This window comes from Marmota monax, unplaced genomic scaffold (genome assembly GCF_021218885.2).
Source record: "Marmota monax isolate L192 unplaced genomic scaffold, Marmota_monax_Labrador192_F-V1.1 WCK01_AAM20220418_F8-fsc00022, whole genome shotgun sequence".
Lineage (NCBI taxonomy): Eukaryota > Metazoa > Chordata > Mammalia > Rodentia > Sciuridae > Marmota > Marmota monax.
Window position 1 is genome coordinate 3,751,350 of NW_026695215.1, and position 288,358 is coordinate 4,039,707.

The 288,358-nt window shown below is 42.9% G+C and overlaps 2 protein-coding genes and 1 long non-coding RNA gene across 8 annotated transcripts; 1 reads left to right on the plus strand and 2 right to left on the minus strand.

Moving 5' to 3' along the window:
* Positions 1-90,446: 90,446 nt before the first annotated feature.
* On the plus strand, positions 90,447-213,454 carry Mme (membrane metalloendopeptidase). 4 transcript variants are annotated; one of them, XM_046431378.2, is made up of 23 exons: positions 90,447-90,623; positions 135,253-135,419; positions 136,493-136,528; positions 164,252-164,413; positions 165,200-165,280; positions 165,380-165,475; positions 165,588-165,706; positions 167,107-167,172; positions 174,613-174,747; positions 176,601-176,702; positions 178,159-178,295; positions 178,404-178,497; positions 179,592-179,720; positions 180,605-180,703; positions 183,226-183,306; positions 185,171-185,274; positions 196,055-196,113; positions 201,556-201,675; positions 203,022-203,155; positions 203,270-203,335; positions 205,905-206,000; positions 206,304-206,380; positions 212,041-213,454. In XM_046431378.2, the coding sequence occupies exons 2-23, from the start codon at positions 135,263-135,265 to the stop codon at positions 212,138-212,140; spliced, it is 2,250 nt and encodes a 749-aa protein (XP_046287334.1). In that variant the 5' UTR covers positions 90,447-90,623; positions 135,253-135,262; the 3' UTR covers positions 212,141-213,454. The 4 variants fall into 4 exon arrangements, with proteins under 4 accessions (XP_046287334.1, XP_046287333.1, XP_058430939.1 ...); XM_046431377.2 differs by lacking the exon at positions 90,447-90,623 and adding an exon at positions 130,823-130,977; XM_058574956.1 differs by lacking the exon at positions 90,447-90,623 and adding an exon at positions 131,207-131,228.
* An 11,516-nt stretch (positions 213,455-224,970) lies between these two features.
* Positions 224,971-232,570, minus strand: LOC124084229 (uncharacterized). Of its 3 annotated transcripts, XR_006849061.2 has the most exons (3): positions 232,073-232,570; positions 230,218-230,287; positions 224,971-228,666 (listed from the first exon to the last, which is right to left on the minus strand). It is a non-coding gene; the product is annotated as an uncharacterized LOC124084229 (long non-coding RNA). The 3 variants fall into 3 exon arrangements; XR_006849060.2 differs by lacking the exon at positions 230,218-230,287; XR_009225641.1 differs by lacking the exon at positions 232,073-232,570 and having other exon boundaries at positions 230,218-232,058.
* Positions 232,571-280,385: 47,815 nt separating this feature from the next.
* On the minus strand, positions 280,386-283,404 carry Strit1 (small transmembrane regulator of ion transport 1). The gene is made up of 3 exons (XM_046431908.2): positions 283,105-283,404; positions 280,594-280,692; positions 280,386-280,497 (listed from the first exon to the last, which is right to left on the minus strand). Exons 1-2 carry the CDS (start codon positions 283,115-283,117, stop codon positions 280,598-280,600), a joined length of 108 nt encoding a protein of 35 aa, XP_046287864.1. The 5' UTR covers positions 283,118-283,404; the 3' UTR covers positions 280,386-280,497; positions 280,594-280,597.
* Positions 283,405-288,358: the final 4,954 nt, after the last annotated feature.

Sequence of the window (288,358 nt, forward strand, 5' to 3'; positions counted from 1 at the left end):
GATGCTGAGGGTGTTATCAGGGTAAAGAAGGTTTTTTTTTTTTTTTGAGCTAAAAACTGGGCTAGGAGTTCTTTGATGAGAGCCAACATGGGCTCTGGGAACTGGAAATGTTTACTGGTCTGTGTAGGATTTGGAGCACCATGACAATACTTTTTTTTTTTGCCCATAACCTTCACAGTCTTTGCTTCTGGGCCTAAAATAACAGTCTTTTTCCTCTTTTGCTCCCAAAGTTGAAGTATTGGGGAAACTGTATATTTATGGAAAATATGTCAAGAAAGATTCAGAGTAGGCTGTCGCCAAGTCTGCCACTGCAGGGTAGGGAGAGCACAGGGAGATGGTGTCCTGAACCCAAGCCACAACTCTGTCAGGACTTTCTATTTTGTGTAGACTCCTGAGATTTAAAAGCAGTAACAAAGACCAAGGTTCCCGGAGGAAGGTTCACATAGTTTGGGACAGGCTGTCATGTGGAGAGAGTCAGGGCTAAGGCTTTGACATTTAAGACAGATGAAACCCAAGGAACAAATAGTTGAATAACAGATTGCATTCAGATTGTCCCTTTTTGGCTACCAGCTGTGAAATGCATGTAACCTGTGATTTTGTGGTTCTTCATTTGTGAAATAAAGAGATAATAGTAATTTCCAAATGGTGCTTTCCTGAGGTCAAATGGAATAATACATGTGGACATATCTTGCCCACTGTCGGGCACTGCTCAACCATGGTGGTAATGATGGTGCTGGTGACAATACATCAGAATAGCCGAAGTCACTGCAGAGGCAAAGGTGTCTTCACACACAGGGCAAGAATTCCATCTGCACCCAAATCAGGTTCCTCTAGAGAAGCTCTGGAATCTTCCTGGAGAATCTCTATTGCTGAGTGCGCTCCTTCCAAAGCTAGGGTTCTCTTCTCCCTTCTGCCTTTTCTTTGTGTGTTTCACACACCTTCTAGGAGAGGTCTCCAAGAGCAAGTGCAGGAAGGGAGCTGTGGGTGGGGGAATATGGAGCCACTGGCAGGGTCTCCAGGACTGCGGACCAGGAAATCCGCCTCTTCCCTGAAGGAGGGGAGACAGCACCGGGACCAGCATGGCCCACAGCTTCACAGCTGTCTTCTGACTCCACTCCATGTGGCACCTTGAAGTGCCACCATGGACGTCTCTCAGGCAGGTGGCCACAGCAAGACTTCTGGGTTTAAACCCAAGGTGGGGGACAGCCAGGTAATTTCCACTTATTTTCCAGGTGCAGTAACAGAGTCTAGTATCCCTCTGTCTCCAGGAACCCTTCCATGACCTTGAAAGCTGCCCAGAAGTCATCCATCAGCTGTCCCAGGCTTTCACTGTACATGTAAATAGCCTCCTCCTCACATTTTTTCTCCCTTAGGATCTAAAGCCTCCTCTCTTGTTCCCCTTATAACTCTGCAAGTTCTATGAAAATTTACAAGCACTACACTGATTTTTATGGGGCCCAATAGTCTAAAAAAAAAAAGAGAGAGAGCTGGTAGTGCTAAGTGGTAGGAGCATTTGCTTAGCACCGTAGAGGCCCTGGGTTCTGTTCCCAGCACAGAAAGGAAGAGGTTCACATGAATTATGAAGAACTCTTCTAATTCTTTTATTTATTCTGTTTACAATTACTACAATTCAAAAGTCTAAAAATTTAGTTAACCAGCCTGTTGGTATTTCAACAATCACAAAACAAGCATTCCAGGACACAGAGCATTAGGGGTAAATGAGGGCGCATATTAAAAACAGGAGGCCTCGCAGACATTTTGGAACTCCCTAGAGGAGCTAAAATAAAATTCCCACTGGATAAAAATTTTGAAAGGGCAAATTATAAAACTTTGGGGTTATCTGTGAACTCTTTAAAATATTTTTTCACCCAAATTATAAATTGATAAGCTAAAGGCAGAAAAGTAGCAGTTAAATAGAGCCACAGGGGACAACTGCAGTCTCATCACCAAGTTCACTGCTCAAATAAACTCTTTCTCTCCTTCTGTGTGTATTACTGTTCAGAATTCAGCATCCATTACATATGCAAGTTTGTTATCTTTTTTCCATTTGTTATATAATAAGCATTTCTCATCTATGAGACAATTACTGTAAAATATTTTGATAACTATCCATTAAATAAATAATAAATTATTATATATTAGTAAACAAAATAATAGACCCTCATCACAAGTATATTTGTGGAAATTCTCAAATCATATATAATTAATATATAATTTCATAGAATATTGACAGGACATTACTGTATTTACATCTGGGTGAAATTTACATCTAGAGGTGACTTTTGCTCTTCTAAATAGTTCATTTGATGAATATTTCTGTGCCTAACTCGGCATTTTGGATTAGTTCCTTAGTCTCTATTTCCCAAATGGAAATATTATACCAAATCATTATGTTTTGGTTTTTTGTTTGTTTTTGGCAGAGCAGCAAGTACGTATTATTCAAAGCATAAAGTAGACCTTACTGTCAAGGTCTACATTCCATTTCTATGGAAAAATGGACAACAACATCTCCAAACCACTTCCAACTGAAAGAGGGTGAAGTCATGGGAAATAACCCAAAGTTCTTGTTCTCTATCAGGTGGGACATGGTCAGTTAAGGACATTCAGCTTCAGAGCAGCCCAAAAGTTCACAGTGGCAGATGACAGGTGACTGGACAAGGCATATATAGGACAGGAATCACGCTAAGACAACAATAAACAAGGTAGCGAAGCATTACCTTTTTGTAAAGAATTAGCACAAAAGCAAGTAGTATTTTAGTCAGTCTCTGAAAACTAGGAAGACAGTAACTCAGAATCATATCACTGAAAATAGATGGAAGTTTATCAATATAGGAGATTAGGAAGATCTGTAGATCTATGAGATCAAGCTCAAATTAACTCAGGACAAACTTGTGACTCTAGAGTCCTTTGTGATCATTATTATGAGGCACTCCCACACAAGAACCTTCCTTCATAACCTCTAGCTTTACTTACTTTTGGTAGGGCTGGCACAAATGTACATCTGGACTATGCTTAGGCTATACTCTCCTGCCAGGTGCTTACGACCAAGTTGGTCAAAACTGACCTTGCTCCTATTTAAAGAGTTAGCTGAAATTCTTCAGATATCATTCTTGGGGATGTGTGCAAAACCTCTTTGCTCCTTTAGCTTTCCTCTATCAGTGGTGCCATCTGCCAGGATGGGTCAGAGTCTTGCTGATCTTTATATGGCTTCTCTTGGAAGCATAAGAAAGGTTTCCATCTCCAATGACCCTCATCTTTGCAGAATGTGCACTGGTTGGCTTCCTGTTCTCTAGAGTCCTCTGGATCTCCTTGATGATCAGCAGATAGTGTGACTCACCAGAATTGCAGGGCCCAGAGAGGGATCCTGTTGTTCTCTGGGTCCTGGCTGACCTTAGAAAACAAGGGCCAAAATGTTGGCTAGAAGTTATTATTTTTTTTTGTATCATAATCATCTTGGGATCTTGATACATTGGACAAAATAGCAAAATTGAAATCCTAGTCCAGTTTCCAATCAACTTTTTTGAGAACACCAAAAAATGAGAATGACTTTTGATGGTAGAGACTATTATGGAGACTTTCATTTGTGCTCTTCTAAACCTATTATGCAGGGTCCTCCTCCATCCTCCTCATACCCATGATGTGTAGGTACAATTATGAACCCCACTAAGCAGAAGAGGAGACTGAGGCCCCGAGAGCTAAGAGAGGTGGTCTGCTGTCCAGAGAGAGACAGTGGGGTTTGAATCTCCCCACCTGACTCCCCCACTTTGTTCCTACCCCTGTTCTCCAATGACATAGCAATCCTTCAGATTATAAGACAGGAAAGAGCCAGACTTCTCTCCACAGAATGTTGACTTTTATCATCTGCTTCCTTCCGTTACAGAGAATAATCTCCCTTGGAGGCCAACAGAGTGAAATTAAAGCAATTACCAGAGCCACTGGCCAGAAAGACCGAAGAGGATGCTGCTAGAAGGAGATGATGTTCATGAGAAAGGAATTTCAGGTGGAAACCCGTTTCACAGGGATCCTGTAGCAGAAACTGCACTTGAAATATTTAAACTTAACTCCTAGCTACGTCTCTGGGCTTAACTGGGGGTAACTGAGCACAGAGTTAAGGGCGAGGGAGATTTGCTTTGGAGGATGTGTGAGAGGCAAGGAACTCGAAGGGTTCCACGTTAGGTTACTCACCTCTAAGTGCCCCTAGGAAAGTGGATCTGTCTCCTGTAACTATACCCTCATCCCTGAACTAGGCGCCTAAAGTGGAGAAAGCCTGAAACAAATGATTGTGGAACCAAAATCCTCTATGCTACTTCCAGAGAGCCTCCAAGACCGACTCTCTGGTGGAGGGAGTGAAACCTTCCTATGGGGACAAGAACTGTAAGAGAGCCAAGAAAGGGCTCATAGGAAGATACCTGAAGGAACAGCAAGCAGACGCTTGATGGAGTGCCCCGACGGAAAGGAACAAGGGCCTGCCAAAGCATGTGCTTTCCTGTTTTAGAAACATAAGGAAGAATGTGCTGGAATGTGTTATGTATGTGAAAAGTAAAGGTTAACAGAATCGGCTACCTTGCACTTGAATCCAATATGTTCACAAAGAAACTATTTTGATTCTGTATGTGCATTCAGACATTTTAATTAGAACTATACCAATATTTAAAATTTTTTGGTAATATGTTAAAGTAACTTTTGTTAAAGTATAAAGAAAGAGTGACAAGCAGAAGGTGAGTAGAAAGGCCAAGGCAAGAGAGAGGCAGAACCTAAGGACCCTTGGCCCAGGCAGGCCCCGGATCCTCCAGCATTTACATGTGTTCACTTAACCTGTCAGATTGTGTGTAGGGCCTTCAGCTTTATCACTTGAAAGTCTGTATCTGCTCTAGTTGGTGCCACAGCTGCTGTGCTGTCCTTACCCACAGCTCTTCCTATGGCACCATGCATTTCTAAAGTTTAAAGGATGCTGAAATGACAGTCATGATAATGAAGAACTTTTTCCAAATGCACTTACGTTTCTTCCCATCAGCTCAAGGTTAACTCAGACACATTTCACAGTATGATTTTAGACACCTGCTCTTCTCAAAGTTTAAATAAACATGCAGGAATCTGAGGGACAGTGTTCATTGGTGGTTGAAATGTCATCTTTAAGCTCTGGGCTCCTGCCCCAGCTCAGGCGGTGGCTGGCTGTGTGACCTTGGGCTAAGATCAAGGAGCTTCAAAGTGCTTCTTAGGCAGTGGGGTCTAATGGTCTCTGCGCAACAGGTTGTCACAAGAATCTGACGGCATGGCAGATGGAGTTGAGCACAGTGCCTGGGACTCAGCAGACAACAAACAAGAGTGGCTCTGCTGACCCCAGTTCAACCCTGCGGAGTGGACAACCGTGGCAAGAACTGGATTCCTCCTGAGACTCCATAACTTCCTGAGCATGGGTAGGCCAGAAATTCCCTGGGAATTGTTGAAATGTTTTCTTCCAGATCTGATGAATTCCAGGGCTTACGAAAAATGCAGAACTGAAACTCATTAACCAGCATCTGCAAAAATCATCATATACGAGCGGGTGAAATTTGGGGGTTGGTTCTCATTGTGTCCCAGCCGCGTTGTTTCCACATTTATTTTGTACTTTTGCTTCGGGTTTTGTTTGTGTCTTCTGTTAACATCAGATTCCCCCGTGGCCTCATGGACAAACTTACTCTTCTGTGTCGAACTCAGAGTGTAAGATGATCTCAATTAGAAAACACTTATTTGACCTTACAATTGGAAGAAAGGGTGACTTGGTCGTGAATTTCTCTTTTTCCAATTGGCCTATGGAAGACTGAAGAGAACCCTCTATATTTCTTCTCTTGATCCCACATACTATTCCTTCAGCTTCAAAATAAACAAATGAAAATAAAATTCATGTACATAAAACAGGTTCATGCAAGCCTTCCATGCGGGGTAATTCAATCACACATGGCCACTGAGCCGAGCTCATGAGAAAATTTCTCTACTAGTAACAAAAAGCAAGGCCTAAATTTACACATGTGATCATCTGAAGTCTAAGAATAAGTGGAACACTTTCTTTTTAAAGAGAAGCTCATAGTAAAGCTATAAGTTTAAGAATAAGTAGAACACTTTCTAACGGGAAGCTCATAGTTTTACTATTAAATTGACTTTTTTTTTTTTTGGCCAATTTAAACAGGCAAGAGTTGGCTGTGTTGAAGGACCAGGAAGAAATAGGTAAAAGCCATCACCTCTCTTGTTGGGGCACTAATTAACTTCATAACACAGGCTGTGATTCCTGCTGTGCTGATTTTTCTAAATAAAGTATGCTGGAAAAAAGATGTTCACACATAAAAAGGGGAATGGGAAATTGGAATACAAATACAAAATGAAGACAAAGTTTCAAAAGAAAATTAAATAGACTTCATAAATAGAAAAAAAACATTTTATAAATGAATAAGAAAAGACAACATAGGTTTTGAATGATTAAACTAGAGGCTAAGACATTTAAATAAAATTGATAGCATTGTTATAACATAATCAAGAATTTAAAAGAGTAGGGATTAGGAAAATCTAAATCAATTAGAAGTGTGTGTGTGTGGGTGTGTGTATGCTGTTTGCTGTTAAGATGATGATACAGGGGCTGGGGATGTGGCTCAAGTGGTAGCGCGCTCGCCTGGCATGTGTGCGGCCCGGGTTCAATCCCAGCACCACATACAAACAGACATGTTGTATCCGCCGATAACTAAAAAATAAATATTAAAATTCTCTCTCTCTCTCTCTCTCTCTCTCTCTCTCTCTCCCCCCCCCCCCCGCCTCACTCTCTCTTTAAAAAAAAAAAAAAAGATGATGATACAGATTCAAAAATCTTGTAGTCATGTGAAACCAATCATAGTTTCCAAAACAAAAAGCATGGAGCTTGGGGTCTATTCCTTTCTTCACTCTGTGCATGGCACTGTTTTTTGGGTCCTGGGAAGTGAGGGCTGGGTGACTGGCAGCAAGCTCTGGGCCTCCCACCAGCATTGCCTGTCACTGTCCCAGCCAATGAGGGGCAGCTGTAGCAGGGAAAACACCCTCCTCAGAGACTCTGTGACCAGAATCCACTGTTCCAGCCCACCCATCGGGAAAGCCCATCACACAAGACCCAGTTCAGACAGTAACATGGAATTTCGTTATTCAGATTCCACTTCGGATTTGAACAAGCAACATGTTCTGCATTTTCATGGTCAAAGCTTTATTTTCCCCCAAATGACCTGGTTGCAACGCCTTTGGAAAATGGTAGGCGAACACCTATTGATAAGACTCTAAATGTTGAAAGAAAGTTAGATATTACTTTAAGTACAATTTAAAGTGGAAATTAGCATCAAAATAGCTCAAATTTTTTAATTAATAAAAGGATATGAAGATTGTCACCGATAATAACAGTTTTAAGCTATACTCTCAAATTGTGATAATTTTAGCTTTATCGTAAAGTCAGCTACATTTTCACATTTTTCATCTTGAAAATGTCTCCTTACATTATGACTCTAATCCTAGATTATTGTTTTGATTTAATCTCTTTGTTCTTTTATCATTTTGAATGTTTCTCATTTCTAACAAAATGAGCATAAGGAAATGCATTAATTTTTGAAGCTTTAATTGCATGTCACTATTTTAATGTGTTTCCTTTATCAAAGGCTGCCGCATTCCATTCCCGCCTGAAATCTCTCACCTCAAGCTGCCTGTCTAGATAGCGCTCCATCTTCTAGTCTCAGGAGGGTAATCAGGCACTAGGGAGGAGGCCTCCCTACCCTTTTATTTTCTTCTGGAAATTGCAATCTTACTAAATCTCTCTTTCAAAATACTGACGTTTGATTTGGAAGAAAGTGGTATCATTTTTGCTATTACTGAGGAAGTTTGTCAGCACCTCTGTGATATCCCCCCTGCTTATTCCGTACCTTGGCAGTGACATGCCCTGCAAAACAGTTAGGTCATGGAATTGAACTCTCCCCAACCATTCCTTGCCAGCAGCCTATTTTGCCCTGGAAGCTACTCCCTTGAGTCTGTCCTCAGTTCAAAGCCTACTTTTGCTTTTACAAAGTCAGAGAAGGCACAGAAAATTTTTTTTCCATGCAAATATCCTTAAAGGTGTTCACGGGCATAACAGAGACATTTAAGGGTCTCACTGAGACCCTAACAGGATAATGTGCCATAACAGCATGAATGTGTAGAAGTCACTGGAGCACAGTGCTCAAGACAGCGACAGCCAGTCTTCCAGCCCTGCCCTAAGCTATGTGCTGAGCGCATGCCGAGCAAGGGAAGGGAGATGCCAGCAGCCTGGGAGGCATGGCTGGGAACGTGGCTTCTCTTCATGAAGTTGGATTTCTATAACTTGAATGTTCCTTCCCAAGTTTACAGGAGAAAAAAAACTGTTTATGATATTTAAAGAGTCTCCAGCAATTCCTGAGTTTGGAATATTCTAAAATATTCTAGTTTTATGGAAGCCACACTTTCTTAACAAAACTATGTTCATTTAACTCAATGTTAAAAGACACAAGGAATATGTGCAAGATGTAGGTTACAAGGAAGAGGAAGAGCTCCAAGTCCACTAAGAAAAATTAAATTAAATTTAAAGGACAATAACAAATATTTGCATAAGATTTACTATAATCATCCTTCTTAGCACCTCACATATCTTCATGTGTTTTGTTTAATCCTCCCCAGAAACTCATAAGCTGGGTCTTCCTGTGAGTCTTGCTTTTTATATGTGGGAAGCCAAACATAGGAATCAGCTTAGTTATTAAAAACAAAGCTTCAAACCCAGGGAGCCTGGCCACAGGGGTCTGCTCACGAGCAGTATATCACACAGTCTCCTAATGCCTCCTGCGGTGTTTCTACATGTTCACAAACACACCATTCTGGCCCGAGAGCTGCAAGTATAGCTAGGATGAACCATTTCTTGAATCAACACCGATATACTGGGTATATCGATGAGAAAGTGAGCAGGCCTGGGACGACAGCAAGACAGAAAGCATTTCAGTTCAGAATACAATTCAAAAAATATTATTGAAGACCAAACAAAATGTTAAAATGTGATTCCTAGGGGCATAACATTAGCAAGGGAAATGCAGCTTTAGCTTTCTTATGAAGACCTTGGAAGTCAAGGTCATTATAATGCATGGAAAAAAATTAATGAAGATGCCAACCAGTGTGCTTGTTGGAAGAGAAATGTGACCTCAGTCCACAGCACATCGACTCAGTATCAGGCAGTAATTGAAAAGATTCATCTGTCCTAGCCAAGGACTCATTTTCCAGCAGGTAAAGTACACTTCACCAAATAAGCTTTATCACGTTAAATTAGCAATGATGCCATGGTCACAATTCAGACGTTTACCCAGTGCCTCCCTAAGCTAAAACCAGCACTGTGCATTTCAACACCAGAGCTTGTGGTAATAATGCTTTGTTCACATAACATGAGGTGTTCTAGCAGGCACTGCTTTAATCTAAATGTATAAGGAATATAAAAACCAACACATGAAGAAGCTATTTCATGGTATCTATGCAGATTAACCCTCCTGTGATCAATGCAAAGGGCACTGGTTTGAACTTGCAAATCAAGCTCCTAGAAGAATGCTTGGCACACACTGTAGGTGCTCAGCAGTATTCCTCACATGGATGAACAAACACACCTGGCTGGAAAGCAAAGAGCAGGTAGCATGTGGGGCACTCTACTTACTAGTAAAGGAAATGTACAAGTGGGGAAGGCTTGGTTTCTGGTCTGGCATGTGAGGAGCTTAGAATTCACCACTCTGTCCTAAAAGCAAGCTTAAAAAAAAAAAAAAAAAAAAAAGCTAAATGATGGCTCTTGCCCTCTGAGTCAGTCTGAATCCAGGGAACAGGAGACTTCTCTAAAGAACTTTGCAACTGTGGGCCACATAACCTCCTGATTGGGGAGATTAATGAGACCACTGGAGAACAGAAAGCCAACCAGTGCATTTGCTATGAAAAGAAGGGTCATCAGAGAAGGGAAACTTCCCTGATGCTTCCAAGGGAAGCCACATGGTCAAGCAAGACCTGAACCCATCCTAGAGCAAATGTCTCTAGCAGAACTGAGAAGCTGCTGTAAAGTTACCCCAGGACTCCCATGGAAACTCAGCTGACTGTTAACAATAGATAGAAACTGTTAGAGTCTGTAAACAAGTCAAAATAACACCTGGCATTTTGCCAGGGGAATGTTAGAGTTCGTAAACAAGTCTGGATGGTGCCTGGCAAAATGCCAGAGGGAGTGGTTTGAGAAGTAACAAAAGCGAGCCATTAAGTGTGGAGATTCCTGATTGGTTGACTGATGTATCTAGTTTATGTTAATTAGATAAGCTGTGTGGAATGTATAAATACTGCTCCTGTCCTGCAATAAACGGCTTCCACTCCTGCTGTATCAACGTACACAAGTTGTTCGTCACCCCCCGGTTATTTTGCCCAGCCAGCCGGGCTGCGGCAAGAAACAAAAGTCAGTTTGACTGCTTCATCTTAAACACTTAGCAAAGACAGTTAAAACCAAAACACAGCTATTCCTGGGCATTTTAAATAATAATAATAGTTAAATGTAACTTAAGGTATACACCTTGCATTAGCCCCCAAGAATAAGTAAACTGGAGGCTACAAAAGAGATTATTAGGCAGAAATGCCTGATAACTATCAAAAGGAACTGCCAGAGTAGTTTTTAGTTTAAGACTTACAGATATTCCTAACCTACATGGGTGGGCTTGGTGTTTGCTAATATGATTATGCAGCCCTAAGTAACAGAATTAAAGGTTTCTCTATTAGACACAGAGGTCATACTAGTAAAAGAATTTTGCAAGATCAGATGACATTAAATTATTAAACAGTATCTTATGGGGAAGGACATCTGTAACACTAAAAGTTAAATGTTATGTTTACATTCCTGATAACTGGGGATGTTAAAGCCTGGTGAGGATACATCTATTATAAAGCAATATGTTCCAGCTGCTGCAACATTTGTTCACTACTCATAGAAAGTACTCTATGAGTACTCTCATAGAAGCACCCATCCCCAAATGACTTTACAACCTGTTCTTCCCCAACCAGACTTCAAACTGAATTGACTTCTAAAAGGGAATTTACATCCCCCATGTCACCCCCCACATCGCCCCCTACATCTACCCCATGTCGTCGAGCCCCCTCATGTTCGATGCCCCCTCTTAGCTTTGAAGGAGCCAGAACAAGCTGTTGCCCCTGCTCCTTAAAACAATAAGGAGTTCCTAAAATTAGAGGGGGGAATAAAGCCAGAAATAGATAGACAGTGTAGATAGGTAAATCAAGTCAGGTTGGATCTAGGATGCCAATTTTGAGTGAGTTTGGGAAGTTGAAGACTGTCCCCTGAGGGTTACCATTTACTCTACCAAGATATAGAGCCTGCCCAAATATACCCCCAACTGAGGGAACCATGATTGGTTCCCAAGTTTCCAGACAAAGGGGGGAATGAGAAACCAGTCTCTACCTCAGAGGAAAGCCTGTCCAAGGAAGGGGGCATGACCCTCGTCCTTGGAAAGACCCACAGAGCACTCCTAGGCACATACCCACCCTGCTGAGTTATATATCTACAAATAACAGGAGAGATCTGCTGTTCCAGGTGTCTCTGAGTCAGTCAGGCTAGATGAGGACCCATAGCAATCCCCTGGCATCCACCAATCAGCATGAGACAGGGAAATACCTGGGATGCCAGATGACCCTCCCAGTAGTTTATGGTGGTTGATAACATGTTGGGAAACCATATAGGTTAGCACATACTCCCCTCATGGCCTAAACCAATCAGTTCAAATGAATCCCCCTCTTGTACTAACCAATCACCCCTAACCGACTTGTTCCCACCAGTGAATGTGCTAATCAATATTAAGAGTTGTTGTTTGATTTACCCGCGGTGTGTGATGATTTGCTAAGAGATGCTATGATGTATGTGAAGTCCCTGCCTTCCCCAAAGAGTGTATAAAACTGCTGCCAACCCTGGGCTCTGGGCCTCTCAGTGTCACCAGTTGCTGTGTGTGCGCAGAGGACCAAGCTAGCTCACAATAAACACCTCTTTGCTGCTTAAAAAAAAATAAAAATAAAAAAATTTTTAAAAAAGCTAAAAGAACTAAAAATGCACAATTTCTTAGATCTATCAGAGAGAGGAGGTCATGAGCAAACCATTGCTCTCAAATTAGACAGACAGGGAGACTTAAGAATCACAATCTCTAAATCAGAAATTATAAGCAAAAGCCTCCCCAGGAACCAGCACCAGGCTGAGGACATAGCAGATAAATGGCCGAGGCCTTGGTGTGGACAAGACAGAGAAGTCAATCCACAGGGACGCCCATCACCAGGGTCCCGTGTGCTGCCGGGCTCTTCACCTGCAGCAGTCCCACCAGCCAATACAGCGAATGTTGGAGAAATCTCTTCTTCTTTCTAGCAGGGAGAGAAAAGGTAATCATTTTGAAATACCCCACAATATTCTGCATTCTATTGGTTGAAAGGAGGCCAGCCCTCAGGAGAAGCATCTCAACAGAGCCCAGCTAGCTAGGATGTCACTGCAGCTGGACGCCACTGGGGTAAGAGAATACAGCACTCCTTTCCTGGAGGGGGAACTACTCAGCCCCAGGCCCCTCTATCTGTCCTGCCCCACCTAGGTGGGGAGAGGCCTGAGAGGCACCAGCAAAGCTTCCTTGGGGTATGGCACCCTCAAAGATGGATACCTGGTCACTAGACTATTAAAAAGTTTCCTTTGATCCCACTTCTCTCCATGATATCACCAAAGGATTACTTACCACAGTTCCCTTTAACTTGTCAGGGAAGCCTACCTCACCCAAAATTACAAGGCACACTGAAAGACCAAAAGAAAAAGAATTAATATTTAGAGAAAGCCGAATTATATATGTATATATGTATAATTCATATATGTGATATATATGTATATATGGAGAGAGAGAAAGAGAGAAGAGAGACTGAATAAACACAGAACCAGAGTCATGTATTAGCAGGAATGTTAGAATTATAAGGCCAGGAATTCTTAAAACTAATATACTAAGTTCTTTAATGAAAAAAAGTAGATAGAATATGAAAAGAAAAGAATAATGTAAGTAGAAATATGGAAACTCTAAGAAAGAATGAAAAGTAATGCTAGACCTCAACAACATTGGGAGAAAATGAATGCTGTTCGTGGAGTCATTAGTAGATTAGACAAGGCTGAAGAAAGACTCATGGAGGTTGAAGACATATCAATAGAGAAATCGACACATGGAAAGCAAAGAAGAAAAGACCGAAAAAGAGCAGGATATGCAAGCACTGTGACACAACCTCTAAAGATGTAGCTTATGCATAAATGGAATACCAGAAAAAGAGAAACAGCAGAAAAATTTGAAACTAATGACTATGAACATCATTAAATCAATGTCAAACTGCAAATCATAGGTCAGGGACATTCAGAGAAGATAAATGCTGAACAGCTTCCACAAGAGCAAGGTATATCACATTCAAACTTCACAAAATCAAAGATAAAAAGAAATTCCTGAAACAAACCAGAGACAAAAATCACCTTCCATTGTGTGAAGAACAACATAATTTCATAGAAGCTTCCCTCGGGGACCATGCAAAAAAGGAGAGAAGAGAAATATTTAAAGTGTTGAGAGAGAAAAAAAACTAATACAGAATTCTGCACCTTGTAAAATTGTCTTTTCAAGGAGAAGGAGATATAAGGACTTTCTCAGTCTAACAAAATTGAGGTGATCAGTTGCCAGAACTGCATTTCAATGAATAATGGAAGAAACTCATCAGAGAGAAGGAAAATGGTCTTGATCAGAAACTTGATCAAGACATTAATCTACATTAAGAACCTCAGAGAATGAGGAACTGAAGAGTCACTAAAACTTACATTTTTATTTATTTATTTATTTTTTTGGTACTGAGGACTGAACCCAGAGTGCTTAACCACTGAGCCACATGCTTGGCCTTTTTTTATATTTTATTTAGAGACAGGGTGTCACTGAGTTGCTAAATCCTTGCTAAATTGCTGAGGCTGGCTTTGAACTCACAATCCCCCTGCCTCAGCCTCCCAAACTGCTGGGATTACAGGCATGTGCCACCATGCCCAGCCATTTTTCTAATTCTGAATTGACCTAACAGATAACATTTCATACAAAATAATAATAGCAACAATGTATTTTATTATGCTTATGCATCCATACTCACAAACATGTATATGTAAACTTCTAAGTCACGTAAATGACAGTAATGACAAAAGGCATGAGAGGAAGAAATTAGGATTATTTTATTATAAACTAATCACACTAAATGAAGAAGTGTTGTATTATTTAAAAATGGACTTGGGTTAATTGTAAATAAGTATTACTTATTCTAGAGTAAGAAGTAAAAATGTAAACAAACATAATTGATATGCTAAGGAATGATGAAAAAATGGAAACCTAAAATGCTTTAGAAGGACAAGAGGCAGTAAATGTATGACAGACATAAGTGAAAAAAATAAGAAAGTCAAATACAAAATAAGATCAAATATGGCAATCGATCAACCAACTATGTGGAGAATCATGTCAAAGGTCAATGGTCTAAATGCACCTATTAAAAGACAGAGATTGTCAGAGTGGATCAAACCCAATGCCTGTACCAGGTGTACTATAGTAGCACACACCTGTAATCCCAGGATGCAGGAGGCCAGGACAGGGGAGTCACAAGTTCAAAACCAGCCTAAACTCTACATAGTCTATAAGACACTGACTTTAAATATGAAAACACCTACAGATTAAAAGTAAGTGGAACTCCAAGAGCAGGATGATGATAACTGCTTGACCCTTGGCACTCCCCAAGCCCCACCAAAAAGCACAAAAACAAGGGATAAAGAACTACGTTTTGACTAGTGTATAGAGGAGAGTGCAGGAGTACAGGGAGGTGCAGAAACCCTGAGGAGCAGAGTCTCAGGATGGCCACATGGAGAAGGGAATGAACCCCCTGTCCAGCCATGCCAGCCCTCTAATCAGGACCAGTTTGAACCAGGAGGAAGGCTTCCTACCAGGAAGGGCTAAGGAAGAGGCTTCTGGCAGCCTCCCTCACTGACATGGAGCCTGCAATCTGTGCTACTGGAGAATCTTGGTCTCTTCAGGCCCTGGGACAAGTTTAGGGAGCTGCCTGAAGTTCACATACTGTCACTTTAGAGAGGAAACTTGCATTACACCCCACCCCCACCATGACCCAAGCTGCTACTTTACTGCAACACCTTAAGACCAGAGCCACCTTAGAGTGGATTCTGCTCTGGAGCTCAGTAGCCACTGAGTTCCTCCACTCCTGAGGTTCTGCCATCAGTGCCCCAGGCTTATACGTGCCTATGCACCACTCTCCTGCTGAATTGCTGTAGCTCCTTGACCCTAGGGATAAGCTACCTTGGAAATACTCCATGTTCCCCATCAAGTGGCTGGTGTGCCCCACTTTCAGCTATTTATAGCTTAAGTCCAGCAAGCAGAATAGCTGTGATCTCCAGCATGTGAGTCCATAAAGCACCCTGTTCGCCAAGGAATAGCTGGTCTGGCCCAGTGGGAAGGCTGAACCTTTTCCAACAGAACAACCAAGCACGTACCCCCCAACTATGTCCAAAGAAGCACACAGCACCTCACCTTCAGGGAAGCTGTACCTGAGCTAGCACAGCAGCCAACACTCCTTGGCATACAAACCAGCCCAGCACCCCAACTTCAAGGCACTGGAGATTTGCCTCAGGGGAATAGCCCTGATGCTCGACCCCCATATCAAACCCAATATCAAGAAGGATAGCCTCAGCTAAGACTCCCCACTGTGAAGAAAGATGAGAAGAATTCCTAAATCCTTTGCCATTGAGAATTCTGATGATATCCCTTGTCTCCTCTGCCACCCAAACTCCTGCAGTGTAGCCCAATGAAGCACTGACAGACATTGCTACTGTTCATATCAGCTGGGGAAGATGCAGGGGGCTACTCTACTGTGCCCACCCAGAAACAGAGCCACTGCACTTGGTCCAACCAACACCCAGAACTCATCTGCAGGTGAAACTCTTTCCCTACAAAAGCTACTCTATAAAACTGTGAAGGTGACTGTTCCACCAGATTCCCAGATACCAATATAGGAATGAACAGGAAAAAGTAAGGAGAAATAGTATCACCAAAGAAGCACAGTAAATCCCCAGTGAAAGTTATCAAGCAAATGGAAATTTATAAATTGGTAGAAAAGAAATTCAAAATAATGATCTTAAGGAAATCCAATGAGATCCAAGAGAATACAGATAATTCAATAAAACCAGGAAAAGAGTACATGATTCAAATTACAAACTCAATAAAGAGGTAGATATCATAAAAAGAAAAACAAATAGAAATCTTGGAACTAAAAAATTAAATTAATACAATGAAAAAAAGAACTATTGATAACTTTAAAAGCATGCCAGATCAAGTAGAAGAAAGAATCTTTGAACTTGAAGACAGGTTTTTCAATATAACCCAGCTACATGGGGCATTTAAAAGAGTGAAGAAACTCTAGGGGACCTGTAGGACACTATTAAACAAACAAATGTTTGCATTATGGGTATGCCAGTAGGAGAAGAGACACAGAAAAGCACAGAAAGCTCATTTAGAAAAATAATTGCTGAAAAATTCCTACATCTTGGGAGATATGGACATGAGATCTATGGCATTCTAAAGTCCCCAAGGAGGTCCTCTCCTAGACATGTTTGTAATTAAATTATCAAAAGTTAAAGACAGAAAACTCTAAATGCAGCATGAGAAAATATTAGGGAGACCCCATTAGGATATCAGTAGGTTTCTGAGAAGAAATCTTGTAGGTCAGTAGAGAAAAGAAAGACATTTTCTTTTTTTTTTTAATTTTTATTGTTGGTTGTTCAAAACATTACATAGTTCTTGATATATCATATTTCACACTTTGATTCAAGTGGGTTATGAACTCCCATTTTTACCCCGTATACAGATTGCAGAATCACATCAGTTACACATCCATTGATTTACATATTGCCATACTAGTGTCTGTTGTATTCTGCTGCCAAGAAAGACATTTTCAAAATCCTGAAAGAAAGTTAAAATACCAGTCAAGAATACTATACCCAGCAAAGCTATCCTTCAGAAACAAAGGAGAAATGAAGTCTTTCCCAATCAAAACCAGGAGGAACTTAACCACTACTAGACAAACCTTATAAAAAATGTTTAAAGAAGTTCTTCAACTGAAAGGGAAGGAAAAATTGCCATCCAAACATATGAAAGTGTAAAATTCACTGGTAGCGATAAATTCACAAATAAATTCAGAACAATCTATTATTATAATTTCAAATGTCTGAAAGTCAAACTAGTCAAAAATAGCTATATCTACAATAAGTTGTTAAGGAATATACAACATATAAAGATATAAATTTAGTAACAAAAATATAAATTGTGATGGAGGATCAAAGTGTAGAGTTTTTGTGTGTGATCAAAGTTAAATTACTTTCAGCTTAACATAGTCTATTAAAACTATCAGATTTTTTTATGTAAGCCTCAAGGTAACCACAAATGGAAAATTATGACAGATAAAGAAAATGAGAATGAAAAATGAATCAAAACTTAGCAATACAGAAAACCACCAAACCACAGAGGTAAACAACAAGAAAAGAGAGGAAGAAAGAATTTACAAAATCACCAGAAAACAATTGATGGAAGGGCCATGTTGTCAATAATTTATCTCACAATATTAACCTTGACTGTCAACAGATTCTACTCTTTGATTACAGGACAGGGAGTGGCTGAATGGATTTTAAAACCCCCAAGATCCAAATATTTGCTGCCTAATAGAGACCCCCTTTTTAACTGTAAGGACACATATTAGCTGAAAATAAAAGGATAGAAGAAAATATTCCATGAAGATAGCAATCAAAGGAGAGCAGGGGTGGCTTCAAGTCAAAAACCCAAAGATAGTCTATGTTCTCAACATTAGAGCATCAAAATTTATAAAGCAAATATAATGCACATGAAGGGAGAAATAGATGGCAGTATAATAATAATAGGGTACTTCAGTATCTTACTCTCAATAATGGTTAGATGGGAAATATGAACTTGAACTGCTGTTGAAAACAAACAGATCCGACATACATAATTAGAACTTTCTACACAACACAGCAGCACTTAATTCTTTTCCAGTGCACATATTACACTCTCCAGGAATAGCATATGTTAGGCCACAAAACAAGTCTCAACAAAGTCAGGAAGACTGAAACCGTACCTATCTCTGTTTCTGAACATGTCGGTATGCAACTAGAAATCAATAACAGGAAGAATCTTGAAGGATTAAAAAAAATATATAGAAATTGAGCAACATGCTCATGAAAAGCCAAAAAGTCAAAGAAATTAATAATAGATATCTTCAGACAACAATAATGGAAACCCAACACACCCACACCTATGGGATGCAGGAAAGGCAATTCCAAGAGGGAAATATATAGCAATCAATTCTTCCATTGCAAATGGAGAAAGATTTCAAAAAATAGAGCCCAAGATCATGCCTCAATCAGGTAGAAAAAGAAGACCAAACTAAACCACTGCTAGCAAAAGGAAGGAAATAATAAAGATCAGAGTAGAAACAAACCAGAGAGAACAGAAATGCCACAGGAAAAACTAACAAGATCTAGAGTTAATTCATGGAAAACAGAAACAAAATCAACAACTAGACTAAGAAAAATAAAAATAAAAATGCAAATAATTAAAACCAGAAATGAAAGTGGGATATTATGGCAGATGCCTCAAAAATTAAAAAAAAAAAATCCTAAAATACTATTATGAGCAATTATATGCCAACAAACTGAATAACTCAGAGGAAATGGATACATTCTTAGAAACATGGAGTTAATTAGAATAACTAAGACAAAGATATCTGAAAAATTCCAAATATTTAGAAATTAATACACTACCAAAATAAGAGTAAAAGAGGAGTTTTAAAAATCAGAAAATATATTGAACTGAATAGAAATGTGAAATGCACTTAAAGTAGCGCCTAATGAAAAAATTATAGTAGCAATGACTATATAGAAAAGAAAAAAGGCTTAAATCAAAGTGTGAAATATGATATGTCAAGAACTATGTAATGTTTTGAACAACCAACAATAAAAATTTTAAAAAAAGAAAAGAAAAGAAAAAAGGCCTTAAATTAGTAACCTCAGTGTTTACATTAAGAAATTAGGGGCAAAAGCAACTTAAATTCAAATTTAGCAAAAGTCAGTTATGAACATCTTTATGCCAATAAACTTCACTCACAGGAAAGGGAGAATGATCATTGAGTGTTTTGGTAAACCCTCACTCAAAAAGTAGATAATAGGAATAACTCAGTATCTGTTTTAAAATTAATGCATAACAGAAAAGGCTGCCCACAAATAACTAAGTCCAAATAACTTCTTTGGGGAATTCTGCCAAATATCCAAGGAAGGAAATTGACCAATTCTAAACAAGTCTTGGAGAACACTGAAGAAGAAAGAATACTTTGCAGACCTTCTAAGATGCGACCTGCTCTGATTAACCTAGACCTGACAGATTGCAAGGAGACTGCAGACCACAGACCCCTGCATAGACATTCAGAATTGCCATGTAGCCTCAAGTCCTCGCCTGGCGCTTGCAGAGTTGGAGAGTGGTTGTACCTTATGTTCTCCTTTTCTACACAATCTGTTTAAACACCAATTAGCCTTACTTATGTTTTCAGAACCTGTGCAGAATACCTTTTCCGGGTTTGAGGGCATTTTCTGTTAGCCTTTTAGTGAAGTTTAATATGCCCGTCCCCAAAACACAGCAGGGTGAACTTGCATGCACCAAACACACCCACACAACCAGACCCCAGGCAAGAAAGCACAATAGCATCAGAAGCTCTGGTAGCTCTCAATCCCCACCCACCCCTGTTAATAAAACTGCCATTCTCACTTCTAACACCAAAGAGTAGTTGGTTTTAGACAGTCAATTTTCTTAAAGATCTTATTATGCTTGACAGTCATTTAAAATTCACATCCAGGGCTGGGGATGTGGCTCAAGTGGTAGCGCCCTCACGGGGCGCTGGGTTCGATCCTCAACACCACATAAAAATAAAAAACAAAGATATTGTATCCACCTAAAACTAACTAAATAAATAAATATTAAAAATAAAATAAAATTAGCATCCAAACATTTTTTAATGTAACATATCATTTGTACCCCCTTCCATTTATTTACACAAATAGCAGCTAAAACATCACCAACTATTATTTTCTAGTAAAATGCATACCTATGGCATGGTTCATCATTAATGTCAATCCATTTTCAAATAGATTTCTTGCTAATTAAATAATGAATTTCTTATCTAGTTGAATTTTTTCTTGCAATGTAGTTACACAACATCTTGATGTTTGGGCTTAATATTAACATAATCTCAATTTCAATTTTCTGTAATGAGAATCATTTTGGACCACTGTCCATCTTGTAAGATTGATTTTACTTAAAACCAATTAATATATTCTGCAAGCTTATTAGCTAAACACACCCAAATTGCGATTCATCCCATTTTCCTGAGAGGCAGCTAGTGAGTGACAGGCCTGCTCTCGAGACCACCATGGGTATGTATCAGTCAGGGATCTCCAGGGAAATTGAACCAACAACACAGGGGAGGGCAGAGAGAAAAGGGGACACAGGTATTTTATGGGATGAGCTCACACAAGTGCAGAAGCTGGATAAACCTGAACTTGCAAGGTGGGTCAGCAGGCAGGAGTTGGGTGAGAGCCTATGCTTGAATCCAAGGCAATCTGCTGGGGCAGCATGTCTTGTTCTGAAGGAGGCCATTTGTTTTTCTCTCCAGACCTTCAACTGGTTGGGTGAGACCCACCTGCTTTGTGAAAGGTACTCTGCTTTTACTCCAAGTCTATTGATTTAAATTCATCTAAAACTCACCTTCACAGAAACACTGGGATCAAGTGTCTGGCACCTTGGCCCACTGAATATGAAATTAACTATCACAGGGTCTAGATTCTCCTGGCAGAAAAGCGCCTGCCCCAGACATATAGAGGAAATGAGGTCTCCAGGGCCAATCCAGATTTCAAAAAGTCACAAAGAATAATTTCTTTTATTTTTCTTTAGATTTAAACATGGCATATATTAGTAAATGAACACAATAATGAAAATATTTTAAAATGCAAAGAAAAGTTGTAACACTGTCTTCCAACCACGATAAATTTTCTTTTAATATCCAATGGAACTTTTTCCCAACCAATGCTGCAATTTTTAAAAAGCAGTATTGATATAAGTGAGTACAATGTATTTTAAGCAATTTGGTAAAACAAAACCTGTGATACTGGTGTGTATTCTCATTCCAAATATTGCTTTTCTTTTTTTTTTCCAAATATTTCTTTTCTATTCAATTATTTTATTCATCTTTGTTTGGCTTTTCCCTACAGTTCACTTTGAAATTTCTTGGAACCCAGCTGTTTAATCAAACAATGATCTGGAAGGACATTCAGCTCATGGGAAATTAAAATATAACCGCAGCCTTTTATGACACACGAGGCACCCTGTGCTGAGCATTCTGTGCACTGTATTTCCTGAATTAAGTTGTCTGGAGGAGACCAAGACTCATTTCTATTTGGCCGGTGGACATCTTCAGACTCTGTCTTTCAGGAAGCCCAAGCCTCCTGTTTAAACCCTCCAAGAGGAAGTGCGTCTATGGAGACAAGCCAGTTTTGACTCACCCAGTTTCATTTTTAGTCAAATTTCATTCTCAGAAGTCACTGATGTCATACCCGCCATGGCGATTCAATTTCATCTTCGTGCCTACAGCAGTGGAGAGATGCTGTCCCCTGGACCACTGCTCGGCTGACATTTGATCTAGAGTTTCATTGTAATCATTTCGCTTGGCATCGAAAATCCATGTGAGTCCCAGTGTATATCTCCTGGACTGAGTAATTACTAGTCACGTGTCCCTGGGTCCTGCAGCAAGCTTTCCTCTGGGGGCACTGAGAAGCATTTCTCTCCTGGTCCTGCTGTTTGCCAAGGGCATCTATTCCAAATGCTTGTGGGGCTCGGACTGGGCTCCACACTCTCTAGTCGGCTCTGCTCTCACCGAAGACTGTGGCCAGCCCAGTTGGCTTTTTGACGTAATTCAGAGTTGGTGGTTTCCTCCATAGTGTGTTTTCACGATCTGGAAAGCTTTAGGGGTTACTTTTTTCCTAATCAACTATGAGAGCTTCTAAAACCCAGAAGTGTAGCCAAAATAACTTATTTGTTGAGAAGAACGGCATTTGTTCAAAGCTCTGACTTTGGAGTCATGGGCTAGACATGTGGGTTTGAGACCTGGCCACACCACTTTCTAACCCTTCCTTGTTCCCTTATCATATAAGAGGGGAAACTAAGGGGGCTCCGGTTGTGGCTCAGAGGTAGAGCACTCACCTAGCATGGGTGAGGCACTGGGTTCAATCCTCAGCACCACATAAAAATAATATAAAGATATTGTATCCACCTACAACGAAAAAATGAATATTAAAAAAAAAGGTGGGGGGAACTAATAGTAACCCAACTGAAAGGCTGCTGGTCATACTGACTGTGCACATAGTAGGGAATGCTTGCTATGGAGTCCCAGGTACGCTCTGCCTTTGGAACAGTTGAACAAGTGAAGCTAGTTGCATAACTGAACTCTGTGGTGGGTTAGTTGACTTAGTCAATGGGGTATAGCAAACCCATGCAGATAGATACTCCCTTCAAATTCAATGGATTTAAATTTAAGTGAATTAAGTAAGCACAGTGCTTCTCCTAGGCATAAATATTGATCAAGAAACTAGGTGTTTCTCAATTATGCAGGCAAAAGGGGGGTATGACCGTCCTTGAAAGCCACTAATTCCAAATTAATATATTTCAAGGCACTTTTTCTTCATATGCTCACATCTCTGATATTAGGATACATTTTACAATCTGCAACTGCGATCACGGTGAGTCAAGCCTTCCCAGAGCGATGTCAAGCTGGGTCGTAGTTGGCTATTCTCACCACTTCTATTGAATTAAATGTCTCTTTGAAAGATGACAGCATGACCAAGCATAACTGAGCATAAAACAATAAGCTGCTTTCTGCAGGAAAGTAGAGGACAAAGAGTTGGTACTCCCTGATAACCAGAGGAGCCACAACTTCACGCTGTCTTGCAAAACCACAGCCAAGTGCTCTGTGAGACTCAAGAAAGTACGGTACTAACAGGCCCAGCTTCACCGTGTGGTCTGTTCCTGAGATACAGGTAACTTTCTATTAAGGTCAGTAACTTACAACAAGCTCCCTACAGATCATGTTGCAGATGTCCACATCCTTAACTTTTTCATGATACAGAGGATAATACTGTGTGGAAAACACACATCACAATTATAAGTTGAAAAGTGGAACAGAAATAAATAAGTTTAAGAAGTGCCCTCACCAATTTATTGCATTAGTATTTTTTATTTTATAGTTTCTTTGTGAAATTACTCTAAGTTTTTCACATTTACTCTTACTTATATAACATTTTCTTTATATGAGTGATTTATGATTGAAAAAATCATGTTCAATGTCTAAAAGTGTTTTTCAAAAATATATTTTTTTTAAATTAAGTGGTGTATACTTTAATTGCTACAATTGTTTTCTTCTTTCATAACATAAAATAATAGTCATATTTAATTGCTGGAGCCAGAGTCGATGAAGCATAAGCATATTTGGTTTTGGTTTTAGGTGCTCAAGATTGAACCCAGGGGTACTTTATCGCTGAGACACATCCCCAGCATTTTTAATTTTTATTTTGTGACAGGTTCTCACTAAGTTGCTGAGGCTGGCCTTGAACTTGCAATGCTCCTGCCTCAGCCTCCCGAGCTGTTGGGATTACAGGAGTGGGCCACTGCTCCTGGTGCACAAGCATATTTGAATAAGCATAAGTAACAGTATAAATCTATCTGTGTTAAAGAGCCCTGTTGTTTTAATTTTTAATCTATCACAGAGATTTAGCAAAACACAGGAGATATGAAACTTAAAGAACATAAAGACGTAAGCTAAGTTTTAAAATGTTAGATACAGCAAATGTAAAACTGCTCTGAGAAATCGCTCTAAGTTTCTCACACTCGCTCTCACTTTCTGCACTTGATACCCTAGACCCGCAACGGGTGGTGGACTGGCAGGGCTGTGGCCCATACTTGGTTGGCTACTGTTGAAGTGACCTAATCCTTGAACTGTCCGGTGAAGTTCAGAAAACTCTTAGGTTTTCTTTTCTTATATATCGGCATGCTCTCTCATAATTGTATAGGACTTTACAGTTTGTAGATATATGTCCTCATAGAACTTTCCAGTCCAGTGGGCTGCAGAGCTCAGACTGCCATGCATATTCTCTGCCCCAAACACTTCTAAAGGTTGGCTTTGGTCATGGCTTTAGAGAGCCCAGAAAGGCAAGATCAGCATTTTAACTGGACAGAAAAACAAACAAAGAGCTGAAACAAAGCTAGAGGTCCACTCCAGCAGCCAGACGTGGAGCCCTTGGTGGGCAGGGACCAGATGGTGCTCTGCGCTTGGAACTGACAGGAGTACCAAAGCCAGAGGCTGGGGTGAAGCTCTCGCCCTCACGACAGGAAGTGGAGAAAGACAGCTTCTGACTCATCTCTGAGAGCCATGCATGTGCTGAGGCAAGTGTGCACAGAGGCCTGCGTGGACCCAGCCACTCCTCTGGCAGTTCCTGCCTGGCACACCAGCAACCTCAGCTGTCAGAGTGTGGCTCAGTGGTCCTCTCAACTGCCCTAAAGAGAAACTCCTGTTTTGCAAATGGGAAAGCTCCTATTTTACAAGGATCTAACCTAGGATCATGCAACATTCAATCAAATACCAAAACAAGGACCAAGCTTCCTAGCTGGGCACCATCACCCAGGGAAATGGACTCACCGAAGCCTAATCTCAGCTGTGTCCCGCAGCTGCAGTCGCGCATGTAATCCCAGGGGCTCAGGAGACTGAGGCAGGAGGATCTTGAGTTCAAAGCCAGCCTCAGCAAATTAGTGAGACCTTGTCTCTAAATAAAATACAAAATAGGGCTGGGGATGTGTCTCAGTGGTTAAGTGCCCCTGAGTTCAATCTCTGGTACCAAAACAACAACAGCCAGAAAAACAGAGACCAGCTAGTAGAAAGCATATTCTTTCCTTGCAAGTTTAGATTAATTTTTAATTAAATTATCTAGAATTAAAATTTGTGGCTCCTACAATAATTTCTATTCTTATGCCTAAGAATGTCAATTTTTATGATGAAGATTCAATAATGAGGAAGTGAATAAATTTTTGCTCTTATAATTCAGTATACTAGTTTCCATCTGGTATAATAAAACCCTGATGTACCAACAGTTCTTCCACGAGGAAGAAAGAGAGGGTTTTCATGTTTTATTAGGTAGGGAAAAGCCACTGACAACCTAATATAAAGCTTGCACAGGAATTTCCAAAAGGTGGAGAAAATAATCGAAAAAACATGCACTGGTTTGCATTCTGGAATTTTCAAAACAGTCCCAATTTCATATAACTTTATTTTTGTTTTCTAACTGTATTTTCTTATCAGATTATGAATAAATGCGATTTAATTCCAAGGCTTTTGTAAGATGTGCTATGTAAACCAAGGGACAAAGCAGAAAAACAACGCAATTTTGTCAGATCATTCAATCTAATTTTTTTAAAAGCCAAAAGGTCCAGGCTGAATCTTAAGGAGAGCCCCTGAAACCTAAATACTATTGGCTGGTGTAGATCAAGCTTGGAGAGATAGAGAACCAGGTACAGGAACCACATTGCAATAATGAGCATAGCAATCTTGTAAACTAAAGCCACCCTTACCTTGCCCCAGTTCTTCAAAAAAAAATTCCCTCTGAACTGACCTTGCTTCTGCATCTGTCCACTTGTCTGTTGACAACTGATAAAATGTTGGTCCTCTGCTCCCCACTCTGTACCCCAACAATGGCCTTTTCCATCTAAGGTAGACCATTCAGTGAAGGGTGTATTAGAATACTCCATATTCTTTGAGGTTAAGTGTGGGAATTTGATGAAACTTATAGAAAATATAGCTATGTTTTTTAATTTAAAAAGCAAACCTTTTATGTAAAACTGCTCTTTTTCTTTATTATTTTCCAGTGTTAAATCTTTTTCTTTATTATTTTCCAGTGTTAATTGGTTCTCATTCTTACGGGACCATAAGAGCAATATAGAACCATTACACACTAGGTATGCTTGTATGCACACATTTCTTGCATATATGCACTGCTTTGCATGGCTTACCAATCACAAGACATATAATTCCCATTTTACACTTTGAGGATAAGGAAAGCTATGGAATTATTTCATTAGGAAATAAACTCAGCTTGAAATAAACTCATTCCATCATCTTCAAAAGCAGTCTGGAGCTTGCCCATTAACTCTGAAGCCCACTAGGGAAAGGATTCCACAGGTACTAATTCCCTTGCAAGAGTTCCAGCTTTGGGCCAATCTGTGTCTTTCAAGCTTATAAGGCTAGAAAAACAACGAGGAGACTTTTGAAATGCTGAGTTCACATCTTAGCAATTAAGAGTATTCAAAAACAAATCATGAAATGCTCATGAGTTCCATGTTCAACCAACCACTTTTAAATTGAGTTTTCTATGTTATTTAATTTCTACTTAATATCCAAAATGGGAAATTCCCCATCACATTTCAAAGGTGAAAAATGCTTCCCCTTTCCTCTTACTGTGTAGCTTTGTAGTGTCTTGGTGTGTCCAATTGTATTTGATAATTGCCCTTATAGACAACTGATTCTTTTAAAAAAGATTAAGTCATGTCACAAATTTATAGTTAAAATAATAGCTGAAAAGATGTATTTCTAACTATTGAAGCACTGAGTGGTGCTTAAAATCTCTCTCACAAGAGAAACTTGCCAGCGCGTGCTCAAGTTAGTCCTTTCCTGATTGACAAGGTTGCCTCCATGTTCGCAGAGCTGATCCAGCCCAAATAAGCTGTTAATTGAAGTGTGCAGAAACTTGTTTATGGTTTGCTGTTCCACACAGGTGTCTGGATGCAGGACTCCTACAGCTTTGGAAAACACTAAGCAATGTCTGTCAACAGACATTTATAAATATGTCATTATCTATTACTTCATAGAGAAACTCAAAGCCTTATGTCAGACGTCTTAACCTGATTTATGTTTTTGTTCAAAAGCACTTGGCTCCATTTGAGAGACAGCTCCTGAATCAGGAATAGGAGTTAATGAACTGAGGGCATTTGTTTGATAAGCGCTTACTGAATACCTTGTGTGCAGTACACTGCTTTGGGTGCTTGTGATAAGACTAATAAGGCCACAACTGAAACCCCCAAAGAGGATATGCTGTTGAAAGGAAGAGAAGGCCACACGCACAAACAAGTAGATGCAATGAAGCTTCGTAGATGGACGCTATGGCAGGAAGGAGTGCAGACTGTGACGGGTGCATAAGGAAGGGGTGGTGGGTGTAGCCAAATGGAGTCAGGACGCTGGTCAGTGGAGAAGGGCAGTCTTGAATTTAGCCTGCAGAACATGCTGGGGTTTGTCAGAAAGTACAGCAGTCCTGGGTCCATGACAGAAATGTGCAGAGTCAAGGCCCCTGGGGGGGTAGGCTGTGTGGTGCCCTTGGAGTCCTCTGGGGATTCCCTGTGATATGAGCATACAACGCAGGAGCAGGATTTGGTGAACTAGGAAACTGATGCCCAAGCCAGAGCCAGCAGCTCTGTGTTCCAGCTCAGAAGTTCAAGCCAACTCCTGTCAATAAAGGTGACTTTTGATAAGTTCCAAAAGGGTAGGGATGCTTTCAGATTTGCATCTTAGAGCTGAAAGTCTGAAGGCAGCTTGAGAACAAAGTGGAGGGGTATAGATAAGGGACAGGGACCACATAGCAAGAGTCTAAGTGAAAGATGGTTGGAGTCCAAATCCAGGCAGTGATGTTTGGAGTGGAGAAGACACAAGAGATATGAAGAAGGGTGACTCCAGATAGCCTGATCACCCATTGAATGAATCATTGGATGGTTGGGTGGATGGATGGATGAGTAGTGGATGTATGGATGGATGGATGAGTAGTGGATGGATGGATGGATGGGTGTATGGATGAGTAGTGGATGGATGGATGGGTGTATGAATGAGTAGTGGATGGATGAATGGATGATTAGTGGATAGATGAATGGATGATTGGATGGATGGGTGGATGGATGAGTGGTGGATGGATGGATGGGTGGGTGGATGGATAATTGATGGATAGATGAGTGATGGATAGATGGGTGTAAGGATGAGTGATGGATAGATGGATGAGTGATGAATGGATGGTTGAGTGAATGAATGGATGGGTGGATAGATGAGTGATGGATGGAGTATGGGTGGATGGATGGATGGGTGGATCAGTTTTTCTGACCCATTATCCAAGACTATTATTATCAGTGAAATCAATTTGCAAACTATTTGATTTGAAAATGAATTGCTCTAGAGAAGAGTAACATTTCTAATACTTAAGCACCTATTCAACGGCCCAGGCACTCATTGCTTTTATTATTGAGCCTGGGGCAGGAGTACCTTGTAGATGCCAGATCATTGCACTGTCCAAAGGGTTGAGGGGTAGGGTGGGGAGTTGTGGTGAAGTGAATGGGGATTCAGGGCAGTGGGTGCTTAGAGCGAGCAGGAGGCAGTGAGCACATTAGAGGATGGTGTAGCTGAGTATTAGCTCTGGCTGTGGAGGAGAAAAGAAACAGCCCTAAGACAAATAGACTCCATTTCTAAGCAACCCAATAGCCTGTAAGTTCATAGAGCTCCTCTTCTGTGCCTCACCAAACACCACCTGCTAGCTCAGGTCTAGGTATGGTGAAAGAAAAAGGTTGCAGCTGATTGATCCACTGCATTCTGGCTCTGCCCTTTGATATTATATGACCTCAGGCAAATATTTAACATTTCTGAACTTGGTTATTTTCCTTTGCAAAACAGAACTAATAGCATTTACCCTACCGCTTTGCAGGGATGAAGTGTGACCCAGTAATATAATACACACGGAGGAGCTTTGTAATTTGTGACGCTGTCAAAATTGGTTATTGCTATAATGTTAATGCTGTCACCCAGGTTCCCTGTGCCTCCTCAGGCTGTGAGAGGTTTAATGACAAAGGGATGACACTCATTTAAGTTGCAACCTGCTTGCTGGGCATCTCAGACCACAGTGTTTTCCTGAGGACTCCCCAGCTCTGGAGGCCTCCAGCATTTACCCTCACCTTGCAGGCTCTGCTGGGCCACCCACCCCAGAGGGCAGAGCCGTGGCTTCTGATTCCAGGGGCGCTTTCTGTGGCTCAGGGGTCATCTCCAACTGGACAGGCCGGTGCTTCTACTCTGCTCTCCCAGCCTGTGTGTCGTCCTCCCAGCACAGTCGCCCTCCCCCACTTCCTGCCCAGATCTTCCACGGGAGCCCACATGGGCCTGAACAGTGATTCCCAACCGCAATTGCGCAGTAGCCCCCCCAAGAGGGTTCTGAAGTGTCAGCGCCTAGCCCTTCTTCCACCTAAGACGCTAAATCCCAGTCTCCAGGTGAGAGCCCCGCATCAGGGGTTTTAAAGAGACACAGGTGATTTTGATGTGAGCTGAGAGCAGAGGCCATCCAGAGGAATGGGAGGTGTCCATCTCTCCCCCATCTATTTGGCCTGCTCAAGAGGCTACGGAAACCACACTGCCATGGCTCTGGGCTTAGAAATGCTCCAGAACCTTGAAAAGTACACAATATTAAAGAAATGACTACATGAAACTTTTCTTCATTTTTTTTTCACTTGTGGTGATTTTATATTCTCCTTTATGGGAAAGTACTATTTCATTCTTTTACTCTTTAATGTTATTTTATGTGGCACATGAATTCATGGGTATGCATGTATTGTGAACACTCAAAATGTTTACTTATTAGAGGGTCAGATCACAGTGTTATGGAACATGATTGTTTTCCTTATGGCATTGGTGATATCCTATGATTTCTTACTAGAAAACGTTGACTCGATCTTTTGATTAAAAAAAAAATCCACAACTCATTCACTAAATAGTCTCATATATAGGCTGTTAAAAACAACAAAGTTTGAAATTTCTAATACTAAAAATACTACTAACACACACAAGCTTTAAAGGACTTTTTTTTTTAATCAAACTGGTCTTCTGATTTCAAGGACAAGAATATCTTAAAAACAAACACTTAAATATAAATAAATATCAGTGCACATACAGAAAAATAAAGAAAATTTTGCATGTGCATTAAAGATAATAACTTTAAAATCATGAAAGAGATGTTCTCATATGATTCCAATCTGATAGTGAAATACCAATCTGTATTTTAGCCAAGGAGAAGCCCTCAACCATAATACTCCTTTCCTTTTAGGATAATTTTGTAAACAGCATGCTCCTTAATTAAGTAACATCAAAATACACATCTAAGTGACTCATTGCTCCTGCATTTCTCAGGAATTGAAAAGGGTTGTAATTACCAACAGGAGCTCCCTGCAAACAGTTCTACACACACACACACACACACACACACACCTTTTTTGTTCGCACTGTGACCGGTTTACCCCATTCTGCAAGATATATTATTAAAGCAAAGCAGTTATAAAATGCCTGAATGGTCATATTATAAAAACTTCAAATTTCATTGGAAGGTGGAAAAAACATTTCCTGTGATTCTCCACTCAAAACTCCCCAGGGCCCCATTCCAGGGCCTTTCAAAATCAGGCCTGGGCATCCAGAAAGGAATCTGCCCATAGCTCTGCTCTGTGTAGGAAGTGAAGGCTTCAGTTTAATTCGCTGGATCCCCTGCCAGGAAAGGCTGTGCCCACTGGGGTCCAGTTTGAGTTTCCTTAATAAACCTGGTGTGTTTCAGTTCAAAGATGTGGAGACTTGTTGGCAACTTTCTGGAAACATTTAGCACACTACATTAAGGCTTGCTCCAAGACACTTCATTTATAACCTGTAAAAATTCCAACTGTTTCCCCATTGAGTCTATTTTTTCTAGAGAATACTTTTCTTCCATTATATTCTATATTACAGGGAAAATAATTTTCTACATAAAGCACTAATTAACTTCCTTTTATCTAAATATCTACTCAAAAAAGTAGTTGTCTAAACTCTTCAAGGAGCCACTTCTATTAGAATGTCAAGTTCCTTTCTAGACTTAGCTAATGGGCCAGAAATGCAGCCTTGATTTGGGCTGCCATAAATTATTCATTGTAGTATATTTTTCAATCACATTATTTAATTCTAAGCTGCTTTTTTTTCTTCTCAGTCTATTTTCCCTGGTTATCTCAGAAGCTGGATCAGCTCACTAAATAGATCACCTGACATATTTCCCCAAATTTTAAACATTTATTCAATAACATGAAGCCATGTGAATCTCCTGGAAAACAGGCTGCAGAAATGGGGTCAAACAAATGTTGAAAAGAACTAATAAATATCCCAATATTAAATAAGCTGCAGTGGTTATTAACTATGACAAAAGTGCCCACCACCAGGCCAAGATAGAGAAACAGGAGAGGAAGAAAAGTATCTGGCAGCATTTTCGCCTGAAGTGTGGAGGCAAAAAAAACCAAATGACAAGATTCACATCTTATTATTAGGATCTTATTATTCCAATCAGATAATGAAATACCAATCTGTATTTTAGCCAAGGAGAAGGATTCTTTGTGTGCTCAAAAAAGTACCTGAAGCTGTGATTTCTTATTTTCACCTCCCTTTCTTTCATATCAAGAACAGATGTATTCATGGCACACTAATGTCCTAACGTGGACATTTGTGGAAGCCAGGGACTTCTAAACAGATCATTCACAAAGACGAAAGTCACCAACGCACAGATAAAGCCATTTTTGGAAGATACACTGAATTCCAGTAACTAAGGGAATTAGGTAGCTCACTGACACCCAACACTGTGTTCATCAAACTGTGGCTTAGGTATTTGAAATGGTTATTTCACTTGTGAAAATGAAAGGAGAATTTAACAAGTATAAAATAAAGGAGAAAATAAATCATGTATTGTTTCACTACATGAATGAATGCAGGGAAAAGACACAATTAGTACTGATTAGGGCCTCAAAGGAAAAAAAAAAATCCAAAGCAAGCTAATGGATTTGAAGAATGATGGAAATAAATTACTTTTAATCTGTGTTGTAAATATTCAGTCTGTTCTGTTGGATTTAGCTTTAAGAAAAAAAGAATGCAGAGAGAATCTTTATTGAGCATCTACTATGCTCTGCTCTCTCAATTCCATGCCAATTTCCCAAACCCAGCTTGTTATCCACACTTAACACTCGAGAAACCAGGCTTATCTGGGCTGAGGACCTCTGCAAGCCTACTAGCCGTGAAGGAAATATTTAAAGCTGACTCCAGCTGTGCTTGGTGAAGCTCTGCGTAAGGTCAAAGTTGCAAAGGGCAGGCTCAGAAAAGTACCTGATATAGCTGGGGTTTTGGCTCACTGTACCTCTTTAATCAAAATGGTTGCACCTGTTACTTCTTTTGTCTAGCGATCTGCTGGAGCTTTCAGTAAAAACAAACACACAAATCTCTGCTAATCAGCCTTAGGAAACAGTGTGCTATGGACGCGTCTCCCAGGAGAGCAGCAGAGCTTTCCAGCATCTGAGATGGATACTGCAGGCAACATGGGAGCTTCCAGTTGAGACCCTTTCCCTGGAGAGGGAAGCCAGCGGAGGACAGCTGTGTTCTGAGAATGGAGGACATCCCCTTTTCTTCCTCAAAGTGCAAGGACACACTGATCTTTTCTACAGTCAGATGACAAATTCAGAGCAGCCAAGCCCTCGGTGGCCAGGACTGTCACCACTGGGCCACGCTGCACTTTAGACCTTTCAGCAGAGACCTTCATCCCTTACTCCACATCCCCAGCAACCCACCAGAGACACACCAGCGCTCATTGTATTTACACACCATCCTTTTCCAGAAAAACAGAAACACAGAAATCATAAAGGAAAGAATAACACATCCCAAAGTGCCGCAGTCTGGCTGGGCACAAAAATGTACGTTTCCTCAGAAGTATTTTTTAAAAACGGCTTCAATTTTCAATTTTCTATATGGAAAACACCTCCGTGAACCCCTGGGATCGAGCCAGCTCCTGAACTGCAGACCCTGCCTTGACTTGCTCCTCTGGGCATATCCACAACCCAAGACCTGACCCGATGCCCTTTTCACTGGTCTCCGATGGGCTCTGCTAAATGGAAAGAGTAGAAGAAAGAGCCTTTTCTGAGGCTCCCATCAATTCACAGACACACAAGCCCTCCAGAATCACAAAACCTACAGGCAATCACACTCCAGATTCTAAGTGCAATCAGAGCTGGATTCATTAATTCCAGGAAGTTTTTTTTTTTTTTTTTTTTTTTACATAAGGACATGATTAATGCTAGAAGTGAGTGTGTCAGGGAAAGCAGCCTCTGGCCCTCCCCACGCCTGTCTGCATTTCACTTTCACCTTCTCCAGGATGAGGACAGGTCGAACAGACAGCAAGATGGAACTAACAGCAATTCCTGTTAAAAGCCAACTTAGAAATGTAAAGAAGGAAAAGAAGTGTGCGTTCAACCTGGGCATCAGCAAAGGTGACAACTATTCTCTCCCCTTCTGCTGCAGGAAGATATAAAACAGGCTGGGATGTTGGGAACTTGATAGGTGAAGGGAAAAGACTTCAAAAGCTAAGCAGAAATCTGGAGGATGGTGGGGCAGATGTTTTCCATTCTACATTTTAGGTCTGTTTGGGTGATGGGGAATTTGTCTAAGATGTTCTCTTGCTTTCAAGAGAATTTCTGGGCCTAGGGAGGTAGTTGGGAAGGAGGCAGGATGGTTGTGTGTGTGCCAAAACACACACACACACAGACTGCAAGAAGGGACACTATAGGAAGAGTCAATGGTGGGGACCTTGAGATTTTCCACTTGCTTGTCCAACATGGCGTGCCCTCAGGATAAAAGGTAACGACCAGGAGGATTACTCTGCAGGAAGAGGGAGTTATCAGACAGGAGGAGCCATGCTGTGCTGCACCAAGACATCTGACTGGCTTAAATCAACAACGAGTTGTTCCTCCTTCAGCCTATCTGTCCACTGTGGGGGTCATAATAGTCTTTCAAGAAACAAGCAGCATCTCAAATGTTAATTTGAGAGAATTCTAAAAGTATCCCATCAACTATTAAATGACACAAAAGGTTCTATTTCCGCTCACAATGTGCTGTCCAGAGCCAATAACATTGCCCCACTTGGTCACAGTGAGGACAGGGAGTATGAACTGTGTGCCTGGAATAGGAGATGGGGGACTCTGGGAGCCCAACACAAAGACTTCAGAAAGAGGGCATCCTCACACCAACCAGGAGCCCTAGCAGGTTTGGTGGAGTCTCCTAGACTAAGGAAGAAAATTCATAGCATTGATTCTGCTTGTATGTGTGAGTACAAAACAGAATCAGCATATAACATAATGCCCCACTTCAGGCATAGACTGAGGAAGTTTATAAGGACTAAGCTCCTACAAAGCTTTATATATATATATATATATATATATATATATATATATATATATATGAATATATATTAAGAATTACATATTATATTATTTACATTTTTGTATAAATTTATAATACATATTATTATATATTATATTACATATTTTATATGTTATATTATATATACATATGTATACATATACACATATACATACACATACACACACACAGAATGTAGAAACCCAGAATAAAGGTAAAGAGAAAATCATTCTTTCTTTCTCTACAGATAGACATAGCAAAAATATAATAAAATCTCATTTATATAGACAGACTTGGGGAAAATCCACAGTGATTTAGTCAAAAGTATATATGTATGTATGCATACAGATATATATTATAAAATATTACATATTAATTCAACTTTATTATTTTAGAATATGCATAAGAACTAGCTAGATGAAGTACATATCATTGGGAAAATGATTTCCAAGGAGTTTCCATCAGAAGGAAAAAGAATGAGGGCTAGGTTCTTGTATTCAAAAGAAGAAGGAGTTAGTGTTTGTTCTCTGAAGGGTCACAGAGAAATTGTCAAACTGAATCATAACAGATGGACAAAAGAAAAACTAGTGCTAGGTCGTTATTGTTCTGAGCATTTTAAAATTTTTTCCCTAAAACTTTCTACTTCTATCATTCATCACGTCCTTTATCTTTTTGAGCCCTTGAGAAAATGATATTGCCAATATTCCAAAATATGCAAAGGAGAATATTATATGCAAGCCAGGTAGATGGCACACAGTCACTGTAATCCAGCAACTTGGGAAGCTGAGGCAGGAGGATCACAAGTTGGAGGTCAGGTTAGGCAACTTAAGGAGACCTTGTCTCAAAATGAAAAATAAAAAAGGTTGGGGATGTAACTCAGTGGTAAAGTGCTCTGGGTTTGATCCCAATACCAAAAAGAAAGAGAGAAAAATTATGACATACAGAATACCAAATAACCAGGTTTATTTCATATAAATTGAGTTAGATGATAAAAGGAATGCAATACATTCCAAGCAGCTGCACACGGTAGCCAGCATTTCTAGACCATCAATGCCTCTATGACCAAATTACTGGCTTTGTGATCATCCAACTTTTCTTTAGACCAAAAAGGAATCAGTTAACTTACCATAAAATTTTATAATGAATTCATGTTTGGAATACACTTCAGAGAGAGAGAAACTAATTTTTGTATGAGAAATAATGATGTTTTATCAGTACACCTGAGATCATGAAGGACACATTGGCTATTATTCATTCTTGCTCTACTTGCGTTTTAATTCTTTTCTATTGTGAGAATAATCAGTTAGGTAGGCTGAGATGATAATTAGCATTGTTTGATGGCAAGTAACAAAAAGACTGCAAATAGCATAAGCAGAAGATAAATATATTGAGAGAATCAGGGCAATACAGGTATAAAAACCTACATCAGGCTTTAAAAAAACTGCAGAAACTAGAGCATCAGAAAGCAGACGAGGTGCAGGAGCTAATTGGCAACCATAAAGAGGAAGCCCACCCATTTTCCAGAGTCATTTTCCAGAGCTTTGCGTCATTCTGCTCAAGAATCAGCATCCCGGACTGACACAGTGGTGCAGACCTGTAATCTCAGCAACTTGAGAGGCTGAGGTAGGAGGATCCCAAGTTTAAGATCAGCCTCAGCAACTTGCCAGGCCCTAAGCAATCTATTAAAACCCTGTCTCAAAATATAAAATAAAAAGGGCTGTGGAGGTGGCTCAGTGGTAAAGCATCCCAGGTTTCAATCTCCAGAACCAAAACAAACAAACAAAAACAAATGCAGACCAGCTACTTGATGTTTCATTTCCACCCCTTACCTAAGGAGCTCAAGATGTCATGACTGATTGACAATTAATCTTATACACTGTGAAGAGGAAATTTCCCCAAAATCGCGTGGACCGTTTTCACAAAATCAGGGCAAAATTATATAACTAATGCCCAGTAAAGTAACAGATACCTACTGCACTAGGATCTGTTCCTAAGAATTTTGAAATTCGACAAAATGCTTCCTAGAGGTGCTTGCAACTCCCCAGTGAGGCTTGTGGTGGAGCTGAATAATGAGAGACCCTGTGCTTCAGCAGCTGGATTTGGTGGGGAGGTGGCAGGACACCATGGAAGGGTGCTCACATGTGACATGTTAAGGTCGGTCTGTGTTGGTTCAGCCACTGATGGAAACGCACAGGACAGGGGAGGGGGAGTTGAAGGAGCAGCCAGGGGGAGCCGGAAGCCTAGTGAAGCTCTTGGCAACAACTTAGTCAATGCACAGTTACAGGGACTTGATCTAGAGGAGGGCAGAGGGGCTAGAAAGAAGGGATTGTGTTCATTAGTCTTTTTCTATGAAAGGGACCATCCAGTGCTTAGAGGTTTAAACAACTACCATTTATTCAGACCATCCATCTTCAGCCAGGGGAGGGGAGGGTGGCTTTTGGCAATGTCTCGAGGTATTTTTGGTGATCACAACCGCGGGGGTGAACGTGCTTCAGACGTGTATGGGCTTATCACCATCCTGCAGAGCACGGGACAGCCTTGCAAGAGCCATCAGGTCCACAGTGGCCAGAGCAACAAGTAAAGAAACCCTAACTTAGCTTGTGGTTCTGCAGGTCATCAGTGTGGTTTGGACTCAGCTAAGCTGCTGCTGATCTGGGCGAGGCTCAGCTGATTTCAAATTGCTGCTCCCCACAGTTGTGTCAGGCTAGCTGGCAGGGTGATGGATCTGGGCCAGCTCCTCTCTGACCCCTGTGGTTTCCTGTCCCCTGCCAGGCAGACCCAGGATTACTCGCATGGTAGAGTCAGGACTCTGAAGACCTCCAAGAAACATGCAATGCCTCTTAGGCCCAGCTGTATAACGATCACGCTTCCCGTCAGCCTGACTCTAAGGGTCACAACAGTGCAGTGATAGACTACCTGTTGACACAAGGTCTACAAACAACTGTGGTTGACTTGTAATCTTGAAGTTGCAAGGATGTAAAATCAAAATAGTCGGTGGCTTCTAGTGAAAGGGAAGGGGTTAGAATCACATTGACCAAGGTGACCGATGGAATCAACTATGCCCCTCCATGGATGAGAGGATAAAGAAAATGTGGCCCTGGATGTACAGTGGAATATTATTCTGCCACAAAAAGAACAGAATTCTGTCACTGTGTCATTTCTAGCAACATGGAAGGAACTGTTAAATAAAATAAGTCAGGCACAGATACCTCATCTTAATGTATGGAAGCAAAAAACTTGGTCCCGTTGAAGTAAAGAGTAGAGAGGGGATTACAGGAGGCTGGGGAGGGTGGTGGAGAGAGGATGGTTAACAAGCACAGGGGCAGCTGGAAAGGTGGAATGGTTTCTGATGGGCTGTAGCACTGTAGGGTAACTATGGCTGACAACAGTTAATTGCACCTTTCAAAATAGCTGGTACAGGATTCTCAGTGTTTCCAACAAAAAGAAATGATAAACGTATGAGGTGATGGATGCCAATTACCCTGCCCCGATCCTTAAGTGTATTGAAGTATGACACTGCACCCTATAAATAAGTGCAATTATGTTTCGATTAAAAATACATTTAAAAGATGATATGGAGCAGAGATCCGTGGCTAATTGAATCCCAGTTTTGGCTACCGACTTTTTCAGAGGAAAACGCACAGAAAGAGAACTCGGGAAAGTAAAAATGAACCGTTTTATTCATCTCTGCGGGTTTTGACTCAAAAACTAATAGAAAGGTCTGGCAAGTCATCTATTTTCAAGAGAAGTTCCTTTTACGAAGCAAATACAATCTTGAAAATCTACAAGAAAAGCAAAATAGGAGATTTTCTCAGCCTAGTCCACCCCAAAATGGAAAGCCATTTCCAATGTGCAGAAATGCCACCCCTGTGGGGAGGGCCTGGGAGAGGAGCAGAGAGGAGGGAGAGGATGGCAGGGGGCGGTAGGGAGCAGGGGAGCAGGCAGGAGAGAGGCACAGGCGCGGGTCAACTGGGAGCCTCCAGTGCCCTTGGAGGAAAGGGCGCGTCCTCCAAGACCCCTCCCTGGGGCGTTTCAGCCTTCCCACCCCCAGGAGACAGCCTGGGTACAGTGCTCCTGAGCCTGCTCCGTCTGGCTGTGTCCCCTGGAGGAAGTGCACAGAGGGCTGCTCCTGGAGCTCCCTTCCTCAGGGAGTGGGAGGAAGCGGTTCACCTTCAGCTTCTAGCCCCGCCCTGCACCGTGCGCCCCCACGTGGGTGAGGAGGGACAGGGCGGGGGACTCCAGCTGCCCCCCAGGAGTGCAGGGTTTAATCCGGGGACTTGGGAAACCATCCGCATTGTTAGTAGTTGGTGTCATTTTGTATGAAGAAAATGAACCGAGAGTGTAAAGTGAGAAGAGAAGGAAACCAAGAACAGAATCTTGGAAAACTGAACATTCAAACAACAAGTGGAAAAAAGGGCTCAGAAGAGGAGGCTCAGTAGATGAGCAGAAAGTCAGGAAGCCTGTGAGAGTAAAATATCCAGGAGGGAGAAAATTTCCAAAAACAGGCTCTGGCCAAACAGAGTCCAGGCCACAGGGGATGAACGGAAGATTGAAGACTGAGACGAAGCTGCCTTTAGCAGTGATCGCAGGGGACCCCATAGTCTGGGAACTGGGGAAAGAGAGGTTGGGATCCCAAGTGAGACCACGGAAACAATTCTTATTTTATTGCATAGAGATGAGGAAGAATGGAAATAAAGGAACACGTTGTGGAAGGTGTTTAAAGAGGTTGGGGCATATCCCCATGCTGAGGGAGAGGGTCGTTGGACACAGAAAGGGGAGGAACTTGGTGGAACGACTGCTCAAACACGTAGGAGCATGTTCTGAGCCAGACAGGGAAGGGACCTGAGGTGGTGTGGGTCAGGGCTGTAGGACAGTGAAGAACAGAATACTAGTCTCTGCACATAGAATTTTAACTTTATTGAGAACGTGAAGAACAAAGAGCAAAAATAGTGATGGCTAGAAAATAAATTAAAAGTACAGGCATTTAAATAGAAAGTGATCCAGTAATAGTGGGTGACCTTCCCCTACAGGAGACCAACAAGCCAGGAGGCTACAAAACAGCTCCCTGTGCTCAGGTTCTACATGCATGGACCAAAAGCCAGATGTTCTACAGAAGAGTGAAGGGCCCTTAGTCTTCGCCTTTGAAGGGCTCACACTTGGGCAAGAGAGAAAACCAAACAGATCATCACAGGGGGAGCTAACCACAGTAGAGACAGATGCCCTGGCATCCTGGAAGATAGTGAGACACCCTTAACTAATCAGGAGGGGAGGGAGAAGCTCAACTGAGGAGCGTTGAGCTGGGACCTGAGGGTAGGAAGATTTTCATTAAGAAGCCGAGACATGAGTCAGAAAGGGCTTTCTGAAAAATGGAACAAGTTTACAAAGGTGCAGAGAGAGTACCAGGAAGAATCATCAGCCCGCAGATGGAAGACCATCTCCCTACAGTTACTTAAATAAGAGTCCCAGGCTCTGCCCATTGAGCTAACCAGACACCAGAATAATCCTTATCTCCAGTTAAAGCTCCCAGCCTTCCACACACACACTCTGCATAAGAAAGTTAGGGCAAGAAAATCAAGGCATTTCCTCCCACACTGTCTTTATAAATGCTTGGCAATATTGTCTCTAGTCCTCAAGTTCTTGCTAAGTCATCAGATTCCGTGCACTTCCCCAGAAGAGTCATAGATGAGCCATTGATTTGCCTTTGACTTCTTCCACCGGTATTTGCATTCTTTTCTCATGCTTCTAGACACAAAGCCACTCTAATGGAGAGATTTTAGGCCCTGAGGAGGAAGAAAAGGAAAGGTAAATGGAAAAGACCGTCTCTCAGCACTTCTCCAACCTCCTGTCACATCATTTACTCCACTTACACTTTAATGTTGGTCCCATCACGGAAAAGGTCGCATTATGTCTTGAATTTTAAAAAGTGATGTACTACACAAACCACTCACCGCATGCATTCGGGGGTAGCCTTGAACAAATTGCTTTGAACAATTGCAGCCACTGAGCAGGTTAATGGGAAAATGCTCCATTCTGCACGAGGGGAAACTGGGAAAAAATGGTGCACTTGGAATCTTCAAGGTAATTCACATGAGTATATAAAAGACAGAACAAGAAGCATGTTTTCTAAAATATTGGTTAAAAATGCTATCCGAGTTCAATTTAGTGTGCTATTATTCTAATCTTTCTATTAAAAGATAAAACGTGAGAGGAAATATTACCTGCTTCTCTACCCTGGGCTCATGCATAGGGATACAATGTATTTTTTTAAAGAATATAAATACCACTATAATTCTTGGAAATGCCAAGCTCTGAAATCCTCTTAGTTTAAAAGAAAGTTTTGGGGGAACTGCTGAGAGATGCAAAGAAGCATGCACAAATGTTTTTTTAAGTAATTATAAAATCCTATTTCACAATGCAGTCACCTGTTGGTCAAAACTAGCAGCAGATAACACTAGATTTCTCATGATCTCACTTAGAAAGGTGAAGGTCAACTCAAGCAGGGTTTTAAAATCTGGAATCATGTTTTCCTTAGAATGTGAGAGTTTGAATATTGTAGACAGTTTACTAAATAAGTCCACTCTTTCTTTTTACCCCATAAATTTCGGACACACTGAGGATCTAAAATCAAGAATAGAAAGATCCATGGGGTCACCATAAATGAATGCACTTCCACAATTTACTTCTGGTTTTTAAGCCCATTGAGTATTAATCCCTTTTTTACTTTAAAATGTTATCAAATTATTTCCAGCCACAAAGTAGATAACATTTCTAGAGCATTCCCAGTTCTTATCAGGAAGGAGCAGCTGAGATGACTAAGCTCACAACCATGCCTTATCCCTAAATAAAGCCATTAAAAAGGAATAAAAGAGCCAGGAGCCATGACGCACACCTGTAATCCTGGCAGCTCAGGAGGCTGAAGCAGGACGATGGTGAGTTCAAAGCCATCCTCAGCAACCGTGAGGAGCTAAGCAACTCAGTGAGACCCTGTCTCTAAATAAAACACAAAATAGGGCTGGGGATGTGGTTCAGTGGTTGAATGCCCCTGGGTTCAATCTCTGGTACTCCCCCACCACACACACAAAAAAGTACAGATCACATACATCAATATTTCTTAAGAACAATATAGAAAAGATGGGCATGATAAGGAAAAGCTTTGGAGTGTAAATCTCAATTTCCTTTATGTATGAGCATGACTATATGATAATCTCATTAGTGCAGACTTTACCACATTGGAGTTTGTGATCACTCTGAGAAGTATTGCCAAAGTATACCTCATTGTGTACAATTATTACGAAGTTACAAATTCTTCTACGTATTCTAAGTCTTTTTGGACATTTTCATCTATGGCATAAGTTACCAGGGGTCTTCTGCTCCCCCTCCTGACCCCAGTTCCATTCATTCCCTAGGGTGTCCCTAGGCAAGAGTCTCAGCAGCTCCTTGTGTGAGAGATGCCAGCCTCCTACTCTCAAAACCTGCACAAGCCTCCCAGGTCCCCAGGTGGCTGCACCCCTCCCTTCCCCCTCTGCAGGTGTCACACCTGCCTGTTTCCCCAGGGATTGATGCCTCATCTCCTGTCCTCAGCCCCGCTCCTTGTTGCTCACTGACCACCTGAACACCTCTGGAATGTGCTGTATTTCTTCTGGACTTAGCACCTTCTTATCTCTGATTCTTTCCACCTGGAATGTTCTTCCACCAGGACTGTTTTAAGTTGAAAGAGGAAAAGTGACTTGTCCATGGTGTTTTAAAAGTAATAAAATTGTATCTCTTTAAAACAAAGCTTATTTCATTATTTGCAAAATTACAAGCTAACCTTTCTTCCAAGGCCACAGAAATGGTGGCTCCCATATGCTGTGGGGTCTAGAAAGGTTACTGAGACTCTAAAGCCTGAGGTACTAACAGAGAGTGAGGCTGTGAGCACCGAGGCCAGAGCCAGGAGAGTGTGTAGGCAGATGCGCTGTGGTCCTGCCTTGTGTCCAGGGGACAGAGACTCTCCAGGAATAGAGAGGCTGCCCCTGGGGAGACGAGCTCTCTAGTTACGTTCACATTTTCCAAAACAAAATCATGACATGCAGTTCGAGAAGGAGACCTGGGTAGAATACTTGGAATGCTTGAGTCGAAGCCAACTCAGAAAATCCAGACTAACAGTTGTAACATAAGGGAACAAACCAGTTTGCAGCTTCTTCCATAGTTGGGTGAAATGTCCCACGAAATTCTCATCTTCTCCAGTTCTGATTCCCAATTTCTCATTCAGCTTTAAGGTGTCTTAATACATGTTAGAAGGTCCTCATATCTTGAATGTAAGTGTCATGATATCTAGCATATGTTCTCTTAGAGATGGGTTACAGACCCAATTTGATTAGGGCCATGTCACAGTTCCAGAGGGAAAATAGTCTTGGACAGCCCAGGAGATTCTGTGGTCCCTTTATTCAGTTCCTGGGACCCCAGTGACCCCCATCTGAACCGAGGCAAGCTGGTACATGAAGTGGTAAGACAGAGGAATGGCTGCTAGGACCCAACCAAGGCCAGCAGTCCCAGGACCTGCCTCAGGACCCTGCTGCATCTGACAGGAGAGGTGGGGTGTGAGGGCAGCACCCCAGCCAGCACCTCCAGCCTCCAGCAGTCCACACCTCTTTCTAGAGCGTGGCCACCACCATCAGGTCCTCCAGGTAGCTCTCTCCCTCACAGTCTCAGTGTCCCCCACCACCATGTTCTTGCCTCAACAGTGGGAGGACAGGCAGCAGACTGGCCCTAAGCTTCATATCTTACTTAAATTATGAGGTCAACCTTAAACCCTGGGATCAGTGTATACATGATTTCAAGGACCAAAAATGCTCTGTAATGGGGCATCAAACAAGGCTTTGGCAAAATCAGGAGGTAGCAAGTCTAGGTCAAGTTGATTTTCCTGTCTTGGAAAGCCACAAACCAATTTATATTGAAATCTCTGGTCATCAGTCATCATTCAACATTTGTCAAAAACTGGGAGGGAGTAGAGAAGCCCTGTGCATTTCTTTGGTTATCTTTATTTCTTTTTATTTATTTATTCAGCAATGCCAGGGATTGATCCCAGGACCTCCCTACCTTGATCTTTCAGTCAGTCAACCCCTGCACTGTCCACCAGCTATAATGTGCTTCATGTTGACACACACTTGATGCTCCAGGTGTGGCCCACAAATCAGCATCACTCAAAAGTGACAGCTTGAGCCAGGTGTGGTGACGCACACCTGAAATCCCAGAGGCTCTGGAGGCTGAGGCAGGAGGATTGCAAGGTCATAGCAAGCCTCAGCAACTTAGTGAGACCTTGTGTCAAAATAAAAAATAAAAAGAGTAGAATAATAATAATAATAATAATAATAATAATAATATCACTTGTCAAAATGCAAAGTCTGGACTCTACCGGGAATCCATGGATCTCAGTCAGCATTGTTAAAATCTCCCAAGGTGATTGATATGTGCTTCAAATTTTATAAAAAGCTTGTCAAAAGTGACAATCCTCACAGTGTGCTCTTGAGCAGGAACACCCATCAGTGCCACCTGAATGCTCCTCAGGTGGGACCCATGAGCCTGCTCCAGGCTGACCTAAGATGTGGAGGGGGGGGGGCAGTCAGTCACTGTGTGTCAGCACACCTCCAGGTGATTCTGATTCTCCTCAGGTTGGAGAATTTTTGCCTCTGGCCTTTTAAAATTTATATTTAAGAAGAGCTAAGCTTTGACAAAAGCTATTTTATTTCTAAAATTTTAAGCAACCGAGAAAGCCATATATCTGTCTGGACCATTTTTAAGATCTTCAGTGTTTTCCGAAGGAATATCCTTATGATCTGATTTGAGCACTGGAATCGATGGATGTGCCTGGGGCACACTCTGTGTTACTTTCTCTGTATCTGGTAAAAGTCACATCACACTGGGGATCATCCCACCTCTTTGGAATGAGAAAACATCTCCCTGGAGGCACCATAGTGACCCCTGAAGGAATGAGCACAGTGGAACTGTCATCATGGGTAGTTCCTATGGGCAAAGATGCCCAAGAGAAAAGGCACCGTTTGAAGATGCTGAACTTGGCAATGCCTCTCTGCCAGCTGCTGGCACCCAGGGCCACCCTCAGAGCAGCTTGGATGGGTGCTCCTGCCCTTTGAGTCTTTTGGCTCAAAGATGATGGAAATTTCATACCCTTTCTCCTGAATGCATTTGAAATAATTTCTACTTTGAAAATTGTTTTACTCAAAGGTAAGGCAGTTGTTATGGTCAAGAAGGCATCAAATGAACACAGTAAATGTAGTGGTGTCATCCACAAATGTAGCACTGCCCAGGTGAATTTTGTAAAAGATATTTTATGAAGAATGTTAAAATACTTGTAGTTATTTTCTATATCATTCCACCCAATAATTGTTTCTATAAATGTATATTAAATATATCAAATTTGGATATATAAACTAAAAAATCCATTGTACATAGTTTGTCAGAAACAAAAAATAAAAATGTTCAATTACATGGAAGACCAACCTGAGCAAGTTCTCCTAGGGGAGGCACTCAGAGGTGTGCCAGGCGCTCACTCTTGAGTATCCAGATTAGTCTCCTCAGGCTGCCATAACTAAACGCATCAGACCTCATGGCTCCAACAGTTTCTTGCAGTTCCGGAGGCTAGAAGTTGAAGACCCAGGTGCTGACAGGTGCACTTCGGAGACCTCTTTTCCTGGCTAGGCATCTGCCTTCTCCCTGTGTCCTCACCTGGCCGTTCCTTTGTGGGTGTGAGTCCCTGGTGTCTCTTCTTATGAGAAAACCAGTTTTATTGGACTAGGGCACCACCCCAGTGGCCTCTTTTTAATTTACTCCCCTCTTCAAAGACCTCATCTCTAGATATGGTCACATCGGGAAGCCCAGAAGATTGGACCTTCAACCATATGGGTTTTGAGAACACAAATCAGCCCAGGTCAATCAGCATTTCTTAGGAAGTGATTGGATCTCACAGGGGTATTTACCAGATGGCTCAGAAGTATTTTAATATTTTCAAAATGTGTATAGTTATATCAATGAGTAGAAACTGATTATTAACCCTTGCATGGTTTCCATGCAGATTTTAAAAACACATGGTACAAAACTCTGAAGGTTTGGAGGAACCCTTCAGGAACATTCCAGGTTGAAGATTGAGGCTAAGTAGATGGGCTCTGAGGCCGTTGATGGAGTGAGTGACTTTGCACCTGGTGGACAGATGGCGTCGTGTGGTGCTTACACACACAGGCTTGAGAATCCGTTTGTGATTCTGTTACCCATCTATAAAATGATCTTGATAATAGCACCTACCTGAAAATTGTTGCAAGCAATAGAGTATTGAATAAAATGTTCATGATATTCTTGGTTTGAAGTAGATGTTCAGTAAGTAATACATTATTATACCTCTTGATAAGATAAACTCATGTAAGCGTGCATGCGTGTGTGCGCGCACACACACACACAGTTGCTTGCATTAAGTGATTTCTAAAGTCATTCTCAGTTCTAAAACTCTGTGAGTCTAAGTGACACTTGGCCATAAATAACTCACAGTAAACAGAATAAAACTTTTAAATACATTTATTTTTTTCATTACAGAAACAAATCATACCCTTTTTCTCTATGGCTATCCTATTTTTGTCAGTCACATGGTTTGATTTAGCCTATGTATGTTAAAATCATAATGAATCCTGTGCTCACTGGGTGACACATGTAATCCTGTTGGACTACTATTCTATGGTTAACATACTATTAAACCTGAAACTTAATGTGTTACAAATAAAATGACGTAATATGTGATTATTCAAGTAATACAACATATATCCATGTGCATGAACATGGAATAACCTTAAAGACATTATTCGGTGACAAAAGCTAAGTGCACAGAGATACCCACATTATGCTGCCATATGCTAAAAAATGAAATGTCTTTGTGTTATTTACATTTTTACAATGTGCATGCATTACCTTTTGAGAACATAGTTTTCCTTTTTCACAGTAAAATGTAACAGGGCAGAACAGATGCCCAAGATTTCATTTTCAAACAGAAATCCCAATCAACAGCACTAGTAGCAGCTGCTGTTTATTTGATAAGAGCAAAGCAGCAGATAGAAATGAAAAATAAACTAAATGAAAAGGCATCTAAAAGATCAAATCCTGGGTGACTCTTATCCCAGTTGGTTTGCTTTAAGTTCCACAACAATTTCTCAGAACTAAAAAATGCCATGATTTCAGACAGAAGGAAAGATTTGACATCAGACAAAGCTGGTCTCCAGTCCTGGTCCTCCCACTTTCTAGCTCTGCAAAGAAACAAGTGACTTCATACCCTGAGCCTCATTTTCATCAGAACAGGTTTTAAAATGCCTGTCCTTCCACTAAGAGCATGGTCATTTCACTTGTACCAGCACAGGACAGCCCATATAATAAGTAGGACCCTTCACATCTCCTACAGATAATCTTCTTCAGCAAATCCTGTAGGATGCAAACGCACATTCATGCATTTGGTCATCACATGGATGGACTCAAAACACTGTAGCTAAAACAGAACAGAGCTTTCTCTTCTCTCAGGGCGGTAGAAGGAAGATGAAATTCACCCAACATGGTGAATCCTGGTGAGTGCTATAACAAAGACAGTGCTCAGCACCACAGAACACATGTCAGGGGCTTCTAGTCCCAGAACTTGCCAAGGAAGTCTACTAGGGGGTGTCACACCACAGTCAGGCCTGGAGCAGGGGTAGGAGATCACTCAGTGGGTCCTGAGGCCATGACCTATGCTACTGATTATTAACCCTTGCAATGTTTCCATGCAGATTTTTAAAAACACTGGCTTGGCTGACCCCTGGAAGATGAAATCTGACAGGTGCATGGTGTGTGTCCAGAGTGCACAACACAGTTCCCCCGAACACCAAGGCTCCAGGGGAAACCCATGTTGTCAAACCCAGCTGAAGAATGCAAAAACTACAGCTCAGAGAAAAGTCTGCCATGGTCACACAGCCACTGAGTGGGCAAATCCAGGGCTCTGATTGCCTCTGGCATTTTTTAAAAGATCAGTGGATTTTTTTATAATTTTTATCTTTTATATGTATGTGTTTTTATGTGAGTGTTTGTGTGTGTGCAATTTATCACATGCTACTGAAATTCTAACTCATTACTGGGTATGTCTAGGATCTCAGCCACTTTACTATACCCAGTGCTTGGAACATAGGAAATGTTCAGTAACCATCTCTTGAATGAATTAATAAATCCTAATTTTAAAGGATCAATCTTTTAAAAGTGTCACTTTACTGTCTAAGGAGTTTTTAAAAGGTCCCTCAGAGAAAAGAATTGTACCTCAACTTGGCCCAGCAGGATTCTTGACTTTTACCACTGAAAAGAATTCCAGGGTGTATCTAAAGCACAGCTAGTGTTCATTTAAGGACAGGGAAGGTATGCACACCCCAAAGCAGAGTGACACATGTAATCCTGTTGGACTACTCTTCTATGGTTAACATACTATTAAACCTGGAACTTAATGTGTTACAAATAAAATGACGTGATATGTGATTATTCAAGTAATACAACATATATTTCTCTTTCTCAGAGAAAATAGGTGACATGAACAAGGTTGAGCTCTGAGTCTATATGAGATTAAGTTGGGAAGAAGCCTGTAGGTTCTTCAGGTAATCTTGAAAACTCAGATCCATGCCAGTCATTTGACACAGGGGGTTAGCGTGTTTGTGGACACGCAGTCTAACCGTGAGTCATCTGTGGATGCCTTCTGTCAGTCTTCAAATCTGGCAGCATTCGAATCATTGTGGTTTTGTTCCAGTTGATCTGGGACAAGCACACCCTGGAGGTTTCCTTTATCTAACCAAAGGGACAAGCCCAGCTGGTCATGCTCAGAGAGCCCAGTCTCCATCCACTGAGGTCTCTTCCTCTCCCCCCTGAGAGCTCAGAGGTAACCCATCTTTTCAATGATTTCAATTCATTTATGTCCCACTCCTTGAACTGAAATTTAAGCATCTTAACAGCCTTAAAGAACTTCAGAATCGAGGCCCAGCGGCCTGCTGAGGGGCAGAGCCACCCCCCACCCCCCGCGCCTGCCAGGTGACCACTGACAGAAAAGGCCCAGGGGCCCGCGGTGGGACAGAGCTTCCAATCACTCCTGCAAGGTAGGCGGGCCTGCGACCCACCGGCAGAAGAGGAGCAGCGACCTGCTGAGAGGCAGAGCCGCCCCCTCCTCCTGCACTGGCAAGGTAGAGGGAACTGTGACCACGCACAGAGCAGGCCCAGCGGCCTGCTGAGGGGCAGAGCCACCCCCCACCCCCCGCGCCTGCCAGGTAGGTGGAACTGTGACCACGGACAGAAAAGGCCCAGTGGCCCGCGGTGGGACAGAGCTTCCAATCACTCCTGCAAGGTAGGCGGGCCTGTGACCCACCAGCAGAAGAGGAGCAGCGTCCTGCTGAGAGGCTGAGCCGCCCCCTCCCCCTGCGCCGGCAAAGTAGAGGGAACTGTGACCACGCACAGAGCAGGCCCAGCGGCCTGCTGAGGGGCAGAGCTGCCCCCCACCCCCCGCGCCTGCCAGGTAGGGGGAACTGTGACCACGGGCAGAAAAGGCCCAGGGGCCCGCGGCGGGACAGAGCTTCCAATCACTCCTGCAAGGTAGGCGGGCCTGCGACCCACCGGCAGAAGAGGAGCAGCGACCTGCTGAGAGGCAGAGCCGCCCCCTCCTCCTGCACTGGCAAGGTAGAGGGAACTGTGACCACGCACAGAGCAGGCCCAGCGGCCTGCTGAGGGGCAGAGCCACCCCCCACCCCCCGCGCCTGCCTGGTGACCACCGACAGAAAAGGCCCAGTGGCCCGCGGTGGGACAGAGCTTCCAATCACTCCTGCAAGGTAGGCGGGCCTGCGACCCACCGGCAGAAGAGGAGCAGCAGCCTGCTAAGAGGCTGAGCCGCCCCCTCTCCCTGCACCGGCAAGGTAGAGGGAACTGTGACCACGCACAGAGCAGGCCCAGCGGCCTGCTGAGGGGCAGAGCTGCCCCCCACCCCCCGCGCCTGCCAGGTAGGTGGAACTGTGACCACGGACAGAAAAGGCCCAGGGGCCCGCGGCGGGACAGAGCTTCCAATTACTCCTGCAAGGTAGGCGGGCCTGCGACCCACCGGCAGAAGAGGAGCAGCGACCTGCTGAGAGGCAGAGCCGCCCCCTCTCCCCAGCGCCTGCAAGGTAGACGGAACTGTGACCACCATCAGAACAGGCCAGACCTGCAACCGAGAGACAGAACAGGCCCAGTGGCCTGAGGAAGGGTAGAGCCGCCCCCCCCCCGCGCCTGCAAGGTAGGCGCACCTGCGACCCACTGGCAGTACAGCCCCAGAGGCCTGCAGAGGGGCAGTGCCGCTGCCTGCGCCTGCAAAGTAGACAGAACTGTGACCACCGACAGAACAAGCCTAGCGGCCCACAGAGGGACAGAGCCGCCACCCACGCCTGCGAGGGAGACTTTGCAACTATACAAGACCAATATAAATATATAGGGGGAAAATTCAATAGCACAACAGTTTCACCAAGTAGAAAGGAACGCGAACAGTATGAAGAGACAAGGAAAGAAAGGACCACAAGCATTGCAGGTCAACTCAACGTTAGAAGAGGTAATAGCTGCAGCAGATGGAATGTCAGATAAAGAATTCAGGATATACATGCTTCAGATGATCTGGAGTCTCAAGGAAGACATCAGACAGCAAAATCAGACAATGAAAGATCACTTCAACAATGAATTACATAAACAAATCCAAGAAGCAAAAGATCAACTATACAGGGAAATAGAGGTTATAAAAAACAAACAAACAGAAATCCTAGAAATGCAGGAAGCAATAAGCCAACTTAAAAACTCAATTGAGAATACTACCAGCAGAGTAGAACACTTAGAAGACAGAACATCAGACAATGAAGATAAAGTATTTCAACTTGAAAAGAACATAGACAGCTCAGCAAGACTGTTAAGAAACCATGAACAGAACATCCAAGAAATATGGGATAACATCAAGAGACCAAATTTAAGAGTCATTGGGATACAGGAAGGGACAGAATTTCAAACCAAAGGAATGAGCAATCTATTCAATGAAATAATACGAGAAAACTTCCCAGACTTGAAGAATGAGACAGAACCCCAAATCCTAGAAGCCTACAGGACGCCGAATGTGCAAAATCATAAGAGACCCACACCTAGACACATTATAATGAAGATGCCCAACATACAGAATAAGGAGAGAATTTTAAAAGCTACAAGAGAAAGGAAGCAGATTACATTTAGGGGTAAGCCAATCAGGATAACAGCTGATCTTTCAACACAGACTCTGAAAGCTAGAAGATCCTGGAATAACATATTTCAAACACTGAAAGAAAATGGGTTCCAACCAAGAATTGTGTTTCCAGCGAAATTAAGCTTCAGGATGGAAGATGAAATTAAAACCTTCCACGATAAACAAAAGTTAAAAGAATTTGCAGCTAGAAAACCATCTCTTCAAAACATCCTTGGCAAAACATTACAGGAAGAGGAAATGGAAAATAACAATGAAAACCAACAGTGGGAGGTAGGACAGTAAAGGGGGGAAAATAATCAAAGAGGAAAACAAACCATGTTTAGTAACATAAATAAACAAATATGGCTGGAAGAACAACCCATATCTCAATAATAACCCTAAATGTTAATGGCTTAAACTCACCAATCAAGAGACACAGGCTAGTAGAATGGATCACAAAACAAGACCCAACAATATGCTGCCTACAGGAGACGCATTTGATAGGAAAAGACATACATAGGCTGAAGGTGAAAGGTTGGGAAAAATCATATCACTCATATGGACTTCGGAAACAAGCAGGAGTATCCATACTCATATCAAATAAAATAGATTTCAAGCCAAAGTTAATCAAAAGGGATAAAGAGGGACACTACATACTGCTTAAGGGAACCATACACCAACAAGACATAACAATCATAAATATATATGCCCCAAACAATGGTGCAGCTATGTTCATCAAACAAACTCTTCTCAAGTTCAAGAGTCTAATAGACCACCATACAATAATCATGGGAGACTTCAACACACCTCTCTCACCACTGGACAGATCTTCCAAACAAAAGTTGAATAAGGAAACTATAGAACTCAATAACACAATTAATAACCTAGACTTAATTGACATATATAGAATATACCACCCAACATCAAGCAGTTACACTTTTTTCTCAGCAGCACATGGATCCTTCTCAAAAATAGATCATATATTATGTCACAGGGAAACTCTTAGACAATATAAAGGAGTAGAGATAATACCATGCATCCTATCTGATCATAATGGAATGGAACTGAAAATCAATGATAAAAGAAGGAAGGGAAAAGAATACATCACTTGGAGAATGAACAATAGGTTACTGAACGATCAATGGGTTATAGAAGACATCAAGGAAGAAATTAAAAAATTCTTAGAGATTAATGAAAACACAGACACAACATATCGGAATCTATGGGACACATTGAAAGCAGTTCTAAGAGGAAAATTCATTGCTTGGAGTTCATTCCTTAAAAAAAGAAAAAACCAACAAATAAATGATCTCATACTTCATCTCAAAATCCTAGAAAAAGAAGAGCAAAACAACAGCAAAAGAAGTAGAAGGCAAGAAATAATTAAAATCAGAGCTGAAATTAATGAAATAGAAACAAAAGAAACAATTGAAAAAATTGACAAAACTAAAAGTTGGTTCTTTGAAAAAATAAACAAAATCGACAGACCCTTAGCCATGTTAGCGAAGAGAAGAAGAGAGAGAACTCAAATTACTAACATACGGGATGGAAGAGGCAATATCACAACAGACACTTCAGAAATACAGAAGATAATCAAAAATTATTTTGAATCCTTATACTTCAATAAATTAGAAGATAGTGAAGGCATCGATAAATTTCTTAAGTCATATGATCTGCCCAGATTGAGTCAGGAGGATATAGACAACCTAAACAGACCAATATCAATTGAGGAAATAGAAGAAACCATCAAAAGACTACCAACTAAGAAAAGCCCAGGACCGGATGGGTATACAGCAGAGTTTTACAAAACCTTTAAAGAGGAACTAATACCAATACTTTTCAAGCTACTTCGGGAAATAGAAAAAGAGGGAGAACTTCCAAATTCATTCTACGAGGCCAACATCACCCTGATACCTAAACCAGACAAAGACACTTCAAAGAAAGAAAACTACAGACCAATATCTCTAATGAACCTAGATGCAAAAATCCTCAATAAAATTCTGGCCACTCGGATACAAAAACTTATCAAAAAAATTGTGCACCATGATCAAGTAGGATTCATCCCTGGGATGCAAGGCTGGTTCAATATACGGAAATCAATACATGTTATTCACCACATCAATAGACTTAAAAATAAGAATCATATGATCATCTCGATAGATGCGGAAAAAGCATTTGACAAAGTACAGCATCCCTTTATGTTCAAAACTCTAGAAAAACTAGGGATAACAGGAACATACCTCAATATTGTAAAAGCAATCTATGCTAAGCCTCAGGCTAGCATCATTCTGAATGGAGAAAAATTGAAGGCATTCCCTCTAAAATCTGGAACAAGACAGGGATGCCCTCTCTCACCACTTCTGTTCAACATAGTTCTCGAAACACTGGCCAGAGCAATTAGACAGACGAAAGAAATTAAAGGCATCAAAATAGGAAAAGAAGAACTGAAATTATCACTATTTGCAGATGACATGATTCTATACCTAGCAGACCCAAAAGGGTCTACAAAGAAACTATTAGAGCTAATAAATGAATTCAGCAAAGTGGCAGGATATAAAATCAACACACATAAATCAAAGGCATTCCTGTATATCAGCGACAAAGCCTCTGAAATGGAAATGAGGACAACCACTCCATTCACAATATCTTCAAAAAAAATAAAATACTTGGGAATCAACCTAACAAAAGAGGTGAAAGACTTATACAATGAAAACTACAGAACCCTAAAGAGAGAAATAGAAGAAGATCTTAGAAGATGGAAAAATATACCCTGTTCATGGATAGGCCGAACTAACATCATCAAAATGGCGATATTACCAAAAGTTCTCTATAGGTTTAATGCAATGCCAATCAAAATCCCAACGGCGTTTCTTGTAGAAATAGAGAAAGCAATCATGAAATTCATATGGAAAAACAAAAGACCCAGAATAGCAAAAACAATGCTAAGCAGGAAGTGTGAATCAGGCGGTATAGCGATACCAGACTTCAAACTATACTACAGAGCAATAGTAACAAAAACAGCATGGTACTGGTACCAAAACAGGCGGGTGGACCAATGGTACAGAATAGAGGACACAGAAACCAATCCACAAAACTACAACTACCTTATATTTGATAAAGGGGCTAAAAGCAAGCAATGGAGGAAGGATAGCATCTTCAACAAATGGTGCTGGGAAAACTGGAAATCCATATGCAACAAAATGAAACTGAATCCCTTTCTCTCGCCATGCACAAAAGTGAATTCAAAATGGATCAAGGAGCTTGATATCAAATCAGAGACACGCCGTCTGATAGAAGAAAAAGTTGGCTATGATCTACATACTGTGGGGTCGGGCTCCAAATTCCTCAATAGGACACCCATAGCACAAAAGTTGATAACTAGAATCAACAAATGGGACTTACTCAAACTAAAAAGTTTTTTCTCAGCAAAAGATACAATAAGAGAGGTAAATAGAGAGCCTACATCCTGGGAACAAATCTTTACTCCTCACACTTCAGATAGAGCCCTAATATCCAGAGTATACAAAGAACTCAAAAAATTAGACAATAAGACAACAAACAACCCAATCAACAAATGGGCCAAGGACCTGAACAGACACTTCTCAGAGGAGGACATACAATCAATCAACAAGTACATGAAAAAATGCTCACCATCTCTAGCAGTCAGAGAAATGCAAATCAAAACCACCCTAAGATACCATCTCACTCCAGTTAGATTGGCAGCCATTATGAAGTCAAACAACAACAAGTGCTGGCGAGGATGTGGGGAAAAGGGTACTCTTGTACATTGCTGGTGGGACTGCAAATTGGTGCAGCCAATTTGGAAAGCAGTATGGAGATTTCTTGCAAAGCTGGGAATGGAGCCACCATTTGACCCAGCTATTCCCCTTCTCGGTCTATTCCCTAAAGACCTAAAAAGAGCATGCTACAGGGACACTGCTACATCGATGTTCATAGCAGCACAATTCACAATAGCTAGACTGTGGAACCAACCTAGATGCCCTTCAATGGATGAATGGATAAAAAAAATGTGGCATTTATACACAATGGAGTATTACTCTGCATTAAAAAATGACAAAATCATAGAATTTACAGGGAAATGGATGGCATTAGAGCAGATTATGCTAAGTGAAGCTAGCCAATCCCTAAAAAACAAATGCCAAATGTCTTCTTTGATATAAGGAGAGTAACTAAGAACAGAGTAGGGTCGAAGAGCATGAGAAGAAGATTAACATTAAACAGGGATGAGAGGTGGGAGGGAAAGGGAGAGAGAAGGGAAAATGCATGGAAATGAAAGGAGACCCTCAGAGTTATACAAAAGTACATACAAGAGGAAGTGAGGGGAAGGGGAAAAATAATATAAGGGGGACAAACGAATGTCAGTAGAGGGGGTAGAGAGAGAAGAGGGGAGGGGAGGGGAGGGGAGGGGTGATAGTAGAGGATAGGAAAGGCAGGAGAATACAACAGACACTAGTATGGCAATATGTAAATCAATGGATGTGCAACTGATGTGATTCTGCAATCTGTATATGGGGTAAAAATGGGAGCTCATAACCCACTTGAATCAAATTGTGAAATATGATATATCAAGAACTATGTAATGTTTTGAACAGCCAACAATAAAAAATTAAATAAAAAAAAAAAAAAAAAAAAAAAAAAAAGAACTTCAGAATCCTCCCCAAACCAGAGTTTTGAAACTGGACCAGGTCCCCTTTCTTTCTGAAAAGGGTTAAGGAGGCATGTGGCATCCAGAGGCCACCGGGGCTCTGGAATTGTGAAAAGGACATTGCACAACAGACCAACTGGAAAACTGGGGAATAGACCAAAGGCTCAGAGAAAGCCCCTGTGAGGATTCAGAATTCAGCTCAGGATGTGGCCCCCGAGTGTGAAGTCAATAAAACTCATTTGTTTTGAACAAGCAGAAGAAATTTCAGATGTATTTTTGAAAAAAGCATCTAGTTTTCCTCTTACAACATGGACTTGATCCTGGTACCCACCAAACCAAATGCTCTGCTACACTGAAGAATGTGCCTCAGATTGAAAGGCAGGACCCTCATGCCTTTTCCTTTTCCTTTTACCTGGTATTGAGGTGTAAGGTTCTTGGGAAATTAAAAGTTTTAGTGCATTGAATAAACTCTCCTGCTTGCTGGAAAACTGTGGTCTTGTGGAATTACTTTCTGGCTTTTAAACATGGCATCTACATCCTAATTGCCCTATTTTAATTCCGAGTAATCTAATCTTGGGAGGTAAACTAGGCCCTTGCAGTGGCCTATTAAATTTCTCTTACCCTAAGGGGAAATGTGTTCAATTCTCTTTATGCATCCAAGAAAGCAAACTTTAGAACTGGCTCTAAACTTGCAAGGCCTTAATGATGACCATGGAGTAAGTTTCCACCAGCTTTTAGTGTTACTTTAATTCATTCCAAATGTTCAAATGCAGACTTGTGCCATTAGCGGGCCTCTCTCTCTCTCTCTCTCTCTCTCTCTCTCTCTCTCTCTCTCTCTCTCTCTCCCCCTCCCTCCCTCTCTCTTCCTTCACATGTACACACATGCACATACTCTACTTTTCTGTCCCCTCCCATGTAGATGTTGACTCTGCAGTTTACAGATCTACCTTACTCTCAGTACTCTTTTCCCAACCCCCAATCTAGGTTCAGCTTCTTCCTCCAGTGCTCTGACTACAATTGCCATCTTTCCTACCCCCATGTGTCTGCAGACAATAGGACAGCAGGGACCATGTCTCTTATTGGCCTCTATTCTCTGGTTCCCAGCAAAATGCTTGGAATGTGGAAGACTCTTAATAGTTTTTGTTAAATAAGTAAATGAGCCAGGCAGGATGGTGCATGCCTGAGGCAGGAGGATCGCAAGTTCAGAGCCAGCCTCAGCAACTTAGCAAGGCCCTGTCTCAAAATAAAATATAAAAAAGGGTTGGACATGTGACTCAGTAATCCCCAGTACCAAAAAGTAAATGAATATACCCCAAGACAATAGGATATGATCAGAGATAAAAGGAACGTGTGAATGTCATCAATGCCTTGGCTATCCTCTGTCAAGAAAGAAGTCATTAATTTTACTAGGTTAAAAAAAATTGTCTCTTGAAACATGAAAACTTTGTCCTTCCAGAACCTCTGGAACAAAGTTTTAGATGGTAGAGTATATATATTTTATGTGTGTGTGTGTGTACATATATTTATGTATATATATACATATATATGAAATCATAAAATTTGGTTTTGACTCTCTCTCTCTCTCTCTCTCTCTATATATATATATAGTCAAGCTAACTCTATTTAATAACATGTTTTCCAGAAGTATCAAAAGACAATTTATGAGCTCTGTGATTAGCTTTGTGTGCAAGAGTTAGGTAGTAGACTACATTAGCCTTATTTTCTAGCAGTTATATATTTGCAACATAACACTCATTTCACAGAACAAAAAGGGAAATGGAGAGTTTTGATTCCTAGTTCAGTATCTCTTCAGTGGGATGTGTGCTAACAAAAGGATATTAGAAAGAATCAAAAGAAAACCTAAAGCTTAGAATTGGCCCAAAAAGAATATCTTCATTGTAAGTAAGCAAATAATAGAAACTGGCTTCTCTAGGAAAACACTCAAACCTGTAGGGAAAATGCCACATGAGGACTGAGCCTCTAGCATCAGTTTTGAGAACCACGCCTTCATTCAATACCTCCACGTTTCACAAGATCACACCCCAAGGAACACATGAGGTCATCCCCTATTGGGAACCCAGTCTGCCTGTGGTTTACCTCCCACGGGCTCTCCCCCGTTTTTGTTATCGCTGGCAGCAGAACCAGTGTTGGAAGGCCACTGTGAAGCCAAGAATTCACACACTCCGAAACTGCTTATGTCAGGCCTTTCCTCAGGGTGAAAATAATATTCAACAACTTTCAGCATGTGCTTACCACATCTGCACCCATTTTGGGTCAATCAAAAAAAAAAAATACTGCTGGAAAGAAATAAGCTACCCATTCAAAAGTAAAAAAAACAGGGAAAGCCAGCTGCATATAAACCCTGTAGATTGTGCTGATGAGATCCATGGAGGGGCAGAAAGAGCTGCTGTTTCAGGAAAAGAACATTGAACTTCTGAGCAGAAAAGGCTGAGCACAGAGACGGGACAGAAAATACTCGCTCTCTATCAAAAGCAATTCCTCGCAATGTGGTGAGGGTGTTTTCATTCCATGCCTAAAGACCTCACACAAAACAGTATGTCTTTCCCATGTGTCTGTCTGTCTCTCTGGATGCATGGACTGATTGATTGATTTGACTACTGCTGCCATGTTTTATTTTTTATTGAAGAAAATACAGAGAAGCACGAAGATGAAAAATCGCCCCAGGTCCCATCACTGTGTAATATCTCTGTTGTATTTCCACTGCTGGTTAAAACTTCACCCATAACTCCTCATGACTGTCAATAAATTACAGGGAAGGATTTTCTATTAAGCTTTCTTCCAAAGGATTTATGTCGGTTCTCTCTATAATCAAACCTCCCCTCAGTGCGAGTTTTTAATCAGCAGGACAAGACCCAAGACACCATCCAGGGCATTCCATGGTTGCTTCAGGTGCTTTGTGGCTTCCATTTGTCCCAGGTGAGTGGAGAGAGACACAACCATGCCAGAATGGGGGTAGATCGGAAAGTTTGGAGGAGTCCCAGCACCCCCAGCTTCTCAGAGACATGAGCAGGTAGATGAGTCCAAACATTCACCTCCAGGGTCCAAATGACAAACCTCGTCAAGTCTGCAGTTGACCAGCGGCTTTGTTGCCTGCTCAGGGTGTCCAAGCTCCCGGTTTGATTTTGGCAGGGACTGGTTACTTTTCTCTTTTCCAAAGCCAAGGAGAGCATCATCAACGGATTATTTCTCAAAGATGTCCTTCGTTAATGAGGAGACTGGGTAAGATCATCTAGATGCATTGGTATAAAGTAACCCTGAGAGAAAATTGACCCTGAGGGCTCTTCTACTCCAGGGGCTTCCTGTATTCCAGAAGCAACACCACAGAGTCATTGTAGAATGAGACTCAAGAGGGTTAATAAATAATATATTAATATAAAGCAAGTTGGGGTTCAAAACCTCAAATCCATGCTTTTCCTACATTAATCTGCTTCACTGGGGAGAACAAATCTTAAATGTGCCGTTTTAGTGGCAGATGTGTAAAAGCTTCTCCTATAAATACACATGATTAGATAGAAGTGTAAATACACACACATATGTACATGTGACCTCAAAATTCTTAGAATCTTTGATACAAATAGTCAAAATTCCTGAAGAACTTTTAGTAAAATATACATACTCCTCATATCTGCATGGTTTTATGTAAGTTGTAACTTTGGTAACAATTTTATAAGTGGGAATGTAATTATAAGCTATCGAGCATGGAGAAGATATAGAATATTATTTTCTGCATAGCTCTCAAGCACACAGCTGATAGAAAAACCTCTGCAAGCAATAAATATGGAGAATGACATTCAAACACATTAATATTTCTTCTAAACTATCTAGGGAACATGCCTCTTAAATCCCCACTCATGTTGCTCACCCTGCAACTATGCATTGAATTCCTTGGCGTTGTGACCAAGAGTCTATAGAGACACATATCTCTGCTTTGCTTTTGTGAGATCGCTGTAAGTCATTTGCCTCCAAATGGAGGTGGAAGCAGAGGGTCCCCACAGCTGCCACTCACGGGTCCCATGACCCCACAGGATGTGGCACAGTGCCTTTGCCAATTGATCCTCTGATGGGGGAGGAGTCTGTCTTCCAAGTCCTCCTCACTGACCTCTAATATGTAGAGGGAGAATAGATGTTCTGGGCCTGGTCAATGGGACTGTTCACTTAGCTAGCAGCCAGGTGTCGACACACAAGCTCAAAATGGGCCATGACAACTAAATTCCATCAGTGACACTAGTAAGGTTACTGGGTCAAAATCTCCACTCCAAGAGACTGAGCTTGTGAGGGCTCACTGACAGTTTCTTGAAAGTGGCTTCACATGACATGTACGACCCTGGGAAACTACTAAAGAAATCAAACTTCGGGGTAATCGGCAGTGTGGCTTTGGAAAAATGGTCTGTTATTTTAAAAAATAGGAAAGAAGAGGTGAAGAAGGAGGCATGGAAAGAGAAGATGGGGAAATGGGAAAGGGAAAGGGAGGTGCAGAGAGGGGATCCCACACCAGTGTAATTCAACCACAATGGGTCAATCACCTACCTCACCAAGCCCCTGCGAAGGCACTGGGAGGCCATGGACATGAAGGGAACACCCTGTCCACAACTGTCTGTGAAGGTAGGAGGAAAGAAGTCAGCTTAACATGTATGCTCTCTGGGATCCTCCCAAACACCCTAAGTGAGAAGCAAATCGGGAGTGGACTTCACACTCAAGCTCCCTCTTGAACAACTGTTAGAGGGTCTTGAAGAAGCAAGCTTGGTCTTCTGCTGGGACAGAACTGGTGACGGCTGTTTCTTGTGGTTACTCAGGTTGGCCCACATCTACAGGTACAGAGTGCAGCCTATCACCATGAGGCAGGAGCAGCATAACACGGTCACCTGAGTGAAGCTCTGTGGTCTGAATGGGGGGCATCCTCACCTAGACTCAGGTGGAGGCTGACTTCCCCCACTCGATGGGATTGCAGTGGTGAGAAGGTCAACGAGGTCATTAGGTCCTGGGGGAGCCACTCTCAGAAAAAGTGGCTGCCATGCTCGTGGGAGTGGGTTAGGTCTCATGGGACAAGTTTAGTACCCTGAATGGCGGGGGGTGGGGGGTGTTATAAATAGAGGCCACCCACCAATTGTCATCAGCACACCCCCATCCCCACTCTTACACACATTCCTGCTATGCCAGGCTGACTGTCACGTTGTGACACATCCAGGGGCCTGGACCAGTCACTAGCACTGTGCTGCTTCAACTTTTCAGCTACCAGAATCATAAGCCAGATAAATCTCTTCTCTTTATATATTTCCCAGTGTCAAGCATTTTGTTATAGTAGCAATAGTCTACAGACTAAGACATTGGGATAGCAATTTCCAAGAGGTTTTCTGACTTTAGCATGATGTAGCACAGGGACAAGTGGGCTGTAGTTTGTGACATTTAAGTTCTAAACTCCATTTTGTCAGCAATTACCCTTGAGATAACTAGAAAAGATTGATTCAGTGTTTTAGTTTTCTATCTTAACAAGATTTTGACTTAAAATATATACTTCAAAAATGTACATATTAATTGGAAAATTTGTTCCCAAATAAAGTTGCATTTGAAAGTAATATGAACATTAATTCTTAGATCTTTCTACCTTGAGCATATAAAGTATGAATGTATTTCAATTAAAATCCTTAACTGCTGTAGGAATCGAGAATCAATACAGATGACACTCCATATAAATATTTTTTCAAAATAGCATTTACACAAAACTCTTACACATTTTTTTCTTATCAATACTCCTTAAGTGATGAAGATTAACACCTGTTTACATGACATTTAAATTGCATTTGATGTTGTAAATCATCTAGAGATGATTCAGAGTCTATGGAAGGATGTGTCTTAAGTTCTAGGAAGACCTTGTGACATTTTGTAGAAGCAACTTGAGTACCCTCAAATTTTGTTACCCAAGGGGGTCCCAGAAGAAATGTTGGGATACCAAAGGTTGACTATACTGTGAATGTGGAAGAACACGTGGCTATTAAACTTCGTTAACTTGTTCCTTTATCTTCTGGACCCTAGCCAGAACTTTGCTGGCTATGCCTGGAAACTTGAGTAGATCAGTGTTGTAAATAATCAATCCTCTAACACCAGGTGAGGGAGATGACGACGCTGCTCCCCTGCTCTGGTCTCCAGAGAAAGCACACGGCTGTGTTTTGACTGAGAAGTTCAAGTATTTAAGCCGCTATCCCTGCCAAGATTTATTCAGAAAGTGTTTCCAGGGCCACTGGGAATGAAATTGTATCTGGAGAAATACGATAGTTGGCATTATAAATAAGAACAATTGGGGCAATTTACCAGGAAACACCTCAAATAATTCTCTGTGAATCAAGGGGTAAGTGATTGGGTCCGCGGCGTGCGCACCTTCTAAAAAATGCTTTTTATGTCTTGATGCAAGCTTTAGCTAAATGTTCCTTTTGGTCTAACTCCCATTACGTGGTATCTGCTTATGTACTTTTATGTATCAGAGGGACAGAATGACATGTCAAGGGTTCAAGTAAAGGCCAGCCAGCCTGCCGGAGGATGGCCTCTTTACACACAGTGGGAGAGGGCAGGTGACTCTCAAGGGCGCTACTTCTGTCCATTAAAAAGCATTATTCCTGAAAACAATAAGAAGGACTCAGAAGACAATCAATCCTTGGATTGGTCACTTCCATACAGAGCTACCTGGCAGCTCCTAAATACTCCAGAGCAAGGAGCAGAAGGACTGGCCGGTTGCCTCTCTGGGGTGCTCACACGCTGTTGGCCTCGGCCACAGACAGGCCCGATTCTCATGCTCGTCCCCGCCTCCACCCAACCACCACCGTATCTGTGGGGCAGCTCAAGGACTTCCTGTCATTGGCTTCTCTTCTGGAAATGTGATCATCAATCCTGGTCTCCCAGAGAGTTTTCTCCAAAGGAAAACAGATAAAATATCAAACGCCAGTGTTGTCCCACGTGGGTGCAAGAACCCATTTTTGATCAGTTTTTATCATTTTAAATAACAGAAAAAGGGCCGTGGAGGTAGCTCAGTGGCAAAGCACCATAGATGAGGGTGGAAGCAGCCTTCGCGCTTCTTACCATCACTTTTGAATGGGTCTTCTATGATTTTATTTTAGTTCAGTTCACTCAAAACATGTTTACGAAGCATCTCCTCTGCTCCAAGACCCGGGAAAAGTCATGCACGTAGAAATGAACATTCAACGAAGCAAAGCAGTGAGCCCAGCCATGCTGTCACATGAAGACCATACTACATGGGACCACAGAGAGGAGCCACAGTGCCAGGTGGACAGCAGTTGGAACGGGGAAGGAAACTGTACCCTGAGGCTTCACCCCCGAGGAGGAGAGAGGGCCCCGACCCAGGGGGCAAAAAGGTGCCACAGTGCTCAGAATTAGCTTAGAACAGAGACGCAGCCTGGACTTTGAAAACCCTTGAGTGCCGGTCTCATTTAGACTCCATCCTCCCTGTGGTCAGAGGCTGTGGGTGGTGGAGAGAGACACTCGTGCCCACCGTGTTTCATTTCCTAAGAGGTACATTTTTCATTTTGACAGTTCCGACATCCCAGTGCACCCGTCAGGGCATGGAATTTGACAGTGTGCCTCGAGTAGCAGCAGTCACCTCGGACACCCACAGCTCTTCTGTTTCCTCCTTACGCATGTGCAGGAGAGGTGCATAACCAAATGGGACAAATTAAGTATGAGAATACCTGAGACGGCAGGTATGAAAAAAACTCCTAAGTGATAAGATATACTATTTAGTTGCGTAACTAGTAGCATTTTTTGTTTGGAGAGAGACACAAAATAACTGTGTGGTAGATTGCCTTAACTAGGTGCTACTCACAGCATGAAATGCTTAAACAGGGAAGAGACGTGATCAAACTCTCCTTAAAGAATGTTCCCTGTGACCTGCTGGTGGGAACATTAGGGAGGGAGAAATGAAGCCCGAGACAAAGCTGCAGGCCATTCTAATCACCCAGGCAGAAGCTGAGTGTGTGCCCAGGCTGTGCACCAGCCAAGAGTCGAGATTCATCCTGGCTGCACATTTGACCGGACTCAGTGTTCACCTGGAGGTGGTCCGAGGAAAGGGTTTTTTGACGGAAGCAATGCTAGGGATTCAAGCCATGGCTCTGTGCATATAAGGCACATGCTGTACCACTGAGCTACACCCCAGCCCCAGAGGAGGCCCTAGAGGCCACCGATTTTTGGTTTGTGTGGTATTGATGTGTGTTTGCTTTTAACTATTGTCTGCATTTCTTGTACTGGAAATCAAATTCTCCATCTTATAAATAGCCATGTTGTCAACAAAGGAAATGAAATGTCTTTCTTCCTCTGGCTTTGGGAGCAGGTCTTTAGACCTCTGTTCTATAAGAGGTGCTGTTTTGGTACATCCACATAGTCTTCATGACTTTGAGGCTGACCTTTGTCTATTCTTACGTGCAAAACCACTCTCCTAGACAATCAGCTGAGCCATCAACTCAGATTTCCTAGATAACCCTGTAGCAGCTCTGCAAGGGAGAATTCCAGAGCTTCCATGTTATCTCTAGGGCCACTTGGTATTTATGTGAGGACCTGAAGGTGCGGCTTTAATGAGACCAAAAGCAATAAGTCTGAAAAGGAAAATCTTGTTATCAATGATAACAAGGCCAGTGTCCTCAAAACCAAGATTCCTTGAGAGAGGTCATAGCACTCACAAAGCTCCGACCTCTGACTGATCACCAGCTTCACCTTCTTCTCCATATATTAAAAAATACAGTTCATATGGAAACATTCCTTCACTGATTTAATAGTTGTTGAACAGAGCAAAATTATTTGGAAAATTAAATTCTGACAACTACAGCCCAATAAGTCACTTTTTGATGAAAAGCTACTCAAATTGGAAAGGAAAATATTTGGTTAAATTAATTGAATATTATAATCTAATATTCTTAAAAGGAGTGTGAAAAGCAAGGTGCAGGTAGTATCTCCCTAGGCATGCTCTGGAGAATGTTGGTAGCAGGATTCCAAAAGAGTTCTGTGTCCCAAGCAGATCAAAATCTCCGGCTCTCTTCTCCTCAGACCTTTCTGGAACCTCTGTCTGCAGAGGTCCAGTAGAGGGAATATCCACCATGTTCCCCAACCTAGAGAGCCTGCAACCCTCTTTTCAGGAGAGAACGGCTTCTTCTGTCCCACAGAACACTTTTTGGGAAATAGTGGTCAAGTAGAAAATAAAACTTAGCCTCCATCTAAGAGGCCAAGGTGTGTGCATGTGCTTACTGATGCTTCGACATTTCTTGATGAGTCTGAAGTAGGAGTTTAGGCTGAGTGGAAGGTAGTCTTCCTTTATCAATGGACTATTGTCCCTCGAGATTGCTATGATTGGGTTAAAGCAAACACGTAATGCTGCAGTGATTCTTAGATATAGACCCCACAGTTATTGTAGTCACACACACACACACACACACACACAGAGAGAGAGAGATAGAAGGCTCCAGTTCTGCAGAGGCCTTCCGAGGGCTGAAGAATTTATAGCAACCCACTCCAACCGTCTCCCATACTCAGCTTCCTCTTTCCCCTTAACAGCATATTGCAGACTGACTGTACCCACCTGAATGTTTCTTTTCTGGGTAATCAGGACATAGACCAAGCTTTCTCTTAGCCTCATAAGACTATCAGGATTTGAAAAAGAAATCTTGGCAGAGTTATGGAGATAAAATCTCAAATGAAACTTCAACTAACGGCACATATGCACTTAGTAACTATATCATTTTGAGGGGAAAAAGTTTTTTAAAGGATCCATCTAACAACAGGGAACAATCATTCAAGGCAATTTTTTAAAAGTGGAAATTTAGAAACATTGTCTTCCAGAGGATGATTTCAATACAAAAAACAATTTAAACCTGAATTTCTTTCAATAAGTGGGTAAATTATTTCACTCAGCCTTGGAGTTTCAGAATAATGTTTCCTAAATCAACTGATAAAGGAACTAAACCCGAAAGGATCCCAAGACATGACAAATTTTTAACCAAAATCAATTACAGGTTTATTTTATTTTCCTTTTGCTTTAGTCCCCAAAATGTACCAAAATTTTTTTGCTAAATAGTTAAATTTTCTTTTACTATAATTACTTTAGAGCATACTTTTTTTCTTTCTTTTCTTTCTTTTTTTTTTTTTTTTTTGTACCAGGGATTGAACCCAGGGGCAATTAACCACTGAGCCACATCCGCAGCCCTTTTTTATATTTTATTATATTTTATTAGAGACAGGGTCTCACTGAGTTGCTTAGGGACTTGATAAGTTGCTGAGGCTGGCTTTGAACTCGTGATCCTCCTGCCTCAGCCTTCTGAGTTGCTTGGATTACAGGTGTGCACCACCGCGTCCAGCTTAGAGTGTACTTTCTAAAAAAAAAAGGAAGAAAGGAAAGGAGGAGGAAGGAGGGAAGGAGAGAGAAAGGAACACTCACCACTGAATATCACAATCATCCAAATGACATATCAAAAATACTCACCTTTACGTCATGGACCCGAGAGTAAGTGAGTGAGATGCCAAGTTCCATAGTGCCTTTGTTTCTGGGACAATGATCTTGCAGTGGCTAAGACCACATGCAGACTTTAAATCAGACAGACCTGGACACAAGCCCCAGCTCTGTCACTGAACAGGGCAGCTTTTGGTATTCATCTGCACATCTCTAGGCCTCTTCTATAAAATTAAATGGGAATGGTGACTCACTTATGGACCGCTTGTAAAAACTTAATGAACAGAAATTATATAAAGTCTTTGGCTCAAGTTCTGGCATTTGGAAAACACTCAACCAACCTCACCACCAACCTGGAATTCAGCACATGCCAACACTTTCCACAGAGGGCAGTTTGAGCAGGATGGGAACTCACTGGGACCCTGGGTCTCCCCTCACTCCACCGACGTTCAGCAGATCTGCTCTGAGCCACTGGGCCACGCGGCTCATGAAAGTCGCAATCTGCCAGGCGCCTGCTAGCTCTCCGTATTGCTCTCTTCTCTTCCATTCCCTAGCTTGTCTTTTCTTTTTCTCTTCTCCTTCCTGAAATAGCGGTTCTGAAAATTCCACACCTGTTGTGATGGAAAGAAAATCTATAGAGAAAATAAGCCTGATTACAGTGGATGTCTGATGATGGCCATCATTCCAGAAAGGTCAGCTCATCAATATCTGCAAGCTGCTTCTGCAGTCGGTAGTAATGCCTGGTTCCATAGCCCCTCACATTAATCTGCTGGAGGGGCCCTAACAAAACCGTTAGGATGGAATGGATTACACAGTAAAATGTGTTTTCTCTTAATTCTGGAGGCTAGACGTCCAAGATCAAGGTACCATCAGGTCAGGGTTGGATTCTGTTGGGGGCTCTCTTCCTAATTCATAGACTTCCTTGGCCTCTTCTATAAGTACATGGAGGGCGGGGGGCGGGGGATCTGGTGACATTTCCACTTGGAAAGAGGACATCTGTCCTATCAGATGGAAGTCCCACCCTTCTGACGTCATTTAACTTAAATTGCCTCCTTACAGGCCCCCATCTTCAAATAGAGTCACATTAAGAGGAGGCACTTTGCTGTCTATGGTGGTGCACGCCTGTAATCCTAGTAACTCAGGAGACTGCAGCAGGAGTGTCACAAGTTCAAGGTCCCAGCCTGGGTAACAGAGAGACCCTGTCATAAAATAAAATGAGAATGGCTAGGGAGTAGCTAGTGGCAGAGCACCCCTGGGTTCAGTCCCCAATACCACACACACATACACAACAAGGATGTTTCAACAGATGAATTTGGGGGACAAAATTTAGTCTGTAACAGCCTCGCTTTTTCTTACCATCATGAGAATTATAACTAGCCCCTGTCCTCCAATATTTAAACATATTTTGGTGGGGGAACAGGGAGGAAAAGGCTCAGCCAGGGGAATGAGGGACTGGTCAATGTCTGAAATTCTTTAAATAAGTCAGGATATTTCTGAAAGTTCAAAGCTGCTTTCTTTCCATCTCTCTTAGTCACTTCTGGTTACTCTAACAAATAAACTGAAGATTGAGTCACTTAAACCACAAACATTTATTTTTCACCATTTTACAGGTTGAAATCCCAAGGTAGGGGCCAACAGGGCGGGTTCTGCCCAGGGAGGCCTTGGGGTTGCACACTACCACCTTATTGTCATGTCCTCATGTGTCAGGAAAAGAAAGAGAATTAGCTTTCTGGACTCTTCTTTTAAGGGCACCAATCCCTTTCCTGAGGGCTCCACCCTCAGGGCCTAATTAAAGATACTCTTCCATATTCATGGGTTCCATGGACTGAAAATACAGTATATGAAAAAAATTGCACCTGCACTGAACATGTCATCATTCCATAAGCAATGCAGGATAGTGATTATTCACATGGGATTTGCATTGTATTAGGTATTACAAGTCATCCGTGATGACTTAAAGTACGCAGGAGAATTGCACAGGTTATATGCAAATATATTTATATGAGACTTGAACACCCTCATTGGTATTGATGGAGGGTTCTGTAACCAATGTCCCAAGGATACTGAGGGACAGCAATAGCTCCCAAAGGCTTCACTGCCAAATGATGTCACCTTGGGACTGGGGTCACTTTGAGAGGACACAGACATTGGGTCCATACCACCCTCTAAAGAACTCTGAGTGCCGTCCTTTCCCTTATCACCTGTAACCACCACTTTGCAATATTTTGTTGTTAACATTTCATTTTTCTTTCTAAAAAGTGAGTATCTTGAGAGCCGGATCAGTGCCTGGTTATCTTAATCCTGTTAGTAGCTAACCATGGTGTTTTCCAGAGAGCAATCTTCCATCCATTTTGGTTCGGTGCCTACCACATGCAAGGCCACCACTGTTTAATTAGAGCTTCCTAAGACATGCATGGATGAACCTAAAAATAAATTGTGAAACAATTAAAAGCTGTTGGAAACGGGATGTACTACTACTCTGGTCCTGTCAAGTATTTGTAAAATGCACTTAAAATTTATCATCCCGCCTGCCACGCATCAGCAAATGTGTGGCTTGGAAATATGTTCCTTGTCTCTACATCTCACAGAATTTCTGCAAGTGAAAATCCTCAATACTGTTTTTCATGATGAGGGAAGAATACCCTCAAATCGCTCAGCATTTGGGCTTTTTAATATTCAGCTGCAGGAAAGGGTTGAATCTCAGGAGTGGCAGGCACCACGTTTTCATTGTGCGGCGCTGCGGTGTCCAGGCACTAAGGCAGGTGAGGCCATCTGCCCAGAACCCTCCTATCCTGGCACAGTACAATCACATGACCTGCTGGCCCTTTAGCCTTTATTTCTATAGGCGTCCTCAGCTTCTTAAAAGCTAGAGCACAGAAAAAGAAAAGGGAAAGGCCACAGTGGTTCACACAATTTTCAGCTCCTATTTCAAGAAGCTGTGGAATTTGGAAATCCACAGTGTGACACAGAATAGTCCAAATATCATCATGCAGCTTCTTGACAATGAGCTCCTTAAACAGGACCCTGTTGAGGGTCAGCGAAAAATAGAAATTGTTGTGGTTAAGTGGCCCTTATACATCACACATAAATTAGAAACTAGATATTTTATAATAATCATCTATAAGGAAAATAAAGTTTGAGCTCTGATGGCAGCAGTATTATTGAGGAATTAAAAGATAAAATTTTAAATAAGGAACTTTTATTTAAGGAGCCTTTACATCTTGTTTTCATACAGTGTCAGCCATAACAATGGATTTCAAGGTTAGAGTAAGTAATCAGATAAGGATAAAATTAGAATCTTATATATTTGTTCCTGGGAGACGGTGACCTTCAAAACTCCTCCCTATTTACCAAATCTATTTCTATGCATATGGCGGCTCTCTTTCTGACTCCTGATCACAACACTCTGATACCAGTTAACCTCAGTCATTAGATAGACCCTCCACATGATGCAGTTCACAGTGGGCTTCCGTGCTCAACTGGGGATTCATTCTCTATCCCCCATCAGTGCTCATAGCCCCCTCCCCCCTTACATGCAACAATCCAGGCATTTCTAGGTGAGGAAAGACCTGCTGGGATCTTTCTTTTTATGCCATTTGAAAAGACTTAGATGCACTGAAAAGATATTCTGTGATGGTTAAAATGCAAGTTAAATCTGGGGACTGCAAGAGTGGCAATCCCAAGGACGCAGAGGGCGCATTCGAGAACAGTTCAAGTAGAGCAACCCCTGCAGGCACACAGGAAAAGGAGACGCACTGTCCCTCTTGAAATGTGACCAGCAAGTGGCATTTTCAGAGATGTGATCTTTCACCTCAGACAGCTGTGAGCCATTTGTCAACTGCTCTGAAGTGTGGCAGAGTCAACCTCGGGTCTCAGCCACATGGGTGGGGCAGTTTCCATGAGCTGGAAGCACAGAAGGACGCTTCTGGCTCAAGGACGTCCTCCCAGCTATCAAAACAGCAGAAAAGCAATTCTTCCAAATTAAAAGAGCTGGGCTAATAGGCACCCTGGGTGCACGAAAAAAAAATAATAATAATCTCAGTAAAAACCAACAAACAAAGGGATCTCTGGAGCATGATAGGAGATTCCTGGCCCTTCATCACAGCTCCAAATCCGGCTCCATGACTTACCTCAACAGCTTAGGTGATTAATTTCACCTCTGAGCACCTCCATTTTCTCTACAAAACAAAAGTGACATCCCTACAATTTGGAGAACCCACACCTGTTGAAGCTTCTGGAGCATAATCGCCCTTAATATATATCAGTACCTCTTCACAAAAAAACTAAAGCAATAAATACGTTCTTTAAACTTAGATGAGATTGTTTCGTGTTCACTCTTCAAACCTTGGGTTTCATACAGGAGAAATAGACCCAGACGTTTCTGGGCTCCTGCTTTGCACTGCGTGTCCCTTCAATGTCAACCAGACAAGCCCCTAGGGCTGACAGAGCTAACCTGGACCCTCACCTGGTCTCTGGGGTGCAGTCTTGCTGGGCCTCTCTGGACTGGTCTTTGAGTTCCTACATGAGCTTTTCTCATCTAGAGTACTGGTTTTAGCACCTATTGTCACATGAAGTGGCAAATGAGTCACTGCTCCCCTTTTCCTTGTCCTCCCTTTTCCTGCATCCTTCTTTTCTGAGGATCTGATCACTCTGAGCACCCAGGGAAGGATGATGCCTGAGATGACCTGGCAGCCAACAGTGTGGAGTCGCCCCTGGACCCCATCCACCTGGTGGAAGCTCCCACTAACGTGACTCTGTCACTGCCTCACTGGCCCTGTCCTCAGAATGCCAAGGTTACCTCCATCTGTGCCTGGGGCCAGTTCTGCTGTCCCAGGGCCCATTGGAGACCCCCAACCACCCTGCCATCGAGGACAGCCCACTTTACAGATGACGCTCCGGGATGCACAAGGCTATGTGTGTTTCGGTCTTCTGCAGAGTCCTCAGCTCCAAGTTGACTGAATCTTGTAGAGCGGGGTGAGAACACAGAAGCTGAATGGGCTTTGCACAGGAAGTGTTGGGGAGGCAAAGCTGAGACTGAACCGGGACATGAGGGAAGACCACGGGAAAGCTCAGTTTGAATGAGTGCGTGAGTGTACGCCTCTTTCGCGTTTTATTCTTGCTCCTCAGTTCTGACCTATGCTCAAACCTCCCTTAGGGTCAGATGTGGTGCTCGCTTTTATTTATTCTATATGACCTAATTCCAAAGCAGCGGAGGAGTATGTCATACCCTTAGACACAGAAATGAAAAATAAAGTGCTTTCCTTTTAAAGTCCGGGTTACAAATCTAATAAATTTGCAGCAGTGAGGAAGTAACGAGCGTTCACATCCCATGGGCTCCAGCAACACGGTGTAGAAGCACAGTCCTGGCTAATTCACGTGTGGCCAGTCCTTCCCCTGTCCAGCTAGGAGAAACAGTCTCACCAGAACTGAGCGTCCCCTACCCAACCTGTGTCTCCTGATCTCCCCTGAAAAGGACACCAAAATGCTCTGAGCGCTGCTGCATGAAGTTGGGTGCAAATGGGATCTGTGGACCCACCTAAGCATTAGCAGGCGTTTCCTACATGCACATGTGACAAAACGATTACAAAATCACCCTGAAATACCTTGCACTTTCTCTGATTTCCACCAGCACTGCACCCCGCCCCCCAAAGCTCCCTAATTGGTACTAAAGGTCTCTCACATCATCAGGCTAGTGTCAGGGGCCAGGGAGCTCTAGCAGAATCCAAGACCTCTCTCTTGCAGCCCTCCGCCAGCTGCTGAGAACACCTCCTCCTTCAACCCCAGAATCCCCAGTTCAGGTCACACTCCCTGTGTGGCTCCCAGCTCCCCTCTCCCCTCCCTCGCAGGTGGAGCCTGAATCCACTCCCTTACCTGGCAGGGGTGCTGTCCTTCTCCCCACCCTGCCCCCAAGCCTCCCTGCCACAGCTTCCCATCAGCTTAGGAGCATGTCCCAGCGCCTCCCACTGAAGGAACTCAGGCACTGCCTTGTCACTGTCTTCAAACCCTCTCCCTCCCTGTCCCTCTCTGGGCTGCTGATGAGAGTCAGAAGGTGTAACAGGTCGAGCCCCGCCCACCATCTACTGTCCTTCTGTCCTTCTGCTTCCATGCCCTGCTCCCTGCACCTGGTCAGCTAGTACAGGTGTCCTCACTCAAAACGTATGACGGACCCAACATCCTTACCCCTGACCCAGGTCACTCCAGTGCTAAGGTCTCCCTGTCAGACAGGAGTTCAGGAACACCGCAGTGACAGAGGCAGGGGTGGGGGGCAAGAAGGGAGATGAGTCCTGTCCCCATTTACGGTAAGTCCCCATGCCATGACAACTCCAGCCACTGAGGACTTGTGGCTCATGATAACTCCCACCATAGGTTGGCTCTTCTGAAATGACCAACAGGGGCAGAGTGGAGAGTACTCTAATTAGGTTTTCCAAGGTAACCAATGGGGTTAAGGGCATATCTGTCCCTGGCCCTCCCGTCTTGTCCACCCCTCCTCTTGCCTGTGGTGTAACTTCTCCATGGCAGGCTTGCTCTTCCTCACAGTCCTGACAGTGCCAGGGGAGACTTCTCATACTGCAGTTGAATCTCCCAAGTTGCCCAAATGGAAGCTGCCAGCTTTTGAGGAACAAACTAATCTCCAAGCCTCAGAATGTCACTGAGTTCTGTCTTCTTGGCCAAGAAGGTCCTTGAGGTCAAGGGAAGGAACTAGAGCTCACCTCCGCATGACAAGAGTCCTGACTGCTCCTCCTCCTCTCTGCAGAGTTGCTCTGCCCCCAGGATCTGCAGACCCTCACTCCTACGGCACAAGCCAGAAGGACTCCCGGACCTCGTGTTCCTCATCCCAACATGCTTCGAGTTCCTCCAGGCTGCTTAGCAACTCCTCCTGGCTCACTGCCCATCTCCCTTTCCATCCATGGTCAGGGGATTTTACTCACATCTACACTCAGCACCTAACAGTGTGCCTGCCTCGTGGGAGATACACAGTGGACATTTTCTGAACGAGAGGTGCCAGGCACACTTCCTTAAGGCTTTGTGTTTGGTCCGTCATGAGATCCTTGCAGAAGGCCCACTGAGGCAAAAATTGCCCACATTTTAAATGGGAATTCCAAGGCACATGGAGGCCAATTTGCTGTGTGCTAAGGTCAAAGACAGGATTCCAGCCCAAGCAGTTGGACTCCAGGACGGGAGCTCATCCCCACTCTGCAGTGCTTCTCGGTGTGAGGATCTCTCTGTCTTCATCTCACTCCTCTCTGCAGCCCTGGACGCCACCCCCACATCCTCCCCCAAACAACATCCTACAACCTGCTTTTTGCTTCTCCATCCATTTTCCTTGTTGAGGCCACCAGTCCCCAGGAACATGTGGGTGAATCCTACTTTGTACCTCCCACTGTGCCATTTCCTGGGCACTTCCGGATCACATCCCCAAGTGGATGCTCATCACCTGTGACAGAGCTCTCAACCCTAGCATGTGCAAGGAAATCCAAAGGCACCTGAGCTCTAGCCAGATGCCCAGGGACCGTCCTGAGATTTTCCTGTCTCTCAGCGTCTCCCACCTCATCCAGCCATCCAGCTCTGATCCATGTCCCACACAATCTGTGTACTTCTCTCCATGCTTTGAGCACCATGGAGTCTGGACTGTGTGCTCAGATTACTGCACAGATCTCTTACAAGTCTTACCTCTACTCTTCTGCTTCTGAATTTCCATAACACTGTACAGAGCCAACAAGAAAGTATCTTAGTATCTACATTGCACCTTGCTACTCTCCAGCAGAAAAAGCTTTTCACGAGCAAAAAATTCAAACTCTGCACCATTTGTCTTTGCTGCACCAAGCTCATTGAAAATCGCAATTGTTTTATTTATTCTGAATTTCTTCTTGTTTGTTTTCTTAGTGCCCCACTCAAATACAAATGCATAAGAAAAAGAAAAGTGCTCTATTCTGCACTGAGTACCCTGAGCCCTGGCAGATCTGTTCATTTTAAGGGCTCAGTGATTGTTTCCTAAAGGGGTAATTTGAGTCTGCAGCCTCAGGGATGAGACAGCACTGCCTCGCATTGGCTTTGACAGGTCCAGTTGCACTTGTAGAGTTTCCAGCTGTAGAGTTCATGTGGTCTAGTGAGAATGTGTGCAAGCCAGGACAGCCAGAGGGGCATGGACCTATGATGCTTTGTTCTGCAGACCTGGAAGTGTTACCATTTATGACATAATGACATGTGCATTTCAATTTTTGACTACAGCTCCTGGCTTGTCACTTCCTCTTCAAGAGAGGCCATAGGAGCTAAGATTTCTTCTCCAAATCGGGGCATAGACACTTCAATCTTCCCTGCCTTTCCATCTCAGAGCTGGCCATAGGACATTCTCTCACCTATTGTCTGACGATAGATCATAAGACCATCCTCATTCCAGAGGGTCCTGTCCTATGCTCTGGAGGAAGGAATGCTACACAAAGAGTCCAGAAGAATCAGAAGAGACAGGTCTCACTAGATTTTCCATAAACAATCCAAAAGGACATAGTTCAGAGAGCTTCCCGGTAGCTGAACACAGGGAGATTGCAAGAGGGTGACGTGGCCAGAGAGAGCAGGGTAGGAAGCGTCTCACCCCCTCCCATAGCTCACCCTATAGTTTCTTCATCCATGTCCTGCATAATGTCCCTTATAAGAACCAGTAAGTGTAGTAAGTGCTTCCCTGAGCTCGGTGGGCACTGGAGCAAATTAAATGAATGCCAAGTTGAGGTGGCTCGATTCACAGCCTGTCAGTCAGAGACTGGATCTAAGTAAGGAGGGGTGGTGGTCTTGGGGACTGAGGCTACCTCTGGGTGGTGTATCAGGACGTCAAGGCTGAGGGGACACCTTGCTGCTGTCCCCTGCAGAATGAACTAGCTACTCCGGGTCACAGAAGCCATCTGTGTTATTAATACATAGTAGGAACACACCAAAGGGTATATTTGCCTACGTACCAGAATTTTTAAACAGAAAAATATTGATTATCAGAGTTTTAGGAAATAGCAATTATCAGAATACTGTTTCCCTGCCAAGATTTTATGTATTTCATATTAATGAAAAGTCCAAAAGGATCAGAAAGAACTAAATTAAATACAAATGTCCACCTAGACAGCAAAATACTAAGAAGGTTAATGTGCCGAGGTAAAAAGTGTGCATAGATGTTCACATAAACTTGAGGAAATTGTTTTATTTCAAGTCAATTTAAAGTGTTGAGGAACAGAGTAGACTCCAGATACGATCCGGGGGTTCCAAGCCAGGAAGCATGATTGCAGAATCACTTCCTTTACAAGGTGGGGTTTCACCAGTGCCCTGCAGTGTCCAGTGGGAAAGGTGATCTGCATATGGGTTCCTCATGTACACCCATCCACACAGACAGGTAGGGATAGAGATGTTATTAATCTTGACCAGAAAGACAATGTCGATTGCTTTTTATCTGTAGGTCAGTGCGGCTGGGGCCTCACAAAATGCTGAACTCCCTTGTGAGATTATACTCCAACTTCTTTGAGGGTGACTGAGTTTATGTTGTTTTACATTTTTTGGAAAACTCATTAAGAAGTAAAATGACCTTTCCTTGGCCTCCACAGTGGTGATTTCTATCAAACATTCTGTGTCACTGGGCCAGTCGGGGGTGTGCATAGCCGAGACACCTCTGAGAACAGTAGACATGGTTTCCACACAGGCTGGCAGTGCACTCTAGTTCCCCTAGTTGGTAGAGTTTATTTGCTTACAAGTGACTCTGACAAAGCCTATATTTAGCAGAAATATGTGATTTGACTTGCAAATCCTTCGCCTCCACACTCACATACTTAAGTAATTGTTGCAAACAAAGGCTCACACTCATCCTCTGCAAGGTCTGAAGCCGGTATGCCTGCCTGGAGCTTGCCTCTGCAGCAAGTACAGAGGCACCAAATCAGAAGAGTTATGCAAACTCCTGTAGGTGAAAGCCCTTCCTATCATCTGGCCTATGTGCCAGATCCCTGGGCAGTGCAAATAGACAAAGCCCTTCCGAAAACCACCCACGAGGATCAAGATTGCTCTGATAGGGTTTGCTGCTTCTTTTGTTGTTGTTTCAGGGAAAATGATTCCACATCATGGGCATAAACTAAACGGGAGTTGCCATGAAGGGCTCCCATGCTCATTGCAATTAGAGTGCCACTCAGCTTAGCAGAGCAGAGAAGCTGCTAATGGATATCCTACTGAACATATTACTGGGTTGAGGGTCGGGGGGTATCTGGCCACAGGTCTTGCCGAATGAAGCTCTCTCAGGTTGCTTAACTTCTCTGAGTCTCCTTTGTGAAACTTCAGGATTATGTCTAATGATCTTGTTCCATGCAGCTCTTTTTAAAATTCAGGAATCAGGATATTTTAATTACATTCTCTCTTTACATATTGGTGTGTTTCTGAGCACTAGGTTTCAAGATGTGTATGCTTTTTAGTGAGCAAAATAAGCTTACATAACTAGGCTTCTTCCCTTTAATCTATTCTATTTGTTACTCTCCATGTCCCTAAGGTATCCTGGTTGCTTTGCTGTAATATATTCTAATTGGTTTCACAGGGTTGCCATAACAGAATACCACAAGCTGGGTGGCTTAAACAGCAGAAATTTATTTTCTCAGTCTGGAGGCTGAAGTCCAAGACAAAGTTGCCCAAGGATCTGGCTTCTCCTGGAGGCCTCTCCTTGGCTTGTAGACATCTGCCTTCTTGCTGTGCCCTCAAACAGTCTTTCCTCTTCAATATGCATCCCTGGGTCTCTTCTTCTGAGAAGAACACCAGCCATGTTGGAATGCAGACCACTCACACAACCTCAGTTTACCCAAATCCCCTCTTCTATGGTCTTTCTCCAAATATATCACATTCTGAGGTGATAGGCATTGGGGCGTCAATGTCTGAATGTTGAGGAGACACAATCAGCACATAATGTATATATTCTAAGTTTTCTTTATATGAAATAGTCTTTACCCAATAAAATTTTAGTATTATTTTAAAATACACTTTCAATCTAATCAACATACACTTTCTCTAAGCTGGCCTTTTGAATATGCACATAATTTTAATTACATGTATTGATCCTTATAGAATTTTATGAGCCTTCCTTAGCAGATTCATTCATTTTTTCATAAAATACTCTGCTGAGATATTTTTACAGCTGCTTCTTCTCTCCTTATCATGCGGGACACAGACGTGCATCAGCAGCTGATTCCTGGTGAGCCAGCATCACAGAATTCCTGTGTCACCTCCGCCATGGCTCCTGTGGGTGCCTAATAAACTCATTAGAGTAATTAATCAGGTTCTTTTGACTCAAAGGAAGCTCAAGGCCATTGAAAACAGAGATCGGAGTCCAGGAATCAAACTGCCAACAGTTCTCCAAGGTCGGTGGCCATGGGGGTGAGCACTGTGCTTTCTGGGACAGATGTTCCCCCCAATCCACCCATGGCTGCAGACCTCACCTCTCCTGCTCACACAGACTGTGCTCCCATGAGGGCAGATCAGGGTACTGAACATAGAACGTGAAGACGTTTTTCACGATCTCCAAGGGATCTGTTAGCAGACTTAGTGTCTCTGGGGTTTTCCTGGCCTCGCAGGGACATGGAGAGCTTGGTCAGAATGCTCTGGCCTCCTCCTGCAGGACCCATTCAAGTCTCATCACTAGCAAGGAGCAAAAAACCTGAGAAAGTCCCCTTACTAGTGTCAGAATCAAATTTGGCAGACCCCGTGGGGTCCTCCATAAAAGAAAATGTTTAAGAAAACTGCAGCTGGGCACAGACTACTTAGAAATTAGGAGATTCCAGAAACCACGGCATTCATGATGGTGTCTGTGTTTGGCAAAGAATGACAGTGGGCTTGCCCTGGGCCCTTTACAGAGCACGGGACAGCACGTCTGCCCTCACGCCCTCCTTCAGGACACTGCTACCTGTGAAAGGAGGGAAAGAGCCCTTTCCATGTCCATTTGACAGAGAATGACACCAAGACGCAGAGAAGTTAAGGACTGTGCATGGTGAACCAAAGTCAGAACTTGGAACTTGCAATGAGGTCACTGGCTAGGCTCCCGCTGGAGGCTGACCATAGGCCTTGAAAGGCTTCCCCTAGCAGCATCTCCTTTTCTAGCGTCCAGGTAAGAACTTGGTAGGTTTTGCTACTTAGCCAGCCACCACCCTGAAACCATCTGTCAGCCAGCTGGATGTCTTCTTCCCCCTAGGATGACATTATCTAGACTATTAGGACAAATAACATTGTGTAACATCATCAAGCCATGATGTTCAGATTTCAGGAAGCTGAATTGCCCAAGAGATGTGGGCAGATTTTTCTCTCGAGCAGTTGAGTATATTCAAAGATCTCTATTTAAAAAAGATTAGGAAAATGTAAATGTGCATTCTTCCCTAGAAGTGGGAACAACAGGATGCAAGAGTCCTGGAGCTGCTGAAGGAATAGTGCCATCCACATGCTTCGATATAATCTGGAAAGCTAGCAGATGGTATTGGTGTGGACAGAAACTAATAAACAAATATCATGGTCTTGTTAACCATCTTCTCCCCAGCACCAAGCCCGGTGCCTGGGAAGCAAGAAGTCAAGTACACTGGTGGCAGTAGGAGTCACGGACATCTCTAAAACAATAGCCTCTTAATTGGCCTCCCTGCTTCCACCCCGGCTCCTCTGCAGTTTCTGCACATCCGGCAGCCACATAATTACTGAGCACTATGAACCAGAGCTGGGAGTCGTCAGATCTCCTCAGTGACTTTTTTTTTAATATTTATTTTTTAGTTTTCGGCGGACACAACATCTTTGTTTTTATGTGGTGCTGAGGATCGAACCCGGGCAGCGCACATGCCAGGCGAGCGCGCTACCGCTTAAGCCACATCCCCAGCCCTCCTCCTCAGTGACTTTAATTCCCACTCAGCAAAAGCCCAGGTGCTTGCAAATATTGATAAGGCCCCGCAAGATGGGCCTGTTTGTCTCTTTGAATCTTTCTCCTCTTCTCTGCAGTGTTGAATCCCCTCCATCTGCTCTGTTTTTTGGGGTCCCTCCAGATGCCAGATGCATTGCCACCTGGGTTCATTCATCCCTGAGCTGATCCCCTCCCTGGGAGGTCCTCCCCAAGATATTGCCCTCTGCTCACTTTCTTTAAGGTGCAAAATTTACAGCTGACCCCACCCTGCCCAGTCTGGACTCATCCTCTGTAATCTACCTTTCTGTGTAATACTTGCAACATTCTAATAAATCATTTATTTTGCTTACTGTCTATCTTGTCTCACTTAAGTTGGGGTTCCATGCGAATAAGAATGTTTGGTTGGTTGGTTGTTTTTCCAGTACATGGAACATAATATTTAGTAAGCACTCAAAGCAGCCCAGGGAGAGGTTCTGGATTCAGCAGCTTTGGTAGAAAGTCCCAGGGAAAGGCAAAGGATGGATAACGAAGAGGAGACAGACAAGAAAGCCTATTTTCAGAAGAAGCCATAGACGTTCAGGACTTTAAAGTAGAATTGGGGATATACAAAGAAAGAGGGAAGATGGAGATGGGGGAGTGGGAGAGATGTCAGCTGAACAGGGAGCTTGCTAGGGCACCCTTCTTCAGAGCGCACTTTCCCAGGTGTCTCAGCCACTTGCAATGTCATAGACTGTGTGGCTTAAACAGGCAGCATTTGCTTCTCACAGTTCTGAGACTGGAAAGTCCAAGATCAAGGTGGCTGCACCCGCAGGGTCTACGGCAGGGCTGCATCCTGGTCTGCAGGTGCCCTCTTGTCCTGTGCTCACCTGGTGGAGAGCAGAAACAGGGACAGGCCTCCCTCTGTGTCTCTTCTTCTGAGGGCACCTCGTCAGCCTGTTTGGGCTGCTGTAAAGAGCATAGTCCCCCCTCCATACTCACAGGAGTTACCTCTAGGCCCCCCTTCCTCTGTGTTTACCAAAATGTGCACACACTCAAGTCCCTTATAGGAAACGGCAGGTACTTTCGTAAGACCCTTGCACGTCACCTCCATAATGATCTTGAGATGACTTGCCCTGCCTGATACAACACAAAAGCTACGTACATAGTAGTTGTGTTGCATGGTTTAGGAAATAACGATAAGGAGATGAGGCTATACATGTTCAGTACAGAGAGAATTTTTTTTTTTTCAGTCCACTGTTGACTGAATCCAGGGACACAGAACTCAAAAGATAGGGAAGGCCAACTGTACTATAAACTGGGTAGCATATAAACAACAGGAAAAAAAAATGCCCTACACTTCTACAGGCTGGACAACCCAAGATCAAGGTGCTGGAGAACTGCTGATGGTGAAGGCCATTTCCTAGTTCATGACTGTTGCCCTCTCTCTGCATCCTCCCATGGTGGAAGGGGAAGGCATCCCTGGGGCTCCTTTGTGAAGGTACTATTGCAATAGCAAACTCTTGTGACCCAGTCACCTGCCAAAGGCCCTCTCTAACACTGTCCCTATGGAGGTCAGGACTTCAACCTGTGACTCTCAAACCTTCAGACCACGGCAGACACTAATCTCAAGCAGAAGAGCTCCAATGTCACATCCTAATGACTTCTCAAAGGCCCTATCTCATAGTATCCTCACTATAGGGGCAGCACTTCGGCTTTCAGGGACAAACATCCAGTCCCGAGCACAAGGGCTCTTAGTGGAGTGTTATTGATCAGGGGAGAAGCCAATTGGAGACTTTGGCCTCCAATGTCCAAATCTTCCTTTTGATTTTACATCTTTAATATTTGGGTTTTCTGAGTTAAATTTTGTTTTTAAAAAAGCCTTAGGTTAAAAATGGTTTTTAAAAAAATGAAACTGCTGCCAGAAAGTGCATTATATCAGGCAAGTGTTGAGGGCTATAGGCTGAAAGGCAGGACTCTGAAGCCTGCTAGCTGCCCTCTCAGCAGCCAAAGAGAGGAGCTAAGGCAAAGACAAGAGCCCTGGGCCTCCACCGCCTCCAGGGAGCTGAACTTGGCTTTGAGGTGGTCCCGTCGATGGGCGATGGGCAGGGACAGAGGTGCGACAAAGTAACTCTCCTCCAAAGACACCCCAGTCTTTGACCTGTGGGTGTGAGTGTGCTGAACAGTGAATTTACAACTTCAGAGGACACTAAGACAAGAACACAAAGATGCTTCTGGAAACCACTCAGCAAACCAGGGCTTAGGGCACTGGAATGTACCCGAAATCAAAAGCTCTGAGGGTGTCAGAGCTGGACCAATGGTGTCCGTGGGAGGAGCCTGAATGCCTCTCTCGCCTGCTGGTGGTACCACTGCAGCCCAGGAGTGGGATTCCTGCTCTGCAGGAGCCTGCCTGCCAAGCTGGAGGGACACCGTGAGGGATCTGTGACTTGCTCCTCTGACAGCCAATACAAGAGCCTAGAGTGGATGGATTTGGGAGAATTTATACTACATGGGCTAATGACTGGGCAGTTTCATCTTTTAAAAATGATTACTCACTGCTTAAATTCACCCGAAGGCCGAGGACCTTCTCCACTTATCCACACTGGACAATGCATGTGACCAGCATTTCACTCAGTGTTCTTCTTAATCTATTCCCCACCCCACCTCACACTGGATTTGATATATACAATGATTTATGTTTGCACGAGAATGATAATAAGGCTAGCAAATGAGTTCGGGACAACATACTTGTAAATAAAGGAAGATATTGGTCCTCCTGGAGTCTAACATATTAATATTATTTTACTTGTTTTCTGTCATAGATAACTGATGTTATTAACATGTAGATATTTTGTTGGTACTTTTCACACTGATTTTTTTCCTGACAGGGAGTTTGATTAAGGAATTTAAGAATTGAACATGACATAGAAAAAGGAAACATCTTCTGTCAAGTTTCACATTGATGTGTATGTCTAGTATAAATGTAGAAAATGTTATTTGATAAATAAAAACTGTCTTACATACGGTAAGTTGCTGTCAGAGGAAGTCGGGGTGAATTGCAACAGATATGTTTGGAGCACAGGAAGGACCATTAGGCAACGCAAAACTATGTCACATGAGAAAAATAAATTCACTAAAAAAGTGAATTTTTCAACTTTTAAGAAAACGGACCAGTGAACATACAGCTGTCTCCAAATATTTGAAGGCTGAAGAAAGAACATCAGGATTGTTAGGAGGTCTTCACGGCAGATGAAGAGAGATGCAGCTTCCTTTAAAGCCGAGCAGAACATCAATGACACACCTCTGCCCCCAGCTCTGTGAGGAAAAACGTCACCGGTATGCCACTCACCCGTGGCCACCACATACTTGCCCACAGAGGGAAGAGGTCACACGTTGGCTCAGCTAACTCTGCCTGCATGTTGTCAGAGAGAAACTCTGATGGGTTTGTGACTTGTTTTTCTGAAGCTTGAAACCAGGTGCACCAAATGAATTTGGAGAAGTGGGGAAAATCTGTAAGCAGAAATAGACAACGTGGAAATCAAATTTCTGTAGAGATTAACAGCCACTGGGCATCAGGGTTTTACAAACAGTGACAGCTTTGCAATAGGAGTGACAATCCCAAAGAAAAGGCTCTAAGTAGGTGGGAAGAACAGATCAAGGCCTCCTTGGCCTGTGTAGCCAGGGACATTTTAGCAGCAGCCACAGATCTGGTCTGCTCCATACATGATCTGTTTGTCTCTCCGGGGAAAATACAGCTCTAAGATTTGAATGCCAGGGTTTGCTTACTTGTTTGATTATTTTGGTGGAAGAGGGGGAGGCTGTTTCCTTAAAAGGAGCACTGTTCTAGCTTTGTCACCCAAATGGTTAAAGGAATGAGCTCTGAAGTCAGGGTGCTAGGGTTTAAATCCCATCTCCACCAGTGACTGACTGTGTGACTTGGCCAAATGTTCGTTCCTCTTGTGGAAAACAGAGATGATCACCATGGTATCTACCTCATAAAATGATGGTTAAAAGAATTAATTGATGGAAAGAGCTCTTCCTAGCACCAGCAGTAAGTAGTTGTTTTTAAAGATCATTGTTTGTATAAAAAATTACTTTCAAGGTCAAAGGCTGAGTCTGACCTCTGCTTCCCTGCAAGAAAAAATAAGCCTCTTAAGTAACATCCTGACCTGGCTATCTTGGTATCTGTTATGATTCTTGGTCAATGAAGTTGCAGAAACACATAGTCCCAAAAGCCTGCTGTTGGTGTTATGTACTTCTCTCTTTGTGTAATCTACAAACAAAATGAGAATCCACCACAGATTTGCCACTGCACTCTGTCCATCTGACCTCTCAGATAGTCACCATGACTTTAAGAAGCATTGATTCAAAGCAAACAATCCAAATAGGTCTGTCAGCCTGGGTATATCATAGACTCAACTTCAATACCCCCAAAATTGAAGCTTCAATTTTCTCTTTGCACTTCTAATATTTGTCAGTGTTCCTGGCCCCTCTGGTCACCTTGGTATGGCCATGCCACCCTGCTGAATCTCATCTAGCACATCTCTTCCTTCAACACATTCTGTGAAGCCACCCTGCGTCTTGATTGACTGCCTGGACTCCTGCACTAGCCTGGGGAAGGCTGCAGTCCCTGACCTCTCCACTCCACCACCGTCCTGTCTTCTGCACAGCCATAAAGAACACCTTCTTATGTAGCTCAGACCAATTTATGCTCCCTGTTGCCTGCAGTTGACCTCCAGGGCCCAAGTCAGGCATCTGTGACTCTCCATGGCTGACCTTCCCTGTCCTGCACACCCTCCCAAACCCTCCCAGCCTCCAGGGCTCCTGGCCTCCTGCACACAGTCCCACCCACCCTAGCACACACCAGGTGCCAGGACCCTCCTTGCCATGCTGGCTGCCTTCCCTGGATGCTTCTTGACCTTTCTCTGCCCTGAAACCTCCACTCAACCCTTAAGGCCCAACTCAAGTGTCACTGCTGTCAATTTCTTGGCCTTAAGCTTTCTTCCATGGAGTCCCTGAGTATTGGGTGTATGTAACACTTTAACATTGTGAAACGTTTTAGCACTTGAATAGCATTCAAGGTATAACTGTCTTAAAGGTCACAGATGAAATGCAGTTTACTCTGCTGATTAGATTAGAGGCTTTTGAAATATATAAGCTCATTCGTTTTATGCATCTTAACCTTAGCTATTAGCCCAATCCTTAGCATTCAAAAAGTTTGTGGAGCTAATGAATGAAATAAATCTCTGGTGTGTGTGTGTGTGTGTGTGTATATATATATTCTTTTTTTTTCAACAGCACAAATATTGGGAGATGCACTTCCAGGCCTTTTTAAAAGTTATCTCTTAACTTCTATCAATGAATCCATGCATGGGTAGGTGCCAACCTGAAACCGATTCTGCCTTCCTCTCAGGAAGCCAATGGCTTTGCTAAAGTGAACAAGGTCCCCCAGCTGGTCATTGACACTTATTATGTGTCAGGCCCTGTTCTAGGCTATGGGGATTCAGTGAAACAGTACTCCTAAGGTCCAGGATCTCCAATTCCACAAAGATGAGACAAAGAAAACCAGGAAACAGACAAACTGGGTTCTCGTGCCCAGTGGTAAGGGCTGAGAAGAGCACACAGTGGGCTGATGTGATGTGTTGTGACTGGTGGGTGATGGGGCCACTTAGATTGGTGACACCTCCACAATGAGGTGAGACCTGAGTATGAAAACGGAGCCAGCCACATGGAGATCTGCAGAGAGAGGGCAGCAGGGCAAAATGGAAAGACAGAATGAGGAAAATAAGCCCTCCAAAGGGGACTGGAGGGTACATGACACCATGTCACTTGCCTTTCATTTTTCTACGTTTACATATGACACAGTCTCAGAAGGCTCCCCGCATTTTGGAGATGAGGAAACTGATCAACAGAACAGCCAAATGACTTTTTCAAAGGCTTCTGTGTTGGAGGTGGAAAAAGCCATTATTCTAAATGAGTTCTGACTGTCTCAAGGATTTGAATCAAATGCCAAGCTAAAGAAAAATGATTTGAAATGACATTGCCTCTTCCTTGTGTGTTAATCCACAATTGCAAATGTTATAAGAAGAAAATACAGTGCCTCCCTTAATATATTTCTGGTGTTAGAATAGACAGTACAGCCCATTTTTAAGGCTATCCATAAGATAGAAACTATGTCACAACAAGCTTCATTATCATGCAATGTTACTAGACAAAATCTAAATGACCACGTACAAAAATGCTAGTAAAATTGAGACTCCTAGTTAGATGAAAACATAAACTATTTAAACACTTTTTAAAGTTTAAAGATAAAATAAGAGACACTTCAATGCTAAAGACCGCCTCTGTGTGCAAAGCGCTGTTTCCTATTTGATGCTAAAAGATTCTATCAATTATTCAAGGCTGAAATAGCAGATCAAACAAACAAGAAAATGCGCCACCAAGCAACCGAGGACATGTCAGAAAGGGCATTCAGCTTTCACTGGGTACAATGAACAGATCTACCTTTGTTCTGATAAAAAATTAATCCATCAGGAGTCAGCAACCACCAAAAGACTAATTAAAATGTTAATGAAAATCCCATGTAACTTTCTTCCCTTGGGCCAAAATAAACTTGAGGTGATATGGAATTTAATTACAGCTACACTGGGAGACATCCCTTAACACTAAGGTACCAACAGATCCAGAATTAGAGCATTATCTCAATTAACATGTATTGCAAACTGAGCCAAATGCCTTAAAGAATTGGGCTGCACATTTTTTAAATATACACAAGGAAAAAGACTACCTCCACAGTCCTTCCTACCAAGGCTTCTCTCCTCCTCAACTGACTGTAAGACTCAGTTTTTGAAGAACGGATCTTGGGAGAGGAGTTCAAATGGAAACTCGTCCCTGTCTAGCATCATAGCCAGACTCCCTTATGAGATTTGGGGTAAGTGTGTTCCCTAACTATCAAACACCTTGGGCAAATACCTGAGCCCCAGGCACAGGCAGACTGTGCATTGGGTGTACATGAGATTTATTTTTCCCTCCACATATGCTTTTCCTGCCCGAGTGAGGATTCCCTGGCAATCATAAATATCTTACTCTATGTCCAGAAACCTCGCAGGAAATATGGACTGTGGCTATCAATTTGAGCACAAGCCTCAAAGCAATGTTTCCCAGGCTTGTTGGCCTCCCTGTCTTCGGAAGGACTGCAGAGCTGTTCATGAGAGGCCCCGTCGGTGGACAAGGAGCAAATCATGGGCAGGGCCTCCTGTCCCTGCGGTCTGTAACCCATGGAACCTCAGCGGCTCAGGAGGACTGTGACTCCATGGTTGAGACATAATAAAGCATAGATGAGGGAGAACTGGGAGTTTCATGTTGAGGCCAATCCCCAGGGGTTTTAATAAAATACACAGCAGTCATTACCCAACAGACTCTCGGCCTTCTCTGCCCCTCCTAACAAACCTGGAAGAACTTTAAAGAGCATGTAATTTCTATTTTACCCCAAGGGCCCAAGTCTTTTGGTCAGTTTGGAAACAAAGCCTAAAACAATAAAGAAAGAAAATTTCAGTTTACATTCAGGATAACAAACAGGTTTCATGTTTCCTTCTGAGTCCAGCCACTTTGTGGTACCCCCTGCCCCCCAACCTTGGTGCTGAGCCCATGGCAGAGCTCCCAGGCTCCAAGAGGAAGGAGCCACCATGAACTGCTTGTGCTCACCAGACTCGGGCAGGAACCATGATGTCACTCATGCCTGTGCTTGATGGCTGCGAAAGACGTTCAGGGGAACCACTGGGACTCCACAGTTGCTTTAGGGAGTTAGTGGGGAGGAAGGGGAGAACTTCCGTATCAAAAAGGGGGAAAATACAAAACACGTATGTCTGTGTGCACGTGTGTGCATGTGTGTGTACACACGCGTGTTCCACTTAATGCCTCCAAAGAAAAGTCATCTATTCATTCAACAGATATTCATGATTTATTATATTATACAGACACCTTTTAATTGACAAGTGGAGATTCTCCATGTCTATGGTGTTCGACATGATGTTTGAATTCACGAATACACCATGGAACGCCTGGGTCCAGCCCTTCAGCATGTCCCTTACCTCACATACTTATCATCTTTGTGATGACACCACTTAAAATCTACTCTCTTAGAGATCCTCAAGTATGTAACGTATTATTAACTACAGTCACTGTGAGGCACCACTGGACCTCCCGAACTTACTCCTTCCTAAGTGAAACGCTGTGTTCTTTGACTAACATTTCCCAAGTCCCCCAGGCTCAGCCTCTGGCAATCATTTCACTGTTTATTTTATACGAGTTCAACTTTTTTAGATCCCACACATGCAACCAGGCAGCTTTTATCTCTCTGTGCCTGGCTTTTTTCATTTAATGGAACGTCTTCCAGATTCATCTATGATGTCACAAATGATAGGATTTCCTTCTTTTTAAAAGCTGAATAGTATTCCATTATGTACATGAACCGCATTTTCTTTCTTTATTTGCCTGTGGACACTTAGGTTAATTGCATATTTTACATATGATTATAACAAAATATATTTATATATCATAGCATAAATATATTTTACATGTATAGATATGCATATAAATATATGTAAATTTAAAGTATTATCAATTACATGTTCTGTCAAAATAATGAAGAGGTATATAAAATTTATTAAGTGAACTTCTCTAGGAGCTAAAGATACAATGAAAAGCAAAACCAATTTCTAACCCTCTTCTATTCCATGTGAGGAAACTCCAAAAACAGTTAAGTAAGTAATATGTGCATGTGAGCTGCAAGGGCTGAGGATGCAAATAAAGCAAGAGGAGGGAAGGGGGCTTACTGAGGTGCCCCCTCCATCCATCTGAATGTGCAGGGAAGACCTCCTTGAGAAGGTGGCGATGGAGGAGAATCTGGGAGGAGTGGCAGGGCCATGAGCATCTTAGGAGGCACAGGTGCAAAGTCCCTGCTGGGGGAGTGTCCTAGGGTGTTGGAGGACAGCCAGGGCTCTGGTGCACTGGGGAGCAGGGAGGGGAGAAGCAGGGCAGGTGCTGAGAGTCTTACCTGGTAGGACACTGAAACACCGTCTCCTTCCTCCAGCCTCCAGGAAGTTGCCAGCAAAGGCTTTGCAGCAGATGTGTACCATGTAGAACTGCTGTCCCCAGGAAAACGGACACAGAGGGAAAGGAGCAGAACAGAAGGAAGCCACCACTCAGGAGGCCACAGCACTGATCCAGGCTAGAGAGGGCAGCTTGGACCAGGTTAACCCTGGAGAAAGTGATCCCACCAAAGCTGCACTGTGAAGGTAAAGCCCATGGAATTTGCTAATGGCCTGGAAGTGGGACTTGAAATGTGAGAGAAAGAGAAGCTCCCAGAAGACTCCAAAATGCATGGCCTGAGCAACAGGCGAAATAGATTTGCCATTTGCTAAGATGGGCAGGATTGTGAGGGCAGCAGCTTTTCAGGGAAGAGCAGCAATTCACCTTTGCATAGGCTAGGTCCTCCTTAGTTCTTAAGTCAGCGTCCCTGAGGGACGCTTCACAGGTTTTTTGTTTATTGTAGGAGTTTTTACAGCATCTGTGCTTGTGTAACTACCTTTGCTATCCAGGCACAGAACTTCTGCATCACCCCCAAATTTCTCTCATACCCTGTCCCGGTGGACTTCCCAGCTGCCGCAGAGCTCAGACAACAACTGACCTGCTTCATCCTCACCACTTGGCTTCTTTCTGATGTTCCATATAAACGTCATCATGGGGCATGCAATCTTTCCACTGAAGTCTTTCACTAAGAGTAATATTTCCATGATTTTTGCCAATCAAGTGTAGCCGGGGTTGATTTCTTCTTTTATTGCTGTGTCTTGGCTGCTTGTTTGTTATTGAGTTGTAAGAGCTCATTCTGCATCCTGAATATTACTCCCTGGTCAGATATGTGTGTAGCAAATATTTTCTCTCACTCCTTGGCTTGCCTTTTTTTTTTTTTAAGAACAGTGTATATTGAGGAGCAGAATTTTTAATTTTGTTGGAACTTATCAATTTCTTCTGCAGTTTTTTATTTTAAAAAAGAAAAAAAAAAAAACACAATTTCTACCCCAAAAGTTGCAAAAACCAAATGTCTCCTATATTTTCTTTTAGAAGTTTCATTGCTTTAAGCCTTCAAGTTCAGCTCTATGATTTATTTCTGGCTAGGTTTTTTTTTAATATATGTGAGATGAAATGTATTTTTTCCCAAATGTACATTAGGCTTCTCCAGCACCATTTGTTGAAAATAATTTTCTTCCCCCATTGAATTTATTTGGCACCTTTTTCAAAGCACAACTGACCACAGACACGAGGGTTTAGTTGTGGAGTCTGTTCTGCTGAGCTGGGTTCCCGTCAATCTCCGCGCCACCCTGAACACTGCAGCTTTACAGGAAGTCTCCCTTTGTGCCTGCAGGTGTAGAGGTGGCTTTTTATTATTATTAATATCTGGGTTTCCTCATGTTCTTTCTCAGTTCTTCCAATATTTAAATGCAGTAACTTTCCTTTGCTGTAAATACTCAAAGTGTTTTATGTTTCCCAGGTTAAGTGTGACCAATATAAATTCTCACTAAGTTGACAGGTAGGTACTATGGCAATATTCACTTTGCAGAGGAGGAAACTGAGGGCCAGAGACGTCCAGAGACGTCGAGTCGTCTGCCAATGAGCATAGAGGCAAGCTGGCCCCAGAGTCCGCACCTCCCCACCATCCCTGCTGCTGGCCGGCATCGCACACCTCCATCCTCAAACCCAGAGCGTGGGCGAAGCCACGTGGAATACGAGGCAGAGGGTACCCCAGGAGAACGCCAGGGCTTAGATCCCCCATCACGAGGAAGAGTCAGTGAAGGAGACTGTAAAGGATCAACAAGGGAAGGGGGAGAACCTCGAGGAAGGGGGAGGCTAGAAACCAAGGGTGGGGTGATGGGTTGCAATGGAGCTGCCCGAAGCTGCCCAGCACCCTGAGACCTGGAAGGTGACCCTCGGGAGGTGAGCCCTAGGAGGTGAGCCCCAGATCTGGCAATAGCAACACAGGGCTGAAGATCTTGATGAGCACAGTCTGGTAGAGTGTGGGGCACACTCCGCCCAATTAGAGTGGGATCAAGAGTGAGTAGGAGCTACGCAAGGTGGCGCACACCTGTAATCCCAGCCACTCGGGAGGCTGAGGGCAGCCTCAGCAATCAGTGAGGCCGAGTCTCAAAACAAAAAAAAAATATAAAGGGCTGGGAGTATAGCTCAGTGTTAGAGCACCCCTGGGTTTGATTCCCAGTACCCACTCCCCAAAAAAAATGAAAGAGAGAGAGGAGAGAAGGAGGAGGGGGAGGAGAAAGAGAAGAGAGATGAGGAGGAGACAGTGAGAGTACCCAACCCTGGCTGGGTGCATGTCCAGGTAGTGGGTAGCTGCTGAGGGTGGGGCGAGGGGACAGGAAGTCAGGTTGTACAGGGCAGCAGATGGTTTGCAGAAGAGGAACATATCAATGATACAGAAGTGGGGAAGAGAAAACCACAGGCTCTCTAGTTTTGAATTGTTCCCAAACACTTACCTAATTTGCTGTGTGAGTGACATGTGTTTTTCTGTGATAAGAACATGGAGTACCACCCTCCTGCCCCTCCTGTCCTTCCTGCCCGCAAGACTTACATCACACCGTACCAAGACATATACATGAGCTACTCATCTCAAACACTGCGTTCCAGAACCCAAATCAGCCCAAGGTCCTGTACAGACACCTGGAGGGCGTGGGGTGCACAGGGCTGCCCTCTGAAGCCTCCCTGCTCCTCTCTGAAGACCACCTGCACCTCTCCCTGGCTTCCCCAGGACCTTCCTGTCCTCTGCGATTTCCACAGTGATGACCATCATCCTCTTCTGAGAGCCTCCCTTAGCAAGGTAAGCCTCCACCCTGCATTGGCCCTACATCCTCAAAGGCCACCTCCATTCTGATTGAGCAACCAGACATTAATAAGTGGGTTCTGAAAGAATGCAGCCGCTCTCTGTGCAGACAGTGTACCTCTCCGTAGGGGTCACTCTTGTTCCTCTCCCCTCCTTGAGCATGTGGGAAGCAAAGAAGCTCTTTGTATACCCGTGATTCGTGCAATCATCCCCCCCCGTCACCTCCTTCTCTTAACCATGTGGAACACTGCAGGCCCCAATTCTTGAGGAGGCAAATGGGTAGGGGGTTAGATCCTGGGCCCAGAGGAAGAGGCAAGGGAAGGACACTGGCTCCTCACAGTGGGAGAGCCAGGCAGAGGAGGAATGTGACAGGCCTCTTGACAGACAGGGGGCCGGGACCCTGTGGAAGTCCTCTTCCAGCACCTTCTATCTTCTCAAAGTTCAACCACCAGCTAAGAGTCAGGAGGAGCAAGAGGTCGTGGAGGTTTTGCTAAAATTGAAAAGGTGTGAATGAGGACAGAGCGAGTTATTTAGACCAGAAACAGGGGACTGTGGGTGACAGCAGGGGGGCCTGCTGGGGTTGCAAGTTGTACATCTAAAGCAAGCTTCAGGCAGATGATCCTGAAGGGGCTTCTCTGGTTGTTTAAATGGCCACTTTTGTTGTAATGAAAAGATTTTAAGACAGAGCTTTGAGTTTTCAAAAACTGACCAAAGGAATCTCCATAAAACTTGCCACTTGAGGCATTAGATCAAAGATAATTTTCTGGTTTTGATCATTTTACTGAGGTTACAGAAGAGAAGTGCTTGTTTTTTTGGAAACCACACAAGGAAGTATGTGGAGGGAAAAGAACATCATGATGGGACTTACTCCTAGCTGGTTCTGAAAAGAAATGTGTAAATATAAAATGAAATAGACATATTTTGCTTTCCATCTTTATAAAGGTATAATTGACAAATATAAGTCTTCTATTTTATGGTGTATTACATGATGTTTTATATGTATTTGTGTGTGTGTGTATATATATATATACACACACACATACACACATATATTGTGAAATGATTAAGTCAAAATTATTAACATAATTTTAAAAACATGAATTTAAAAATATAAATTAAAAAAGAGAGATAAAATAAGGTAAAGCAGTACATTTTTTAAAGTACTCTGATTACTTCCTTTATGACAACTTTAAACCCTGATACGCTGAGGGGGAAAGTAGCAGCTATTAAAACAAAGATGAAGAACAAATGAAGAGGTTTTATTCCAAGTCCACCTGGCTGTGTCCGGCTGTGCAGGAGCTTGGCGGGACAGGGAGGTAGGTGGCCTTACTTTGAGATCCTCCTATGACATTTGGGGCCTGATAATCCCCTGCAGTAAGGGGTGTCCTGTATATCATCTCTGACCTTTCCTATTAGATGCTCGTAGCAACTGGCTCAAGCAGTGACAACCAAACACCAGGGACATCTTCAAACATTCCCTGAGCTGTAGCACTCTGGTGAGACCCACTGCCTCAGGGACACCTCCCTGTGGTTTTGCAGATGTGAAGTTCTAAAAATCAGGATTAAATACACACACAGAAAACATTTATCTGTATAATGTATATTATGAATTTGTGGTATGCAAGCCCAAATTTATGTATACAAGGAAACAGAGCAACACAGAGATTGTGAGAAAGGATGAAAGGATACAGCAAATACTAAGTGTTATGATCTGGAAGAATATGGGTCAAAAGAATCCAAAATTTATTAATACTATTCTTGTAAATTTAAAATTATGTTTTGAAAAAAAGAAAAAGAAAAAGACTGGTCAGAGACTTTCGTTCCTATTTTTGAAATGCATTTGAAACATTACTACATTTGTAAAAATTTTTAAGAATCTACTTAATCAGAATTTTTATTTAAGGAAAAAGTCAAGGCAAGGTTGATGCTAGTTGCTTTCAGGGTGCAGCTTAAAGCATTAGGGGACCCCCTAGAGGTGAATCTCTATTGTGAGTCAAAGCATGGTTTCCTTGGTCTTTCTGCAAGTTTCTCTGTCTGCATTTTCCCAGAACTCTGCCGCATAACAAAGAACAGCTTACACGCCACACCCCACACAAAGTCCAGGCTGTATCCTGGCTCCCTCTCCCCTGCTCTCCACATCTAGTCCACCAGAAAACACTGCTGATTTGCCCCATATTCTTCCCTCCCTTCTCAGCCCTGTGGTCCACATCACCACTAGACCTGCATTCACTACTGACCCCACCCCAACCCACCTTCCACACAGCCACCAAGCCTGTCTCTCCAATGTCACTCCTGCTTACATGCTTCAAATGTTCAGAGGCTATAGAATTTTCTGGACTCTGCCTGCAACTTCTTTTTCTCCTTTCTCTGTCATTTATCTGTGTTCCAACCACACTGCATTCCCTAGAGCTCCTGGTGATACCGCCAGTTATGGGTGACGAGTCCTGCTTCCCCACATGTTGAAGTTTGAACATTAGAGAAGCAACCGAGGCAAGCACATAAAGCAGAGTTTATTTAAAAAGGGGTCACATAGACTTCTCCCGCGAGGGAGAAGGGGGCCACAGCTGGCATCCTGGTATCCCAAGAAACGAGGTGTTCTGCCATTTTTTATGTGACCTAGGCTTCCTTTTTCTCCTGCCTTTCCCCCATTACCTTTCTCCTTCTTGACTAGGCCCAGGAATGCTCAGAGGGAGGAAAACAGGTGGGATGAAAGGGGCTGGGCAGGATGGAGCAGCCAAAGACACATCAACAACCTTACAGCTCTTTGTAGGGAGGGGCAACTCCTGGGACAGGTTACCTTAGCAACAGGTGGGTGCAGGGGCAGGTTCTTGATAAGATCCCTCAGGATACAAGTTTCCAACTTCCCAGACTCATTCAAATTGGCCCCTTGACTCAACCTGATGCAATTTACCTATCTACACTGACCGCCTGTCTAATTCTGGCTTCACTGGGACCAGCCTGGTTCTGCATCCGCAAACTTGAAGGAATGCCCTTCTCCCTGACAGTCCAAATTTTATTGATTGAGCAAAGATTTATGGTGCATGTCCCGCATGCCAGGCATTGTCCAGGCTCTGAGGCCACAGCATGGAACCCAGAAGACCAGGGCCTCAGTGACATACCAGCGTGATAGAACCTGAAATTAACATTATTTAAAGGACTTTCTGAAAGGGGAAAAAAAATAGTGAATGCAAATTTATATTTTAAAAGTGAACGCACATTTAGAATAAGAGAAGGAATTTCATCCAGTTTCTGGGCTTTAGACCTTCAGTCTCCTTCCTTCTGAGGGGGCCTGGGAAAAAGCCCGCAGCTAGCAGTGATTTCCGCTCCCCTGCCCCTGCCCACTTAGAGCACTCGCAGGAGCAATGGCTTCGTGGGAAACCCACCTCTGATTCTGTAGATGAGACTGGGGACACACAATTACACCAAACAATGTTTTCAAAAAGGCTTGGTGTGCCAGGCATGGTGACACACACCTATGATCCCAGCAACTTGGCAGACTGAGGCAAGAGGATCGAAAGTTCAAGACCAGCCAGGGCAGTGGCACACACCTGTACTTACAGCGTCTCGGGAGGCTGAGGGCAGGAGGATCCTGAGTTAAAAGCCAGCCTCAGCAAAAGCAAGGTACTAAACAACTCAGTGAGACCCTTTCTCTAAATAAAATACAAAATATGGCTGTGTATGTGGCTCAGTGGTCAAGTGCCCCTGGGCTCAATCCCCAGTACCCAAAACAAAAGGGTGAGAGATATGGCTCAGTGGTAAAACATCCCTAGCTTCAACCCCCAATACCAAAAAAAAAAAATGTGATGATGCTATTGTAAGGCCAGATTCATGGGACCCCAATAGACCTCCAGGAACTGAATCTGATGCAATCACACAAGAGTGTTTATTGCAAGCTTGAGCCTGGACTCACAACCGTTTCTGACACAACAATCCTGAGGAGTGAGCCCCAGTCCTTTGTTCAGTGAGATTTTATAGGTTTTGGGGGGATACTCTATGTGTCACAATATCACATAGCAAATCATTTCACACAGCGGGAAAATCAAACAAGAACTCTTAACATTGATTAACACATTCACTGGCAGGAACAAGTTAGGTAGGGGTGATTGGATAGTACAAGGGGGGATTTGTTTGAACTGATTGGTTTAATCCGTGAGGGGTGTACGTGCTAAACTACATTTTTTCCTAACATGTTATCAACCACCAAGACTATTTGGGGGTCATCTGCCATCCTAGGTATTTTCCCTGTCTCATGCTGATTGATGGTTGCTAAGGGGTTGCTATAGGCCCTCACTAGCATAACTGAGTCAGGGACACCGGGCACTGAAGATCTCTCCTGTTATTTACAGACAAACAACTCAGAAAGGTGGCTAGAAGTGTTCTGTGGGTTTTTCCAAGGACAAGGGTCACACCCCCTCCTTTTGGACAGGCCTTGAGGTAGAAGCTGGGTTTCCAAAAATTTGGAGTTATATCAGTTTCTCACTATAAATACTAAAGAAGACACTGTGATACACAACCATTAAATATGGTAAGGTAGAGGTAGAGATCTTAAATGGATTATACAACAGTCTCAAGCCTTTAAAGTCAGAAGTTTTTTTGTTTTCTTGTTTATTGTCATAGATTGAATGTGAAGTGTCCCTCAAAAGCTCACGTGTGAGACAATGCAAGAAGGTTCAGAGGAGAAATGATCAGTTGTAAGAGTCTTAACCAATCAGTGAATTAATCCCCTGATAGGGATTAACTGAGTGGTAACTGAAGTGGTGGGGTATGGCTGGAGGAGGTGGGCATTGGGGAAGTGGCTTTGGGGTACATATTTGCATCTGACTAGTGGAGACCTGTCTCTGCTTTCTGATCATCATGTGAGCTGCTTCCCTCTGCCACACTTTTCCTCCATGATGTTCTGCCTCACATTGAGCCCCAAGGAATAGTCTGCTGTCTGAGGATTGAGACCTCTGAAACCATGAGCCCCCCCAAAAAACTTTTCCTTTTCTACAATTGTACTGGTTGGGTCCTTTAGTCACAGCAACAAAAAAGCTCACTAAAACAATTATCTATTGCACCAAATTTTTACAGGAAAGGGTAGCAGAAGGCTACGTGGCTGCTGATGATTTCTTGGAAATTTCACCAAAACACAGACAGCAACAACATCAAACACAGACAGACCACACAGACTGGAAACTTGAGCACTGCAAAAGAAACAAAGCACAGAGTAAAGGGACACCTGGAGGAGGGGAGGAAGTCATTGCCCACCTCCTGCTTGATAAAGGCTTAACCTACAAAATACATAAGGAGCCGCCCCCAGCTCAACAGCCACAAGCACTAAAGACCCAATTAAAAACAGCCGAAGGACTCAATACACATTTCCTCAAAGAAGACATTTAAATGACAGATAGGTTTATCAAACAATTCTCAATTCTGTGCATCCCAAGAGTTATGAAAACCACAGGGAGGCATCATCCCACCTGTCAGGACAGCTGCCATCAAAAGCACGGCTATGGACACGGGCATGACCACTCTGAAACCCTTGCACATTATTGGTGTGAATGCACAGCGGTGGGTCACTGTGGAAACTGGTATGGAGGATGCCCAAGGAGGAAAAGTAGAACAATCTATGAACCAGCAATTTCTCATGCAGGTATTTATCTGACAGATGAATGGATGGAGAAAGAAAAAATATATATATATATATATATGTATATATATATATATATATATATATATATATACATATATATACACACATATTTACATATATTCACACACACACACAACACACACACATAAATAGTGCCATTTTATTCAGCTTTTAAAAAAGAAGAAAATTCTTCAGTGCCAGACAACCTACATGAACCTCAAAGACATTACGCTGCTAAAGAATTATTAACCAATCACAGAAAGAAAATCCTGCATGATTACATGTGATAGGTATCTAAAATTGTCAAGTTCATACAACTAAAGAGTGGAAAAGGATCATCATCAGGGGTGCTGGGGAGGGAGAAATGGGCACCAAGTTTCAATCAAACAAGATGAATAAGCTCTGCAGATCTGGTGTACAACACCATGCTTGTAGTCATGATAATGCATTGTTAAAGTTATTTTAAGAGGCATACTTTATGTTAAATATTCTTAACTCAATAAACTAAAATCGTTTTTTGCAAAGGGCTATATTTTGTTTATTATAATACAAAGCTGCTTTAAATCTAAAACACCTATACAAACAATTTTTTAAGGAAATGAAGGATTTTGCCAGAAGATTATTAAAGAATGAGACGTCAGTCAGTACAGACAATTGTCACTGTAATCTTGAGGTGGTGGCATGGAGTGTCTTGCAGTGTATTTAGAGCATACCAACCAACCAAACCCCTTTTGGAAATGGTCTTAAAAATCCAGGGGCTGCTATATCATGCAATATCTCCGAGAAATGAATGAAGAACTGAGAAGGGAGCGCAATTTCAATAGAAGACGAAGAACTGAAGACAAAGAGAAAGGAAAAGAACATGAGAACTTTGGATCCTAAGTGCCAACCCTTAGTCCTTGATATTAGGTTGACTACTGAATGGCGTGGGCATTCAGAGACTAGAAGAAATAAGATTGTCAGTAGTATTATCATGGCTGCAATCTGGATGAAAACTCTAAATGTTTCTAAACTTTCACTGGATGGCTTTTTCACTTTTATTGAGATTAGACTTTGTCACTTTACAACAGCTCTACTTAGCTCTAAAAGATTATTTTAAAAAGAGAGTGCTTTAATACAGGGGTTTAGAGAAATGAGCCCACAGGCTTGCTTGTCTTAAGGACCATGCTGACTGCCATCTTCTCTGAGATAATATATACCAACTTCAGGACCTGGAAGCTTCCACAACTCTACCTCTGAATTCTCCTATCATGGACTTGCAGAACATTGGATGCTAACTAGGTTCTGAGAATGTCTATAATGGAATTCCTTCCATCAGCTCCGTCAATTTGTATGTGTGTCTAGCTAATTACTTTTTATTTTAAGTGATATGGATGTAGGATTTTTTTAATAGTAGAACAGAAACATACATAATGAAAAGAAAATGTCTCTCTGCCTGGTTCATGACCAGACTTTTGCCTCAAAGATAAACAACTGAGTTTCTTATAGGTCCATCAGGCACTCAGGGTAAACACACACACACACACACACACACACACACCATTTTGCACACATTGCATTAAATCTTAAAGAGAGTTTGGATTTTTACTTTTTTTTTATTAAAATGTCTGTTGCCAAATTACTTCTCAAGGACTTGAGGATGTTGTTTTCCCACCCAGAGAGGATTTCTGTGTTTATGTTTTCACACTCTCCCCACCAATGGATTTTTAATTGGATTAATTTGAAAGGAGATTTATGAAATGTCACAGTGAAACTCATTATTTTGTACAATTACTATGCATTAATGACTATAATTTTGAAAAGAAAAGATCATCATTCTTGCTTTTGTTGGCCTTTATTTAATTATAGATGAAAGTAAATACTTTTTCCTGTTTGGGCCATTTGTATTTCTTTCTCTATTAAGGGTCCCCTCACATTTACCTATCTTCTACTACATTTTCTTTTACATGGCTAGGGTATAAATCTTTGTCAACTTAGAAAAAAATCACCAATATTTATAGTTTATACATATTTCAAATGAAATGTTCATTGCTTTCTAACATTGTTTATTGCTTGGAAAGACTCTTCACTATCAGAAAAGTTTGAATGTTAATTTTGTAACTAGCCACCTCGATAACATTTATCATATTGATTTTAAGAGGATTTTTTTTTCAGTTTCTTTAAAATTTTCTAACTAGATAACACTCTCACCTACAAGTGATGATATTGTCCTTTCCCATTTCTTCTTTTCGACTCTGCATCAAAACACTGAGAGAAGAGACATAAAAGGAGGAAAGACTAACTTGCCTCAGAGGTTCAGAGGTTTCAGTTCATGATCAACTGACTCCATTGCTGGGGCCTGTGGCAAGAAAAACCATCATAGAGGGGAGCATGTGGTGGAGCAGAACTGTTCACCAGGAAGGACAGAGAGAGAGAGGAAGGGGCAGGGGTTCCAATGTCCCCTTCAAGGCACACCCCGTGTGACCTCACTTGTGTCTACTTGGCCCAGTCTCCTAAGCCTTCCAGTTGCTAGTATCACAGTCTTGACCCAGTTTGGGGGGCACAAGGCATAGGGCAGGGTGGGGAGACACAGAAGGCCCAAGCTTCACACTCTTCTTTCTTTCTTTTAATTCAAATGGCCTTTATCTCCTGAACAAAACTGATTTATCGCAGTAACTCTGGGAACCCTCGCCTACATCTGAGCTGGGACGCTGACTCTGCTTCCCCATTAGGTGGTTCCGTGAGCTGGAGGTCTGTCAGACACCTTCAATGTCTAAGGGAATGGGACTTTCTCCTTCTTAACCCAATGTTACGAGGAACTGTGTTCATTTACTTCCTTCTGTGTAAAAATTTTGGGATGAAACTCACTGGGCCAGGAAGTATATCTTCCTTAATTGACAACTTCATGCTATTTACAAATTGCAGAAGATATTTATATCAATATCATAAGTGAGCTTGATCTGTAAATAGTATGTGGCAGCTTGACTTCTTTCCCTATTCACCAAAATATCTTAAATCAGGTTGAAGATGTCTATGAAACCATTTACACTAATTTTTCAGAGAGTAGCACTTCTATATTTTCTGCAAGTTTGGTTTGATTTCTTCTTTATCATAAGTCTTTTAAGTAAGAAAATAAATTTTCAAGTAGTGAGGGTTTAGGTTTTTAAGATTAATTATCATTTTAACATCTGTAGACTCTATGGTAATAATTTCCTTTTCATTACTGCTCTTGATGGTTTCTTTTTTCTTTTTTTCTTTTATTTCTTTTATTTTTTTTTGAGCATTTTACTTAGAGTTTGCCAATTTTGCTGGTCTTTTCAGTGATCAGCTTTGGCCTTACCAATTTTCTCTATTGTTTGTTATCTATTTTGTTCATCTCTATTCTCTCTTTTGTTATTTCTTCTCCTCTAATGACTATGGGTACAATTTGCTCTTTTTCTATGCATTTAAGGTGGAATGTTAGGAACTAATTTTAGTATAAACTTTCCTCTCTCCATAGTTCTAGCTCTATCTCATAAAAGTTCATATATTTTGTTTCTTCATGATTATTCTTTCCAGAGTATTTTCTAATTTTCCCTTGTTTGCCTTTATACTTTATACTTGTTCGCATTTATCCTGTTTGGGGATGACAAGCTTCTTAAATCTAATTTTTTTTTTAATATTTCTTTTTTAGTTTTCCGCGGACACAACATCTTTGTTTGTATGTGGTGCTGAGGATCGAACCCGGGCCGCACGCATGCCAGGCGAGCGCGCTACCACTTGAGCCACATCCCCAGCCCTTAAATCTAAAAATGTATGTCTTTGAATAATCTGGAAAATCTCAGTTGTGTATGTATGTGTGTGTGTGTGTACATGTATGTACCACTGTGTACACGTGATATGTGTGTGTATGTGTGTGTGCCTCCACCTCTCGCCCTGACTCTATGACACTCCCATCTGTGTAAGTTAGACCTTCTGCTATTATCTCAAGCGTCCCTGAAAACTGAAGCTTTTTTCCAATCTTTTTTCTCTCTGTTGGTGAGAGAGATTTCTCCTGACTTCTTATCTTCAAGTTCAGTGACTTGTTCCTCTGCCAACTCCATTCAGCTTGTGAGTCCATCTATCCAGCACATTTTTTTTTTTCTTTTCAGTTGAAGATGTGGTGCTTATCATTTCTAAAATCCCATGTGGTCCTTTTTTAAACAGATAACTCACTCCTTGTTGCGGGAGACATTCTCTCATTTCCCTCTTTGGGGGTGGGGGGGGTTTCTCTTCCTCATGGGGCCTGGTTAAACAGCGGCAGAAAGGGTTCTGTGTATTCTGTGTGTCTCCTCAAGAGTCTGTGCTCTTGTCAGGGACAAGAGCTGCTGTCCACAGCATGGGTACTGTTGTGATCCTGGGCCGCGAACAGTCTCATTTGGACAGTCAGATCTATGTCCTGTGGGTAGTAATTTGAACCATTCTGTGTTCCCAGCCTTTGTGATTGTGTGTCAGGTATGGGTCCTGTGCTTAGAGGTTGCGGTTACCATGAAAGTGTGCTGAGGAGTCTGGTTTCTGTGCGCTCCATGGAGCCTAGCTTGGGTCTCTCCTGGCAGGTGTTACCCCGGGGCCTGTTGAAGCAGGACGCCTGCCTCCATCTGGGAGGAAGCTTTGGCTAGGGCTGGTTGGGGTCTGACTTGAGGGTGCCTCCACCGGGAGCTGGGCTGAGACCATGCAGGGCCACAGCTAGCTCTGGCTTTGTCAGGTTGTCTCCGGACAGGCACTCTTCAGCCATGAAGTCCAACTCCTGGTTCCTGTGGGGCCTGCTCTTAAGCAGAGTCACAAAGGAAAAACCAGTTGATAATGCTCAGGAAGCACCCAGGGGTGGGAAACTGCACTCACTCCTGCTCTTTTCTGAAACCTGCTTTTGTTTCATTTCAGGGCTGGAAACATTTTGTTTTTTTGTTCAGTTTTGGTGGGAGCGCTAGGCTGCAGCAGGATTCTTTTCTGAGATTTTTGCATGTTCAAAGACACCCTTTGTGGGGCTGGGGATGTGGCTCAAGTGGTAGCGTGCTTGCCTGGCATGCGTGAGGCACTGGGTTCAATTCTCAGCACCACATAAAAATAAAATAAAGATATTGTGTCCACCTAAAACTAAAAAATAAATATTAAAAAAAAAGACACCCTTTGCTACTGTGCCTAAATAAAAAGGAGACTCGAGTGATGTTTAACTCTTTCCCTCTGACAGCTCTGTAGATGTGGCTTCACTGTCAAATCAAAGGAAGTCTGAGGTGACCTGCTGAGAACCACTTGCACCTAGCTCCTCACAGGGCTTTTGTCCTTGAAGTTGAGTCAACTCTTGGGAATGATTTCTTGATGCTAAACACTCTGCGTCCATTGTTCCTAGAACATGGTGAACCTTCCATTTGTGGTTTCGATTTTTTTCCTTCTTATAAAAATATTCATTTTATCTATGAGTCCTATTTTGATTCCAGTGCTTAGTTTATTCTTGCTCATGGACCTGGAAGACCTTCACAGGAAACTGTTTGCTATTTGTATCTAATACGTGTCTTCAGATTCCTTTAATGTCTTTGTCCCTTTCATATCGAATCACTGTGATTATCCCAAACCTTTCTCCATTTCAGAAGCTCTGGTTTTTTGCCATGTTTATTCTAATCTTTACTAATTCTAATTTATTCATTAGTTCTGTGGTAAGCATCCTCCATCTTGTCTCTTAACTCTGAAATCCCCCCATTTCATCTTGCTGGTGCTGCATCATTTTTTTTTTTTATTTCTCACTGAATTTATGTTGTTCTTAATTATTCTATGGTTATTCTCTTATGGTATATATATATAGTGGGGTGAATAATGATGCTCCAAAATTTAGGCCCACCTGGAGCCTCTGAATCTGACCTTATTTGAAAATAGAGTCTTTGTGAATGTAATTAAGCCAGGAGTTGAGATGAGATTGTGCTGGATTAGGATGGAATCTATATTCCATGACTGCATGCCATTAGCAGCAGAAAAGCACACAGGGACACGGAGAAGCAGCCACACGAGGGTGACTGCAGAGAGTGGAGAGATGCGTCTGCAGGCCCAGGAGATGAGGGGGGCCAGCAGCCTCCAGAAGCTGGGGACGAGGCACGGGAGATTTTCTGCCTCAGAGACTCCCAGAAGCAACAATCCTGGTGACACTTGATTTGGGACTTCTGGCCTTCTGCATAGTGCTAGTATAGATTTCAGGTTTTGAAGCCACCCAGTTTGTGGTGACTTGTCATGACAGACTAGGAAACTGATCCAAAGTGGGCTGCTGCAGCAAGTACCTAAAAATGTAGAAGTGGCATTGGAATTGAGAAAGAGGAAAGGCTGGAAGAATCGGGAGGCACTTCAGAGAGAATGTGTGGATCTCCCTGAAGAGCTGGCTGGCAGAAATGTGGCTCTTCAAGACAGCTCTGGAGAGAGCTCAGCTGGAAGTGAAGAACATGGTCAGAAGCTTCCATCATCTTCGAGCAGGTACATGTCATCGTCAACAGAATGTGGTAGAAACGAGAAACTGAAGGATGGTTCTGGTGAGGTCTCAGGAGAAAATCAGGTCCATATTGGAAACTGCAGAAAGAAGACTCTTGTCATAGAGGGACAGAAATCGAGACTGAATGGTGTCCTGTGATTGGGAGGAAAGCAGAACTTGCAATTAGGGGCTTGGGCGTGTAGCTAAGGAGATGTCTAAGCAGAGTGTGAGGTGCCTCGTGGTCTCCACTTCCTGCTTGTAGTACAGTGTCACAGGAAAGAGATGAATTGAGGGGGACAGAAAGCAGCAGGAACTTGGAATCCAACTCTCAGCCTATCAGACAGTAAACTCTAGAAACAGACTGAACAACCTTTGGCCAAAGAGCTCAGTGTGTAATAATAATCAGACCAACCTTGTGAGCAGAAGCCAGCAATCGAGATGGCATTACTCAGGGAAAAATCAGTGGAGCCTCCATCCGTGCCCAGACATGGGCAGCTGTGAGCTGCACGGAGGGCCCGCAGGGCTTGAGGGGATGTCATATCAGCAGGACCCAGAGGGACAGCAAGACAAAAATGCAGGATGCGGTAAGACTTTGGGACTCCATTAGAGGCACTCAGCTGCAGATGCTTGCCAAACTTCCAGAGAGGAGGAAGGACAGCGAAGGCAGAGCCACACAGAACAGGACAGAGCCAGGGGAGCCTCAGAACCATGTCCAGGCCCCGAGCCTGATGCAGTCAGTCTTGCTGGGGTTTGGGCTTGTGGGGACCAGTGACCCTTTTATTTCCTCCCATTTCCTCCCACACAAACAGGACTGTCTAGCCTGTGCCCACCTCATCATGTCACTGGGCAGCAGATAGCTTGTTTCCAGGTCTCAGGCCCATGAGCGGAGCTGACCACTCTGACAGCAGCAGCCTCAGAGCTGCTCTGTAAGGTGTGAGAGACCTGTAGGGCTGAAGGAAGTGCCCGGGCTCTGGGGACTGCTGTGCAGCCTGGTGTCCTATACATACAGTGGGGAATTCATTTTTACTTCCTGGGTATTGCCTCCTATATGATGGATTTCGTCTGTTAGGGTTCCAAGATCTTCCTTGGTGTCTAAACAATTTGGGTACATTCTTCTTGACTTTCTTTCCTCTTGCCAAGACCTAGTTTTGATTCCTCAGAGCTTTAGTGTGACCTTTTTTAAATTGTACATCAAGGAGAAAAAGTAACTTCAGCTATGGACAATTATGGGTAGATGACTTGACCTGGGTGCATATCCCAAATTCACTACACAAGGACATGGACTGAAGACTTCAGTGAGTATTTTATGAAAGAGGATACCCCACTGACCAACCTGACTGAACTGGCGATGTTCTGAAACAACCAGAAATCTCGTGGACTGTCAGCAGAACTTAGCTCTGCCATCTTGTAAAACTGGTTGGCAGTGTCAACCCACTAAACATGCCATAAACATACTCAGTGACCCAAGAAGTCATCTTCTGGTTAAACCCAACAGAAGCGTATCAAAGTGGACCACCAAAAGACTTGTCAAATAGGCACCTAGCATTTCCAAACTGGGAACTGCTCAAATATCCCAGTTGCAAATGAAAAAAAAAAAAAAATGCAGAACACTCACAGTATGGAATGCCACACAGAAATATGAATAAACAGACTAACACTACACTTCACAGTTTGGATGAATCTCACAAACATAATAAGAAAGAAAGAAATCTACTGCCTTACCCCTCTGATTACATAAAGTTCAAAGCCAAGCAAAACTAACCTATGGAAGTAGAAATCAAGGTAGCAGCTGCTCTGGGCAGAGGTGGACATGTCAGAAAGGATCCCAGAGAGATCCCGAATCTACTAGCAATATCCTGTTTCTTAATGCGACAGCCAGTTACGTAGAGGTCTTAACTCTGAAAATTAATCAGAATAAACCTGTGATTTGTTGATTTTCCTAGATACATGTTATATCCTAATCAAAGGTTGTGGAGGTTTGGTTTTATTTCATTTTGTTTTGTAAGTTCAATGCCTTAGCTCAAGAGGAACAAGGCCCTGGTTTGGATTGTGTGTGTATGTGTGTGTGTGTGTGTGTGTCCTTAGCTCCTCATGGGCTGTCACTCATCAGCACCCTCACCCTCCTCCTCCTGCCACTACTCTCATCCCCACCCACCCAGGCTTCCTTTGCTGTTTTTAACGACAAACCAAACCACGTTCATAGAAAGGGAAGTTGGATTTCACCTGTGGGTCTGTGTCTCGCCCTCAGAGGATGTTCTTTCTCTCCTCACTTCCTCTGTACTAGATCTTTAACCAGTTTTGGAGATCAGCTAGTTGGGCTGGTCACTATGATCCCTGGTGACCTGCATTGGTAGAAAGTAGTTTACAACCTCTACTCTCAAATGGTTTATTGTGATTACCTCAAACTGACCACACACTTCTGCATTCATTTTTCTTCAAACTGTGGTGACCATATGTAGAGGCAATGAAAGAATGGAGGGGTAGAGATCAGTGATATATTTTATCATTAAATTAATCTTCTTCCCCTGCTTTTGATAGATGGAAAAGGGGAGGGAATCTTCAGAAGGCCTATCATATTTTGCTTCTTCTCCTGGCTTGGATACACACACACACACACACACACACATATATGTGTGTGTGTGTGTGTGTTTGTGTATATATATATATATATATATATATATATATATAATTATGCATTTGTTTAATATCTTCGGCCATAAATTATATCTCCTATAAGTCTATAGTTATTGCTGTTTCAAACTTACTACTTTTTAATTTATTTTGGAGAAAGAGGAATCTATAACTTTTCTTTGCTATCTTGTCAGAAAAATAAGGCTCAGTTTCCCAAAGACCTACCATATATTCTTAGATGCATAGGTAGTCAATTTAAAAAAAAAAAAACTTGTATAAACCTTTATAAACAATAATATAATACAGGTACATGGCAAGTTTAAATTTTCAACATATCCCCCACATTTTATTGGTACATTATACTTGTACATAATGATGGGATTTGTTGTTATGTATTCTTAAGTGCAAAACTATCAACATTTTTGATGCAGACCCAAGACTAAATGTCAGGTGCTACATGGTAGAACTCCGTGGGGTCAGACCCCAACGAGGGGGTAAGAACAGCTCCCTGTCCTCAGAGAACACTTGAGCTCTGTTTTCTCCGGAAGACAAGGGGAGGGCCTTATTTACTGCTCACTGTCCCCCTCTACCACTCTGATCTGAGGCAATTCCAATTCTAAATAAGTATCTGTGGATGAATAAATAAATGAATGAATGGGAATTTCATCATAACATATAAAATATAAACATAGAGCACTACGTCAGTAAAAGAGGCAGAAAAAGAAACATCCTTCAGCACTCCTTTGCACCTTCAAAGTGCCAAATGCAAATGAGCATTTAACTTAATGGGTTTAACTTAATGAGTTTAATTTAATGAGTTGAAAACAGAACCCTAAGAAGAGAGATAAGTAAAACATGACACCAGGATTGAATGAAAAGTAAACAAATAAATAATAAATTGGTAAACAAAACTATAATCCAGCTCTGGAAAGGGTTAAGGAAAGGATTGAGAACAAAAGTTCCATTTTCATACATTTAAAAAAATCTCAGTGTTTTGCCAACAGCAAATGTAATTTCCTAGGGAAACTCATTTTCAAAACTTCCTCAAGGAGAAGAATGTGTGAGCCGTCAAAGCACTGTCTCTCACGGAAAGCGCGGGCTCCAGATGATTTTATTACTGGGTTATTTCAAACCCTTGAGGAATAAATAATTTGCCTCTCAGAGGCTTCCAGACAGAGAAGAAGAAGGACCACTTCCAAGTGCACTATGTTCCCATGTTGGTCCCAAGAGCGATCTGGCCTGGCCTGAGAGTAGTTCTGTGCAGAGCCCAGTATGTAGCGGGAATCCTGCAGGTGTTCCAGAACCCTAGTCCATCTGAGTCTCAAGAATGTCCACGAGATGAAGCATCATCACCCTTTAACATGAGGAAGCTTGGACACAGAGAGGCCCAGTGGCCTCCAAGTTCCCAGGAGGAGTGGGCAATGGAGCTGGGAGGGACCAGGCAAAGCTCTACAAGACAAGCAGTTTACCACAGGAAACAGAAAACAATGCAAATGAAACAGGTAAACAGACCATGACCAAAATAGGACATATTCAAGAAAATCTAAGATTAGTAGGATAAAAACTCCTTTCTGGGTGAGGGGGGGGGTCTAATTAGTTATACATGACAGCAGAATGCATTTCAACTCATTGTACACAAATGGAGCACAACTTTTCATTTCTCTGGTTTACCTGATGCAGAGTCACACTATTAGTGCAATCATACATATAGATAGGGTAATAATGTCCATCTCATTCCACCATCTTCCCCCATTTTCCCGCCTCTCCCCTCATGCCCCTCTGCCCAAATTCCTCCATTCTTCCCTTGCACTCCCCATTATAGATCAGTATCCACTTATCAGAGAAAACATTTGGCCTTTGGTTTTTTAGAATTGGCTTACTTCACTTAGCATGATAGTCTCCAGTTCTATCCATTTACCTGTAAATGCCATAATTTCATTCTTCTTTAAGGCTGAGTAATATTCCATATACCACAGTTTCTTTATCCATTCATCTATTGAAGGGTGTCTAGGTTGGTTCCACAACTTAGCTATTGTGAATTAAGCTGCTATAAACATTAATGTGGCTGTGTCCCTGTAGTATGCTAATTTCAAGTCCTTTGGGAATAGAATCAGGAGTGGGATAGCTGGGTCAAATGGTAGCTCTATTCCAAGTTTTCTAAGGAATCTTTGTACTGCTTTTCAGAGTGGTTGCACCAATTTGCAGTCCCACCAGCTATGAATGAGTAAAACTTTTCCCCCACATCCTCACCAATATTTATTGTTGCTTGTATTCTTGATGATTACCATTCTGACTGAAGTAAGATGAAATCTTAGTTTTGATTTGTATTTCTCTAATTGCTGTGAGAAATGTTGAATTTATATATATATATATATATTTGTTGATTGATTATCTATCTTATTCTGTGAAGTATCTGTTCAATTCCTTAGCCCATTTATTGATTGGGTTTTGTGGTGTTACATTTTTTGAGTTCTTTATGTATCCTGGAGATTAGTGCTCTATCTGATGTGTGTGTAGTAAAGATTTTCTCTCAATCTGAAGGCTCTCTCTTCACATTATTGATTGTTTCCTTTGCTGAGAAGAAGTTTTTAGTTTGAATCCATCCCATGTATTGACTCTTGATTTTATTTCTTGCACTTTAGGAGTCTTGCTAAGGAAGTCAGGTCCTAAGTCAATATGATCAGGGTTTGGGCCTACTTTTTCTTCTATTAGGAGCAGGGTCTCTGGTCTAATTCCTAGTTTCCAGATCCACTAAAAACTCCTTCCAGGAAAATTAAAATTCTCATGCAATCTATTTAATCAGAAAAGAGAGCTTATATATATATATGAAATATAGAGAGAACAAAAGTGATCATTGTTTATAAAGAGTCTAAATAACCCACATAAATAAAATAAAACATAACAGTATGAGAATCCAGGGGTGTGGAGGAGGTTCTGATGGATAGGCAATTAGACCCAGAGTCTCAAAGCAGGAGCTATTTATCAGCAGGTAGTGCTCTTGAGCAACAACCATAAGGGTGGAGGTGACCCTGATACTTTATTTGCCATTTAAGATGACTTTGTCCCACCAGGCCATAAGTTACTGGTAGGAGAAATACTTCTTTATACCTGCCCTTTGAGAGGCTGGGGATAAAAATGATATTTTGATATTTTTAGCAAAATCACGAGTTCATAGCTGTAAGGTAGCTTCTTTGACCTGCAGGTACCCTCCCTCTGGGCTTGTTCAAAGTGGAAGCTTTTTCTTTTTTTCTTTCCTTTTTTTTGTGGGGGGGCAGGGGTATAGGAGATTGAACCCAGGGACTCTTTATCACTGAGCTATATCCCTAGCCCTTTTTCTTTTCTTTTTTTTTAATTTTGAGACAAGGTCTTGCTAAGTCGCTGAGGCTGTCCTTGAACTTGTAATCCTCCTGCCTCAGCCTCTCAAGTCACTGGGATTAAAGGTGTGTGCCACTGCACCTGAGTAGGTAGAAGCTTTCTTTCTTCCTTTTAATTTTTTGTTGTTGTTGTTGAGGGGCCTTTTTTATTATTTATTGATATGCAGTGCTGAGAATCCAACCCAGTGCCTCACACATGCTAGGCAAGCGCTCTACCACTGAGCTCCAACCTTAGCCCCCTAGAAGCTTCCTTAATAGATCAAATTAAACACATAAGGTAAAGGGAGCTTTCTCACTTTCAACAAGCTTACCCACCTTAGCACAGGTAATTTGGGATGAGAACATCACCTTCTCTGGTCCTTAGTCTAATCACTCATAGAATGAGAAGAACTGATGGATATGATCTAAGATTTCCCCCATGTGCAGCATTCCGTGATTCTTGTACCCTCAGATCCTTCTCGGACAGTAGGTGCTTGTGGTCGTGAAGAGATGGGGAAGGAGCAGAAGGCATTCATGATGGGGGAGGGACGTGGCTGGAGGAGGGGTCTCTATTCAGATTGCTGTCACAGCATTCCGTGGGCTGGGTGGATTGCGTGGGCTGGGTGGATTCTGCAACAGAGATGTATTCTTCTACAGTTCTGGAATCTGGACTTCTGGGACCCAGGTGAGGCCCATTTTGCTGGATGCTCTCGCAGGGCATTCCCTGCTGTGTGCACGATAGAGCAGAGGGGCGAGGAGCAGGGTCTCTTTTCCTCTTTCCTCAGGACACAGTCTCCCCAGGGGCACACTGTCCTGCCCCCACCTCAACCTAATGCCTCCAAAGTCTCCACCTCTAAAGCCATGGTACTGGGTTAGGGTTCAGCATATGGGATGGAGCACAATCATTCCATGATGTAGGACTACAAATGAACTCCAAAGCTCTCAGCACTTTGTCTAAGGTGTATGCATGATCAAAGGATCATTTTGTGTGTAACACATAAAAAAAGATGTGCTACATTTGAAGTAGCAATGTAGATAAAAAGTGCAGAACATCCTTTACTCATGTTTGTTCTGGGCTATGAAGTCATGAAGGGGGATTCTGTTTTTTTAATATAAATTCACATGTGTCATGGTCCATGGAAATACAAATGATTTGTTTACGCTGACCTTAAAGAGCTCAATCTTACTAGACTCACTTATTAATTTTATCAATTCACATGCAGATTGTTTAGATTTTTCTAGGTACAAATCAGGTCATTTGCAAATTTCTACCTCTGAATTTTCAATCATTTTTATTTCTTTACACTGCCTCCTTGTCCGAGCTGGGACTTCTCAGTCAGAGTTGAGTGGAATAGTGCAGAGGGCGCTGGCCGCCTGTTGAAGTTGGCATTCATCTAGATGGACCTCCGTTCACCTCTGCCTTGTCCATACTCCTTCCTGCCTTTCAGAACTTTCACCCACATCCCTTTCCCTCTACATGAAGAACACCCTTTAGTGTTCCCATTGGTGTAGGTCTGACGGTAACATGCCTTCTCTTTAGTTTGCCTTCATTTTTTTTTAAGAGAGAGAGAGAGAGAGAGAGAATTTTAACATTTATTTTTTAGTTTTCGGCAGACACAACATCTCTGTTTGTATGTGGTGCTGAGGATCGAACCCGGGCTGCACGCATGCCAGGCGAGCATGCTACCGCTTGAGCCACATCCCCAGCCCTGCCTTCATTCTTGAAAACACTTCTTTTCTCCTTCAGTGCTGGGAATCACACATACCACGTGTGTGCACTACCACTGATCTACACCCCAGTCCCTGAAAAACACACTCTTTTCACAACTTTGAAAAGAGTCTTTCCATTGTCTCCAGGCACCCATTCTTCCTGTTGAAAATTCAGCTGTGAGTCTTATTGCTAGCTCTTAGAATCAAGATGATTAGTATTGCCTCACCCCAAGCAAGAGGCAAAAGTAATCCTCTGTATGTTGGAAACTAATTCATTAAACCATGGCATCATATTGGGCCTAGAATTATTTACAATGTTTTATATACAACTTCTAGCACTTCAAAATAACCAGGTACATGAGGAGAAAAGAGAAGGGAAGCAAAGCTTTAGAGGAATGAGACACTGCAGACAAGACCAGAGCCACCTCCTCATACCCTCCCTGCACCCTCTGCTCCTTGGCCAGCTCTCAGGTTTGGTCTTTGAGCTTGACCCTCAACTTTCTTCTTTCTTTTCCTTTTAACTCATCCTTGGCTTTTGAAACTATTGCTTTGATAGCTTTTACCAGTTTTAGAAAATTCCCAGACCTTATTCCAAATACTGCTTCCACCATATGCTCTCCCTCTCCTCTTTCTGGGGCTCTAATTACAAGTATTTAGCCCTTCTCAGTAGATCTGGAAATCTCCCTGCCTCTTATTTTCTCGGTGGTACTTCCTTTTGCTTCTCAGTGTTTCATTCTGTGTTTTATTTATTTTCCCCTTAGCTTTAAGTTCATGTATTCTATATTCAACTTTGACTTAGTTCGTTCTTAAGTTTCCAGTAGTATGTATGTCAAGAATCTCAACCTTCTCTTTTACAGTTTAGATCATAATGTGCATAATTATTCTGAAATCCATTTCTGATAATTCCACTATTTGTTGCTGCCTGGTCTCCCTTGGTTTTCTGTTCTTTGCCTGTGCATCTACCTGTTTTTGATAGAGTATTATAGGTAAAACAGTTACAAGTCTGGTATGCTATCAGATTCCTGCACAGAGGATTGATGGTCACTTCTTGCTAGTGGTGAGGAGCTAAGGGTCTTAGAGTATTTTAACCCAGTTTTAGGGATGCGCATTTAGTGGGGTGGTCAGTTCCTAAAGAGATGGAGTACTGTCAGGACACTCTAATCCTGAGCCTGTAGCCCTCTGGGGCTCCATTCCAGAGCAACAAGGGCTTTCTAGTCCTCATTCCCAGTCCTTCCTTTTTGTGTTGCACCCCTAGCCTCTTCTTTTCCTCCCTGAGCTATGCTCCATTCCAGGCTCCTGATGCTTCCACAAGAACTGACAGAGGACCCCAGAGGGAACAAAGTCCCAAGTAGAGTTCTTTTTTTTTTTTTTTTTTTTTTGAGAGAGAGAGAGAGAGAGAGAGAGAGAGAGAGAGAGAGAGAATTTTAATATTTATTTTTTAGTTTTCGGCGGACACAACATCTTTGTTTGTATGTGGTGCTGAGGATCGAACCAGGGCCACATGCATGCCAGGCAAGCGCGCTACCGCATGAGCCACATCCCCAGCCCCCCAAGTAGAGTTCTTATTCTCTTGATTTCCTTGTGTTCTGGATTTTGACCGCATGGCTTTTTACTATTTTATCATATTTGCTTTTGTTTTTCTATTGGGAGTTCTGTCCTGCTTTGTGGTGTGCTGTTACTGATCCACACTCCTTTAAAAAAAAATCAGCTTCCCAAATTCTCTTGTTATTGTTTAAATGTATCCACCTAAAGGCACTTGGTAGAAACTTACTCCCTGATGCAGCAGAGATGGGAGGGAGGGCCCACTGGCAGGTGTTTGGTCCTGGGGCTTCTCTCTAATGAATGGGTGAAAGTGGATCATAAAAGGACTTGAGGTATAAGTTATCTCTGTCTCTCTCACCATGGCTCAGGCATGCCCTCTTACCCTTCTGCCATGGGATAACACAGCAAGAAGGCTCTCACCACATGCAGCCCCCCATCCTTGGACTTCCTAGACCCAGAACCATGAGCCAAATCAACTCCTGTTGTTCACAAATCACCCAGTCTGTGCTCTTCTATTATAGCAACACAAAAAAGCCTAAAATAGTCTCATATATATTTTTAATGTTCTCAATCATTATATGGCTGGATAAAAATTACTGAAAAAAATGATCACAGATGTACTTTGTAAATTTTAGCTTAAAGTAGGTTGAAGTATTTTTAAATTATATTTCTAGTTCTCCAAGGTATAAATCAGGCAAAGATGTGTATTCTTCAGGCAGGGTAAAGTGATCCTCAGCTCCTTATGTGGCTGATCTTGTTGTGTGAGCATGTGTTAGTAGATTCTGCACCATGTCATTGTCTCACAAGGTTCACAAAAGCTGTTATCAGGCAAAGGCAGTCAAAGCATAAGGTCATCTCTAATGGGAGGTTATTCAGAATCACATTTCATCCCATGATGACCGACTTCCTGTCAGAGAGATAGAATGTGATGGTTAAAAGCAAAGGCTTTAGGTGGCTCAGTGGCCACACCTGGGATTCCAGCCACTCCAGAGGCTGAGCAGGGAGGGTCACAAGTTCAAGGCCAACATCAGAAAATCAGCAAGACTATCTCAAAATAAAACAAAGAAATATAAGGTCTTGTGATGTAGCTCAGTGGCAGGACACTTGCCTAGCATGCACGAGTCCCTGGGTTCTATTCCCAGGAGTGAAACAGGAGGAGGAGGAGGAAGAGGAGGGGGAAAAGCCTTTAGCAACAAACACATCTGTATTTAAGTTCTAGCCCTGTCACCTGCTGGTTCAAATCCACCTCTCCAATCCTCCTATCTTAATCCAATCCATGCAAGCGGATAAAACAAAACACTTTGATTGGGCAACTTAGAAACAACAGAAATGTATTGGTCACAGCTCCGGGGCTGAGAAGCCAGCAGATCTGGTGTCTGGAGAGGGCTGTTCCTAACAGGCGGCACTTCCTGCATGTCCTCACAGGGTAGGGAAGGTCAACGGGCTCTCTGAGCTCCTGGTATCCTGGGTGCTCGTCCTCTTCACGAGAGCAGACCCTCATCACAAAGTCCCTAAGGCCTCACCTCTGCATGTCACCGCAACAGTGATGAGGTTCAACACGTGAATCTCGGGGGACACCAGCGCTCAGATCTCAGCACCTTAGCTTCATGGTGGGTAGAAGGAAATAACAGTATCTGCCTAATCAGGGATATAATGAGGGTGAAGAAAACAATGCTGACAAATGATTTTTCTAGCACAGCATCTAGTACGTAGTAAATGTTTGATAAAGAGCATTCAGTAGGGCCTGGGGATATAGCTCAGGGGTATAGTGCTTGCCTAGCACATGGAGGCACCAAGCTTAATCTTCAGCACCACATAAAAATAAATAAGTAAAATGAAGGTATTGTATCCATCCACAACTAATATATATATATAAAAATTTTTTTAAAGCATTCAATATCAGGCATTACACTAGACGACAGCTCCTAACCTGGGGTCTATTGGCTCTTTGGCCTGGACGCCTCTGTTCTAAGGAGTTTCATGTACATCTTGGCCTCTACTTACCAGGTTCCAGTAGAAACGCCACCCCCCAAATGTGACAGCCCGGGATGTCTCCAGACACTGCTGAAGGTTGGCTGGTGAGCTAAATGCGGGTCGAGAACCTCTGTGCTGGAACACTGTGTCCACAGAGTGATACTCAGATAGAGGAATGCTAACTTTGGAGTTGAGCACCTAAGTTACTATCTTGGATTTTCCATTATTACTTCTAAGCATTTCAGAAAACACTTTGATTTCTCCTCATCTCAGTTTGTCCACTATACATTTATATCCGTTTATACAAATATGTGCACCTAGGTTAAGTACATGTGCGGGAATATACACAGCTACATAAGATACACTGCAGGTTTTTCTTTTTTAACCCTTGAAATGAGCATCCATGAATAAACTATGACAAACAGCTCTATAAACTTTCTCAAAATTGCTTTGGTCTGGTGAAGAAGAAAATAAAAGCTATGAATAGCCCACGCCCATCCTGACTCTGAGGCCACCAGAACCAGGAAGCTGGCCACACTCAGCCCTTAGAGGTGACATGGGATCTTGCTTCTCATGCCAGTGGGCAGACAAAGCCCTGCAGAGCAAGGCTGCTCTCAGAGTCCACAGGAAGGTGCTAAATTGGAAACCTGCAAAAGACCCCTCAATAATCAGAATACATACAGTGTTCCGGCCCATGTTAGACTAGAGAGCACCAGAGGAAGGGTGTGGTTCATGTTGAAGGAACGTTCTTCCATAGTATGTTTGATATCTATAGCAACTCTCAACTGCAAAATACTCAATTATGAAAGGCACAGGAGAAGATGGAGGTAGTGGGGCACGGTGGTGCCCACCTGTGAACCCAGTGACTCAGGAGGCCATGGTAGGAGGAGTGCAAGTTCTAGGTCAGTCTGGGAAACTCTGGGAGACCCTGTCTCAAAAGAAAAAGGGCTAGAGATGCAACTTGGTGGTGGAGGGCTTCTGGCTTCAATCCCCTGTACTGAGAAGAGGAAAGAAGGAAGAATGGAAGGAAGGGAGGGAAGAAGATGGGGGGAGAGAAAGAAAAGAAAAAAGAATGTGCAAGAGAGAAAGACGACGGCTCTGTGGTTCAGGGACAGAGATCAGTGCTGCTGACTGTGGCCAAGGCCAGAGGCTCTGTCCACTGCTCATGCTGGGCTGTGGCACATACTCATCATGTGGGACCATGGGTACACTGTTCACAGAACCGCAGTGTTATGATGGCAGAGTCCTGTGGTCTGTCCCCTTACTTGGGAGACCTCCCTCCCTCCACTCTAGGGCTCCTACGTGTCTGTACCGCCCTTCCAAGGGCCGCTGGAGCAAAGTACAGCAAGCAGCATCTTAAGGCAGACGTGCTGCCTCACATGGGAGGCAAGGTGTGGCAGGGTGATGCTCCCTCTAAACCCACAGGGAGAATCCCCGGACTCTTCAGCCACCGTGTTTGTCACTGATGCCTGGCCCCTGTGTACAGGTGGCCACAGCTCCGTGTCCCCGGATCTACCTGTTTCTTTCTCTCCTTCTTCTCACCTGGGATAAGGGCCAGCCAAGTGCAGCCCACTACACCTGCCACAGCCCTGCCTGCCAATGCAGGCACCTTCTGAGGTTCCAGGAACACGAAGAGTTATGTCTGAAGCTCCCACCAGTGGCCAGCACACAGGTTTACCTAAGTGCCCGTGACGTGTGAAATGAACCAATCAAACTTCACCTCCGTCCTAAGGGCCCCAGGAGACAAGATGCATAAGTACCATAAGTATGCTCCCTCAGACCCCAGCTGAGGAAAAGCAGAGGGGGGTCTTTCCCCACAAAGCTGTCAACAAAGAGTAGACTATCCTTAGCCTCAAATCTCCTTGAAAACTATGTAAGTAAACGAAGTTTTGTTTCCTTATCTGTTACTTCCTTAAAAAGGGGCATGACAGAGTCTCACTGATCTCCAACATCAAGTTTTGAATTGTCTAACTTAAAACCTGAGCATGTTGACTAAGTAGAAAGCCCTGGGGAAAATGAGCTTAGAAGAAGGAGGGAAGAATATCCAGTAAAAAGAAATAAGAGCACATATGAACATGCATGGCTATTGTCCCTACATTTTCTGAAGTTTCCTATTTCTTATAAATAAATAACATGAGCTTCTCTGGCTGACGTCCCAGCCAAGCTGCCTAGGCCGGCTCCTCTTCCTTTCCTCGATTGCCTGTGGCCCATGACCAGCCAACTGGTCCACCTCCTTGGGGACCCTAGTTTGCCATGGAGAGACTTTAGTTTTAGAGTATATTTTGCAGCTAAATATTACATAATTTCCTCCCAAATTCAGTCATATATTAATGATTTTTAATAAATCTGCATGGCAATTGGCTATACTTATGTAAATTTTGTCCGTGAATCAACTCACTTTCTTCAACTTAAAAATATATTTTAATATAAGTCGGGCGTGGTGTTGCACACCTGTAATCCCAGCTACTCAGGAGGCTGAGGCAGGAGGTTCAAGAGTTCTAGGCCAGCCTGGTTGACTTAGTAAAACCTGTCTCAAAATAAAAGAGCTGAGGAGGTAGCTGGTGGGAAAGCCCCGAGGGTACAATCCCAGGTACTACCAGAACATATATTTTATACATATTTTATTTATATGAAATTTTACATCACTACCATCCATTGGTTGAAAACCTAAGTCACTTGCTATAAAAGTAAATACAATGAAAAAAATGTGAGCAAAAGAATCCTTGTTGGATGTGCTCCTCTGCCACCAACCCTGGGTCTGAGGACTTATGTCCCTTGGCTGAGGGATGTGGTTAACGATTGGTACAGAGGTGCCACACCAACCCAACTTGGCTTTTTCCTGACCTAACTAGAAGGATCTAAAGAGGAGTCAAAGCAGAAATCCCAAGATTCACAGTGGGATTCATCGTTATTGAATGCCTCTACATAGCCCGTCCCCTGGCAGAGCTCCGAGCACGGTTTAGAGGTCACTGAGGAGAGACCACAGAGCAACCTGAGAAGTACTGGCATATCAGGCTGGGCTCATCTGATGTATTTTCTGCTTGTAGCAATGCTGAGAATGAGTAGGCTTTTCTTGAGCTTCCAACAAACTCTCCAAAGATCTTTTCTTATAGTCATTAGTCCAATGATAATTGAAGAAAAAATACAATCTATTAAAAAAAATTCAAAGACAAAATAGAGATGCTTTTATATATTTAAAAAATTTAGCACATGTCTGTAATCCCAACAGTTTGGGAGGCTGAGGCAGGAGGATTGTAAGTTCAAAGCTAGCCCCAGCAACTTGGTGAGGCTCTAAGCAGTTCAGCAAGACCCTGTCTAAATAAAATATCAAAAAAAAAAAAAAAGAAGAACTAAGTACCCTGGGTTAAAACCCTGGTACTGGGCTGTGGCTGGGGCTAGCAGTCGTGCACTTGCCTGGCATGTGTGAGGCACTGGGTTTGATTTTCAGCACCACATATAAATATGTAAATAAAATAAAGGTCTATCAACAACTAAAAAAATATATTTAAAAAAATTTTAAAAACACCCTGGTACCAAAAAAAAATAGATTTAACTATAATGTTTTCTTTTTTTTTGAATGACACTTCACCAAGCAAAATCTATGGATAACAGCTTCATGAAAAGATTCTCAACTTCATCAGTCATTAGTGAAATACACATTAAAACCGCATCTGTAAGCACAGCTAAAATTAAAAAGCATGACCGTACCCAGTGTTAACGAGAATGGGGAGCAAGTGGAATGCACACACTGCTGGTGAGAATATAAGGTGGCTCAACAGGTTGGAAGGCAGCCTGGCAGTCTGTCCAAGGTGATGAGATGGCAGCAGCAGGGAACATGACCGCCTTGTTATCTAGCCACTGCACTCCCAGCAAAAGGACCCAGAAGAGACGAGATCAGGTGCTCACACACAGACTTAAACGCGAATCTCTGTGGTAGCTCTGACTGTAATAGCCCCAAATTGGAAACAGGAGTATCTATCAACACAGACAAACACACATGATGGTACACCCAGACTACGGAACATAGTCCAAACACTGACTATTGCTAGTACAGGGATGAATATTAAAATAATTACACTGAGTAAAAAACGTCCAAGGAAAAGCAAATACATATTGTATTACTGCATCTATATAAAATTGAGGAAAAGGCAAACTAGGATGGAGTGGCAGAGAGGTGGGCAAGGTCAAGAAGGTCACAATGGAGAGGCTACCAATAGGCAGGTGGTGCTTTCAGAAGGTGACAGATTAATTTCTTATAATGATGGTGTAATTCTTTCAGGGATACATGCATCTGTCAAAATATATCAAATTGTACATTTGGATATGTGCAGTTTATTGTATAAATAAACTGCATCATAAAGCTATTGAAAGAAACATAACTCCCCCAAAACTGGATATTATAGGCAGCTCCCGTACAGGGTCACTGGTTGTATTAACAAGCTGGGTGTTTTTCAGTTCTCTGTACTTATATAACAGCATCTCCCATTCAAACAGGCCCCCCATATATTTAGCCAGCACAAGTTTTGTTAAAGTTGGTTTCACATGAGTGAACTAAGAAAAGATAGAATTTTGTAGCACTAGGGGGTTATTGAAAGTTTTTGAACAGTTTTGAAAAGAAAAAAAAATCCGAGCTTCTGTTTAAGACAATCAACTGGGAAGTAATGTGAACAATGAATTGAAATGAAAATGAAGCCCTGTCTTTGTAAGGATACTGGTTAAAATGTTAGAATAACAGTTCAGGCAAAATAAGAGAATGAAGTTCACCCTGGCCAGTGTTGGCCTTGAGAGTGGAACATGGGGGGTGGATTGAGGAGACCCTGTGGAGAGGAGAATGTTAGGACCTGGAAACTGACTGTGTGGGGTAATGAAGGAGTACGAGAGCCACTTGGATGTGTGCAGCCCAGACCCCCTGTGCGTGCTGCCTGCCCCAGGAAAGCCTGCTCGGGAACTGAGGTGGCCAATACGTCGGGCTAACCTGTGTGGGTGTGGGCATTGCCTGCTCTGAGACAAAGGCTGACACAACAGCATAGGGAGAAACCACCAAGGAAGAAAAGGCAGGAAGGGGACCAAGGCAGGGACAGCCTCATTCAGCAGGCAGACAGGAAGAGAGGCCTGGCAAGCGCTGTGGAAGCCAGGAGAGCTCAAAACTCCAGAAGCCTGGATTATACCCGAGGAAGGGCCGAGGGCCAGGAGTAGAAAGCCTGTGTTCAGAAAGAGAGCAAGAGGACAGTTGGAGGGGACAGTGGGAAGGGGACAGGTTGACCAAAGCCCAGGAGAGGGCCGGGCCCACAAGCGGCTGCCACATCCCTGTGACAAGTGTCCTGACTCACCTGGCCCTTTTCCTCTGAGGCACCTCAGAAGCATATTAACCACCCCCCTTGCTGTGAAACTGTCCCAAACTTTTACTGGTGGTAACACAAGAAGAGAGAACATTACTTCATAGAGAGGCCCTATTTTCTTTCTTTCTTTCTTTCTTTCTTTCTTTCTTTCTTTCTTTCTTTCTTTCTTTCTTTCTTTCTTTTTTAACTTTTATTGATACCTACTTCAAAGAGTTACTGGAGAAATAAATGCGTCTGAATTCCTTCACAGGATGAGACTCTCTTGAGTTCCAGATGCGTAAAGGCAATGCCATCAGGTTGTCAGGTGAGGACCTGGTAGACTGTGTGAAGCCTACCCCTCGTCTGTGTGATGTCAGTGATTCCCAGCAGAAAGACCCCCTTGAGGACTGCCACCCTGCCCAGCTCCACAGCCGCAGGACATGGGCACAACCAGGAAGTAAGATTGTTTTCCCTTAGTAATGACAACCGTTAGACGTCACAGGCAGATGAGGGGAACAGACAATTCTTCCAGAACGATGCAGCCAGTGTGATAGGGGCAAACCACACCATTTCATGTTTTGGAGTTGTTTTACAGTTATGTATGATCTGGAAGTAATCAAATGGTCCTACTAATTCTTCACATTTTTTTTATGGCCTACCTAGTTTTAAAAGTTAGAGTGTACTCATATGCACTAGATACACTTACGAAATAGCATCACTATAGTTGAAAAGACTTTATACATTAAAAAGCAGCTTGGAAACTGGGCGTGGTGGTGCACATCCTGGTGATTTGGAAGGCTGAGGCAAGAAGGTCACAAGTTTAAGGCCAGCCTGGGTAACTTATGGATGTCCTGTCTCAAAATGAGAATGGCTGGAAATGTAACTCAGTGGTAGAGCAGTTGTGTCATATGCACAAAGCCCTGGGCTCGATACCCAGTATTGCAGAAAAAAAAAAAAAAAAACATCTTGTAATAATGAGAACTGCTTTTCTTTATATTTGGCATTGGGATATTTTAAACATTTTCATGAAAGTACAGTCAGTTTTCCATAACCTCATATTCCATACCCATGGATTCAACCAACAGAGATGGAAAATATTTGGAAAAAAAATATATATATATATACATATATTAAAAAAACACAACACACAATAATACAAATAAGAAATGCAGTATACCCACTGTTTACACAACATTTGCATTCTGTTAGGTATTATAAGGAACCTAGAGATGATTTCAAGTGCACAGAGAAATGTGTTATGTCATATGCAAATATTTTTAATTTTTAAAAACATTTATTTTTTATTTTTAGGTGGACACAATATCTTTATTTTATTTTTATGTGATGTTGAGGATGGAACCCAGCGCCCCGCACATGCCAGGCGAGTGCGCTACCACTTGAGCCACATCCCCAGCCCATCATATGCAAATATTATGCCTCTTTACACAGGGGACTTAAGCAACCCCAAATTTGGCATCTGCAGGGGTTCTGAACCCAGTCTCCAGGGGATTCCAAGAGATGACTGAAAACACTAAAAGGCACAGGGCACACACATTTGCCTGCATAAATAAGGTTTAATTTTAAAGTGTTCTGTTTACTCAGACTTAAAGAATGTAGTGAAGTCTAATAATCTGAGTTAAGAAGGATTCTCCGTGTGAGAGCCGACTGCCTGAGGGAAAGAATTAAAAACGCTGGGTTGAAGACAAGCTCCATCCTTGCAAAAGAACTGGTATGATCCCACGTGCTAATAGAGCGTAAAACACAAGAGTCTAAAATCCAGATATTTCTGTTTCACTTGGCACTTCTGGAAATGTCACAGATCCAAGAGCAGTTGGGAATTGATTACACATAGAATGTGATTATCTCAAGGAAAGACTAAAACTTCCAACTCAAGGGTTTATTAGAAGCTGCATTTCTTTGTATTGCTTCTCTTAGTTTCAACTATTTGGAATTAGCATCTATGCCCATGATCAGAGTCAGAAAGAACCAGAGATTTAAAGGTTAACCGTGCGAAGCTGAACCACCTTGCCCCGAGGAAAATAGGTGTTCAGATTCTTTCCAGGGCTGCTGGGGTGCAGTGTTCATCTCCTCCTCTCACCTCCTGGATCAGGACCATGGAACCCCCAGGGGGATGCAGCAGAGAGCTCCAGCCTGAGTGAATCAGATGCAGAGGTGCTCTGGCCACCCAGGGCTCTGAAGCAGACTCCCTCTGAGCTGGAGTCGGTTCCAGGTCTGGGATGCCAAGTGTCCATATGAGCTGCATATGGCCAGTGCCAGGGTCTACACGTGTGGCTGGGAGGAGACATACACTCCTCTTGGGAGAGTGGGGGGATGATGTGTTTTGAAATGAAACGGAGTGGCACCCTAAGGTGAGGAAGGGGAAGCCTGCCCTGGTAGGAACTTTCCTGCCCCATCACATCAGAGCACCTGGAAGAGCTTAGCCAGAGAACTGGCTCAATGCCACATTTTGAAATTTAATTTCCAGTGACTCAGTTATATTCAGTTGAGAAACTGCTTGGTCAGTGACTATTTTCAAAATAGTCACTTGTGGGATCTTTGTTTTTGTTTTTCTCCAATGAGGCTTGAAGTCATAATATTGTAGTCAGATGCGTCCACCTTCACAGTTAGTGCATGTGGCATTCAAAAATGGTCAGACATTTTACCAAATTGTCAGAAGCAACAGACGTCCCACTGTCAGGGTCCCTCGTGACAGAAGTGCTACCTTGAGGATGTCCAACACCTCACACCAGCTCGCCACCACCAGCTTTCCCTCTCAGTGAGGGGGCAGAGCTTCCCCTTTGCTCAAAACCCAAAGAGTCATTCCTGATTCTTCTCTACCTTCAAGATTTAAAGAACAAAAATAAACAAACAAAACCCCGAGTCCTGTGGATCCTACCGCAAAAATCTCTCCTCTGCTTGCCTTAGATCATTTACTTATTTTTCAAAACGTCTCTCATAAGAATGATGGCACGGGCTCTCCAACAGAGCTTCCTGTTGGATCCAGAAGATCTAGAAGCGCTCCCTGTCTCCACCCTTACCCTATCTGTCTAGCCTTCCCGTTCCCACCACTGGGGCAGGCATTGGCGGGAACCACTCTGACCTTTTTGCACAAAATGTCTTTGGATTGCAGGCAACAAAATGTAAACCCTTTTGCGTGGTGTTCACCTTATTGTTCTGCAGCCGGCCCTCAAGAAACTGCTTTCTCTCTCTCCTCCGTCTCCCTACCTTTGCATCTCAGCCATACCTTCCCTTCTGCATATTCCACTGTGTCCCACACAATATTCAAGACACAGAGAATGTGCCACTGTTCCTGATGCTCTCTCTCCCTCTCAAAAGGGAGACTCCCTCGTCATCTCCTTTATCTAGAAAATTCCTACTCATTCCTCAAATCAAATAAAAAACATTATAGGATAAAGTGTTCTGACACACCCAATGGCAAAAAGTTGCCCTTGCATATATTTCCATCGAACTTTGCCTGTAACTCAATTATGAAAATCAACATATTCTATTGTAAATGCTTGTTTGGATTTCTTCTACCCACTAAATTGCGAATTCCTTGATTACATAATCGGTTCATCTTTTCGTTTTCTTTGCATCTATAATACCATGCACAGGGGTTGCTTGCTATTCTAGTCAACATTATTTTGCCCCGAGTCACCCATATTGATTTGTTTAGTCGCAGCTGGTTATTTTGCATTCTGGACCGTATTCCATTTTATGCATGTATTACAATATTTTGTCCTTTCTCCCATTAATGCACTTCTGTGCTTTCAGTTGTTAAAAAAAAAATAGTATAGACAATGCTGCTGTGAAATCCTCACCTATCTCCAGGTTTTTCCTGAAGTGGACGCCTGAAAGGGAAACTGCGTGGTTCTGAGTCATGTGCTCCTTCAACATTTGCAGATAGCATGTTTCCAAATTTGTTCACTAATGCACAGTTTTGTGTTTGTTTTCGTTCCCGTGCCAGGGGTTGAAGCCAGGGTCTCTCACGTGCTGAGCTTGTGCGGTACCTGGAGCTCCATCGCCAGCCCATCCTCCGTGTACTCCTGGTACTTTGAGCACTTTTTAAATAAACCTACACCTGTCACATTTAAATCCCTATTTCATGTAGAACTAGTTTTTTTTATAATATAGGAATGCAGTATTTTTTTTTTCTGTCTGCAGGTCTCAGCAGACTTTTAAAGAATTTAAATCCTTTTTAAACAGGTATTTAGATATTTTGCCGGATTGTCAAAAGCAACCTCAGAAGCAAATTTTCTCCCTGATCTTTGTCCTCCAGTCTCTTATCCCTTATTCTTTCCTAAGGCAAGTTGTAGAAACTAGAATTCCTCTTCCCCACGGCCAGCCATAGGGAAATTAAGAACCTCATTACACCTCATTTCAGAAAGTTTCTGCCCTGTAGCAAGGCAGTTTGGGTGGGGCAAGTGGAGGAGGGGATGCTACCACTGAGGGGCCAGTAAGAAACTGGACAGACAGGGCTTGCTGGGTTCCCCACTCGGTCTATTAGCATGACATCAGATCTTTGTCCAGTCATATTTCTTCAAAACTAAGCATAATCCTAAAATCCAAATAAAAATACGGAAGAATAAAAGATCTGGAATAGCCAAAGTAATTTAAGCAGTAAAAAGAGCAATGCTGAAGGCATCACAGTGCCAGTTTCAAATTATGCCATAGAACTGTAGTAACAAAAAATGGCACGGCACAGGCGTAGAAACAGACATGCGGATGAATGGAATAGATTAGAAGGCAAAGAGACAAACCCACACAGAGGCAGCCATCTGATCCTTGGCAAAGGGGCCAAACACATGCATTGGAGAAAAGACAGTCTTTCTAACAAATGGTGCTGGGACAGCTAGATACGCATAAGAATATGACTAGATCCCAGCTCTCACCCTGCACCAAAGTCAACTCAAAATGGATCAATGACTTCAGGATTGCACAAGGAAAAACGAAATTAAAAAAATAATAATAAAATAAACTAGGCATAAAAGTTGACAGTTCAGCTGGGTCTTTGGATGTGCATTCTGAAGCACCCCAGGATGGGGAAACATGTGATCAAGTCGTTCACTATATTTTTGTTTGGGTCTGGGGTGTCGGCCATGACCCTTTCATAAATGGCCAGAGAGAGATCACACCCCACCCCTTTCTGCTCCTCCATATTTCCTTATCGCATGGGTCAATTTCTGCATCCCTAATATAGGGATTGATCTATTTTCCCTGAGCCAATTGAATATTACTAATTAGTAAATTAATAAATTACTATTAATATTCAAAGCTATCTAGTAGGTTAAATCACTCCTACCTTGTTTTTTTTTTCCAGGCTATAATTTTCTTAGTTCTTCTACAAAACATTTTATAATATGCTTATTTAGATTATAATCTAAAAAATTTCTATTGGGCATTCAGTTGATAACAATCTATAGATCAGTTTGAGAATTTATAGTTTTAATATGTTGAGTATTTAACTCCAGGTACATAGTTAACTACCTGGTCTTTGACAGTCTATACAATCGCCTGCTCTTCAGGATTTTTCAAAATTTATAACTTTTAAGATTTCTGTTGGCATTTATTTCTGGAAAATGTCTACATTTACATTTATAGTATTATCTATCCATACATATGTTTGATACTATAGATGAGTCTTTTAAGATTATATTTTCTAACATTTTCTGTTACATAAAAATGTAATTAACTTATTAATATTAATCTTAAAAAAATCACATTACTTTCCTATAAAGATGGTAATCTTATATACACTGCCTTCATTTTTCAATATTGAAGATCATCCCATTTTCATGGATGAGTTTTGTTATTCCTATTTACTTCCTTCTATCATTTTCCTTTCTTCTCTCTCTCCTTTTTCTCTCTCTTTTTAAACTGCACTGTCTACACCCTCTAAAATAAATACTTAATGTAAACAAATTTGTATTTTTATGGTTTCTTTTTTAATTTTCATTTTTATACACATCTGCATTCAATTTGCTTTCTTAAGATTCTTTCTGTTCTTTTTCTAACTTCTTAAATTATATACTCATTTTAATATATCTTAGTTTTTTTTCCTCTTAAGTAAAAAGCATTTAAGACTACAAATTTTGATATACATTGGTAGATAGCATTTTCATTGACATTCAGATACAAATTTTTGAAATTTTTATTGTGATTCATCTTGGATTCATGTGTTATTTTAAATTATTTGTTTGCATCTTTTGACTTCCAATGTACATGTGACTTCATTTCTCTTGAGTTATCTTAGGGTTCAAGATGTATTACTTATAATTAGAGTCTTGGAAATTCATTGAAAATTTGCAGTTAGCACATAATCAATGTTTTTAAATATTCCTTAGATACCTGGGGGGGGGGGGAGGAGAAGCAAGTGTTCTCCATTTATTGAACAAAAAGCTCTACATATTTCCACTAGTTGATCTTTTAACACTTTATTCAGATCTTTCTATACAGGTACTGATTTGTGCATCTGATTTATCAAATACATCTGTTTCAAAATCACCCATCACTATGGTGGTTTATCAGTTTCCCCTGTCTGTTCTCATTTTACTTTTTGAAGTATAGACTTAAAATTTGTGTTATTACATGTAATCAAGTTTAGGACTATGCCATTGGCTGAATTGATTACTCTTTCTGGGGGTAAAATTGTAGTCTATTTTATCTTATAATATTGCTACATTGACAATCCTTTGGTTACATTTGCTTATGCTTTTCTATCATTTTTGACTTCAACCATTCTAAATCTTAATTTTTAAGGTGTGTCTCTTTTAAACAGGGATAGCCAAATTTTGTTTTATTTCAGTCTTTGTCTTCTAACTGGAGAATTTGATCCAATTATATTTACCATGATGAACACTTTTTTATTTACTTCTATCATCTTATTCTGTATTCCTATATGCCCTTTTTAATATTTAATTTTTCTCTTTCATTATTTTTTAAAAATTGATTTGTGTTTAATTATAGTTTCTTTCTTGCTGCAAGATTGAACCTTATGTATTCTATTTTTTATCCTTTTAGTGACAAAACTAGTAACATTTAAAGTACAATTAATGTACTCAAGTGTAAGACCTAAACATTAATCAGTATCATTATATTCTTTTCCAACAATATAAGGACTTTGGAGTACTTTGATTAATACTCTCTTAATTTGCACACTATTTATATCTGTTGAGAGCCACAGTTTAGTCGGAATGACGCCTGGCATTTTGCTAGAGGGAATGGTTGAAAGGTGACCCTGCTCCGGGATTAGGGCGGATCCTGCTGCCTTGGGAGCCTGCTACTTTGGAGTTCCCGTTGAGTTCTCCTGGGGGTTCCTGGAGAATTGGCACGTGGAGCCCGGTGGAGGGAGTGTGTTCCCGGGAAGTGTGTGTAGAGTGCAGGTGAGTTCGGGAATAAAGAGTTGCTGTTTGAACCTACAAGGCTTTTGGCGGCTCAGTTATTTGTGCCCAGCCAGACTGCGGCATATATCATTGTCTAGTATTTTAGTTTATTTTAATTTTTCTTATTGGTTTCCCACTGGAGATCGAACCCAGAGGTACTTACCACTGAGCCACATTTCCAGCCCTTTTTATTTTTTTGTTTGAGACACAATCTCGCTAAGTTGCTGAGGCTGGCCTTGAACTTGTGATTCTCCTGCCTCAGCTTCCCTAGTCTCTGGTAATACAGGGTGCACCAATGCACCCAGCTTCATTGATTGCTAAGAGCCATAAACTTTTCTTATCACCATGGTTTTCTGGTAAACGTTTCCTTAGATTTACCTGTGTGAATACTGTACTCTGCTACATTCCTTCTCGGATTTCAGATCTTCCATCAATTGTCATTTTTATTCATAAATTGATTCTCAAGAAGTGCCTGCAGTAGGAGTTAGATAGTGGCAATTCTGTCCATTTTTTTTTTTAAATTTGGCTCAGTCCAACTGGGACCACTTGACTATATTTTTAACTTGGGAATTTTCAGCCCAATATTCAGATATCTAAGGTCTGGGCTGATCATGAATTCTCACAGGAAATTTCTGTTGTAAATTTACTAGCCTGAGTTCAAGCTAAAGAGAGAGAGGAGGGGGGTGTGGTGGAGATGAGAATACAGTTTTGAATAAAAGGTACACTTTGTCAACCTTTTGGAAAAAGGTCTACCTTCTCTAGAAGTACGTGACTGACACCCCAGCAACTCTGCCAGAGGTGGTTGGGGGACCAGCAGTTAGCGCGATGAGGTTGGTGTGTGTTTCTCCATAGTTTATTGTGGATGTTTCTTCTCCCTGTCCCAGTTCTCTGAAGGACTCTCTGCTCTGAGTTTTCACCTTGCTCAGGACTAGACTTTGTAGAAGTCCCAGGACTTCCAAGTCCTGTTAAAGGAAGTCCTAGGTCATTTAGGTTTGGTGAGGCTCTCAGAGATAGATAGATTGCTCCCGGACAGCAATTTACACCTTCTAGGTTTCTGGATCATTCCCATTTCTCAGAACTGAGTCACTGCATGGCTAATAACAGCATGGCCACCTGCATGGGGACTCTCTCCCTTATTCTTGCAATTGACCAGCCTGAGTGACCTTGAATAGCCTCAGGAAACCTCAGTTCTGTGATTTTACTTACTAGAAGAATCTGGAGGTCCTTTAGAAGAGAAATTATCTCCAACTTGCACAACCTCCTTAGGAAAAGATTTCACATTCTTGATAAAACCTTACTTAAGTCTCTAATGAACTTTAATGAGATTCAATCTTGTGGTTAAATGAGTGAGGGATCCACCCCTATTGTTGATGATCAGCTGAAAGTGAAAGCCTGCAGTAACTTAAGGCTTTGCTTTTCTTTTGATGTACATTCCAGCTCAGTTCACTCTTCTTTCTGTAAAATGTCCCCACCAAGATGACATTTGAATTTCTCCCTACATTTTTTTTCTTACAAGGAGAGTGAAATAAAACTGCGATGTATGGTCATAACTAAATAGCCTAAAAATTTTTCATTAATGACTTTTTAATTAAATATAAATCATTTACATATACATTTTCAGTTGTCAGTTCAAAGTTTATAACTGAAACAAACCAAGCCATCTTATTTTCTTCTGCTGTCAAGATATTCCTGAGAGCTGGGGCTGTAAGTCAGTCACAGAGCAAATACTTAGCAAGCTCAAGGCCCAGAGATCAGCAGGGAATTGGTGTTCTTGAACTTGAGGGGTATGCCACTACCTTCAAAGAAACTTTATCAGTTTAAAACTTTTATGCAAATTAGAGAACTTGGAAAGCTCCAATGAGAGGGTTCAGTCCAGGCATATGAGCTTGATTTGCATTTCCAGTCAATATACAAGTTTTTGGATTATTCTGGCTAAGCTACTCCCTCTACCAAAAATGCATTATTATGTTAATCAGAATTACATTAAACTTTTCAGCACATGGCTCCATATGAAACAACTGATAACTGGCTATATTTTTTCAAAAATTATTTTTTCAAATTCATTTTAATTCCTTGTTATTAAGTAAAGCTGAAATAACATTTTGGCAATTTCACTGAGAAGTATTAAAAATTAAGAAATGAAGTGTTACAAGACCTAGATTTCCCTCCAAATGAATCTGAGTCAATCAATTTTCTACGTGTCTCCTCTGTAAAACTGTTTCCCGGTGTACTGCCCATGCGTCCTAGCTGACATTCTGCCCTTCCCTAATCTTATTCTTGATGCCTAAGGCTGGAGAGTCCTCTTCAGGTGGGCAGGCCAAAACCCTCCGAGCTAAGAAGCCTGCCAGAGTGAGCACAGACAGCTTCCAACTTCATTATAATCTAATTTCCATGCTGAGTGACACACCCAGCAGAGCATACTGGAAGGGCCTGTCCATAAAAGTGGTGCCTGAGTTCTGGGAAACCTCCGCCTCACCCACCCTGCTTATTCTGCATTATCAGGTGGTTCAATTAACTTGTTCAGGTGGCTTAGAGTATTTGGCTTCCCAACACCCGCGGGGGTGGGGGTGGGGAGTCTGCTTTGGAAATAACAGATAAGTAAGCATTTGAGTCAAAATGAACTGTGTTCAGATTCCAGCTGAAACCTAATAAGTGTGCTTATTTCAGGAAATCGCACCTGTAATTTGCCATGAGTACTATGCCTGCAACTTGCACAGACAGTGGAGCATAGAGGTGTGGATAGTACTTGTGAAGATCATGCACCAGATTACTCTAGATTAATTTTCTGTATTAATAGAAAATTGATATTCTCCATATTAATTTTCTCAAAATGTCTCTTTTTTTTGTTTTTTTAAATTGAGCTTTTTAATTATACATAATAAACAGAACTTGTTATATATTTGCACACATACAGTATAGCAATGCAATTTGGTCAAAAATGTCTTTTTATCATATTCCACTTAACTCTTTCCTAAGCATGTATTACCTTTTCTCCCTGCTTTTCAGTTTTCTCTACTATGAAAAAAACCCCATAAAATTTGTTAGTGTGAAGGGACTGCTCTATAGCAGTAAATCATTTTGATGTTAAAAGGTAATTCCAAATTCAGGAAAACCCAGTTGTATTTCAGAGTTAATTTCCAAGGGTGGGGTGTGTGTGTGTGTGTGTGTGTGTGTGTGTTTAATCCAAAGAAGGAAAAGGATCATTGTTAAAGCGATTTATACACTTGGCATTAAAAATACTGGAAGCAGCTGAGGGGTGTGTAGCTCTCCTGTACTCCCAGGTACTTAGGAAGCTAAGCCAGGAGGATCATAAGTTTAAGGCAAACCTCAGCAACTTAGAGACACCCTGTTTCAAAATTAAAAATATGAAGTTGTGGATGGCACTCAGTGATAGGACACCCCTGGGTTCAATTCCCAGTAGTGCAATAAAAAAAATATGCATATATATCTGACCTCCTTGGCTTCTGGGCAATTATAACTGTGAAAAGCAGTTTTAATAAAGGTCCTCCTTTGTGCAAAAAGTACTTCTTTGTTTTTCTAATGCTCAAGAAGGAATCTCAGTGTCTTAAGCGAAATGGTGTGTGCTGCTTAGCAGCATGACATTGACAAGGGTCCCGACACACCCCAGCTCATTTTAGTAGGTAGGCGCACTTTAGCATTTTATTTCGGTCTTTCTCACTCCCCACCCTGTAACCCCCAACCCAAACACACACACAGGTAGAAGATGCCTCAGAGTCAGGAGGCGGGAGTGGAGAGTTTCAGTGCAAATCCTGACATCGTGTTGCTCTGAGGAAGAAAAAGAAAGGGAGACGAGAAGAGAGGGAGAAGGAAAAGGATGGAGGAAAAGGAAAGAAATACAAAGGAGGAGGAGAGTGAAAAATCAATAGAGAGAGGGAGGAAGGAAGCTTGGACGCAGGAGGAAAGGGACGAGCAGGAGCGAAGGCGAGAGAGAAGGAGAAGCATTACTGCCCGAGTCCACTAGGGAGGCCAAGGGACCTTCACCCGCACTACAGAATCCCGAAGAGCCGGTGCATTGTTTTCTTGAAAGCCCCAAGCTAAGCAATTCCAAGAATGTTTGGCAAGGCCCTTTTGGGAATGGTGAGGTGGGGGACCCGGAGCCGGGACTTTCTCGCCGCCCCCGCCCCGTGCCGGCCCCCTCGCGTGATGAGGCAGGATTTGGGAGACCTAGCGGAAACCTTCAGGTCACCCAGGGAACTGCTCCTCTCGCTGGTCCTGCGGCTGCAAGGCGGGGTTGAGCGCGCCGAGACACGCGGGGCGCGGAGATGTGCAAGTGGCGAAGCTCGGCCGGGCGCAGGCGGGAGCAGCCGCCCAACTCCCCGCGCGGGATCTGCTGAGAGGCCACGGTGAGTCCCTCGCGCGCGGGTCCGAGGGATGCCGGGCTTCCCCGTCGCCCTGTCGCTCCGGCCGCCCCGGGCCGATCGCTCCCTGGAGTCCAGCCTTGGCGCGGCGCTCCCGGCCGGCCGGAGCGCGCGCCTCGGGGCGCTGGGGGACGCACGGAGCGACGGGCGCTCGGCGAAGCTCCGGGCCGCCCGCCCCGCGCGCTCATTGGTCGGGATGTGTCTGCTCAGCCTCCAACTTCTCCCGAATCGTGCTGGTGAGTCCCGGGAGGGCCGGCTGCACCCGGGGTTGGGGCGCAGGGGTCGCCCGGGGCGCTGGGCGGGCGCCGGCAGCGGCGGGCGCCCCTCGCCCCGCGGCGTGGGCGCAGGAGGCGTGCCCTGGGAAGGAGCCGCCGCCGGGACCAGAGCGGAGCGCAGGGGAGGGGAGGGAAGGGGCCGAGGGTGCCTGGGAGGAGGGCTCTGCGAGTGATGTCAGGTCGACTCTCCAGGTTCATTTCCATAGCTCCCTGCAGCCTCTGCCTGGGAGTTATGTTTGGTTACCGAGATCTGCGCTACCAAATTGCACCGGGGTTGATTTGGGGGCTGGGAATTTGCCATTCCGCTGTACAGACACTGGTTTTTTAAAAAAGCAAGGTTTGTTTTCATTTTGGTTTCTGTCGGATTTTCTCCTCATTTAACTCACTTTTCTATTTTTTTTTCTTTTCTTAACCTGAAGATCTTTTCATGATTCCACCTCTTCGTCTCGCTTTGAACCTTGATTTCCTATTATATAATTTATGCTTAAATCTCACAAGGGTTGGTTGGTGCGGCATGGAGGGTGTTTCTTTTGTAGATGGAAGTTTTTTTGAAAGACCTTTTCCTTACTTAACCAGTTTCAGTCTATTTGTACTGTTTTAAAATAAGGGTAATTGCAACCGATCATCTCTCTTCAGCCTCTCAATCAAGTCTATTTCTCCTCCATATGTGATTCAAATGGCAATTTTATTAAACTGGAAACTAGTATCTGGCTTGCAGCGTCAGCATTTGGAAGCTGCTACTCAGAGCAAATAGGCTCTGAGAGCGTGTAGCTTCACTCCCTTGCATTTTTGCTGGGTTCCAGCTCTTTAAAAAACGATATTGTAGTTTCTCAGACTGGATGCCCTGTGCCTCTGGGAGTGATGTTGTTGGGACTTTGTGTCCAGGACTCCATACTTCAGACCCTGGAAGCACTGGCTTAATTGATGTGTGGGAAACGTGGGGATTTCAACTGAGTGCCCTCCTCCTCAGCTTCTGCAGCCTCAATATGGAACCTGTTTTGCTTTTCTGTGCCTCAGTTTCCATGAATGCAAACTGTCATTGCCTAGCAAACCTCAGGGACTTGTAGAAATAAGTTAATGTTATAATATGCTGTGAAGATGAAATTGCTTAGACTCAGATCTCCCTTGGACAAATGGGTTATCCTCCAGGTTTCATGATTTGACAGTCTGATAAATGGATACTTAACGCTGTACCAGTGTGAGAATGAGAATTGCTACATCATATTGCTTTGGAATTCAGCTTATATTCAAGCAAAATGATAATTAATTCTGAGAATGTCAAGTTGAAGTTTTCAGGGTCCTTTTGGGGTTAGATCTCAATTCTAATCATCTACTCCCCTCTGGGGTGGTATCTGGTTTTTAGTTGAAGCTTTTTAACACATTTCTAGTTAAGGTGAAGTATTTTAAGAATGTAGGAATGTTTTTGCATATCCTGCTTTATATGAGAATCCAAGTATCAACTTTATATAATTTTCATATTTTTTTCATTTCCATGTGCCCTTTAGCCCTCTCTCTTAAATGTGGTTGTATATGATTAAATTGGAAGTTCAGGTAACTAGGAGTTAGTGCTATGTCCCTTCCTGAGGTTCAGTATCCTGACCCCTGTTTCCTTCAAAGAAAATGGCTTATCATCTGGAATTAAATGAAAATGAATGGCAAAGTTAATTAAGAGGTTAAACTTGCAGCTTTCCCTCTTTTGCTCAATACTGTTAAAAAGTGCTACTTAAGGGCAAAAAGAATCTACAAAGCTTTTTAAGAGGAACAGATGGAGAAAAAGTCTGCTGGTGACTCAAGATGACATTCTTTTGATGAAGGTCCAAGGGCTAGTAACCTGGGTCGCTACCTGAATTTCCCCAAAGCTGTTTCTGCGGCTGCCTCCACTCTCCATGCTGAAGGATAAGGGGGAGAATCCCGGGAAGGTAGCCCAGAGGGAGCAAGAAATGCCTGCCCACCAGCTGTGCCACACTGGGAAGCTTGGTGGTGCCAAAGAGCACTGCCCTGGTTCCCCAGTCTCAAGTTTACTTTACAGAGACACTGAGTCATGTTTCTCAGAAAGAAAGAAAAATAAATAAAATAAGAAAGTTTTTTTTTAACCCAGTAAAACATGTCTCTTGATTTGTCTTCTGAAATATTACTAGAGCAGGAGGAGAGAAATTTCAGAGAAATCCTAAAGCAGATGTGATTAATATTTAGGTGTTCTTTAAGGCAGGACTAGAAATTGAAGAGGACTGGGGGAATTACTCGTTTGATTGTTTGCCTCTCTGTAGAGTGTCCAGGTATTAAATTTGTTCCTGCCTTTTCTTTGCCCAACTGTCACCTCTATTAAATTAGAACTACAGTCAATGCAATTCCATATTGTAACCCCAGGGGCTGTGCTACTAAAGTAGCATGAGTTACATAACCATTAAGTAAGACATTTTAACATTCAGGTACATTACATTCCACTTTCATTGAGCAGACGTGGTTTTCATTGTTCAATAAAATATTTTTATTTAATAGTCTGTCCTTGATTATAGCCTCATGTAATCAAAGGGACAGAGTGCTTAAGACTTTGCATCCAGGACTGTAAAGTGCAGTTATGGTTCACTTATTAATGACTCCCTGGAGGAAATGAGCACCTTATTGTCTGCTGGGTCTCCCAGACCACACCTCAAATGGCCAGTCTGTTTCTCCTTTCTCTGGTGGCTCAGTTTCTACAAAACACACCCTCAGGGACTTGTGTGTGTGAATTCAACAAAGATCTTTATCTGAAAGAACATTTCTGAGCAGTTACTTAATCTAGGGACTAAATTCTACAACTACTAAATTCCACAGCTAATTTGTTCCTCTCAGAGGTTCTTTCATATCGTCAAGCACAAAAACTAAAGTTTTTTAAACTAAGTTTTGGGAAGTGGCTTATAAGAACTTATAGGCCTCTAAAAGAAGCACCACGATTTAATATTTAGGTTTGTATCCACAATTTCTGCCTAAGAGGTAAGACAGCTTTTACTGCATGATGGTGCAGTTGGTTATATTTCAAACATGACCACGTGTGTCTCTTAGAAAGAATGTTGACTTGCTGTGTGGGCTTGGACAAGTTACCTGACTTCTCTGTGGCCTATTTTCCTAGAATTGGAATATTAATATCCACCTTGTGGAGGTAAAATGAATCAGGTTGTGGAAAACTCTAAGAACTGATGCTGGCACATGGAAAGAACCCACTAGATGTCAGCTATAGTTGGTAGAAGGAATAACACTAATTTATATAAGTTAAATATTTGGCTTAAGGGCTGATACCCTAATCTGCAAGGTAGGCTTTTTTGATCATGTTTTCTTTCCTTTGGTTGCAAAAGAATCGTTGATATGGCTAATATCTTTCATTCCACTGACTTTTGGTCTCTGAGTTGACGTCTTCAGAATGTTGTCTGACCAGTTAACTGATGCCTCTATCAGCAGGAGTAGTGATTTTGAGCTGTAAAAACAAAAGTTGTTTTTATGACTAAACTACCTCAAGTGTTTGTTCCTTTTGTTTTCTATCTGTAATCATATTTCAAATTATTGCTTAGTCAAAACCTCAAGGTATTAGTCATTGATTTTGAGCTTGTAAAATAAACCACTGGAGCAAGATGTAAAATCCACCTTTGAAATTAGTCCAAAGTTCACAAGAGTGAGTTGTAAGCTTTCTTAATGATGGTACAGCCCCTTATTTGCTTATGAACTTCTGCATTAAAACTATGTGAGTGTCTAACAAACTCGCTTTGTATAACATTGCTGGAATCTTCAGTGACAGCAAACAAAACAGAAAGGTTGTGACTGGGGCCTGTGGAATTCACATAGCTGTATATTCTTTGCTTTCAGCATCTACGTTTTGACTTTTCAACAACAACTTTTATTTCTAATCTAAAATAAATTAACCTTTTACTTTTATCGAGCCACATTAAACATTTATAAAATTATACACAGTTTATTCTTATCTATTTGTTAAGATTTTTGTGTTTATCTGCAGATTTTAGGTGATGGGAAGATCGGAAAGTCAGATGGATATAACTGATATCAACACTCCAAAGCCAAAGAAGCCGAGATGGACCCCCTTGGAGATCAGCCTCTCGGTCCTCGTCCTGCTGCTCACCATCATAGCCGTGACCATGATCGCGCTCTACGCAACCTATGACGGTGAGTGACCCCATGCTGGGTGTCAGCAGGGCAAAGAGAAGGGTCTCCATCTCCTGCTCCTGCCGTCACCCATACCTTAAGAACAGAGACATATGGCAACACAGGATTCACTTGTACAGTGTAACACCTGTGTGTTGAAACAATGAACTTGAGTTGGCTCAAATACACTGCCTTTTATGTTGGAGCAAAGTTGTTAATTGCCAAATATATTTAGGGCCTTCATGTTTACTTTATGAATATATATATATATATATATATATATATATATATATATATAAAATTTTTTTTCCAAAACCTTTATTTTACTTATTTATATGTGGTGCTAAGGATCAAAGCCAGTGCCTCACACGTGCAGGGAAGCACTCTACCACTGAGCCACAACTCCAGCCCCCTAGTATATAATTTTATTTTATTAAAATATACATAGTTTTATGGCCAGCCTTAGCAATTAGTCAATTTTTGCTGTGCCATGGAAATTCTGAAGAGCTTCACAGGAATTTAAGAAGTCTAATTTGAGTCTTGGACATTTTTCACAATAGGGATTAGTAAAGATTCTTTAATGGGAAAAAGTGATTACTGAAAGATAACTGGAACAACTGATTATTTCAATTAGTCAGGCCTAAGGCTTAGTTTTTAGAGATGATAATAACAACACATTTCTCTTCATAATCAAATTAAAATTTAGGATTTTCCTATCTTCTCCCTCTATTATTTTCTAGCCATTGGCAATTATATATAACATAAGGTTTTTTTTTTTTTTTTTTTAATTTTTTATTGTGGGTTGTTCAAAACATTACAAATTTCTTGACATATCATATTCCACACTTTGATTCTAGTGGGTTATGAACTCCCACCTTCACCCCATACACAGATTGCAGATTCACATCAGTTACACATCCATTGATTTACAAATTGCCATACTAGTGTCTGTTGTGCTCCGCTGCCTTTCCCATCATCCACCCTCCCCCTAACATAAGGTTTTTAAGGAGTTGCTATTTAATGGTCAGTTTTTAAAAGCGATGGATAAAATAGAAAACATGCAAATACTTATGCATATACTCTTCTTTGTCTAGATGGCGTTTGCAAATCATCAGACTGCATCAGATCAGGTAAGCAATTGTCTTTGCATTTAATGTATAACATTTGAAAACAAAATGCTAATAGATGTATCTCCACATTTGCTTTGTTTATATTCTTCCTCATTATAGACCACTTATTTTTGTGTCTGTAATCAAGAAATACCAAAATGCATTGAAGTAGTAGATTAAATAACTTGCGTATTCTAAAAAATAATTCACTGTTTTAGCTCCGGGGTATAGGGTGACGTGATAAAGAACTATATGTCTATTTTTATGAAACTCGCTATGTAGTTGGATAAAGAAGATGAAGGCAGGGATGGTGAGCACACTGTTAAGTGCTCAATCATCTCAGGTGTGAGCTCTGAGGAGGAAGTGACCTGTGGTCATCTTGGGCTAGGTGGGGAAGTCAGGGTGTGGGAAATGCCTTGAAGGGGTCTGAGACATGGAAGCAGGCTTGATGGACAGGCATATGTGGTAGAAAGCCTTGAAAGGCCATGTGTAGCCTCAGTGTGGTGGTGAGGGGAAGCAGATCTCCTCCTGAACAGGGTGTGGTCTGGAAGCGCTACACCAGGTGGGGTGGACAGAGCAAACAGTGGGAGCTGCCTGTGACCTTCGGGGAGCCAGGGCTCAGTGGAGGCAGTGGGCAGGGAGCCCCAGATGGCCATGGAGAACTGCCGTGCTAACTGAAACAAGGGACGTGAATGAGCTGGAAATGAGGCCACTGTTTAATATCCAAGGCACTGAGGAGGGTAGTGGCAGCCACTCACAAGTAGAGTGGTTGGGAGATGAACGAGGAGGTGCTGGCTGAGCTGAGAGGAGCATCCAAGGGAGGGAGGGTGAGCAGGACGGTCGGTGGAGGTGGCATAAGAAGCTCAGATTTGGATCTGTCAGCTTGGGGACAGTGGGAGCCTCAGGAATATTTGGGTTCTCAAAAGGACAAGAGCAGAGGCATGGGGTTGAATTGAAGAAGACGTCAGTCATGAGGATAGAAGGAACAGAAGTCAGAGGAGGACGTGAGAGGAGCACGTGTCCCTGCCTCAGGAGGACAGCCACAGAGGCTGAATGCAGCTTCCTCGGGCATGAATGCTATACTCACGCCCTTTAACCATTTTCTGTTGGAAATTATCACCTGGGTTTCTGTTCACTAAGCTGCAAGATTACCAGGGGAGGTGCCTGGGAGGCGAGTCGTAGGGTCTGGTGCCCTTTGCTTTTCTGTGTTGCTTGTTCGTGGACACTCTGCTCTGGGCCTCAGGTGTGATGATCCCACATCCTGAGACCCATTGTAGGGAACTGGAGGGAGACCTCATTTGATTTCAGCCGCTTGCTGCTCCACATGATGGCATGTACTTTCCCATCCAAGGGCTTTCTCAGAAACAAAGACGTTTCTTTGTTCTCTGGGGAAATGCTACATAGCTACTTTGCCTGGGAGATGTCCAGGGTCATTGTACCCAACTGCCAAAGAGACTGCTTACTCCCCCGCAGGTCCTCCCATGCCTCTTTCTCTCTCCACCAGCCATACTGTCATATGCTCATGCCTGTCCAGTCTTGAGAAACCTCCACATAGGCGCTGACCTCGCTAGGGTCAGTTCTTCTGTCCTTAGGACTCTGATCTCTTAGTGTACGAGTCCTTTCCTCTCGCTTACCTTTTTTTCCCCCTCTTCATTTTTATTACAGTTTAATTTGGAAGAAATTGGATTCTTCACCTAGGTAGGCACATTTTTGTAAACCCCTCCAGGTGGCTTTCCCCAGAGCTCTAGGAAGATTCCTGCTGTAGTACCCACGTCACAGAGTAGAGTGATGTTTGGAATCTGGAACCTTGTGAATTCATGATTTGGGGACATGGTTCTTGAATAGAGTCTGGAAATTCTCAACTCACCAAAATGTATTTAACCTGCATCTTTTCATGATAACTTAGAAATCATGTCAAGTGTAAAACACCTCAAGAACTACATTTTGGCAGAGAAATGGCCCCATAGAAATAGCTTCCGTGATACCAAGTTCATGGTCAGGCTGTCTCTCTTCCTTCTTCGTTGGTTCACAGGCTGTGAGGACACCTTGATGTTTGCAGTTACTCTTCCTCCTGCTCTCTTGGGCTCACTGTTCCACGCACATATACTCAGTCCTTGGCTGGTTAGAAATCTTTTCTGCCACCGAAAATGCAGCTACTATTTCTTTTAGAAGTTGTTGCAGATTCAGAAAACTCTAGAGGAAACCCTGGGCAGAAGCACGTCATAAAGAAGAGTGAGAAGCACGGAGTGTATGGAAAGGAAAGAAAGATAGAAATCTCACTCCAGTCATACAGTCACGGTAGAAGCCTGGGGGTGTTCAAACCTGAGCACCGACCCTCATCTTGAGGGTTGGAAAAGTAGGAATTGGCACCCAAGGTGCTTTCTTTAAAGTTGGCTCCAACTTGAATCTTTCTCCCAGTGGAAGGGATGTTCTGGCAAAGCTGCCTCTCCCTGTGATCCTCTGAGCTCAAGGAGCAGAAGTCAGGCTGAGCTGGGCAAGAGCAAGACCCTGCAGAAGGCTCAGGACCATCTTGAAGTCTGGGCACCTATGATTTAAATTTTTTTAATCTATGTAATATATTAGAACATAGTTATAACATATTATAGTAACATATTAAATTAACTTGTTAATATATAAAACACATTAGATTGACCAGACCTATTTAAAATAAAACTTCTCTGTAAGCCTACATCCCCAAACTGGTGTCCATTGCATTGTGACTTCCCAGCTCAGAAGGTTCCATGGATAACTGAAGGTTTCATGGGTAATTCTTTGTTGTGGGTGTGGACATCGTAGGGTCCTTCATGGCTTTCCTGACCTACCCACCAGAGCAGCATCCCTCTCCCAGATGTGAAAACCAAAAAAAAAAAAAAATGTCTCCGGATATTACCAAATGTCCCCTAAGGGCAGTGGAGTGCCCTGTGATCAGGTGCCACTGGTGTAGATGAACCAGATAAGTCCACAGTGCTTTTCCTTTGGAGGTAGACAAGGTAATAGCCTTCCAAAGATGTCCATGTCAGTTCCTGGAACCTGTGGGTACATTATCTTTGATGGCAGCAGATCTGTTAAGGAAGGGATTGAGCTAAGGCTTTTGAAGTGGGAAGATTATCCTGAGCAATTGGGTCCTTCTAAGAGGAGGAGAGCAGAGTGTGAGGATCAGAGAAGACAGCTTGATAGCAGGGGCAGAGGAAGTGAAGGTCCAAGGTGCAGGTGTAGTCTGGGACCCCCGAAGCCAGAGAGTAGGCCCAGGGCTGTCTCCAGGGCCTTCAGAGGTGGCATGGCTCTGCTGGCCCTTCTTGGACTGCTTACCTCCAGAATTAGAGGACAATAAATGTGTCCTGCTTCAAGCCACTACATTTGTGGTAATTTGTCACAGCAGTAAGAGGGAACTATTTCCCTCCAACAATTCCTTTCTTTTAAGGCTGACTTTGAGGAGTTACAACAGGCACATTCATACATACACCAGCGTTTCCTGTTGGACAGCTGTGTGATTACGTGTGATTACTAAACTGGGGTTTGTGATATGCAGGACTGGGGACAGAACATTGACTAGACTAATAGAGGATGCTCTGGTCTGCTCCAAATTTTGTGTGTTTCCGCATCCTTTAAGAGGTATATCCTATAAGGGACGATGAGGCCACAGGATTTGGAACTGGGTTCCCGACTTGCTGGAGGAAGTTGGTTCTGTCCGGTCTTCCTCCTCATGCCACGTGAGCATGTAGCAGGGGCCCCCCACCAGACGCTGGCAACTTGATCTTAAGACTTTCAGCCTCCAGAAGGAGGAGGAAATACATTTCTATTCTTTATAAATTGCCCAACTTCAGGAGCACAAAACAGACCAAGACAAAGAATAAGTACAATGATAGGTTATAGGGAGGTAACATTAAGAGAATATGATAAATTCAAAGTAGAGTAGAATGATAACAGCTAGCACTGACTGAATGTTTACGTGCTGGGCCCTTCGTAAGCAGCTGACGTGTGGTAACAGTTGATCCCCATAATGACCCTATGAGGTAGGTACTATTATTCCTTCTTCTTGTTTTTCTTTTCTTTCCTTTCCTTTTTTAAGAGCTGTGGTCTCGCTATGTGGCCCAGGCTGCTCTTGAACTCCTGACCTCTGGTGATCCTCCCATCTTGGGCCTCAGAGTAGTTGGACCACAGCCATGTGCCCTATAGGTTGATGTCTTCTCTTACAGGTGAATAAGCAGCCAGGTTTCCCACCCAGCAGCCTGGTCCCCACACCTGTACCCACGACCACTTCTCTGTGCTGCGTGGAAGGAACAGGAGTCTCACAGACTTTCATACTCTGTGGCTGTGGGTCCAGTCAGTCTACGAGAGACAGCTGCCTCCCCTCCCATGGGAATGTGGAGCCAAAGCACCCAAAACAACTCTGAGGGTGAAATAACTAAGTCCCCAGAAACCTGTTGCTTTACTAAGAACAGGGAACAACTTCTTTAGTGCATCCAGTACATCAAAATGCAGCAGAGTTTGAGGGACTTTGTTAGTCCACTTTGCGTCACTGTAACAGAATATCCAAGACTGAGTAACTATGTAAAGAATAGAAGTCTGTGTCACTCACAGTTCTGGGCCACATCTGGCAGTGACCTTCTTGCAGAGTCCTGAAGTGACCCGGAGCATCACAGGGCGAGGACAGGGAACACACATGTATGTGCCCTGGTCCCTCCCTTTTCTTATGAAGCCACCAGGACTCACTCATGGGGCGTCCACCCAGAAGACCTTATCCAGTCCCAATCACTTCCCAAAGGCCCTGCTTCGGGGTACCATGGTTGGATGGTTTTAAGACTTTTAATACCTCCCCTGGGGATTAAAGTTCAACCCCTGAACCTTCAGGGAACACATGCCAACCATGTCTACACCATGGCAGATTCTAAAGAAGTGAATGTTAGCAGTGTGGCCCTAAACAGTCCAGGGTCTAGAGAAACCAGGCTAAGCTACAGGAGTGGTATAGTTCCCAAGAGAGAGCGGGGACACCTGTACATCATATGGACGGTGCACTGTACAGTTGTCTCTGGCAGCTCATACACCATTACTTTAGACCTTTTACTTTAATTCTGTACTTACCAAGCAAACTTCAAATGAGTACTTAATTATTAATACAAGGAAAGGGAGCATTCTGTTCACTTGCAAGATTATTCAGCATGGTGAGATAATATATTCACATTTTGATTTGATTACCACTTTGTGTGGCTTGAGCTATGACTATGGAAATAAAGTGAATCTTCCAAAGGTCTTGGTCATTTCTGCAAGGGCCAGACCTTGGTAGTGCCCTAGATGAAGTATCGAGGCACTAACTGGCCTTTTCCTAGCAGTCCCTGGGCATTCCTGCTCACTGTGGGCCACATTCTCTCCCTTTTCGCCTATTTCCACCCCGCAGCCTCCAGGAAGAAAAATGGCGCACGGACCAGATCAGTGTAGGAGGGGCTGCAGGCAGACTTGGTGTCACCAGCCTTGTGGCCACCCTTTAGAGTAGGTGTCAAAGCTCTCTCATTATGTGATTTAAGCCTGAAAAGACGTTGAGGCAGTAAGAGCCCCACAGGCTTCTTGTGAGAAGATGACCAAAGCACACCTCTGGACTTCCACATGGCGGGCGAAGGGTGGCTCTAGGTGACTTCCCGACATGACTGAAGTTAATTTGTAGCATGCTTGCCTCAGTATTTCTCCATTAAAAATTTGCATTTGTCAATCAAATTTTTTCCTAGAAAGAGAGTCAGCTATGTGATAAACACACACACATAGCGCGTTTTCTTACCTGCTGGGGAAATTCCAAGCAGAAGTGCACCGTTGCTTTTTTTTTTTTTAATGCATCGTCAAGGAATGGAAAACATAGATAAATTGAATTAAGCACTGACAGGGGAGAAGGTACCAGTGCCTGGTAGGCTTATTGTAGTTCAAAGGTTTGTTTTACAGCTATAAAATGAACTGATTGTACAGACGGTGTGTATAAATTGTAGCCCAGGCTGGCGCGAGGACTGCGGTTTTATACTTCACATTTTAGAGCAAGATATGGAAAGATCCCTCTGTAGTTGAAGCATCGGAGTAGTGAGATACTTTGTACCAAGACTTTGATTTAATATGAGATTCAAATTGATAAAATTAAGAAATTATTTGAGAGAAGTTGATAAATATAAAATTAAAAGACCATGAGAGGAAAGTCACACAAGCTCTTAGATTCTGAATACGTTCATTTGTTAAGACAATTCAGGTGGGGGGTGGGGCTGGTGGTTTCTTATTTTGATCCTGTTTCTAGACTCAGTGCAAACGAGTACATTCTCTCTATTCAGAACATGCTCACCCAGCTGTTGTGGTGGTGCATACCTGTAATCCCAGTGACTCGGGGGCTGAGGCAGGAGGATTGCAAGTTCTGGGCCTGCCTCAGCAACTTAACAAGACCCCTATCTGAAATGAAAATAAAAAGGCTCAGTGGTTAAGTGCCCCTGGGTTCAATCCTGGTACCAAAACCCAAAACAAACAAACAAACAAAAAATCCTTGCCCTACACCCACTCGAAGGATCACATATTAGGGTTCACCAGAAAAACAGAACCAGTAGCCATATCTATCTCTCTATATATGGGGAGATAGAGATATAACAAAGTTTATTATGGGACTTGGCTCACAAGATTACAGAGGCCAAGGTGTCCCGAGGTGTGCTGACTTCAAGCCCACGTGACTCTCAATCTGGGTCCAAAGTCCTGAGAAGCAAGGGAACTGATGAGGTGAGTCCCAGAGTCTAGAAGCCCAAGAACCTGGAGTTCTGATGTCCAAGTTCAGAAGGTGGGTGTCCCAGCTCCAGGAAGGACAGAGGATGTGCCCTCGTCACTTTTCTGTCCTGTTGGGCCTCAGCAGACTGGATGAGGCCACACCCATTGGTGAAGGTGGATCTTCTGTGTCCACTGATTCAAAGGCCAGTCTCTTCCAGAAATACCCTGTCAGATGCACTTGGAGATAGGCCCTGTTAGCTCTCAGATATCCATTAACCCAGCCAAGTTGGGACCTAAAATTAGCCATCACAGGCTACAATGAAGGAAGAGAGTGCCCAGTGTTAGTGAGACTGGAGAAGCAGAATCGCCATACATTGCTGGCAGGAATGTAAATTTCAATACATCCAAGCTCAAACGGTAAGGACCATCTTGGAAAAGAGATTAGCAAGTTTTACAAAGAGTAAGCGTAGACTTTCTACACTACCTACAATTCTACTCCTAGCTATTACCTGAGAGAAATGAAAACACAAGTCCTCCCAAGGACTTCCAAGTCATTGCTCATTATAGCAGTGTTCATAGGAGCCAAGCCACACAAACAACCCAAATGCCTGTCAACAGGTGAGAAAACAAAATCAGGTAAAGCTGTGAAGCAGAGTGCTACACAGTAATCAGAACTACGTCTACATGCAACCGTGTGAACTTTGAAAACATCACGCTAAGTGAAATAAGCCAGGCACAGAAGAGCACACGTATAATTCCATTTATATGAAGCTAGAAAAGGTAGGACTATAGAAGCAGAATACAGAATAGTGGCTTCCTGGTTCTGGGGGAGGGGGCAGGTATTGGCTGCTAAGGAGCACAAAGGAAAGTTTGGAGTGATGGGAGTGTCCCAAAGTTGGACATGGTGATGGCGGCATGACGATACATTTCAGTGACAATCATTGGGGGAGTTTTATAGTCTTCTAGTTAACAACTCAGAACTGCTAAAAACCAAACAAAATGTCACCTGCATCCTTTTTTTCTCATCTCACGAATGTCCAGTTCTAAATAGTGACCTTCTGATTTGGTCTTACGCTAGCTGTTCATTGTTGGGTTCACTGAGCTCCATTTCCAAAATTCACATGATTATAGGTGGTTCTCAGAGTCTAGTAAACCTTTCCTAAAAAATTAACTCTCTGGGTTTGAGGAGCTCCTGTTGTTTGGTCACATAGTCATGTTCAGTGTAGTGATGTTCTGCCCGTGACGGCCAAGGCTACAGGAATATGGCCCATAAGGTCTTGCCCAGTGACGTTGCAGCATCTTGCTTGTGCAGGCACCCTCTCTGATGGTCCCAGAGATCCCCAGAAGATGAATTTCCTAGCACACGTCCCTGTGGTTACCTGACGCATACCTGCATCCAGATGGTATCGAGGAAGAGCCTATGGAAACTCCACCAGGAAGTTAAAACCATGTCAGGGTTTGCCTTCTCTGAGATTTCACTTAGAGTAGGAGAGATGATGGGGCCATTTGCACCAGCCATCGGAACCAACACCAGGCCGCTGGCTCAGCCACAGAGCAGCCTCCAGGGACAGGCCTACCATCAGAAAATTGGTGTTGGTGTTTCCAACAGGTGCTGCAAAATGTTTTTCTTTCAACCTAACTGATAGAAGAGCAAAATTAATTTGTTTGCTTGTTTGTTTGCAGTTGGGAATTGAACCCAGAGCCTCATACATGCTCAAGCAAGCACTCCACCACCCAGCCACATCCCAGCCCTCTTTATCTTTTATTTTGAGACACAGCCTCACTATGTTGCTGAGGTTGGCCTTGAACTTAGGATCCTCTTGCCTCAGCCTCCCTCATAGCTAGGATTACAGATGTGCACCACCTTGCCCAGCTTTCCAAATTTGTTGGGTGATGATGATGATGATTAGAGTTTATAGTTACAGGAAGTAGTTGAGTTCATCCCAACAAACTTATACACACATGGAAATCCATTTCAGTTCCCTCCCACCCTCCCCCACTCCTCTTCTCCTTCCTCTACTAGACTTCCTTTCACCCGACTATTAATTTGTATGTGACTGGTTCCTTATGTAATCTTATGCTTCCCTCCTCTCTATTTTATTCTAGTTCCTGCATGTGAGAAAACACTCAACCTTTGAGTTTCTGAATTTAGCTAATTTCACTTAGCATGATAGTCTCCATTTCCATCCGAATTACCGGCAAATGCCCCAATTCCATTGTTTCTGATGACCGAGTGGAACTCCATTGTATATATATGCCACAATTTCTTAATCCATTAATCTATTGATGGACACCTGTTTTAATTCCATAATTTGGCTTTTGTGAATTTTGGTGCTATAAACATTGAGGTGGCTGTGTCACTGTAGCATGTGGATTTTAGATCTTCGGAACAAATATCCAGGAGTGGGACAGCTGGGTCAGATCTATTTGTGTAAACTTGATTTGTTACCATTTTTGTCTCCTTGTTCTTCCTTCTCTAATGTATATGAGTTTATTTGATGTACCTCTATAATGCCACTTTGACTTCTTGTTTAGGAACAATATAGGTTGTGATTAGATTAACAGAACAGAGACATTCCAGCAGGATAAATGTGCAGGAGGACTAAGTTGTAACTGTATTTCAAGGAGATACAAGAGTTGTGAAAAAAATTAAGTTAGGATCTTTTGAAAGTTTATTGCTTCTTTTTCTATTAAACATCTTTTAGCATCAGAGCCCCCAGGACATATGTTTGGGCCTCATCCTGTGTTTTTGATACGTGATCTAAATTAAATCATTTTAGCTTTCTGTATTTCATTTTTCTCTTATCTACAAAACTGGAATTAAAAGTGTCTCCATTTACAAAGAAGCATCAAAGAGTCAGCCCATCCATGTTACCTATCCTTGGGGGGGAGATTGCCGTAGGTATAACACACAGATATATTTCATTTAACATCTTAGGTCATGAAAATTACCACTGCCCTATTTAAAGCTTTTATTAAAAATCAAAACACAAACTATATCTTTTTAAAGAAAGTGTTAGGACCTTTTAGATAGTCTTAGATAAAAATGTGTCATTTTTTTATTAACATTTTCTTTGATTCAGTTAAAGTGAGCAAATCAGGAGTGATCGCTTTAATCCAGTTCCTGTTCAGCAGTGCCTCCCTGCAGATGCCCCTTGATTTGAAAGTCCAGCTACTCCATGCCCATCCCCACCCACCCTTGACATTAGCCCTTGCCTCAGCACTGGCTAAATGCCAAAGGTAAAGCAGCAGCAAGAGAGTGACTAGGTCTTTGCCACTCCCACTTTGCTCCAAGGACCAATTGCATGGACATTAAGTGGGAACTTGCAAAATGCAGATTCTCAGGCCCCACCTCAGACCTACTGAATCAGCTGCTGCATTTTGAACAAAGCCTTTAAGAAATTGGTCAGCATAGTGAATTTGGGGAAGCACTGAAGAATCATGATTTTTCAGCTGTGACTTCTTATTAGAGTGATTTGGGAGGCTTTTAAAATACACCCATGTTGCCAGACCTGCTATCCTTCCTGCACACACAAAATTTCTGTCTTTTCAAGGAGTTTTACATTGGGAGGGAAAGCAATTTAAGTAAATAAATAGACAAGTGCACAGGAATCGCCTGGACATCTGCAATTTTTAAAGAAGGTATGCTAGCCAGCTGATGGCTTGAACAGGTGCACTTTCAGATCATGCATCCAGGATGACTCTAAGTAAGAGTGTGAGAGACACCGGACCCATTTTTCTCCTCATCTTGGAGAAGCCAGTTCTGGAGTGAAATTTCCCATGCAGTGTGGGCACAGATGTTTCCATAGACACTGCTGACCAGCTTCTTCCTCCTCCTCTCATTCCTTTATCCATTCATCATCTCATTCATGTACTTAGTTTTCCAAGAAATTAATCAAACGCCTTCTAGATTTTGAATGCTTTTCAATCACTGGGACTATGAACTAAGATACCCTCTGACCTCAAGAAAATGATAGTCTGGTCAGGATAACAGACGAACAAAGTCATCCTCTGGTTTTGATGAGCAGAGCGTGCCCTAAGCACTCAGAGACAGGCATGTTCCCAAGAGCAGGCATCAACCTCCAAGTTCTGGCAGGTGCTCAGGGGCTTCCAGACCAGCGGAGCAAAGACCAGCTTTTGCAAGGCTGGTGCAGGACATAGTGAGAATCTTGGCGAGCTCAAGGCCTGCAGGTGGGTCTTGATGGCTGGTGTGTAGTGTGAGCATCACTGGGCTGGCAAGACTCTGAGCTGAAGAAGTAAATGTGGACAGAGATCCTATAGGTCAGGCTCAGTGGATTGCAATTTCTCCAAAGTCTGTCAAAAAAAAGTGAAGTGTGTGTTTCAGGGAGTGTCTGAGGGGTTCCTCTCTGGGTGTGGCTTTCCCCAGCTTGCCTGCTGCCTGGCTCAGGCCTGGTGAGGTGGAGGCCAAGGCTGACCCAAGGAAGAGAGTGGCACTCCAGGGTTCCTGCTGTGAGGGAGAGCACAGCCAGACTGAGACCAAGAGGACCTCTGCAGGCTGGCCACTTGGGGTGTGCGTGGGGGTGCGAGAGAGGGGTGAGCAGGGAAGAGTCTGTGGGCAGAGCAGTGAGCAGGGGCAGGGTGCTGGAAGCACACGAAAGTGTCAGGACCTCCTGTCAGTGGCAGTGGAAGTCACAGAAGGGAAGGCTCTAAACGAGGCATGATGTGAGCAGAGCTGTTGAAGGGTCACAGCTGTAACTAAGAATTGAGGCTGCTGCGCTTGTCGGGACGAGGGTCATGGTTGCCCAGATCTGAATGGTGACATTCGGGGTGGAGAGAAATGGATCGATTTGGGCAATAGCTCATAGGAGGTAGAACTCGTAAGACATGCTCTCTATGTAACTAGGGGAGACGGTGAGAAAGAACTGGGGAAGAGGGGGGCTCAGATATCTGATGGGAGACCGGTAGCCCTGTGGCTGCTCCCAGGGGTGGGAGGAACACAGAGGAAGTGCTGGGGAGGCAAGAGGTGGGCCGCAGCAAGGGAGAGCACCCTTGGGGATACTTTGAAGTTGGGGACCAGGAAGGCCCCATGTGCCGGAGCTGGGGAAGCTGGGGTTGGAGATGAGGACATAGGAAGCATCAGTGCAGCGGACAGTGCAGCACAGATTTCCAGGAAGGAAATGGAGATAAGAACGTGAACTGGCCTCACAGGAGAGAGAGGAAAAGCCTTCTCCAAAGGAGAGTGAGGAGGAGCAGTCAAGAAGGTGGAGGAAAGTCAGCAAGCGTAGTGGAAGGGGTGGCAGAAGTTGGAGTGGCCTAGGGCTCTGTGCAGCTGGACATAGAGCATTGGAAGGGGGGAGATTCGGGTGGAAGATGGGAGGACGGGTGGACATTGCTGTGGGCAGCTGAGAGAGGATATATCCAGAGGAAAGAAGCCAGGACCATTGCTCTTAGGAAGGGCCTGTGCTTCCTGGTGCCAGAGGGGACAGGCAGCAGAGGTTGGAATACAAACACATTTGGAGTTAGGAAGGGCAGGAAGCCCAGGGGGCCATTAGCCCACTGCTTCAGTTTTCTTTTCTTTTCTTTTTTTTTAATTTGTTCTTTTTAGTTATATATGTCAGTAGAGTATTTTTTATTGGTTGTTCAAAACATTACAATACTCTTGACATATCATATTTCATACATTTGATTCAAGTGGGTTATGAACTCCCATTTTTACCACGTGTACAGATTGCAGAATCACATCAGTTACACATCCATGTTTTTACATACCGCCATACTAGTGTCTGTTGTATTTTGCTGCCTTTCCTATCCCCTTCCTATACCCTGGCCCCTCCCCTCCCCTCCCCTCCCCTCCCATCTTCTCTCTCTACCCCATCTACTGTAATTCATTTCTCTCTTGTTTTTTTCCCTTTCCTCTCACATCCTCTTATATGTAATTTTGTATAATTTTGTAGAGTATATTTTGATGGATCATACATACATGGAGTAAAACCTATTTTTGTGGTCATTCGTGATGTGGAGTTACACTGGTGGTGTATTCGTATAGGAAAGATATGTCGGATTCATTCCATCTCCCTCCCTTCCCTTCATTCCCCTTTGTCTAAACCAGTGAGTTTCTACCCTCCACATCCCGTTGTGTGTTAGCATCCACATATCAGAAGGACATCCGGCCTTTGGTTTGTTGGGATTGGCTTCTTTCACTTAGCAGAATAGTCTTCAGATCCATCCATTTACCAACAAAAGTCATAAAGTCGTTCTTCTTTATGGCTTGTAATATTCCACTGTGTGTATACACCACATTTTCTTCATTCATTCACCTGATGAAGGGCACCTAGTTTGGTTCCATAGCTTAGCTATTGTGAATCAAGCTGCTATAAACACTGATGTGGCTGCGTCACTGTAGTATGCTGAGTTTAAGTCCTTTGGATATATTCTGAGGAGTGGGTAGCTGGGTCAAATGGAGGTTCCACCTTCAGTTTTCTATATGAAGGTAAGAGGCAAAATCTTCCCTAGGAGTGAGCTTGTAGAGAAATGAAATGAGAAGATGAATACCAGAAGGGACCAGCCCAAGGAGTGAGCCACAAACAGAATATTGATGGCCCTAGGGAAGTCATTGGCCATCATTTCAGGCAGCATTAAATTAGACAGGGTGGGCTCACTGAGACTGTCTTTAACGTACTTTTTTATTAGGTGCTGTTTTAGGCACTGAGGATACTGATGTGCACACAATAAAGTCCCCACTCACAGGGAACTTTCGCTAGACAAGGAGACAGACCACAAACGGTCTAACATGAAGCACAACATTAAATGTCTTAGCCTGGTGCTGGGGGAGGAAGGTCGCTGGCTGGATTCAGGTCCATTCATCTGCGGGGCATGGGAATGAAGCACTTCCTTGAAATGATGGTTTCAGTGATGGTGCCGCAGGACAGGCTGGGTCGAAGCTAGGAGAAAGACAAATTTAATAACAGCTGAAGAGGGACAGGGGCTGTGGCTCAGTCATAGAGCACTTGCCTGGCACATCTATGGCACTGGGTTTGATTCTCAGCACCACATAAAAAGATAAATAAATGAAGGTATTGTGTCTATCTACAACTAAAACATATTTAATAAAACAAAACAAACAACTGTAGCTGAAGAGCTGGCATGGGGAAGTCAAGAAATGAAAGAAAGTTCTGAGAATCAGAAGGTCATCCTGGGGCTTGCCTGAGCTGCAGATTTCAGAGATAGAACTGTTCTGGGCCATGACAACTTCAAACTGTCATCATGAAAATGCCTTATCCACGTGGGGTGGAGGTCAAGGTCATGAGCGTTCCCAGGGTCAAGAAATCCCTGTGCTAGGCTATAGCAGTCACCCACCCATCCTTGATGATTCCTGGAAGATGGTCGGAGTTCTTGGTAAGCAGAAGCAAGGGCTCCAGGATAGAGGACGTGGACACAGTGGGTGAGGCTGGGAGTGCTGCCGGGAAGGGACTGTGGTTAAGTCAGCTGGGAGCGTCCATGCACAGCTCAGGGCTTCACACTCCCCTGCCCTCGTGCCGAAGCCAATTCACAAGTGCTCTTCTGCCTGTCCTTCTCACAACCCAGGCTCCTCATTCTTCCCTCTAGAGCTGGTTTGCAGGAGATGCTCTTCTAAGTGGAGGTAGATGTTTTCTGGCAAGAGGAAGGTTCTAGAACCAGAGGATATGCCTCCTGATCTGGAGGTGCGTTCCCACGGGTGAGGGTTTTCTGTTCATGTGTGCCAGCTGTCTGCCGTATTGTTGCAGGACTGGAATTAATAATGTGACAGAACCGGAATTAATAATGAATTTATCTGTATTTGTCTTTCCTAATTAAAAACCCAAAATGAATCAATGAGTTCTTTTCTTAAAATGTTTTGTTTAAACATTTCTCAAAGATGTGATCTTCCCCAAATTTAAACAAACAAAACAGAACTGTCACATTTCAGAAGTCAGATTGTCTTCTGTTTTTAAGTGTCCAGTCCAGAGGGCCCTGCCCACTGGACGCTACCCTGGGAAGCCAGACCGAAGTCAGTCAGTCAGGTGACCAGGAGCTTGCAGCGAGTCTCTATCTCTGTGCCTGATGCTTAAGTAGGAACAAGCAAACCACATATAAAATGGTGAATAAGGCTATATCTTTTTTAAATTCTTTTTTTTGTTGTTGTTAATCAAAGCTTTCCTGAACTTCAAAGAAATTCTTAAAGCATTCTCAACTGCTTAAGACTTATAATAAGACGTACTTACTAGACGATCAAGCAGGTCCTTACAAATACTTTTCAAAGAACAAAACACACAAAAAAAGCTTTTGTTAAATTCTCCGACTTAATTTTCTGGTATAATGAAATTAACTGGATGAAATTGGGGTGTTTCTGATACCTCTGCCAGTTGGAAGCTAACATTAATTCATTACCCTCAAAACACACGAATGTAGCGGTTAATGATTTCACTAACTTAGAGGCCAGAAAGCAAAACAGTAGTAATGGTATTCGTGATAGAAAAATTGTTTTAATCCTGTTTGAGTGAATCACGTGAAGAGGGCAGTAGACACCGAGCAATCGGCTGCATTCCTTGAAATGCCATACCCAACATCGCACACAGAAAGGGTTTGACAACATGCTGAAAAGGAAGGACATCGACGAAACCCTGAAGGTCACCTTGAACTAACTCGTACCTTTGCCAACGTGAATGGTGGAAGGACAGTGGCCTCTGCCTGGTGCATCTCAGCTGTGGTGATAACATGATGTCAGCAAGAAGAAGCAGGGGGGTCAAGTTCCACCTGTGACCCAAGGGCAGGCCCGGCCTACCTCAGGCAGCCCTGGGCCTGGCCATTGGCCTGCACCCGTCTCTGGTGGTCAGATTTCTGCCTGGTCTTTCAGGTTCTCCTGGCCCGTTCCCCATTCTGGAGCAAGCCTGAGTTTCTGCTTTTCTTTCCTGTCTTCTGGGCCTCACTCTAGCTCAGCTGTCCCCTCACAACCTTTGCCAGAGGCCAGGGCTGAAGTGGGCTGGGTCTGCACTCACCTCTGTTGGCAACAGCACCCTCTCTCAGCTGCCCGCTGCTCCCACCTCCAGCTTCTTTCCATCGCTTCCTCCATTGCTGACCTCTCATTGTCTGTCCACAGTAGGACTCCATCTCTCTGCTGTGGTCACTCCGTCCACGTGAGTCCAGCTGTGTGAAGGAGTGACCTTTCACCTCCTCCACTTCTGAGGAGGTCAGCTCATCTAGTTGCACATGCAGGTGCCCAAACCCCGGGTCGGGCTTGTCCTCAATTACCTGCCGCCACATGGATTGGCTTTTAAAAACTTAGAGGAGGGAGGAATCAATTCTTTTTTGACTATTTAACAAAAGAAAATCTAATCTAGTGTGAAAAGTTCAAAGATTTTCAGATGCTGTGTATCTGAATTTAAGTGAACATAAGTCATTTTTTCACTGGAGGATAGTAACAGGGAAAGCAACACTTTCTGAGATTCTGATGCATGTGGGTTTTAGTTTATAAATGGCTGGTGGTGATAATTGCTATGAGAAGGCTTAATTGAGAATGAGTGATGCTTTCGGAGTGTCCATTCTGAGCGAGTTGTTGGGCCTGCTGTTGGGACATGAGTCCGTGCCCGGGGCAGGGGTCTACTTTACAGTTACCATTGCTCTTACATTCTGTGTGTTGCCTGGAAGTACATGTTGAGTTCCTTCTCAGAACTGTGTCCCACTCTGATCTGATAGCCCATTCTGTGGTTGGTGGTCTGAGGCTCCATCCCTTCCCCTAACTACGTGCTAGAACCTGTCAACCGTGATGTGGGAGCCTTACAGGAAGGTTAGCCAGCAGCCTGCCAATTGCGGTCCCCAGAACCCTGTCTGGATTCATGGAAAGAACTTGCCCCAGCTCGGGCTTATGACAGCATAATTTGACCTGACCAGGTGTGTGACACAGATGACCTCCAGGATGAGCCATGGAGACGGGAAGGAAAGCTGCTTCCACCTTATGCCCACTGACAGGATCCCAGGGTTGCTGGCTACTCCCATAGCCTCAGCAAGAGCGTGTCTCCTTCCCAGGGTCAGATTCCTCCTCTTCTCTGGACAGGGCCATGAAGGCCAGCCTCAGCACCCCAGTCCTGGACAGGCATGGCTCTTGGGATTCTGAGCCCTTTGCCTGTGGTCGAGGCCGGCCCACTGCTCCCCTTCCGCAGAGCCACAGAGTCTTGCTTTAGTCCCTTCCTTTCTCAGGGTCATGGCCTGCCTTTTCTGCCTAGAACTCAGCTCGGTTTCTGTATCAGATCTTCACTGGGGACTGAAGGAATGAAGTGTTCATCTGTCCCCACTGCCTCTGACTAGGAATGCCTCCTCCGCCCAGAGCGCCTCACCCTTCACCTGTAGCCCTGACTCCCTGTTGGTAATTGCCCTGTGTCTCGTGTGTGCCTAGAGCTGTGAGGGTCACTGTTTCTGTCTTATTCACTGCTCCATTTCCAGCCATCAGCAGGGCACAGGGCACATAGTAAGTCATTAATAAACCTGACTGAACAGGTTCCTGATCTTGAAGTCACCTTGCCTATGCAAGGTGGTTTGTCAGTAATACACAAATAGAGCAGCAAAAAATATGTTTTCAGTCTGGCTTTACCTTGCTTGTGTAAATCCCATTTATCAGCTCCCCATTTCTCTGTCCAGGCTCCTAGTTTAGCCACTTTCTGTCACATCTGGCTCCTTTGCAAGCAGGAAAGTCTGTGTGGTTCTCTGTTGTCCAATTCACCTTCCTAATCTACCCTCTTAAGCTAGAACTAGGTTACTGAGGCAACCGTTTCTCCGTGTTTCTCTTTTCACACTGTTTTCCTGTTTCAGGGAGAGTTAGCTACTTGTTCATTTCTTCCCTGGGTAAGAATCGTGGGCTCCCTGAGACTTGAGTCTCTGCTGGTCTGGTTATTCTTTTCCAACTCTGGTTCTCATCTCTGCTTCTCCTCGAGGGAGCCCTGTGTTCTCTTGGACACCTTTGTTTAGCCAAGTGTTGCTGTTTTCAGTGACCATCATCCTGTAAGACTCCTCTGTCTCTGGTTGCTCCATTCAAAAAACAGCAATGCAAACCCTGGTCAGCCTGCATCCACAAACGTCCAACTCATTTGTGCAGGTGACCGCTCCCCTTTTGTTTGTGTAGAGAGTGGGGCTTCCTCCTCCTCAGTTGAGCGCTGGGTAAGCTTGGGAATGGAAAATGAGACCGAGCCTGACGAGAGCCCTGAAGAGCAAGGTCCTGTCACATCACAGGCTTCACGTGTGCTGTCAAGGAAATGGTCATGATTAGAACTACAAGCTCTGGGAGCGCAAGGGTATTTCTGTTTATTCAGCTCCAAATAGTGTCGGGTATTAGAGGTACTCAAAAATACTGGTGGAGACAAAATGAAAAGTCCAGTCTTTTCATGCTTGGCAAGGAGAGAGTCTTTTGGAAAAGGCAATGATTTAACATAATCCTCTGGGTCTTCTGTGATGGAAAAAAGCTATTTACTCAGTAAGAAATATAAAAAGGTGGAGCCAAATACCATCTTGTGTCACCATCATGTGGCTTATTAACGGGTTCCAAATTTAACAGTGCTCATCTGGCTTCACTTGAGGAGCATTCTAGAAGCACCGTGAGCCTAGCTTGTGTCCCTGACCACAGCCTAAGCACAAGCAGAATGCTCTGAGTTACCCTCAGACATCGCATATTATTGAAGTCTGCTAATCACTCTTGACCAACAACGTGGTCCAAACCAACCTGTCAAAACAGGAGCTACGAGGGCATATAATCTCATCACTTCCTCTTCAGAGACATCTGCCAGTGTCCAAGGAGCTTGGGATCCACCCCAAGAGGGTCATTAAGTGAACAGGGGAGCCTCCTCATGACCTTTGAAAGAATTCCCCACGCAAAGACACTTCGCCGGGAGAATTCCAATTTTATTGCAAAAAGCTGTGTGCTTATATAGAACTAAGGGGGAGATGGTAGGGCTTAGATAAATGGCAGGCAACCCATTTATTGGCAAGTTCTTTCAGATATCAGCTCCGGAGCCCAGGAATTAGTTCTCATTGGGGCTAAGGTTCCCCGCCAGCGAGATTTGAAATTGGCGCTGGCGGGAGAGTTCACATGGGCGGGAACTTTTCGCGCCACTGCAGAAAAGAAGAAGGTAGGAAGAAGAAGTCCTTAGGCGCCATGTTGGGGTTTTTCTCTGGGGTATGGCTGCCGTTTATACTTTTCCCAACAACCTTCTGTAACTTTAGTTTTTTTTAAAAAAGAACATTATTATTCATGAACATTATAATCAACAGCAAGCCCAATTATTTTATTTTAATTTTTTTGGTACCAGGGGTTGCACTCAGGAGCACTCAACCACTGAGACATATCCTCAGCCAATCATTTATTTTAAGTGATATATTGTATTTACCATATATTCTGTTAATAGTTTTTTGTCAGCAAACCTTTTAGGATTCAAACTGCAGATTGGACTTGAAAAATAAAAATTATTTTCCAACTTAAATCAACTTTGATTTAACTGTAACTCTGTTCCAGGGCTTCATGTATTAGCAGAATATGTTTTGGTTGTGAATTTTGGAGGAGTCCCTGCTGACAAATTATTGCCAGTCTTCTCTTGGCTGTGAGCCATTCATTGAAATGGGCTATGAGATAAGCCTGAAGGATTCCACTGAGTTGGGGAGAGATGACTAAGATTATTATTGTGGGTCCATTAGACTTGAGAGTTCTAAAATCCAGGGCCAAATGAGGTGAAAAAAAAATTCATATAGCTATATGCAGGTTATGGGGCAATTAAAATCTTAATTGGGTGTCAAGAAAAACAGTGGTTGCTGTATGACTTAATTCCGGATCCTCCCTCCCTCTCTCTTAGAAGAGTTTCCAAGTTTCCTTTGTTGTTTGAAGCTACAGCAAAGGGACACTGGAAAAGATGTTGGCTTTGGATTAGAATGAGGTTCAGTTAAATGCATATGGATGACCTGGGGCTAGCACCATCCTGTGCTTAGATTTCCTTTAAGTTGGGGTAATGGCTCCTATCCTATGGAACAGTTTTAAAGAAAAGCAGTGATTAGAACTAAAGCAGCAATTTGGCATGGTAGTTGGAGACTAGCCTCTGGCCTCAAGGCTACTTGATTCAAACCCCAGCTCTGCAGTGACCCACTGTGTGACCTTGCAGACAGATCGATCATTGGCTTCTAGATCGCAAAACTAGTCATCGAAATGCATTTACCATACAGGGTTAGATGGAAATGAATATTGAAGTATTTACAACATGCCCAGCATGGTGTGAACACTTGGTAAAAGCTTGATACACATTGACTTCTATTATTATTATTTATACATTCAGGCATCTTTGTCTAAACCCAAGGGAAATCCTGCTGTTCATATTCTATTTGCAAATCTGATAGCAGATGGATTCCAGGTTCACGGTTCCAGGCTGTGCCTGTGCTTCTGTATTGCATTGTATGTTGACAGTAACTCCTCACGTGTGTACTGATGGTCCCTACTTACAATAGCTCAACTTATGATCTTTTTGACTTTTGGATGCTGAAAAAGCAATAAGCATTCATTAAAAACCATACTTGGAAGTTTGGATCTTGATCTTTTTGCAGGCAACACCCTTGAGATGCTGGGTGTGGCAGCCAGCCAGAGCTCCCAGTGTTCCATGACACACCAGTGCTGTATGGTGTCCTGTGTGACTGGACTGTGGTATTCTGTAGGCTGGGCATATTAGGTCATTTGTGACTGATGATAATTTCAGCTTCCAATGGGTTTACCAGGATGCAACCCTACTGTAAATCCAGAAGCTTCTGGATATTAAGTACAGTTATAAACCAATTGCTCTTCAAGCCAGAACACCAAAAATTGGTCTCCCTATTTGAGGGCACAGCTGTACAGAGTAAACTTTATGTGCTTGGAGACTTCTCCCAGGCCTACGGGCGGTTTCTGAATGGTTGTATATGAAGGCTTCTCTTGGTGCTGACCAGTTCAGCAAGTTTATGATGGCCTCGGTTTACCCTGAACCTGATCTGTGGTTGATGGAGGAGTTTGAATTAAGAGTGGGTTGTGGAAGAATCCATAAAGAATCCTTGTCGTGAAGGCCCTCTGGTCTTCACTAGTCCTAGAGTCCACACACTGCCTAATTTCCCTTCATTTTCTCTCCAGAAATGGTCCCTCAGATTCTCGATCCCCATTGCTGGCTTTCACATGGAGTCCTTGGTGCCTGTTGTGTACATCACAAGTTCTTTGGGTTCTCTCTTGGCCTTAATTTTGGTGGAATGATGGGAGGAGGAGGGCAACAGGAGGAGGTCAGCAGCACTTGCAGAATGTTGTCAAAGGAGACTTGTAAGTTGTCAAGAGTGGCCAAGCTTGGTGTCCATTAATAAAGCACATATTTAAGAGGAAAGGTTGGTTTCTGAGAGTTCTGAGATGCTCATCAGAGAACACTTTTGCAGGATGGCCAGCATTTCTGGAATCTTCTGGAATATTCATAAATCAAGCTGGTTGTAATTATTATAAGGTAATGAAATTAAAATGTCATGTGTTTGGGGTCAGGGAGCCAGGTCTTGGATCAATTTGGATAGAACAAGCTGAAGGCACTTTTGCTCATGCCCAGCTCCCTAAACCTCCTAAACCTTCCTTTAACACAGAAGGAGATGGTCCCCTAAGACACTTCACCATGGTGACAGAGGCGTGTATTTGGTTCATGGGCTGTAAATAGATTCCTAACGTGTGAAAAGTGTGTCTAATACATGATGACAACGAGGTTAAAATACAGCGATTAGGGAAGGTATGGCATGCATCCAACTCCCACTCAATGCTGTTGACCATTTTCTATGTTTGTCTCCAAGAAGAAAGGGACACGTCCTCATCATGTGTGAGTTCCAAGTTGGCTAATTTACTCCCTCACTAAAATCTGTCTGTAACCCAAGAAGCAACAGCCCAGGCTCATCCACGGTCATACGCAGACGTGTGGCGATTGGAGACGTTTTGGAATTCACTGTTCAGAATGGTCCACATGAGGTTGAAGCGCTCCTCAAAAACCCATGAAGTTCCCCACAGAGAAAATCCACGTGTTACCGAAGCCTCATTCAGCACGTCAGGTGCTCTGACGTGAGTTTGATGTTAGTGAATCAACAACATACATAAAATGAGGAACCTTTAAACAGAAGCACATAAAAAAGCTTACGTATTAATCAGCGTGGTGACCAGAGGCTGACGGGCACCTAATTTGCCTTTCCCCAGCATTCCATGGTTCAGTTCTCAATGATTTCATTGTTAATGATTCTACAGAACAAAATTCTCGTGAACAATTGCCCATGTTTGTTTTGTAAGTCCTGTGAACTCATTTCTATGGAAAGCCATCGATGACCTCCGAAGTGAGGATCAAATTTAAAAGACAAACGTCATAAAAAAAAGCACCACAATACAGAGCCCTCTGCCGCCCTGGGATCAAGCATTTGTTTGCTGCTGTGGCAGTCACTGATTTCAGGTTTCCCCTGTGTAAACCACATTTCCCCAGAAGCACCTGACAGATGCAGAACTTTCTTTTAAAATGCACACAACACACAACACACACACGACCAGAAAACTGGTCTCCAGGAAATGTTTGTGTATAAACATTGAAATAGTTGTTGTATGCAGTGCCCAAATCCCATTTTCTGTTGGCAAACTATTGGTACTGTTGAAAAGCAGGTTATTCAAGGAAAGGGGACCTTTTGGCTTGGGGCCATTGGCATTCAAAGGCAGGCCAAGGATTGCCCTTTTCCCTGTGGTGCCAGTAAGGAACCCAGGGCCTCGAGCATGCCAGACAAGGACTCTATCCCTGAACTGCACCCTGGTCCTGTTTCTTCTTGAGGTGAGCATGTGGCAGGCTTCCAGAGTCCCCACACCATATCTAAGCAGGTGTGGCAGCCTGGAGGAATGGAGTGCCACGGATTTCTTCTGAGAGGCCAAGGAACCTCCTGAGATGTCAACAAGAATGTCTCTTTGCCATCAGAGGAGAGAAGTGATTCTGAACACAAAGTGGTGTGGTACTTTAATCTCCCCAAACACAGGGCTGTTGGTCCTTATGGTTCTTGGGAGGGTGTGGCATAGGGGTTCAAGAACCCTGCTCAAGACTCAAGTTCATGAAAGATGGGAGGGAGGCTTTTCCCTGCTGAGACCACTTGCATGTGCAGGTGGAGATATTTCTGATCCTCTTCAGTGTGGGACCATCTTCACTTTTCTAGTATTGGATCCTCAAGTCCGTGTTTCTCTGTTGTCTAATCTAGTGGCTCCCTGGCTGCATATTAGAGCCACTTAGGAGACCTTGACAGAATGCCTGGATCACCTCCAAGACTCCCACTGAACCCATCGGGAGGGATCCTGTGTGTCTGTGTATTTTAAAGACTTTTCCGTTGGCACACGTGTCGAGCCAGGACTGAAAAGCACTGCCCAAAGTGCCTTCCTGAGGTTTTTGCACTCTGCTTTGTCCCATGTGCCATCAGGACAGGTCAGGCAGGGGCGCTGCTGGTGCCACCTCCCGAAGGAGTGTTCTTTGATGTGCCTAGCAGTGACCCCCCTGCTACTTCCCTGTCTGCTCACCCCACTGGCCACCAAGCCCTGATGCTTTCTTCTGCCTCTGTCCCAGCGTGAGTTGCTGGTGTTGAGAGGACATAAAGGAAGGAGGGAAGCCAGGGCTTCTGAGTGACCCAGAGGAGAGGAAGTAAAGAATAGGTCTGGGGAGTCCAGTGATGGGAAAGGAGTGAAGAGACCCCGGCAGGCTCGTCCTTGTATGTCTGGTGCCGAGGGGAGACCTGGGCTTAGTGCCACACACCCAATGCAGGCCCTGGGTTCCATCACTTACTAGCTGCTTGGTCCTGAGAAAATTACGTCACTTGTGTAACTCAGAAGTGGTGGAGCCCTGGGATTCACAAGAGGCCTGTCTGACTTAAGCACATGAACATTTTTACAGTTTACTCAGCATCTCTGAATGCACACACACATTCCCTCCGTTAAGGACTCCAGTAATTAATAACTTCCCAGACAGAGGCCGAGCTTGTTTTAAATTCTTATAGTCAAATAAGTTGGGAGAATGTTACAAGAAGATTAGTTTAAAAAAAATGGCGTGTCATTTGTTATCAGCCTGGAACATTCAGAATTGTCATTTGTAGGAAATAAGCACATTATTAATAGGAGATTAGTTTGCTTGTCTTTATGGGACTGTTTTCTTAAATTAAAAATAAACTTTCTTTTCCTTTGTTGCAAAAGCAATGCGCGTTCATCTAATTCAAATTGGAAAATAAAGATAAGCAATAATACAAATTAAACCCACCCATAATCCTACCACCTAGATATAACCGCTGTAAATACCTTGGTCTGTATCCTTCTAGCCTTTGGTGCTTTCATATAGGGTTTTAAAAGTTATAGCTTACTTTCACTTTACCTGCCCCACAGTGCTCTCCGTCAATGTGTTTGCCTTGAGATGTCATTTTTTTACATTTACTCATTAAGCTGCATGACTCTGTTTGGTTTGAAACCACATTTGTTTACCCAGAAGTTAGAAACCCACAGATAAGGAAACATCTGAAGAGCCCAGGTGTGGCTGTGTGGAGAGGCTGAGGAATTCAAAACAAAGTGCGAAACACAAAAACAATTACGACCAGTTTGACAGTTGTGCCGTCTGTTTCCTACGGCCCTTCTACCCACGAGTGTGTCTACCGCTGACTTCAAAGAAAAGTCAGCACAGAGGAGGTCCGGAGTGTAAGGTGCAAAACGAGAATCCAGCCCGTGATAAGAGATTAAAGGAAGCACGATCAAAGCCCTAGCTTGAAAGTGCTAGCCTGTGACCTGCTTTGGCCCAGGGCCCCAAAATACCCATCAGAATGGGGCTGACTTTGAAGTGACAGGAGCACCCATGTTCAGATGTGCTCTGCTCAGAGGGGATCACTGAACCCTCATCCCTGGTCTCTGCCTGTCCCAAGCACACTGTCTGGAGGAGGCCTCTCGGGCATGTCGCACACACATGTGCAAAGAGTTTAACTGCACTAGGAAACCTGGGAGGGACTCTTGACGCAAGAGAAGAGGCCTGTCCCTTTTCCTTGTGGGAGGGGCAGAAGGTACAGAGTTGAGGGGACAGTGACTTTGAACCTGAGCATGGGGCTGTAGCCCCTGCCCAGCTGGAAAGGCTGATGTGTTTCCAGACACCAGCGGGATCTACTGGTCACTGTCCTCGTTGTCCTGCCTGCTCTCTGCTCTCCTGGGAGTAATCAGCTCCATGATGTTATAACATAAAGCCATCCATTTCCCTAGAGAGGGGAAGGAAACAGAAGTTCTCCCCAAATGGCTGTGGCCTTTGCAGCATTCAATTAATTTTTTTAAAAGAGGGGCAGTATAAAGTTGCTGAGGTGCATTCTTCCAAGACCCTCAGTTAGCTGACCTTTTAGGCTTGGTTTTCTGGTTTCTCCTGTACATGGAGGTCCTCTGGATTCAGGGCCTTAGGTTCCTCTTTCTCCATCTTCCGTATCTTTATTTTCTTCAGTCTCAGGGAATTCTTTTTCTCTCTGCCTTTTTCAGATCCATTTCCTAACTTTTGCCTGAGAGTTTTCCTGGCCAGATCTTGGTTGAGCCCAGTGTCAGGGTGGGTGAGAGAGCCAGGGATGTGTCTACGGAGGAGATGAGGAATTGGCACCCAAACCTGAGACTGGTGCCAGCCGAGAGGGGTGGGTAAGGGAGGTCTTTCGTGGAGCGGAATGATTTGACCTGAAGGTGCCTAAAATTTCAAAAGGTGAAGAAATATAAAAAGAGGTATCAGCAGGGGTGGGCCTCAGGCAACAGGGTCAAAGTTACAGAAGCAAAAAATGATAAGGTGTTTCTTGGCAGAAGTTGAATACATTCATTTAATTGGGACAGACAGCTCACGTGAGGAAGCTCAGAGAAGCTTCCTTAGGCCTACCAGGGTTTGGATATGCATGGAATCTGGATTTCATTGTGAAGGTAAAAGGTCTGCACTGAAAGCCACGGAGTGGAAGAGACAGGCTGCCCCCCCCTGTTCTAAGAACGTCAACCAGCCTGTGGGTGCGGTGTGCTGGGTGGAAGAGGCCAGGGCCACAGCCTGGGTGAAAGGCGCAGGTAGAACCTGGGAGTGAATATGCAGGGTGGGGATGGGAGGGAGTCTGCAGACCATGAGCAAGACCTGACCTGACCTGGGAAGAGGCGAGGGGACGTGGAGAGGGAGAGGAGGGCTCTGGGGGTGGTTGCATATGAACATAATCCTTCCCTATTGCCTGAGTGCTAGGGGACAGGTGTACAAAGAGACTGGTGGCATCCCCAGAATGGCTGGGAGACAGAGCAGGTGTCCACATTGGAAAAGTGACCTCATCTAAGCGTGAAAGGTGGAGGAGTGGGGATGGGGGGTGGGTGTTTCTTGTAGGCAGAGTCATGGAAGCTTCGGGAGGAGTCGGGCCATGAGGTGGACCTGGAATGCTGGGTGGAATTTGGAGAGAACGGGAGAGAGGTTGAAGATGTGGGTGAGGGGATGAAAGCAAAGGCGCAGGGTTGGGGACACACAGGAGAGTTGGTGGCACACTGCGCAGGCTCATCGCTGAGCACAGAGTTTGAGTAGAAGTGCTGAGAGGGAAAAAGGAAAGGTGATCTTCCTGGTAAAGGTTTGGAGGTCAAGTTAGAGAGCTTGCAGTTTAACCTGGGAAATGACAAGCTGTTGACATTTTGAGTGAGGTTGGGGCCAGTGCAGAAGGGTCCTTTGGTAATATACGAAAGACAACCGGGATGTATAAGTGATAGGAGGGGGCCTCCAGGACTGTCAAAATGAAGAGTTAGGTGACTTTTAGTCAAAAAGGAGTGAAGATGTAAACTAGGTTGACCTTGATCACAGAAGGGGAGATACAGGAAAGAGCTAAAAAATTAGGAACAATTCAAGGGCATTTTACCCAGAATTTCATACGGAGAAGCTGTGATAACAATCATGCTGCCCACCGAAGCATCATAGTGGGAGAGGCTGGCTTGGGGACAGCCTGGGCCTGGTGTTCAGTAGCCGGAGCCTGAGGTCAACAAGCGGATGGGTCTAAAGGGAGGTTAGAAGTCGGGGTTTGTGGCTCAGCTGGAAAACAGATTTGCCAACCAAGTTGAAAAATCCACACGGCTCAGCAGTTGTTTGAAGTTTTTAATTAATTAATTGATTCAGAAAGCAAAGTACTTTCAAAAGCTCATTTGAGAGCTTATATTCTCTTGATACCCATGAATTCTCAATTGCTCTTTTGTTTTCATTGCAAAACAGTTCAACTTATTATGGGAAAGAAAGTGAGGGGGGCCGTAGGAGGGTGTCCTCTCCTCGAGGAGGAGGCATCTCAGGCACGGGGCCACATTCTCGTCTTTGGTGACAGTGCTTCGAATTTCTCACATCTGTCCACCCACAGCCACACGTAGCAGTCAGTGTCTTGCACACCATGGAGGCTCCATGTTGGGGGATTTGCATTTTCATCAAAGTTCCCAGAGATAAAAGAGTGGACACGAGAAAAGCTAACAAGCTCACAGCCAATTTCATGTGACAGGCTCTACATAAACATAGGCAAAGCGGATGCACATTTGAATTGCAAAAATTTCGTAAACAAGATCCAAAGAGTAATAACTGGCTTCAGAGCCTCACTAAAATGATAAAAATCCAGGAGCCACCCTAGGTCCTGTAGAGTCTCAGAGACATTTCAGCAGTCACAGCACCTTGCAGAGCAGGTCACTGAACATTATTGCAGCACGGAATGGGATTGTGTCATCTCCAGGCCCAGAGAGTCACAGCAGAGACAACTTGTGTTCTTTATTCTTCACAAATAGCAACTAGCAAGAAATTCAGTTATTTGGGGGAAGGGTGTTGGGAGACTCAGGGTGGGAAGACCCAGTCGGCTCAAGAATAAAACAAGCCAACTATAGTCAAGGGAAAGAGGACTGTGATTAGGGGGCCTTCACCAAGCCACCAGAGGTGACAGTTGTGGAAGAGGAGCAGCAGTCCCATTAATGGGATCATAGAAGGAGCCAGGTGTCACGTTCTTCCTCATCCACACCCCTCCTCTCTCGCCCTTTCCCTGGTCTTGCAGCTGCTCGACTGATCCAGAACATGGATGCCACAGCTGAGCCTTGTACAGACTTTTTCAAATACGCCTGTGGTGGCTGGTTGAAGCGCAACGTCATTCCTGAGACCAGTTCCCGGTACAGCAACTTTGACATTTTAAGAGATGAGCTGGAAGTTATTCTCAAAGGTTAGTGGCCACTGTGCTGGTACATCAAGGAATCGCTCTTCAGGTGTCTGTTTTTTAAGATAAAGCTCTTAGCGTCACAAAACATCCGAGTTGGTAATTCCTCCAGGCTCCTGGGCCACCCCTGAGCCACGGTGCAGGCTGCCCACACTGGAATGGATGTTTTGGCATCTCTTAGTGTTCTGCTTTCATTTGTAGGTAAGCTCATGATAAAACTCCTTCAACCCTAGAAATGGTACCTGGATGCCATTTTACCAAAGGAAAAACAATTAAGGGATTGCGACTGAAAACCTTCCATAGCCTCCCGAACCCTAGCTCTGTGTTAAAGTTGCTATAGGACATTACTAAGCTTTGTCTCCCCTGAGAAGTTGAGGCTACTTCCTACTATCTCTAGCCTCTTTTCTCTCCTTTTCTGGAAGTGACTTTGTAGAAAAAACAATTGCTGTTTTTTAATATCTAAAGAAGTAGAACAATTCATCTGATTGATTTGGAACAGTGAAAGTATAATCACACAAAGATCATTATATTCCAGCCTTCCAAAGGACTATCCACATTACATTCTAAATTCCCCTGTGCTGTTATTTTGGTTTCCTTTTAAAAGACTTGAATCATGGAACTAACCCCCAGTTCTGTGCTAAGGACAATGACCCAGGTGTTTGGTTTTTCCCATAGGGTTTGGGATGGGGAGAGAGGACATCGAGTTTTCTTACTAAACCAGTGTTTAAAACATGGATTACACCTGCAAATGAGCAATTATATTGATGCATTTTATCACATGCCCTGTTTCAGATGTCCTCCAGGAGCCCAAAACTGAAGATATAGTTGCAGTGCAGAAAGCCAAAACATTGTACAGGTCTTGTATCAATGAGAGTAAGTGCCCTTCCTTTTGATTTCATTAAGAGTGTGCAATTATTGGTGCCGAAATATGCATAGACTTCACATTGAATTCATTTTCATTGTTTTCAAAAGCTGCTATTGATAGGAGAGGCGGGCAGCCTCTGCTCAAACTGTTACCAGATATTTATGGGTGGCCCGTAGCAACAGAAAACTGGGAACAAACATACGGTAAGGCCATTTTCCTTCTTTCTTTAAACAAATAATTTCCACATGAAATCTATTATGATGTCATTAATGAACTAAAGCATCTAAAGATATGTTTCTCTTTTCACTGCTTTAGGTGCATCTTGGACAGCTGAGAAATCTATTGCACAATTGAATTCTAAATATGGGAAAAAAGTCCTCATTAATTTTTTTATTGGCACTGATGATAAGAACTCCACACACCATATAATTCATGTAAGTTTGTGTAGCAGACAGCCAGAGTTATCTTTAAATTTCAATAAAACTTCCAGGTGCACTGTTGTTATTAGTATTTAGAAATGCTATGTGTTTTCATTTTGACTGCCTCTACATCGGGGTCAGAAATTTACACTGTCGCTGACAGCTGGAGTTGGAATTTGGAAAGTATTTTTTAATGCCATGTTTCCAACATTCACCTCTCACTTCTGCTACCTGTTTTAAATACCTCTCCCTTCATAAAATAAATGACAGAGGAGGCCCCAGGCTCCTCCCACTGAGAAGAGCCCCTATTTCTTTGTAGGTTTCATGGAAAGAGCATGCTTTGGTTTACATACACAGTGCAGGTCTGGAAACTAAAATGCCTCATTGCTTTCAAAAACAATGTAGATTGTGAACACACTTTTGGTTCTCACTGAAGAATACCTTTACTTTTTTTTTCAAGTAAACGAAATGCTATTCTTTTTAAATGGCTTTATTGGATTGTTAAGAGGGATACCATTCATTTTAGGAGTTGCCTAAAAGGGGAAGGAGCAGGGCCCTTCATGTGGAGGTGCCTTTGGGCTATTTCTGTAACGTTCCTTTGAGGTGGGTTTTTCTTGTACTGATTGATGTGCCTCTGAACCCCTGTGCACCTCCTGAGGTTCTCACTTGAACCCATAAGGGCTCTGATGTGCCTGAGTACCCATTTTACCACGTGGTGCACAGGGCGCTGTCGGCAGGTATGTGCCCAGCTTGCTCTTCCGTGCACTCCTGGAGTGGGCAGATGCACTGGAACCACACTGGGTCTCCTCCTGCCTGCTGGCTGTCCCTCTGCCTGCTGCAGTCCTGAGCAGAACAGCTGTGGGGAGGGCGGAAGGAGTCTTACCCGTCCCTCTGTGTAGAGGAGCTGGTGAAGCTTCTGCAAGATTCACACCAGCTAAAGATTCTAGAGTTGCCCTCGAGATTGTCTCCACCCCCACCCCACCTGCTCGCCAAATAATCCTAAAGGGTATAAGCGGGTCCCAACCAGGGGTGGGAACAGAACAACTGTCTCCCAATGAGGGTGCAGAGTGTCAGAGGCTGGGAAGACCTGCGCGTGTATGATTCAGGAACTCCTTGGCTCTATACCTTCTGCTCTGCATTTAGGAAGCCTTCCCAGCAAAATTTCTGTTCAAGTACTCTTCAGTCTCCCTCACATACCCACAGACAGTCCTCCAGACTGTCTAACTCCCCCTGCATCTAACACTGTGAGCAGTGGGAAAGCTGTCTCCTGACGAGGCCTGTACTCAGTTCTGACCCTCACCCTCATAAGCAGCCAGACGACTGGTATTACACGCACATCAACAGGCAGGCTTGTATTTTGTCCAGCTGTTTCCTATCTGCTGAGTGATATGTTTGCCTTGGTGTGTGTTTTACAGTTTGACCAACCTCGACTTGGCCTCCCTTCCATGGACTACTATGAATGCACTGGAATCTACAAAGAGGTAAATAAAAGGAGGAGGAAACACAATCAGAAACAAACTAGAGAACCATCTGGCATAACCCTACAGATAATGAAAAGGACTAGAACCAAATTTAAACACCTTCTTACGTTCTTTACTCAGGACACTTAAAATCACACATTGTTAGTGAAACTACTTCTAACAGGACCAGGGATTGATTGATGCAATGAAAGGCACCCTTCTAGAACATTCTCATTGGACTCTTCTGAGGACTGTGCAGTCGGGGAAATGCCCTCCTGACTAACTGGTCAGCTGGCTTGTGGACATCATGTCCCACTGTTAGCCTGCAGGACAGGCTGGGCGTCCTGGGGAGCTTCCTACCTGCCTCCCAGCCCTGCCTTCTGGGGCATGCTGACCAGGTCCTGCATCACTGATGGCAGGAGCAGCAGGAGGCAAAGCCAGGAACGGAACATTGTGTGTTCCTAGTTACCAGGGAAGAGGTTGGTCCTGCACACCTTCCTCATAATTCCACAATCCAGAAGGAAGTTAAGTTGGTCCTAGTGGGTCACAGTGTGATGGTTTGATTGAAGTTGCTTCTTATCTAAAATTATTAGCTAAATGTCTATGCCTGCCACTTATTTTGCCTAGTTATTTTTTTCACAGTCACCATAACTATTTTTTATGACATTACAATAACTAAGAGCAGTTTAGTCCATGACAAAAATGTTACAGATTTCAGATCACTTCACAGCCCATCCGCCTATAAACATTTAAAAGTGAATTCAAAGAATGGTCTTTTTTAAGTTTCGTGTTTGATACGACCAACATTCTGAGGTTAATGCAACCAAACGGTGGGGAACGACTGGACCATGCTGCTTCTGTCCCACAGAAAAAGGTACAGTGTAAAAAACACGTGGTTTCGGATTATACTGTATAAAAATTATTAAAATACGTTCCAGTAAGCATGATACATTAAGAAATGGTACTAGTAAGAAATTGTATTTTGCTTAATTAGGTATCTTTTTGAGTGGCGACACAACATTGAAATGAAGCAAAAGGTATTCATTGTATTGTATCAGTGGCCACAATGTGCGAGAGTGCGAGAGTCCAGTAGTGTGGGAGATTTGAGTTGTCTAATTACTGTGTGGGTTGCAGCTATTGGCTCTAAGAGATGTCCAGCTGTTTCCTGTTTCGGATTTGAAAGAGATTAAGGGATTTTTGGCTCATTATAGTGTGTTACCATAATCATCAACTGAGATGCTTTTCATATTTAGGATTGCGCTCTTATGAACATCAGTTGTTTCCAACCCAAAGACACTTTTTTTTTTTTTCATGTTTTTACATTTCTGATATCCAGGTACACCTAGCAGCCAAGGTGGTAAAGTTTCTTTTTTTTTGCTTTTCAAAGAGATGTTATTGAGATGGTGGTGCATTTTATATTTAGTGTCATTCCACAGCCTAGGTCAGAGTGCAGACTGGCAGTTTGGGGCCTGATCTGATGTGGAGGCATTTTGTTTAACCTGCAGGGTTTGCTTTGTTTTACTTCTTACTTTTGGGGCAGTTGTCAGTTGTTCACAAAGTCAGAAGATTTTACTTGCTCGTGCTTGATAATTTAAAGTGGAAGGAGTGGAAACCTCAGCTTGCGCTCTCACATGGCAGGGACAGGGCAGAGTCGTGCTCCCACGGCTCCCTTCAGATAGAGCCTTTGTCCTCCAGTTCTAGATGCTCATTGACACACGTGAACTTGTGGGTCCCTGGAGGCACTTAGCTTTGCTTAATGCTTGGGTCTTAGCTATGCTGTAATAATAAAGACTCAAAAATACAGTAGTTCAAGCAAGATCGAAGATTATTTCTGTCTTCTGCTCCAGTCCAGAAGCAGGCAGTCAGCACAGGTGAGTGGGCAAGCTCTGCATCAGGAGAAGGTCTGGGACCCAGCTTTCTTTGACGCCATGACTTGAACATAGCTCATCTGGTGTTTCACGTCCCTCTGTTTGGTCACAATTGGTTCACCAAGGCTGTGTTTACACTTCAGGCCACAGGAAAAATAAAAAAAAGGAATGGGGTAGAGAGTTTCCTTTAATGTTAGTGATGCAAAAGTTGCATACTTTCCATTCTGTAGCACATTACCCTGTGGCTGCGGCTAAATGTAAAGGAGCCAGAAATGTCATCTTGGACTGAGTGGCCACTCACATGCTCTGTTAAGACCTGGTTGGATTTACTTCCATTTTTTAATGCTATTGTAAAAGGGATTGTTTTCTTAATTTATTTTATAGATATCTCATTTTTTGTGTATAGGAATGCTAACAGATTTTTTGTGTTGATTTTTATAATTATTATTAGTTCTAAAAGTTTTTGGTCAAGTCTTCAGGGTTTTCTGTATGTGAGATTAACAGAGATAGTTTCACTTCTTCCCTTCCTATGCAGATGCCATTTATTTCTTTTTCTTATCTAATTGCTTTGGTTAGGACTTCTAGGATTATGTTGTTTGCAAGTGGCTTTCTCTTTACAGAAGGAACAAAGAGTCTCTTTTCTCTTGTAGTTTTATTCTGGATTCTACAACTTCCCTATAATTCTATGGAGAAAATGGCCAAGTATCATGTATCTATCTGTTCAAAAACCAAAAGCGACTATATTGTATCCAAGGACTTCTAGGACTATGTTGTATCCAAGTGGGGCATCCTTGTCTTGTATCTGATTTTAGGCAGGAAAGCTTTCAATTTTTCACCATTGAGCATGATGTTAACTGTGGGCTTGTTATATAGGGCCTTTGCTGTACTGAAGTAATTCTTTATGTACTTATGATTTTAGAGGGTTTTTTATGGTGAATGTATATTGGGTTTTTGTCAAGTGCTTTTTCTGAATCTATGGAGGGATCGTGTTGGTTTTGCTCTTCATTTTGTTAATATGGTGTGGCATATTTATTGATTTATGTCTATTGAGTCATTCTTGCATCCCTGGGATAATCCAGTTGATCATGGTGACTGGTCTTTTTAAGGTATTGTTGAATTCGCTTTGCTACTATTTTGTGGATACATCAAAACGAAGATATTTTCTTTTCTATTTCCTGAGTGCCCTAAAATTTTAGATAGATTGTCCAATAATAGAAATGTGAACTTTTGGTTTTTGATCAGATAGAGATGATGTGTGGCCATTTTCTCCCTAGAAGTAGAGGGAAGTTGTAGAATCTAGAATAAAAGTATAAGAGAAAAAGAGACTACCCATGGCTCTTTGTTCCCTCTGTAAAGAGAAAGCTAACATAGTTGGACAGGACTAAAAGTACAAGGGCAGCAGATATTTAAAAAGAACAGTAGAAATCTCAATCCACATGTTCATCTTTGTGAATGGTCATCTGCCTTCTCGTCCAGAATCAGTTCAAAATACCAGTTTGTAAAAAGGTCTACATGCAACTTCCCCAACATATATTATAAGCCTTAGAAGTTCTTGTATGAATCTCCTGGTTCTTTCTGATAACTTGATGGAACCCCAGACAGTCCCCATGCTATTCCAAGGTGCATCTTCTCAGGTTCTGTGATTCTCCTTCCCTAGAGTCCTGCTTGGGTTGAGGCTTTTTCTCATTTCTTTTTTTTGTGTGTGTGTGTGTGTGTGTGTTTGTGTGTGTGTGATGCTGAGGATTGAACCTAGGGCCTTGTGCATGAGCTTTTTCTCATTTCCAAACAGAGGGGTGCCAAATGATTGTGCCCTTGCAGTTCCTCTGTGGGGAGCGAGTCTCTCTGCTGGGCAGCTGGGTGCTACTCAACATGCTGCTCAAACCAGGAAGTACCCAAGACTTTTTGATAGGAAACATATCTTTCCTGCTTGATATTCCTGTGTTCCCCTGACACACTTCCTGTGCAACACTTAAGTGTCTCCCAGCCTCAGTGGCTAAGAATAGCATTGTTCCAGGATTTCCCAGTTACTTCCCTGTGTAGGTTTTCTTCCTAGGAAAGGAAAGACAGAAAATTAGTAAGAACTGGGGTACTTTGAACAGAGTCTCTGAAAGTAAAACCCCTGGTCCACAGGCACTTGGCTCACTAAGGTACCCAGATATCAGCCAGTCAGACTGGAGGGCTTCCTCTTCCTCCCTGGGTCTTACTATCATTTATTAGCAATCATACTAAATTTTGAAGCATAGCAATCAAATGACACTGCTCTCTTCTTCTCTGGTAACTCTAACAAACATCAACTTTTTTTTTTTTTCCCAGGAGGCTTCCCCTTTAGAAGTAAAAAGCCAGTTTATAAATCCCCTTGCCTGGTCCTGTAGAATGGAGATAGTTCTGATTAGAGTAGCAATCTATGGTGTTAATATTAGTAAATATCTCATTAAGAGTGGCAGATTTAACCCCCTACAAGATTGCTATTATATGGATTTTACCTAACATTTTAAAACCAATTACCCCTTTGAAACTGTTTTTATAAGTGCTGGGATATGCTGGAGTTTTTGTTTTGTTTTGTTTAAGGAAGGGCTACATAGATATTTTGGTGGATTCTTTTTTAACCAAAGTATCACTGACTCTCTTTTTCAGAAACTGACTTAGGCCCGTCATCATGGCCACTGACTCTGGCCTGTGTCCTGACAACTAAATACTCTCTTAGTCATTTTAAAAAAAGAAAATAAAAGAAAGAAAAATTCAATTTTTAAAATAACCTGGCCAGTGTACTATTAAATGTTTAAATATGGGTTAATACTTTCTCCCCATATCACAGCAATTAAAATTCTTTGGCATTTTCCCTATCCCAGCATCTTAAGAAAGAAAACTAAAACTTTATGGCAGAATCATGTCTTGTAAAAAGGATTTAATTGCAGTGGTATGCTTATTTCTGACAACTATGAGATAATTCCAGAAGCCAGGAAAGATAATCAAAATGCTAAGACATAGGTCAGTCAGTCACAGTGGAGTAGGTAAAGGAGAAGAGAGTATTCCACAGAGCTAGATGAGTGCTCATCCAAGAAGGTAGTGAGACCATATCAACCAGCTTCCTGAGAAACTGTCCCAGTTCGGCAGGCCAGAAGCATGGTCCAGAGTTCTAGAGCTTGCCTTACACCCAAGTCCCAGGGTCTTTAAATACATCTGGGAAGATAAAGATATTGAAGTAGAAGCAACAAAGCACTCAGGAGGATCCTGTTATTGTCTGCTCACCTCATTAACAAAAAAGCATCTCATATAGTAAAGAAAATCTCAGTACATTGATATTGAAAAATTCACATTACCATCTCCTTCATAGCCAGTAGTGATTCCCTGCTGAAGGCAGATGGATTTGTATGCTTTGAAATACAGTTAATTCAAAGCACTTTGTGTTTATACTTTGGAATAAGTTGGTCCCATGAGTTGTGAAGTCAGACATACTTATTTACTCCCAAGCAAAACAAGAGTTCTGATTACCTTTTAATAGGAAAAGAATGGAGTTATCAAGAAGATATATAAAATTATCTTTTCATTCCTGTTACCTTAGTGACTAGGTTTTTAATACAGACTCACAGCTGAAAACTAGTTTATGCTATTGAGTAGCTGGGTGATAGATGAGAGGCTAGGCAGAGTCCTAGATCATTACAGCGCATTCATGGAAGGAAAGGGCTCCTCTCCACAGGGATAAAGATCATTGGCAGGCAGTATCTAAACCTCTTGACTTCCACACTGATAATAATACATTTTGCTTAATTCTCTCTCTCTCTCTCTCTCTCTCTCTCTCTCTCTCTCTCTCTCTCTCTCTCTCTTTCCCCATACTGGGATTGAACTCAGGGACACTTAACCACTGAGCCACACCCCCAGCCCTTTTTATATTTTATTTAGAGACAGGGTCTCGCTGAGTTGTTTAGAGCCTCGCTACATTACAGAGGCTGGCTTTGAACTCATGATCCTCCAGTCTTAGCCTCCTGAGCTGCTAAGACTACAGGTATGCACCACTGTGCCCTGCTCATTTTGCTTAACCCTTGTTTGACAAATATTTTTTATCTCCCTATTGGTTTTAGGTTGATATTGAACCACTGTCAATTCAGATGTGTCTTCACACTGATGAGCAACATGAGGATTCCTCTTTTTTTGTTGTTATTTACTTTTTATTTAACTTTATTATATATATATGTATATATATATATATACATATATATATATTTTATGAATTACACACATGTATTATATGATGTGTATATTATAAAAATATCAAAAAGGAAACTTTATAAGGATGAGATAACTGTGGAATAATAATTTTAAGACAGTTTTTATTTTGTGTATTGATATAAAACATTTTTTCTTCCTAAAATTATTATTAAAATTTTCAGTAAAAAACATGTTTGGGTATTTTTAATATTCTTTTAAGTTTTTAAAATTTTTTGGTAGTCTGGTTTTATGTCCACTGTGTTTCAATTCTGGGTTCTCTTCACACCATTTCTTCCACAGTGGCAGGACATTTTGACCTTCAGACCAAGTGTCCCTCTTACAGCACCAACTTTGTGAACAACCTTCCAGCTTTTGACCTTGATCCTATTTCAAATGCCTGTGTAGTCTCTGTTAACTTCATGGTAAAGAATTCTTCTTTTTTAAAATTTCCTTTAACTTCTTAGCAACTTCATACTAACACCATCCAATGATATTTTCTCCATTGATGAATTCAATAAGATCCCCCACCCAGGTGGTTTTAATTGGGTCAGTGATGCCACCGTCTTTAATTTTCTTGATACAAACATAGCCGACACCATTACCGGTAATGGTGAGTCCAAGTGAATGCTCAGATTTATACATGCTCACTTCTGTTTTTAGTCCTTTCACATGAGCAAATATGAAATCTCCAAGACCTAATTGCCCTCCTAGGAGTTTTTTCCATGTCAATTTTAGGTGTGTTTAAAGTACAGTCTAAGGTGGTTTCAGAGGTTCAGTCCATGGTCAGCTGACTCCAAGCTCTGGTGGAGGCAGAACAACATGGCGGAAGGGCATGGTGGTGGAGAGCAGCTCAGGACATGGCAGTCAGGCAGCAGAGGTTCCTCTTTCACTTCTGATTGAATAGTAGGAATATAAAACCCTCTCAAAACTGAAAAGGTGAAGCACCTCATGGCACACACGTTAGCCTTCCCCCAGGTACCCGGTCTTGGAATATAGGAGACTTGGCCCAGCCCCAAGTTGTATGGCGTGTTTTTCTTGGTCACATTCGCCTGCTTTACCAGAAGAAAAGCTGGTGCCAGGGAGTTCAGTTTTGAGTAATTTTTTAAACAAGATGAGATCATGCTTTATTTTAATTGCTGATAGCTATAAATTACTTAGTACTTTCAAAGTGACACTTTATTACTTTGCTTTAAGCTCTAATTAAAAGACGCATCGACCTTCTAAGAATCTGTGCAGGTCATTTCTTCTGGCACTTAGGATAGGATTTCTATTTTACTGTGCTTTATCTGCTACCAAATATTAACATGAATTGAAAACCAGTTTTTACTGAAGAGTTATGATGAATATTTAGAAGTTTCTCTAGCAATTTGCTGTTTATTTCTTGCAGGCGTGTACAGCATATGTGGATTTTATGATTTCTGTGGCCAAATTGATTCGTCTGGAAGAAGGATTGCCTATTGATGAAAAGCAGATTTCTTCAGAAATGAATAGAGTTATGGAATTGGAAAAAGAAATTGCCAATGTAAAACACAATTTTTTTCTGATATAGTGAATAATGTCAACACCCCCTCCTTTTTTTTTTTTTCTTTCCCCTATCATAGTTTAAGGGTAAAAGTGTAACTTTCTAACCAAGTGATAAAAATGTTTACCATGGTGATGGACCATTGACTTCTAGAAGATCTTTGGAGCTATAGGATCTTATAATAAAGTGGGTTCTCATCATCCAAGAGACATGCTAGATTTGACAAATGTGAACAAGATGCACTTAATCATTATAAGTGGTTACATCAAGATCCTACCATCACAGTCAGACTATTAGATGCCTTGAGACTCAGATACATGCAAAGCTACATTAGTTTTCTCAACAATTTTATTACGTTTTAATTTAAAATAGTCTCCATCCATTTGCTAAGAAGTGCACATGCTCATGGTCAGTGTGGCACCACTGAGTTCAGACTGGCAGGCTGCCTCACCGAAGACCACCAGAGCAGCCAAGGAGCCACAGGATGTGTTTTTCTCTGGCCCCAGACACACTCCGCTCATGGAGTCTGAGTTTGCACTTTCTTCTTGACAGTCCACTGAGGAGCCCTGTGGTCATGGGGCATTCAGGTTACTCATTGACCCCCTGCTCAGATTCAGTCTAAGACCACAGAGCTCAGTGACATTATAAACAACCACCTTCCACCCACAGGTCCCCACCAACCACTGCTGCCATCTGGCCTCATCAGAATCTTGGGTGAAGTTCTGGGAGGGCACTCTTGGCCTTCTGGGGCTACATGAAACCACAGACCCCTAATCAGAGACAGACTGCCTAGAGCAGCAGCTGACATTGAACCACCGTCGTGAGGCATGAGGCATGACAGTGTGATCGGGGACATGTGGTTCTCTGCTGGGAACAGAATTGCTGGAAGAGAATAGTTTCCTGCCCTGGGATTTTACCACTTCCGCTTTCCCGGCCCATGTCCCCTTTTGACCAGCTTTGGCTCAGCAGTGGTAATTCTGTCACCTCAGAATTCTCTGGGACTGCATTTTTGCCCCGTTTTGAATTCTGAGGTTGGCATTGGGTCCTTGTCATCTTGAAGCAGTGCTCAGCACCCGTGCTTCCTGCAGGTGATGTTCAGTGACACTTGTTTTTGGTAAATGAGTAATAAGTTACCTACAGGGGACTTTGGAGCCATTGTCACTGAGGAATAATTCCCAGTTAAGCCTTCACCTTTTGTCCCTTTTCACTTAAATTTGATTTTGCTCATTTTGACAACTAATTGGGAGTTACTATCATAATTTTTTTTCTCCTGTTTTGAAATCAGTGGAAAAAAATAGGAAAAAAGTAGAGCACGAGACAAGTTGGGCAGGACGAGAAGACAGCCCAACAGCTGCATGTGCTGCTGTTCCCCTCGGCTTACGGCCTGGCTCTGGGCCGTGCTAGGACTTTTCTGTCCCACTTGCTGCAACTTGTAGCCACTATGGCACTTTGGTTTTCTTGGCTAAATTTCAACTAGGGTACTGAGTGATAGGTTAGGAGTGGGAGGCAGAGTATCTGAGATCTCTCCCCAAAAGCCATAATATGAAACAATGCAGAGACCACTGAGCTCCCATTAACCAGAGCCCATATACATAGCCTATGTGGCTTGGGCAGTTAGCATAATATTTTTGAAGAATTTTAAGCTTCATTTGCAACCAGATATCAATCATTGTCACTAACTACACACAAAATCTCTTAAGTTTGTCGTAAGACAAAATAAATTACAAAACAAGTACAATATAGAAACCAAATCAAACTGTATGATACTTATATTTCTGTTTCTGTTATTCATAGTGATAGTTTTCTAAAGAAGGTCGTAGTTCTAAAACAATGATCAAAAATTATATCCACAGGCAACGTCTAAACCTGAAGATCGAAATGACCCAATGGCTCTCTATAACAAAATGACATTGGCCCAGGTGCAGAATAACTTTTCACTAGAGATCAATGGGAAGGTAAGTAGCAAATTTTATGTGCCCTCTTCCTGAACTATTTCCTAAAATTGAAACCTGCCATATAAAATACTATCTTTTTAGAATTTTGTTTATTTCTTATTGATTTGAAATAAACCGAACTCCAGAATGAATTTAGAGGACACCAGCCATTTGAGTTCGTGATAGCACCTGAAGAAAGACTCTCTGAAGTCATAATTATATATTATTTGATGGCTTATTGCATATTTATATTTAGTTAGAATGAATTTCAAAGGTAAAATTCCTCTCAAGGCAGGTAGGCAATAATATTAGACACTGTGGTAGAAGAGGGTTTGGAGAAAGTGAAGACCTCTCTGAGGGACTGCTATAGTCACTGGTTGTTGGCTGGCAGACAGTGAAACGGGGAAGTCACAGGACATTCCAGATTCCTATCCAACCACTATAGCAGTGTTCAGAACAACAAAGAGAAGTAGAGGCAGAAATGAGAGGAGAAATGTCTCTTGGATTCACCTCTCCCTGGGCTGGGCAGTGGCTCCTGCATCTTAGATGATGCACACAGATGGGACATGAAGCACATCCATGGAAACGTGGGATGTCCCACAGTTGGTGACAGAATTCCCTCAGGCACTGATTCTCATTAATGAGGACTTTTTAAAGGGTGTAACGTACTGAGTTTGACATTTTGTATGTAGAACTTTTAATACAATGTGTTTGGTGGTATGTTTTGGGAAGTCACAAATACAGTACAGCACCCTAAGTTACTAAGTGTGTGCATAGCGAAGGGTCTGAGATACTGACCATCTTAGGCATGCTCAACTCACCATTTAAAGAATGATAAGTTCCATCTCTTGGCAACTCTCACCTTAGCTTCTGGAACATGCCGACCACGTGTTCAAGGGCCTGGCATGAATAGCTTGAAACCTGCCCTTCTGTTGGGCTCCATAGCATCCCATACCTCTGCACTAAGCATGTTTTCATTTGCAGCAGGATCTCTACACAGGTGCATTACTGTGTTGCAAGGACCTGTTTATTAATACCCACTTTTTACGTTTTTATGAGTGCACTGTAGTTACACGTAATACTGAGATTCATTTTGACATAACCATACCTGTATGGAGTACAAAGACAAAACACCCTATACACCTTTCTGTATTTGCATAAACTGAAGTTTTAGTTTGAAAGCTAAGTTTTCTTTTCCTTCTATTTTCTGATTGTTTTTTCTGTGAGACTTGTGTTTGCTCTTCAGTGGGCGGTTGAATTCCGCTATCTAAATAATCAGGTTACAGAACTAATTTTTATTCAAAAGCTAATTGAAACAACTGAGGAAATATCCCAAACAAATGACAGACTGGCCATTGTGATAATCACGTGGTGACGCGGCTGACACGCCTCCATATCTGTCTGACTATAATGGGATCTCGGAACCCAGAAGAGAAATGCATGATCATTGAATGTTCTGTGTCTGCTTTTCTTCCAGCCTTTCAGCTGGTCAGATTTCACAAATGAAATCATGTCAACTGTGAATATTAGTATTCCAAATGAGGAAGATGTGGTTGTTTATGCTCCAGAATATTTAACCAAACTTAAGCCTATTCTTACCAAATATTCTGCCAGGTAGGTATGTCAGGGTGCCACACCCTCAAAGTTTGCATTTCATATCACTCTGTAGAAGCTCTGCAGCCTCATCTTTTCTGTTGCTGGGTGGTGGGTTTTTTTATACAGAGATCTTCAAAATTTAATGTCCTGGAGGTTCATAATGGATCTTGTAAGCAGCCTCAACCGAACCTACAAGGAGTCCAGAAATGCTTTCCGCAAGGTGAAGAAAAAAATCTCTCTTTTCTTAAGACTTAAAGCATAAAGAGCTCTTGGTTTTGAAGGCTTGGTGTGTCTACTGCTAGGATGTGGTGATCACTGCCAAGTGACAAGCTGCCAGGTCTTGGTGATCGTATTGAGGATGCGATGGCTAGAAAGAGGTTGGTCTTCCTGGACTTTGTCAGTCCTATGACATGGTGGTCACTTGGCCCTGAAAGGCATTAACTGTGATTATGTGAGCAGTTCAGGGAAGACTGTGGCATCGGTGTCAGTTGTGGTTGTGCTAGAAGCTGTTGCAGGGGTGCCTTCTCAAGTCACTTCTTTTCAGGTGCCCCTGGACCATTAGCTCAGATGGACTTCCTTGATGTGGACAGTCCAGTGACACTATACCTAGCCAGAACTAGAACTCAGAAGCTTTCCTGAGGCTGTACGTACATTATGTAAAGGGTCATCATTTTCAGTTCTGTTGCCAGGAGAGCGGGCAGTAGGGATTGAGGAAGGCGAAATTCTAGAAGATATATTGGTTGGTGCAAAAAATAAATAAATAAAACTCTGCAAGTTCTAGTTTTTACCCTTAAAAAGATAATATAGTCACACATGTTTAAAATTCAAGAATACAAAATAGTATTGTGCTCAATTTCCCTTACCTAGGTGAATCCCCTTAATGATACTTCAATTTATATACATGCACAGATTTTCTTAAGTACTAGAAGCTCAGATAAACCATTAAAAAGCAGAAATGCGTTTTCTTGGGTATAAGATCTCCCCTGTTACATCCATTGAACATTTCTTCCCGTTTATGTTTATGCAGTGTAGACATGATGTATATTTTTCCCTAAAGCTCTCTAGAAGGATATTAACTTATAATAGCCAAAAGTTCTGCTGGGACGTGCCTCTGGAAATATACCTTGTTCTCAGATCACTTTAAGTGAACGTTCCAGTGGGACTGCACTCGATGGTGGGCTAGGGACACCAGCCTAGTGGGCAGTGAGCACTGTGGCCAGAAGTCACCTGGGGCATGGAGGGTAGAGGCATGTGCAGCCTGTGCACTGGCCCTCAGCTCCTGGTTAAGGGGCATTTTCTTTTTCTCTCTTCTAGGCCATTTATGGCACAACAGCTGAAACCGCCACCTGGAGACGCTGCGCAAACTATGTCAACGGGAATATGGAAAACGCAGTGGGAAGGCTGTATGTGGAGGCAGCGTTTGCTGGGGAGAGTAAGCACGTGGTAAGGCTTTTGGGACAGTCACCACCGGCTACAGTGCTCCGTCAGCCTGCCCGCATGGTGGGCAGTCACAAAAGCACAGCTAGAATTTTACCAACCTGCCAGAGAAGCTCTGAATCCCACTAGGCCCCTGTTTCCTAATGAATCTCTTCCTCTGTCCCCCAGGAGTCTGGTTATGTGCCTGGCCCTGTACTGTCCAGTTCAACACAACAGTCTATTTTCCAAATTTGAGTGTTTAGCGTAGCTGTCACGTTCTACCCACAGTCATTTATGAACTCTGCCAAGATCAACGAGGACCAAGATCTAGGGCTCTCTTAAACACATAGGAAGTAAGCCAGAGTGTGTTGGAAGTATAACAACTTCACCCCTTTGTTTCTGGAATGAAGACAGTAGAACTTAATGCTGTGTTGGCAGAATTTGTTGAAATGCTACTTCAAATGCTTAACTAAATCACTGATGGCAGTGACAGCTAACGTTTTGTTAGTTCTTGTAATGATAATGGGAACCATTACATTTGGAAGATTTTTTTTAATCAATGTTCATGTTAATATCTATGTAATCAGGAATATTAGTAGCAATATTGCTTTGAAATATAATGATCCCATATATACATCTGTCCGCATCATAGTTTGTCTGTAAATGTGTATGTTTTGATGCATCAGGTCATATCAAGACAGTGTGTAGCTCTGTTTTTTTTTTTTTTTTTTTTTTTTTTTAATTTGTGTTATGGGAGCAGGGGCTGCAGCTCAGTAGTACAACACTTGCTTAGCATGTGCAAGGCCCTAAGTTTGATCCCCAGCATCACAAAACAACAAATGACAAAAAATACGCATGTTACAAAGGATGAATTAATGGCTTAAATTTGGCTTCTGTTCTTTGGATCTGAGGTTGAGGATTTGATTGCACAGATCCGGGAAGTGTTTATTCAGACTTTAGATGACCTCACTTGGATGGATGCTGAAACGAAAAAGAAAGCTGAAGAAAAGGTAAGATCAAGAAGAACCGTCAGAGAGAGAGTTCTGTGCAGGGAAAGGGGAACCCTAGACATAGTCAGGAAAAGACATGATCATAGAATGCATGAGGGAACCACAGTCTCCTCTAAGAGTCAGCGTCTCCAGGAACGGTGCTCACGGCAGAAACATTTGTCCTGTGATTTTCACCTTTTGTCTCTGTAGAACAACCAGTTGGGATTGTTCTAGATCAGCATTTTCAACAGCCATGCCTACCTAGTTTAAAACTTTAAACTAAAGCGCTGACATTTCCCTTTCCTGTAAGGGGGATTTGGGAAAATATATAGAGCAAATAAAGAATTAAAGGATAATATTTCAGTGGCTCATATTTTGATCCTCCTATAAAACATGACCTGAAATGTTCCTACCAATGGCTCAATGACATTCTTCAAGACGTCCCATTACAGTATGATGTGTAAATTTCTAGTTAAACATTTTTGCATGAGCTACACAGGAGGAAATACTAAGTTCCTGTTCAAGATAATGAAATGTGGTGCATTATTCACCTGTTTTACCATCTGCAGTTAAAGGCATATCAAAGAAACCTTTTTATAATTATTCTGGTTTACCCTTCAGATGCAGCTTTTCCTGGAAGTTGTAATATCTTGCATAAGAATAAATCACCAGATTCCTAAGGAGTTCTAGGCTTGAGTTTACTGTGATCATTTGTCTTTATCACTAAAAAATCCAGGGAGGGGGTGGAACCTGTAAAATCCCAACCTGCCTCCAGAGCAACATTCACTTGCTCGAGTATTCCCCTGCAGTTAGAGTAACAGGAAGAGCAGGCCTTTCTTGGAACTGATATTGGAGTCCATAAAAAACCTACTGCAATCCACCTCTGGTCTAGTTCTCTTTCAAAATTAAGTCACATGGAAGTAGTATTCGTTTTCCGCTCTCTCAGGAGTCCTGGGTCGGGTAAGCCCATGGAGTAAGCTGACAGTGCATCTATCTTCCCATCACCAGTCCCTCTGGCTGTGCTGGTTCTTTGATGACTTAGCTGTCTATGATGTGATTCTTTTTGAGATAACCAGTTGGGATTGTTCTAGATCAGCATTTCCAAAATGGTGTCACTAAACACAGGACCTACCCCTTGTTCCACCAGAGACCAGTAGTCCAAAGAGTTTAGGAAATGCTCCTATGGATGGCTTCCCCTGTTAGGTGTGTGCTTCTAACATGATTCCATGGCACCATACTAACATATGTTTGTATTTCTTTCACTGCCTAGCTATCACTGCTCCTTGTAATAAGCTCTGTGGGGGTAGGAAATGTTATCCAGGATTGTATCCTCAGCCCTGTACAAAGTACCTGGTTCTTGGTGAGGATGTGAACATCTTGATGTGAATGAATAAATCAAAAAAATCCTCTTGTTAGATACTTACAGTAACCCAAGATGCTAACCTTAGAATCAAACCTATTTTCATTCTAAGAAGTCCTGCGACAAGGAAAGCGGCTTGCTGTTCTTCCCTCAGTATTTACCCAAAGTTCTTAATAGCAAGTCTTTTTTTATTTTTTTGTAGTACCTTTTACTGTCTGTAGGATGGGTGCCCTTGAGAACACATGGGAAAATGTCTATGAGGGGTGGATCTGCATAGAGCCAGTACTGGGTTCACTTGCAAGAAAATGGGCTTGGTCTAAGTGACCACAGTGGCACGTTTGCTGCCTGGCACCAGGGGAAATCCTGGGCTTATGCAACAGATTTGTAACAAGACACTCATTGGATGACAAACCAAAATCTCAGAGATATAGGCCTCATTCTCCATGAAAAAACGAAACTCATTAGATTATTTAACAACGACAAATGTCTGTGACAAAAGAAAGAAATTTAAAAATTAGAAATAGCGAGTAGTTAACAAGCGATAATAATGAAATAATCAGAGTAAGTAAAATATTTTTAAAGTAACAAAAATTTAAATAAATCAAGTTCCCAAGGTACATATGAGCTGGGCTGACAGGAAAACTCTGTTTTCTGCCTGTTTAATTACTGTCACTCATTTACCTTGGGCAGACAGGCACACTGACTTTGGAGAACATAAAAACTCCAGGAACCAATATTCAGGAAGAATATTAACACTAAACCCAAGAAGCCCTTATCTGTTTTCTCAGCCAAATCAATGAAGTGGAAAGATAATTATATCTTGCGAGAATGGAAGCTCTAAATATTACTCCTATAAAATTGAAGAGAAAAGTCTTTCTGAGAAAAAGGTTCATAGAAATACAATACATGCGGAATGATGATTTCTGTCGGTTTCCATTTTGGTTTTCTTGGGAAAGCTGCAGCCTGTAATAAGGTATTAGAAGATAAATTTCAAACCTGATTTTTGTTTATTTTTTAACCCAGGGAAGGAGCCATTGCAAAGAACTGGGGTCCAGTGTTATCAGATACTCTTTTTGCAAACAGTATGGATTGAGCTGTTCAATGGCTGGTCATGGGCATATTGTAACCTGTGTATTTGAAAGTTGCATAATAATCCTGACTTTCAGTGTTATATGTTTTATAGGCCCTGGCAATTAAAGAAAGAATCGGCTACCCTGATGACATTATTTCAAATGATAACAAACTGAATAATGAATACCTCCAGGTAAGTCTCTGCAGTGACTCTGGCTAGTGACATCTGGGGCTGGTGGCAATGTCATTTCTAGCTAGGGGATTCCAGAAATTAGGTGAATAACCTAAAACCGTAGGTCTTACTATATAAAGGCTTTTACACTGTCGCCAGGCTATATTTGTCTCAGCCCTTTGTTTCTTGAGCCTGGACGCTTGGTCTTTGTTACTTTGCTCTGTGCACATTCCATTTTAAGCACAGTGAGGAAACTCTTTGGAGAGCATGGGTGGGGACATCAAGGTGTGAAGGACAGGCCTCAGCTCATCTTATGTAGGTCTCTGCAGTCACAGCCTCAGGATCCTTCTGCTTCCTTGGTTTCCTTGTGGAAACCAAGTCACGCCTCCTCTGCTAAACAAACAAAGTAAACAGTCTCTGAGAACCAGAAGCCATTTCATTGTCCCCTGGTATCATATCAGTTGGAAGAGGAGAGTTGATCAGGGTCACTACAGCTGCTCACCTGAAGCACCACCTGTCACTGCCTGGCATCCAGGTGTCAGCCAAGTGAAGCTTCCAGGATTCAGGATGACAGTGACTCTCGGCCCCTGACTGCTAGTCTAACAGGGAGGTTTGCATGTGCTCCTTTCCTTTTGCAGAAAAGTTTGACTTTCTCTTAAATAAACTATCTGCAGCCTGCACGTCCCAGGTCCCTGTGACGCAAGGGCAGTGGCAAATGTGGTGGATGAGCAGGTACCCTACACCAAGCTCCCTGGGCTCCACCCGGTTCCACCACATTTTTAAAATTTATTTATTTTTTTTTAAGTATTATTCATTACAAATATACACAAAGGTGAAGTTCACCATGGTATATTCATACATGTATTTAGCATAATTGGGTCAATTTCATTATGCAGTTCCCCCCTTTTCCCAAACCTCCTCCCTCCCGCTATACCTCCTTCCTCCACTTCACTGATCTCCCTTCTATTTTCATGGGATTCCCCAACTCTGCCTTTTCTTTAAACTCCTTATTTCTCTCTAGTTTCTCCATAGGAGAGAAAACATTCAACCTTTGACTTTCCTAGTCTGGCTTATTTCACTAGCTTAATGTTCTCCAGTTCCATCCATTTACCAGCAAATGCCATGGTTTCATTCTTCTTTATAGCTGAGTAGTACTCTATTGTGTGTGTGTGTGTGTGTGTGTGTGTGTGTGTGTGTATATATATATATATATATATAAAATATTTATCATTCCATTGACGGACCCATGGTCTTGTTCCAAAACTTGGATATAGCAAGTTGTCCTGCTATAAACATTGATGTGCCTGTAGTATACTGATTTTAATTGTTTTGGATAAATACTAAGGAATGGGATATCTAGGTCATATGGTGGTTCCATTTCTAGTCTTTTGAGGAACCTCCATACTGCTCCGCTGAATGGTTGTACTAATTTGCAGTCCCACCCACAATCCTCTACTGCTTTAGATCTGGGTGAGTGACTAAACTGTCTGGTGATGACATCCTTTAGTTCTGGGGATTACCATGAGGATTAATGAGTATAATATGTGTTTAAAGTACTGGACTCTTTGCTAGGCACACAGTAGGTGCTAAATAAGGATGTGCTCTTATCCTCATCTATGATGTGAGGATTCATATCGCATCACAAGGCTTGTCTGACCCTGTTTCACTTGATTAATCACAAAAGAATAAGATGTAGCCATGATCCATCTAGAATAGTGCTGACTTCTACTCTAGCACCAAGCTAATTGGAAATAAACCCTCCTTTGATAAGTTTTCAATGCTGTTTCTTAATTTTATTAACGGATTTAATAAAATGTGTTTTCTAGTGAAACTTTTGCAGATACTGGCTTTAATAATTCTCCCCCAAATCTTTTATTTGTTATAGTTGAACTACAAAGAAGATGAATACTTTGAGAACATAATTCAAAATTTGAAATTCATCCAAAGTAAACAGCTGAAGAAGCTCCGGGAAAAGGTGGACAAGGACGAGTACGTAGATTCTATTTCCAACGTATTCATCAGAGGAGGTCCTTTTCCTCCTCTTCCTACCCCAGGTGCTTAGAACGTGAGAGTACAGTGTCCTCTAGGAGCAGCTTAGAGGACTTTAACATGGGTCAGGAATTTAGCCAAGTGTGAGCTTTTTCCTGAGGGTTACCTTTAACTTCCCCGTCCCTTCAACACCTTTGCCTGCCCCCCACAGCTAGTCATGGGCAAGGTGTTATCAAGAACACCTTAGCTAGGTTAACCCAAAGCTCCTTCAAGCCTCCTCCTGGAATTTTCTTCTGCTGACAGCCCACCTTTTTCAACCCATCAGACCTCCAACAACTCCATCCCCTTCCGGGATTGGCTCACGAAGCACTTTTTTAAACCCTGCTGTAGTCAAGCAGGAAATACCAGAAGGAGTCTTTAGGGAGCTTTGATTGCTCCTTAGTGACATCAGTACTTCATATGAGCAGTGTTTATTTTTCCATTTAAGGGACGCATCTAACCTCTTTATCAGTGTGCCTGTTGTGCACCCGAGTCCCCAGAGCTGTTCTGGTGGCCCTTTTCTCCCCAGGCTCCCCACCTCTGGAGAGCAGGGGCTGTTCCTTTCTGGCACTTAGAACTGAATGTTATTATTTCTTGTAAAATACATATACTTAGATTTAATACTTATTAGCACCGTAAAGTGTCTACCAACAGATATTGTTAAAGTCTTTCCGACTGAAATAACCCACACCCCTAAGATTGAGATTTTTTTTAATGATTTTAAAAATAGTTGAATTACTGCTTGATATTTTCTTTTGAAGTCAATAAGGTTGTCTTCATTCTGTAGTCATTTTTAATATAGTTTACACTGCGTCTTCCCTTTCAACATATGTATTCATTTTCTCTGAGCCTTTCTCTCCTTAAGATGGATAATCAAAAGCCAGAACTGAACACAGTGTTTTAATGAATACTGATCAACGGCATGTGTGCGTCTGTAGACTTTGGGGTCCTTTCCATGAGGTTCTGTTAATCATGGTACAATGTCACTTCTCCGGTCTTCTCTACCATACCTTGCCAGCTTCTTTTTTTAAAAATCTTTGCCTGTATACTGAGTATAGAAATGCAAAACTCTGGCTGCACATTGGAATCATCTGGGGAAACATTACCAAAAAAAACCCTGCCTTCTCCAACTCGGTCTCCTTAGATTGTTCTGTAATGCATTTGCTCTGTGACTGGGACCCAGGTACTGGACTTCGTAAGTACCACCCCACCCCAGAGCAGGAGGCCCTGGCTTAGTGTTGGTTTCTTTTTGTATCATTCTTGTTGGTATTTAGTTTTATGGGATTTTTTCACGAGATGATGCATTTAATTTGACAAGCTAGATTTGAGATTTAATTTCTGTTCCCAAATCTTCAGAAACCCTCTAACAGCAAGGGCAGTGTGGTCTGGACCAGGCCTGTAGGATGGGGCACGGTGAAGGTGCTTCTTATTTTACTGTGGCTTTTTACAGGAAGGTTTGTGGCTCACTTTGCTTCACAGTCCTGTTTTCTTCCCTCATGTAGCATCAAGGTCAGGTCCCCATGGTGCACATTCAGAGACAAGTGTGTGGCCTCGGCTTGGCCCACCTAGCCCTTGGTACCTGGGTTGCTCAAGATCCTCATTCCCAGCTTCCTGCAGGAGAGACACCTGTCTATGCCCAAAGTTGTGGGGACAGAGATGAGGCTATTGGCTGCCGCAGGCCACTTTATAGGGTGCTCAGGCAAACAAGGATATGCAACAGCTTCAGGGCATTGATTAAAGGAATTTGGTTCATCAAATAGGAGAGTTCTGGGTGTTTTCTTCTCCCTGCACTCGCAGGGCAAACTCCTATGCTTCTTGACCCCCTCTGCATCATCATCACAGTCAAGGATTTGCAAGGATTTGCCCAGGTCCATGTGCTGAGCTCTGGGCACAGAGGTCTGGCTGATATGTGGATCCTCATGATCCCACCAACCCAGATTTGCCATCTAGGCAAATTTAATCATCTTTTTTCCCTATATCTATCTGTCTCCCCCAAACCTCCATACCGTAGGTACCAAGACCCAAACTATAGACTCATTTTTTTTAGTTACAGTTTATTTATTTATCTATTTATTTATTTGTTTGTTTTATTAGTACCTTATAGTTACACATAATATTGGGGTCCATTTTGACATAATCATACAAGCCTGGAATATAATTTACTCCAGTTCAGTCCCAGTACTTGCCCTTTCCTTTCCCTCCTGCCTCCTCCTGCGTCTTTCCCTCTACCCTACTGGTCTTCCTTCTATTTATTTACAGTTTTCTTTTAATTAGTGCTTCATAGATATGCATTGTGGTATATTCATATATGTGCATGGGATAGTTTGCTCAATTCACTCCACTGTTCCTCCCATTTTCCATCCCTCTTCCCTCCCCCTCAGTCCCTTCCTCTATTCCACTGATCCATCTTCTGTTTTCATGAGATTCCTCCCCTACCCCTGTGCAAGCACACACACACTCCCCACCCTGCTCCGTTTTGCTCCAGCTTCCACATGTAAGAGAGAACGTTTGACCCTTGAAATTCTGGATGGATTATTTCACTTAGCCTGCTCTCTCCTTTCAGTTGCATGGTTCTTCACGACTACATAGCATGTGTGTGTGTGTGTGTGTGTGTGTGTGTATGTATGTATGTATATGTGTGTGTGTGTGTATATATATATATATATATATATATATATATATATATATCTCACATTTTCTTTATGCATTTGTCTCTGGACAGGCACCTGAGCTGGTTCCTTGGCTTGGCTATTGTGAATTGTGCTGCTATAAACATTGATGAGGCTGTGTCACTATTGTATGCTTATTTTAGATCTTTCTGGTAACTATGGGGGGATGGGATAGTTGAGTCATATTGAGGTTCAGGGACTCAGCCTAATCTTTTTAGACTGACCCGTTTGATTCAATTTAAATCTCCATCCCAAGAACAGGTGTGCATCCACCAGCTACTAGCCAGGTATCAGAGGGGACAGGAGGAAACATTTCATCTCACATCACCTTTGTAACCTCCTGAATTAAGACATTTCTCATCCTTTCCCAGAGTTATTTCAGTTTTTCCTCTTTGTTTATCCCTCATCACCACGTCTTTGGTTTCTTCTCACACTGCTGACCTGGAGAAGTTTTGAAGACACACATCAAGGTGTGCTCTTTTCTCATGACCTTCACTGAATTCCTGTGGCTGGCTCATGCCCAGGGAACTTTTGGACAAGAGGCCCAAGGCCCCTGTGCCACCCACCCCCTCTCTAGAACCCTCTAGAGGCACCCTTCCTGCAGCTGCCCCAGGCTCCAGCCGCTTGTTACTTCCAAGCCACTGCCTGCCTTCCTCCATGGTCCCTCACCTGGGACCTCTCCCCCTGCCTTCACCCTGGATCTCTTATCTGGGACCTCTCCCTCTGTCCTCATTACCCAGCAAAGGACTCCACCAGGCCCTACTCACTGGCCAGCTGAGCTGACCTCTTGCAGGTTTCGCTTCACCTGAACAGTTTAGTCCAGGCCCAGCAGCTTCCATTACCTCAGTGAGAAGCAGCAGCCAGATAGTCATGTCACCAGAGATGCCAAAGAGCCCGTGGGGAGGCGGGTAACACTGGTCAACTGAGCTGCCCCTCTGGTTCTGCCTGAGCATCTCACCACCATGCTTCGTAAAGACAGCACCATCTTTGCTGCTCTCTGTTCAATAAATTCAAGAAGTTGAGGACATCAGGAAACCTACATGTGATTCACCCAAGTGAACCCTTTGACTAGAAGGGCCTCCCTTTGCCTGTAGAAGTAGCTGGCACCATGGCAGGACAGGGACTTTACAAGTGCGCAGTCTGTATTCCTGAAGTCATGTCAAGCGTGTCTTCTGGGGATCTGGTGCCAGGTGGTAAAGAATTTCAAGCACGCCAGGTTGTCAGGGAGAAATAGTGCTGAGCTGGGAATATAATATCCACTGGCAGAATTACTTGGTAATAGAGCTAAAATCATTTACTTCTAGTAGCATGATTATGCACATCGAACAAAAATAAGCCTCTATGAAGCATGCTCAAGAACAAAACGGAAGAGCCCCTTAGACTTGACGCTGCATTGTCAAGTTTCTCAGGACAGAACTTTCCTGATATGCTTGTGACAGGTGGCCCCAGGATTTATGAATCCTGACTGTTGAGCCCAGGACTCACTTTCCCTGAACTACAAAGGCTTATGTCATGGCTGCGTCTCTCCTGCTGTTACTCATCAAAATAAAGCCCAGGAAGCTTGACAGCAGCTATTTCAGCAAAGCCCTGTGCTGACAAGAGCAGAGGACGGAGGGTTGGATAGGAACTGTCCTCACCTGGGAGTCCGCAGCCCCTGGGGGAGGCAGGCGACAGAGGCCAGCCCCCGGCGGGGGCGCGCTTGGTGGGTGCGCACTTGGTGGGTGCAGCACAGGGAAGCCGAGTGCTGGCCCAGCGTGTTTTTTAAGACCACTGTTAGACCTTTACACACCAGTAAAGCTTTCCCTGGCATCAGCATGTCAGCGCTGAGATCAATGTCAAGGTGAACAAAGGAGTCACTCAAAGCAGAACAGAAATGGTGGATGCTACTGTCCTGTGTGTTCGGAGCCAGCTGTTTTTCCGACTCTGAGAGCTGGCAGCCAAGGTCTGTGACTCTCTGGCCCTTCCTGAAAGGCCGCCTCACCAAGAGTGCCAGCAGAGTGACAGCACCGCTCACCCGCTGCGCTGAGTCACAGTCCTCTTTCAGTGCCCCTGTTCTGCCAGTTACTACTTGTGGCCTTTAAAGCCCCATGGTTTCCTTATTTCCAAAATGAGCAGCCTGCCCTGGGCTGTGTGGAAGCTTCTCTCCAGCAGTCCGTCTGTGACCTGGCGGGGAAGGTTTGATCAGAGCCAGGGCAGCGTTTACCTGCTTCCCTTCTCCAGTTGAGTGACCCCAGGAGCTCAGACCGACTCTGGAGAGGCGGGAAGGGCCTCACCTCTAAGCCAGGCTTCTGACTTGCCCTTCACTGGCGTTTCTAGGACCAGTCTTCTTTGTAATGAGGTCCTTCAACTTGGATAAAAGGAAACCAGTTATGCAGAACTTGGGCCACCGTGGTGGCTGCAGGGAGGAGAGGCTATGGAGTGGGTCCAGTGGAAGTGCGTAGACTCACGTTCATGGGAAAGATGAGCAGAGAAGATTCCTGACTCAGTGAGTGAGCGCTCCCCAGACAGGAGGCCTGAGCCTTAGACTGAACTTGAACCACCATGGCAGCTCCCTGTGGCTGTGTTCCCATGGCCCACTCATGCTCTAAGCATGCAGATTTCCATCTTTGATATTCCCCGAAAGCCGGCTGTCTTTGCAACATGTTTTGGGGCTGTAAGCAAAACATATTTTATCTGCAAAAACATTTTTTAATTAGCATCCGAGAAAGGCTGTTTTGTTTTGTTTTCGGAAAGGGGAGAGGATGTTGGGAGGGAAGCCGAATGATTTAAAGCTTGAAGTTTTAAAAACAGGGTTTATTCTGTAAATACATATTTCATCTTCGAACAACTCAATTAGGTCTTCCAGTCCCATTTAAAGTGGAAAGACTTTTCAGAGGGATTCTGGTGTTTTACTCCAGGTGGTCCCTCAGGAGGATCATGTTCAGAGGCTGCGGCTTCCTGCTCCCACTGCTCTCTGCAGTCTGTGGAGCAGCGGTGCTTCTGCCCTCCCAGGGTCACATGTCACTGGTCCGCCCTTGGGCCCATGGAGGACCCACTGATATGCCAAGGCCCAAGTATGTGTTAGTGCCTGCCAAGTTCCCAGTACTGCTCCAGCCCTAGGGATTCAGTGACCCAAACCTAGAAGGTCCCCTCCAGTTGCCGTCCAGTGAGCTAGACAGACAACAGCTTTATGTCGTGTTAGGTAAGTGCTAAGGGTCGTGTGGGATGGAAGCGGTTTTAAGTCTTTCCTAGAAGTCCCCAGGATTACTTTAAATCAGGAGGAAAAAGTAGGGACAGAAATGACCCACCCACCCTCATGTCTCCATAATTGGGAGTTTCTCTGAATTTGGCACCACCTACTGTGTGCCCAGAGGTGCGCGGACAGGCAGAGGGAGTCATCAAAGCTGAAACCATCATGCCTTGTCACCAAGCTTAGAGACACACACAAACAGCTGATGATAGGGAAAAAAGCAACCTTTTCTCAAAAGAGAGTGGACTCTCCAGTGTCGCCACCAGAATGAGAGTTCACTGGGGTGAGGCCCTGGGAGGGGCAGAGTGCTGAAGCTGTGCTCACCGTGCTTGGACTGCAGTGCGGATCAGCTCAGTGACATTCTTTGGTTCTACTGTACTTTAGCTTTTGAATTGAAAGTTGCATCCGGGACTGGGGTAGCTCGGTGGTTAGAACATTTGCCTAGCTTGCCCAAGGGCCTGGGTTCAGTCCCCAGCGCGTGTAACACACACACAAGAAGTCGCATCTAAGGGAACACTGGAAAGAGCACATGCTGGGGAGTCAGCGTGGGATGTGGACTGTGTCGTTGGGCTAGTGGGCCTGAGTTCAGGCTCCTGCTTTGCCACTTTGCTGAATGAACATAGATGAGCTCTGGTTTGGGTCTTTGTCTCTGCAAACAGGGGTTAGTGGCATTGATTTTTCCTCTCCTGATGCCCATGTTATGTCAGACAGTGTGCCTGGTGCATAGCTTGGGTGTCCACCAAACAGTAGCTCCTGTTGCCATGATTGATCTGTCATGGTGGGTCTTCTAGAATGCCTTCAGGGTGGGGCGGAGGTCAGCATTCTTCACTTGCCTGGTGTGGAGGATCGGAGACGTGGAACAGTGGTAAGAAATGATCCTCTTCATATTTAAAGAGGTCAACAAGAAAAATGGCATTGATGGTCCTGATAAAATTTTGTGTGTGATGCAGATCAGCAGACTCACAGTGGGGAATTTGAGAGGAGGATGAGCAGGTTTAAATATTCTTTTCCCAGCTCGATCACTTAGTTTTTGTGCATATTTGCAGAGTTTAGTAACTGTGCTGTGCCTGTTTCTACACCTGCAAATGAGAGGTGACATCTGTGTAAGGCATGATTTGCAAGATGAATAAAAGTATGTAGAAAACATTACTGTCTGGATGAGAGGATATTGGTAAACGTAAAGGAACACAATGATGTCTGCGACTGCAAGATGGGACTTCTCCTTCCACCCAGGGCACTGGAGCAAGTCATAGGAAATCTATTGAACGGCTGCCTTCAAAGGAGGTGCCTTGGGACTACTAGATGCTGAGAAGCTGAACATTTGCAAGGAGGGGTATTAACAGTTCTGTGTTCTTTCTGAGTCTTGAAGTTCCACAAGAGTGGAGGAAAGAAAACATTTTGTTCAAGTGCTTTGTAATCCAGTGGGCTTATCGTCTCCAGAAGCCTCTGGGATCTGGCTATTTCTGCTTTTCTTCCCTGCTATAAAAGTGATGTCCGTGCGTTCATGTCATCACTGCTTAGCTTCTTCAGGGTAATGAGAGGTAGCGAGAAACACCTGGTCCCTCTCCCAAGTGGTCTTCTGTCGTTTTTTGCCCACCCACATTGGCTGCGAGGGCCACGTGGCTTGTGGCAGCCCTTCTATGTTCTATTGTTGAATGCCCCAAATAAGGTTCCCTGACAAAATTCTCATCTCAGAAAGGAAAACTCAAGTTTCTTCCTGAGTTTCCGCTCTTCAGTCCCCCACACCGCCAAGCTCGTACACACAGGAGATAGGAGGAGAAACGCACAGACAGGGCACTTTGGCCAGGCCTGGTCCTGCACAGTGGAGGTCTAGAGGCACCTTCTGGAGAGTTATATGCCCACTATTGTAGGGCATTGTCACCGCCGACTGCCTGCATTTCCTGAGTGAAAGCTTCTCCACTAATGGAGATGAATCCAAGTCATAGGAATTTAGTTGCCATATCACCACTTAATCTGGAAAGTACTTTCTTTGCCCCGTTAATTTAGCTTTTGTGTTGACATAGCCGGGTAGTTCATGGTGGACTGGACGTCAGCCATAGGGTGTGTCGATCTTATCATCCCGTTTAAGACGCAGTGATCTGATCACAGGACTTCATGTTCTGAACATTGCCAGCGACAAAATGCCTGTGCTCTGGGCTCTGGGTAACTCCCCAGAGTCTCCTGAGGGTGCATCACAGAAGAACTCAAAGAAGGTGAGGCAGGTGCTCACATGAGCGCTCCACAAACTCCACCGGTATATTCAAGTTTTATTTGAGTGTTGCACGGCCATAAATAGCCACCTGTTTTCTCGAAGGAATAATTCACAGTGGACATTTTAATATGTAAAACTCTCCCTGCTGGAAAGTCACAGGCATTAATCAAAATGCAATCTCCAGCTCTAAATGTATCAGAAGAACACAATCCCCTAGAACAAAAGGCTCGATGCTTATTTTTACCAAAGCAGTAAACACGGGCTGAGTCATGTCTTAGGCACCCCATTCGTCTCTGTCTGCTCTTGTGGTCTGTCGTCTGTAGCGCTGGTTTCGTGTGGCTGATTCTTCTCCTGTAAGAACACTAAATTTTAAAACCATTGGAATTGATACTTTTTCCTGTTTCATTATTAGAATTTTTCACTGTTCAGAGCCAAACAATATGCACATTTTATTTGTAACTACCCACAAAAGTCCATGCAGAGTTTGCTGTCCCTGAATCAGAGGTTTAACACTGAGAAACAACCCTGAAATCTGCCAAGACCAGGAAACATGTGATATTAACTTATTAGCAATTAAAATTTTAATAATTATAAACGGTTGGTACATCAATTTTGCTGCCATGTTTGCTGTCCAAGGGTGAGGAACACATCAGGAAGACCTTTGTTTTCTCAGGAGCAGTATGAACACATTTTCCATTTTGACCTTCTTGCCAGCTGCTTGGAGCCACTTTTGAACCCCCACCATAGCACCCATGTAATATATGTGAACATAGTCTTAATATATTATTTTTCCTGATCATGATTTTTGTTTACATACATATTCTATTTTATAATATTTGTAAGTCACAAAAATGAAATACTTCTGTTCTACGGTTTTTGCTTTCTCGGTTTTAGTTCAGCATGCAAATACAGTACACATTTCTGTAGTGAGTCGCCACGAATTGTGTGGGAAGCAAGTAGAAGTGTAATTAAAATAAATACAGTTATATTCTTGTAATTATCAGCCTGCAAGAAATATTAAAATATTGATGTCACAGCTGTGAGGACCTTAGGGAGGACTGATGAATCTGGTGTCCCGTCTGTTTAAGAATGCTTTTCTCTAATTAAAACAACTAAGTAACTAAGGGAGAAACACACAGACCAGCCCTTCACCCCACCTCCAACCTGATTATCTTCCTAAGGACGAGTTCACAGAAGGTGAACTGGACAGAATAAATAAGAAGTTTGCATCCTTCATCCTGTGATTACAAATACCACACTTGGGACGCACCAGACAGTTGTTCTGTATGTGGCCCTGCCATTGCGGAGATCAGCATAGTACTCAGTCTGACCTCTACAGTACCTCCCTCACATTGTGACTCAGGTGCTGATTTGGGTGCTACTGATATGGGAAGTTGACTCTGGGAACAGTTGATTTATCTTCATTGTGCAGATTACTGTAATCTTGTGTGTAAAGGGTAATAATTGTCTTACTAAGTATTGCCCTGAACATGGAATAACCACAGCGAGGCATTAGATAAAATGGTATGTGTTTGCCATGGTAAGTGTGTGCTGGGTGCTGATGCTTAAGAGGTTATCTGAAGTCCAGCAGGGTGCATTCCAGTGAAAATATATGGAATAGTCTATTAAAATGGAATATTTTTCTTGTTGCACACAAGCGCTTAGCACAATTGTTGATGTACATCTTTCATAACATCTGAGCAGAAAGACGTGAGAGACATTAGCTCTTATCCTTCAGTCCTCAAATTATTGTTTGAAAGCTATTTTTTGCATTTTTCAAATTCAATCTTTTATTGCATATTTTATTATAGTTATTTGTGCATTATTCTCATCTCAGCTAAACCAGTCTCCTGCAGTCAGGGAGTGTATTTTTTATAAAATCTCTTGATTCTCTGCAGAGCATAAATCAGGTATAGACAACTGGTGACCACTTTAGTGTCATTCAGAGATATACATTTGCTCAATTAGTTGGAATATTGCATTAAAAAAAAAACAGCTTTATGAGCCCATAATAAGAGATGCATTGTTCCAAGCTAACTACCTGAGATATCATAGCTCCCAAAAAGACTCTTTGTAAACTAGAATTTTAAAAGGTTTTAAAGATTACTTGAATCTGAAGTGTTTTGTCAAATGCTCCTGAATTGTTGACATAGTTATTTAGTATTAGGAAAATAAAGCCAACACATCCTGATATACCCTTAACCCACTGTAGTTTCTGAACAGACACATGCCATGGGTTTTGTACTGATACCTCTGTAAAAAACGACATCATCACGGACCTGGATATATGCCAAAATTCTTTTAAAATATGTTTTTAAATTGTAGATGGACATAATACCTTTATTTTATCTATTTATTTTCATGTGGTACTGAGGCACAAACCCAGTGCCTGGGTAGGCATGGTAGGCAAGTACTCCACCACTGAGCTACGGTCCCAGCCCTGTGCTGAATTTTTAAGAAATAGAAATCCTTTCCAATGAGCTCTCACCTCATGAGCTCATTTTAGTTTGCTTATCGTATTTCAAACAGAAAGTTCACATTCCTCTAGGAATGGTAATGTTTTATCATAGTGAGCAGATGGAGTTGGATGATGTATTGTCTTTTGTTAACCAGTTCTTGTGTCTTCCATAGGTGGATAAGCGGAGCAGCCGTGGTCAATGCCTTTTATTCTTCAGGCAGAAACCAGATAGGTAAGATGTGTTCCCCACTGTGCCAGCCCACCGTGCTCCTGTGGATGATTTGTAATACCCAAACCCCAGAGCTGAGGCTGACTTTTTGGTTTATTGAATGTACTTCTTGAAAGTAGATGTATCTATGTGCCTTTCTTTTACTAGAATGGCAAAATTTAAATTAGTACAAATCACATTAAGGAGTTTTGGTTTTGTTACAGTGTTCCCATTTATAGCTAAACAGTTTATCTTGTTTCCAAGTGGTTTTTATTTAATTTCTAAATACTTTCTAAAAGTCCATTAAATATATATATCTCTAAAGTTATATTGACTTTCAGACTTCCTAAGCATCAACATGTTGAAATGGTTCAAGTTCAAGGAGCCAATTTTTTATAGATCAAGGTCTCCTGGTGATTATGCTAGCTCAAGTGGAAATGGTTCCAGTCTATGTCATCTTCCTTCCGAAAGCCTTGGAGAGTTCAGACAGTTAAAAGCTAAAGTGTATTAGGCTGAACCATTTGGAATTGTATTTACCTAACCACTTTTGACCAGAAAAGAAGAAATTACATTGATTATGCCTTTCCCATTTGCCTTTAAGCTTAGGAAGAGATACATTAGGAAGTTATCAAACATTTTTTTTCTAGTATTTTTATGGTTTCTATTTTTGGAAAAAAACTTGAATACATCTGGAATTTTCTTTGGCGGATGACATGAAAATGAATTATATAAAGTAATGAGAAAAGATTGTCTTTACATAACATAAAGATAATAAGTAAGACATGTATACTGAAGTTAAAATCAGTTGGCTCCAAGTCTGGGCTAATCTGTTTTCCAGATAGAGAAATGATTGGCAGACCTAGACCAAACCTGCTCAACAATCAACTACTTAGAATCCTGGCAGTCAGTCCTGTGGAATGTATTTCTAGAGAGACCTGTCAGGACTTTTCTTACAAATGCCTTTATCTCTGGAGGATCTTCTCTTTGAAGATCTTTCTTATAAGTGCCTTTGGGGATTGAACCCCTGGTGCATGCTAAGCACATGCTGTACCACTGAGCTGCATCCCTGGCCCCTGAAGACCTCCTTTCAATTATGTGCAGTCCTCCTGTCAGTGCAAGATCTAGTTCATACTACACTGCAACTCAGAGAGCAGAGATAACTTGCAGTGTAATCGCAAAGCAGGGTGAAGCAGCCATACCCTTATTTCTGCACTGGGGCAGAGCAATGAGCATAACCTCATTGCATTCCCACTCTGGGAGAACTCCAGAGCCTATCAGACCCAGGGGTGATTCATTCTCAAGGACAGGAGCCAGACAGACCCTGTAGGACCACTGTGGCTCGGCCAGGCCTTGGCCTTTCTCCAGAACCTGTTAGGACAGGAACCTGCATGATTGAATTACCCCAAGTCCCAGAGGCTCAAAATGGGTTCACTTCTGAGACTGCCTGTTCAGAGAGGAGCTGGGAATGTTCTCATTTTGAGTTTAGTATCTTCACACCAAATAAGCACACAAAGGAGAGAGAAGGCAAAGGTTGGGGGGGCAGGTGGCTAACATTTCACAGAGTATTCAGTTATCATCTGGAAAATCTAGAAATTGGCTTTAAATTCTTAATTCATAAGAAAGACCTTTTGAAAAATTTTCAAGATAAACTCCTCTGATGAAAATATGAATAAGAAACATTAAGCTCTTTTCCTGTGCTCGTCTGCTAATAACAGCAGTTCAGAGAAGGGGAAACTGTCAGTCAGGAGGGGATATCTTTGAGATGTGCACTTTTCTCTTTAATGATGCATTTAAATTTTCAAAGTGGGGAGTCTTGACTAAAAATGAGTGAAGGTTCATCTCCCCATCTTCCTCCTCAGTAAAAATGTGTGTGTGTGGATGCACACGTACACACCCACACACCTTCTGCCACAGCATCTTAATGGGTGTGATGTGATACCCATCTCAGAATCGATGCCAAGTGTGTGCCACATAAATGACCCCTGCCACACACATACCCCAAATTACACTGCATACAGTTCTCATGCAATGGGTTGTCTTACGTTGTTACGTTAGAAAGTGCTTGTTTTATTATCACAAAGGGAGTTAGTGACTCATATCAATAATTTCTACTTTTCCATTGACTCCTACCTTTGGTTAGAACTCATGCAAGTAGCCACATCCCAACTCGTAGGCACCCTACACTTCACATCAACACAGTTTCCAGGGCTAGAAAGCACACTGAGTATGTGGGATTCAGGGCTCCCCTTCCCAGCACACCTGCTTCCCAGAGCTCCGGAATCCTCCCACATCACGCCCTTAGGAAAGCTGCACGTGAATATTTTGTCAAGCATTTCTCTGTAAATTCCAGGCACTATTCAAGCATCATTCTGAATGTAAAAATCTGACTCAAGGAATTGATCAAGTCAAATGGAAAGTCCTAACACGGTGGTGTTCTCCTTTTTCATTAAAACTGAATCAAATTTTTACATCAATTCCTTTTTCAATTTCAGAAATGTCTGCGTTGTGTCATGTGTTCAGACCATGTGGCCCCTAATACTTGAATTAGATTTTCTAAAATGTCTTTTTTATTCTTAAGAGTATTGGTTTCAGGCTTAACAATTAAGTGTTTCCAAACATGTTATTCCATTTAATACAAAAAGAATGTTTAATCATTTTCCAACAACAAAATTACCTAGCCAGGCATATGCCTGTAATCCCAGCACTTAGGAGGCTGAGGCAGGAGGATCACAAGTTCAAAGCCAACCTCGGCAATTTAGCGAGGTTGGCTTTGAACTCCAAAAATGATTGGAGATATGGCCATCAGTGGTTAAGTGCCCCTGGGTTCAATCTCTGGTACAAAAAAAAGAAAAATTACTGAGTGCAAACTTGAATTTATAAGAAATATTCTAAAATTGAATTGCTTGCAGCCTTAAAAAAAAAAAAATAAACCAGAGAAGGTGCGAAGGCAGGGGTGATGGGACTGAGAAGAGGGTAGAGGAAACCCACTCATTTGTTTCATGGACCAGTGACTTATTTAATTAATTAACTTGTTGACAATCATGAACATTAAAAAATGCACAACTGAGCTATTGCTAATAAACAACAGTTGTGAAGTTCACGAGCAACAGCGATAAGACCAGCAGGGAAAATCCTCATTACAGGGATTTGGCTGACAGAGTAAAAGAGGAGGTCATAATTTGCAAAGTTGAACTTGGAGACTAGTATTTAATATGAGCCATAAAAATCTTATCTCTTGCCTGAAGAATGACATCGAAGGGTACAATTAAGTCAGCAGGATCTTTAGTTAATGTTTAGTCTTGAGAGCACATTTCATAAGAGCATTTTATATAATGGGTGGATTTTAATCAAAGTACATAGTGTGGGAGATAGTGTTCACTTTAAGTTAATAAAGTACTGCACATAATTTTTAGACTTTAAGCTAAAAATAATTTCTTGGCACTGTTTAGCTCAGGCAGCTACACGTGAGGTATAACTTTCATCAAAATTCTCCAAGGACAAAGTATTTTTTTTAATTATTTTGACATTTCAGTGTGATGGCAACTTCTCAATTTTTTGAAAGTTTGGGGAGCAATTAAATTGTTTAGGGTGTTTAAAAGTCTCCTCTACAAATAATTAATATTTGTCCCTGAAATCCATGCAAGGTTAGGTCATGTATAGCCTTCCTATAAGACAAAGAAACATTACTGCTCATGTGAACCAGCTCTTAAGTTTCTTATGGTCAGAGTCCCTCTCTTATACTCTTGATGGACCACAAAACAACAGCCCAGGGCTTTGCATATAACAGGTATTGCTGCTGAAGATTTTTTTTCAATTACAATTTTTTTTCAATTCCAGTTACTCAGTGGAGAGTAGAATTTTAAAGCATGAAAGACAAAAATAACAAAACTGTAAGCATTAATTTTAATTCATTTACAAGGTCAAAGATTAACCACTTCTAAATAGCATTGTCCCAAAGCAGTGATCTTTTTTGTTCAACAGGGGAAATATATTCCAAGGCAAGAGAATAAAGGCACCTTGTGAGTTTATTTTACAGCAGTGAAAGTGTCATTGGGCACTTTAATATAAGAGGGTCATAGAGAGAGTGATGCAGGAAGAGGAAGGACACAGAAGAGCAGGGGGTGATGACTGAGCCAGGACCAGGAAGAAGATGCAGTGTTCAGTTGCTGAGCATGGAGAGTCACCAGGGTGTCTCTGCAGCAGAGAATCCAAGACCAGGGCTGCACGTTAAGCCATACTTAGATTAAGAGGCTAGATTGAAATCAGGGCAGATCTCCATTGGGTAAGACAGGAAATGGAAAGACCAATCAGGAAATGAACAATTCTGAGGCTGACAGTAGTCAGACCACCAGAGATGAAGGGTGGACACTACTAGGAGGAAGGGAAGGTGCATCCCGGGGTGCTGCATCCCAGTGCAGAAGGTCAGCAAGTATGTGAGCTCGTCAACGTGGACTCCAGTTCTCTTACTGAGCTTTTCAGGACCACATCATTGTCCGTGTATTCACTTACTGCCGCAGTCCGGCTGCAGCAAAATAACCAGGGGGTGATGAACAACTTGTGTAGATTGATACAGCAGGAGTGGGAGCCGTTTATTGTAGGACCGGAGGGGTATATATACATTACACACAGCTTATCTTAATTAACATAAACTAGATACAGCAGTCAACCAATAAGGTATCTCCATACTTAATGGCTCACTGGTGTTACTTCACAAACCACTCCCCCTGGCAAAATGCCAGGCGCCATCCTGACTTGTTTACAGACCCTAACCACTTACCACGATGGCTCCTCCATCAGCACACTTCCCAGCTCCCTCTGTGCTCCTGGCACTGTTGTGTGGCGGTTCTGAGATGAGGAGCTTAAACACAGATGAGCCAGAAAGCCACAAACAGTGTGTGTTCAGTCACACGGATCTCTGGCTCCGAGGGCTGAAATTTGAGGGGGGGATTAGAGGGAAAGCAAGGACTCAACCATAAACAAAGAAGGATTATAGGTGCCTTAACGAAAGTAAAATAGGGTTATGTGATGGAGAGACACCTTTGAAGGAATGACTGTGGATTTCAGATGCTGTCATAGATGGATACATTTTTAGAGATAATGTCGGAAGAAGTGCAGCGTTATTGAGTAACTACTTCTTCCAAATTTTTACAAGGGGAAAAGGACCTTCTGAATGTAGATTATAAATTTCCCTGGTCCAGAACTCCTTACAGCAAAAAACAATCTTAAAAAGAGATCGTAAAGTAGATTGCCATGAATAAATCATAGATTATGGTGCCACTCCAGGCTGCTCTCTTTGTTGCTATCAGTAATAAAAGACTGGCATGTGTTTCTGTCACAGAAGATGTTTATATACATAACACTGGCAGAGTGGTAACACATTAGCAAGCAAAGGGACAGCCAGGCCCAGACCTGGTGTTGTGTGACAAATAAGGCCACAGTGACCTCCAACCAGCTTCTCTCTTCTAGTCTTCCCAGCGGGGATCCTGCAGCCCCCCTTCTTCAGTGCCCACCAGTCCAACTCGCTGAACTACGGGGGCATCGGCATGGTCATCGGACACGAAATCACCCATGGCTTCGATGACAATGGTAAAGCCTGGCTGGTATCCTCCTTTGGCTGAGATACATCCCCTTAAATCGGGTTAGAAGTTGTTATAACTTAGCAGTAGAACACTACACTTGTTCGTCAGTGTATCATCGCCCTAAGTTTGATTATATTCTCAGAGTTCCCTTTAAATTGTTGCTTAAGGAGATCACGAGATGCTGACTCGTGTGGGGATCGATGTGTGCTGGGTACTGGGAGAGTGAAGCACTGCTCACGTTGAGAAGAGACGGTGGCACTGGTCGGCACCAGCAGTGCTGTGGGTCTTCTTCCCTGGCTGCACAGTGATCCTAGAGGGCAGGGTCATGTCTTAAAAAGAGAAATAAAAGCTGAAGGCCTCTCCTAACCAGGTGCCCATAAGACTATTAAGCTGCCATCAGTTGGGGATGTTCTGTTTAAATCTTAAACCTACTACATGGATTAGACCTGTGCAAACAATAGACACTTACATGTTTATATGCTGCTCTAAATGGCAAAGTAGATTTAGAGTTTCAATGAAAGCTGGGAGAAACAGAGGTGCGTAAAGTGATAATTGAAATTATAACAGGATTATTTCACAAGTAGAAAAATAGTAGGAAGAGAACAACAGCAAAAAAATAAGCATTAACGTGACCCAAGGTTAGAGAGCCATAGAGAAGAAGGTGACAGGAGAGGTGCAGTCTTTAAAAAGCCGGGCTAAGCATCTGTTAACTCAGCCTTAGCAGATTGGTGCAAAAACAGCTTGCACTTTTCAAATGGAACACAAACAGAAGCACATGAAATGCTCGTGCACAGACACAAGCAAGGAACTGGTGGAGTTGGCGAGTAGGTTGAATAGTAAGGCTCTGAAGCCCTCTTCCTGTTTATAGATAAAAAGATGATAAAGTTCAGTATCAAACCACTTGGCATGTGGAAATGTGGTTAGAGCTCAGAAAAGGGAAAGATCAGTGTAGGTGAGGCTTGGCAGGAGAGCTCTGGAAGAAAGAGGAGACTGCTGGGTGTGCTCAAAGTAGAGGGAAGCCACAGGACCTGAGAGGGGCCTGGGAATGTGGCAGGTGCCAGAATAAAGAGCAACATAGTGAATACGACAGATTCATGCAGGTAAAGCCACCCAACAACACAAGCCGATTGAAGGGTGTTGGGTCTGTGGCCTCGTCTAGATACCGAGAGCCCAGGCACACAAGCGTGGCAGGCGCTGACAGTCTGGGCTTTGCCCACTCCATGGTTGAGAACAGAAACTTCTCTCCTCTGTCCAGCCCAGTGTTGTCCACAGAGCCGTGTTTCAGCCTCTGCAAGATAAAGATAAGCAACTTTTGCAATGAGTTTCCATTTGACTTAAATGAATGTGTTGCAGGCAGGAATTTTAACAAAGATGGCGATCTCATTGACTGGTGGACGCCACAGTCTGCACATAACTTCAAAGAGCTGTCCCAGTGCATGGTGCACCAGTACGGAAACTTCACCTGGGACCTGGCAGGCGGGCAGCACGTACGTCACTCGTCACTCGCATTCTTCAGAAGAGCCTCAGAGTGTTCACTCACTCATGAGTGAGCACTGGCGCTTTGCACCATCATCCTAATGGAGGATTTTTTTTTTTGACAGCTCAATGGACTTAATACACTGGGAGAAAACATTGCCGATAATGGAGGCATTGGCCAAGCCTACAGAGTGAGTGATGGTATTTTCTTTCACTCTAATGAGGAGGGGTGAATATTTATTATATTTAACCACTTATTTTAAGATCTTTGCAAAGACACATGTACTATGATCATTAGATGAGGAATGTAAGTTAGGAGCAAGGGGACCCTCACTGTGGCCAGCCACAGGTCAGTAGGGTTGATGTGACAGAGCTGAACGCCATGCTCCTGGGTTCCCAAAAGCCAAGGAGCCAAGGAAGCATGCTGCATCTCCAGTGCTGCAGTTAGGGCTGGCGTGGCTCTAGCACGTGGCCTTGCCGTTGGCCTAGCTGTCCCCAATACAGTATCCTGGGAGTCACAGCTGCCTTACGTTGCTCTTGCCTTTGACAGGTATTCCTTGAAAGCTCTGCCTTGGGTTGGGCACCAGTCTGGGTGCTGGAGAGACGGCAACACACCCTCCATGAAAGGTGTCATTTGATGATCTAAGAACTAAAGGACTGGCTAGGGACTGCCATGTGCACAGAGGACGCACATGGGGTTTTCACAAAAGGGTGGAGGAAGGGTGCCCGTGGAGGCAACGAGGAGGAGTGAGGGTGATTCTGAGTGCTTCCCCAATCCCAGGGGAGCACACGCAGGAGGGAGTGAGCAGAGTCCACCTGAGATGGCCAAAGGGGCCTAGAACCAGGCTTCTCAATGCCACGGGTAGATTGCGCATTCCTGGACTGGAGGAGTATGCAGAGTTATTTGTTCACATAGGAATGTCAGGTTAGAGGGCAGAAGGGAACCTTGGTGACTGTCAGGGCAATGTGCAGGGACAATGGAGGACCTGCAGTCAGCAGTGACCATGAATGATCAGAGTCCGAGGCTTGGAACAGCTGAAGGTCCCCAAGCAGGGAGTCCCTGTACCTTCCTGCTTTAGAATGCTGGCTGGTGTGTTTTCTGCCATCTGTTGGCTGGATGGCACACACCTTGCATTTTACCTCCTGGGGTGTGAACTGTTTCTTGTTTTTCTATAAATATCCTCAAGCTTTATTGTAGGGTAGAGTTAACTTCTGTAGAAATGTTTTGACCTTTGGTTTTGCTTTTACAACACGTTAAGTGACATTAGCAGAGTGCTCAGGCTGGGGACAGTCGGGAGCCCTGCTGTGAATCTCGCAGCTTCCCCTCTGTCCTGTGAGCGACAGGCACTCTCATCTCTCAGACTTTTGGGCCATCTTTCCTGGCTCTGAGTAGCTCTCACACATCTCAGATCTCTGCTTGGTGGAGCACTTCAGGGTGACCGTCTGCAACCTCTGTTGTCCTCTCTTTTCAGTATTTTACTCCTAGTGACTCCAGACTGTCAGCTGCCCCTCAGCTCAGTTCAGTTGAGTTTCCCCTCCCTGCATGTGGCCTGAACTCACCGGGCAGCGAGAGAGGGCAGCCATATGTACACTTTGTTCCTTTTCCATCTCTCAGGGACCATTTTCCTTTTTGCCTGATGCTCAGTGATATGCCAATCACCATTTCGTATCTTGTCTGTCATGTGATTATTTCAGCCCCTGCCACCCCACCTTGGCTGGAAGTGGGAGGCCTTCTCACTCTTGGCAGCCTCATGGTGATTCTAACATACAGCCAGACTGAGGATCCTTTGCTCTGAACTACAGTCCAAGTTTGGGTTGCTGGTCATTCCACAGAGATCCTCACCCAGTGCCAGGACACAATTACAATAATGAAGCAAATTACAGTTGTGCAAATAATTTATTATACTTCGAATACATGAGTTCTTTATATGAATGCGTTGCCCCTTGGCTAGATCGTGAGCTCCCTGAGAAGGAGTTTTCCCCACACCTAACCACGGAGTCTTCACCTAGAGGTTCAGAAACTCTGTGTTGATGGGGAACAGAAAGAAATGGAATGCATTGCCTAATTAATCACCTTCCTTTGTAAGAAAGAGAAAATGACACATCCCAGAAAGTTCGCTGTCAATCCCTTTTGAAATAAATTCAATAGAGAAAAACTGCAATTTTTTCACAATTGTCTATAAATCCTTATGGATTAAGAATATTTACTGACATTTAAATCACCTAAATTCCTTTCTCTTAACATAATTGAGATTTAGTCTATTTTGTCCTATCTTTGGGGAGCCAGAATGGTTGCTTAGATTCCCTAGATTCATAGGATCCTGGGCCTCCAAGGGGTTCGGAAGACTCCCTTGAGTTTTGGCAAGAAACATTCAAATGAGTCCAATGTGACTCTGTTTTGCCAAGAGTAGTAACCAAGCTAAACATAGCAAATGCAGATGAGTCCCTTGGCAATCCACCCACCCCCCGGCAGGGCCTCTAGAACCACACATGTGTACTTTTTTCCCCACTTATTTAAGTTACCCTCTAATTCAGCTGGTGTTTATTGATCATTACTCTTATCATTGCCTCTTGTCATTGTCCTTATAAGCAAATTCTAGCCTTCTTCATAATTTAGGAAATAGCTGTACATTGCCATATCTAAAAGGTATTGGGGTGATTTTGATATAAAAGGTAAACTACTTGTTTACATGGTATTTTGAATAGGTTTATATATAAATTTAGAAATTGTAAACATGTTTCTATATTACTATTGCCCAGGCCTATCAGAATTATGTTAAAAAGAATGGTGAAGAAAAGTTACTTCCTGGACTTGACCTGAATCACAGACAACTGTTCTTCTTGAACTTTGCCCAGGTATCGCCTCCTTCTTGACTGATAAACATGAAAACCTTTCTGAGTTGTGATTTCACAGTAAGTTAGACACTGCATGCTGAGTGGTCTTATTTTAATCACTCGTGGCAGGAAATCTGACTCCATCGACTCCCATTGTTTATGACAGATTGTCAGGTCATATTCGTGATGAATGATTGTTTCCCTGGTTGCCCTTCATTAAACATTACCCGAGGAGTCAGTAGCTGAGGGATGCAGAGATCACTTGGTTTTGCTTTCGCCCACCTTCCTGAGCACACTGCCTGCTTTTTCTGCTCCTGTCTCCAGGTGTGGTGTGGGATCTACAGACCAGAGTATGCCGTCAACTCCATTAAAACAGATGTGCACAGTCCAGGCAATTTCAGGTATGTGGGTGTGAGCTACAGTCTGGGTGACCCAAGGTTGGCGCCATTGTTTCTCTGTTTGGAATTTGGCTTTTTCCAACTCTGGTTCTATAAAACTTGGAAACCCCAATGCTTCTGTGTGTTTATGTCAAAGATGGGACTGATGGAACACCTCAGTGCAAGGTTTACATGAGCATTCTGGCCGCTCCCTTCTGCAGAATACACCTGTCCTCTGCTCAGTGCTTGATGAGTTCCAACAGAGATGTTGTCCCCAAACAGTGGCTCCATCTGAAGCTAGCAAAAGCACATATCTAAAAGGCTCTGAGTGGTTTAGGCCTGAAACAGTGACTTCCAGATTGCAAAGAAAGATTCTATATAACATAAAGGGAAATTTGTTACTAACCGAGGTTCTGCAGCCAGGAATAACCTTATCTCTAAAGCTCCAGGGGAGCACAGTGAAGCTCAGGTCCCAAACCATCCCATGAGGGATGCCAGGGAGAACTGCCCTACAGAGAGGAAGAGAGAGTAGAAGCTCAAGGCCTTTACCAGGTAGAATGTCTAAGAGGCCCACAGATGGGACTCCTAAGTCTCTATGTATTGTTTTAGGACTGAATTCTGACTGCTGTCCCCTTCCCATGGACCATAACACTTCATCACTCATTTGCTGATCAACACCACCTCCCAGGAAAAAAAAGGCAGGGGAATAAAAATCTGAAGATTTTATAGAGTTGTTGGAAAAGAGAGTTTGAGGACAGAAGGGAACTAATGAGCTAAATTTGAAAAACCCAGCCTAATATCTATGCAAACACCGTCTTTCACTGCTGAGGAAGTAGGTTCATTTATGACGTATTGAAGTGGCACATTTGAAGGTCAGAGACCTCACTTGGCATGTTCTAGTACCTTCTCTGTTGACGTCATCCCCTTAGGAGCTCTTTGGAAACCCATTTACTCACAGCCGTCACTGTACGCCTGCTTTCTGTATCATGTGAGCTACATCTAGTCCTGCTGATAAGTTACATCAAATGCTTTATAGGTACAAAGCAAAAAATGTTACTGGATCAATTCCCATTATGTTCTACCCGTGAAACTCTTAGTTTTAATTTTTAAAAGTTTTTATTTTCCTGTGGAAGTCTCAAATCCAATGTCGAGAATACCAGAGAACATTGGTAAACTCACACAAAGCACCGTACAGTCTAATCTGTCAAAGCTTTGCCCTGCGTGTCCTGTGAACTAAATCAGGGCTCCATAAAGACCCCAGTGGAGTGAAGCAATATGACTGTAATACTTGTGAATCTGCCATTCTCAGAGAGTGAGTTTAATTTTGCAATAGGTAGAGATTTGACTCTTAAGAATTAACATTTCTATCTGAACCACTGGGTAAAAATTTCCTTGTTTAAAAATGCATTTTCTACCTGCCCATCATAACCCTATTCCCTGAACCATATCTAACGCTTTGGTTTTGGTTTTTGGTTTTGTTTTGTTTTGGTTCTGTTTTTTATTTTTTTATTTTTTTGACAAGACAAACTGTTGTTGTGACCGTTAGTTATGCTCTTGTTGTTTATTAGGTGAGTGAGACCCTCAAAGTCTATGGTGGGTCTAGGACTGTTCATCCCTACACCCAGGGTGCACTTTCACATTGTCTCTGTATCAGGGTTTTGCTGCTTTTCCCTGGTACTAGCTATTCATCTCTGTGCCTCAGTTTCTTGACATTTAAAATAAGGATTAAATTACCATGAGAGTGGCAGAGGACTAATGTTAATGCGGGTGATGTGCTTATTACATGTACATATTTGAAAATTAGTATTAGGATTATTTTTAGACAAGAAGTCTGAACAGAATAAAAATTCTTAGGAAAAAGTTGTGGACTTGTGACATTCCCTATCAGCTCCAGGCAGGTGCTTTCTGTGGCTCATGAATTGAATTATGTCCTGCCTATTCCAGCACATCAGTGATAGCTGGTCCAGCAATACAGAGCTAAGTACGCTGTTTCCTACCCCCTATATTAAACTGAAAACAATATTTTAGTCAATACATGGAATTATTTGTATCTTTGATTTTCTTTTGGTCCTGGCTTCAAAGATGCCTCTTTGACTATTTTTCATTCATAATAAGAGAAGTGTATTTGTGTGTTTTGAAGGGTAAATGGAATGCCAACCTTTTGTCAAGGAAATTATTATTTTCTCTGGAGGTAAAGGGATTTCCTTGGCAAAAGGTTGAGGTTACATTTCGTTTTGGAAACAGGCTGCTTCCTGACTCTACAAAGTAAAACATATTTTTAACAGAACTTTAAAAACTAACAGACATTGGGTTGCTATTGAAAAATTGTGCTTGGTGGTGTATGTAAAAATATTTCCAAAATAGAGGGAGATTTGTAACCTTGTGCTTAAATAGCCAGACATTGAAAACAAAAGGCAAAATATACTTGATATAAAGATGAAATCTATAAAAGTGTATTCGTTAGGTCTAAACTAGAATTGTTTTATTCTTCTTAACTAAAGCCTTATGTATGTTAAAATAAAACCTCAAAATCTTTAGTGTTTTTAAAAAAATTTCCCTTGAATATGCTAGAAATTAAGTCCACAATTTAAATATTGGCTTCTTTTTGAAAATCTAGATTTGGCTAGTCATCCATAGGCACTTTGGGGAGTGATTATTTGTTATAATATTTACTACATAATATACAACAATGTTTCTAATGTTACTTAGATACAATATTTCTATTAAGGGATCTGTTAATTTTTAAAACAAATCTAAATAGACAAAATCATCTACATGCTCAAATTACTTAATATTATCTCCCACTCAGGAAAATGAAAGAGAACTTTATAGAAATAATACCACTAAAAAAACAACTCAGGTAATGTTTTTCACAGCTTAGTTTCCAATATTTTGGAAAGAATATTATTTGTAGTGTTTTGTGCAGATGTTTTCAAGTTATAGGGTTATTTTCTTCTTATAGTTTAGCATCCTTACACTAACTCCTCTTTAAAATGTTCACATTTCCTCCATTTACCTAAAATATTAACATTGGTTCCTGATATTTTATAAATATCAGGGTGGATCTTGGTGAGCTTTGTAAGATTCCTGTTAGCACCTATCAGACTTTAGCACCTACCTAAGAATCTCTGTTAGGCATTTATTTATTTTAGACTATACAGTGAACTGGGTGCACAGTGGCACACGCCTATAGTCCCAGTGGCTCAGGAGGCTGAGGTAGGAGGATTGTGAGTTCAAAACCAGCCTCAGCAACTTAGTGAGACCCTGTCTCTAGATAAAATATAAAAATGGGCTGGCGGTGTGGCTCAGTGGTTGAGTGCCCCTGGGTTCAATCCTGGTACCAAAAAAAAAAAAAAAATGAAGAAGAAAAGAAAAAAAGAGAGAGAGACTATACAGTGGAGCAAGTGCTCATCAGTGCGGCTCCATTTTGAAAGATGCATAACAAGTCATGTAGGCAGGCATAGTCAGGTATGTTATAGGTCAGAAAGTCCACTCTTGGTCACATAGATGCTCAACTCTACCTCTCTTAGATGTTTTTAATACAAGTGATTATTTGCCAAGGCAATAAACAGCAGCAGCACAACAAAGTATTTTATTTAATGAAGTAACAAGTCAAGTAAACCAAAGTTTTCATCTTCTGTTATTAGAAATGCCAACGCAGGAGCCACATAATTTTCATGTAGCATGAAATTCGTGTAATTGTTTTATGTAATATTAATGAAATTCAATCTCACTCTCAGAGAAAGGATTTGTTTATTCATACTGTGCCACTTTTCAAAATGGTTATGCATATCTTCCATCCAAAGATTTGATGTTATAAACACCAGACATTCATTAGAGACCCAGGAAAGTGAGTTAGGCCCTGGTATGCATCTAAGTGAAGTCTTCTGGTGGAGGGGAGACCAGAGCTGAGTGCTCAAGGTCAAGCGTTCCTGCCTCTCCAACTTCCCCTATGTTCCAAAGACGGTTGTGTCTTTAAGGTGTTTTTCTGTTTTTAATTTGAGACAAATGGGTTTGGGCATTGCAGCTAAAGTACTTGTTCCCGTGTGATGAATCTAAGATACTAGCCTTTGAAAAAAAACTTAATAAAACAAAAAGCAAAGTCCAGTTCTTCTTGTTCTTTCACAGGTTTGTGCTATCAGCTAGGGAGCTTGTCCAGTGGGAGGTACACCCAGGCCACCATTAGGATTTTCCCCTAGCCAGAGTCTAGAGCTTCCTAAATTGGGAGGCGGACTGGATCAATAGGCCAAAGCACCTCCATCCTGTAGAGTATGTGAGCCCAGCGCCCAAGAGACAGGAGCAGTGAAAATTCCTAGTTTCTAAGAATTTCGGAGTTAGGAAGTTCTGGGAGTACTGCCTTCCAGGATGCAAACTGCAGACTTCTCGTTGTATCCTCACCTGGTGGAAAAACTGAATTTATTCTTGAACATTTCAGATATAAGAAATGGGCACTTAAAAAAATAAATAAATAAGTCAAGCTCTCAGCCCCTGGCCTAAGCAAGGAGGTGGGAAATTAAGTCCCACTAGTGCACCGTGTCCCACTTTCTAGGGTTGCACAGGAGTTTACCACACAGGCCTGGGAATTGGGGACTTGCCTTCCCACCTGCCACAGTGGCTGCTGAGGCCCCCACAGCCTGAGGGCTCCACCTGAACCAGGTGGCTCCTCTCCCTTCCATGGTCATGGTCAAGGGCCTCCAGAGCCTCCACTCCAGAATCAGTGGAGGCCTGTCAGAGGCCTTTATCGTGCACCACCTTGTCACTGCCTTCCAGTCTGTGGAGCCTCTGTCATGTACCAGTGGATATCTGTGTGTGCAGAATGGATGTTGGGGCAGGCAGGGACTAGGCTGTGTGCGCGTGGAGAGCTCTGTCAATCAGGACGTTCCTGGTCTTCATCGCCCCAGCACCCCTGCCCCCAGCCCCCACCCCAGGGAGCATGTTGCTGGTCCAGGTGGATGAGGTGGGGCGGAGCTGGCTGGGCATGACACAGTCCCCTCCACATCCTTGTATTGACCCATCTCTTCCCTCCAGTGCTGCGCGGTGCCGATAGTGTGCTGGACACGGTTGTTTTCGCCCATTGGGAGCAGAGATAAGAAGACATGGGCATTTTTCCAGCCCTTTCCAGTTATTCAGGCTGAATCCAGTTTCTGATATTTAAGGAGTCCTTTTGGGAAAAAAATGAAAATAACAAAGACCTATTAAAAGCCTATTATATTTCAATGATTGTATGAGCCCTTTCACAATACAGTAAAAAATCCTGATTTCATTCTTCACCCAAACTTTTCTTACGAAACTACAATTGCAAATATGCATTGTTTGTTTATTTTGAAAACACAGAGCATTTATGGATGATTAATGCTCCATTACAAACTCAAGGTGCAGAAACTATTATTATATGCACTTTTAAAATGAGGAGACTGAGGTACAGAGAGGCCTAGTGACCCAGGTTCAAACCAAGCAGCCTGTCTCCAAAATCCATGCCTTTCACTAACTTCTGCTCCACAAACTCTCCATTGAAAAACTGTTAATGACAAGGAATCGACTCATTGTATTAGGTTTATTTTTCCTTTTAAATTTCAAATTCTATAATTACTGACTTGGCCTACAAAGAGAAATCCTGTAGGGCTGTCCACTGGTGTGGACATGAGTAGCCAATGCTAATGATGTCTTTTTTGTTTGTGTCAAAGGATTATTGGGACATTGCAGAACTCAGCAGAGTTTTCAGAAGCCTTTCATTGCCGCAAGAACTCCTACATGAACCCAGAGAAGAAATGCCGCGTCTGGTGATCTTCCCAAGAAGCAGCGCAGCTCTTGGCTGGACTCATCAACAGCATAGAAGACTGGAACATTCTAGCCAAGAGAACAGGGGCCTCTAGGTCACTGCAGTTACCTGGAGGGATTAACAGAGATGAGAACTTCACCATACCAATCAAATTAGGTTCTTCTGGAAAGGGTGTGGAGCAGGAGGGGTCCAAGGCCTGTCAAACCAATCGTGTCACCGTGTAAATACTGTTTCGTTTCTAAAGATGATCTTACCATTCATTTCTGTTTCTCCTGTGATCTGCCAGTTTTCTGTCCCTAGGAAACTTGACCACTTGAGCCAGACCAGGGTTTCTCATCAAAGAGAAAAAGAAGGGGTTCAATACAGTGGGCACCAAAAGCACGGCCACCACATGCTGGTTTAAAACACACGGCCAGTGCTCCTCTTTACCTTTATTTGCAATATTTATGCTCTTCAAAACTCTTCCAAAGAATTCTTATGCATTTGGGGGCCTTGGAATGGACATAGTTTTTCCATACATCAGTTATTCATTCAGCCTTCATTTTACTCTAAGCACTCTTAGGGCAAAACTGAATGCCCAAAACTGTTTTTGGTTATATCTGTCTTACTGATACAGAGATTCTTGGGGCCCCTGCAATTTTGTAAACAATTTCTTGCTCTCTCTGTCTCTCAACACTTGGTCTTTTTAAGGGATTTCTAGTAATGTATAAATAATAATTTTTATATTTAATTAATTACATTTACAACTGAGTAACTGTTATTATAGGTAATCATGGAATATTAAAGTTTCTCACCAAGATAAGCAGTTATGAACCAAGATCCGTAAAGTGATGTGCAAATGAAAATGTGAGACTTTAAAAATTTATAAGTGGATGGAAAGCTTTAAGCACAAACTTCAGGACAGAGATGCCACTGAACAGTGGTGTGGAGATGGATGATGCTTGTGGGTCACAAGCGGGATTTTCCAAAGCAAATCTGTCCCTGAGGGTGGCTGAGACAGAAGGGCAGAACTGCCCATGTACCTCTGCTCGGGTTTGTCATCTGATGGAGATACTTTGGTAATAAATTGAAGTTCGGAGCCCATTGCTCACAAGCCTGTGTGCGAGCCTCCTGGCTTCAGAATGCAAGGTGTGCTTCTGAGTGGCAGTGGGAAGCCTCCATGGGCCTGCTTCTGGAATTCATGTAGGTGGCACAGAATTTTGGAGAGGACACCTCTTCCCTATGGGGATCCATCTCTTGAGACTTTGTGCTCCTCTCTATTCCTGTCCTGTTGGCTATTTCAGCTCATTTCATTTACCTGATTAAAATTTTACAAAAGAGGTGCACTTCCAAAGTCCTTATTTTTCCAAATAAAAGGTGAAAATGAAAGAATCTACCCAAAATAAGGGTGTTGATTTTACTGCCTCTTGAAAAATGCCCGTTTGCCTTTAAAAATGTCACTAAGACATTTTACACACATACACACACACACACACACACACTTGAAATTGCCTAGAGCCCAAGGCACAGCCCCGTGAATTCTGAGCAAGGTTCCAAAGCAGCACCAGGGAGGCAGAAGCCCATGGTGCCACCTCAGGGGTCCACAGGCTCTCACATCACGTGCCAGGATTGCCTGTGGTGGCTTTTAGAGAATAGAATCAGTCAGTGTGGGTTCTTTCCCACCTGGGCCCTTCCTTCCAGCCTCACATTTGTGAGATTCACTCGATTATTGCCCCAGTCATAGACCTTTCATTCACATTGCAGAGGAACATTCTCTTGTGGGACTCTTCCAGAATTCATATGCATCCTACTGTCAGCCGGCTCCAGAGCAGCTTCCTGGGCAGGGCTGTTCCAAACAGCACAACTACTACGAGTGACAAGCTATTCTTGCGTATTAGCACATTTCCCCACGTCTTGCAAAAATTACAAATATTCAAGATGTAGCTTCAGGCTAACCAATGAACATCCTCATCCTTTCCCCTTGATCACCACTGCCATTATCACAGATAAATCAAAGCATATTTACATCAATACATCTTCAAATTTAAACATACCCTAAGTGGTATTTGTAGTTGGAGGAATAGGTACTCTCAGCTTTGAATAAAACAGCTATCTTTTAGTTATTTTATTTCTATCTCATCACAGCAACTGAAGAGACATCAATGCAACTCATACCAGGCTCCTGTCCCAGTGGAGGGACAGCCCTCCAGTCCCTGGATGCCTGTATCTAAACTTCAGATTGGTGGGGAGGAGCCTAAGCATAGATAAAGTTCAGGGTAGTGATCCCCCCACCATGTCTAGACGTTCATCCCCAGTTTCTCCTGGTACTCCTGGGTCCCACAGACCCCTGTGATCTCCCTCAACCACTGCCAGCCATCTGGAGTAGCCACATTAGATGAGACATACCTGGAATCTCACGAGTCAATCCAGTTCCACCAATGAATGCTGATTTCTGGGCAAGGACAGAGGGTTCAGAAGCCATGACCCCAGGGCTGAAGCTGATGGAACTTGGGATGGAGCCAGGAAGAAGCTGTTGGCAGGACATATTGGGGGGAGCACATCCAGGCCACTGTGACAATGTGGCCGCCAAGAACAAGGTGGGAGGGATGCTGTCCTGGACGTGTCCCTGTTCTAGACCTGTTCTGCCACTACAGGCAAGGTGACCTTGGCCATTGAGTGTTCTGTGGGGCTTCTGCTTCTCCCACCTAAATGAAAGGCCATTCCATTCTGCTGGTTCTCACCTAGAAAAGGTCATCCCCAACCCCCTCTTAAATGCGTCAGACCCATTAGACCACGTTTTAGGGTGAGGAGGAAGGACCCCAGCTTGTTGAGTTTGTTAGTGTCAGGCATTACACAGGGCAAAAGCCTGCTGATTTCCTCAAAAGCATTTATCATTCCTGTTGCCACAGATGGAACTCTTCAAGCTCTTCAATCTGCCAGCTTGGAAAGAAATAAGATTCCACTCTATGAAAGGATATTCCAAATTTTTGTTGTCAGGCTCCAGGCTCAGGAATACAAAATAACAACACACAAACCTTTCTCATACTACCACTTTTAGGCCGAGTCCACTCTATTCCAACCTCCAACCCTCCTGTGTTAAGATCCATTAAGACTATATGGATCTTTTGTGGCTCTAGCTACAAACTGAAACCTCTAAAAATGGAGGATAACACTATTTAACAATATCGTCTTGTTTTCACACCCCCTCCTTCCAAAGAGAACCATCATTTTCTGATGGTTGGATTTGTTTTCAAAAGGTGAGGAGGTTGCCAAACGCTGGAGGGAGGGTCTCTGTGCACTGGCCCTGGATTAAGGAACCGGACCCTTTGGTTGGTGAAGAGAACAGAGGAGCCACATCTGACTGCTATATGAAGGAGACATTTATTGCCCTCTGATCTTCTCTACCAGTGTTTTCTTAGTTTCAGCTCCTTTGTGTTTTGCTGAAACAGTGAGAAACATTCCTATCATTTTCAGCCTCATAGAGAAAATGTGGTGCTTCTATTTTGTCTGACAAAACCCATATTGGTTTTATGAGGGAAGGCTGGTACAACCAAGCGCTGGTTTTTGCTGGAGATAATGATGGGCTCCGCTGGGGAAGTGTAGACATGGAGGGCCTCACATTCACATTTCAGTGTTGCACTTGGGATTTCCTTTCCATCCAGAAACTAACGAATGTTCCAGGAATCAGGCATATTAGCATTTTCCTGAATCCCTATAAATGCATGTGATTCATCTCCAGTCTGATCATCTCATTTTGTAGTACATGCTAAAAATCTACTCTATCTCCAGGAAGAGAAGTGGGGTCAAGTGCTGGATTGCCATCTGCATTGGTATAAATCATTCACATATGCTGCAAATGCACTGTGCCCAGAAAACACGACATCCAAGATCGAGTGCTGGAGTATTCATGGTAACCTCACAGGGCCAGAAGAACAGGAAAGAAAAACCCAAATAGCAGAAAATGTTTAGATGTGTTAAATTAAAATGCATTTTCATTTCAAGTTTGTTAAAATATTGTCATGAAAAAAAAAAGTTGGAAAGAATATATGCCAAAAATTAACCACAACCATCATGGGTAGTAGTATTGTGACATTGTGACTCTTCTTTCTTTTTTTTTTGGGGGGGGGGTTTGTTTTGTGAATTCTACTTTTTCCAAAATGGGAAAATGTTAGTGTTAAAAAGCCATTTTAACATTTTAAAGGAAGAAGAAGGGTATGTGGAAGAGAAAAAAAAGTGAAGGAAATTTGACCAAAAAAAAAAAGAGAGAAATTTAATTTCCCTAAATTTAAGGTTTGTTAATTCATTTAAGGGCTCTCTCTGGTTTGGTGTCCCAGGGCTGGTGTAGGGGACATGGGACAGGAGACCCTGCTTCAGGAACAATCACAGCTCACAGTTTCTCAGGTGGTTCTAACACACCCTCCCCGGAGTGGGGAGGCTGGCAGACACCCTCTGTCAGCACTGGTTCAGTGAGAAAAAAGCATGTGCTCCAGAGGGTGTGTGCTTGTGTGCGTGTGTGCATGTGTGTGTGTGTGTGTGCGCTCCCGCGCTTTTGTTCGCCTGGGTACACCTGTGTTGACTGCTCCAACTATACTCTCCTATTTGATAAAAAACAAAGACAGATCCTTAGCATTTGCCAAACCCTGATCTAAGATGTGAAACTGAAGCCCGAAGATGATACAGTGATCAGACCTGAATGCTGCAGCTGGTGGGTGCCGCAATTTACCTGGTGGCCAGATGCCGCAATTTAGAGGTTGCACAGGGAGGAGATCCCAGGGTACAGCTAATCCCAGGCCACTCACTGCTTTTCTGTGCTCACATGTGTTAAGACTCTGTTTGCAACAGTGACTATCAAACTCACACTCCTCTAACCAAAATTGGATATTTGTTGATTCATGTTACAAATACAGGGCAGGTGTAAGAACTGGCCTTCTCTGAAATCAAGCCATGATGGGCAGCCTGCTGGGGAAGGGTGCCTCTAACTGCATGTGCACTTGACAAATCCTAAGAAAAAGGCAACTGGCCCATTTTGGAACTATACACACCCCTGTGAATAAGACACAGGGACAAGGGAAGGTTGTAGAAATTATAGTTTGTGACCTCTTCAAGAACAAGTCTCCCCAAAGAAGGAAAACACCATTTCTAGAAGAGAAAGGAAAGGAAAGCTGTCCAATTCTAGGTACTTCTCAAATGCTTCACAAAGCATCATGGTGCAGCTTATGAGCCCAATGATATTTTTAAAAGAATATTAAGTATTTTAATTAATTATATCAATAAACATAGTGGATCATCTGCTCTATTCCAAATACTATATTAGAAGCAATATTGAAAGTAGCCACACAAAAAAAATAAGGTAAAATAATGTTCTTTGGCCAACACTACACTGTCCACTACATTTGTTCGCTTGTTCATTGATCAAACATTAGCCACCACTCACATGTGCAATTAGTAGACAAAAATAAGTGAACGCAGTCGCCCTCTCCATACAATAGAGATGCTACAGAGGTCCACAAACATAATAAAGAGAAGGAGATAAAACTGAATTTGAGTACTCAGGTAAGTTTCCCAGCATGCTAAAGACATTTGAAAGAAAATTATATTTAAGTTGCATGTGAACAAATGGATGAGACTTTGACAGTTAAAGAAGATAAGGAAATATTTTGGCTTAAATATAACTCATGCAAAATTTGGCATCAAAGAGTAGGGACTGCACACACCGGAGCAATGCCATTCTGCAAGGACACAGCGAAGTGGGAGGCCGCGTGCGTACTCTGTTGACACAGCCCTTCTTTACTCACAGTCAGCTTTCTGACATGTCCTACATCAACAAAAATCATCTTTATTTATTCATTGAACATAATATGCCATTCTTAAAGTTCACCCACTATCTTTCTACTGTGAAAGACGTCCTGTGCATTTCTTGCATTTACTACAAGTCGTGGGATAAGGAGAACATTCTGTCTCGTTCTTAGAAGTTTAGGGTCCTGCTCTGTTTTAAGCCCTGTTGCTAACACACTGCGCTGAGTGAATTTCTCCTAACTCAATTTCTTTGCATTTGCATTGTCTCAATAAAAAATCGAGTTAGGATCAAGGCTTTCCCACAACCAGAAGGCAGGCAGATGGAATGTTTCACAAATCATACTCAAAATGGCAAAAAAATAAAATCAGTGCAGAGGAACTAGGGCACAGTGTCTTGGAAAAATCTGAATCCAGAGAGAGCCAAATAGACCCAGGGACATCCAGGGTCAGGGCAAAGACCAGCCAACTGGTACATGGTGAGCTTTTGGCTCCCTCTGGCCTCAACTTCCTCCTCTGCAAATGGTTCTCCTCCTATGCCTGCACCTCCCAGGGAAGAGTTCTATACCAGTTGCCAGCCAATTGTATGCTCAACCGCACTGAAACTTAATCCTTGCTTGTTACCTCTGACATTTCCCTGGCCCTAATTAAATTCCGTGGATCTTTAAAAACATGAGGCCTTTGGGCTAAAAGGCTAGAGTTTTGTTTTCCCTTTTCTCATACTGTCTTTCATATTGCTCTAAGTGAATCGCTTGCTTGATCCCTTTTGAATCATTTTTCTCGCCAGACGCTCTTGAAACAGGAAAGACAAAAAGTTCAATCCTTCAAATTAGCAAGGGATTTCTTCCAAGGTAAAAAGAGCAAAAGTCAGAACACACTCTAAACAAGGGTGAAGGTCTGAGTGAAACAATAATTTGGGGCAAAACAGGTTCTGGTTTGTTATGCAAGTATATGGCTTTGCTCAGGAAATGGCACTGGCGCCAGAGACCTTGTGAAGGCCATTTCATGCCTTTGAGTCAGTTTGCTCAGCAATAAACTAGAAACACATTTTGGTCCATCAGGTATGTGGTGGGCAGGAAACGTCCTTCGCCATCAATGTCCCTGTGCTGATTCCCAGAACCTGTGACATGCCAGAATGCATGTCAAAGGGGGTTGAAGTAGCAGTTTGAATTACTTTTGCTCATCAACTAACTTCTAAAGAGGTGAGATTCTCCTGGGCTCTCCAGATGGACCTGCCTTGTGATGACCGTCACAGGGTGCTTAAAAATGAAGGAGGCAGAAGAGAAGCCAGAGGGCTGCTAGGTGAAGAGCTGGCCAGTTCTTGCTGACGGAAGATGGAGGAAGAGGGTCATGAACCAAGAGACATAGGCAGCCTCTGGGAGCTGGGCAAGAAGGCGTGCAAGCTCTCTCCTCCTGCCCCCAAGAGGAACGCAGCCCAGTGGACACCTCCACCCCTGCTCGCTGGCACAACACCCCCGTCAGATTTCTGGCCTTCAGGTTTTCAAGGTAATAAATTTGTGTCATTTTAAGCCATGCTAGGCTTGTGGTCATTTGTTATAGGAGCAGTGTGAAAGTACTTCAGAATTTTTAAAACCTATTGAAAGTTACACTAAGCTCAGGTATTATCTTCTAATGGTGAAATACATGCAATTATAAACATTCAGACAGAAACATTTACTATTCTGCACTTATGTGTTATTAAATATTGAGTGTATGGATATAACATCAATTTGAACTAACTAGATAGGAGTTGGTATTATTGTAAACTAAAATAAGTAGTCATAAGTGATTCACTCATGCAAAGACTAAAACATTGGCCTTTATAAAATAAACATAATTCATCATGCAGAGGTTCGGTATTTGGCAATTAACAAAAGGCCTGCCTATCACCCACCCTTCATCTCAGCATGTGGACTAATTAGCCACCTAGACTACCTTCCTTGGATCAGCACAGATATGTCAGGAAAATATTTATGGCATTATCCATTAAAGTAGCTAAAATATAAATTGTTTAGGCAAAGCTTTAAGAAAATAGAAACTTAGGACCATGGAAATAACTAATCATAAAGCAGCCTTGAGATTTCTCTGTACTTGGTACGCTGCATTTTCCTGAGAGTTTATTTATAGGTAATATTTTTACCTTAGGCAAGCTAATAATGAATTGCTGTGTTCTCAGGAACTTGTGCACTTCAGCTGTAAGGAGGATGTCATAAAAAGATATATTGCTCAAATGCTTAAACATTAAAAATAAAGCAGCTGGTGAGTGTGTGCTGTCCGTGGTAGCAGGACCAAGACTGTTGCTGGCTTTTTAACGCACAACAACTATGATGTGGATCGAGACATTGCTCAGAGCTTCCTCAACATTTATTGAGTTCTGTAGATAGCAAAATGGATTGAAAAAGCCAGGCTTGGGGTGGGCCAGAAACAGGTCTTCAAAGCGGACTGTTAACTTTTCAGATTTTGTGAGTTGATGTCATATTGGTACCTCGAAATCGCCCAACACTACAATCCAGGTTGCCTAGCCTGCTCCTCTCAGAGCATCAGCCGTTTAGCATTTACTAGCACATCCCTGGCCCTGACCAAGGACAGCTCACATCCCAGGAACTTAAACCAGCTCACCATTCAAAGTGACACGCAGTCTACGGGACTTCTCACACACCTTAGAGAAGCTTTGCATATTTGTAACTCTTCCTGCAGATGGCTATGATATCCCTCTCCTAAGAGAATCAGTATGTTAGAATTTTCCAAAAGATGGAATTAAGGTATCTGGAGGACAGGGTGCCTTCTCCTGCTTCATACAAGACTTGCACATATGAGCTAAAACAGACTTGAGGGGCCTACCCTAAGTCAGGGCAACAGACCAAGTGCTTGTGTCCCCCATGTTCAAAAACTGAAATAATTCCTAATAAGATATTATGAGAAGGTAGGACTTTTGGTAGGGGTTTAGGTCATGAGAACGGAGCCTTCATGTTTGGGGTTGGTGCCTTTAAAAAACAAATTGCACAGAGCCCCTTCACTCTGGCCACGTAAGGACACTGTGGGAAAATGGACAACTAGGAGCCCAGAAGTGGGCCCTCACCAGGTGCTGAGCCACCCGGGGCTGCGGTGTTAGACTTCCCACCCTCCACCATGGAGAGAAGGCTGTGGTGCATATGCCACCCGTCACACAGCATTCTGTATTAGCACTTGTGTTGGCTTCACGGTGGGACACCTGGAATATGACATGGGTTTGATCATGAAGGACATGATAAAGGAGTGCAAATGAGGAAGAGATTACCTTAGTTTGTGAATGCTTGCAAAGGTTTTAGGAAGATGAGTCCCTTTGGTAGGGTGCTTGAATTAATTCTTGTTATTAACATGTATTTATTGTACAATTTGATGGGTTTGTTCCAAATTTCCACCCGTGCATGTATCGTGTTCATCCTCCCTCCTCCCACCATCTGTGACTGCCCTCTCTCCCCATCTCCCTGGTCCTAAAAGTGCCTCTTCTACTTTGACGTTTGTTTGGTTTTAGTTCCTATATGCGAGAAAGCATGTGATACTTATCTTTTTGTGTCTGATTTGTTTCACTTAGCACAATTTCCTCCAGTTCTATCCATTTACCTGCCAATGACACGATTTGTTCTTCTTCTTCGTGGCTGGATAATGGTGCATTGTGTACATACACCACGTTGTCTTCATTCCTTCACTATAGGCCGGCACCTAGACTCATCCACAACGTGACTGTGTGAACGTGGGCACATGGGTCTCTTCTGCTTGCTAACTTCCTTCCCTTGGGGCACAGACCCAGGAGCCGCAGAACAGGATCATATGGTGGCCCTATTTTTAGTTCTGTGAAGAACCTCCACGTTGCTTTCCACAGTGGCTGTACTGACTGACAATCCCACCAGCAGTGGATAAGGGTTCTTTTCTCTCACCAGCACTTGTTATCTTTTTTTTGTTTGTGTGTGTGTTTGGAAAAGCCGTTCTGACCAGGGTGAGATGGATTCTATGGAGTTTTGGTTTGCTTTCTCCGATGGCTAAAGACATTGAGCATTCTTTTACACGTTCATTGGCCAGTTCTACTTCTTTTGAGAGGTGTCTGGTAGCTCATTTGCCCACTTTTTAAAATTAGATTACTTATTCTTTTAACTTATCATTGTTGTTTTTAGTCTTTAAATCTTTGGAATGTCAATACTCCCAGATGGACAGCTGGCAAAGGTTTCCTCCTACTCTATGGGTTGGCTCTTCCCTCTGTGGCTGGTTTCCTTTGCGGTGTGGATCATGTAACCCTATTTGCCAATTTTTGCCCTTGTTTCCTTCTCTTCAGGAAATCTTTGCCTGTACTAAGGTCATGAAGTGTTCCCTCATGTTTTCTTCTAGTAGTTTCAATTTGGGGGGTTTTGCCTAAGGGTTTTTGATCCATCTTGAGTTCATTTTCATGCAGGGTGAGGAGAGGTTTCATTCCAATCTTCTTCTGCATGTGGACATCCAGTTTCCCCAGCACCACATGTTCAAGAGGCTTTCCTTTCTTCAATGTGTGTTTCTGTCCCCTTTGTTGAGAATCAGTTGCTGGTAAATACAGGGATTTATTTCTGGATCCTCGTTCCATTGGCCTACACGTCTGTTTTTATGCCAATATGCCGATACCATTTTGTTCTTGTTACTATGACACTGTAGTATAGTTGAAATTAGGCTTTATTTTTTTGGCTCAGGATTTCCTAGATGGTTTAGATATGAGGTGTCCCCCAAAATCTCATGTGTGAGACAATGCAAAAATATTCAGAAGCTTAATGATTAACATTATGACAGATATAAACTAATCAATGGATTAATCCACTGCTATAGATTAACCTGGAGGTAACTGCAGGCAAAACTGTGAGTGGCTGGAGAAAGTAGGTCACAAAGGGACATGCCTCTGATGTTTATAATTGTTCTTGGTCAAAGGAGTTCTCTCTGTTTCCTGGTTGCCAGGTCCTGAGCCACTTTTCTCTGCCACACCTTTCTACCACGATGTGCTGCCTTACCTCGGGCCCAGAGCACTGGAGTTGACCAACTATAGACTGCAACTCTGAAACCATGAGCCAAAATAAACTTCCCTCCTTTTAGTGTTCTTGCCAGGTCCTTTGGTCAGAGCAACACAGGATCCGACTTAAAACAATTGCTTTGGCTTTTGGAGGATCTTTTGTGCTTCTGTATAAATTTGAGGGTTGCTTTGTCTACTTCTATGAAGAATGTCATTTGTATTTGCATGAGAATTGTATTGAATCTGTAGTTCATTTTCAGTAGGAGGGCCATTTTAACAATATTAATATACCCAGTCTATGAATGTGGGAGGTCTTTCCATCTTCTAGTGTTTTCTTTAATTTCTTTCTTCAGTACTTGGTGATTTCCAATATACAGTTATTTCACCTTCTTGGTTAGGTTGATTCCTAGGTTTGTTTGTTTGTTATTTGTTTATTTTAGGGCTACTATGAATGGGAATGCTTTCCTGATTTCCTTCTCAGCAAGTTTACTGTTGGTGTATAAAAAAGCAATTGAGTTTTGTGTGTTGATTTTGTATCCTGCCTTTTTGCTGAATTTGTTTATCAGTTCTGAGAGTCTTTTAGTGGAATTTTTAGGGTTTTTTAGGTTTTTAAAATTCTTTTTTAAGAATCATATTATCTGAAAACAGGGATAATTTGACTTCCTCCTTTTCTATTTGTATCCCTTTTATTTCTTTCTCTTGTCTGATTGCTCTGGCTAAAATTTCTAGTAGTGTTTTAAATAAGAATAGTGAGAAAAGACACCCCTACCTTGTCCCAGATTTCACAAGAAATGTTTTTACCCATCCAGTAGTATGATGTTGGCTGAGTTTCTCATACATAGCCTTAATTATGTTGAGGTATTTCCCTGCTATACAAAATTATTAAAGGCTTTATCATGAAGGGAAGTTGTATTTTTATCAAAGGCTACATCTATCTATTGAGATGCTCTTATGATTTTTATCCAAGATCCTATTCACATTCTATATTAAACTTCTTGATTTGTATATGTTGAGCCATCCTTCCATGCCCAGGGTAAAACGAACTTGATCATAGCATGTGGTCTTCTTACTGTACTATTGAATTCAAGTATTTTATTGAGGATTTTTATATCTATGTTCATCAAGGGTATTTGGTCTGTAGATTTCTTTATTCGTTGTATCTTTATTAGGTTTTGGTAGTAGATAATACTGGTTTTGTAGAATAAGTATGTAAGGGTTATTTCCCTTTCTATAATATGAACAGTTGGAGGAGAACCAGTACTATATGTTATTTAAAAGTGGTAAAATTCAGCAGTGAATCCATCTAATCCTGAGCTTTTCTTCGTTGGGAAACTTTATTACTGCCTCAATGTCATTGCTTTTTGTTGATCTATTTTAAATAATTTCTTGATTCAATTTTAGTAGGTCAGATGTGTCTAGAAATTTGTCCATATCTTCTAAATTTTTTCTGCTTTTTTTTCCAATACAGGTTTTCAAAGTATTTCCTCATGATCCTTTGAATTTCAGAGGTATCTGTTGTAATCATCCCATTTTTTTATTTATTGGGTACCTCTCTCTCTCTCTCTCTCTCTCTCTCTCTCTCTCTCTATTGGGGTTTCTCTCTCTCTCTCTCTCTCTCTCTCTCTCTCTCTCTCTCATTAGCTTGGCTAAGGATTTATCAACCTTATTATTTCATAGAGACCATTCTTTTTATTTTAGTCTTTATTTCATTTATTTCTCCTGGTATTTATTATTTATTCTTCTGATTCTGGTTTTGATTTGTTCTTGCTTTTTTAAAGTCTTGAGCTACATCATTATTTATTTAATCATTATTTATTGACATATCTTTCTATTTAGTGTTGGACTGCATAGCTATGAACTGCCTTCTTATGATAGCTTATGATAGTGTTTCTGTTTTCACCCCCTGATTTCTGCAATGACCTACTTCTTGTTCAAATTTTTATTGTTTAATCTTCATGGGTTTGAGTAATTTCTGCAGTTTTCATTGCTATCAATTTCTAGTTTTATCCCATTATGGACTGATAAAATGCAAGAAATAATTTCAAATTTTTGAATTGGTTAATATTTACTTTATGGCCAAATGTATGATTTATTTTAGAAATAAATTCCATGTGCTGATGAAAAGAATCTGTATTCTGCTGCTTTTGACTGCAATGTTCTGTATTCAGCCCATCTGATCTGTAGTATAATGTAACTTTGATGCTTCTTTGCTAACTTCTATAGTCTGGATAACCTACCTTTGGTGAGAGTCGGGTATTGAAGTCACCCACTACTATTGTTTTGGGACTTATCTATCTATTTAGGTCTAGTAGTAATATATAAAATTGGGTGCTTCAACAACTGTGCATGTTTGTGTTAGAGTCTGTAAACAAGTCTGGATGGCGCCTGGCATTTTGCCAGAGGGAGTGGTTTGTGAAGTAACGCCAGCGAGCCATTAAGTGTGGAGATTCCTTATTGGTTGACTGCTGTATCTAGTTTATGTTAATTAGATAAGCTGTGTGGAATGTATAAATACCTCTGTTGTCCTACAATAAACGGCTCCTACTCCTGCTGTATCAATGTACACAAGTTGTTGGTCACCCCCCGGTTATTTTGCTGCAGCCGGACTGCGGCATGTTTGTTTATAATTGTAACATCTTCTTAATGAATTGTTCCCTTTATCAATCTGTAGTGATCTTCTTGTGTCTTCTGACTTGGGCTTAAAATCTGTTTTGTGGATTATGAGTATACTTACTCCTGCTTGCTTTCAAATTCCATTGACTCGGAATATGATGTTCCTTTCTTTTAACTTTCATTCTGTATATGTCCTTGCTGGAGAGGTAAGTTTCTTGAAGGAAGCATATTCTTAGCCTAATCATCCAGTCTGAGTCTTTTAATTGTTGAATTAAGACTATTTATATTCAGTTTTATTATCTTAGAGGTTTGATGATCTTCTGTATTAATATTGTTTGGTTCTTCCCTGATTTTCTTTAGAACAATGCTAGAACCATTGAGGCTATGAGGACTTTTGGAAAGAAACTAAACGCATTTTGCACTATGAGATGGACATGGGACTTTGGGGGCAGAGGCAGAATATTATGGTTATGAAGTGTTTCCCAGAGTCACATGTGTTGAGGGCTTGGCCCCTCAAAACAGCCATATTAAAGAGGTGGGGATTTGGGAAATTGATTGGATCATGAGGGTTTTGACTTTTTGGTGGATTAACCCATTAATGGATTCATAGCTAAATAGATTATTAGGTGATGGAAACTGTAGGAGGTGAAACCTAGTTGAAGGAGGTGGGTCACGTTGGCATGCCTCTGCATACTGAATTTGTCTCTGTCCCCTTCTTCTCCCTCTCTGCTTCCTGGCTGCTGTGAGGTGAGCAGCTTTCTTCCACCATGATGTTGTGCTTGGCCCCATTCCAAAGCAACGGAGCCAGCTGTCCACACACTGACACCCCCAGAGCCATGAGCCAAAATCAGTGTTTCCTCTTTTAAGTTTTTTCCTCAGGTATTTGTCACAGCAACAAAGAAAAAGAAAGGAAGAAAAAAGGAAAACAAAAAGAAGCAGAAATAAAAATTAAAAAGAAAGAAGAAAAGGAAAAGCAGGAGAAAGCTGTAAAAAAGAGGAAAAAAAAGAAAATTAAATATATTAAGAGCAGAACACAAGAGAGATGTAAGTATATATACAAACAAAACCCAGTAATAACAAAAAGTGTATTAATTTTAAAAAATTAAAATTTCCTCTCCTCTGAAGCAATCCATGGGGTGGGTAGGATTGGGTGATTGCAATCTGTGCTGGACAGAGAATTTTTTTCCAGGTCTTTTTGACTGTGCTGCTCAGACAGAGGAAGGGCTGGGAATTACTTACCTCCTTCTCTCCTTTGTGGCGCTCCTGGGTGAGCGATGGAGCGGTTTGTGACCCCTCAGTTAGCATAGCTCCCTGCTGCCTTGCCAGCCAGATGAGCTGGGGCAGAAATCAGAGCTGGACAGCAAAGATCTACTCTGGGGTTATCTGGGCTGCACAATCCAAGAGCAGGGCAGACACAATGCTGCAGCCTGTCACCAAGCTCGCCCACAGAGGGGACTCATCCAGCACAGGTTCCCTGTGCTTCCAGGAGCACTGCAGCTTGCCAAGGACTCTGAGCTTCTGGGCTACACCTGGAAGAGGCTATGGAGTCTCAGCTATCTGTGCTGGGGGTGAATGGCCACGGGCACTGAGTGATCTTCTCCCTTCACCTCTGGTGCACCCAGGCTTAGCTCCTGCTTGAAAGTGCAGGGCTGCTTCTTCCCCTGGGATCCCGCAACCAGGTTCCTGATCTGCCAGTTTTAAAAGGGAAGCATCCTCCATTCTCTTACCTGGTTCCCACCACATAGAATTCTCTGCCATTGTATGTCAGAGGCTCTCCAGGACCAAGCTGCCCCTTGAAGCAGCTACCCGCAGAGTCAGTGCAGTTACACTGCCATCGGGACCCAGACACAGGAAAATGCAGGGGCCTTTGGCTCCCAGAGCAGTAAGCTCAGGCAAGACCTTCTCAAGATGGTCCCTCTTAGGGCACCGTGAAAACCCTGGGAAGGGCAGAGAACTTCTCCAAAGCCCGGGATTTGCAATGCAGATTCCAGGTCTCTTATGTTTAGACTGAATTTCTGCAAGGTGCCAATTTCAGGGCTGGAGGGACTCCCCCCATCCCTGCCACTCTACCCTGTAATTGGTGCTAGGGCAACAGGTTCACCCTTTGCTCTGCTATCCAAGGTCACTGGCTTTCTCCAAATCTCTGTCCATTGTGGACAACATTCTTCCACAATCTCCCACCTGGATACACAACTGTGTCCAGTTGTGATTTATCTGGTGGGGAAGGAGAATGCCAGGGACCTGCGACTCACAGCTCCACTCCACCAGGGCAGGCTTTAACGATGGACAGATTCCAGGGGAAGATGTAGGACGGGAATTCCAAGAGGAATGGGGAAGCTGCATGAATCTCGGTAGCCAGAACAGTTCCTGAAAGAGCCCACAGTGCTGTTGCAAACTAACTAGAAGGAAAGTCACCCCTCAAGGTGGTTTGGGGCCAAATAATGAGGATTTAGAATTCTAAACTGAGCCATTTCAATTGTGGAGGTGCATTTGAAATTTTAGAGTCTGAGTTTCTGTCCCCCCAAAAAACAAAAAAATCCCCACATATAAAAGGTGTATGAACATGAAATTGCAGGCCTAGTAAACACCAGGAGAGCAGGGCTCATCTCTTCAGTGTTGCCCCTCCAGGCTTGTCCAGCGTCCAGTACCTGGCAGCATTCAACATGTTTTTTTTTTTTCTGTTTGGAAAGGAGGAGTCAAATTAGTGCTATTATCCTTGATCCTTCTATCACAAAACATATTTGTTAAAATATTTTCAATACATGCCAACTAACCCAACACCCCAACCCTCTCTAGAGTCACTTGACAAAATGACATCTATATCCTTTCTTCTGGTGCACTGTCTTGCCAGATTAAAATGGTAGGAGGCAAGATTGATGACAAGCAGAATATAATCATAATAGAAAATTAATTTTTCTACCTATAACGAAAGAGCATAGAACAAGAGAGACTTGCTGGATAGCGTGATTCTCTTTATGTCCCAGACCCCTGATTCAGGTGCATCAAATGCCCCCGTGAGGCCAAGGCACCGCAAAAGAAAAGTGGATTTGGATGAAACTGGAAGAGAACTGACGTCAGCCTGGGGTTGCCTTCTCCGGAGTCGAAGGGTGTGCCGCTGGAGCCGTCCCTCTTCTGGGAATCCTGGAAATCAGGGCAGTGTAAGGTGGAGGGACAGCAGAGTGACTATCTTCAGCACTCCCCTAGGTGGTCTCCTGCACTGGGGGATGCCACAGTCTGACTGGGCACAAAATAACCAAGCCGCCACGAGGCACTTGTAGGTTCAAAACAGGAACTCCTTTATTGCCCGAACTCCACCCAGGTGGCCCTTCCAGGAAACACCACCAACCGGAAATCCCTCCTCTGGCACTTCCCCAACCAACTCTCCAGGAATACCTGCGAGAACTCCAAAGTAGCGGGCCAAGGCAGACCACAGGGGTCTAATATACAATTGAATACACAGCTTAACATAACCATCATCATCTCAATGGCTCACTGGTGTCACCTCTCAACCACTTCATTCTGGCAAAAATGCCAAGCTTCATTCCCACTCGGCTGTGGCTCTCAGCAGGGGGAAGCAGATCAAGAGCACTAACTGTGAGGTGCCTGTTTGTAGAAGGCCAAGAGAGGCAAGGAGAGACACCGGAGGAAATCTTACACTCCTGTCATCGGATAGCTCTGGTCTTAAATCCATCTGCCATGTAGGATCAAGTTCTAGAGCCTCCCAACTTCTGCTCATGCAGTTCTGAGTTCTGCAGGACCCACACTTTCTACACTACACCACATCCAGAACCCTCTCCGACTAAATAAGTCCTTCTCCTCTGATTCTAGTCTTCTGCAAGGATTTGTCCTACTAATGCCAATTCCAAATGTGGCAACCGTGCTCCAGGGTCCACAGAGGGGTTGGCCACTGCTAATCCTCACCCAGGGGACAGTGACTGATACCTTCCTTAGTGGCACAGCTCTGAGCATGTGATGCCAGACCTAGGACACTCTCATCTGACCCAAGGGCACTGTCTCTCCTTACTGCCAGAGTCCAGCAGAGAGTCTTTCCACTGCATCAACAGCTCTGCTATTAAGATCCTGTGCTCTCATGTCCCACAGAGGGTTTTATGAGGACAGCAGGTACATCTACATCCACCTGTTCTGTTTGTTTGCTTGGCAGCAGATTCCTTGAACCAAAATTCAAACTTTAATTCATGGTGACATTCTGAAGGAGAGAATCTCACAGAGCTCGGAATCTCCCCTTCCCCATCTCAGCCCTCACCTTAGGATAAACTATTCCTCCTGAGGTTCCTCACTTCACTGTCCCATTGAGCACACCCCACCCTCCACTGGGCTGGCGCTCAGCGGGTCTAGGGGGAGCCGCATGTTCATGGTGGGCATTCAGCCTGATTAACTGGCAATAAAGGTTTGAGCTCATCCCCAGCCTCCATGACACCCCTAATTGAGGGCCAACACAGGTGAGGCTCTCCAAAGGGCACTTTAAAAACACTCCAGTTATATTGTGTGCTGGTACAAACATGTAACAACAAATCCCATCATTATGTGTGGCTACAGTGCACTGATAAAAATGCAGAAAGGGAAAAAAACACAGGAAAATACCACAGGAAGGGATATTTTCCATACCTTAGTTCCTCAGTAGGGTGACAAAAAAAGAGAATTCTGTGTCATCATAATGGAATTTCACGTTACCTGAGATGGTCCAATGGTCCTCATTTGCAAGAAAAGGTACCGTAGCAGACAGTACTGATCTCCTCTGATACTGAAGATGCTCAAAAGCAAGAAACCCACTGTGAATCATCAGATGAAAAGCACCCAACCTGTCCTAACATCCATGCTCCTTCTCTTCCACTGTGACACGACTCCCAAGTTCTGTCTGACACACGGTCACCTGGCTGCAGAGACGACGCTTCCCAGCCAGGAGTGGACATGTGATTATGCTTCGGCCAATTGGATGTGAAAGAAGCTCTACATGCAGCTCTGGGTCCTGTCACACAGGCATGAGATTATTTGCACGCCAGGGCACACACTGGAACTCCCAAACATGCCACTAGTGAGCTGGCCTTGGGCTGGGGGTGGTAAAGTCGCAACATAGAAAGAACCTGGTTCCCTGGTCAACCTCACTCGGGTTGTTAAATGAGAGGAAGACAAACGCCTGTTCTGTTTGAGTTTGAATAATCATTGATTTGTTTTGGGGGTGTCTCTTTGTGACGGCAGATTAGTTTGTGTATTAATGCGTGATAGAAGCTAGGGACTGTGCAATCCATGTGGGAATACACTTATTGGGAAGAAAAGCTGTGGGCCTGAACTTTTGATGGTATAGCATTACAAACTACATCATGGGCTGCAACCCTAATCATGATTCACTATGAACAAAGAGAATTGCATTAAAATAAATAAATTCCCTAATGATGTCCTCTGTAGACACTTCCTTATATTATAGTAATGCCCTCCCCATCATAGTATGATGAATAAATAAACAAATCAAAATTTTAAAGTAGTTTGGATTGGTCAGGGTAATAAACAGTTGTCCCTCAGTATCCAAGAGGGACTAGTTCTAGAATCCCTGGTGAGCACCAAAATCCAAGTCTTCCATCCAACCACATAGTATTTCCATATGCCCTGAGTACACCCTCATAGCCTTTCAATTATCTCTAGATGACTTATAATACAATGTCCATGATATAGAAATACTTGTTGTACTGTATTATTTAGAACATGATGACAAGAAAATGACCTATTTATGTTCAGCATAAACACGGCCACTGTAACCATCAGCAAGAGCATAACATCGTTTTCTGAATATTTTAATCTGAGGTTGGTTGAATCTATGGATGTGGAACCTGAGACCACAGACAGCTGACTGTACCAGCCATTGTGACAACCCAATTGAGATTTTTTTGTTCTCCATCACACACAATCTAATGCTTGCTGGGCAGGCTTCTGGTGGTAATTCTCTAATCTGTGACTCTATTACCTGGGCTCTTTCTAATATTTTTACCACCTCTTAGGGACTCTTTGCTTCCCACAACATGGATGGTGTTATGGTTTAGGTGTGGTATCCCCCAAAATCTCACGTGTGAGAAAGTGTAAGAAGGTTTGGAGGAGAAGTGACTGGGGTATAGCTTTAACAAAATCAGTGAATTAATCTCTGATGGTAACTGGAGGCAGGGGGTGTGTGGCTGGAGGAAGTGGTTCACTGGGGGCATAGCCACGGGGTGTATAGATTTGTGTCTGCCGAGTGGAGTTTCTCTTCTTTCTGATCATGATATGGGTTGCTTCCTTTCAACACGCTCTCCCACCATGACATTCAGCCTCACCTTGAACCCCAAGAAATGGGGCCAGCCTTCTATAGACTAAGACCACCGAAACCATGAGCTTTCAAATAGACTTTTCCTCCCCTACAATTGTTCTGGTCAGAAAATTAGTCACAGTGGAGAAAACACTGACTAAAAGAGATGGGGACAGGTAAAGAGGGGGTCTGGGGGAGATGCACAGTATGTACTGTCACCTAGGCCTTGAAGCAAGAGTCAAAGTTTTCACTCACATTTCGCTGATCAGAACCAGTCACAGGCAAGATGAAGAAATGTAGGGAGTGCGTGAATAGTCATGTTTCACAGTCTTTTCCCGATCCTCTGCAAAAGTGTAGTCAATAACATACACCAGAGTCCAGAAGGACTCAGCACAGCCCTCATTCTGCAACACTGACTAGAATTTCATGAGTTGAGAGATAAAAATTCATCTTTTTCACCTCTTCTGAAATCCTTGGAGAAACACTGAAAACACATCTTAATCTGGTCCCTACCCAGAGTTCAGATGTCCCTCTCAACATATGCCCAATGGCTCAGTGGGTCCCAGCATGCAGAGCTTCTGCAAAAGGGAACACACATTGAAACATCTTATCTCGCACTGAAGTCCCTGCACTTACTTGAGAAGCCGAAAGAGCTGGAACAGGACTGGCCAAAGGGCAGCCTCGTGATGAGGACCAACGTGGGTCAGCAGCCCTGGGGGCAGCTCCTCCCTGCTCTCAGACTGCTTCTAAAGGACTTTTTCCCAGGAGTCTCCTGACCCCTATAGAGAGCAAGAACGTTCTGGCGGGTCAACTCAGACTCGGCCCAGCCTGGCAAGAACCCTAGCGTCTTTATATTCCAGCTCTTCCTTGATAAGTCATCTTGGGGTCACTGCAGATAATCTGAACTGGCGACGACTTTGGAAATCAGGGAGTTCTTACTAATGGGTTTACTGGTGTGTTATGAAACAGTCAAATTGAAACAACATTTGTGGCAACGTAGGCTTCCAAAATGCCTTTCACCACCCATTGACCTGGCTAACGAGCTCATTTATCAATTGCGTCTTCAGAAGGTAGAGAGAGAGACTTCTTCTGTCTGGACACTAATAAGACCAGGTATTCATGCAATAAATGCCTGCAGGATACCAGCTTTATTAAGAAACACAGAACCAACATAATAATCCCTTTGTTTGAATGCCTGTGGCTTATGAACCATGAAGAACAAACAGAATTACTTGACATTCCCAGCCTTGAACATTATGATATAACTCTTTTTTCTAATCCAAGATTACAAATAAAGTTGTCATATAAGGCCAGTATTAAAAATTAGTGAAAAGTATTTAAAAACCAGGGCTTATTCTGAAATCAACCCGAGTTGGCAAGCATCTAATTACAAACCTACTTTGTAGTTTGAAATGAGGCCAAGACATTAAAATAGTCTATACAAAAAAGAGCCCAGGGTGATAAAGGAGGTACCCCAAAATTAGAAAGAAATCAAAATGAGGAAACCAGCTGCCTGACACCTGGAAGTTAGTTGGTGAGAACCACAATCCAGTGGTGAGAAGAGCGAGGGGACTGATTATATAGCAATAAACTGTCAAGATGAACATTTGCAGAAAAAGAAGGAACCCTATAAGAAGGAAAGAATTCAGATTTCCCAAGCTACTAAATTCTAGTTCTAACAATCCAAGTCTAAATCTCAGAAGACCTCAGCATCCACTTTTAACTTGAATTTGATAGAAATGTGGAAAAGGACAGAAAGTCCAAGTCCAACTTTTAAGAATAGACAGAGAAATTGACAATTAAAAACTTGAAATGATCATAGCGCTGTTTCTCATTAGCAACTCCAAAAGGAAAGAGAATCGGGCTGGAAGTGACCCGACTGTCCTGAAAGAGGCCAAGAACTTGAGTAAGTTATTTTACTCTCTCTGCACTTTGATTCCTCCTGTAATTTGAGGGACTTGGGGTAGACAAGATCTAAATTCTGACCCAGTTCCAACATTGTGTCTTACTGAGATGCTTCTGGAAGGTCAGCATGGCTAAGTCAGGGAATGGCATGTTTCTGTGAGACTGCCCACGCCTACTCCCCTTCTTAGGATTAAACAAGGCCCCCGTGCCTGAATTCTAACTTTTCTCCCAATTTCCTTGTTAGGACATTGTTTCTTGGGCCTAGTTGACAGGATGGCCTCTTTTATAACACTGTAGTTTTTATGACACTAGTAATTTTTCAGTGGGCTCTGCTTTTAGGTTGTCTCTTTGAGTACTGCCACAACAAAAAGTTTTACTCTAACCTTATCACTATAACCACTGTTTAAGGAGTAAAGTTTAGTTTTTCAGCACTAGTTCCAAAACAGATGAAGTGAGTCTTCAGAGCCTCTCCCTCTATGCCTGTAGCAGAACCCTTCCTTCTGGCTCACCTGGCCCTATGTAGAGGAACACACCTGTGGAGACAGCCCATGCTTCCCTGGAAGGAAGAGTCAAGGTGTTCAGAGGCAGCCATCCTGCACCCACCCAATGCTGGCACAGAGTAGGAGCTTGATAAATTCTAGGCAATGATCCAAAGCATTTCAGACATAACAAAACTGACCTTATCACAAGCCTGTCAGCCCTACTGACTCATCCAATAAATACCCCCACCTCTGAAAGCCATCTGGTGCTCATGTTTCACATGACAATCTCCCAGGTCAAAGGCAAGTATCTGAGGAAGAACTACTAAGCCCCAGGCCTTAGCTCCAATTCCAGGGCCAGAATGGGAGGCGAGCAGCAGCTCAGAATCCTTCCGTTTTTTACAATAGATCTGCAAGCTCATCCTTCAATCGCCTATCTTCAACAATTACAGTGTGAGGCTATAACACTTTCACTTATTTACAGTCACTAATGTGGGCAATTTTAAGATCCATCCAAGGAACAGAGTGAAGGAGAATGGAAAGGGAACAGGAGAGGCTTTCCATTTTTGAGCTCTGCCAAATTGTGGGTACAGTTCTGGGTACTTCACATAGATAGTCTCATAAAAGCCACAGATTACTGGATCCTCTATGACAGACAAGGAAAATGAGGTTTGCAGATGATGGTTATCTAGCTGGAAAAACAGCAAAGCTGGGCCTGAAATCTGGCTCTTTTTTGCCTATTTATCTCTTTCCAAAAAAAAAAAAAAAAAAGGCTTCCATTTGCCTTTGGCTCAGCTGTTATACAGCAATCAAAAGACTCGCTATAACTCCTAATTCCCACGATGCTGGCTTCTCTCCATCGGACCTTGCACTCGGCCCCCTTGAGGCCCTGCTCAACACCCCAAGAAATTTCTGTTTCTTATTTACTTTGACCTTACACCACCATTCCTTGACAATGATATGCTACCGCTATCGTTCAATTGTGTCCCCCTGTAAAGATGTTCAAGTCCTAACCCCCAGTATCTTTGAATGGGATCTTATTTGGAAATAGGGTCTTTGCATATGATTAAGATAAGATGATGTCCTTAGGGTGGCCCAAATCTAATACAACTGCCATTGTTGACTCAAATCTCATACAACTGAGTACCTCCCTCGTGACCCTCAGAACCTTGCTAATGCCTGGATCCTAGACTTCTGGCCCCCAGAACTAGCACTGAGAGACAGGAATTTTCTGCTCTTTTACCCACCCAGTTTGTATACTTTATTACATTAGCCCCAGGAAATTAAGATAGCCACCATTTAGTTGACACAAATAATACACAGGCCAGAAAAAGAAAGCAGGAGATTACACAACATGAAACTACCCAGAAAAATCAAACAAAAATTCAGAAGGCAAAAGTAATCCAATATTTGATCGATATGCATTTATTCTACTGTGATCACTACTCTATTCAGAAAATGAGGCCATCAGATGTAACCAAGTATTTTAATTACATTAATTGCTCACAATATAAAAGCTTTTAGTCTGGTAAGTAATTTTAAGCCTCCCTAGAACTGTATTTGCCAAGATTCATGCATGTGATATTGACAAGCATATTTTCCATTCACAGAGAAAACTGATATCACCCAGAAACTGAAAGATGTTTAACTAATGAAGCTCAGTCACCGATGTCAGCCTGGTGCAGCAAGATTGGGATACAGGTGACCGAGAATACACAGTGACAGGCAAAAGCAGACCGGTACCCTTTTCTAGAACCTCTGGGAATAGCTTCCAACAACCCAATCCAGGTCAGATGCATTATTAGTTTGCTTAAAAACACAAAAGAAATAGATTTCAAAAAACATGAAAAAAAAGAGTACATTTTAGCCAACCAGCTTCCATTTGTTGGCAAACACTGAAATTCACTCGTGAATAAGTTGGAAAAAAAAATTCCCCAGGCAAAGAATTGAAATAACCATGCTTCCACTGTGCATCACATGAGGTTAGTTGGCACCAGACAAGAAGAAGAGAGCACGATAATGGGTTACATAGATCAGCACATTCTGCCTATTTTTGGTGTCTACTTCTCATTCATCACCAATCAGCACATTTCTTCCCGCTCCTGCTCATTGGAATGCATTATTTAAGAAACTTTTTAAAAATTTACTAAGCAACTATTAATTTTTCATTCATTCGACAAATATTTATTTTGTGTCTAGTGCGGGACAGACACTGTCCTGGGACACAGGGGTAAACAGAATAGATGTAATTTTCTGTCTTCATAAAACTGCCCTTGATTTTGTGTGTGAACTTGTGTCTGGTACAGAAGGAGAGCTCAGGAATGCAGCATTCCCACGTGAAGTTCATGCTGAATGATAATGACCAGACCCAGGCAAGAATTCTCAACTTGCAATAAAATATATAACACAGGGTTAAGGGTCTTATCATGATCTTAGCAACTACATCTGAGCTGAGTAAAGGAAAATTATCTGACCCCAAAACCCGTTGCTTTTCTTCTAGAACACCCTCTAGTACCAATTGTAGTCACCATGTCTCTGACCACAGAGGAGACAGCTGTGTTTCACCGTGACCCTGCCCCCCACCCCCTGACCCTGCCCCCCACCCTCCAACTGTGCATGTCATGTACAATCACAGAAGATGCCATGTGGATGACGGTGTCTGCTATAATCAAGGTGAACCCAAGGTGGCAGCTGAGGTTTTACTGTCCCCTGAAATCCAGAGAGGACTGATATAAATTCCCATGGTTTTTGTCTGGTGACTCATGAGCATCTTCAGCCTCAACTTTCTGCTTGCCAACTTAGTCTACTCTGTGCCTTCTTTGTTTACCTTTATCGTCACTATTTTCAAACCAAACATGCTTCTCAAAAATAAATAATAGCCCCACTTTCAGTAAGTTTTTAAAATGTGTGGCATAATCTGCTGAGAACTTGGGAAATAACATACTAAGTGAGCACCCTGACCCTGAACGTCCACACCCCTGTTCTAAGTCTCAGGTGGCTCCTCTTCCTGCTACCCAGCCTTTCCCCCACCTCCTCTGCCTCCTGCACTGGCAGATTCCTAACTGTCCTCACTGGACCGTGCATCACCAGAACCCTTGCTGACCTATTGCCTGTGGGGCATTGTTGAGAACTTTCCCTTAAAAAGACAATCTCTTCCTAAGAGCACTCCCGTTACCTGTGAATGAGATGATTCTCACCCCAAGAGAGGCCAAGTACTTGAAAAAGCATGGAAGAGAGAATCCTGGTGGGGAGATGGAAGAGAGGAGGCCACGTGTGTAGGGTTTTCAGGGATCTGCTGGTTTCCTCAGGATCATTCCAGCAATATGCAGAGGGTGCCCTGAGCTCAACAGAAGAAAGACAGGAGCCACAGAAGACCCGAGAACAGGGCAGGGGCTGTGAGTGGTGCTCCAGGTGTCCCCAGCGGAGTTCCAGGTGAGGATGAGAGGAGCCCCGAGCGAGCTGAGGCACACATGGCGCAGTGCATGGAGGGAAGACTCTGTTAGCCCTCAACCCGTCTTCTCAAGGGAGCAGTCGGCTCCATGCTTCTCTCTTGAGGCATCTGTAGGAGCTTTCTGTGCCTGGTTTATTTTCTTGCATATCCACAGCCTCTTCTAATCCTGTAGATTGAGCCTTTTAATTCAGGAATTTTCTTCTTTAACAACTTCTCCCTCTTCTTTTCTGTCCTTCCATCAAGGAGCTTGTCCACTGGGGTGTTGGATCTCCTTGACCATCCGATACCTACTTTCCATTTCTAAGTCCTTTTGGTCCCTGTATGGGTTGGATTGTGCCCACCCCTGCTTCACATGGGGCAGTCGAGCCCCATATTCCTCAGAATGAGGTAATCATGTTAAAGTGAGGTCATCCAGGTGGACCCTGATCCATATGATAGTGTTTTTTTATAAAAAGAAGAAATAGGACACAGCACAGGTTGGGGACAGACACCATGTGACCTTGAGGGGAGGAGAGGCTCAGAAGATACCAACTGTAAGACCTGGAGCAAACTCTGCATCTCCATGCCTGGGAGAACATGGTCCTCGGTGGCTGGGCCACCCGGTCTGTGGCACTGTGTACAGCAGCCCTGGCGAACTATCGGCTCGACTCACAGCAGTTCTTCTTGATTTTTCCAAAGAGTATCTAAAAATTTCCTCCTACTTGCTATCACATGTTTTGTTTTTAAGAGTCCTTTTCTGTTCTCTAAATGTTCCGTTTATGAGAGCATCTTGCCCCTGCTTCAAGGATACGGTATCTTTTCTTAGCTCCCTGAGGAGATTAACAACGGCTGTTTTCCTCTTTTTGTTTTCACATTTCTGCATAGTTTTGGTTTCCTCCAAGGGTCTCGTGGTGTGTGTGTGTGTGTGTGTGTGTTTGCCATTCATGCCAGAGGCTGTCCTAAGGTATCTGCTCATCTGCTCATACTGAAGAGCTGAGCAATGAGAAGGCAGATTTGGAGCTCTGAGTGGTGATGGGTTCAGTGGCTGTGATCTCTGCCCTTTGATCTTTAACCCAGGGATTGGAAACCACCAACCCACCAGCTGAGTCTGAAACAACTGTGTCTGTGATAGGTTCTTCAGCTTGACTCTCATGCCTTCAAGAAGGTGTGCACCTTTCCAGTACCCATAATCCCCACCGTACCTTCTTCTTTTAAGCTACTTTTAAGTTTGAAATTCTTATCTAACATTTGTTTTTCAATCAGTCAAAATCTTCCTTGTCCTTTAACCCAAGCTCCAATGTCACTTCCTCCTCCAGGACTTGCTCCTTGAGGCTCTCAGGCTGAGTTCAGTTCTACCTCATCTGGATCTGCAGTTTCGTGGCCCCGTCCTCCTCAGGCAGAAGGAATTTGATGACTGGCTTCTCAGTGAGCCTGTGCATCCTGTGGACGCAGGAGTGTACTTTAGGCATGTTATCATCTTATAGAATAGCTTTGCTACATGCACAAGAAAGGTTTCTTGAAAACTTTAAAAGTTCGATGAGGCAGGAATTAAAGGAAGGATGGAGGACAGGGGAACATGGTTTCATCTTCTTCCTAGAACTCAAATATTGAGCACTACGTGATTGTTGAAATCCTAAACTAACCCCCCCACCCCCAAAGCAAGCATCATGCCTGCTGGGGCAATGTGGCTTCAATGTACTTTCAGATGGCCACACAGAGCTTAATCAGTTTCGTATGATAGAACATTTCTCAAGCTGGAACAACAAAAATAAAAGGAAAACAAAGGCAGAAACATTGTCATATTTGAGGAGGTGATTTACCCTCATCTGTGATCACACCCTTTTTCAGAATTCAAACCAGGTAAGGTATGAACCTTGACACATCTGCCAAAGTGCCCATAAACAACGAAAGGATCATTGTTTATGGCAAATATTTTGAGAGCAGTTTTCGGGAGTCTTTCTGCTGCATTTGATTCACCCTGTTCACGTTCCTAAACGCCTGGATCGCAGCCGGCACTGCACCCAGGTCCATTTGAAGCTTCAGGAACACAGCCCCGTGCTCATCCCGTCTCGTCCCACCAGCGACTGTGCTCTTATTTTTCCTTTCTATTCAGCCACTTATGCTGGCCCAATTAAGCAAGATTAGCTGACTCTTTGTTCCTATTAATCATTTCCTCCCAGGACAGTTTGAACATTGTGGTTTTTAAATTATTAATCGAGCCCTGGGAGTTACCAAATATAGAGTCATTCATGTGAACAGTAAACAAAGTATGTTTGGATTCACACAGTTTATGATGCTGGAAAGACCTTGAAGACCAGATGGATTTTAAGGACAGTGTCTCCAAGTACTCGCAAACTGACACGGAGGTGAAGGTCAAGTGCACAGTTGGCCTCCGCTCCCACCCAGCCTCTGCTATGGGCGGACGGGGCCTCAGGAGCTACCCACCTCTCCACAGTCCCTTTTGTGTACAGGGCAACCGATCCATGGACCTCAGAGGGCTTTGGTGACGATCAGTGAAAGAAATGTGTTCACACACCTCCATGGGTTCTTTTATTAACAAAACAAGGCTAATACAGTGTCATGGATTTGCCAAAGAACAAGTGCTCACAGAAACTGGTTAGACGGCCATACCTGCCAGCTACAGAGAGGAAATGAACTGGTTGAATTAAAACAGAAATATTCAGAATTCTATATTTGTGTGTGAGTGTGTGTGTGTGTGTGTGTGTGTGAGAGAGAGAGAGAGAGAGAGAGAGAGAGAGAGAGAGAGAGAGAGCAAGAGATACAGAGAAAGAGAAGGTCTTTATTTTCCTTTCCTTTTTAATAATTCTTTTAAAGTTTTTTCATTTACTTTTGGTACTGGGGATTGGATTCAGGGGCACTCTGCCACTGAGCCACATCCCCAGCCCTATTTTATTTTTTTATTCAGAAACAGGGTCTCACTGATTTGCTTAGGGCCTTAATAACTTGCTGAGGCTGACTTTAAATTTGCAGTTCACCTGCCTCAGCCTCCCCAGCACTGTTATTACAGGTGTGTACCACCGCACCCAGCTTACATTTATTTTTAACAGATTCTAAACATGTAAAGATTGTACATGTTTATAAGGTATCATGTGATGGTTCAATACATGTATACATTGTGCCGTGTTTATATCCAGGTAAACATCTAGCTTCTAACATTTCTCATTCCTTTGTGATGAACACATTCAAAACCCCTCTAGATTGTGAAATTCATAGTACACTATTCTTTTTTAAAAAATACCTTTATTTTGTTTATTTTTTTATGTGGTGCTGAGGATTGAACCCAGTGCCTCACACATGCTAGGTGAGTGCTCTACCTCTGAGCCACAACCCCAGCCCCAGTACGTTATTCTTTTGTGAAAGATACTTTCTCTGGGTAAGAAATCCAGTCCACAGCAGTTTCCTTCTACTACTTAACGATGCTCTTCTGTGGCCTTCATAAACAAATAATTTTTAATACAACATTTGGGAACAAGAATTATAAAGGAATTACAAGCTTATGGCTTCTAACTTTTATTATTATAGTGACTTTGGAAATTAAGCAAGAAACTTCCAGGTCAAAACCAATTTCTCAGGAACCTTTAGCTTGAATTAAAAACCTAAATTCAATGAGCCCCCAAATTCAAACTCCCCCTTCAGCAGTATCTATCATGTCTGATATGCAGAAAACTTCCCTTTCCCTGTAAGGAGGGCCAAGGGCCACTGGATGCCAAAACTGGAAAAGAAAAAAAAAAAAAGTTAAGCCTTTACTTAAGAGAATCAGCTAACTCTTATTTTTCTTCCTGGGTCAAAAAAAAAAAGAAAGAAAGCAATATTTATTTTGTAAAATGTACTTCGATTTCCATGAGCTTGTCTTGTTTGGTCCAAATCAGGAGTAAGTTGACATGTACAATATACAATAGTTATCATTGTTCTTCTAAGCAGTTGGATAAATTGGTTGATTTAAGATTAATCTGAATCAGCCTCTCCCTGACTGTCAACCATAGAGCCATCTACAGAACACTGTTCCTGAACTGTCGATCTCTCGGTACCAAAACAGAGGAAGGAAGGTGTGAAATAGAGGAAAATATTTATTCATCAGCTTGTCAAATGTGTGCTAGCACATAAAAGACCCTATGGTGTCCTAAAAGGAAGAAATTATTTTGTTTTTCTTGATTCAGGTTTTTCCAAAATCATTTGAGCTGGAATCCATTTTTCCCCAGCAACCCTTTGAGTGCCTCACAAAGTACAGTCTGCAGGACTCCAATTTGGGGATGCAAGGTTGACAAGTGGTCAGGGTCCATCCTGCCCTGACAAGCTGGCACACTGAATGATCCGGGCTCTACATATCCATGATGATGACCATGTAGGTACTGCCCATGAGCACTTGGAAAGTGTCAGGGAAAGTGCCTCTTTCTCATTCTGCACTCTGTCTCATCCTTGAGTATTTCTCCTCACTCCATGGTCTCTAGTCCCGTCCTGGAGGAGCATCTGTATCAGCTGACAGCAACTGGCTGTAGGTTTTTTTTCTTTTCTTTTCTTTTTTTTTTTTTTTTTGGTGGGGGTGGGGAGCAGAAGTCACGTACAACATTCAGAGTGGAAGGGTCAAAGACACGGAGCCTCTTCCCTTTCCTCTGCATCCACACCAGGGACAGGGAGTAACCTGGGCTCTGTCTGCTCCTCTGAAGAAAAGTTTCCCTCAGGAGAGTTGGTCGGAGGCTGAGAATGAAGAGCAGCCTATTTTGTTGCTCAAACTAAGTCGTATCTTGCAACCCAGCTCTTCTCGTTGATCTTGGGAATATTTTAGTTCTTCATGGAATCATGCTATTATATTTTAACTAGTCAGAGTGTGGGCAGTACAGAGAAGTGTTATTTTGGGACCATCCCCCAAAGCTGAATAGTGTGCATCATTAATTCTGCATTCTGTTTTACGTGCATTATCTAACTTAATCCTCACCACAGACTTTTAAGGTACATATTAATGTATCTGAATCCTCATTTTACAGATGAAGAAATTGAAACAAAGCAAAGTGGTCAAAGACTTTACCAGAGCCAGCTGCAGTGGTGCGCATCAATAATCCCAGTGATTTAGGAGGCTGAAGCCAGAGGATTGTGAGTTCAAGGCCAGCCTCAGCAACTTAGGGAGGTCTTAAGCAACTTAGTAAGATCCTGTCTCAAAATAAAAAAATAAAAATGGCTGGAGATGTGGCTCAGTGGTTAATCACCCCTGATTCAATCCCTGGTACCAAAACAGAAGGAAATTTTAAATTGACCAACAACCCACAGAAGGTTTGCTTAGCTCCTTCGGTAATCACAATTCCATCACTGTGACAAAATACTTGACGTAAACAACTTTAAAAAGGAAATGTTTACTTTGGCTTAAGTTTCAAAGGTTTGCTTGGTCCCATTGCTTTGGGCCAAGGTGAGCCCACCATCATGGTTTGGAGGGTGTGACAAAGCAAAGCTCAACTCATGGCATCCAGGAAGCAGAGAAAGGGCTCACTTTTATAACACGCTCTACCCAAAAACCATTAATCTATGAGTCCATAAGTATATTAATCCAGGCATGAGGAGGGAGCACATGGAGCCAATCTGCCCCAATACCTCACCTCTGAACACTGCCACATTGAATCACGCCCTCAACACATGAGATTGTGAGGGATTAAGATACCATGAGACCTCCAAAGTGTTAAAGATCGGTAGAGTTGTTAAGAAGAAGTATGGATTTCTGGCTTCTCTTGGAAAATGTGAAGGACTGGGAAGCAATGACCTGAGGCTGAAGAGCTGCGGTGCCCTTTGGGTGGGGCCTGTGCAGCAGTTACCCTGTGCCCCACAGTATCACTCCATTTAACTTCTTTGCCTCTAAGGCTTCTGCAAGCATCTCAATTTGCAAACCTGGTGTCAGCTGAGAGGACTCCCTCCATTCACCATCACTGGGATCCTGGAGGCTTGGAGGTCAACGTCTGTGATCTGACCCCTCCCTGAGCCATGGAGATCTGGAGATGAGACAGCCGAGCTGTGAGCAGCAGCTCTTCAGAAGGGAGACTACTGCTCAGTGCAGGTGCTCATTTTAATCATGCAATTAGAGTGTCCATGCTGCACCCCCTCAAGGCTTCTAAAAGTGAGGAGCTGCTGGACTGGCAGGGCTCTGTGTCTACTGCACACTTGGCTCAGTCTGTGTCTGCCTTAGGTATAAGGCATCTGCGTAAATAGTCCTAATTTTGGGCTTCTTTGGTACCAGGTGTGCCCCAAGCCTTCTATGCTCCCATCCCCAACAGCGACCTTTCTTCTACATGGGAGTCCTTAGGGTCAGGAGCTCAGGAAAAATCTATTAAATGACTAAATGGATAGACAGTCTGTTTGTTCTAGGGGTGGATGACTCTCCTTCCTTTAAGGAATATACATTTGAGCAAGCAGTGAACACTCCACCAGTCTTCCTTTTCTACCCTGCTTGAGGCCTGATTCTCATCCCACCCTCTGCCCAAATGAGCAAATTCATCTCCAAGTAAGGTGAGGTATCACTCTGCCAGGGGAATCTGCATTCAAAGGAGTCTATAATGATGACAGGAAAAATCTGTCCCTTCTTAGCAATATCAACGGTCAGGTGGACTCAGTAATTGGGGAGTACCCCAAAATCTTTTAAGACTCCTTTAGCACCAGAAGTCAGGCACTACCAATTTGAATTTAAAAGCAAAAGAAATGATGAGCTCAGAATTTCAACAAGCCATAACTTACGTGTTAATATGAACAACCACAGAATCACAAAACATTAAATGGAGTTGGAAAGAACTTTAATACAGAACCATCAAATACAGCAGCCTGTCGCAGTGAACACGGCATTGGAACAAATGCCACCCTCACCAGATGATTATAGATACCAACTTGCTGAATGTCTTCCATGATAAATATGGGGAGCTTCTTGAAAAAGCTGATCATGGAAAAATTATCAACACTGACTCTTAATAAGGGAGATATTGAAATTATGCCTTCAAGTAATATAAAGCCCTTGGAGAGAAAGTATCTCCAGAGGTAATGCCAAGATAATACTTTTTTAAAATTATATTTTCTGATTAAGAGGATTTGCCTCTGTTTTACAAGGCTTGTCTTGGGTTAATTATTTGACTGGGAGTGGGGGGGTACCTTTGATAATCATATGATCAGAAATGCTCCTCCCTGACCCCAGCTGCCAAAGGTGCTGGAGCGCTCTAAGTAACTCAGACCAGATGATTTATCATCTGGGAGTGCCTGTCCCACCACAAGGCTGGCAAAGCCAATCTACCCTCTGTGTTCCTCCGTGGCCACATGGCAGTTTAGCTGAGGCCAAGTCACAGAAGTGCTCTGGAAAGTTTGGGCAAGGCTACTGCTTTTTCTTTCCTTCTGATTAAGACAAGTGGCACCCCTTTCCCTTCATCCTTCTTGACCAAGCGTGCACGTGGCAGGGGCTCTGGAGCAGGTATGTGACAGTGTGGAGTCTCCAAGCCAATGACAGAGCACACCGCCACCCACACACCTTCCTCTTGGCTACCACACTGTAAGAGATGTGTGTGCTACCTCCCCCCAGAACACAGGGGAGGACCAGCAGCACCTGTCTTCAGGGTATGCAGTCCATTTGAATGACACCCCAGGAGGCTGAGGCTTCTGTGGCAGTCACAGGGCCCCAGGCATTGTGGCTCGTGGTAGGCCCAAGCTCACTCTGGGCAGCCCTGAAGGCCCCTCTGTCTGCTCCGTACAGTCTTCCCAGGAGCCTTGCTAAAGCTTGGTGTGGGGTGGTCATAGTTCCCAACTCCTCGTCTGAGGTCTGTTCCTTCTTGCTTTCCCAGACGCTCCTCCATTTTTAAATATATCTCGGGAGATTTGGTCATCTAGTTCATGAAAAGCAACAGCATCCAGAGCAAGGCAGTGAAGGCCCTTTGGCCCCCTTTGAAGGCCACAGGTTAAAGACCATTGTCAGATTTTATTTTTTATTGGTTCTCTCTAGTTATACCTGGCAGTAGAATCCATTTTGACATAATCATACTAGCATGGAATATATCTTATCCTAATTAGGACCCCATTCTTGTGGCTGTACATGATGGTGGGATTCCCTGTCTTGTCTTCATATATGTACATAGAAATTATGTCAGATTCACTCGACTGTCTTTCCTTTTCCTATCCCCCTCCCTTCCCTCCATTTGTCTAATATATTGAACTTCTAGTCTTACTCCCCTTATTGTGGATTAGCTTGCACATATCAGCAAAAACATTCAACCATTGGGTTTTTGGGATTGGCGTATTTCACTTAAAATGATAGTCTCCTGGTACATCCACTTACTGGCAAATGTCACAAAGTCCATGTCCTTTAGTTTTCTTCCCAAGACCGTTAGCCATACCACGACCACAAAACAGACACACAGCCCCATCCCTGAATCCCATGCTGCTCTCTCCCTTATTCTCAATCAGTGTCTTCATTCATTTCTTATTTTTCTCAGAGATTTTTTTCATTCAAATACTAGGAAATACAAATGTGCACTCTTTTCTTCTCTCTTTCACATGAAAGTCCACCTCCACACGTGGCCCTGTCTTGCTTGCTTTGTGTGACTGTGTCTTGGAGTCTTCCCATACCCGGGTATGCCATCCACATGCTTACAGAGGCGTGTTCCATGGCTTGAGTGTACGTGAGCTATTCAAACAGTCCTTCCTTTTTGCTCACTTGGACTGTTACCAAAAAGCAATGCTGTGACCAGTAACCTCATACACACACACCACCTTGCACAAGCGGGGGGACCGCTCCAGCGGTCAAGGGTAAAAGCAGTCGTCATTCTGATTATTAATGTCAAGTCGCTTGCTAACAGAGCTGCACCAATCTATATTCCCACTAGCAACATACCCAGGTGCCGGAAGGGAAACGTTTAGCTTTTACCAATCCACTAGATGATAAATGATATCTTGATGTACTTTTTAAACTTGCATTTATTTTATTATTTTATGAGGAACAAATATCTTTCCATAAGTCTTACAGGCCATTTGTATTGATTTTTGTCTGTCCCTCTACCAATTTTTCTAAAGTTTCACATACTTTTTAATTTAATTTAAGAGAGCTCTGTATATATTAGGGATATTACTTCTCAACTAAAGATTTTTTTGCTCAGTTTTTTCTTTGTTTTCAAATATAATTCTAGTGGGATTTTTTTGTGTGTGCATGTTCTTGTTGATTTTACTTAGTTTTGCTTTTATAGCATCTGGAATTTGAGTCACAGAAAGACCTTACCTAATTGAAATTTTATAATTTATCCATGTGTTCTTTCAGTATTTGCATGGTTTAATTTTTTCACATGTAAATATGTGATCCATCTGGAATTTATACCAATAGACAGTATGACAGACCCAATTTCTTTTTCCACTGAGTTTCCCAATTGTACCAGTTACTGAGTGACTGTTGCTGAGAAACCCATGTTGGGGGGGGGGGGGGTACTTAAAAATAAATTTTAGGGGCTGGGACTGTGGCTCAGTGGTACAGCGCTAGCCTCACATGCATGAGGCACTGGATTTGATCCTCAGCACCACATAAAAATAAATAAAAATATTGTGTCCAACTACAGCTAAAAAATTAAAAAAATAAATAAATAAATAAAAATAAATAAATTTTAAATGTCTGGATAGATATAGTGAAGTCTCATTATTTTCTGAGTTTAAATCATAAAAGGGAGGGAGTTAGGAAAGTAGCCACTGTTTGTGTACAATCCATCTGAAGATCAGAGCAAAAGAGTTGAAACTTGGTCTTAAGATTCTGCCTTTGGGGGCTGAGGTTGTGGCTCAGTGGTTGAGGGCTTGCCTCGCATGCGTGGGCACTGGGTTCGATCCTTAGCACCACATAAAAAAAATAAATAAGTAAAGATATTGTGTCCATCTACAACTAAAATAAATTTTAAAAAAAGATTCTGCCTTTGAATAAATAACATATGGATTGGAAGGAGTATAAGAAGTTCAGTGAGGAAAATGTTAAGATTATGTTAGAGAAATGCTGTGGGGTTTTTGTTTTGTTTTGTTTTGTTTTACTTTTCTTTACAGATTTAAGGCAAATGGAACTCCAAGGAAAATAAGCATGTTCATTGAAACCGAATGAACTGCCTAAAATGGAATTTGGTACGATTCTGTCTGCCTGACATTTCCAGGCCCCGCCTCTCCTCTACTGAATCAACACCCTTAGAGTTGGAGCAGCAAGCCAGATGGCAGTAACGCAGGCCTGTGGGTCACAGTCGGGGACTCGGCATGGCACCTCCGACGTCCAGCCTGCAGACAAAGGGCAGAAGCCACTGTGACACTGCAGAGTTGGAGGCACAAGGCAGCCTGGTGGACCCAGCGTGCTCTACCACCCTAATTAGGGATGCCAGTGGCCTGTCTCCCGGAGTCTCAGCAACCCTCAAATGCTATTAGAGCCTCAGTTTCAAAGTCACCGCCTCAGCAGTCTTCCGACAGCTGGCCTCCCTGTGGGTCTGAATCCCTGTGTTCAATTCCACCCAGGAAGGAGAAGGCAGTAGTAATCCCTGGGTGTGCAAATGTGTCCCATGCACTTCACACACCTTAACCTCTTAACAGCCTTCCTGAGCCCTAGTCAAGTGGATATCGTGGTCTCTTGCTGACAGGCAAGAAAACCAAAGTGTAGAAGATGACATAAGCAGCCTTACCCCCACCCCTGGGCACCCAGCAATGATAAGAGCAATAAGAATCCAGAACCAGATCTGCCAAGTCTTCCACAAGGACCGTCCAGCGTCTTCTCTGACCCTTCAGACAAAACCTAGGATTATCAAAGATGAAGTCCTTGGCAACTTTTTGTCTCCATTCATTTAATTTACATCTACTAGCTATTGTTTTGGACATAGCAGAGTAGCCCATCTAAAAGCTCCCCTCCCACCTGTTCTCTCTCTCTGTCTTGGTCTCCCTGCAGCACACCCCGGGGAGCTGCCTGGGTGGGCACTGTGCACCACGTGTCGCTTGACCACTGCTGGAGCACAAGCTTCCCCAGGGCAGGCCCTCCCTGTCCTGCTCTCCCTGTGCTTGAGACACTGGGATGGCCCAGCCACTGAGAGCAGAACAAGGAATTCTTCATTCCTAGCTGGTCGTCTGCTTTACAATTGCCCACCTCTGAGGGTTGCAGATGCTGGGCCTGGAGCTGGATGTTTGGTTTACAGCTGGACGGAAGAGCTTGCTCACCTCCTTGCTCCCCTCTGCAGGGAGACGAAGTCAACAAAAGGCAGGCTTTGAGAGCGTCACCATCACGTGCCAGCCTGCTCTTGGCTCACTGGCATCTCTCTGCTTCCACTTTTCCCTTTTTTGTTACGTCTCCTCTCTCCCCTTACACACAGTCTGGAACACTCATTTTACAGAGGAGTGTAAATTGTGCTTTATATCTAGGAATACTGAGGTTTGGAGAGATTGTCACCAAAGGGAAGGAGCGGAGGTTCAAAATCAGACTTCTATCCATTTCAAGCTCCTCCAGGATGGTGAGAAACCTGCCCGGCTATAGTGTCTACAAGCACTTACACTACTATTTGCTAAAGACCTGTTCCTAATCTGCTTTATGACATGTGGGTAGTGGAAACATCAGATTTCTTTACTTTCCTAAATTGTGTTTAATATGGTCTAGGAAAAATACAACCTCAGTTACTTTGTGGGATCTATCTGCTAGGATGCCTGTAACTGAGACTTAAAGTGGCTGGAAGTATTAAGAATAATTTCAACCAAAGAAGAAAGCTGGAAAGCTAGGAGTTTAGAAAGCTCTAGAAAATCCTCTATTTCCCAGAATCCTTTCAACCCTCCCCTCTGACTTCTTGAGTATGATTTTCATCCACGAAACTGTCTCATGGTCCTAGGCGACAGCTGGAACTCCACTCATGACAGATGAATGCCAGATTTTCAGGAAGTGGGGGAGAGGGCACATCCAGTTGAGGGACTCTCCCCAAGTCCTACCTTCCAAGTTCCTCCCCAGCCCATGCCAGACAGGGCCATGGAAATCTTCCTTCACAGCTCACGCTGACATTTCCCTGGAGTCCTGTCTCCTAACACACGCAGCTCTCTCCAGCATGTGGTCCTGATGTGTCCAGAATGCTCTGGAGGAAAGTGTGTCGCTGAGACAGAACTGAGATGTGATTCTCTGCCACCATGTTGCCCACACTTATGTCCAATCTTAGGCACTCCACCTGTCTTTGACATCCTTGGCAGTATAACAAATACCCTCAAAGTCAATAGCTTAAAATACAGCCAGTAGTTTGCTTAGGATTTTTCCTCTGGGGCAGATGTTGGTGGGAAAGCCCCACTTTGTTCCTGGTGGGTTGACTGGGAACATTCCGTGACTTCCTTCAACTTGTAATGCTACTGGGGTAGGAAATTTACAAAGACGCTCTTCTTCAGGGACTCTCTTATCACTTGCCAGGGCTGCCCAGTCTTCCTCCACGGTGGCTGGATACCAAGAGGGAGTATCCCAAGGACCAGTCAAGAGGAGCTGACCATCCTCTGAAGAGTGGCCCTGGAACTAGCCAGACATCACTTCCACCATTTTCTATTGGTCAAAACAAGCTATAAGGCCAGACCAGATTCAAGGGGAAGAGGAAGGGGAAGGGAAAGGGGTGCCATACTTGAACTATGCTGGACTACCATAATCCACCCTGTACAGCCCTCCTCTGAGGCTAGGCCACTCCCCCTTCTTGAACTACTTGCCTCCACGTGCTGCATCCTCTCGGGACAAGCCCACGGCAATTTCTGAATGGGCCTAAGCTTACAAAATAAAGATATCCAAGTCTGAAAGACAAAAAAACTGTTAATATAATCCACCTGCCTCCCTCAGGCAAGGGAGTCTGCACATATGGACGCAGGCTTCTTATGAAATTAAAATGTCCTTTTTTTTCCTGTTGGAAATGAGAAAATAATAGAAAATATTTTTTAAATCCAGTATTTAAGTAACTTCTCAAGTTACAGTCACACTCATATTTTTAAATATAGTTTCTACTTCTCTATTGTAGCTTTATAGAATATAAACATAGGATGGATGTAGATAAAAGAAAACAACACCTAATAATGATTTTAAAGTCTTATTTTGATAATTTCAACCTTCTTGGTATTTAAACATAGTCTATCAGAATCCTTAAAAATAGCAGAAAATTTTTGGATTAGCTCTCACCTTCCTCCTCATTTCGCTGTTTCAGAAAATTTTATGGGTAGTTACTAGTACAGAAATTCAGCTCAAAGCAATTTAAGCCAAAAGGGAATTTATAGTTTCTAAGCCAGAAAAATCAGGATGAGGTCTGATTTCAAAAGTAAGTCCATATAGGTGCTCAATACACTCATTGCAGGCCTGTTTACACCTTCTTGGCAATGATCCTCAGTCTGTTACTTCATGTCCTCCTGGCTGAGATGCACTCCTTCTGTGCAAGAGCAAAGAGGTGCGACAACCCAGAGTCATTGTCTTCTGGGCCAGTCACCCTCAGAAAGCTACTTCTCCACCTACCACCCTACCAACAATCTCAGGGAAAGTCTGATTTTCCATCCAGGTCACATGTCCACCTCTGGATGAACGACTTCCTCAGAAGTGTGTATAGTATAGCAGACAGGGTAATGACCCCCCCAGAAGTCCCCACGATAATCTCCATGACAGTTGAATTTGCTAGTTTTCACAGCAAAGGGGACGTTGCAGATGTGATGAAATCGTGGATTTAGGGATGGGGAGGTTATCCTGGATTACCCAGGTGGGCCCAGTATACCCACAAGGCTCCCCCTAAGAGGGATGCCGAAGTCAGAGATGGAGAAGAGGTGACAGAGGAAACAGAGACTGCCGCGAGGCACTTTGAAGGTGGAAGAAGGATCTCCAAGCCCCTCTGCCTTCTTGGGTATGATTTTCATCCACGAAACTGCCTCGTGGTCCTAGGCGACAGCTGGAACTCCACTCGTGACAGCTGAATGCCACATTTTCAGGAAGTGGGGGGGAGGGATACGTGGCTTAAAGAAGGTGAACAGCCAAGCGACCAGGTTCTCCCCTCCATCCTCAAGGAGGGATCTGCCCTTCTGGCCCCTCAACTTCCGCCCAGAGGAACTGATCTTGGACTCTGGCCTCTAGGACTGTGAAAGCATGGATTTTCATTTCCTCAACCCACTAAGTTTGATGTGTCACAGCTGCGTAGAAACTCATCAAGGGGTCTCCCAATTTGGCTCAGTTTTGTTTACAAACTTTGATCTGTAGTCAAGGAAGGGGTAAGAGTTGGCCAGGGATGGCGGGAAGGGGACAGATGCCACATGATTGCTGGTATTCCCAAGGCCACATGGAATTTCCCAAAATGAAATTCCTTTGTTATAAGTGGCTAGAAAGGAAGCTTAACTAATAAAATTAACATGCAAACAATAATTCCTATAGCCTAAAACTACTCAAAAGCAAAAATGCTAGAGGTGGAAGGAAGGAAGCCAGCCAGGCAGGAACACGAGGGCTTGGAGCTGGGCCTGGACCACCAAGAACCCACCACAGCAACCACACAGGCTTTCCTGCTCCAGGGCCCGAAAGAGTGCGCATCAGGAAGGGCAGTGAGCGCGTGTCCTGGCATCAGGGAGACCTGGGCTCAGATCCCTGCCGGAGCTGACACTCTCTTCCTGACCTTTAACCATAGAGTGACAGAGCTAGGACTTGAAGAACTGTCCCCAAAAGACCCCCAAGGTAATAAAAGAGGAAGCTGAAGGTACACCTAGAATGTGGGAACCTCAGAGAGACCCCATGCAAGTATCATGTTTATTTGTTAAAATGGAGTTGATTTACTTTCATGTAAAAGCCAAGGGTTTTCTCTTCCTCAATAACTGAGTTACTTCGTGCTCCAGAAGGTTTGCCTTGCTTCACTCTGGCTGAGGGTCCTCTGGGTGGCACGAGGTAAGTGTATCCCAGGTATGGACTAGAATGAGGCCCTTCTAGACCTCCAGCCCAAGGGCACCCACAGCACTCCTCTGATCCCACTGTCACTGCCTGACCCTAAGCAAGGCAGAAGCTCTCTCTGCCGTAGTGACAACATAGCTGAGGGGTGAGAAGCTGCTGCCAAGTCCCTTCAGAAGACACTGCGGGGCAGAGGTGGATAGAGGTTTTCATGGTTTTAAACGCATCTGCAAGTTCTCTGATCTTCCTCCCATTGAGGACTCTCTGTGCCCCCACCTTGAATAAGGGCAGGGTTTCACATGACACTGCAGGACTCCTGAGGCCACCTTAGGAAAGGCAACACAGCCTCCACCTGGCTCTCTACCTTGAGGATGTCACCCAGAGCGCCCAGCTGACAACGAGTGAGGAGGCCAACCCACCTAGAGAGGTGGCACATAGGTGTGTGGGCAGCTGCCTCCACTTCGAGGCCAGAGTCACTGCAGCACCTCAGTGAGGAAGGCTTTAAGGTGCTGCAGACACAGCCACCCCCTGGCACAGCCACAGAGCGCTTGAGCCAGGGCAGCCTCGCCTGGGCCAGGCAGCCCACGGATCCAAGAGAGGCAGCAGTAAGTTACTGTGGTTTCACACGCGGGGTTTCTGCAGCAGGACATTTAAAACGAAGGAAAAGTCTGTGGCACTGACTTCCTGGATAGGAGGCCTGGGTCCGGGCTCCGAGGACGTGACCGCCACCCTGCAGGGCATGCCCCCCCACCCTGCAGGACACGTTCCCTCACCCCACCCCACGCGCCTCGGATTCCACTCTCCATGTTGGATTGTAATGCAGCTGTTTACTTGTCCACCCCTTGTCTGCAAAGTGGGAGGTGCTTCATAACACATGGGCAAAGCCAGGGAGGGGACAGCCAAGGCTGAGACCCCAGACCTGATGGTGACAGCAGTAATCCCAGCAGCCCACGGAGGCACCCGTTGGTGGAAATCTGTGACTGGCTCCATGCAGTATCTAGTACTGCTCGAGGGTGCTGAGGACACCGCTGCCCCCGTCACCCACTGTGGAGCCACCTGTCCTCTGCTCCTTGCCCGACTTCTCCCACTGCAGCTCTGAGACAACAGCGTTAAGGGGACCCAAGTGCTAATTGCACTGTAGTCATTTCAGAGATGTTTAATGAAAGTCTTTTTAATGCTGAGTACAAAAGTATCAATTCAATCTAAAGCCAAGATTGTCTTATAAAGAAGGCGAAAAAACTAGCATGAATATTAAGGAACAATGAAAGAGCCATAGAAGAGCCCGCACCCTTACAGAGGCCAGTGCCATTCCCCAGAGCCACCCTGCGGGGGGGTGGGGGGTGGGGGGTGTCACTCCCCCCAGCTGACAGGAGTGCAGTGCAAGGCCCTCCCACTTAAGGCTTCAGTGAAAATGCTTGCCTTGGGGTGTCTTCCTGTAGCAGAGGTGCACCCCTGGTACCCCTAACCTAATCTGCCAAATCTGGACGTCTTGTTGGAACCACAGAGGGATTTTTGAACTAGTGGCCAATGCTCCAGGTTCAGGGGTTCATTTACTAAGATGGATTTCTAGGTTTAGCTGAGAAAAACTGGGAGATCCTGTCAACTTATGTCAACATCCTCCTGGGGGGAGGTGCCAGGTTCTCTCTTTAGATGAGACCTGGTCCCACAAGCATGCCACTGTCCCCAGAACTCCCTGTCCACACCACTGTCAGACTCGTGGCCTGCTTCTCTTGTCCACGGTGGCTGCCTGGCACCAGGAAGTAATGAAAGCTGTACCTTTTATTCCAGGGTGACACTGAATCATTTGGGTCATTTGCTAGCATGTATCACTTTCTTTTCCAACTTTGATTTCTCTAAAAATTTTAAGACACTCTTCTCAGCAATCCGATCCAGAATTTGAACCTGATCTGTCCAGGTTTCAAATCAGGGAACCATGGGGCTGGGATGAGCCCATTTTTCTGATCAGAGCCCACAGATTCTGAAGGAGGCCATACAACCAAAGGGACCTAGAAGAACCCAAAGTTTACGTGACTTATGCTCAAGGAACGAATTAGACTCAAAACATGCATCTTCCCCAGATACAAATTCCTAGAAAAGTCTGGCAAAGGAGTAATGAAAGGAGGTTCCACCAGGCACTCACGTGCCCCCACCATATGGGATCCAGACTCCTTCCTCCGACTGGAAGTGGAATTCCCAAAATCTTTGGATTCTGGTGAGAACAAGTGGGGTTGGCCTCCTCACCAGGACACAGCTGGGCAAGCCCTGTGTGTGAGCTTGTCATCGTATCCACCTCGGGGACAGTGAATGCTCACCATGACTCATGGCTTTGTTTTCTGGGCTCAGTGGCCTGTGGTCTGGCAGGAACGGAGGCCTGGGATCTGCAGCAGCTGTTCATGTCACCTGGGAAGGCACTGAGCATGCAATGGGATAATGCTTATCAGCCTGCAAGCTCTGGCTTTGCCTGCCAAAAGGCCATGCTTCTGAGCTAGAAAAATAATATTCCTATCTGAAGCGAGGGAGGAGTCAGATACATTACATGCCAGGGTTAAAAAATGCCATGTAATCCCAAGTGGACCTCCCAGTATCAGCTTCCTGTTGGGGTGCCCTGACTCCTACAAGGCACAGCTACAACCCCCTTTCAGATGCTTCCATAAGCTGCAGAGGATTATCGGCAAATAGGGCAGAGGCGAAGGCTCATTCTCTCTCCTCAGGGCAGGGTGATTTTCTTTAGATTCCAGAGAGCAGCCACTCCCTGCCAACTTTCATACACCAACGTCGCTCCCAGACAGTTGTTCTGGCTCCTCCGTGTCACCTTTTACCCTGGTCTTTCCAGATCTCACTCTTTGCCGTCTTCTGGTGAAGTCTCCTGAACCCAATTGACCTTGCCTTCTCCTTTCCCTGGACCCTTTCCAGCCACTGTCTGGAGAGAGGCACAGTGTCCTTTGGGCTACAGCCACGGAAGAAACACTGATTACGTGACGACCACAGGCACCGCCTGTTCCCAGCACACAGAGATGAGGAGGAGGCTCACTCCCTTCCCACTGTGGAAACCTGCATCAACATGTGTGGACAGCAAAACCAGCCAATTCACCAGCAGATGAAGCATAAAAGCTTACCAAATGCACTTAGCCGGCAGGTCAAAGATCAGAGCCATAATTAAGTTCTGGAAGAAAGTTTTAAGTATGGGAAAAGTCATGACGATCCCATCCGTGTCACTAATTGGGAGCTCCACCAAGTTTTCCCATCTAAATTCCCTCAGAGTAACAAGCTTATTTTGAAGGCAGCCAGATGATAATGAAGGGAAGTTCGAGGCAAAATGTAGTTATATGTGGATAATCTGGACGGACCACGGAGTGGAAACTTTCATGTAGATCAATGTTTAATAAAATTAGCTGTTTACTATTTCCAAATCCAAAAAAGTAGTGTTGACAGAAAATTCTAGATAAAATTTATTGCGGTAAATCTGTGTGGTTGTCATTTTGATATTCAGTGATCTACTTTTCGTTGTGCTTCCTGCAAGATCTTCTCCAATCCAGGCCAATTACCACAAAGCAATGACTTCAATATTAACGATTCTTCTACGGGAACACTTTTTCTTTGATTCTATGAATTCCCTAAGGCTTTTGGTCTCCAGCCTAGATGAAGAGCAAACACTGAGAGAGATTTTACCTTGTGTTTATTGTCAGTGGATATCCCAGAGGAAAAATGAAACCCTGGGATGGATGGATTGACAGCAGAGAGTAAAAGGAGATTTGAGAGACACCATGGAAAAGTAAGGAATGAAGCTTGTGTGTGTGTGTGTGTGTGTGTGTGTGTCTTGAAATTTGGAGAAAGTGGCAGGAGACAATTCTAGAAAGGGACTGAATAGACACCTCCCCCTCTCCAATTCAAACACTTCACAGTTTCGTCAAAGGTTAGCCCTACCTCCAAATTATTCATGACATATGTTTTTTTTTTCAAAAATTGAGGGCCAATGCCATTGTTTATTCAAGCCATGTGTCTTAAAAAATGTTAAATTCCAAAAGACATACAATATTGTGTAGAATATTCTTCTTGCCTAAGATCTCCTGCACCTTCCCCACCTGCCCGCTCTCACTCCCCGCCATTCAATGTCCAAACCAAGAGAAAGGGCCAGGCTGGCTGTTCTGGCCCCAGTCAGGGAGAGAGATTGAGAAGGATGAACTGGAAGCTGCAGATACCCAGCTTTCCCCGGTGCTCCTGGACCATTCCTTCCAGTAAGGGAATCAGGACGCATGTCCCTTGAGAAGCCCAGCATGCCTCCCTGATGGAGAAGCCAGCCAGCATAGATAGTGGAGAGTGTCCTGAGACCAAGGGGACGAGCACAGTCTATTCAGAGGAAAGTAGAGGGTCATGATTACCCCACACATTGGCTCGACCTCTTAATCATCATGAGAGAGCCGCACTTGATTAATGCAATTTTTCTTTTTCTTTAACACAACTGGACATTCATTTCCAATTATCTCGAGTTAACCCAACAAAGAGCAGAGGAAGAAATATTTGCTTTTGATGATGTGAGTTGTGTTTTCTTAGGCAAGAGGACTGTGGGGTGGACGTTGGAAAGGAAGGGGAGACACACACCAGCCCATGCTCCTGGCTCCCACTCAGGAGGCCTGGAGTGTTTGGAGATCCCTCGCAGCAGCACTGGGCACCCATGCTTTTTGGTAGACCCCAAACTGGCTCTCTCCAAATTATTCATGACATATGTTTTTTTTTTCAAAAATTGAGGGCCAATGCCATTGTTTATTCAAGCCATGTGTCTTAAAAAATGTTAAATTCTAAAAGACATACAATATTGTGTAGAATATTCTTCTTGCCTTTCTTCTTATTTTTTATTTTTGGGTACTGAGATTGAACCCAGAGTTCCTCTACCACTGAACTACATCCCCAGCCTTTTTTATTTTATTTTAAGATGGGCTCTTGCTAAGTTCCTGAGGCTGGCCTCGGATTTACAGTCCTCCAGCCTCAGCCATCCAAGTTGCTGCGATTACAGGAGTGCACCACCACACTCGGTGTAAATCTTGCCTATTCTTTTCCTTAAAAAAATTGAATTTCCTGTGTGAAATTCTTCTGAATTTTTTTTGGGAAAGGTACCAGGGATTGAACTCAGGGGCACTTGACTACTGAGCTACATCCCCAGCCCTATTTTTTGTATTTTATTTAGAGACAGGGTCTCATTGAGTTGCTTAGTGTCTTGCTCTTGTTGAGGCTGGCTTTGAACTTGAGATCCTCCTGCCTCAGCTTCCTGAGTCACTGGGTTTACAGGCGTGTGCCACTGCATCCAACTGAATTTTATTTTTGAGATAACGTCTATAGATAACTAAAATGTACTGTGTTTTACAGATGATTTTTCTGTCGATTAAAATATCTTGTTCCCTTGAATAGGTATTAGGCAAGAAAATATCCATATATGTATATCATCTTGATCGGTCGTTTCCATAAGTTGTAAATAATGAAGAGTTTTTCAAATATAGCTGTGTTCCAGAAGATGGTTAAATAAGAGGGAAAAATGTACCCCCAAATGCCATCACTATAACAACAACAAAAGAAGCATCACCCCAGAAAACAATGTTCTGTCCTGATAGGCCCCCACTGTGTCATAGGAGTGCTGAAGTAATGCTCCACACTGAGAGGACCCCAGCCTATTCCTGAGGCCTGGATCCAGACGCCATCTTGTCCTGGGACCAAAGGGCAGTGGCATTGTTCAGGATCTTCCCTAGGACCAGTTTTTTTTTTTTTTTTTGGGGGGGGGGGTTGGAAGGGGTACCAAGGATTGAACTCAGGGTCACTTGGCCACTGAGCCACATCCCCAGCCCTATTTTGTATCTTATTTAGAGATAGGGTCTCACTGAGTTGCACAGCTCCTCACTTTTGCTGAGGCTGGCTTTGAACTCACAATCCTCTTGCCTCAGCTGCCTGAGCAGCTGGGATTACATGCAGAAAGCCAATTCTTGGGAGAGACTCACCAAGGACCCCAATCCAAGTTGGGCAATGCCACTGTGCTTAATGTTGAGTGTCTCAAGAGCTAACAGAACTGATTTCAAGATGCTGGGAGAGGTTCCAAGACACCTCAGGCACTCAGTTCAGAACAAAAGCAACTTAGGGCAGCAGCCAAAAAAAAGTGCACTTCTTGACACAGCTCACCCCAAGCCCTGGAATGAGAACCAGGAAACATAAGTTCTCCTGAATTGAGTCAAAGAACAGACACGTAAACTGAGTGAGCGTTTGTTATTTGAAAACACTGAGTCACAACTTACAGAAGGGCTCAGATGAATTCACGGTTTGTAGATCCAGTGTATCATTGAGAAAAGCTTGTGGTATTCCATACACATCTTGTGTTAATGTCAGCAACGTTAATGAAACCCTTGAACAAAACAGAGCCTGGTGTCTCCAAGCTGCAAAAGATCCAAAACTTTATCCAGCACACACACACACACACACACACACACATATATATATTCCTTTCCTAATGATTCACAGTGCACGTTATCATACAGGAAATTCTGAGTAATCTTTCATTCAATAAATGTTTTTTAACTTTACTAGGATCAATTTTTTCCAGAATGACTGACTCTGATGCCCTTTGGGCCATGCCACCATTGCTACCATTCTGTGAAACTAAATCACGAGACTTCTGCACCAAAACCTCAGTTGTATCCATAATTATTACTTTTTGCTCCACTGGTTCATTATTTTCAACCTATTATATTCAATATAAAAATATGGACAGCATATATATATATAGATTCTTAAATAAAACCCCATACAGTTTCATTTATTCAACCAAACTCATCACGGTCACAGTGAGGTGCCAAAGTTCCCTCTATGCACACTCGGTTCGTGACTCAGAATTGATGGCAGTCTCTGCACTGGTGTACATTTGCAGCTGATATGACCTTGGCCCAGTTTTTTCAGAGGAAGGTGGTCTTAACGTTAGATGCATAACAACTCATTTGAAGAGAATTTTCTTCCACGTATGTAGAGATTACTTTGATATAAAACAGAAAGTGAGCTCCCCATGCAACAGAACCGTTTGTCCATTTTAGAGTATCAAAAAGAATACACTTAGCTTTAACCATGAATCTTACCTCCAAGTTAAACACAAGGAGGTTCAGGTGAATACCGTGTAGAGGTTTTCAGAAACGTCATGATGACATTCACTGTTGCCAGATGTGGAGGCCCTTCCATGTCCTTCATCCCAGAGTGATTTCTAGATAATTGGTCCAATGTTAAAGAGTCCTCTGAGTTTCCTTGAGTTAGCATGATTTCCCCAAACACACACATACCCGCAAACTCACAGATATCATCGAATCCACCGAGGGCAGTAGCGGTGGGACCCTACTGGGGAACCTTCTCCCTCCCCATGTCCTGGTCTCACATATCAGAACACCTGTTCTTTTAACCTTTGGCCTCTATGACTTGCACCAGTGCTTTCTTTCCCTGTTTTCAGGCCACCTTCCACTAGCCCCTTCTGTTTCTGAGACCTTAGGCCTTGGACTGAGTGACAGCCGCCCTGGTTCTCAGATGTGTGGACTTGGATTGCTGTATACTTCTGGCTTTTGTTGTTCTCTACCTTGCAGATGGCATAACATAGGACTTCTCAATCTCCATAATCTTGTGAGAGCATTCTCATTATATCTTACTCATGCTATTTCTCTAGAGAACCTTGATTAATAGAAATTTGGGGCACCAAGAGTTGTCTTAAAGGGACAGAGTTATAAGGATGAATTTCCTGAATTGGCTTTGAAAATTTGGAATTAGCTGTCTGAGAATATTGAAGAATGCTAATGACGGTATTTGCTATAGGGGAAAGAGCACTCATAGCCCATGGCATAAGCTGTTCATAGAGAGATGCATAATATCTGCATTGAGTACACCCATCCAACACTTATAAGAAGCAAGGAGCTAGATACCTCTTACGTGGTGTTTTTTAACATTGTCAGAAAAGTATGGAATGGAATGGCATTGATTGGTTACTCCTCATATCACTGAACAAAGTAATGGGGAAAAGGTGAGCTCAGGGATTTGAATGCCCAGTTGACACCCTGCACAAATCACCTAAGAGCTTCTAGCTGTGGCCTAAGGAAAAGCTTTATCTCCTATATACCAAAGCTAAAAGTGCTGAAAATCAAGCCCAAGACCTTATTCTATAATTGACTGAATTATAGCACTAGTTGAACCCCCGAGATTCACAGGGTGTCTACATCCAGGTGAGGGCATTAATAGAGTAAGAATGTGTTTCTGTAAACTGAGATGGGATCATGAGGTAAAACCCCTAGGAAGCATGGCCATGGAGCCCTAAATTCTAATTAATATTCACAGTCAGTGGAAGAGGTCTCATCCCCAGCAGAGTGGCCTCCCTACCCACAGTGGAAGTGGGTCCATATCCCAGAGTCAGCATTTCCACCTCCATCTGAGAGGATTAATCCTGAATTGCCTGAGGGGATGGTAATGGCCTCCTGGATGCAGGTGCCATTCAAGAAGGCTAATTCTCCTCTGGACCTCCCCTGTCCTCTTTTCTTCCAGAGCTATAAATAGATAGAAATCCCAGCAGACCCCTGAAGGTGAGGTGCACAGTTTGACTCATGATTATGCTACGCACCAAAGAACTACTTTGTTTTCTAACTTATATAAGTAGAAATGCAGGGAACATGTGTTGAAATGGATATTATGGGCGTGCGTGGAATAATGATCAAAGGAACATAAAATTGGATCAGGCTGAATGTACAGATATGGGCCCACTAAGCAGAGATTTGGCATTTTTTTTTTATTACCACTCAGGAAATAAAAAGGGCTCTGATGATTGTTTGGAGGATGGTTGAAACATAGATCAAAAGATACACCAAAGTGGGCCTGGTGGCTCCCGAAACCTGTCCTGTGGTTATTTCCCTAATTCCATAACGCCCATGTAATAGTCATACCTAGCAGCTGGGAGAATCTCCGTGTCAGTTTCCTGGCCCGCGGAGTGAAGGCCATTATGGCGGTAAAAGCCAAATGTAAGCCATTAGAAGTGCATATGCCCAGGAAAATAGCCAGTGACAGCAATACTGCCTTCTTGGAGGGACCACAGAGGTGAGTGCTCCCATGGAGGTTGAAAGGTGCAGGCGAGGTGATTCCTGACACGATCCATCCACTCTCCTACTTGGCCTCACAGGGGACGGATGGTTGATTTTGGAGGGTTACAGTGGACTTTTGTAAGCTTGACCAACAGTAAATCTGACTGCATCTACATTTGCACATGTGGTTTCATTGCTTGAGCAAATTAAGATGTCCCCTTTATATCTCGTATGTAGCTACTTATATCATGAGTGCCTTTTTCTCCAAGCCAAACATAAGGCCTACCAGAAGTAGTTTGGTTTCAGCTGGCAGGGTCAACCATGTTCCTTCACCATTCCACATCAATGGCAATCAACTCTCCAGCCCTATGTCATGATTGAGTTTGCAGATATCTTGATCTTCTTCCCTTCTGCAAGATAGAACTCCTTGTCCATTACACTGATGACATTGTATTGATTGGACAGAGTGATGAGTGGTGACTACTCTAGCCATATTGGTAAGATACCTACCTGCATGTAAGAGGGTGGAAAATAACTCCAACTAACATTCAGGAAGCTTCCACTTTGGTGAAATGTATAGGGGTCCATTTGCATGGGACACGTCAAGACCTCTCTTCCAGGGTGAAGGAGATGCTGCTGCATCTGACCTCTCCTATAACCAAGAACGGGGTACAGTGCTTAGAGTTCAGTTAGGATTTTGAAGATGAAATATTATTCATTTTGGAGCATTGCTCTTGAATATTTACTGAGTGACCCAAAAAGCTGCTAGTTTTGAGCAGGACCTTGATCAAAAAGAAAGCATGCGATGAGCCTAGGCTGCTGCATGGGCTGCTCTGCCCTGAGAGCCAGAGGATCCAGCATATCCAGTGGGGCTTGAAGTATCGGTGGCAAACAGGGATCCTGTTTGGGGTTTTGGCAGGTCGTATAGGTAAATCTCACTGCAGGTGTTCAGGACTTTGCTCAAGAGCCCGTCATTATATACAGAAAACTACTTTCTTTTTGATTGCTACTTCTGGGTCTGCTACTGAGCCTCAGTAAAAACTAACCAAGGACCACCAACTTACCATGCAACCAGAACTTGCTGTCATAAGCTGGTTGTCACCTGAACCACAGCTTCATGAAGTTGGAAGTGCCTAACGAGACTGCATCATCAGATGGAAGTGGTGTATACCTGATGAACCTCAAGCGGGCCCCAAAGACACAAGTAAATTACAGGAAGAAGTGGTCCAAATATCCAAGGCTCCCACTCCTGATATACTGCTTTCTCTCTTCCAGCCTGTACCCATGGCCTCATGAAGATTTCCCTTTGGTCAGATGACAGAGGAAAAGACTTGAGCCTCATTTGCTGATATTTCTACATAATCTGTAAGTAATACCCAAAAGTGGTCAGTAACATCACTACGCTGTGGGATTATGACTTCAGTATTATTTTTATTTGGAGATTATGGTTTAGGGAGCTGCCTATGGATGCCAAGTTGAACAAGAAGTAGACTTGTGATGGTTAATTTTAGGTGTCAACTTGACTGGGCTACAGGATGCCCACATACCAAGTAAAATATTGTTTCTGATTGGGTTATTTAGGGAGTTTTTTGGTGTTAAGTTTTTTGAGTTCTTTATATATCCAGGAGATTAGCACTCTATCTGATGTGCATGTGGCAAAAAATTTACTCCCAAAATGTAGGCTCTCTGTTCATTTTTGGATATATCTGTGAGGGTGTCTCCGGAAGAGATTAGCATTCGAGTCAGTGGACTAAGTAAAAAAGATCTGACCTCACCAATGTGTATAGGCATCATCCTAACAATAGGGCCTGGATAGGATTTAAAAAGTAGGGTAAAACAGTGAATCCCCTCTCTTTCCTTGAGCTGGGACACCCATCTTCTCCTGGTCTCAGACATCAGAGCTTCTGTTTCTTGAATCTTCAGACTCTGGCATTTATACCAAGGTGTTCCCCACTCCCAGATGGCAGGCCTCCAACCTCAGATGAGTCACATGATCAAGCCACCTTGGTGTTGAGCCTTTGACCTCCAACTAACTCACTCCACTGATTCTCCGCACTGCCAAGGGTATTTTCAGGACTTCTCAATCTCCATAATCTCATGAGCCAAAACTCATAATGAATCTCCTATTATATCTATATCACTTATGGGTTCAGTTTCTCTGAGGTCCCTAATAAAGGCACAGCCCCTTGGGATTAAAATTTGTTTGGCAATCACGAGCTGATGTAGTGATTTTAGGATCCTTAAATTCTAGCCTAGGCAAGACTCTGCCCCAGCTTCCTCTATACCCATCTGTATTCCTGTCAGCTCCCTGTAGGCCACTCCTCCTGAGATAGCTGCTAAATTAAATAGAAAAGTGTCTAGATAACCTCATGTGGTTATCATTGTCTAATACTGCTAAACTGCAATCCGTGGGATAATTTAAGAGGAAATTACATTTACATCTCTGATCAATGGACCGATGTTATGGCTCATTTTGTAATCAACAATTCTTTTGCCTTTGCTTATCTCCACCCCTGAATGGATATTTTTAGACTGAGGTAGAAAGGATTATTTGCTGTAATTTTGCCCTTAATACTGCTTTTGCGTATGTTTCCATACCCATAATTGCTACTGTGAGAATTAGAGGATAATAAGTTTGTTAATAAGGACTCATTTCTTTATAGCTCCATAGGAAACATTCTGAGATTGAAAGAATTTCTATAACTCGAAGCAATTGCCTTTGAATAGTGGTTTGTCTCTAACTATCTGCCTCATAGAATAGCTAAAATCAACCCTGATTGCCTTTTAGGCCTGGTAAATTGGGGGGCTAGCTCCCCTACTTCTTAGTTCTTCAAAGTCTGCTTACTACCCAAAAAGTCTGAACAAAACAGCGAGAGAGTAAACGCTGCTAAGACCAGGCCAGAGTAAAGTTCTCCTGCAACAATTTAGTCTTTTGGAACTAATGGGTTAGGATAAAGTTCAGTAGAACCATTAAGTTTTAAGTATCTGGATAAGTAATGAATACTAATTGGGTGATATTTTTACTCATTGTCCTTTTAGAAGAAGCAACTTTAGAAGTATTAATCTCTATTAGGACTGAGGGAGACTTTTGTTTGATTTAATATTTCTGCAGTAATGTCCATACATTTTAAAATATCCAGCATTTTTTACCTGGTATTTGGTATTCTATTTTAAAATTATATATCCATATTTAAAGCATAATCTGTCCAAGTCAGAGTGGTTGTTCACCCTCTTACCAAGGGAGCTAGAATCTACCCTTTTCAATTAATTCGCTGCTTCATATTTCTCTTCTCTAAATTTCTTTAGGTTGAAAAAGGCCAACACTTAGTTTTTGGGCCTTTTCTGTCGACTCACTACTTTGTGTCTCATTTGGGTATTAACTGCCATCTACGTGCTGATCACTCCCAACTTTGCATTTCTAGCTGAAACCACACTTAGAAATTCCAAACAATTATATTCAAATTCCTAGTTAATAGCTCCACTTATATTTCTATTTAAAAAATAAATTAAAAGCTCATCATGTCCAACACTAAAACTAAATTTCTGCAAAAGCTACTCTGCATGGAACTTTCCTGTTTTCAGCTGATACCAACTATCAGCTTTATGCTATCAGTAACTCTGGTCCAAACTTCATGTCCTCCTGAATTCCTCTGTTTCTCATACCTACCTGGAAATTCAATTGTTTCTATCCTTGACACAGATCCAGATAGTCAAATTCATGTGTATTATATAAATACACACACACACACACACATGCATATATATAAACACACATATACGTGTCCAAAGAGGTACATAAATAAATGTAGTTGTATATACACATATGTCTATGTGTAAATAAGTGAGGGGAGTAAGTAAACAAAGTCCCTTTCCTCAATATATGGACATTCTCATTTTTGGCTTCTGTGAATATGTTACCTTACATGGGAAAGAGACTTGGCATCTCAAGTTAAGAACCTTGACAGCGGAGATTAATCTGAATTACCTGGTGGATCCAAGGGCCCTGTGCTGCTGGCTTTCAAAACAGACAAAGGCATCTGGTAATCATAGAATGCAGCCTGTAGAAAATGAAAATCAAGAAAACAGATTCTTTCTTAGGGTCTCTGGAAGTACCAACCTACCAGCATTGTGATCGTACTATAGGCTTTTTGCTGGGAGCCATTAGCCAAGTAGGTATGACAATTTCCTTGCCAGCGTACCCCATGTTGCAGCTACATTGAATGTAGGTGACCTTGCTCAAGGACCAAGGCGGATTAGGGTGTTCCCGGTTTAAGATAATCGGGTTTAGGGCGTTCCTGGTTTAGGTTCCAGGTTTAAGGTTTAAGATTATTCCTGCTGGGAATAGGGCGTATCCTGCTGCCTGAGTTCCCCTTGAGTTCTCACGGGATTTAGACAGTATATTTTGGAGACAGAAGCCCAGTGGAGGTGGATTTGGGCAGAGAACGTGGATTTGGGCAGAGAACGTGGATTTCCCCAGAACGTGATTGTAGACGGCTGGTGTGAGTTCGGGAATAAAGAGTTGCTGTTTGAATCTACAAGCTGTGTGGTGGCTCGTGATTGTGTGCCCAGCCAGACTGCGGCATTTGTGCCCAGCCAGACTGCGGCATTTGGTGGCCTGTACGGGGAACTTCTTACAATTGTAAGATGGTAAATCAATATGGATTTAAGACACTTGGTTTGTGGCAATTTGTTCCAGGTCATAAGAAACAGATAACCTTGGGTTAATAGCATGCATCTCCTTAAGGAGAAAAGATATTCTCACACCTTCAAAGTATCTCTTCCCCCGAAAATGAAATGTAATCATTACTATAGTGATTTTATCATATGTCCACAAAGACTTTGACATCCCTCCCTCTAGAAGTCTAGGCTTAATCCCCAATTCCTTGAGAGTGGGCTGGACTTAGTGACTCACTTCCAAGGAAGAGAGTATGGAAATAAGAAAAGAGTCACTTTTCATGGATCAGCTAACATCACTGGGGAAAGCCAGGTTCGCATCTCACAATCCTGACACAATATGATGAGAAGGCCCACCATCTATGGTACTCATTCCCAAAACCTATAATCTTAGCACAATGCTAAGGAAATAACAGACAACATCAATTCCACAGTCTACAAAGAACCTGACCAGTCATCCTCAAAATGTCCAAGGTCAGGAACAGGGCAAGACTGAGAAGTGGTCACTTTGGAGAAGACTAAGGAGATCTGACAACTAAGTTCAGTATGGGATGCTGGATTGGATCCTGAGACAGAAAAAATAAAAAGACATTTACGGGAAAACTGCTAGATTATAAAGAGAGTCTGCAATCTGGTTAATGGCATTGTACCCATTTAAATTTCTTAAGTTTTGAAATAATGTGCCACGATTACATAAGCTATTTGCGTCAGGGGAAGCTGGATAAAGGGTATTTGGGAACTCTCTGTGCTATGCTTGTAAATCCTATAAAATCATTTTGAAATGAAGCCTTTTCAAAATCCAGAGTGATCACTTTCATCAACACAGTTGCCACCATGGTACAAACGGCCAGATCTTCATTCCTGGGTTATTTTTTCCACAGCTTCTTTGCAGTCTCTCTGTCTCCCACCCCTCACACCCACATGCCTGAAATCTATGATCAACTCAGCAGAATGATTCTCTGAAAGTGCTAGTCAAAGTGGTCACTCCTGGGCTCAGACCCTGAAATGACTCCCACTCCTTACGGAGCAAAAGCCACAGTCCTTTGGGTGACCTGCCAGTCCCAGTGACCTCACTGCTCTGGCCCCCCCTTCCTCTCCATGGCCCACACTCCTCCAGCCTGAGTATTCTGGCCTCCTTCCCTCCTGGATGTACAGGTGCATTTGCCCTGGAACCTTGGATCCAGTTGATTCTTGCCTAGAGCACCTTGCCAGGTGCCTGCTAGGCCACCAGCTCCCACAGGATTCCAGGCTGCAATTCCACCCCAACCACTGCAGTCCCAACCCCCACCTACCCTGAGAGTCTTTTCTTTTTCCATGATATACAAGTACCTAGAATTGATGCCTACAGTAGATGCACAATAAATCGCTGTTATATTGAATTTACCCTGACACAATACAGTCTCTTGGTATGGAACAACCTCCAAATAGTGTTGGAATCCTGAGAAGCTTTGAAATAAATTCTTTCTGTACAAGTCTCTAAGTGTTTAAACATGTCCGGGGCCTCAGCTTTAGCCTGGTTTAAAAAAGAAATGAGGCATTTCCAGGAATCTCAGACAATCTCTGACTTACAATGATTTATGATTTTTCAACACTACAATGGGGTGAAAGTCACGCGCATTCAGGGAAACCGTACTTTGACTTCTCATCTTTGCCTAGGCTAAGGATATGCCATGTGACCCTCTGGAGATGCTGGGCAGCACTGGGTGAGCTTTGGTGCCCAGTCAGCCTCATGATCACGAGAGTAAGTGGGTGTAGTCCACAGCACCCTGTGCTACCACGCTGTGATGCTTGGTGGCCTGGAGGTATTAAGCACATTTCCAGACCTTGGTACTTCAGCTTACCATTATGAGATGCTTCAGCTAGGAGTGCAGCTCAGTGATAGAGCACATGCCCAGCGTGTCAGAGGCCCTGGGCTCCATCCTCGGTACTAGAAGTCTCTGCAAGGGGTGCCCCACCAGCCTGGTTTTCTACATGAGATCGTCTGCCAGTTGGCACCTACACTACAGCCCTGGAGAAGGATGTCTCATGCCCAACACTTTAGGAAAGCGCCCCATGGGACACACATCATCCAACACATTTGGCAGCCGCCAGAGGAAAGGGGGATGAATGCCGGCTCAGAGGACAGAAGCACCAAGCACTCTGTCTGCCCAACCCACTTTAAGTCAGCAGTATTCTGAACAGAGATTTCACAAAGAGTAGGCTAGAAAGAGTAGGTTGGATGATCTGTAAACTTGATCCCAAATCCACACATGCCAAAAACCTGTTGCAGCCGTAGGGCAGCTTCCTGGTTCAGTGGGGCCTTCACGCCAAACATCCACGAAGTCTCCCCCTGGCTGCTTCTTTCCCTACCTGTGCCCTGCAAGCAAGTCAGTCCCTCATCCCGGTCTCAGCTGGAAGGTGGGGTCAAGGAAGGAAGAACCGATTCAGAAATGAGTGCTTCCTAGATCAACTTACATAGGTAACTCCGTGATGTCTGGAAATACAGGGTTCTAGAGAAAGTCTCTGATAGTATAAAGGTAGGAGTTCTTAAACATACAGATGATCTTGTTTCAAGGAAAATAATGAGAGAGTCTGTATCTAAATGTCCTTTAATTTTATACTTAGAGTTTCTAGAAGCCTAAAACAAATATGTTCATTAAACTAAAGAGCCTAGATGTTTATTTTTCAGTACATTTATTTTTTAGAGAAAGGGAAATACATGCTCATCAAAAAGACATTATCTTCTCTTGGAAGGGGAAAAAAATACCTAGGAATGTCATTTCCTTTTCTTAACCTTTCTCAGATGAAAGGAAATCAGGAACACTTGCTTTACTTATATTAACTTTTGATCCCCAAACCCACGAGTCCTGCATCATGGTGATCTGAGATCAGAAACGTGTACCTTGTGTTAGTTTCTCTGCCTCGCCTGGCTTTGATTTCTTTTCAAGTGGCAGCTGTCTTGGATTTGCTCTTGCATATATTTTTTTTTAACTTAATGCTAAGTGAAATCAGATGAGAAATGAAGTCAAGTCATGGTAAGACCTCAAAGCCTACACAAGTCTTTAAACCTTGTTATAGACTCTACTTTGAATTTTGTACAAATTTTGACTCAAAGCAAAGCTTTAGCATCCTATACATTTTTATTTTCTTTTATTTTTTTAATAAGACATTCTCATATGTCTAGAAAGATCTAATCCCAACAGCCATCAAAATTAAATAACATCACTATTTACAAATCTTATTCTCAGGAATAGACTTTAAATAGATGTCTTTAGCCTGACTGGCAGTAGTATAAATTGAACATTAAAGATAAACGTGTTCTGTTTGATCGGACAATATTCTCTTCAACATGAACATCAGTGGCATTAAGCAAGAAGGAACAAACCTCCATTTGGGCACGTGGTTGTGCATATTCCCTATTTTCTTACGTTGTTTTTCTCTCACCTGTGTCACATTGCTGACCCCAAAAGCACATGAGCGTGTGAGTCCTGAATGATCAATGAATGTACTAACTTTGTGTTCACCACAACTAAATTAGGGTCAGATTAAGAAAGAGAGTGCAACCTGTGCTGTAATCTTTTATCAAAAAAAAAGAAATTCATGGGTTTCAAGAGAAGACCATGTCAAGTGTTGTGTAGGTGCATGTCACACTGAGACCGCACTTTAGGAAAAGTTAGGGATAACTCAGAGACAGAGGTTCTCAAACTTGGGCATCAGAAGCACTGCTGGGCCACCCCAGAGGCTTCAGTTTAAGGGCTGGAGTCCAAGTGTTTGCTTCCTCACAAGTCCCCAGGCAATACTGCTATTTGTCCACGGACCAAACTTTGAGAACCGGAAAAGAAATACTCAGGGGCCTGAAAAAGTTATTTTTAAGAAAGATAATTTCTTTGTCACACTGATTTTTCAGGACCCACATCCATACCATAGGGACTTTATTTTCTTTACTAAATGATTGAGAGTCATTTAGATAGAACTTAATGGAAACAAAATGTCGGTAGTGGATGGCTGGCAAGCCACAGTGCAATCTGGAGAGCTTCACAAAAGGGCCACACAAAGGTTGCATGAGTGGTCGGCTCTGTAACAAGAGCACTGACTTCAGAGGAGCTGGTCTCTAGGGGACTGTGCTGCAGCCCTGTGGTTTTGGTCACTTACATACAAAGGTGATTCGAACTACACAGATCTCTGGTCTATTGGGGGGAAAACACACACACACCCATTTTCATCTACTTGCTTGTAAAAAATAAATACAAAAACAAAATCACCTCTGTCACCTCTGCAATGATCTTTTATCAAGTGAGGTCAGACATGGAGAAAGAAACCAGCTCAGGGCTTCTGGTCACCAGCATTCTTCATCAGCACTGGTGAGAGCCAAACCTCACCTTGGTACCACTTCAAGCCCTTCCCAGGAGGTCACTAGCTTGGTCGCCCTTGCCAAAGGGAGGGGGTCCCGCCAGCTTGTCCAGGGCTGGGCACAGAGAAGGACTTGACTGTCATCTTGGACTAATGATGATGGGAAGGGCTCCAGGACTTTCACCAGCCAGGATAAAAAGAGACTCCAATGGATGATTGGTGAGCGCAGTGGCTAAGGCAGTGAGTTTCAAATGCTTCTAGTAGCTGAATTTCTTAATGTGACATCAAAGAAAACACGGACATGGTTTCAAAGTGTGCCACTGAGCTCTGCGCCTGACCCTGCTGCTTTCCTCCAGGGAGTGCAGCCCAGAGCCCTGCTCTCTGCCTGGACTCCAGTGGCCTCCACCCCCTGGGGACATACCCCGGTGTCTCTGGGAAACACCACAGCACTTTCCCTTCCCAAAGTTCTGCTTGACATTGGGGTGACCAAGTTACCCAGATCAGTCAGCTAGGATGGCTGTTGTTGTTTTTAAACTTATTTGGATTCTTAGCTGAGAATCACCACGGAAATATCCCTTGATTTATTTTCTTCCTTTTGTCTCCTCAATGAATTTATTTAGACATGGATTTTTTTTTAAATTGTATTCTATAGACATATAGCCGAGCTTTACTACCACTGCCCTGTGTCGTGAGAGTGTCATGCCACTCCAGTCCAGGGAGTCAAAATTCAAAGCACGATTTCTATTGCAGGCATATCATTGTCACACAAATGATAGCCTAAGAAAGTACAACATCCTAAGCCGGGGCTGGCTGCACTAGAAATCACTCACACTACTAAAACCTGTGAGCAGTCTTGGGCACACACTGCAGTCATTCTAGATCCACACCCTCTAAACTGCTGGGAGTGTCACCTCTGAGAAGGGAGCAGAGTTGAAGATAGGCAGGGGGCATTTGAGCCTTTTATTCCCTCTGTATGGTGGGCCCTTGTCAGGGTGAACAGGTTCATTCATTACTTATGTACCTTTTGATGATAGAGTTCTTTCGATGTCATGGTTATTCATGAACAGTGTGCAAGACTCTAAAGTCTGTGTCATCTAGAGATTTCAGCTTTGTTTCCAAGCACCAGGGTGAATGTCCCTGTATAGAACTTATACCATGAAAACCCTCAACTTACTGTCCAGGCCTGCAGATGAAAGGGAAGGCTTAAAGCTCCTTGTCCCTTTGCTGCTTGGAGAAAGCTCCCTACGAACTGATATTTAAATGCTAGAAGGGAGCAGTGGCATGGATTTGGGTGTTGGGGAAAAGGATGGAGTATCTCAAGGGGGCCTGGGGGGTCAGGGAGCTCTTTTCTGGAACTGATTGTGCAGATCTGGCTTGAAGCTAGCAACAGGAGTTGGCAGCTCAGATATAAGTAGCTGAGAACCTTAAATTCTGTGGCATGGAGATCCCTTCAAGCCAAGAGAATGATGAAATCTAAGAACTTGACAATAAGCCTTAGGAAGGGGCTGAAAGAGTAGAAGGCCAGAAGGTGGTTAGAGAAAGGGAAGCATGGAGATCTTGCAGAAGAGGAGAAGGAGGAGAAGGAGGGCAAGCTCTTGACTGCCTCCTCCAAGCAGAACCATCCAGAGTGCTCCAAGCATGCAGAGGTTCAGGTCTACCCTGATGCTAAAGCATAAGCAACACACACAACATGCAACACCATAAATCCAGAAATAAGATGTCCGTTATTATGGGGAGGTGTCCGGAGCCTCATTAGGGGGGTTCTTCTTCATGCTCAGGAGGATGTAAGACACCTAAGAAATTAAAGTCTAGAATAATTAGTGAGGCACAAAAAAAATAAAGAGTCAAAACTTGGAGCACCTGATAAATCCAGCCCACATAGGAGCTGGAGCTAGACAGTTAGAAAATGGGTAAGGGGGTACATCAAAGGCAGGGATAAGGTTTCAGGGGAGAGTCTTGCCTCGTGATGTGTTAAAGTCAGCAGGTTGATTGGCATCTTGGCAGGTCATACCCGTCTCAGGGGCTATGCAGCTATAGCAGGTCACCCATCTCCGGTGCTGTGTGGGACCAGGCAGAGCTGAATAGGGCTCACAATGCGTTTGAGTCAGAGGAAATGTCCACTGGAAGTTCCCAAACACCAGATTCTCCTATTCACTGGGCTGTGATGCCGATGTAGTCCACACACAGCCCTTGGACGGCTCTCCACGTGTTATTTCCTGTGGAGCACAGCGCTCCCTCAACTTCTAACAGGCCACTCAGAAAGAAGTGAGAAGTTCAGATCCCCTTCTCCAATCTTCAGCTCCCCTCCCTTCAGAGGTGACTTCTCCCAGCAGTTAAGTAGCATCAGTCCAAGAGATGTGGCTACAGGACCTGACCCTGGTACCCAGGACACACAACAAGTGTTGCCCAAAAGAAACAAACGCAGTCGGCAATCCTTGATGAAGAGACTGGAGGGTGGCTATCCTGAGACGTGGGAACTCTTACAGCATAGTTGGAAACAATGCAGAACACGGTCCTTTGTTGATCCTACGGGGGACAGTGGAAGAACAGTTTGGAACCAGAAGACATAAGTTCAAATCCTGATGGTACCTATTACCAACTACCAACAGGAGACACTGGCATCTCTGTTTGCCAGCTCCCTTCTGCCCAGCATGGACATGGTGACGAAATCCACTGCACAGAGTTGTAGAGCAGAATAAGTGGCAACATGTGACACAGTGAGAAGCATGGCCAGGGGGACAAGGAAGAAGAGCACGTTTCACATTAGCCGGGAGTTAGCAAGTGCTCAGCGCCCCTAGGAACGCCTCCGGTGTGCTGTGTCTCATAAGGCTGCCTGTAAAGGTAGTGTCCTGGGATTTACCACTTCACACATGCCATCAGGCATCTCCCTGGCATGCACAGTGCCACTCAATCGATGTTGGAGGAGCTCGAGTCTGGCAGGGGACCCAGAGGGGAAAGACCCACACTGAGGAGTATCAGAGAGTCCTAGTGGTGAGTCAGTGGGCACATAGGTGGCCAGAGCAGTGCTCACCAAGATGGTGCTACTGAATCTTGAATACGTTTTTCAAACTCTTCAGTTGGGTGGACTGAGAGCAGCATTTTGTTTAAAATGAACCCTGAATCCACTTATTTGCATCAGAGGCTTTCAGAATCAAGGTACATAACTTGAGTGGAATAAGAACCAGGAGACAAATAAACATCTATTGTTTAAAATTGACTCAGTCTGTAATATCTTGTTATAGCAACAGAACACAGACTAAGACAGGACCTTGCTGGGTTCTTCAGGAGAGGAGGCAGGAGCCAGGAAACTTGAAATGACTATCATCAAAGGGATACCATTATTCTCCCCAGGTTACTGAGACCAGCAAAGGGATGATTACATTTATGAGAATAAGAAGAGAAATAGAAGAGACCAATAAATAGACAAGAGCAGAAAGCAAAGAGGAAAATAAAACTGAGTGGATATGGCCACACGCTTGAAGAGGCCATCCATTCGGACACAAAGCAATCCATTTACCAAGTTGCCACTGTTGTCAGCAGGCTTGAAAGCAATTTTTTACCCCTAGCAAGATAAATGAAAAATATATTTCATGTCTATAACATGCTGATGTGATTACTGTCTATTAGAGTAGGTTAGTGTGTTTTCTAAGTTAAAATGAATCCTACCCGGAGGACGTCTTTGAGATGACGAGATGAGAGAAAATGCAAAAGGGAGCAGTTTCAGGACTTGGAACACATCAATATGCAAACCACTAAAAATCCTATTTCCACTCACCCGCTATTTCTGGACCAATTTTACAGAGCAAGTAACCTATAAAAACTCCAAATGGTTTCTCTATGACCCTGTTTCATTCGCCATCAGGCTTCCAATCAATATCCTATTTCCTCTACTATTTGTAGGCATAATCTCCAAAAAAGAACTCTGTCGGGTGCACATCTGCATGGGGAATATTGAGTTTAGAAGGGCCTGTCTGTCCTGACCAAGCAAATGACTGACAGTGGACCTAAATCAAGGACAATGACCAAAGCCCTAAGCCCTGGGATATGTCTGCTCTTCCATGAAAGCCACAGATCTTGTGCCCATGATTCATGCAGATGATTTGTAAGAAATTACATACCCACCTCACTTTTTCAAACCAAGAATCACTTTCAAAAGAGAGTGGAGTAAAAATAAAACATTCATCTTTTTCATTCTACGGGAAATGACTGACTCAAAATAGAATTCTTCTGCTTTCAGTGTTCCTTTCTCCCCTCGAAGGGAAACTTAGGCTAATGTATATTTATGCTTTATGTGATACTGCCTGTCCAAAATAGAAAAGAAAATAAGAAATTCAGGGAAAGTTTGAGTAACTGCAATAAGCAAGAATAAGTGTTTCGAGTACATATAAATAGAAAATAATTTTATTGCAAAAAGAAAGTGAAATTAAGGTCCATTTTACTCCGAGTAGGTGGATTTTACTGAAAGATGTTATTTCTGTTTGTGCATAAGGATCTCTCCTGTAGGATTCTGTGCTCTAGGGAATTTTCTCAGTTCTACCAAGCTTGGTAAGTCGTGAGAAGTTTCATTAAATATTTCAAAATTCATTGGAATTTATCTCTCTCCCCAGACACACTAGGGAATAAGAAGCCTTCTTCAAGAGTTTTTTTTTTTTTAATTAATTTTATGTCCTAATGCAAGATATGTAGAAAGTAATCTTTCTCAGCTCTAAAATCCAGTATGTATTTTGAGGGGACAAGGGGGAGAAGCAGAGAGTGGAGGTGTTTTCGCCATGTAAACTGGGCATCAATATATTTGAAACATTTCATGGACTAGCCAATTCAATGTAATCATCCTCTCGAATAATTATATGGGCATTCTGATAGACTGTAAGCCAAAGATTTGGAAATTTTACATGTGAGATTTTATGCCTTGTGAGGTCTGTATGTAATCAGTTACCTGAATCTACTGTTGGAAGATCACAGATCACTTCTTTGAGAACTCCAATCCAGCTTAAATTGCCCAAGTGACACCTTTCACATTTAAAGTTAGAATATTATCATTGTGTATTCAATACTGTTTTAAGGAGAAAATAAACTGATCACGCATCTGATCCACATTTACTACTTGCCGTCTGTTAACTATATCCTCAGTCGGGAAGGTAAGAAATGTATTCACCCATAAATAGCTTAAAATTTAATGGGGAAAACATGATGCACATTTATGAAACTATTAATCCCAAAATAACATTGTGTATCATCATTATGCTTTCGTGTAATTATTAAATATAATGAAATATTACACATCACAGTGATTTTTTTCAAATGTGGATGTGGAGACATGAAACTAAATTACTTATTGTAGAAAAATTTATTTCTATTCCTGCGTAAAAACAATGTTTCAATATGTCTAAAGGACATTGAGCTCTTGAAATAATAAAATGTTTGTCAGAGGTGGACTGTAGAGACGCATGGGTGTTCTGGAGGAGGCTGGGCAACTGGTACCTAAGAAGCAAGATAGTCTACAACTTCAGCGCACTAGAGGACCAAGTGCACACGGAGAAAGCTCTTACAGATGCTGGCCGTGGGTTGCCACAATCCTGCCTGTACAGAACAAAATGCCAGGACCTGTAGGCTAAGAAAGCAAGGAAGCTGATGGGGAGGATCGATGTCGATAGGAAGAAGTAAAGAGACAGTCTGCCATTATGGAAAACGGCAAGGAGGCTCCTCAGAAACTCCAGTCGGCCAGGAGATTCAGAAATTCCACTTCTGGGTATGTGTCCAAAGAAACTGAAACCTGAAGATCACAGAAATCTACACTCCCAAGTCCATCGCAGCCCTGTTCACAGTTGCCAAGATGTGAAATCCATCTACCAGTGGAGGAAGAAAATGTGGTACATACACACAGCGGAATGCGGTCCAGCCTCAGGAAGGAGGAGCTCATGCCTGGCAACAACACGGAAGGATCTGGAAGACAAACCCTGCTATACGGGAAATACGCCAGGAGCAGAAAGCCACCCAAACTATCTCCCAAGTGTGTGTAGTCCCAGATCATGCTGCTCACAGAAGCTGAGTAGAATGTCGGTTCATAGGGGCTGGGCAGTGGGCAAAGGGAGGGATGTGGGTCAAAGGACCCAAGATTGCAGAGATTGGAAGATATATTTGCAACATGGTAATTATATTTAATAATAATGTATTATATCTTTCAAAATTACTGAGAGTCAATTTTAAATACTCCCACAGCAGCAAATGATAGGTATGTGAGGCAATGGATCTATTATTAGCTGGATTTAGTCATTCCACAGGGTGTACAGATGTCAAAACATCACATTGCATACCACAAATATATACAATTTTTGTCAATGAAAATAAATTTTGAAAATATTCTTAAAAAGAGAAAGAAAGAGAAACCGATCTCCAGCTAGAAAGCAAGTTAAGCCATGAGGTCATGTCTTTAGCTCCAAGTAGAACTGGAGCCACGTAGTGAAGAAGTCTGGGCTTCAGAGAGTAGAAGCTGCTTAGCCTAGAGGGTCTTTTCAGTAGCTTTCAGGAGGTCCATGAACCTTGAAATAGTATCTTCAGTTTGCACAAATGTTTGAGAGTTTACAGCTCTCGCAGTTTCTCTCGTTAAAAATCTACAGCCCAGATGAAGTTCAAGTGAATGAACAGACCACTGTTTAAATTAAGTCAGTAATTATGAAAAAGAAGAAAGTGGTGGTCTTGGATCCCTGAAAGTCCACATGAGCCAACTCAGAGCTGCCCATCCAGTGGGACCAGCCCTGGTGTCCAGCCTGTGCTCTGTGGCATGCACTTCCGCCATGCTGATTTCCAACTGCCAGGGAGATACTGACCAACGCCTAAGTCCTTGAAAACGTGAACCAGCTTCTTCCAGCCTGGAGGAGTCGGCTCCAGAGACAAGACAGGTAAGTTCTCAGGTCTGGAGAAAACTCAAGTTAGGTCACTAATGAATATAGGTGAGCCTGCCCTTCCACGCATTTTCTCTTTAAATTTTGGAAGTATTACTTTAAATAGAAGAATATTAGGAAGACTTCTGAAAATGCTGAACTGAGTTTAAAAACAAGAATCATGAATTAAGAAAAAAAAATCTTCTCTTACTTTTTGATGAGGAAATTAACGTCTGTAGAAAAATTAATGGAAGAGGATGAAATGGCAGAGGGTGCCAGAGTTACAAGGAAGAAATCAGGTCCCTTCTAGAGCAGTGACTCTCAAAATAGGGATCCTGTGCCAGCAGCAGCAGCATCACCTGAAACCCTGATAGAAATTAGGTTCCTAAGCCCACTCCCCAGAGCTTCTGGGTCAGACACTCTGAGAATGTGGCCTAGTGGCGTGTGTTTTAAGATCTCCAGGGACGGTGGCCTGCACTACAGTCTAGGGACCACTTCCCTAAAGCAATGGTCTCAGATTTCAGGTGACCAAGCATCCCTGGGAGAATTCATTAAAGTGCGGGCTCCTGGCCCCACCACACAATTGTTAAACCAGAAACCTCAGGGGCGAGGTTCAGGAATAAAACCAGGTTTTATTCCATTCGAAACTATTTGCATTTGTCGTGGTTTGTAACACAGAGCCACTGGGAGGAAGAAAGAAACCAAAAAAAAATGTTTATGCACAAAAATATATCAAAGACTCTAATAAACCCTCATGAAATTATTACTCACCTTAAAAAATATAAATATTATTTATTTTTTAGTTTATTTTCCGTGAGGATAATTTAATGAAATGCCTATCATCTCCCCAGCAGATAACTCAGAATGTGTCTCTCCCAGATAAAGGTTTTTGTTTTCTATTATTAGTTGCCATTGTTACAATGAATAAAATTAATAACAATTTTCTTAAATCTTTATCACAGAAATACAAAAAAGTGTCTTTTGTAGGTCCATACACCACTTTTGTTCGCTCTCTCATTTTCTGGAATAGCTCCTCACCCACCTCACTTCTCAGTGCCAGGTATTTGTTAGAAAACCTGGGCTGTGAGCTTCAGTTTTCCACACTCTGGGCTTGGCTGAATGTGCAATCAGGATTTTTGTCTTGAATGGCCTGCTAGATTGATCCAGAGACTAGTTTCCCTTGAGGTACTGTGTCTGGGAAGCATGCTTCCTGGGTGGCCCAGTGTACTTGCTGCCCTATCAGGAGGCACACAAGGTCTAGTTTTAACCCTTTCTGGGCAGTGAGATTGATCAAGGGGTACAGGTATGGTCAGACTGAACTATCCAATTAAAAATTGCAAATCACATTGTGTATTTCCTGCCTCAGACTAGGCCAGGACTGCCATGTACAACCCCCACAGACAGCTAAGGGTCGCTGGAGTGAACTCCCTAAGGCATCAAATAAAACACAGACACACAATTTACCTTTAAATCAAGCCCCAGATGGCTCCTCTGCCCTCGGCCTCAAGTTCCCCAAATGGGAGAGTGAGGAGTCTCACTAGATGCTGGTGAGAGAGCGCGAGCACGGTTCAGAATGGACTTTTACTGGGGGAACTCTAGATTCTTTAGAAATTTCCATCCAATGAAGGTCAAAGGGGGCAGGGTTACAAGGACAGGTGAGCATAGCTCGATCCCTGGGGATGTGGGAAGGCACGCCCCTGCACGAAGATATATTTGCATTTTCTCTACCCTCAAGATCAGGGTTACTGTCTTCAGTTACCTAAGCAACCAGAGCACAGGGTGACCAATAGTGCCTCAGCCGACCAGGAGGGGAAGCCAACACTGGTCACAGGTTATGTCAGCCTCCCACACAGGACCCCTGGCCACCTTGAGTGGAGGCTGGTCCTTCAAGACACAATGAAAGCAGGGTTCTCCTCCCCAACCGGGCATTTTCAGTGATCAGAACTATGAAACATATTTATTTTTTATAAGAAGGTAAATAAGTAGTGAGTTCATATTAATAGTTGCTATTCAATTCAAGATCACCAGGCATTTATTTGACATTTATACTGATGGTCTGACTTTCAAACCAATGATATCCATATTACCACTAACAAAAACATCACTGAACATGGTTTTAAGCTGTCTGCCTCACAACATATACAGTAAAGAAACACTGTTTTAAAGTCACTGGGGAGATTTCTGTACTCTTTGTGTCTATACCACCAACTTGATACTCTATTAGGTTTGTTCTAGCTTGTTTTAAATTGGGGGGATTACTTTTTCCTTTTCAGATTCTAAAATAATTGTAGAATTAAAAAAACTGTAAAACAAAGGGCATTCAGAGAGATCCAGCTGCCAAATCCCCCCAAAATGCGGTACCTAGCCTGGTGCAATGGTCTACACCTGTAGTCCCAGCTACTGGGAAGCCTGAGGCAAGATGATCACTCAGTCCTAAAGTTCAAGACTAGTCTGGCCAACAGAGAAAGACCCTCTCTCAAAAAGTTGTTCCATTTTGGATTTGCAAAGACAGTGTGCAAACATGCTATTTCCCACGTTTTCAATATGTAAGCATCTTTATTTTTTTATACCTGGTAAGTGAATAATGGCTCATCAATAGTAGTTTTAATTTCATTTTTCTTGTTATTAGCAAGAGATTAAGAGCCAAGTTTAACTTTACACTTTGTTTTCTATGAATGGTCTGTTCTTCCTTTCAGTTCATTCTCCCATATATTTTTTTGGGGGGGCAACATATTTAATTAAATTTATCAAATTTTTCCCCATTGCTTATATATGGTTAGGAGTTTGCCTACTCTCTGGATATAGAGAAATTCACCCATGTTTTCTTATAATCTTTTTTTTTAACCAATGATTTTAAATAAGTTCCTGAAGAGATGTTTATGACCCAAAGCACCAGCTAATATTCCAAACCAATAAAGTGATGCTGAACACCGCAGTTTTTTTTTTTTTAACATGAGACACATTTATTAATCAGTCACATTCACATCTTTCTGAAGTCTTCTAAAAGATGTCAATCTGAGGTCTTCTTGCCTAAATGACAAAAAGTTCCATTAGGAAAATAGAGAATATTTCTGAAGCAATATATGCTATGAATAAACAAACCTATTCAATTGTTAAAACCCTCACCTGTCTAAGAGAAGACAACATAAATCACTATGATGCAGCCCACAATCCAGCCGATCAGGAGAAGAATGGGAACCAGAAAGTGCTGTAACGTGGACTCCGCTTAAAAATAAACAAAGGAAAATGATTAGTTAAGTCGTTTTGGTGTTAAATCTTCTGATCAAGAGAATAAGTGTATGGTAATGTGAAGGGAAAATTCACTCCCTAGCATCCTGTGCATAGGTATTCTTTCTTCTGTATTAAGGATGCCTGTGGGTCAGCCCCAGCCCCTTGGAATACCAAAGGCTGTCCTTTTACAGTGTGTGACCTTGGGCAGCTCTCAGCTGGAACTTCCCTACTTGAAGGTCTAGGTGACAAGATGTGTGATACCTACCTCCTGGAGTGGTAAGGGTCAAATGGTACAATGCATGCTAGGCTTTGTCAACTCCAGGCCCCGTGGGGTTAGTGTACACAGAACACATCTGTCATTTGTGCAATGACACCTAGAGGGCTGCTTACCCAACCACCACCCGCTGTAACTCGGAGGTGGTTCCCACAAAACTGGAAATCATAATGTGGAGAAGTGTTGGAGGATTGTTCTTGGTCTCAATGACTGGCTTTATATTCCATAGGGAAAGGAAACGGGCATACCTTACATAATCGTTTTCAAATGGAGAAAAGAGACTATTTCTTTAAACTTGTTCATTATAACAACCAGCACTGAACTGGAATCTCTAGGCAGCAATAACCCAACTCACGAAGGGAAGACGTTTGACTATCATATTTCTCTGGCCCCTCCTATTTGTATTTTTACCAGTGAAAAGCAATTTGTAAATAGTCACTGCATCAATCCTGCTCATTCAAGCAAACACTTGTGCACATACACATTGTGGAAAGGTTCAGACAGCACAGGAAGACAGCTCAGAATCAGGGTTCAGGACTCCAATTCTTAACTGGAAAGCACAGCCCAGGTCTGCCATTAGCTACAGGGAGGCATGTTCTCTCCAAGTGCTCTCCCCACCACACCTCCCAGCACTTCCAACTGTGAAGGGCTTTTTAAACGCTATTAAAATAAAGTCATCAAGAGACAAGACATTTCTAAAATTAGAACATGCTTTCATAAAAGCAAACTCTCTGAAGTTTAAAGGAACTTTAATACTTGCAAGCTATTTTTACAAGGGTCGGTGTCTCTCTTAACTGATGACTAGAGTGGTCTTCCCTTGCTGCTCTTCTCACTGTGACCTTGAACGAGGCGTGAATCGGTTAATAAGAATGCTCTTTGCCCATTGTGTGCTCTGGCTGTACGTGTAAAGCAGTAGATGCCCTTGACTCTCATTTGGACAAAAGCCTGTTCGTGAGTTAAGGGGCCAGTACAGTGAAAATATAGAACAGTAAATGTTTAACTGTTCATGTAAATGAGAATGGATTTTTGTCAGTTTCAAAGAACTTGAAAATTAATATTGATCTTTCAATTGAAAACTTATAAATATTTTATGCAAGCTTATTTAATAAAATTTAATAAGGCATATTTTAATGAAATTTACATTTAATAAAAGCTCTAAAAGTAAATATTCTATTACTTTCTATTCCTTGTAAGACAGTATAATTTGCCATGCATTTCAGCACTCAAATGTAACCTTAGTGTTCTTTGAGCATTGATATTTCTGGATTTTTCCTCTATGTGTAGCACTGTTTGGAAATGGGGGTACATAAGCCCCAACATAGTCTGCACACTCATGTTATCAGCACAAGAGCAAAACTTCTTTTTAAATCCAGAGAGTAATTTCGAAATGCTTCTCTCTTTGTCCAGCTCTGAGCACACCACGTGGTGACCGCTGGAGGTGCTCTTAAGGGCACTGCACTGTGGGTCCAGACTGCCCAAGCCCAGACCTGCTGCCACCAATCCAGTGCCCGTGGACAGACACTAAACTTAGCCATATGTCAGTTTCCTTATCTGTAAAAGGGGGACAACGAGAAGAAACATATTGTACCAGGTCGTTGTTGGAATTAAAAGCAAAAATTCCTGCAGGTTTTTAATTGGAGTCAATTATGTAAATATGAAAAATCTTTAAAGAGCAGAAAAAATAAATTTAGATATGGAGCTTATTAGAGATGACTAAGCCAAATTTTCTCATTTTACAGTCAGAAAGCAGGCTGGGAGAAGCCCAGCGACTCCTCCAAATTCACCTGGCCCATTAGTGATCCAGCACAGAACTTGGCTGTCCTTAACCCTGGCCCAGCACCCCAACGACCTCACATCCAGAGAAGTATCGGGGTTGACAACTCATCTTTCAAAATGAGCATGAATAAGATTAAGCTCCTTTTATTGTCTGATTCTTTCAAAATTTGGTACAACACATAAGCATGATTTCTGAACGACATATCTATCAAATTCCTTTTTGGCAGCTACATTAAAATGGCTAATGATCCTTTAGCAGAGATAACATGTTCTTTAGAATGCAAATGCTAAGAAACACAAATAAACCCAAGTCCCCCAATCCTTCTTTGCTAAAGAATCTGTGCCTTGGCTCTTACCTTTCCCGGCCATTCTTCCTGCTGTGGAGTGGCGCCGCGGGGCACACTTACCTCTTCCTTATTGTTATCCAGCGTCTCTTTGAACTTTAAATAGAGAGATATCTGAAGAGTGTGGCAGCTGCCCCTCTCCTGCCTGCCAATTGTCTGCAGGGTGATGTAAGTCATTGGAAAGCAGAACTCCTGCTTCTGCTTTATTCTTTTATTATGGAGGAAACAGGGGGCTCTGGGGACTGGAACACTTAGGTAAGCTGAGTCTTCCTAATGCAGAGGCATGCACATTTTTAATCCTCTTTAGATGATGAGAAGAAAATGTTCAGAAAGGGGGCACTCAGGAAAAATGACTTGGAAACTACAGACTCCATCAGGAGGGAGGGTGATACATAAGAAAGAAAGGATTTGGGAGGTGGAGAGATCTGGGTTCAAATTCCAGCCCTGCTCTTTCTGTTATGAAAACTAAGTCCTTTAACCCGGGCTTTGAGTTGTTTAATTTTAAAATGAGAATAAAAATACTTATACAGGGGAATTACATAATGGCAAAATGAAAAGCCATATGAAATCTAGACAGTTCTTTATTATATTGCAGATGCAAAAGATAAAATAAATTAAATGATGCCCCATCCTTTGAACCATCCTAAAATCAGAAATTGTTGATATAAATGTACTAGAAACTAAACAACAAAGACCCTGTGGTGTTGCCTAGATTTTCAGGGAGCAGTGATAAGCTAGTTGTTTATAATAGCGACGTTAAGAAAAAGACATTTCATTTTTCAAAGTCCGACCTGGTTTATACAACATGACCTGCACTATTCTCTAGGTTCTCATTGGAATGGCTTTAATTTGGGAGTCTGACTGGAAAAAAATCTCTCAAAGTGACCCAGTGATTAACATCTCCAAAACCCAGCCTGGGATTGAGCAGGTTCTCCAGCAAGAGACCTGATCAAAGATCTCCACAAAACTCCAAGAGTCATGTTTCCCTACAAAGGGCCACATGGCACCAATGCTCAGGTTCAGTCCAGGGTTCTCTGAACTCCTGTTTAGGCACCTGAAAAGCCCCTCTTATCCTAGATTTGCAATGACATTTCAGTTGTACTGAGCGTCCACCACAAGGCAAGGACATTGTATGCTTTTCTACCTTAATTAATATGAAGCCAAGATCTGGCATGTTTGTGTCATTTAAGCCAAATTGTCACACACACATCTCTCTCTCTCTCTCTCTCTCTCTCTCTCTCTCTCTCTCTCTCTGACCCTCTCCCTTTCCTATTTAACATTGAAAAACAGTTCCTGACTGTACCAGGCAAGCAGAGAAATAATGTATTGTCCATATTACAAAATCCCTTTCTTATCTAGTAAATTTGGGCATTTTTCTCTATCTTAGCTAATAATATATATTAAAAAGGTTAACCGAGTGCCATAAATTGATATAGAGAAGGAAAAATTATCCCTGATCTCAGTTAATATAATTTTAAATTATGTTCTTATGTATTCAGTTTAATTGATTAATAATAATAATTATGCATCTCTGAGCCACAGTGTGAGGTTGGGTGCATTCCTACCTTGTGAAATAATCTACCCAGGATACTCAAGCTGCTCATCATCTTGAACATTCATAGTTTCAAACAAATATTCATATTATCTTATAGGGAAAACATTTTTTAAATAGTGAAGTACCCCCCCCCAAAGAAAACAATACACATACATACTAGAGTAAAATAATTTGCTTAAACTAAGTAGAAATAGAATGTACTAAAAGGTTTATACATTTTAAACACTCATTTCCATTTCAATTATCTTAAGCTTTCTTCTTTGATATAAAATAGACTGTTATTAACATTATTGCTATCAATTTGGGGATTGGGAACGGATTACTTTATACCTCATCATTTATTTTTCTGACTTTTCTATAGAAAGAAAGAAGTGGGGGAATTAATTCAATGGACATGAATTTCCCAGATATCAGAAAAAGGTTCAGTCAAGAATTTCATTTCCTTGGTATTTCATAAGTAAATTTTTAAAAATTTTATAATATTTATTCAGGAAAATGTTTTATTCATCAATAGACTGGTTTCACTTTGAACTCATAAACCCAAGGGCCTTTATTTGACCAATTTCTAATCTTTCTCTTAGGACAAACTATTTAAGAACATTTTCTATTTCTACTTTACATACTCTCTTAAAGGTTTAGCTATTAAATCCCTTATTCTCAAGGTGACATTAGATTCTTCTAGAGTACTTGAGCTTAAAAAAATTAAACTATTTTATTCCTTACTCAAAATAAGTCAGAAGTCAGAATTCATCACTTTTCAAATATTTTTACCACTAGTATCTGGAATTACAGTATATGGCCCTGATTGTGGTAGATGCTCTGCTTGGGGCTGGCCAGCTGAGTGGGTGGCTAAATCAAGGAACTCGGAAAATGCAGCTCAGTTTTCACAACTAAACAAAGATTTACTTATCGTAATACCTAAACAAGTCACAAGTAATAAAACAGTCTTAACTATATGCTAGCCTCATCTGGTATGCTTATAGTGACAATATTTTCCAGTCTTAATTATTAGTTATATTAGAATAATCTGTAGTTCATGATATGGTCAAATAAAAGAGTGAAATCAGCAGAAATAGAGAAGTAAGAATCTCCAAAACTCTCTCTTCTCAATAAAAGCAATAAGAAAACTCACTACAATTTAGGAATCAAATTTCTCAGAATTCTGGAAACTAACCATAGGTTTACAGCAATTGGGAAAGCATTTATAACATTTATTTAATAAAAAGTCTTAATCTCAGCATGAATGGCGGAGTTTTTGTTGCCTTAATTTGACTTATTCCATCTCTCCATCTGCTCTTTGCAGTAGACTTGAAAACCTGCATGCCACAATACCAGTGAACACCAGGATCTAGCCCCCACCAAAGGCACAGGATGGAGTAAAGCTCCTTAGAAGTCTCATTCTAGGGAAATCTTCATTATTTGACTTGTCTGGTTATTCCCCCCAAGTGACTCCACCCTTGCAAGGCTATTGTTGGCTCAGAGCTCACCCAGTGTGAAAATTATCCCCACTCAGAGCATTTGTTGAAAACAATTAGAGGCAAGTGTTGAAGGTCAGCTGCTGGTTAACAGAGTGAACAATGGGCTAAGAAAAGGCTTTAAAGGGGAAACTAGAGAGTGAGACATTCATAGAGGTTTTGAAAGGCTCTCCACATCCTTGAGGATTTAGGCCACAAGTGTATGATCAGATGTTTGTGGGCCCATGCCTGTGGGCATGCATAGAAAAGATCTGAAAAGGTCCTAAGCTTCCACCTCAGGCTAACCTTGGGGCTGGAGAGAGGAAGTGCAGGGTAAGGCAATTTATTAACTGTCGGTTGATCATTAAAGGCATTCTCTAACACTTTCACAAAGCCCTTTTTCAAAGTCTGGGTGACTACATAGTCCCAGGCATTTAAGGAAATGTCTGTTCAATCATTAGTTGACCACTAAGCCAACTGAGCAGAAAGAAAGACCAAAGGCCACAAAAGACAAAGAATACAGACTGCACAAAATCAGTGCAAAAAAATCACTCAGCAAACAAACAACAATAACAGCAGCAACAACAAACTCTTGGGAGGGACAGAATCTGATTTCAAGAGTTGCCAAGTTATATAATTCAAACCCAGTTGTTTTAGTCAGCTTTTTTGCTGGCGTGACTGAAATATCTGACCAGAACAATTTTAGGAGGAAAAGTTTATTTGGGGCTTATGGTTTCAGAGGTCTTAGTCCATAGAAGCCTGACTACATTCCTTGGGGCTCATCATGGCCGAAGAGTGTAGCAGGGGGAAGCAGTCACATGGTGATCAGGAGGAAGAGAGACTCCACTCACCAGATACAAGGATATACCCCAAAGCCACACCCCCAATGCTCTACCTCCTCCAGCCACACCCTACTTGCCTTCAAATACTACTCAATTATTCTAATCAGGTAATTAATTCACTGATTGGGTTAAAGCTCTCTCAACCCAATCCTTTCCCCTCTGAACCTTCTCACATTGTCTCACGTGTGGGATTTTTGGGGGACACCTCACATCTAAACCATAACACCAGTTTTCAACTACAAGTTATGAGACATGCAAATGAACAAAAAAAAAATATGGTCCATATACCAGGAGTAAGAAGTAATCAAAATCACAGATACTCCTCAACTTGCAGTGGGATTATGTCCCAACAAACTCATTGTAAATTAAAAATATCATTAGTCAAAAACGCATTTGATACATCTAACCTGCCAAACACCATAGCTCAGCCTAGCCTACTTGAAACATTCTCAGAGTGTTTCTATTGGCCCATGGTTGGTTCATCTACCACAAAGGCTATTTTATAATGAAGCGTTCAATATCATGTGATTTATTGGATACCAGACTGAAAATGAAAAAGAGAATGGTCATATGGGTGCTCACCATTATCACAACAAAAAGCACAGGTCCTGAAAAAATCTTTGACGCTGAATGATAGAGATGCTACTGCAACAAGGCTATCTACTTTGCTGACTTCTGATGAGGCTTGGGAGTAACTGAAAGAAGGCACTGGGACATTCACACTTGATAGGTTGGCAACTATAGTGTTCCTCAGGAAAATGTCATCTTGACTTTACAGTTTGTTTCTGATTTGCATTATGAATTTCTCTGTAGCAAACAAAAGAGCCTCCTGTATCAACCTGTCTGCCTGTCAGCTCAGAAGGATCTCTCATAATTGGTGCCATTTGCCACTTTCTTTCTTTTTTATTTGTTATATATATATATATATATATATATATATATATATATATATATATATATATATATATATGACAGGAGAGTGTATTTGGGCATACAAGGAGTATAACTTATTCTAATTAGGAGCCCATTCTGGTGCTTGAACATGATGTGGTGGTGTATTCATATATGAACATAGGAAAGTTATGTCTGATTCACTACGCTATCTTTCCTATTCCCATACCTTCTCCCTTCCCTTAATTCCCTTTTGTCTAATCCAAGGAACTTCTATTAATTGGTGCCATTCTTTAACATTCATATATCATTGCTGGTAGTAGCAAACACCTCCACCAGTTTCTTTGTTGTGAACGTTCTTGGATATATATTTTTCTTTCTCTGCCTCAATTTCTTTACTTCTTTATTCCTCCAGTTTGATCAGCCCCTTGTTAGAAAGCTCTTCAGCCACAGTACCAAAAAAGCTCATGAATATCCTCTTCATCAGTGTTCAGTTCAATCTGTTCCCCAATCACTGATGCCTT

Coding starts and splice junctions, on each gene's coding strand:
- Mme (XM_046431378.2), top strand. CDS start 135,263: ATGGGAAGATCGGAAAGTCAGATGGATATAACTGATATCAACACTCCA. Junction 164,414..165,199: donor GCTGGAAGTTATTCTCAAAG/GTTAGTGGCCAC, acceptor GCCCTGTTTCAG/ATGTCCTCCAGGAGCCCAAA. Junction 196,114..201,555: donor TTCAGGCAGAAACCAGATAG/GTAAGATGTGTT, acceptor TCTCTCTTCTAG/TCTTCCCAGCGGGGATCCTG.